The sequence below is a fragment of the Bubalus bubalis genome, chromosome 22 (assembly GCF_019923935.1).
Source record: "Bubalus bubalis isolate 160015118507 breed Murrah chromosome 22, NDDB_SH_1, whole genome shotgun sequence".
Lineage (NCBI taxonomy): Eukaryota > Metazoa > Chordata > Mammalia > Artiodactyla > Bovidae > Bubalus > Bubalus bubalis.
Window position 1 is genome coordinate 16,596,303 of NC_059178.1, and position 288,358 is coordinate 16,884,660.

Consider the following 288,358-nt stretch of genomic DNA (forward strand, 5'->3'; position numbering starts at 1 on the left):
GTCAACACAGACCAACCCCAGCTTTTGGGAGGATCCTATACTTCTTACACTAGAGATAAATATCCTGTTAACTTCAATTATACCTTCAGGGGATTAACAGGTGATTTCCCTGTTTGCTTTAACTTCCCCAATGACCCTAGAAGCTTTATTACCCCCACCAAAGAAGGATGTATTGAGGCCTTTAAAAAAATAATTATAACAGATTCCTGGTCTTAACGTCATCGGTCAGCTTGGGTATTATTGGCTCATATGCCTGGGATTCTCGACCCCTATGTAACCCTGCATTTCAAATCCCCACCAAAATATCCGAATTGTTATAAGGTTGCTCCTTCAGACAAAGTATGGAACACCATAGACAGTCGTACAGGGTATCCAACTTGGACATCTTGTACTTATGATTCAAGGATTGACTATAGGATACCAGGAGGTGGAGATTATACTATTCAGGATTGGAGCAACCCAAATCCAGGTGAGGATCCATTAGCCAATAATACATTTGAGGGCAGATTCGAGAATTGGGGTAGGATTCCTCTTCCTTGGCCAATACATGCCACTAGAAGGCATCGTAATCAATTTGTTCCTCCTATGCTGTCTTATACAACTAAGAAACAGACCTATTGGCAACCTGAAATTTGGAGAGCCCTTGCTGCTACTGCTCCTGTTTCCTTATTCCGCCCAGATAGCAATTCTACTTATTCTGTTTTAGCTTGTCTACCCTCCCCTTATGTTTTTCTTTTTACTAATGACTCCAAGAGACTTAATGTATGCATGAATTATTCAGGTGGACCTAATATAGTAACTTGTGAACAATGTATGCTTTCATCTTGTTTGACCCCTCAATATAATGTCTGCTCTTTTGTGGTGTTACAACGCCCACCCTATCTCATGATACCTGCGACAGTGACTAGCCACTGTATGACAATTACGGCCTCGCCGTGTTACAACAACTACAAAATTTAATGGGACAACGGCGATTTGTGGGCTTACTTATTTTAGGAATATCAGCTTTGATAACAGCAATTACTTCTGTTACTGCGGCAGCAATATCATTGACTCAACAAGTGCATACTGCCCAATATGTTGATGCTATGTCTAAAAATGTCTCTTTAACTCTAGCAACACAGGAAGTTACAGATAGAAAATTGGAGATGAGAGTAGACGCCTTAGAAGAGGCAATAATGCATATTGGGACTGAGTTACAGGCTTTAAAAGTGAAAATGGCTCTGTCTTGCCACACTGATTACCGGTGGATATGCGTGACATCTTTAAAGGTAAATGAGACAGATTATGAATGGGAAAAAATCAAAAATCATATCTCAGGTGTTTGAAACAGCTCTGACATTGGCCTGGACTTAGGGAAACTTCATAATCAAATACAGACCCTGGAACATTCTCAACTGGATTTTACCGCCGCTGGAGCAGCTAATGACTTTTTCCACACTTTCTCTAACTTCATTTCAGGAAAAAACATTCTGTCTAATATCCTTGGATACGTTGCTGCTGGTGCTTTAATTTTGCTTCTCATAATCATTCTTCCTTGTATTGTCAGGATTCTTGAGCAGAACATTCAGAAGCTCGCGACTGAGCTGCATCTGGCTGTTTTAAGAAATAAAAAAGGGGGAGATGCGGGGAGCGAGCTCCGCCCCTGGCAAAGGTCTTGAGGAAGGAGGCTTGGCATACGTAAAGGCGGGATCGAGCCTCAGGAGTCTCCCTGGAAATTCTCAAGCATCTACCCCCAAAACCAGAGTCTGCCTACTTTCTGCTTTGTGCTTTCATCTACACCTCTGATTTTACGGGGGGCTGTCCCCCACTACCTCTCTCTGAAAAAAGCATTAGCTTACAGCTCCAGTTAGTAATTCCTGGGTGTGACAGTGTTTCAACCTACAAACTCCTTTGGAAGTCCTCTAGCCTGCCTGAATAGGTTTTTTCCGGCAACATGTGATTGTTCAGAGCCTCCCAACTGTGAGAGGCAGGAGATGTTCTAAACTATCTAAACACAGATTCCTTTGAGTAGTTAAAAGATTGATTAGAAATTGTATTGGTGAAGGGTTTTTCACTTGTTGGGCCAATGTTTGCTGCGAAGTCTCCATATCCCTTACCTACTGTGTCCTTGGCGGTGTAGTGATTGATATAATGGGTGTATAGAAATGTAAGTAGTAGCCTCAATGTTTGTAACATTGGACCCTTGAGTTAATTCTTTTCTTGATTGAGCCCACCTCACCTTTGCCCTGTAGGAATGCAACTTTATCCAATGCTTTTTGGAGGCTGGCGCCTGACTTTAGAATAATCACCTTTAGAGAAAAATAAGTTTCTTAAAATGTTAACAGGCCTCCTGGCCAGAAGATGATGTAAATCACCTAAACTTTTGCATATGATAAGTTTGAAAGCCTGGCTTCGATAAGGATCAGGAACTGCTGTCTTTGCATGACTCTACCCCCTTCCCCCATTATCCTCTATGCACAACTTAAGGTATAAAACTACTTTGGAAAATAAAGTATGCCTTTTTTTTTGTTCACCGAAATTTGGTCTCCCCATGTCATTCTTTCTTTCACCTTCTAGCTGAACTTTTCCTCTGAGGCAGGGAAGCTCGTCAAGCCTACTAATTTTGCCTGGGCTTCTAAGATCTGACCAGGGAGGCCTTAGTGTCTCCTCTCCTTCGGGAGAACGGGAGGATGCCTGCGGCCTTCGTAGGTGATGTAAATTCCCTGCTTTGGAATTTTATTCAGCCTCTTTTCTTCACTGAATTTCTTTGCTGAGCTCTCCTTATTTCACCACTCCTTATATCCTTAATAAACGTTTAATTAAGCAGTTGTTTCCTGATTTTCGCCGACGCCGTCCCCGCTTCGAATTCCCTGGATCCACCGGGGCTGGACCCCAGCATCCTTCCATCAATCTTTCCCAGCATCAGGGTCTTTTCCAATGAGTCATTTCTTTGCATCAGGTGGCCAAAGTATTGGAGCTTCAGCTTTAGCATCAGTCCTTCCAATGAGTATTCAGGACTGATTTCCTTTAGGATGGACTGGTTGGATCTCCTTGCAGTCTAAGGAACTCTCAAGAGTCTTCTCCAACACTACAGTTCAAAAGCGTCAGTTCTTTGGCACTCATCTTTCTTTATAGTTCAACTCTCACATCCATACATGACTACTGGAAAAACCATAGCTTTGACTAGACAGACCTTTGTTGGCAAAGTAATATCTCTGCTTTTTAATATGCTGTCTAGTTTGGTCATAGCTTTTCTTCTAAAATAATAGGGTGCATACTATTTGAGCCTGGAAAGAAAGTTAGGCAGGGTAGTAGGAGCTTTCTGGCTCTCTTCTATTATGCAGGTCTATTCACCACTTCCACTGGGGGCTGTCTTAAGCACTGGAGAACTTTTAGCAGCATCCCTGGCTTTCTACTAGATGCCACTCCTGCCACTGGTTGAAATTCAAATTGTCCTTGCTGCTGCTGCTGCTTCTAAGTCACTTCAGTCGTGTCCGACTCTGTGCGACCTCACAGACGGCAGCCCACCAGGCTCCCCTGTCCCTGGGATTCTCCAGGCAAGAACACTGGAGTGGGTTGCCATTTCCTTCTCCAATGCATGAAAGTGAAAAGTGAAAGTGAAGTCACTCAGTCATGTCTGACTCTTAGCGACCCCATGGACTGCAGCCTACCAGGCTCCTCCATCCATGGGATTTTCCAGGCAAGAGTACTGGAGTGCGGTGCCATTGCCTTCTCCAAAATTGTTCCTAGACATTGCCAAATATCCATTGATGGACAATGGAACCATGTATCCACTTGGGTTTATTCATCTTTCGTAACCTTACTCAAGTCCCATTTCCTCCATGAACCTTGCTCTGGCTCCTGCTACTTCTGAGTATTTTGACTTTCTTTGGTCTCCTCTGCCAATGAGTGGTGCTGCCATGGAACTTAACGTGTCATCTTCTACTCCTCTCTTTTGATCTCTGTGGAAAGACAGCCTCAAAAATGGCCCTTGAGATGTAGATTTCTTTCAGGCATCACAATAAACTTATTACATTTTTAAGAACAAGCTGCTTCTATTCTGCCAGGGAGCCCTTGGTTTCCTCAATTGTCAAATCAAACTCAGTGAAATAACAAAAAACTTCAACCATGAATCATCAAAGACTTGGAGAGGCCAATCAGACTGACTCCTAAGTACCAATTCTTAAAGCAGATATGAGTTTCTGTTTTGTGTTTTGCTGTGATTTTACCATGGAGAAAAAGATGTCAAAACCCATCAAGTTTAAAAGCCTTTCTAACACTTGATAAATGGGTTTTATTTGTATTAAGTATATTTCCCAATTAAATGTGAGGTCCCTTTGAGAAATGAAGTATTTCCTGCCATATCAGTAAACAAGGATGTCACAATCATCAGAGATTCCACCTCTCCAGGGCACACGGGAAGGAGAATACCTACATGATCTGGGAGTCATTAGGCAGCAGACTAAGCAGACACCATTAAGCAGAGACACCACTTTGCTGACAAAGGTCCATATAGTCAAAGCTATGGTTTTTCCAGTAGTCATGTAGAGATGTGAGAGTTGGACCATAAAGAAGGCTAAGTGCCAAAGAATCGATACTTTTGAACTGTGGTGCTGGAGAAGACTCTTGAGAGTCCCCTGGACAGCAAGGGGGTCGATCCAGTCAATCCTGAAGGGAATCAGTCCTGAATATTAATTGGAAAGACTGAAGCTGAAGCTCCAGTAGTTTGGCCACCTGATGCAAAGAGCCAACTCTTTGGAAAAGACCCTGTTGCTGGGGAAGATTGAGAGCAGGAAGGGAAGGGAGTGATGTATCATTGACACTACAGACATGAGTTTGAGCAAACTCCAGGAGACAATGAAGGACAGGGAAGCCTGGCATGCTGCAGTCAAAAAGCCGAACATGACTTAGAAACTGAACAACAACAAAGCAGTAGCCACTCCTTGTAATGAGCCCTGAGGAATTTAGGATGTATAATCCCAGGATATCTGAGATGCATATGAACAGAATGGTTTCAATGAGTCCAGGCTCTTTCATTTTCCCATATATAGAAAACACTAAATTCCTTAACTTGGGATATCTGGTTTTCTTTAATTCACAAAAACACTTTTGATGTTCAGACTACCTGCTCTTTGTTGCAAACTTCTATATAACTTGTCTCCTCCACCCCTTCCCCCCGTCCCCAACTCCTGGGAGGACTACTTGAAGGCTACTTGAGATGCTGCTTCCTGGGCTTAAGTCCTGAAAATTTCCACCAAATAAAACAACTCTCAATTTTTAGGTCATGACAATTTTCTTTAGTCAACACCTCGTTGTTCACTGCTTGCTACCTTGGCGATTTCCACAATGCCAACTACCTCAGTACTAGATTTACAGGGGGTTCAATTCACATTTGCTGTTTGATTGTGTTTTCATTCTAAAGCCAGAGGTGATTTTGCTCTAATGTTGGGTCCCAGCATTTGAAATTTCCCTACATAAGTTAGAAGTGTTTCATTTGCAAATCACAGAAAACTTAATCACTAAAGTTTGAACAAATAGTGTTTTGTTTTGTACCTCATATAAGAAGAATGCAATGTCAGGCCTTGGGTCTTAGAGATTTTCTGGGCCTTTCCCTTCAGGGTGTCTCTTCACAAGATGGCTGCTCAACTCCAGGCAACACATATGTATTCCATTCTGGAATTGGTATCAGGATTGGTTCAGCCTCTTTTATCAAGAAAGCCAAAGCTTCCCCAGAACCCTCCCACCAAACTTCTGATTACATTTCATGGCCAGTGGAGGACAGGGAAGCCTGGCATGCTGCAGTCCATGTGGTCACATAGAGTTGGACATGACTTAGCAACTGAACAAGGCCAGAACTGTATCACAGAACCACTCGAAGATGAAGGGAGACCAGACATTAGATATTTAGCTATCTTATCCTCCATAGTGGGCACAGAAAAGGAAAGGAGGTGGAAGGTGGGTGCCATGCTGTCTCAGCAGCAGGGCCTGCCACCCTCTCCATTTAGCAAAGCCTCCAGCACCCACAGTCCTGAAAAGCAGGTAGCCTGGGGGTCCACCCAGGGCCCTGAACCTTCTGCTTCAGTTCCCCATGCTCACCCACTGCCCCAGTGTGGCTTGAGGTGGCTCTCAGAGCAGGAACACTGGCTCAGTGAGTGCTCCTGGAGCGGGGTTAATCTATCTGTGATTTAGGCTTCCCTTTCCTCTTGGCAGAGTTTACGGTTGGAGTTGAAGGCTCCCCAACAAGGAAGCAATAAGTTAGACAAGCTGCCTGTTTTTTAAGTCCAATCAGTTTAACTAGGATTAGAAGTACAAATTTGAGCATTAATGCAATACTTTCTTTGATCCTTTATGCTGGCTAGAGCCTTGGAGGAGGAAATGCCAACCCCATCCAGTGTTCTTGCCTGGAAGATCTCATGGACAGAGGAGCCTGATAGGCTACAGTCCATGGGATCATGGAGAGTCAGGGTTGTGGAGAGCTGGGCACAGCTGAGCGACTGAGCATGCATGCATGCATGCTCACTGGCTAGAGCAAAGGAAGGAAACGGATGAAAAGGACCTTTTTTCTTTATTTTTATTTCTCTAATGATTCCCTCCAGTTTTCATTCCAATCCCAAAGAAAGGCAATGCCAAAGAATGCTCAAACTACCGCACAATTGCACTTATCTCACACGCTAGGAAAGTAATGCTCAAAATTCTCCAAGCCAGGCTTCAGCAATACGTGAACTGTGAACTTCCAGATGTTCAAGCTGGTTTTAGAAAAGGCAGAGGAACCAGAGATCAAATTGCCAACATCTGCTGGATCATGGTAAAAGCAAGAGAGTTCCAGAAAAGCATCTATTTCTGCTTTATTGACTGTGCCAAAGCCTTTGACTGTGTGGATCACAATAAACTGTGGAAAATTCTGAAAGAGATGGGAATACTAGATCACCTGATTTGCCTCTTGAGAAACCTATATGCAGGTCAGGAGGCAACAGTTAGAACTGGACATGGAACAACAGACTGGTTCCAAATAGGAAAAGAAGTACATCAAGGCTGTATATCGTCACCCTGCTTATTTAACTTCTATGCAGAGTATGTCATGAGAAACGCTGGGATGGAAGAAGCACAAGCTGGAAACCAGATTGCCAGGAGAAATATAAATAACCTCAGATATGCAAATGATACCACCCTTATGGCAGAAAGTGAAGAGGAACTCAAAAGCCTCTTGATGAAAGTGAAAGAGGAGAGTGAAAAAGTTGGCTTAAAGCTCAACATTCAGAAAACAAAGATCATGGCATCTGGTCCCATTACTTCATGAGAAATAGATGGGGAAACAGTGGAAACAGTGTCAAACTTTATTTTTCTGGGCTCCAAAATCACTACAGATGGTGACTGCAGCCATGAAATTAAAAGACGCTTACTCCTTGGAAGGAAAGTTATGACCAACCTAGATAACATATTCAAAAGCAGAGACATTACTTTGCCAACAAAGGTCTGTCTAGTCAAGGCTATGGTTTTTCCTGTGGTCATGTATGGATGAGAGAGTTGGACTGTGAAGAAGGCTGAGTGCCGAAGAATCGATGCTTTTGAATTGTGGTGCTGGAGAAGACTCTTGAGAGTCCCTCCAGTGCATTCTAAAGGAGATCAGCCCTGGGTGTTTTTTGGAAGGAATGATGCTAAAGCTGAAACTCCAATACTTTGGCCACCTCATGCAAAGAGTTGACTCATTGGAAAAGACTCTGATGCTGGAAGGGATTGGGGGCAGGAGGAAAAGGGGACAACAGAGGATGAGATGGCTGGATGGCATCACCGACTCGATGGATGTGAGTTTGAGTGAACTCTGGGAGTTGGTGATGGATAGGGAGGCCTGGCGTGCTGCAATTCATGGGGTCACGAAGAGTCGGACAACGACTGAGCAACTGAACTGAACTGAACTGAATGACTCCCTCAACAACTTTCTCAAATAATCCTATACACCACGTTCTTTTTACTTTTTAAAAACTTAAAAAAAATTGAGACATAGTTGCTATACAAGCTATACAACACTTTCTGATGAATTTCTCTGCTTGTGTCCCTCCATTCCTCAAAAATTCTCTGTCCAGAGCCTATATATAAGACTTCTGCTTCTAGAAGAAGACTAGGTAACTTGGTAATCTTCCTTCTGAAAACAACTAAAAAAATCTGAAGAAAATATTGACAAAAATATTTCCCTGCAGAACACCAAAAAGGAGGAATTAACAAACCAAAATCTAGAAGATGTAAATCTAGAAAGGTGAGTTTGGCATTTAGAGCTACTTTTACCTGGGAGGGCAGCATTTGCTGCTCCAGAGGAAGTTGAGAAATGTACTATATTTTGACGTAGTAGCTAGGAGTCCAAAAGTTGGACTCTATTGTTTATGCTTTCTTTTCCAGAGTAGGTGCCCAGGCAAGTTACTTGGCACTTAGTGTTGAAGCCCCAGAGGGCTGCATTGTAGCACTAAGGCAAACCAGAAGTGAACTTGGCTGAGTCACACAGGTGGCCCAAAGAGTCTGAAGCCTTGAATTGGGATTAACCTGACCTTGAATTGCTGAAGTCCTTAGCTTCCTGGCAGAGCAAGTAAAAATTCTATCTGGAAGAAGCTAGCATCTTAGGTCTCAAATGGTTTCTACTGATTATTTTTCAAACATAATGTCCAATACACAGTAAAAACTAACCAAGCAAATGAGCAATGCCATCAAGCCCACTTTCAGCAGCACGTGTGGTGGCCCCATATCTCCCTTTATAAGATTTCTGCAACAACTGTCAGTCACTGTTCTGACTATGCTGCATCTCCTATCCCTGTTCAATTATTAATCTAGTTCCTTCTCTCCAGAGACCTTCTTCTTCATATGTATTCACATCCTCTTCTGACCAGTTTTCGTGCAATTTCTGCCTCTGCCACAAGCCACTCTACCACCCATGACCCCTGTGTCTACCAAACTTTCTAGAGTCTTAATGGACTGACTCAAGATTGGATTTATTACACATTGTTTGGTATTGTGGTTTATTTTTCCTAGAATACAGGTTTCTGGAAGACAAGGATCGTGTCCTTAATAACTTTTGTATCTCCCATTGTTTATTGCAATTCTCTATGCTCAGGAGACACTAAATAAATAATATTTGCAGAAATAGGTAACCAAAGAAAGACATTTACTATCCGAGTCATTTTCTCAGCTGTAAAATGGTTAAAAGAGTAACTGCATAGCCTAATTCATTAAATTGTTAAGAGCCTCAAATGGGCTAACAGATGTGAAAGTACTTGGATTATAAATTTTCTATAAAGCATTGATTAAGCATTTACTGGGTATTTATATCATGAGCATTAAACACTCAATGATGAGAGATTAATAAGAATCAAAAGTCATTCTCTGAGCCCTCAGGTAGCTGGCATCAGGATTTAAGTCATCCATTCACTCATGCACGCAATGTTTACTGAGATGTACTATGTGCCTGGCATTGGGTCAGGCACTGAGTGTGCAGAAGTAACCAGTCTCTGCCCATGCCCAGCTTAGTCTCTGAAGGATGAGAAATGAAATAGTGCCTGCTACATCAGTAAACAAAGGATGTCACAGTCACTGGCAATTGTGGCCACAGTCTATGGTGAGCTTGTGAGCCCTGAGGGAACTCAGGAAGGAAAAGAATACCTGCCATCTAGCAGCCATCAGACTGCAGCCACTCCCTGTGGTGAACCCTAAGGAAACTCAGGATATGAAAACAAAATACTGGCCCCAGATAGTGGAGGTGCATATAAAAGGAATGATTTCAGTGAGCCCAGGCTCTTACTTCTTCCATATATAGAAAAATGCTAAATTCCTTGACCTGAGATGTCTGGTTTTAATTAAAAATAATCTTTGATGTTCAGAAGACCTGCCCTTTGTTGAAAAACTCCTATACATCCTGGCTTCCCCCTTCAACTCCTTGCAGCAGTTCTCAGGGTTACTTGAGATGCTGCCTCCTGGGTTTGAGGTTCTAAAGATTCCCACTGAATAGAACATAACTCTCAGCTTTCAGGTTGTGAATAATTAGTTGACAGGGACCAGAAAAAGGCAAGTGATGTAGCAGAGATATTTCTAAAGTGCTGAAAGAGCACAGAGGGGAGACACCTGACCTGGAAACAGAGGTATTAGGAGGGCATCTTAGGAGAGGCGATCACTGAAACAGTCCTGAAGGACAGACAGGAGATAGACAATAGCAGAAGAAGGAAGAACAAGGTATAAAGCACAGTTTCAAAGAATAAGTCTCCTTAAGGAAAGTTTTGGCAGTTTTATGTATCTGAGTAGGTCTGTTGACTTAAGGGACTGGACAGTTTCATGAGCACCAGATTAGTAAGGGCCTGAAGGGGCCTTAAGATCCTAAGACTTAAGAGCTGTCTTCTCTCCTCTGCAGGTCATCTAGTCCATCAGTTCGCAGACTTGAGCATCAATCAGATCTCTTGGAGGACCTGTTGAAAGACAGTTTGCTTGATTCACCACTGAGTTTCTGATTTCTTAGGTCAAGGGGGCCAGTTTGATTTAGTCCTATCTCTCTCTCTCTTTCTTCCAGATGAACACGTTAGATCTAGAGGGGGAAATGTACAACCAAATCCACACAGCTAAGCAAGGCCAACTAGCCAAGCAACCAAAGCACCTCCGCCCTGCCCTGGCCTCCCCACCGCAACCCCCTCGCCGCCCCAAGAATGCTTTCTTCTCAGAGTTCCTCTATCAGCCACTTAGGAAGGAAAGAAACTGGTGGTCCCAATTTATACTAAAATTCAGTTTTAAAGAAGGTCCCTAAGGAAGGTAACGTTTGAACCTAAGAAAATGCATCTAAACGGGCAGGTTTTCAGCCACCATCACGGCGGGGGACTCCCGACAAATCGCCGGGAAAACCGGCCTTGCAGACGGTGACCACCGGGCTGGGAGGACCGGGCCCTGGGGTCCGGCTCCCGCCTCTGTCGCTCCCCGCGCAGACCTGTGCGCCAGGCGTTGGCACGGCTCAGTGCCGGCCGCAGGCTCCGCGGGGCCTGAGTCCTTTGGCCTTAAGAGCGACTTTGCAGACGGGGCAGGGCGTGGCAGGGACGGGCCTCGCCAGCCCGAGGCCCCTCCTGCCCGCCCCGAGGTTACACCCTCCGCGGGTCCCCACCCCTCGGCCTCCGGGCGCCCAGCGAGGGCAGCATCCTTCACCAGGGCGGTTTCTCAAACTCGAGGAGTTCTCAGACTGTTACAGCTTGGAGGGCGTCTCCCAGGTCTGTCCTGATCACTGCAGTCCACCACAGGCTTAATAACAGCCACTAATATTACTGGTTATATTGTGAACAAACGACTGGACGGTACCATCCCCTTTCTCTTTAGTCGGAAGCATTTATCATGTGTCTACCATTTACATTGCCCTTTGCTGGGCCCCTGGCAGCACCACTCTTGTCTTCCAGGAACTTAATGTCGGGAAACAGTTGCTGGGCAGAGTTCAGCCTCCATTCTATTTCACGGTCTCTGGAGGTGCCTCCAGGAACCACCCAAACCAGACACATGTTGCCATCTGCAGTTAAGTGTTGGAAGGAAGGGTCACAGAAGTGGGCAACAGAGGTTTCAGAGAGGAGGTGGGGCTTGAAATGGACTTCGAAGGAATAAATAGGCATTGGCAGGGTGGACAGGAGGGGTGCCTTTTCAGGTGAGGAGTGGGTGAGCTGAGGAATGATGAGGTAGGACCAGGGTGGGAGTAGAGGGAGCCTCAGGTCAGTGGGAGGTGTGTGCTGGCCTGTGAAACCTCCTCTTTTCTAGCAGATACAGTCCTTTGTATTTCAAGTGATCCTGGTAAGGCCACTGGATGCGACACCTGACACCTAGGACAAAGAGTGATTAGTGCAGTTTTGTGGGCTCTGGCTTTTCTGCCTCCATCAGAGCCACTGGGGGAAATGGTACCTGCCCTGGGGTGGATGCAGGAGATCCAAACTGGAAAGCAGGAAGCTCTCTGGGGTTTTACAGGCAGACTCACAATAGGAGCTATTAGTGACATTTATCTTCCAGAGTGATCGTTTTTTACTAAGGCCTGTTTAGACACTGCTAACTTTGCCAACAAAGGTCCGTCTAGTCAAGGCTATGGTTTTTCCAGTGGTCATGTATGGTTGTGAGAATTGGACTGTGAAGAAAACTGAGCGCCGAAGAATTAATGCTTTTGAACTGTGGTGTTGGAGAAGACTCTTGAAGAGTCGCTTGGACTGCAAGGAGATCCAACCAGTCCATTCTAAAGGAGATCAGTCCTGGGTGTTCTTTGGAAGGAATGATGGTAAAGCTGAAACTCCAGTACTTTGGCCACCTCATGCGAAGAGTTGACTCATTGGAAAAGACTCTGATGCTGGGAGGAATTAGGGGCAGGAGGAGAAGGGGACGACAAAGGATGAGATGGCGGATGGCATCACCGACTTAATGGACGTGAGTCTGAGTGAACTCTGGGAGTTGGTGATGGACAGGGAGGCCTGGCGTGCTGCAATTCATGGGGTCACAAAGAGTTGGACACGACTGAGCAACTGAACTGAACTGAACTGAACTGAATGCTTATTCATATGCCAGTTAGGCAGGACTGAAGTTAATCTCAGTTTTAGTGGGTTCTTAGTTAATAATCAGAGCAGGGCTGGAAGAGAGAGTTTTCCCAGGGAAAGACTGATGTTTCCTAGAGGCTCTGAAAAATATTAATATTTTATTTATGCTAATGGACTCTCTCCCTGACTTCAAAGGAAAGGAAGTGTCAAGTCCTTTTTAGATTTCAGCTGGTAAAGAATCTGCCTGCAATGTGGAAAACCTGGGTTTGATTCCTGGGTTGGGAAGATCCCCTGGAGAAAGGAAAGGCTACCCATGCCAGTATTCTGGTCTGGAGAATTCCATGAACTGTATAGTGCAGGGGGTTGCAAAGAGTCAGACAGGACTGAGTGACTTTCACTTTCACTTTTTTTCAAGTGTTAATGAGAACCTACTGCTAACGGAGGGGGCTGGGAGTAGGCATCTTCTCACTTCTGGTGTAAAATTGATGGTTTTCTTCTGGTTGGTGTAGGAGGCTATGGGCAGAACATGGAGAAGACACACTAGGGAGACTGCTGAATGCTCAAGCTCTCTCCTCCTAAACCTCCCCAAGAGATGCTCTTTGAATTTATATCTTTTTAGTCTCCACCTTGGAGTGTCTTTGGGGTTGCCAAAGTCATCCTTTAAAGTACAAATACCTGGAAGACTCCTTAATGGAGAGAGGGAAAGGATAACAGGAGAGTGGGAAAGGGAGGTAAGAAGGATGGTGATAAGAAGGATTCTGAGGTGTAGGATATCTTGGGGAGGGACATCTGGGAGGGTGTCTGCAGGGAGATACTGGAGTGTGGCAGTGGAAGAGTACTGAGTGTTGGGCAAAGGCATTGACAAGGAGCTGGGAGGGCACTAGACACAAACTTTGCCTAATGTACAGTCTGATTATAAAACAAAAAAGCGTTATGTGCTAACTATGAGGAGGGCAGCTTCCCAGTGGTAAAGAATCTGTCTGCCAATGCAAGAGACACAAGAGATGCAGGTTCGATCCTAAGTTGGAAAGATTCCCTGGAATAGGAAATGGCATCCCACTCCAGTAGTCTTGCCTGGAAAATTCGATGGACAGAGGAGCCTAGCAGGCTACACAGTCCATGAGGTCACAAAGAGTTGGACATAGCTAAGCAACTGAGCACACATGAGGAGGTAGCTTTTTCAGATCTCATAAGGGTTTCCCAGATTTCTGTTGCTGTTGAACAAGTTACAACAAAACTCAGTGGCTTAAATCAATAACCACTTTCACCTGATGATTTTGTGGGTCAGAAATGGGGTTGGGGCTCTGCTGGGTGATTCTTCTGTTCCGTGTGGAGTCCATGAAGGTCACTTGGTGGTACTTGCTACCTTTTTAAGAGGAAGAAATAAAAAAGGAAAAGTCCGCCAATAAACATTTATTGAGCATCTCCCTGGCACAGAGGCTGAGAGCACAGACTGAAATGAAAATGGCGCCATCTCTTCCCAATCACATTGTCTTGCTCAAGTAATAGCCTCTCTAAGTGTCATTTGTCATATCTGTAGGTGGGTTTGTTATGAGATTCAAATGAGATCACAGATGAGTGCTCAATAAAATCTAAGTCATTTAAATTATCCCAAGTGTCTCCCATCTTTAAAGTAATTGCTCTCTCCTCTCTCATCCAGCTTTAATTACTGCACTCTGTCTCTCTTTTAAGAAACTACAGATTTGCAAACATTTTCCAACTCACTGTCTCCACTTGTATCCCCCATTCCCCATAAATCCAGGGCTCGCCAGATTTTGCTCCCACCATGCCAAGCTCTTCCTCCCAAGGTCACCAGGGACCTCCTTGTTGCAGAATCTCATGGACAGTCTCTTCTGGAAACAGAAGCCACGATCAGTACTCTCTTCTTTAAATCTGTTCTGCTTTGGCTTCTATGGCGCTGGTACTCCTGGGTCTTCTCTCACCTCCCTGGTTACTCCTCAGCCTCTCTAGTGCTGTTTTCCTTCTGTTGTAGCTTAAAGGCTGATTTTCTCTGGGGTCCCCTGTTCATCTTCTCATTCCCCATGCTTCCTTGAGGTCATTTTATTGACTTGTGGTTTGAATTATCACCTGCAGTCCAAATTGCTTTCCCAAGGCTCAGAGCACTGTGGCCACTGCCTCAGGAAAGCCTCTACATACTTGGATTTTGCTGCCCCAACTCTAGCAACTTGATTCTTTTCTGTGTTTCACTTTTCAGTGAATGTCACCACGACCTCAGTTGTCCAGGACAGTCATCCTTGACTATCCCTACTGTTTTATTTCCCATGTGAAATTGATCACTAAATCCTAATTCTATATCCCAAATTGCTTTATTTTTTTTAAAGTGTTTAAGTTATAATTTACTCAAATTTATTTACCTCTGTCTTTGCTGATTCTTCTACCTCCCTGTGTTCCCTAAATAGAAGCAGCCTCAGGGACTCCATGGCTCCCTTTTTCCTCTCCTTTCTACTCTCTGTCTGAGTCACTTTCACTTTTTCAGCTTTTCTTCCTTTTCCATCATGGTTTGTTATAGGATTTTCAATATAGTTCCCTGTGCTATACAGTAGGATCTTGTTGTTTATCCATTCTTTATATAACAGTTTGCAAGTGCTAATCCCAACCCCCAGTCCATCCCTCCTCATTCCCCTATTTTGGCAACCACAAGTCTGTTCTCTTTATCTCTATTTCATAAATAACTTCATTTGTGTCATACTTTAGATTCCACATGTAAGTAGATATCACATATGCTATGTTTGGTATTTCTCTTTCTCTTTCTTACTTCACTTAGTGTGATATTCTCTAGGTCCATTCATGTTGCTAAAAAAGATAACTTTATTTCATTCTTTTTTATGCTGAGTAGTATTCCATTATATATATGCCACATTTTCTTTTATTCATCTGTTGATGGACATTTAGTTTGCTTCTATGTCTTTGTTATTGTAAATAGTCTGCTATGAACATTGGGGTGTATGTTATCTTTTTGAATTATGGTTTTGTCTGGATATATGACCAGAAGTGGGATTGCTGGATCATATAGCAACTCCAGTTTTAGTTTTTTTGAGGGACCTTCATACTGTTTTCCATAGAGGCTGCACCAACTTACATCACCACCAACAGTGTAGGAGGGTTCCCTTCTACACACTCGCAGCATTTGTTATTTGTAGCCTTTTTTAAAAAATATTTCTGTCCTTTTTATGTATAAAGTATGATAACAACATGCAAGGCCACCAGTAACTTTGTGTTTCTTTCATTCGGGTTTTCTTGAAACTGTATCATCTGTGGAGAAAGAGGATTTCTATATGTCACAAAATTTTCCAGCCACTTAAACTTGGAGCTCATCACCCAGCCAAAGAAGTAGAAGGACTTGTAGTACTACCCAGTCACAAGCTCCCAGGGCATACTGTCAAGAGGATCCTCCTATCTGTTGGAAAGGTAGCATCAGCTTCCAGGAGGGAAGGGGAAGGGAATGTGGATGGTATGATATTGACAAATAACACATGACCCATACAGGATTCAGAATCCAGATCTGGAGTAGATAAATATACCAAGTTTAGAAGACTATGCCAAAATGTGAAGCTCTCTGGCAGTTTATTTGACTTGTTTTTTTTTTTAAGTCTATTTTGTCTGATAGGAGTATTGCTACTCCAGCTTTCTTATGAGCTCCATTTGTGTGGAATATCTTCTCCCATCCACTTACTTGCAATGTAAGTGACCCTAGGTCTCAGGTGGGCCTCTTGTAAACAACATATATATAGGTCTTGTTTTTGTACCCACCCAGCTAGTGTCTGGGCTTCCCAGGTGGCTCAGATGGTAAAGAATATTTCCATAATGCGGGAGACCTGGGTTTGATCCTTGGGTTGGAAAGATCCCCTGGAGAAGGGAATGGCTACCCACTCCAGTATTCTTGGCTGGAGAATTCCATGGATGGAGGAACCTGGCAGGCTACAGTCCATGGGGTCTCAAAGCAGAGACATCATTTACACATAACTGATCAACTATCACTTTCACCTTTTCAGCCAGTCTGTGTCTTTTGGTTGGTGCATTTAATCCATTTACATTTAACATAATTATCAATATGTATGATCCTATCACCATTTTCTTAATTGTTTTGGATTTACGGTTTATTTTTTGTAGGTCTTTTCCTTCTCTTGTGTTTTCTTCCTGGAGAAATTCCTTTGTTTCGTTGTTTCATCGCTCAGTCATGTCCAACTCTTCATGACCCTGTGGACTGCACCAGGCCAGGCTTCCCTGTCCTTCACTGTTTCCTGGAGTTTGCTCCAACTCATGTCTACTGAATTTGTGATGCCATCTAACAGTCTTATCCTCTGTCATCCCCTTCTCCTCTTGCCCTCAATTTTTCCCAGCATCAGGGTCTTTTCTAATGAGTCAGCTCTTTACAGCAGGAGGCCAAAGTATTGGAGCTTCAGCTTCAGCATCAGTCCTTCCAATGAATATTCAGGGTTGATCTCTTTTAGGATTGACTGGTTTCATCTCCTTGCAGTCCAAGGGACTCTCAAGAGTCTTCTCCAACACCGCAATTAAAAAGCATCAATTCTTTGGTGCCCAGCCTTCTGTATGATCCAACTCTCACATCTGTACATGACTACTGGAAAAAACATAGCTTTGACTATATGGACCTTTGTCAGCAAAATGATGTCTCTGCTTTTTTAATACTTTGCCTAGGTTTATCATAGCTTTTCTTCCAAGGAGCAAACATCTTTTAATTTCATGGCTGCAGTTACTGTCTGCAGTGATTTTGGAGCCCAAGAAAATAAAGTCTGACACTATTTCCATTTCTTCCTCACTTGTTTGCTATGAAGTGATGGGACCGGAGGCCATGATCTTAGTTTTTTGAATGTTGAGTTTTAAGCCAGGTTTTTCACTCTCCTCTTTCACCTTCATCAAAAGACTCTTTAGTTCCTCTTCACTTTCTGCCATTAGCATGGTGTCATCTCCATATCTGAGGTGGTTGATATTCCTCCCGGCAATCTTGATTCTAGCTTAAGCTTCATCCAGTCCGGCATTTTGCATGATGGACTCTGCATATAAGTTGAATAATCAGGGGGACAATGTACATTCTTGGCGTACTACTTTCCCAATTTGGAACCAGTCTATTGCTTCATGTTTGGTTCTAACTATTGCCTCTTGACCTGCACAAAGGTTTTCAGGAGGTGGGAAAGTGGTCTCATATTCCCATCTCTTGAAGAATTTTCCAGTTTGTTGTGATCCACACAAAAGCTTTAGCATAGTTAATGAAACAGAAGTAGGTGTTTTTCTGAAATTCCCTTGCTTTTTCTATGATCCAACAGATGTTGGCAATTTGATCTCTGGCTCCTCTGCCTTTTCTAAATCTAGCTTGTACTCTGGAAATTCTTGGTTCACATACTGTTGAAGCCTAGCTTGAAGGATTTTGAGCATTACCTTGCTAGCATGTGAAATGAGTGCAATTGTTTGATAGCTTGAACATTCTTTGGCATTGCCTTTCTTTGGGGTTGGAATGAAAACTGACCCTTTCCAATCCTGTACCAGTGCTTAGTTTTCCAAATTTGCTGCCATATTGAGTACAGCATCATCTTTTAGCATTTTAAATTCCTCAACTGGAGTTGCATCACTCCCACTAGCTTTGTTCTTAGTAATGCTTCCCAAGGCTCACTTGACTTCACACTCCAGGACGTCTGGCTCTAGATGAGTGATCACACCATCATGGTTATCTGGGTCATTAATACCTTTTTTGTACAGTTCTTCTATGTATGCTTGCCACCTCTTAATATCTTCTGCTTCTGTTAGGTCCATACCATTTCTGTCCTTTAAGAAGCCCATCTTTGCATGAAATGTTCCCTTGGTATCTCTAATTTTCTTGAAGAGCTCTCTAGTCTTTCCCATTCTATTACTTTCCTCTATTTCTTTGCACTGATTGCTGAAGAAGGCTTTCTTATCTCTCCTTGCTGTTCTTCGGAACTCTGCATTCAGATGGGTATATCTTTCCTTTTCTCCTTTGCCTTTCACTTCTCTTCTTTTCTCAGCTATTGTAAGGCTTCCTCAGACAACCATTTTGCCCTTTGGCATTTCTTTTTCTTGGGGATGGTTTTGATCACTGCTTCCTGTACAGCATTACAAACCTCCGTCCATAATTCTTCAGGCACTCTGTCTATCAGATATAATCCCTTGAATCCCTTGAGTTATTTCCACTGTATAATCATAAGGGATCTGATTTAGGTCATACCCGAGTGGCCTAGTGATTTTCCCTGCTTTCTTCCATTTAAGTCTGAATTTTGCAATAGGAAGTTCATGATCCGAGCACAGTCAGCTGAGACATAGTACTGTTAGCATTTGTTGTAAAACTGGTTTAGTGGTGCTGAGTAGTCTTAACTCTTGCTTGTCTGTAAGGCTTTTGATTTCTGCATCAAACCTCTATCAAATCATCAAATCTCCATCAAATCAAAAGTGTAGACTTTTTAATGATAGCCATTCTGACTGGTGTGAGGTGGTACCTCACTATAGTTTTGATTTGCATTTCTTTAATAGTTAGCAGTGTTGAGTATCTTTTCTTGTGCCTGTTAACCATCTATATGTCTTCTTTGGAGAAATATCTATGTAGGCCTTCTGCACATTTTTTGATTGGGTTGTTTGTTTTTATTTGTTATGGGTTATTTGGGCTTTTTGTATATTTTGGAAGTCAAACTCCTGTTGGTCACATTGTTTGCAAATATTTTCTCCCATCCCATAGGTTGTCTTTTCTCTTTGTTTATGGTTTCATTTGCTGGGCAAAAGCTTGTAAATTTGATTTGGTCCCATTTGTTTAGTTTTGCTTTTGTTCCTACTGCCTTGGGAGACTGACTTAAGAAAACTTTTGTACAATTTATGTCAGAGAATGTTTTGCCTATGTTCTCTTCTAGGGATTTTATGGTATTATGTCTTATATTTAAGTCTCTAGGTCATTTTGAGTTTATTTTTGTGTATGGTATGTGAGTGTGTTCTGATTTCATTGATTTGCATATAACTGTTCAGCTTTCTCAGCACCACTTGCCAGAGAGACTGTATTTTCTCTGATGTATATTCTTGCCCCCTTTGCCGAAGGTTAATCAGTTATAGGTGTGTGGGTCCAGTGTTTTATCTATTCCAATGCCATACCCTGGGATCGGACCTCCATCATCTCTTACCAGCTCACTGCACTGGTTTTCTGACTGCTCTCCCTAGTTGGAGCATTGCTTTGCCCCAGGCCATTCTCTACACATATTTGGAGTTACTCCTCACAGCTTCCTACCTGATCAGATGAACTGAATTGCCTCCAGGTCACACACTGGATAATTTATTTCCAGGCCTTAGTGTGTGTTGGTTCTCCTGACCAGTGTCCTCCAACTCCTCCAACTCTTTTGCGATTAACACATTTTCTGGAAGGCAAATGTGATTTGAAAAATATCATGACCAATGTAATTACTGAATCACAGGCTGATCGTTGGCCCCCGATTTTTCATTCCCAGCAGCTCGTGTATGTTTTCAGCACAAACGGCTGAAAATAAGGGCTGCATTTTCTCTCAGCTCTCTTGCAGCTATCTGTGGCTATGACTAAGTTCTGGTGAATGGGATCTAAATTGGATTGTATGGCAGCTTCTAGAAACATCCCATAAAAGAAAACTGGCATATGCCTTTTGTCCTGTTCTTCTGTCTGCTTCCCTGCTTCTTGGATCTCTGGTGCTATATAGCTAGACTTGGAACACTTTCTCAACCCTGACACCGTTCACATTCTGGGCGTGGGTGATTCTCTGGGATGTGCTGCTCTACCTCTAGATGCCAGTGGCACCAACCCCCTCTCCCCCACTCTGCACTGTTACAATCAAAAATGTCTCTACACTTTGCCTATTGTCCTCCAGAGAGGGGTGAATGCCCTTGATTGAGAACTGCTGATCTAGAACAGTCAACCTGAGACCAGGAATGGTGAAACCATTGGTTCCCTTGGGAATAACAGAAGGGGCCTGGATTCTTGAGCAGCTGGGGGCGACAGTCATGGACAGCTTACCTCTAGACTTCTCCACCGAGGAGAGAGAAACATCCCTCCAGTTTAAGTCATTGTTATTTTCAGTTTCCATCACTTGTACTCTTACTTAATTTTAATTAATACAATTATCTCTTTTCTTTTGAAATACAAACTAGTGAAATTAAAGCTCAGCAAAATTTATTTGGTTGTCAAAGACATACATACAGAATGAATAACTTTGTAAAAGTCCATGGCTTAAGAAAGTTCAACTCAAATGTTCAGCATTGATTGATTAGTTGGGAGTCTTAGGTGAAAGAGACAAGTTATTCTTTCTACATGAGCTTAAGCAGAGAAGGTGAGGAAGCTCAAAAAATCAAAAGGTGAGGAAGATGTGTAGGAATCAGGGGACTAATAGGGGCCTCAGGGGGCTGGAATCAGAGGGTTGAGCCTTCTAGAACACACTTTCTGTCTCTCTCTACCTGTTCCTCTATCTCTCTTATTCCCGGGGGGACTTTCTGACTCTGGGGGACATGGCGGCCGACAGCAGTTGCATCAGCCAGAAAGGAGCTCTTTCCCCACCAGCTCCAGCAGCTGCTGTCCTGTGACCTTCTGAATCTATGACTGTGATTAAGTGCAGTGACTGTTCTAACCTGGTCCCCAGGGCCCTCTGTGGCCAGGGGTTTAAGGCTGTGACCAGAGGGTCAGAAGTGAGAGATGGGCACACACTGGACAAAGACCATGGTCACTTTGCTGCTCAGCATACACACCCTCTTCTTCCCATATACACAACTTCAGAAGTGTCCCTGATTGAGAGAAAACCACGCTGCTCAGACCTCTTTCCCACAGGAGAAATCAGAAGTCTATTGAATACCCTTCTCCTTAGGTCTGGGTAAACATATTCCTTATAATCTCGAGAAAGGATAAATGTGCCTCCACAGCCAATATGTAGCCAATATGTAGCCATGATGGGGGAGGAGCAGGAGAACAATGAAAGCTTCCACTTAAAACAGGGGAAAGGGAAGAGGAGATGACAGCCCCTGGCTGGTCAGAAACGGTGAGTTAAGTACGCAGATTGTTGACTCACTGCCCTGGCCAAGGGTGAGTCCTCCGTCAGCCAGTGTGGCCTTCCTGTGCTCTACAGGCTGACTCTACTCCCAGGGCTCGCCCCTGCCACACCTGAGGGGCAACCGGGCAGGTTTTGCTATTGGGACCAGCCTGCCTTGAGGCCTACTCCCTCCTGGCATTGGCTCTGGGGCCCGAGTTTGCCTTAAGGTTGAAAACCATAAGCTCCTGTGTGTCCAGCCTGCAGTGTCTGGCAGTAAAGCTTAATAAACTCTCACTCGTTACGTCTGAGGGAGCTTCATTGACTGGCGAGTCATGGTGTTTGAGTCTGAACCCAAGCCTTCCATTTCTGTCTCCTAGTTCTTTCCCCCCATCCTCAGTTTAATTTTAATGGCTTTGTCTGCCTTTGCCTTGAATCCAGGACCATCAGCTTCCTGTCAGGCCCTCCCCTAACATTTGTGGGGCTGCAGCAAGAGCTCAAAAAGAGGTCCATGGTCTCCCAGTTTTTCTTTCCACTCAACTCTGCTAAACAGGGCCTCATGCCCGCATGTAGTCAACTCAGTGGGTATATCCAAGCTCTGTTTGCCACGCCCTCTGTCAGCCATCTCTCAGCAACAGCAGGTCAAGGAGTGTGTAACCTGGAAGCACATGGTCCATTCAGAAGAATGCTGTAGGGCAGTGGCCTTCACAGGCCCAGGAAGCAGCCGCAAGACACTTGGAAGGACATTCTGTGACCTGAGGTGCTTGAAGCATGTCTCAAAGGAGGTACCAGGCTCCAGGTGGACATGTCCCGTGGGCCTGGGCTATTATTCCCATGGGGAAGGGCATGGCCAGAGGAAGGTCAGAGTAGGACGCTTTAAAGCATGAGGGTGTGATCAAGACAGGGCCTTTCTTGCTCAGGTCTAAAGCCAGTACTGTTTCTGTCCTCAGGCTGCTTCCTAGCAGTTGACACAATCATGACTAGAAACTGGGGTGAATTTATAATAGAAGGTGTTTAGCCTGGGAATCAGACTTCCCTATTTCTCTTCATCCTCCCAGATAGTTTCCTAGTCAGGACATTAATTTCAGCACAGAGACAGAACTCAGCTGAGGAAGGGACCTCTTAGGGAGCCTGCTAGGTCAGGTTTTGGGGAGTGACCAAAAAAACTATAGACTACTGCTGAAAATGGCAAATCCCTCTCCCTTCATCTTGCCTCCTAGCCTCCCTCTGACCCACCTCATCAGCAGAAATCAACAGGCAAAGGAGAAATAGGGGTTTCAGAGTCCCAGCCCGGCATCACAGAGCAGAGTGCAGAAGGATGTATCTGGAGCTGGGAGACAATAGCTTGAAAACATGTACAGGAGAGTGCACAGTTATTCAACCCCAGGGCTCTGTTGCATTCGCTGAAGGCAGAAAGAGAATCTCAACAAGCCCGTGCACCCTTCTTTAATGTAAGCACACAAAAGTAACCAGAGTATTCCAGTGTGCCAACATTTTTCTGCCAAGCATTTTCTAAAGCTTTAACCATGAGAACACATGGTTTGGGTCATGATATACATCATACATGGTTAATAGTTTAACCATGTAGCAGGGATTATCATATTCCTTGCCTGGGATGGGGATCTATGGGGGTGAGGGTCCTCCCTCAGCTCCCCACCCCATCTTGACTTAGCTTATTTCATCTTCTAGATATGTCATTTGCAATATTCTGTATCAGTTTTGATTGTTGGTTGCAACAACAGAAACAGATTCTGACTCACCTAAGTACCACGTAAGTTTAATGGAAAGGTATGAGATAGTTCAAGTGGACATCGCCAGATGGTCAACACCGAAATCAGATTGATTATATTCTTTGCAGCCAAAGATGGAGAAGCTCTATACAGTCAGCAAAAACAAGACTGGGAGCTGACTGTGGCTCAGATCATGAACTCCTTATTGCCAAATTCAGACTTAAATTGAAGAAAGTAGGGAAAACCACTAGACCATTCAGCTATGACCTAAAACAAATCCCTAATGATTATACAGTGGAAGTGAGAAATAGATTTAGGGACTTGATCTGATAGACAGAGCACCTGATGAACTATGAATGGAGGTTCATGACATTGTATAGAAGACAGGGAGCAAGACCATCCCCATGGAAAAGAAATGCAAAAAAGGAAAATGGCTGTCTGAGGAGGCCTTACAAATAGCTGTGAAAACAAGAGAAGCAAAAAGCAAAGGAGAAAAGGAAAGATATACCTATTTGAATGCAGAGTTCCAAAGAATAGCAAGGAGAGATAAGAAAGCCTTCCTCAGTGATCAATGCAAAGAAATAGAGGAAAACAACAGAATGGGAAAGACTAGAGATCTCTTTAAGAAAATTAGAGATACCAAGGGAACATTTCATGCAAAGATGGGCTTCTTAAAGGACAGAAATGGTATGGACCTAACAGAAGCAGAAGATATTAAGAAGAGGTGGCAAGAATACACAGAAGAACTGTTCAAAAAAGATCTTCATGACCCATATAATCACGATGGTGTGATCACTCACCTGGAGCCAGACATCCTGGAATGCAAAGTCAAGAGGGCTTTAGGAAGCATCACTAGTGGAGGTGATGGAATTCCAGTTGAGCTATTTCATATCCTAAAAGATGATGCTGTGAAAGGGTGCACTCAATATGCCAGCAAATTTGGAAAACTCAGCAGTGGCCACAGGACTGGAAAAGGTCAGTTTTCATTCCAATCCCAAAGAAAGGCAATGCCAAAGAATGCTCAAACTACTGCACATTTGCGCTCATCTCACACACTAGCAAAGTAATGCTCAAAATTCTCCAAGCCAGTCTTCAATAGTACATGAACTGTGAACTTCCATATATTCAGGCTGGTTTTAGAAAAGGCAGAGGAACCAGAGATCAAATTGCCAACATCTGGATTACCAAAAAAGCAAGAGAGTCCAGAAAAACATCTATTTCTGCTTTATTGACTATGCCAAAGCCTTTGACTGTGTAGATCACAATAAACTCTGGAAAATTCTGAAAGAGATGGGAATACCAGACCACCTGACCTGCCTCTTGAGACATCTGTATGCAGGTCAGGAAGCAACAGTTAGAACTGGACATGGAACAACAGACTGGTTCCAAATAGGAAAAGGAGTACATCAAGGCTGTGTATTGTCACCCTGTTTATTTAACTTATATGCAGAGTACATCATGAGAAATGCTGGGCTGGAAGAAGCACAAGCTGGGAGAAGAATCAAGATTGCCGGGAGAAATATCAATAACCTCAGATATGCAGATGACACCACCCTTATGGCAGAAAGTGAAGAGGAACTAAAAAGCCTCTTGATGAAAGTGAAAGAGTAGAGTGAAAAAGTTGGCTTAAAGCTCAACATTCAAAAAACAAAGATCATGGCATCTGGTTCCATCACTTCATGGGAAATAGATGGAGAAACAGTGGAAACAGTGTCAAGCTTTTTTTGGGCTCCAAAATCACTGCAGATGGTGATTGCAGCCATGAAATTAAAAGACGCTTACTCCTTGGAAGGAAAGTTATGACCAACCTAGATAGCATATTGAAAAGCAGAGACATTACTTTGCCAACAAAGGTCTGTCTAGTCAAGGCTATGGTTTTTCCAGTGGTCATGTATGGATGTGAGAGTTGGACTGTAAAGAACGCTGAGTGCTGAAGAATTGATGCTTTTAAACTGTGGTGTTGGAGAAGACTCTTGAGAGTCCCTTGGACTGCAAGGAGATCCAACCAGTCCATCCTAAAGGAAATCAGTCCTGAATATTCATAGGAAGGACTGATATTGAAGTTGAAGCTCCAATACTTTGGCCACCTGTTGCGAAGAGCTGACTCATTGGAGACCCTGATGCTGAGAAAGATTGAAGGCAGGAGGAGAAGGGGATGACAGAGGATGAGATGGTTGGATGGCATCACTAACTCGATGAACATGAGTTTGAGTAAACTCTGGGAGCTGGTGATGGTCAGAGAAGCCTGGCTTGCTGCAGTCTATGGGGTCACAAAGAGTCGGACCTGACTGAACGACTGAACTGAACTGAACTGATGAGATAGTTCACTATGTGAAAGTAATAGTAATCTGGCCTCAGGGGATGGGCTGAGGGAAGAAGCCATGCTGACTTGAGTATTTCAGAGGCTTCCTCCAGATCACTGGTGTCAGACCTTGCTCCAATTTCTTTCTATCCTGGGATGTCTGCTTGGATTGCAAATTCCTGCAGGGCAGAATCTGAATCAAGAATTCCTGCTTGGGTCAGGTGGCTCTCCCCTGGGCCAATCCCCGTGGCTAGGGGATTAAAGTATTTGATAAACCAGGTCTGAGTCCTTTGACTCCTCTGTGCCTAAGAGTAGTGTGTTGAGGCTGGTAGAGAGAATCCCATGGATGGGGAAGAAACATTTCCTGAGGAAAGGGAGGTGCTGTTACTAGAAGAAGGTGGGAAGTTACATCTGGGAGATAAAAACAACAAATGGCCTTTATGTCAGGCAAGCTGGGGTTTCAAGATTACGAGAAGTAATCATGTTCTAAATGGCATGAGGAGGAAAACTGCTTCTTAGCCCACGTGGACTCCATACACTGCCCTGCTGGCACAGGCACATGCCTGACTGCACTCTCTGGTCCTTGCCTACTGCCTTTTCTCTTCATGGTGCTGTGCTCAGTGGGGAATGTGTTTTAATAATGCATTGTTCTTGTTTCTTTTTATTTGTCTCCCCTCCTCTTTCCTTTGTATGATCACTTTCTCAGTTCTAGCCATCTTCCTTGGATTTGCCCATCAAAACTAATCCTTCTAGAGTCTCTTGCTTATAGGATTTGCTCTTACCAGCTATTAGGTGAGAAGCGACCAGACAAGCTAATTCCACTAGGGCTTGAATATCTCAGATCCTAATAAATGGCTGTTGTCACAATGTAATATTCTTTCACTGAGATTTCAGTGGAGAAATTTCAGGCTCTAAGGGAAGGTGAAAGCCTGCTGGTAGAAGCATCCTGGGGTCTTGGCTCCTCTTACTTAGATCATGGTTGCTGCTGCTACTGCTGCTAAGTCGCTTCAGTTGTGTCCGACTCTGTGCGACCCCATAGACGGCAGCCCACCAGGCTTCCCCGTCCTTGGGATTCTCCAGGCAAGAACACTGGAGTGGGTTGCCATTTCCTTCTCCAGTGCATGAAAGTGAAAAGTGAAAGTGAAGTCGCTCAGTCGTGTCCGACTCTTAGCGACCCCATGGACTGCAGCCAACAAGGCTCCTCTGTCCATGGGATTTTCTAGGCAAAAGTACTGGAGTGGGGTGCCATTGCCTTCTCCATAGATCATGGTAGTGTTGGCCTGATCAGATCCAGGTGTGACCACATGTCCCTCTAGCACCTAATACTGAATCCTGGGTCCTTAGACCCCACCTCACAGCCGGGAAAGAAATAATGCTTTGCATTAAATTATAACCAGCATTAGACACACAAAGTCTGTCTGCACTGACTCACTTGACCAAATGTATTCCAGGTTGATATTCGAAAACATTATCAACTGGTCTGGTCAGGGTACCAGCCAATCATATCAAGGATGCTGAGACAGGGGATCCTCACGCTGTAATAAGCCTGTGTCTTGAAGCCTTTGAAGGTCCTGTGATGATCAGTGACGCACAGGGCTGCAAGTGATTGGTTGGGGAATGAAAGGTGGGACAGGTGTGGATATTGAGGGAGGTCCCAAGTAGAAGGAAAGAGAAGCTCCAGTATTCCTTACATGATGAATAGAGGGGTAAAGAGGAAGGGGCAGGGCCTGGGGAATCACAATATCAGTCTTCTTCTCTTTGACTTTCCTGCATCTATGTAAAATCTGCTTGGCTTTCTAGGTCATTCTTACAGATGAAAAGGTGTAGTCCACGAGGGTGGGCAAGATGAACTCTGTGCCATTGCCTTGGTTAAGGGTGAGAGTGTGATAGGAATGATGGTCAATACCGGTTGACACAATGTATGTAAGCTTTGTGCACTTAAAGGAAACAGATTCTCCTCCACAGGGGCTTCCTTTTTTCCCTGACCACTTTCTGTATACATGTCTACACTGTCAATATCAGGGCCCAACAAAACATGGCCCCTTGGTAAGAGCATCATGTCTTTGGACCCTAGCAGTTTTTCTGGAAAGGGTGGTAGTCAGGGAATCCAGGAGGAATCCAAATGAGTTTCCAAGGTCAAGTCCAGGTGAGCCAGGGAGGGAACGTGTCAGAAAAAGGGCAGAGTCACATCTCCAGGAAGCCGTTCTTAGTTACTCCAGTTTCCAAGGATCTCTGAGTTTTCTGAACTTGCAGTCACTTTTATGTAGGAGGGCACATTAGAATCATCCGTGGAGTCACCAAAGATTCAAGGGGTCCAGGATGGGATGGGAGCAATTGCATTTTTTCAAAGGCTCTTAATGCATAATTCTGAAAAATGCCCTTGGTCAAGACGTTTTGCAGAGCATTTATAAGAGGTGCTGGGGAATAGAATTTGCAAAAGGGAGCCTATGGAGAAAACTTAGCATTTAGTGGTATAGTCTTCAGTCTGCCACAGTCCCCCACCATTCCCTGATGCCTTATATCCTGGTGGTCCATTCTTCCTTGTCTGTGACTGATGGGCCCTGGCACATCTGGGTGATGGCATCCCTCACATGGACACACTGGGAGGCACCCTTTATTCCAGTGGTGCTGCCCTAGCTCTGAGTGCTTCTGAGGATGCTTTTCAGGTTCTAACTTCAGAACAGCTTCATACCACACACAAGAAAATCAGTCTCCTCATTCTGTAGCTGTATAATAATTATTATTTTTTTAAATGACACCTTTGATGTACACAGAGTAGTCTGGAAAGGTGTAAAATTTTGCCTGAAATGAACATTTACAGTCTTTGAACTCATAGGTTTGAGATAAAGACTCAAGAATTAGCTAGCAGCATAATAGAGAAAAGGTTTTCTACCCATTCATTCTTTCAAAGGGAGGAACGGATTCTCTGAAAGTGAGTTCCAACCAACTCAGTGCTGTCTGAGTTGCCATGGAGGCTTTGGGTATTGTCTAGCCCAGCACTGCCCAACAGAAATACAATGTGAGTCACAAATGCAAGTCTTATATATAATTTAAATTTTTCTAGTGGCCACACTAAACATTTTTTAAAGGTAAAATTAACTTAATGATATACTAATATTTCATTTAACTCAGTGTGTTCAAAGTGTTCTCATCTCGACTTTCAGTCAAAAAGTTATCAAGAAATTTCACATGTTTTTTTTGGTCCTTCATGCTTGAATCCAGTGTGTATCCTTAAAGCCCACATCTATTTAGGTTGGCTTTCCTGATGGCTCAGGCAAAGAATCTGCCTGCAATGCAGAAGACCTGGGTTCAATCCCTGGGTTGGGAAGATCCCCTGGAGAAGGGAATGGCAACCCATTCCTGTATTCTTGCCTGGAGAATTCCATAGACAAAGGCTGTACAGTCCATGGGGTTGCAAAGAGCAGGACACAGCTGAGCGACTAACACTTTCACTATTTCAAGTGCTGTGTGTGGCTAGTTGCTTTCACAGATCTAGCCTCTTGAGAAGCCAACCTGGGGTCTCATAGTGTAGAAAGGCCTCATTAGATTGGCTTTTCCTGGGACTGGCCCACGTGTGCTCTTGTTGCCCTAGGATGCATTTGCTCTTGGGCCAGTAACTCGTGTGTTGGCTTTTATTGTTTCCTTGGTCTGATGGACTTAACTTCAGCCAGATTTCCTGGTATTGTGCCCGTGCTTTCCTCTGAGCTTCATTTCTTCCCCTTCAAGTCCTTGCATGCCTCTGTGCTATAATTCAAAGCTACCATGGACTAGGATCCCATGGACCCAACCCAAACAGGAAACTGGCTTTTTCATTGTTTGTTTGGAACCACAAAGTAGAAAATGTCAAGACACTAGTTTTCAATACTTCAGAACTGAACTTAAACTCTACAATTTCCAAACAGGACTTCCAACATGGAATGATTTAGAGGAGTCAACTGTTAGATTAAGAGGGCTGATTAGAACATGAATGGACCCTAAACTTTCCTTGCTTTGATAATTATCACTGGCTGCCTCACCGTTTGTTTAGAATCCAATTAGTCAGAGGCTATAAAACCTTGTATGAGGCTGGGGTATCTAAGGTATTCTGGAATATTTCAGTAAGTATTCAATCAAGAATCACTGTGTTGAAAGGTTTTAGTTGAGGTCTTTGTCCCAAATCTTTGTGAATCCCACAGTAGATAGTCTTGTCTATCATCATGGATTCTGTCCAGTGTGCCCTGGGCACATAGGCGCTGTGTGTATGGTGGTGCCATATACCAACCAGGGCAGGAATGTTGGCACCTGTCCAATAGCCATTCCTCTTGCTTTTGCTGCAGTATGGAGGAGCGCACCACCTCTGCAGTAAGAGAGGCTGACAAGTGTCCTGCATATAAAAGAGGCATGCCAGATGGTCACTTTCCCAGACTCTTTTGTAACCAGGACTGGCCATATGACCCAGTTCTGCCAGAAGGACTCAAGTGAAAGTATTTTTGGAGAGCTCCCGGGAAAGATTTTTCTCCCTGATAAGAGAGAAACATGAAAGACTGACTCTCTTGCAGCTCTGGTTGCCTTCTTCTTCCTGAAAAGGTTGTGATGTTTGCAAATAAGGCAGCTATTTTGGAACCATGAGGTAAAAAACCTGGGGATGCAAGTGAAGCTGTCTGAGGATGCTGAGACTGATGATGGAAAGAGATCACATCTTTGATGACATCATTGAGCAACTGCGTGGAACTTGGAACGGAACTTCCTACTTTTAGAATTGTTTTATCATATGGAACTCTCTGAAGCTACAAGCCTTCTAATGGTCTGGCGGGTTGTCAATGCAGGTTTAAGAAGGATATTTAACTCTAAAGATTAAAGCCTTTTGGAAGAAAGGTGTTAGATAAAGGGGAGGCTGACAACATTCACATGTGTAAAACCTCATTCTGTATTAATACTTGTGCTTAGTGCTCAGTCGTGTCTGACTCTTTGTGACCCCAGGGACTGTAACCCACCAGGCTCCTCTGTCCAAGGGGATTCTCCAGGCAAGAATACAGGAGTGGACTGCCATTTCCTTCTCCAGAGAATATTAATACTTAGCAACCTCAAAAATATTCTTGCAAGCTTCGCCCCCCCCTTGGAAATTCCTGATCTCCTGGAACTTAACCTTCCATCTCAGTGTATTCCACAGTTATCAGGGGTCTGGGTAACAAGAAGATTGGGACCTGTAACTCCTAAAGGAATATGGTGTCTGGAGTCTTTAGCAAAAGAGCGTCTAAACCTTCTGTCTGTTTTCTGTGCCATGTGCTCAGTTGCTCAGTGATGTCTGACTCTTTGCAACCCCATGGTCTGTAGCCCACCAGGCTCCTCTGTCCGTGGGATTTTCCAGGTAATAGTACTGGAGTGGGTTGCCATTTCCTCCTTCAGGGGATCTTCCCACCCAGGGACTGAACCCTTGTCTCCTGCATCTCCTGCATTGGCAGGGAGATTCTTCACCACTGAACCACCTGGGAGGTGATCTCTTTGTTTTCTACCTCATACCAAAGGGGGCAGGTCACTCTTGTAGATTTACTATCTTGAAACCAAATGTGGGAGTAGTTTTGTTTTGACAGAGGGCACTTCAAGGGACCAGGCCACTGTAGCCTCCTTTTGTTTCCTGTTTGGGCAACGTTTGAAACTGGTTGGACTAAATTTCCATTTTTACCTTGTTTTCTTTCATACATGCTAAGCTTGGGTGAAAGGAGGCAGAGACAAGCACTGGCATTTATCCTCAGAGGATAATACATTCTGAACAGTAGTTTATCCTGGAACACTGACCCCTGAGGCAGGTCATGGCCCATTGTCAGTCCTGATGGGTGCCCAGGGCCTGTCTGGCTCCCAGGATCTTCTTCTCAAAGTGTTAAGAGCATGCCCTGAACATCTGTGACTTCTCTCAGGAATGCATTCTAATTCTTGAGTGAGGAGACCAGTGGGTAGTTGAGGGGATATTGAGGGAGAAGAGCTCATAAATCAGAAATTGAACATGGTTTTCTCAACTATGCATCTGGTGCTATTATGAAGTATAAAGAAAGGGAGAAGGATTCTAGTTTTAATACATACACACCTATGCATGTGATTTTTAATATGTACAGTAGCTATAAAAGACATATGACTGAAACAAAAGTTACACAAAACTGAGCTGTGAGTATAATTTATTCATATTCTTCATAGAAATTTATTATACAGGCAATAGAAAAGAATACAAATGCCCCCTAAGAAAATCAATAAAATATTTGCTAAAATTGTTAGGATAATACTTAGTAACAAAAATAGCTTGAGAAAATGAATACTATTTAGACAACTTACAAGGTTTGAAACTGTTCCTGTTTGCAAGTCTGTGTGTGGGCATGGGAAGAAAGTCAGCCTGTGAGGGCTTCAGTGTGAAGATGGGCTTGGAGACACAAAGAGGCTCTGGTTCGCTTAGCCATGCCCAGGGTCTCCAGGGCTGGTGATCTTTGGTCTGCTTGCTTTTTTTGTCCGTCCCCTTCGAACTCCTATTTCTCAAATTCCCTAACAAAAGAGATTTTTCAAACACTGAAAATTTAGTTTTTTTTCACAGAAATGTACATGACTCTATGACAGTTGCAAAGTCATGGTTTCAAAAGGTCACAGGGTTTTTAAATTGAAACAGTGTTTTCCTGAGAAAATGAAAAAGTGAACTTTTCCCTAAAATAATTGTGGGTTTACTTCCCTTCTGTTCCTATAGTTTGCACTGACTACTTCAAACTCAAAGAAGAAAAAACCTTTAAGATTCCAGTTTCACTTTCCAATCCTCTAAAATTCTGAAGCTTCCCACTGCTGTATTCAGCATGTTAGGTTATAGAATCTTTACAGGACTGAGAGCTTACACAAGCAAAGCACAACTGGAGGCTTCTTTATCCATATTTCTTTTTGGTGGTTCAAATACCATTGGTTTTTGAGTGAGAATATTGTAAGTGTTTAGAAAATAGTGAATTTTTTTAAAAGTAAGAATTAAGCAACTTCTAAGCACTCAGAGGCAATCTGACACTAACTTTCAGTCATGACATCCCTAGATGAATTGAAAATGTGGCTTTAAAGGGCCCTTGGATGTTGATGATTTGATATTTGATCCCCTGTTTTTGTGGCCTTTACAGAATTAATTTAGGGAATAAAATGAAAATAGCTATGCTGAATATTTTAGAAAAATTTAACTTTTCTTTAATATCTAGGAACTGATAAAGCCAGGAACTTCTCTTAGGTTACCTCACTGAAAACAAATCCATTCTCACAATAAAAAGATAATAAGCTACCTAAAAAAATCCTTTGCAATAACCAAGAAAAGTGACAATACAGGATAATTTTGATGGATGGGATCCCATTCTCCCTCCTGCAGCTCTGGCCAGCCTGAAACAAACCCACCGTCTCCTGTAAGAGAATGCCACACACGGGGGACAGCGTGAAGTCTGTTCTGTTGAGGAGCTGGGGAGGGAGCTCAGTGATGGGCCCTGTGATGTTGGCCACAGCTGTAATGAGTAACTTGCATTGATTTTAAATATGCCCAATGGCTTGTCTGCGAATTGTAGGCTGACTTTGATTTTGTGACTGTGAATTCCATTCACTTAAGGCTTATAGAGATTATAAGAGATTGGTTTTATAGAGATTCATTTTTAATTAATACTGTTAGCCTCATGTACAATCAAACACCAAGAATATCAATAAATATCAATAATTAGCTTTGGTCTTCCTTCCTCTTTCTGTTGGAACATTCTGACTCTATAAGTATAGTACAGTCTTAGTGCCAATGCCCCACTAGGGTTTAAAATTCCACAGCCAGAGGATCACCTTGGTGTGTCTTGTCACTTGTTCAGGGATGTTCCGGAGTCTGAAGGAGATACAAAGTGAGCATAAGAACATATCACTAATGGTTTAGTATGAAATTTGTTACTAGTAAAAACAGCAGTTTTGAAGCTCTGGAAGTCAATGGGGCAGCTCGTCAGAAATGACTTGTGACCATGGCTGTGGATGGGGTTTGCATTCACAAAGGCCCTTGAACCGTCCTTTTCCTGGATTGTAGGTAGAAGATGCGGTTTTCCTCAGGATAAGTGACTTTACTGATGGGCATCTTGTAGATGTTGGGGTTTTTTGTGGTCAGCAGGAGGAACAGTAGTGTGGCTAAACAGAAGGGCCAGGTACCAGATGGCAATCCAACCTGCAGAAAGAGACAAGCCACACGCTTCTTTAAGATCCTGTTGGAAAGCTAACTTGCACAAAGCACAGGCTTCACACCACTGTCATTCAGCTCAGGAGATAACTCTCTGGAAGCACGACTCTGGACTCCGCTTGTCCCAGTTGAGACTGAGTCTAAGATCTCAGGACATTCGGCTCCTGAAACGTCAGCATGCACTCCTTAGGGATGACGCATGCCCTGCCCTCCCTCTTACACAGTCAGACTTCCTACAGCGAATGTGCAAAGATGACACTTAGCCCCTAGAGATGATACTTAGCAACCTCCAACAGCTCCTGACCACTCATCACGTCCATGAGGCTGTCTTTGATGACTTCAGCTCTCTCTCCCCTTGGCCTCTGCCCAGACCAGGTCTTGGACTCTATTTGCTTTACTTCTTTTTGTTTCATCTCTCAAACAGACTCTAAACTCCTTGAGGGTAGCTCCTCCTTCTGTGCGTCCATGACAACTCAAGCAATTCTGAGCATACACCATGTACTTGATTAGGTTTGGCCCTATAGACTCCCCCCCTACCAACCCGGGTGTGATGGTGCCCAAAGTTGACCGCATGTCAGAATCATCTGGAAGAGTTTTAATAAAACACAGAAAACCAAGCATCATATAAGATCTACTCTACCAGAAATGTCGAGGATCGGGATTTTTCACAATCTCCCTAGCTGACTCCGTTCTGTAGCCTGCCCAGTTCTGGCTCACAGGTCAAGGTCTGTGAACTTTTGTTGGGGTGTGAAGGGCCCCCCAAGCTCTAAGGCATCCCATCATGCCTGTAACAGGGCTTTGACATTCCACCATAAAGATAACTGTGTCTTCAGAAGGACCCTCCCAGGTCAGCTCTCTGTGTTGCTGTGAAGAGGACTAGATGCGGTCCTGCCCCACTGGAAGCCATGACCACGTCTGTATGGATGGGAAGTTACCAGGAACTGGCCTGGCATCACCTGCACTGGTGGGTGAGGAAGAGAACTGAGAGGTGGGGGGCCCCAGAGCAGCCGGAGGTACTGGGCTCCTCAGGGGAGGGGAAGGAGAAAGTCAAAGGGCTGAACAGTACTGAAAAGGAAGAAGTGGCCAGAGGCACTTACTAGGTGATGATTTTGCTTATTAAATAATTTAGGACAGGGGTCTGAAAAAGTCTTACTGATGACCAACTGGGGATTTTTTTTTAAAGACTAAGGGTATGAAAAAGTCTTGGCTTAATTAAAAAGAAATCTGGATCTTTAGCCAATTATCCTTTTCTTTCCTTTTCTGATTTCTCAACCTCTACATAGTCCCAGCTTTCTGTTTAAGTAAAAGATATTCTAAAGTCAACTTTTTGACACTCAGAGTTAAAGTATGGACTTGATAATATACATGCTAAGTTTCACTTCTTTAAGACAAACTATCTGATATTTTTAGCAAGCCTGGCGATTATAGTTTGGGCTAAGGTTTACTGTGATGCTGGAGGGTAAATGAGGACAGGTGGGTCCAGAAGATGGACTACAGTGATTATCTGTCAAGCATCCTGCCCTGGGATGCCATTGAGGTGGACTTCAGGAGGGTTTCTGTATCATTGAAAACTGACCAATCATGCTGATGAGAAAGTGAGATTAGAGCAAACTTACCACAGCCATCACGTGTGACGTGCTGGCTCCCAGGTAGGCAGTGAACAGGGCTAGGAGAAAAAAAAGGGAAAGAAAGAGCGCTTGGACTCCTTTCAATATAAATCCCTGGAATGTAAACTTGTGCATTTCACCAGTGAGCCCAGCACCCTGGTGACAAGTCTGAGCTTAGTCAGCAGCGCTGGGTTTGCATCCAGGCTCCACCCCTTAGGAACTTGGAGCCTCCACTCAAAGCCCCCATTTCCTCACCTGTATGAGGGGGTAATGGAAACCTTGCTCTCAAGAGTTGATGTGAGTGTGAAAGAGGGTAATGCTTAGGCTTAGCACACAGTAAGTACTCAAGAAAGGTAGCTTTTCTGTGGTACTATTTACTTTTTTTGCTGTTATTGCTAATATAATACTTAAGGAAAAGGCCTTCCATAGTAAATACATTTCCCCATTATTTTACCCAAGCATAATTAAAATGAAACTTATGAATGTTCCTTGAAGTAACAAACAATCTCATGGCATCTGAGATTCTCAGATCAATGGTTAGAAATCACAGCTTAAAAAAAAACATGGTGTATGTATATAGAAGGAGACTAACTCAGAAATCAGCAGAAACTGACCACAGACCTGGATTCCTCTTTGTATGGACATTTTCCCTAAAACCGTTAAGGTCGGCATACATGTCAATGAGTTAACATCCTGTGTTTTTATTTACTTTGAGCATGAATTTTTGAGAGTAGGTAATTTGAATACAGAGGATGAGATGGCTGGATGGCATCACCGACTCGATGGATGTGAGTCTGAGTGAACTCTGGGAGTTCGTGATGGATAGGGAGGCCTGGCATGCTGCAATTCATGGGGTCGCAAAGAGTCGGACACGACTGAGCAACTGAACTGACTGAATTTGAGTATATGTATGGCCTTCAATGTAAAATAACAGAAACAAAGAGCTCAGCTAACTAACTCTCAATTCTTGGGCCCAAGGAGACTCAGGGAAGCCCTTAGGGTTCACAGAGACCACCTGAAGAATGACCTTCTTATAATGGCCACATGGCCAACTGGGCCACCAACACTCACCATATGGTCTTCATGTCCATCAAGAAACACATCTGCTACTTTGGGGAGTTGGGTGGGGTGGTGGTAGAGACTCTATGATCTTTTACTTTACTATAGATTTCCATCCTTTTATTGATATTTTATCTTTTTATCCTGATGTTTTTTTGTTCAATATTATACCTAGTTCTTTCACATATGAAGTGTCTCATGCTAACAGGAAAGGCTCATCTTTGGAAATGGTCTGGGCTTCAAATTGCAGCTCTGCCATTTTGTTTGTTGGACAACAAGTCACTGAACTAGGAATCTAGTTTCATTGTCTGTAAAAAGGCAGCTGGAAGAGGTTCTTTACAGGGAGTAATGACTCTCAAATTATGTATTTTCACAAGCAGCAGCTATAAACTCATCTCTGTCATCATAGAAAAGGAGGTACTGCTCTGAGCAGAAGGGTTGGAAGATTTTTCTCTGCTTGGCTTGGATAATTTCATCCCACCCTCCCCATTTAGTTCATTCATTCATTCAAGAAATATTCACTAGCAATTGGCTAAGTGTGGAGACACCCTGTTCCTGCTTTCCTGAGCACCGGCTCTTTTATGACACACCCCTGAGCACATGAGTCCTTCCTGCATTTCTCTCCTAGGAGTAGAGTAGCTTCATACCTATTAGCACCCTGTTGGTGCTTAAGCTCTTTCAAGTCCATGTTGCTTTTCTTTCTATAGTAAGAGTATCAGAAAAGCTAATAGTTTTTGCCCATCATTAAGATGAGCTGAGTTGGGCTGGAAAAGCCTTACAGTAGATGTGAAGTTCTGGACATCATGGTTTGGAGGTGATGCCCCTAACAGTGTGCTGAGTAGCTGAGGGAGAGAAAAGGCCCTCCGCTTCCCTCAGTGGAAGGGAAGACTGAATCCCAGTTCTTCACAGACAACATCCCTCCCCACAGACCTCCATATGAAAGTCCTACTATGATAACACAACCCGTAAGAAGAGATCCAAAATGTGTTTACAGTTTGCAGTGATAAAATAACAAAATTGAGGAGTTCTCTGTGACCTAAATCAAATCCCTTATGATTATACAGTGGAAGTGAGAAATAGATTTAAGGGCCTAGATCTGATAGATAGAGTGCCTGACGAACTATGGAATGAGGTTCGTGACACTGTACAGGAGACAGGGATCAAGACCATTCCCATAGAAAAGAAATGCAAAAAAGCAAAATGGCTGTCTGGGGAGGCCTTACAAATAGCTGTGAAAAGAAGAGAAGCGAAAAGCAAAGGAGAAAAGGAAAGATATAAACATCTGAATGCAGAGTTCCAAAGAATAGCAAGAAGAGATAAGAAAGCCTTCTTCAGCGATCAATGCAAAGAAATAGAGGAATACAACAGAATGGGAAAGACTAGGGATCTCTTCAAGAAAATCAGAGATACCAAAGGAACATTTCATGCAAAGATGAGCTCGATAAAGGACAGAAATGGTATGGACCTAACAGAAGCAGAAAATATTAAGAAGAGATAGCAAGAATACATAGAAGAACTGTACAAAAAAGATCTTCATGACCCAGATAATCACTATGGTGCGATCACTCACCTAGAGCCAGACATCCTGGAATGTGAAGTCCAGTGGGCCTTAGAAAGCATCACTATGAACAAAGCTAGTGGAGGTGATGGAATTCCAGTTGAGCTATTTCAAATCCTGAAAGGTGATGCTGTGAAAGTGCTGCACTCAATATGCCAGCACATTTGGAAAACTCAGCAGTGGCCACAGGACTGGAAAAGGTCAGTTTTCATTCCAATTCCAAAGAAAGGCAATGCCAAAGAATGTTCAAACTACCACACAATTGCACTCATCTCATACGCTAGGAAAGTAATGCTCAAAATTCTCCAAGCCAGGCTTCAGCAATATGTGAACCGTGAACTTCCAGATGTTCAAGCTGGTTTTAGAAAAGGCAGAGGAACCAGAGATCAAATTGCCAAAATCCGTTGGATCATAGAAAAAGCAAGAGAATTCCAGAAAAACATCTATTTCTGCTTTCTTGACTATGCGAAAGCCTTTGACTGAGTGGATCACAATGAACTGTGGAAAATTCTGAAAGAGATGGGAATACCAGACCACCTGATCTGCCTCTTGAGAAATTTGATGCAGGTCAGGAAGCAACAGTTAGAACTGGACATGGAACAACAGACTGGTTCCAAATAGGAAAATGAGTTCGTCAAGGCTGTATATTGTCACCCTGTTTATTTAACTTATATGCAGAGTACATCATGAGAAACACTGGACTGGAAGAAACACAAACTGGAATCAAGATTGCCGGGAGAAATATCAATAACCTCAGGTATGCAGATGACACCACCTTTATGGCAGAAAGTGAAGAGGAACTCAAAAGCCTCTTGATGAAAGTGAAAGTGGAGAGTGAAAAAGTTGGCTTAAAGCTCAACATTCAGAAAACAAAGATCATGGCATCCAGTCCCACCACTTCATGGGAAATAGATGGGGAAACAGTGTCAGACTTTATTTTTCTGGGCTCCAAAATCACTGCAGATGGTGACTGCAGCCATGAAATTAAAAGACGCTTACTCCTTGGAAGGAAAGCTATGACCAACCTAGAAATAGCATATTCAAAAGCAGAGACATCACTTTGCCAACAAAGGTTCGTCTAGTCAAGGCTATGGTTTTTCCTGTGGTCATGTATGGATGTGAGAGTTGGACTGTGAAGAAGGCTGAGCGCTGAAGAATTGATGCTTTTGAACTGTGGTATTGGAGAAGACTCTTGAGAGTCCCTTGGACTGCAAGGAGATCCAACCAGTCTATTCTGAAGGAGATCAGCCCTGGGATTTCTTTGGAAGGAATGATGCTAAAGCTGCAACTCCAATACTTTGGCCACTTCATGCGAAGAGTTGACTCATTGGAAAAGACTCTGATGCTGGGAGGGATTGGGGGCAGGAGGAGAAGGGGATGACAGAGGATGAGATGGCTGGATGGCATCACTGACTCGATGGACGTGAGTCTGAGCGAACTCCGGGAGTTGGTGAGGGACAGGGAGGCCTGGCGTGCTGCGATTCATGGGGTCGCAAAGAGTTGGACACGACTGAGCGACTGATCTGATCTGATCTGATCTGGCTGTGCAATTTATGGCTTAGGGGCACAGGGAAGGCAGATATACCAGGCTTGTATCAGAGACTCCCATGTCTGCTTCCTGATAAAGCCACAGGAGTTAATAAAAGAGGAGCTCTATAATAAATGTCTTTATTTATTTACCTTGGCTGACAAGCTTGGTCTTTTGTTTGGTGATATGGGCAGGCAGAAACTTGCTGTGTATTTTACTGTGAGATCTGCTTTACAAGAGGGACTGGAGGTCTGTCTCAAAAGTTTACGTCCAAAGATAAAGAAGACTGATGACTGAACCTAGTGTGGATGGAACAGCACTCCCACACACTGTCAGTGGCAGGGCAAATTCATATGGCCTCTGTGGGGTGCCTTTGGCATCTACTGAAAATAAGGGTAGCTAGGATTTTGGCACCAGTGTCTGGGCTCTTAACTAATTCTATACTGACTTAACCACTGTACTAAAAAAGAAAATCTGGATCTATCCAAAGGAAGGTATGTATAATAGATAAAATAAAGGCCCTCAAAGATGTCTATGTCCTGATCCCCAGAACTTGTGATATGTTACCTTACATGGCAAAAGGGACTTTGCGGCTATGATTAAGTTAAAGATTTTGAGATAGGGGACTATCCTTAGCCAAGTAGATCCAATGTAATCATGAGGTCCTTATAAGAAGGAGGCAGGAAATTTCTATCTAAGGAGTAGGATGAAGTGTTTTCACCTGCTTTATACTCTTCTGTATTGATTGAATTTTTGTTTGTTTTGTACAACAGTCCTGTACTACTATAAAATTACAGAGAGAAAATAATGAAAATATCTCAGCTTTGGGGAAACACATTTGTAAACATCTTTGTCTTCTCCTTTTCAATGATCTGTGAAAAGACCTTCATAGACCTTACCAGCAACTTCTGTGACCAAGACAGTTTTGCTTGATCTTTAAGGATGTGCTCAGGCTGTCCATACACTGGCCCAGACCATGCTTTGCAACAACTGGAATTCCTCCTCTTACTTTTTAGGACTTACAGAAAAGCCACCCTTTCGAGGAGGTGCTTTTGGATGATTCTGAATTGTATTGTTCCCCCAGGGACTCCTGGCCTGTGAGTCTCTTGGTTCTGCATCATGTGGTCCCCACGGGCTTCTCTCTCTTACTTGCCTGGCTTCTGCTCTCTGTACACAGGAGCTACCTAGGATCTAAAGCTTCTGAACCCCTAGCTCTTCTTAGTACTGTCTGGATTGTACTACGAATGTTTAGTACATATTTTCTACTGCTACCAATAGAGAAATAATACCGGTTTGCACCTGAGATAAAGGTTTGAAACCTCAGACCCATCTCAGAATAAAAGGGTTTATTCCACGTAAGCTCAGGAGGCCACATAATCTGTCTCTACTTTTCTCCTTTGCCCTAAGCTTGTAAATAAGTAAGTGAGCAAAAGGTTTTGACAGGCTAGTAGGTGAAACAGTTATGTAACTATAAAGAAATTGACATAATAACATGTGAATGGTAACTCCAGAGCATCTGAGTTCTGTTAATCTTGCTACAGCATCAGATAATCAAACTTGAATAAAGCCTTAGAAATCCTTGGTCCTATCCCACATCCTGCCCAATGCAAGAACTCACTCTAAATCCTGCCTGACATGTGGCCCACCACATTAATAATGGCTGGATTGATTAATGGTGATAAATCCAGCCATTATTGGATTAATGGTGATAAATCATCCAACTACTGATTGATTAGTTTGGTGATAAACTGAATCTTGGCAAATATTTCCATAAGATTACAGAAACTCTTGCTTGTTCCAATATACTTCCACCCCTTTGTCCCCCAGGAAGGATCATTCCTTTCATTCTAGCATATTATCTTACATACTTTTAACTTGTGTTGAGTTAGGGATGCTGGAAGCTATGGGTGAATAAGCCACCCCTTGCAATGGCCTGGGAAATGCATTAGCTTTTCAAATCTGAAGCACTTGAGGTCTGTTTTTACCTAAGGGCTTGAATGGTACTGAAGGAAGGGAGAGTAGCGTAGTGGGAGTAACTCTGGAAGTTGTTAGCAAGTATGGACTCTGGGTTTACATCTACCCCCAATGGATGCCTTTCAGTGCATCACTTTCTCTGCTCTTAGAACTCCAACAGTAAAACGAGAAGGATGTCATGGAACTCTCCAGAACCCCTTCTAGCTCTGACAGCCTGAGTCTGGCCTGGAGCTCAGAAAGGATTAATATTACAGGTCTCAAAATGTGGTCCCCAGAGGAATAGCATCAGCACCGCCTGGCACCTTGTTAAAAATGCAAGCTCCTCCCCTGCCTCCCCAGCCGGCTCTAACAGACAATGAGTTCGGGACTGGGGCTGGGCCCCAGAAATCTGGGTTTTAACAAGGCTTCCAAGAGATTCTGATGTTTGCTCCTGTTTGAGAGCAGCCGTATTAATGTGATTCTCTAAGGACCCATTAATACCACCAGACTTGCCAGGAGAACTGGCTGTATTTAGCTTGTTTCCTTTCCGTTTCTTGGGTCAAACAATTAGTATGAAGAACATAGACAAGTTGTTTGTATCCCCCACCAAATACATACTGTAAAATGGTTAATATGACCCAGCAAGCTCTCCAGTCTTCAACATGAGCAATGAGGTAGGCAGAGCAGACCTGGGTCCTCCCTGAGAGGAGAGGCCCATTGCCCTGGTGACACACTTAGCAGGTATCAGGGGCTCAAACTAGAACTCCAGCTGTAGTTTCTCACACGGTCCTTTCTTATTGTTTGTCCTGGATTTTGATACCGCAGTCACGAGCAACTTTCCCCACGTTCAGGGAATACTCACCACAGGCAAGAGCCAGGAGGTGGGTTTGCCAGGTGAGTGCCATGAACGTTCCTCCAATTGCAATGCAAGCTAGAGAGCTGTTGAAGCCCCAGAGTCCAGCGTAGATGTCCTCAAATGGAGCTGAAAGACTGAGTCCTATTAGGGAAGACAGGAGGGGTCAGAGCTTTGGACTAAAGGCAGGATGTTCTGGAAGGAGCCTGGGGGTGGGGAAGGCATCTGAGAACTCCCATTGGTCCCTTGGAAGCAGACCTTCAAGAAAGGTCTGGAATGTAGAAGATACCTGAGACAGCAACGGGGCGGAGGCAGTGCTCAGTATCTGGGAGCAAGTCTGACACTCACCTGCTATTATCCCCAGCAAGGACCCGATCGCAGCATGCAGGCACATGAGTGGGGAGGAGAGGAGGATGGCGCCTAGGAAGATGCCCCCTGTCCATGGATTATCGCAGCCATATATCTGACCCACACCCACAGGCAGGGACTTCAGCAACTGAGGAAACGATTTAGAAAACACGGGCATTAAAACGACTAGACAGAAACCCATAGGACACCCACAAACACAGTGCAATGTCATTTTAGATTTAGCATATCTTCTCTTTCAAGATCAGAGTTACTAACATTTACAATTCTCTCTTGCTCTACAGAAAAATCTCAGTCGCTTTATCCCCAGAGATCCACCAGCCCTCCCTGCTGCACGCTGGGCCCTCCTTCTCCAGATCCCTTTGCTCGCTGGCTCTGTGGCCTGCACTGACACCTAGTTTTGGTCGCTGATAAGCTCCCGATGTGGGGTCCCTGGCTCCCCACTGTGAGGATCAGCCACACCTCCCAGTGAGGATGGTAGGGACCACCTCTTACACTTCTATTCTCAACTCTCCATCAGTTCTCAGGCCAATACATCAATGCATCTCTATGGTCGATAGAAGTATTATTATTCCCTTGCAATTCAGCTGTTAGTGCTATGGTCAGAGACCCAAAGTCAGATTATCTTATGAACAGCTCAGAAGCAATTGCTGGCAGGTTCATGAATCAGGACCATATTTACATTTCTGTTGCTAGTGAGAACATTCATTAATTAAATTAAATTTTTTATTTTTTAAAATTTATTTATTTATAATTTTATCTTACAAATTAATTAAAATTCTTTTAATTTATTTTTTTATCTTTTTTTTCAAAGAGCATGTATTAATTTAAACCAAGATAGCTTGTTCCAGTTATCAACAGCTGTTAGTCCTTAGAACACAAAAATATATTTAAATATCCTAATTATAGCTTTCTGGCTGAGTTCTGAACTCAGATAATGTGTTCACAGAATGGGAGTTCTTAGGTAGAAGGCACAAGGTTTGATTCAAGCTAACAAATGGTTTAAATTAAAATAGCTATGTAGGGTTAATAGCTTCTGTATTGGGCAGTTTTGGATAGCTCAACTAATGCTATTTTTTTCACGGGTAATCCTGATAAATTTTTAAATTTTCCTTCTGAGTTATTTCCAAATACTTACATTCATTTTCTGTACAAAAGCTAAAGAAAAGGCTATTTGAACTCCTCACTCTTTGACTGCCCAGCAAAGAGGACAGCAGATGGGTTTAATAACCTGAGAGCAGGAAAGGCAGTCTCTTGACACTAAAAAATGTAAGGTTGGTCTTCTTCTGATTTCAAGTGTTTTCTTTATTTTTTTAATACTTGAGAAAACTTAGACAACTTTATTAAATAAACACCAATACAAAGAGCTGGAATTTGATTTGGGTCAAGCAGGCTTTTAAAAAATAGTGCTATCCTATACATATTTATAGTGAGATGCACAGCATACATCCTAGGAGAATGGTTCTCAAACTCTGGCCCACATCACTGTTTGCGGAACTTGTTAAAACAGATTCCAAGACTCCACCCCAATGATTATGATTTAGGGAGTGTGAGATGGAACTTGTGTTAATATTTAAAAAACAATGACTCTGATGTCCCTAAAGCTCAAGAAATCTGAATTACTGTACATATTTTAGGAGATCCACCATAAGAAAAAGCAAAATAGAGAGGTTCTGTGATGGGATCTAACAGTGAGCAACCAGTTCTTTTGATTGGGGAAGGTAGGTCAGGGAGGACAGAACCCCAGGCTGCCGGCCCCTGCCTCAAGGGCTGGCCCCCGTCAGATATCCCGTCCCTCCAAAATAAGGGCAAAGTTTGGAACAAAGTGTCAGGATTCCAGTGGAGCTATACTTTGGAGTTAGCACTGCAGGTGTTAGGAAAAGAGTAGGAAAAGTTAGTTTTGACCGCATAGTCCTTTAAAAAAAATCCCTTAGAACCCAAAGATTTGGAGTACAACGAATAAGCTCTTAGATGGCAAGATAAAGTGGCAAGGCTACTTCAGAGCTGAGTCTCCGTAAGGTCTGATGTCCACCAACAATTAACCAGGAAGTGTCTTCCAGAGCCCAGGGGAGGTGGGAACGGGATATAAGAAGATAGCGTATCTTACCTGCAGGGCACTGAGGTCAGGCCAGGTGACATTGGGAACTGAGGTGACAGGTGTGATCAAGGTGCTTGGGAAAAATGGATTGTAATGTCCCGTGGCAGAAAGGTACATTGACAATGCCATATTGAAGGGCAGAGTGAAGACAGGCAGGTCCCATTTGCTCAACACAGAGTTCAATGCACTTGAGAAAACCGGACTAAAAACAACAACAGAATAGAATGGAAGAATATGCATGTGACAAGCCACACTGATAAACTGAATATCTATGCTATAGAGGGCCTTTTTTTTTTTTAATCAGGAAATATGTCCTTAAAGTGTTGTGTTGGCAAACTTTTGACAGGAAAAAAAAAAAATACTCAAACCCAAACACACCTGGAATAAATCCTGTTATAAAATAATTCTTATGTAAAGTAAAAAGTTGGAGAAGGCAATGGCACCCCACTCCAGTACTCTTGCTTGGAAAATCCCATGGACGGAGGAGCCTGGTAGGCTGCAGTCCATGGGGTCGCTAAGAGTCGGACACGACTGAGAGACTTCACTTTCACTTTTCACTTTCATGCATTGGAGAAGGAAATGGCAACCCACTGCAGTGTTCTTGCCTGGAGAATCCCAGGCACGGGGGAGCCTGGTGGGCTGCCGTCTCTGGGGTCACACAGAGTCGGACACGACTGAAGCGACTTAGCAGCAAAGTAAAAAGTCAACTCTCAGCTTATTTGGCTTGTGGAAAATTATGCTCTGGGGTTGCTCACAATGAGTGATAAATCTAGGTTTAAAAATATTTTTGATTGGGTTGTTTATTTTTCTGGAATTGAGCTGCAGGAGTTGCTTGTATATTTTTGAGATTAGTTGTTTGTCTGTTGCTTCATTTGCTATTATTTTCTCCCATTCTGAAGGCTGTCTTTTCACCTTGCTTATAGTTTCCTTTGTTGTGCAGAAGCTTTTAATTTTAATTAGGTCCCATTTGTTTATTTTTGCTTTTATTTCCAATATTCTGGGAGGTGGGTCATAGAGGAACCTGCTGTGATTTATGTCAGAGAGTGTTTTGCCTATGTTCTCCTCTAGGAGTTTTATAGTTTCTGGTCTTACGTTTAGATCTTTAATCCATTTTAAAGAACTAAACAGACATTTCTCCAAAGAAGACATACCGATGGCTAACAAACACATGAAAAGATGCTCAACATCACTCATTATCAGAGAAATGTGAATCAAAACCACAATGAGGTACCATTTTACACCAGTCAGAATGGTTGCGATCCAAAAGTCTACAAGCAGTAAATGCTGGAGAGGATGTGGAGAAAAGGGGACCCTCTTACACTGTTGGTGGGAATGCAAACTAGTACAGCCACTATGGAGAACAATGTGGAGATTCCTTAAAAAACTGGAAATAGAACTGCCTTATGACCCAGCAATCCCACTACTGGGCATACACACGAGGAAACCAGAATTGAAAGAGACACATGTATCCCAATGTTCATCGCAGCACTGTTTATAATAGCCAGGACATGGAAGCAATCTAGATGTCCATCAGCAGATGAATGGATAAGAAAGCTGTGGTACATATACACAACGGAGTATTACTCAGCCATTAAAAAAATACATTTGAATCCGTTCTAATGAGGTGGATGAAACTGGAGCCTATTATACAGAGTGAAGTAAGCCAGAGAGAAAAACACCAATACAGTATACTAACATATATATATGGAATTTAGAAAGATGGTAGCGATAACCCTGTATGTGAGACAGCAAAAGAGACACAGATGTATAGAACAATCTTTTGGACTCTGTGGGAGAGGGCGAGGGTGGGATGATTTGGGAGAATGGCATTGAAACATGTATAATATCATATAAGAAACTAATCGCCAGTCCAAATTCGATGCAGGATACAGGATGCTTGGGGCTGGTGCACTGGGACGACCCAGAGGGATGGTATGGGGAGGGAGGTGGGAGGGGGGTTCAGGATGGGGAACACGTGTACAACCGTGGTGGATTCATGTTGATGTATGGCAAAACCAATACAATATTGTAAAGTAATTATCCTCCAATTAAAATAAGTAAATTTATATTAAAAAAATAAAAAAGAAAAAATATTTTTAAGTATTTAAGACAGATGAAAAGAATATTGTTCAAGCAGTTAAAAGCCCCTGTATAAACTACTTGATCACGTGCCCTTCCCTCCCCACCAGAGGCAGCCTCAGTCTTCAACTTAGTACTGGAGGAAAAAGACTGTAAACTCAGGAGGGCAGAGGTTTAAGTCCTTGAGCAGTTGAACTGTGTGACCTTGGGCAAGGAGGTACCCTCAGTTTCCTTGCCTGTAAACTGGGATATCAGATTAGATGGTCTCTGGGCCCTTTTCGTTCCCTCACTTGTGGACCCAATCAAGGAGCCATGGCTTTGAAGTTAGAACCGCCCCCCCCAGTTTTCCTGAACTCGGGGGAGGGTGTGGGTGACCCTGTGCAGTGATACCTCTGGTCCTTGAACCTCATCTTCAGAACAGGTGGGAAGTTTCTCCTGAGGAGGTTGGCTGTGCCGGCAGGTTCTCCTGCACGCACCTGTGGCTGCAGCCAGGGTGGGCACACTGTCCGTGGTTGGCTGTGTCTGTGTAGCCACACATCTCATGTGTGTGGAGCGGGCATTTTATATTTTGAATCTATCATAGTAAGAAGGAAATGTTTGCTTAAAAAATGATTTAAGACAGTGTCAATATAGAAACTAGTTTGAAAGACTTAGGAGGGAATGGAATTTAGTAAAGAATCGCTTTGAGGAGGACAGGGGCAGGTGGGTAAGGGGGGTTACATAGGGACAGTGGTTCTCAGAGTGTGGTCCCTGGATCAGCCACATCAGCACCACCTGGGAACTTGTTGAGATGCAGATTCTCAGGCCCCATCCCAGATGGACTGAATCGGGAAGCCTCAGGGAGGGAGCAGTAGTCCATGTTTTAACTGGCCCTGTAGGTGGTCTTGATAGTGTGCATGTTTGAGGACTCCTGATGGTGGGGAGTGGTTCTCAACTTTGGTTGTACTTTAGAATCCTCCAAGAGCCTTCAAGACCCCAGTGTCCTGGACACTCCCCAAACCAATTACATCAGAACGTTGCTGTAGGAGGGGGGGCGATGAGGTGTGAGGGGAAGTCACGTGCATCAGTATGTTTGAACGCTTCTTGTTTCCAATAGACATATCCTGAATCTAAATAAAAAAGATAATTTTCTAGAAATTGCCATATATATAACATAAAATTTACCACTTAAACCATTTTAAGACGGTCAGTTTAGTGGTACAAAGTATGTTCACACTGTTATACAACCGTCATCCGTTCACGGAATATTTCTCATCTTACAAAACAGACCCTGTGCTCACTAGGTAATAACTCCCCCCACCCCCTCCTGCCCCTTATACAATTTTTTTTTTCAAAAAGACATTTTGAAAACCAGGTACAACTTACCACGTCATGGACATAGCAGATACAGGGAATAACAGCCACCAGAAATAGTTTCCCTTGTCCGAATAGATGGCCATGAGGATTCCCACCAGGGTAGCGTTGTAGCCCTGGAGTCCCGCTGTAATGGCGGACCTGTGGGCGAGAGGAACAGCTTGGACACCTCCCGGGTGGATGTTGGCTGAACATGCCCGTGAATATCACTTCTAACTTCCAGGTAATATTTACATTTGAAAAACAGATTATATTTAGGGTTTTATTGCAAAGTCTCTAGAAACCAAATGCTAATCAAAGCATGAAACAGTAAAATATACATGAATAAAATACAAATGCGCATATAGAACAACCCCCTACAGAGGCAACATGGCTAAGGGGTAGAGAAAAGGAAATCAGCAAGCCAACGTAGTCTGTTTCCTTCTAGCCTTTCCTTCCAAAATTTATTATTTCTTTTGAATCATTAGGGTCTCTGACTTGAATAGAACTTTTATTTGAAACTCTTCCCTAAGCCTGATTTCCTTGCTGAGAGGTGTAAGATTCTTGAAATGTAAATTCAGCTCCACAGTGTCTTTGATTTTATCAACACAAGTCTTCCAACTTAGAATATATTTTCATCTTCTTCCACTTTGTTGTTTCCAGATATACATTTCCAAATTATTACAAAGAAAAACAATCCCTTTTACTTGGCAAATTATTCCATTCAACTATATGCATCTTTAGCACCTAATTTTTTTCTTGGGTCCCTTTCTTCCCAGCATTTAACCTCACTTCCAAATGTTGTCCTATGGATTAAGTTTCTACTCCTGGCTAAAATGGTACCTTTTCATAACTGGGGACTAAAATTTATCTCTCTGGAAGCTGAACTAACCTTTTCACTGTCCAGGAAGAGTGAATTTGATAAACTAAGCATGGAACTAAGATATAATGGGATTAGTGGAATTATTAAGCCACTAAAACTTTTCCTGAATTCATATGCATTTTTTTGTCCAAATAAATAAAATGCTGATGATAAATAATTGATCAATCATTAAAGTAGACTCCCTTTGGACTGTAGGGTCTTATACCTTAGTTATTATTTATAAGAATTACTTATAACTTAATTCTGGTCGCATGTATTGCCAAAAGGATCTGGCTGCTTCTTCGGGTACTATGAATAAGAGGCTATAAATGATTTCCTGATTGCTGACTAAAGGCAAATATAAAGCATTCTGTGGAATAAAGGTTGATTCTCCAGGGAGGGTGGGGCTTTATCACTATTGCCCAGAGTCACTGGTTGGCTCCTGTGTTCTCAAGCAAGAAGCAGAGGCTTGGAGGGACATGCCTACCTGTCCTGGCTGAGTAACAGGGCTGTCAGGGTGGAGACCACTGTTCCCACACAGCCATTGAGCGCACACCAGGGATTCTGGACCAGGAGTCCCACCAGAATCAGGATTCCACTGATGGGGTTGCTGACAAACACAACTTGGGATATCCCCCGAAGAACCCAGTCGACGAACTGGAGAGCCTGAGGTTTGTCTGGAAGAGATGAGATGGGCAGAGCTAAGGAACTGGTGGGGCAAATGGGGCTCCTTCCCAAGTCTCCTTCCCAAGCCTACCCTGAGCAAAATCCCCTCTGAACAAGGTGAGGCTAACTTCGGATATTCCTTGAAACTTTTTCTCTGAACCCTTTCCCCTTTAGTGACCCCCAGATCCTTGGAAGCATCCAGATCTGCTTTAGTGACACCCAGATCCTCTTTCTGCTCAGTCCACAATGTCCATACTAGAACCCCAGTTCCAGAAAGCATTGAATGGACTTATTTAGTATGCTTAGAGGTTTACACCCTTAAGCCAAAGGAATGAATCACCAAGAGTAAAATTTCAGTTTTTAAGCACCAAAATTACAAGGTGGAACTAGGTGTCTTCCTCGGACATGAACAGGACCACTGTCTCCATTAAAAAGAAAAAGAATGGAAGAAGTTCTCAGGTTAGAAGGTAAAAAGTTTAAAAAAAATGGAAAGAAAAGCAATAGAAGATAGGGGAGTATAACTAAAGATTTTAGTAGAAGAACCAGCAAACCATCTCCCCCAACGCCACTTCTCCAAGGTGGCGTAGATACCTTTAAGCCAGTTGGCAAACTCTTTCATGTCACCAGTGATATAGCCAAGTGCCTTGGGGAGGCGTCTTCTGCCTCGACCTTGTGGAGCCTGATTTCCACCCTGGTCCAATTTAACTGCAGTGGGGTTTTCATCCATGGATGTCTCTTCTGGCTTCTTGAGGAAAGAACAGAGCTCATGAACAATCTTAATGTAGAACCCTTTGGACTGGCCAGTGTGGGGTCTGACCACAGTAGCCACACGGGATGAGTTTGAAGGCACTTCATCTGGACCGTGACAATCCCACGGAACTAAGAAAGCACCATTTTCCTCTTGAAATATTGTCAGGAAGATTATTATCAAAACCCAAGCCCCAGACTACTTTTGTCATCACTGTTTTTAATGTCACCATGAGAAGGTTCTGGTCTTTAATTTCATAAGGTTCAGTTTCTAGCTCAATGAATATTTATTGAGCACCTATATCCTACACTCAAAGAGCTCAGTCTAGTGGGAAAAAAATTAAAAATAGTTAATTTCAACATAATGAGTCAGAAAATGATACAGAAATAGCTACAATCAAGTACTTAACCTTTTTGCTCCAATGAAAGGAGCCAGATGTCAGGTTACAAAATGATGCTCGCTAATGCAGACCAACCAGCTGCTTTCTAAGACAAGCAGCCATTTTAGATTCAATTTTTATTTTACAAAAACAGGCTTTGTTTTAAAAGTTTGAAAGAGAAGAAATGTTTACAAGACAGTTTGTGTGTGTTGACATAGCCTAAGAACTGCGCCCTGCCCCGCCACAGAAATATTCACTCTCCAAATCAGAGAGTACATCCTGACTACGTCCTCACATCAGGTAGCTGCTTCATATATTCTTTATTTTTGAAATTGTTATGTAAGTGTTTAAATAACACTTAAGTGTTTATTTAAGTGTTTAAATGAGCAAAATCATTAAATAAATGAAATGTGCAAATCGACATAAATTTGGGACTATACATTTATATACATAGTATATACATTATATATTTAGTATGTTCACTAAAATATTGAGAATTTGGGCTATATCATTTAAAAATATAATTTACTAAATCTAAACTAGAAAAAAAAAAGACTGGCAAAATAATCTTCCACAAAGATATAGAAAATGGAAAAAGTGGAAGTGGGCTAGCTGTTGAAAACCAAAGAATTACAGCTTAAGAGCTGTACACTGTAAGAGTGTACAGGGCATACTTATAGTAAGCATGCCTCAGGGGAATACTAACAGTATGACCATAGCTTGTGCTCACTACAAGACTCTTCACTCCTCATGTTGAGTGTGCAATAACAAAGCATCAGCATCATCAGAATATTGTACCCTGTAGACAAAAGTGAAGGTTTCATGGTGCTGATTGTAGATATAAAAGAGTACCAATGATGTCATCCCAGAGGTAGGCAAAGGGAGAAAGACCATGGCAAAACCACTTTGAGTTTGCAAGAAAAGCAAAGAGCACAGCCAGGCCAGTGTGCAGTAGGGGAACACCAAAACCATCAGACCCCAGGAGGCACAAGTGTGGAATGCTGAAGCCACAGGCACATAAGACGTGACCAAGGAAATACCCAAAACCCATGCGGTTAAACCAACTCGTCTTCTCCCTGCAACCAGGCTGTGAATAAGGGTTTCTTATGCCTATTTTTGGCCTCACTGTTCTTCCATTTACCATATCCAACAAAAAGCTATTAAAGCCCAATTAACAGGTAATAAAAGTTATGACTTTTAAAGTTTTTATTTTTTGCAATTCTGATTTCAGTTTTGGTTTCTATTAATCCCAGTACAAAAATCCGTGTAACTCATTTTTTATTGAGTCAAGATGGTACTTCAGTTGTATTAATTCACTGCCAAATAACCATTCTGCTTTTAAATGATGGCCAGCAATTCCACAAAGTAGAGGCTGTTTATGCAATGCATTCTAGACCAAGGTCATTTTGGTTTGGCAAAATTGTGATAGAAACCAGCATTTGTGAGACTTTCAATGAAGCTTTGCATTAAGAGATTCTTAAACTAAAAACTGCTGGAGGACAGGAACCAAATCTAAATCTATGTGGAGCTCAGCTGGCCCGAAGTTAAACAATGAAAACCTTTTGAATTATTAAGAAATTATGAAAAATTTGGGTTTTATTTCATAATCTAACTGATAGCTATCATTTATTTTCATTTATCTCTCTTTAAATATCGTAACTGAAGATATTGCTTGGTAAGCCCTTTCCTTAGCTATTATGACCCCGTTCTCAAAGTCACACATCCTAGGAGAGGCATCAGGCTCCAGTCCAGACATTGACAAGAAACTGCCTTGAGTTTCTGCAACTGGGTAGATAGATCCAGCTTTACAGAGGCAGCACTGAATGAAAAGATTAAAGTGGGCGTTTTCCATTAAGTACAGAAGCAACCAGGTACAGGGGTTATCCCAGGGTGGACAAATTCGTGTTCTCAAAATTCCCAGCATTTATTTATTTATTTTAGAGGGTTTTCAATACATCATCACCTCAGAGATTTTGGAGATACAGATATGAAACCTGATATTCTAACTGGCCAGACATGATTGAAAACATGACAGGCCAGAGTTCCCTGCCCAGCCACCCAAAGTTGGATAAAGATTGAACCATTGATCTGAATCTTCAGCCCAGCATACAGAAGACTTGCTATGCTTTGTCTTTCTAGTATCCATATATGGGGGTGGGTGGTAGGGCTACCGTGTAATAGAGGGATAGATCTTCTCATGAGTTGATTCCCCCAGGGAATCATTTATTCTGAACTGAACACTATAGAGCTCTGGGAACCCTGATTACTCGTTCCAGAACGCAGGCATGAGAACTGGTCGTGAGAAACCAGTAACTTAACAGTTGTGGTTCACCCGAGGTTTTAATCATGCTACACTCTTTGTATTTCTTTAGGGAACTTTAAAAGTCTACATATCCTAATTGGGTAGGCAATACAAGGTGATGAAGCAGGAACTAAGTTCAAACTTCTCAAATCTAAGTAGGTCATTAAATTTCACCTGAAAAGACAGCACAAGAAAATATAAGGAATGAACTCTATAAAATAGAAGCAAGATAAATAAAAATCCCCAGAATGCTTTTTTCCTAGCTTTTCCATGGTTGTCAAAACTCTGCAGCACAAAGGTCCAACATCTAAACCAAGACGAGTGTCGTGTGAGTTTCTGGACCAAGACCCCTGTGCATCAGGCTCAGCCCAAGCTGCACCGCTCAGCAGAGCATGAGGACCCCACTTCCCAGGCTCGGTTCAGAAAAGACACAGCAGAGTCACAGAGACAGAAGCTGTACAAAGGTAGCATACCTGTTCTTCTGGCCCCTGGACCAGGGCCAAGTTTATCCAGGGGAAGACTCTGTGCGCTGCCTCACCAGATTTTTTTCCAAAAGGGCCCCTCCAAAGAGGACCAGGATAGGCGTCACCAGCAGCGCCAATCAAAGACCGTCCACTCATCCTTCCTTTCTTTCCATACACAACAAAGGGCAAAAATACGTGAATCAGCAGAAATCGTGCCCTGCCTGTGATGTGAAATGCAGGGTAGAGCTCTCCTAGGGGGTTCCTGGGGAGAGGAGACCTCAACAAAGAAGGCAGACTTCTTCATCAGCTAGAGCTCCATCAGCAGAGATGATGAGCTGACTGCAGACACCAAATGTTCATTTTACTTCGCTTAAAACAGAAGAAAAAACTGGCAAGCCATCCTGCACAGCGACCCACGTACGGATCTTGTGCTCCTGTGTTTCTCCACTGGCAGGAAGCTGACAGGTCTGAAGCCTGTTCCAGAGGGAGTGGTGGGCTTTGGGCTCTGAAACACTTCAGGTGAACTCTTAGGGCTCCATCTCGGGGATGGAGCCACAATTTCCTTCAGCCTTGATCTTTACAAACGTGAGAAGAAGCCCTGGTATGGGTTCTATTTTCTGTAATAAGATGCTAGCTAGCCACACTTGCACAGCAAAAGCCCAGTCTAAGAGACTGCTAAATGGCATTATTTTCCTTCTATCTGAATAAGAATTGGTAAAAATCGGACATCACCTTTTAATAATAAACAATTCATAGTTATATTCAACAGGTGTGGCAACTTTTTGTTTCCCTTAAAAAAAAATAGAAAAAAAACTTCCATTATATCCAAGGATAGCATTCTTCCTTTAGAAGTTCCAGAAAAGTCGTATGTTTGGTATTTATTTTTTTCTTCCTCTTTAATTACTTTCTTCCACTGGCTTGGTTTGAAATCTGAAAACTTAACACTCTGCTAGAGTGTTTCAGAAAAATCCATAATTGTGGAAAACTTTACTGACAGGTCTGCGGAAAAAGTTGTGTATGTGTGTATGTACATTTATCCATGGTTAAACGATCTGGCTAACACCAAACAGGTGGCTTGCATTATGCATATTTTTGTTTGACAAAGAGCAACGTTAAGAAACCCAATAATAGGGCTCTCATATTTAGTTTAAAAAACAAAAAGAAAGAAAGAAGGAAAGAAAAAGAAAAGAGACAGGCAGGACTGTCACATTCCCCTGTCATGTTTCCCCACCACCAAAATCACTCATGTCTGGGAAAATGACATCCTTGAGCTCAACATCAATATTTTCTAAGAGCCAAGAGACAGAAGAAGTTGGGAGAGCATATAGTTCAAGCCTTCATTTTATAGAGGAAAAAACTGGACTCCAAAATTTGGACCATCCATGTTCACTCAGCAGAACAGCCTTACGGAACAGGTAAGCCCTGGTGGCTCTTTGTCTTCCAGGCTGGAACCATACACACTGATGTCCCCAAGGGGGTGTTAGGGCTCAGTAACATAGTGGACACAGTCTGTCTTCATGGCCTCCCTGACGTAACCCTGGGGAGGGGGGTGTTGAACAACAGCAAAGGTTGTTTCACCCCATGTCCTTGCCAGAAGCAGTGACTCTTCTGACAAACAAACATCTCACCATGCCCCCAAGTAAGTCTCACTCCCTTGTATCACAGACGTATCCACAACAAGGCCTGTGTGTGTTGAGGTTAATATTCCGAGAATATTCTAGAAGCTACACCCAGTGAGCTTACAATAGAAGTCAGAAAGCACTTTTGATAGCCCAGATCACTTAGCACCACAAAGCAGGACTCATCATTCTGAAATATCAAGATTTCAGTTTAACAACACTTCTTATAGGAAATACAACTCATTCTATTGTCAGCATATATTAGAAATATGTATAATTAGAGAGCTCGGAAAGTCTTTAACTTCTATGCCTCAAGTATCAGTTTTAAAAATAATGCAAAGTTTTGGACATAGATATGGAAGAAAGCATATAAACATTCATGCTCTATCATAATTAGGAGACTTCAGCATTGACATTTATGTGATACTTACAGAACTCGTTATGTTAGGCAGTTTTTGAATCTAAGCTGTGGGAAGTGCTCAGCCTTCTCTAGACCTGTGATGAGAAACAGAAAATGCTGTCAGGTATCCTGTCTCCTGCTTAAAACACTCTCTCCTTGGAACACACTCCCTTTGAAGCCTTGAGGTCTGAATTCCACAACAGAAAGTGTAGTTGAAAAGAAATTGCCAAATTTGTGCTTGCAGTGGGACTCGTTCTCCCAAAGCGTGTTCCAGTGTCCTCCCTCCAGCATGATGGTACATGCAGGGTGATCTGGAAAACTGTACTTGGAAAGGGCCATTCCCAATACCCACTTTTTTTTTTTTTTCAGTTGTATTGATAGATCTCCAATTTTACTTATTTCAAGAACACAGCCTCAAACTCCTATGCAGCGTCGGTGAGCTCAGAGTCCTTTGGCACCTCAAGTGGACTCCTCGCTGAAACCCTCTTGCACGCGGAGCTCTGGTGCTGATCCACCCTGCTGTAGAAACTATGAACCAAGACAGCTGTTTCAAGCATCCAGGAAGAAGCCTGTGATTTGGGTAAATGGTTTGCTAGTCTACCAGAATTCTAATTTTGTGCTTTTACTCAGTTCCAATCATCTGAAACATATATCTCCATTAAAAAGAGAAAAATTAGAGAGGTCTAAGGAGACAGCCCTCCCACTATGAACAGTTGAAAATGAACAGACACAGGGGTACTCACACAGCAGCTGGCTTCCGGGGCAGAAGGCACTGGCTGATAAAGCCCTGCTGGGCTCTATTAAAAGGGAGGTGCTTAGGAGGAGGGTGCTGGGGGAGGGACCCAGAGCTTTTATACTCAGGACCCACTCTGCATATCTGTGCATCTGGCTGTCTCCTCCCACTCCAGGCACAGGGCCAAAGCACTGCCGAGGAGCGGGCCCCCTGTCCTGTACCTTCTGTCTGTCTGTCTCTGTTCTTGACTTGGTGCCAGCAACTTTGCCATCGTTTCTGGGGCTTCCCAGGTCTTTGTCCAGCAGCAGTCCTGCTTGAGCTCATGGTTATCTTCCCCTTGCAGTTTCCTCTGGAGCCTACCCTCACCCTGGGTTGTTCTGGGGAAGACGTGTAACTGAAAAGGATCAATAGAGTGTCACTTCAACTGAAAACATAGAGACAGGTTGCTGTGCTGCAGACTTTGGAGTTTAAGTGGTAGCTCCCAGGTGGAAAGTTCTCTTAGACTTGACGTGGTTTCTGCTCAGGTGTAGGAATCCAGGAAAGTTCCTTGGGGTGTGGGGTGAGTGTGGGGAGAACCTGGGTCCACAAAGTGTTTTCTGGAAACCAACCTGCCCTTTTCCCCAGTGAGGAGGGAAACAAAAATATAAATGTTGGCCTGGAATGCCCCTCTTTCCAGGTGAGAATCCCAGGACAAACTCTGCTGCCTTTAAAAGTCAGGAGGCAAATATTCTATAGCAGATATATCTAAAATTCAAGCGAAAAATCCCTTTCTTCTTCATTTTTTCCCTTAAATTTCAATTTTGTGGCCTGTTTTGAGATCACGAACAGAAGTGAGGTGAACTGTAGAATGCTTCTGCTGCTGCTGCTAAGTCGCTTCAATCGTGTCTGACTCTGTGTGACCCCATAGATGGAAGCCCACCAGGCTCCCCCGTCCCTGGGATTCTCCAGGCAAGAACACTGGAGTGGGTTGCCATTTCCTTCTCCAGTGCATGAAAGTGAAAAGAGAAAGTGAAGTCGCTCAGTCATGCACACAATTTTGAAAAATGAAAACCCCACAGAAAGCTGTGCAGGTGTCCGTGGGGCCTCCTGCCTGCCTGGACGAGCTGATAGCCCTTGTCAGGGAGGCCGCCAGTAACTCTCTGGCTCCACCCGCTGGACACCAGCCAAACCACAGCGCTCCTTGCTTTCCCGGGGATTCCCTCCCTCCCAGTGTCCCCGGAGGCTCAATGTATGTATCTGGGGCCTGGGAGAAAAACTACAAACCCAAGTTCATGGCCAGAATTTTGAGGTTCAGGCAAATCTCCTGCCAACATTTTCTTCCTGGTAAAGATTCCTCGGGTTACGCTGAAGGGGAAAAATGAATCATAAGAGGACAGACTGAGAGCCTGGCAGAGGAGCGAAAGGAATCACACTAGTGTATCTGTGAGCTCTTTATGCAAATGGACTACCATCCCTGACGGTGATAATAACAGTAAGAGTGATAGTTACAATACGTATTGGAATTGGACAAATGGCTGGGCATTCACTCTGTGTGCTGGGCACTGCGCTGAGCACTGGATCCGCGTTAGTCATTTAACCATCACAAAAGTCCTATGAGGTTAATGCCATTATTCCCAGTTTGCAGAGGAGCAAACAGAATCTGCCTGCAATGCAAGAGACCTGGGTTCCAACCCTGGGCTGGGAAGGTCCCCTGGAGAAGGGAATGGCTTACCCACTCCAGTATTCTTGCCTGGAGAATTCCACGGACAGAGGAGCCTGGTGGGCCACAGTCTGTGGCATCACAAAGGGTCGGACGTGACTGAATAGCTAACACAAACAGGCTCACAGAATTTAAATCACTTGTCCGGTTTAACATCAAGGTTCGTGCTTTGAACCCTAGCATCATCCAGTATTTCCAGCTTCTGCCCATTAGTTGCTTTTCTTCAATTCACTAATTACCTTAATGAACTCAAGCATCAACATGTATCTCTAGACCTCAGCCTGAAGCCAGCTCCATTTGGCACCTAGGCCGCCTGCTGCCTCAGTGGCCTGAGTGGGCTGGTCAGGGGTGGAGGGTGTTCACTGAGTCTGAAGTCTTCTTGTGGAACCAACTCCTCCCCACCTTTCCTCCCTGCCCTCTCCCCTGGTCCTTGCAAAGGCACACCTTAAATGCTGGTTACAAAACACAGCCGTGTTGTATGGTCTGACTAGGTAGAACAAAGCACATGGGATTCCCAGTCAGGCAGACCTGAGTTTGAATCCTGGCTTTGTCCCCGTGTGCCCTGAGGTACGTCACCATCTCTGGCCGTCAGATTTCTCACTGTAAAATTGAATAAGTTGACTCCTTTGTGACATTGTGATGAAGTTTTGCAACAGCATTTGTAAATCTCTGTACCTGACGCATGGAAGTGGCACCATTCCAATATCTGCCCTTCTCAGTCTGGGTTGGTTTATCCTTGAGGATTCCTGAAAGGGTCCCTGATCCCAGCCTGAACCAGGAGAAAAGGCTTCTTGGCTCTGACATCCGAAGTGGTGTAGTTATGAGCGCGGAGACAACTGTTCAGCAAGAACCATGAGGTGGGCAGGCGGCAGCCACATTCTCTCACTGCAAGACCCCCAAGATGCCAGGGTCTTGCCGGGTGGCTGTGGCTTTGGAGAGAATCCTGCACTGGATGTTAGAAGGATAACCGGGCGCCCAATAACAAGTGCATACAGAGGTTCCTCGGTGCTTCTGCACGTGCGCTCAGTTGCTCAGTCCTGTCTGACTCCTTATGACCCCATGGACTGTTGCCTATCAGGCTCCTTTGTCCATGGAATTTTCTAGACAATACTGGAGCGGGTTGCCATTTTCTTCTCCAGAAGCTCCAGAACCCAGGGGTCGAACCTGCGTCTCCTGCATTGGCAGGTGGATTCTTTACCACTGAGCCACCTGGGAGGCCCCAGGTACTTTCAAACAGCCCTGATTTCACAATTTCATGACTTCTTCTCAGTCCCTCCTGGTATCATTTATTGAGTGTTCGGGCACCAATGTTGTTTCCCTTCCCAAGTCCCACCTAGGCCTCTCCTCGCCGAGCCCCTCCTCTCCTGGTCCTGTAACCCTCTGTCCGCCTCAATCCTCTTTGACTTTCTCCACCGAGTTTCTGCCCCTGGAGGCTCCCTCTCTCCCCACCCACCTTGTGCAAGTGTCCACGCCCAGCTCTCTTCCCTCTGCCCGTCCGCACCGCGCTCCTGGGAGCTGAACACAGGTATGTCCATGTTCCTCTCACAGTGGTCACCGCTCCCCGCCCAGCCCTGTGACAGATCTGCTATTGTCTTTTATTTTAAAAATATATTCTCTGGTGTGCAGTCCCACCTGGGCTGGAGAATACTAGTAATTCTTTTTTTTTTTTTTTTTTTATTGATATCAGATCTCTTTCTTTCCAGAAAGCTTTTGAGGAAGTTTATAAAAATAGACGTGAGAGGAAATAAGAGCTAGATGAGGAAATGGGGAAGAAGGAAGAACAAAAACTATGGATAATGACACAATTTAAATATTTTCCTAGCATGTCTTGCATTTTTAGGTATTTTAAAAAATGTATTTTTTTGACCCAGAAATTATCCCAGCACTACTTCATTTTGGTTGCTGCTGGATGTTGATTTATCGACAAGAAATTTGACATTACAGATAATTTGCACCACAGGTATCTCAGGGCAGGGTCTACACAGGAATTCTGCAGGAGAGGAACTGGCAGAGGGCTCTTCTGAATCCAGAGCAGGGCCTTTCTAGATGGGAGAGAAAGTGCTAAAGAAAAAGCAGACAGACTTCTCTTCCTATCCTGCCGACCAGCACCACCCCCCTCCTCACCCCCCGCTCCCCCACCGCCCTCCACGGCCGCACAGAGAAGCAAAGACCACAAACTGAGCACAGAAAGTCCCTCTGCACTGCGTTCTGGGCCCACAGTGTTTGGTTTGGTAAAGAGTCGGACAAATAGGCTCCAGACAAGAGCCAGACCCCCCACTGACCCAGAACGCCATTCAAGGGGACCCTTTGTGGTAAGAATTCCTGAAACATGGAGCCAAGTGGCATAAAATGCACAATTTCTACCCGCTGCACTGCCTGTCCTGGACAGGGAAGCTTGGGGATGGGTGATGGCAGGAGGCACCGAGGAGCCTACCTTTTTGCTCTTAAACAATGCTGTTGTGCAATTATTCAGCTCCACTGAATATCTGGTTGTTTGTCCTGCATGCAGCAGAAGCACGAGAAAACCTCATGGGGATCTACCTATGACTTTTATCAGATCCCTTCTGTCCACGCGTCACTTTCTTTCCAGCTCTTAAACTCAGGCTAGTGTCAGGAGCATCATGTAGCTCCTCTGGTATCCTCAGCCAGCACCTAAGGTTGTGCACTGTGCAGATGCACCGAGTCAAAAGGGGCATCATTAGCATTCAAGACCTTTATGTATTTTCTGCAACAAAACCCCTATAGACGGCAGTAAAATGTTCTGATGAAAGGAATGCTGGGCTGCCGTTGCATGTAGCGGCCTTACTGGTGAGCAGTGACCCTGCTGGTGCTTTTTTTTCTTCATAATTAAAAAAAATAATACTTTCCCAAAGAGGGACAGTAGGGAAAAGGGTAGGAGGACAGTATTTTCAATCTCTTTAGACCAGGTAGAAAGAAGGGACTGGAGTGTTGGGGAAAATGAGGGTTGGGGACTGGCATGGCCCTGTCTCCCTGACCGTCTCTTGAGAGTGATTTATAATCATCAGATTGCCTCCTGACTATTAAAGATATTGGCCAAGAAGAGAAGGGGGATGGCCTGGCCCCCAGCATTGCCAATGAGGCTCTCTGAGCCAGTGGGCTCTTGGCAAAGACATCAGCCACTGGGGGTGGGTAGGATGGACTGAGGTCCACTTCCAGCCAGGCACGGGGATGGGCGCTGCTCCCTAGGGAGCCTTGAGGAGAGAGCTGGCATTTGTGTAGTCCAGAAGTTGCAACGACTGGGTAGATATGCCAAAGTAAGGCTGCTCTCCGGAGCCGAGGAGGTGGCAGCTGGCTCAGGCTCCTCACAGTTGCCCTAACTGGAGGCTTAGTGTCTGCTGGCTATATGGTGTTGCCGCTCAGCCTGATTTAAAGATCAGAAACGCTTCCTATTATTATCCACTACCTCTCACCCACTGGCTGCCAAGATTTAGAGAAGGATTCTGAGTCTCTTAGCCCTCATCCCTCCTCCCATTCTTCTTGTCTCTTCTATTCCTGCTGTTGGCACCTGTCAAGGCTGGGGTGGGGGCCAAAGGCAGAGGGACCTTGAGGGCACACGATTCAACCACCTGTCTGATTAGTTGGCTTAAAGTTGGACCACACTGCATTCTCAATCTCTTGAACTGGTAAATTGAGCTTTCATAGCATAAGTCATATTCCACTGGCCACAGATTTGTATCAGAGCCTGAGTAATCCTATAATAATGTTGGCATAGGAAATGCAGTTGTGCTGGGATAGTATGACAGACATGGGGAGAATTTTCATGCACCTCTGAGATTGTCCTGTTGTTAAAGAAAAAACTTGAGTTCATGTTTTATTCAAAACCAAAATTAAACCCGGTGGAGAAATACTTAGGTATTTTTTAATCCACATCTCATATTAGAACTTAAAAAAATCAATTAAGCCTTCAGTCAGTTCAGTTCAGTCACTCAGTCATGTCCGACTCTTTGTGCCAGGCTTCCCTGTCCATCACCAAATCCCGGAGCTTGCTCAAACTCATGTCCATTGAGTCTGTGATGCCATCCAACCATTTCACCCTCTGTAGTTCCCTTCTCCTGCCTTCAATCTTTCCCAGCATCAGGGTCTTTTCAAATGAGCCAATTCTTTGCATCAGGTGGCCAAAGTATTGGAGTTTCAGCTTCAGCATCAGTCCTTCCAATGAATATTCAGGACTGATTTCCTTTAGGATGGACTAGTTGGATCTCCTTGCAGTCCAAGGGACTCTCAAGAGTCTTCTCCAACACCACAGTTCAAAAGCATCAATTCTTCTGCGCTCAGCTTTCTTTATAGTCCAACTCTCACATCCATGCATGATAACTGGAAAAACCATAGCTCTGACTATATGAATCTTTGTCGGCAGAGTAATGTCTCTGCTTTTTAATATGCTGTCTAGGTTTATAGCACCATTATCCTCTGCAGAAAGCTATTTGAATTAAAAAATTATTTGAGTATTTAACATTACGATGCAAAAGTAGTGATAGAACTAGAAGGATTCACAATTAATCACACATCCTAGTTTTTAAAATAAAATATGGCAATTTTCAACACTGTTGTTTTCCTTTTCTTGGTTCCCTGACCAGGATTGCAACTGTGCCCTCAGCAGTGAAAGCATGGAGTCCTAACCACTGGCATACGTGAGTGCTAAGTCACTTCAGTTGTGGCTGACTCTTTGCGACCCTATGGACCACAGTCCGCCAGGCTCCTCCGTCCAAGGGATTCTCCAGACAAGAACAGTGGAGTGGGCTACCGTGCCCTCCTCCCGGTGATCTTCCCAACCCAAGGTTCAAACCCACATCTGTTCTACCTGCATTGGCGAGCAGTTTCTTTACCACTAGCACCACCTGGGAAGCCCCCCTAACAACTGGACTGCCAGGGAATTCCTTGTTATTATACTTAGTTGGAGAAATTACTTTGTTTGTTTCACTTTGATTCTAAATGGAAGAAACCAGGGTAGAGCTCAGCTTCTGGGAGATGGTGGTAGCTTCTCCCAAGTAAGGGGCAGCTCTGAGTTTGGGAGGAATATTGATGAGGGAAGAAGTATGGTACAGACAGAGAAGAACAGATTTTCCACTGTTTTATCCACTTCCCTTGTCAACAGTCCTTTTCCCTTTCAGCTCAAGTTGTTGCTTATTTTCTCCCAACACCTGGATCAAGGGACATATGTGACTAGAGTGCTATTAATATTTAATTATGTCATATGGCCTAGGTGGTTGGGATGTGCTGATGTGAGTGAAGTCACAGAATTTATAAGTAGGTTTAAGAGAGGCCTGAGTAGGTGGATTAAGCTCCCTGGTCCCCAAATGTACTGGCCAGCTATACCCAGCTGTCAGCTGAGGTCACAAGGTGGGCCAGTGGAGAGTGCATGGATTAGAAATAGTCCTTCTTTACAGAAGAGTGCCTAGGACACAGCTCAAGGGATGCCATTTTTGAAGACTAGGGTCCGTGGGCTCATGATTGAATTCACATATGAGGTTGATGATGAGGGGGAAAAATCCAGTAAGAAATTTAATCAAACATACTGGTAAGTGATGAGCAAAACAATATCCCCCCAACTCTTAATACCCAACATCCTTCTGAGTTTTGGCTCCTCATGGCTCATGGTTTTGCAGAATCTGGGGTTTACAGAATCTCAGAGTCTACTGCTGAGTCTACTAAACCTGACAACCAATTTCTCAATAGTTTCTCATGCCCCATAACTTACAAGGAGAAACTAGTTTTAAATTGATATCCATTAGATGGGACATCCTTGGTGATCCAGTAGCTAAGACTCCACTCTCCCAATGTAGGGGCCCCGGGTTCAGTCCCTGGTCAGGGAACTAGATCCCACATGCCAAGATTAAGACCTGGCACAGCCAAATAAATAAATTAAAAATCAATATCTGTTACTATCTTGAAGGGAGAAAAAGTTACCCAAAGGCAGCCCTGGGGTCTGGTGGAGGACCCAGAGCTTTGCTCAGTGTAGAATCTGAGATTTCTTATTTGTGGAGCTCGTGGGCAGCCTCAGCCTTTTGTCTTGATTATGGCAAGAGATGAAGCACTGAAGTTCCTAAAAAATCCTCAAGCCCCTTTTGCTTCAAACACATGACTCCATTTATTTTTCCACTTGATGTATTTCATCCTATCATTAAAAAATAATCCCAGTTATAAAAATAAAATCCCCAAACAAGGTTTCCTGATGGTGACCATTTACCCTGAGGTTGGTAGTTCATCCCAGCTGAAGTCCTTTCTCCCATCATTATGTGCTTAGTCACTCAGTCGTGTCCAACTCTTTGCGACCCCATGGACTGTAGCTGCCAGGCTTCTCTGTCCAAGGGATTCTCCAGGCAAGAATACTGGAGTGGGTTGCCATGCCCTCCTCCAAGGGATCTTCCCGACCAAGGGATCGAACCCAGGTCTTCCGCACTGCAGGCAGTTTCTTTACTGACTGAGCCACCAGAGAAGCTCTCCCTTTCCTCAATTCCAGTGAGACTCCCATTTCTCTACTCCACTGGACTTCTAGACTTTCTTGTCCATTGGACCCCCCTTGTCTTTCTTGTTGCATCCATTCACTCATCCATCCAATTGCCCAATGTATGCTAAGTACGGGAGGACTCATAGATGAATTAGATGTTCTAATTTCAAGGATTGTGTGTGTGTGTGTGTGTGTGTGTGTGTGTGTGAGCTTTTCTAGCTTTCTGAATCTTTTCCTCAGCTCTCAAATGTGAAATGTCCCCTGTTCACTGAAACTTTCGCTCTTCTATGTCTTTTTTCTTGCCAAGAACCTCCATCCTGCTTCTACTCCTGCCCTACTCCATCCCACTATGGAATTTTTGTTTAGCTGGCTTATTAGAAAGAGTCCTAGAGCAGGAACTGAGAGGTGCTACTTCTGACAAGATTGGCACTTCATCCATCCCTTTTCAGCTGCCTCACTTACTCAAAGAGGAATTGGACTAGCTCAGTGATTCTCAGTCTTGTCTGCACATTGGAGTTACCCGAGGGGCTTCTAAAAAGTGGTGATAGTGGCTAGAGAGTCTGATCTCATTGGTGTGGGGTGGGGGAGTTTTAAAAGTCCTCCTGATGATTCTAACATGAAGGCAAGGTTGGGAACCACTGAATTGAATCCAATCCTAATTCCTTACCCACCAAAACAAGGAAACATGTCATTGTAGCATTATATGGGTTTTGGAGTTTGACAGACCAGGTCCAAATTGCAGCCAGCTATAACACCCGGGGGAAAATTACTTCACCTTTCCAAGCCTTAATTCCATTATGAAATTAATGGAGATTACTAATACCTACATTGCCAAACAAATAGATTAAACAAGATCATGACACACAATAGGCATTCAACCAAAGGTAACCTTTATTATTTCCCTCTAAAATAGGTCCTATCTCTGATTTTCTTATTTCTGCCAATGGTGCCATCAGTATTCAAGTTCTCAGAGTGAGTAATAGATGGTTGATCTGACTATACTCTCTCATGAAGGAGAGGGGAAGGCTCACTTTTATTCACTCTGGTTAAGGTTCTCAAGTCTTCAAAGTGTGATTCCTTGGGAACTTGTTAAGAATCAAGGAATCTCAGCCTCACTCCGAACTTCAGAATCGGAGTCTGCATTTTAACCAGATTCCCAAGGATCTGCATGCACTATAAAGTTTGGGAAGCTCCACTCTCAAGCCTCCCTGTCCTTGGAACTGAGTGAAAATGGGGGGACTCAAGCTTCCGGAGTAGAGACAGTTTACAGAGTCCAAGGTCTCGTTGGAGATGCCATGGTGAGCCCAGATGAGTCATGGTTGCATTCCAGCTGGTGGCGGGGAGCACGCTGTCACACGCTGGGCCACGCCGGTAGAAGGCAGGGCTCTAGGCGAAGCCTATTCATCCCATTAGACTCCATCAAGCCACTCCATCAGGTCCCACCCTCTGCTGGGGCTGGTTGCTTCACATGGGCTCGGTGAGTGCCTCACCCCCCCAGTCACCATGACAGATTATTACAGGTCATGCAAGGGTGACGCCTACATGCATAGGGACTGGCCTACACTGGCTCCTATGTCCAGCCAGGGACCTCTGCCCCCTGCCCACTCACAGGACTGATACACCTGTGGGTATCAGCTATGACACTCTGGGGAAAGGACTATAATGCCCCCGGGTCTCAGGGATCTGCCCTAGCATTTTCCTTGGTGGCCACCATTTCTCCACCCTCCATCTTGGATTTCTTGGCCTTTTACACTAGGGCCCCTGCAGTGATTTCCCTCATCCCACTCGGGTTTACAGCTCCTTTGGCCCAAAGGCAAAAGCCCTCTGTGGAATCATATTTTCTTACGTTCCAACAGTAGGCATGTTAAATACCCCTTTCACACCACACTTGTCACCCTGTGAAGACTCACGGTCTGAGGGAAGGTGCCTTTCAGGCCAAGGCTAGAACCACTGGATGCATCTCCCAGAAGGTTTCTCTCTTCTCTTACAGTGTTGACTGAAATTACATGGTTTTGTGAGTATTTGCTTCATTGAGTTTGCCCACTGGACTGCAATCTTCCTGGGCAGAGTTGAGCTGGTCTTGTTCACTCTGTGGTTCCAGTTCTGGGCTTGGAGTCTGGCTCACAGAGATCCTCACAAGCTATTTGTTGAGTGTGTAGACGAATGAGTCGGTGAACGATCTGGGACTCTGGGGCCTTCCAGGGCCAAGGCGAGCTCTTGCACAGTGCTGTACTGAGATGGGTGTGTGTGTCTTTGGCGTGGCAAAGGAGTCGGGGTAGACCTGCCCCAGTTACGTCCTCAGAGCTGGGTGCAGCACTGTGGCTGGGACACGTAGCTCACGTGGCAGAGCCCCTGACATCTGGACACATGCAGGCGGCCCTTGCTCATGGGCTCCTGTCACAAACCCATCAATCTAAGGCACCCGCGCCCAGCACTCCAGCTTGAAGGTCAACCTCTGTGACTAGGGGCTTTGCTTTTCCTCTAAGACTTTCCTGAAATGGGAGAGGACGAGCTCCTACTCCAGCTGTGTAGGCTGGCCAGCTCTTGGAGCACCTGAGTCATCCTGACTGTGGGTAAACAGGCAGGAAGCTGTGTCTTCAGGGCCTCCTTGGTGGAGATCAGTATGGACTAGATAAGACAGTCCCAACTCCAGCTGCCAAAACCTGGTTCAATCCAAACCCAGGAAGGCTGGGCTCTCCAAAGGCTGGATGTGGGGTACGGCTGGCTCCTCCTCCCTCTGCACCCCAGGTCATAGGCTGTAAATTCATGATGTCTTGGCCAATTCACTTCCTTCCAGCTGTCCTGGACTCAGCATCTTCTCTCAGGCTATAGGCCATGCTCTGAGCCTCCCCCCTCCAACCAAGCTGGAGTGCTGGGTGCGGGTGCCTTAGATTGATGGGTTAGTGGCAGGAGCCCATGAGCAAGGGCTGCCTGCATGTGCCCAGATGTCAGGGGCTCTGCCATGCGAGCTACATTCCCATCATACTACTGATCAAAGAGTCCCTAGGACTCTCGGGCATGGTGTGAAGTGTGGTTCTCACATCCTGGTGCAGCAATAAGACACAAGGGAACATTAGTGCCAGGGTCAAGGCTGTGTCTGATCACTGGTCATGCCATGGGTAGAATGGCATTTTCCTTAGCAAGAAAAGATTTGTAATATCATTGGCCTACGGGGGAGCCTATCATGCGATCTTCCAGGGAGGGTCAGAATACCTGTCAAGTTTAACCAAGAACTGGCAGGTTTTAAGGCCCTCTAACATGATGTGTGTTTTCTGGGTAGCTCAAATGGTAAAGAATTTGCCTGCAATGCAGGAGACCTGGGTTTGATCCCTGGGTCGGGAGGATCCCCTGGAGAAGGGCATGGCAACCCACTCCAGTATTCTTGCCTGGAGAATTCCATGGACAGAAGTGCCTGGAGGGCCTAACAGTCTATGGAGTTGCAAAGAGTTGGACACGACTGAGTGAGTAACACTAACATGATGTGAGATGCTGTGCAATTAAGTGCTAAACTGAGTGGACACAATTTAGGGCTAAAAGAATTTGGGTAATACCAGTGGTGTCTGGAGTAGGCAGAGGGAGTTTTACTGAAGATATGGGCCTCGTGAGGCCCTTCACAAGTTTGAGTGGCATTAGTGAAGGCTGGAAAAGAGGAAATGGCCTTTTAGGAAGACACCTGAGTGTCAGTCAACACAGGCTCAGTCTGCTTGTGGGCTGTGAATAGCCTCATGATTACACTGGAGGGTGTGTGCTGTGAATCACAGGCCATGAGTCCACCCCACTCGGGTCCACAGAGAAAGACAGGCACTCTGACATTTGCTTCTTTGTGATACAATACTTGGCAATGGGTCCCTACCGAAGGACCCAGCATCAAAGAAAGCATAGGTAAGAAAATACTACATTATGAAAGAAAAGATAGAAGTATGAAACTATTAACCATATAAAACAGCAAAATTGTGCTCAAAGCTTTAAATATGGGCAGTATTAGAGTGTATTGAGGTCCCTTGTGTAAAGTAAACACTCAAGTAATAAATGTAGCAAACTGTAAGCAAACGTTAAACACTCAGTTTTATTTGCTTTCTTAAAATTTGGGAGGAGATGCGACTTAGCAGCAGCAAGCCAAATTTGCCTGCTTTCTATTTCCCATGCATGCATTTCTATGCTTCTCTGTAATGAAACTTTCTACCGGTCAAAACCTCTTTAAACATGGCAGATGTTTGAGAACAGTAGCTGATGAGAACATTTCTTTCACTGAGAAGCAGTTTTAAAATCAAAGCCAACTTGCAATTTCTATTTGTTATTCCCTCTCCTCCCCACCCAGTTAATTTCCAAAGCTCTGCTGGCTTTCAGATCAAATAAAAGTTACCAGCAAATAAGAAGTGATACTTGTCACTTTAAGAAAGTTGTGACAAGTCGCTAGGACTTTTGCCTTAAGTTTTTTTTCTTAAGTTTCTTGGGGATTCTTTGGAAACAGGGCGTTGGGACAGTCTCTCTAAGTCTCTGCCAGCAGTAACTCTCCAGCTTGGGGGTTTGTTGTAGAAATGCTAACAGAGAAGACAGATTTCCTGCCAAACAAGCTAAGGATGGAGGCATTGGAGGATGACGCGAGGGAGGAAGCACTGTGGCCTAAGGGAAAGATGAGGTTTGCTTGGTCATTGGCGAGGTCTGCAGGGTGTCAATAACCAGATAAATAAACAGGTAAGCTCCAAAGTAATTGGAGATCAGGAGCGACTGTACTTTTGTGGACCACAAGGTGCGATGATGAGACGGACTTGTAGGGAGACTGTGCAGGTACGGGTCCTGGGAAGGCTCTGCACAAGTTCATGGTGCCTGCCGCAGAACAGCATCAAAGGAGAAAGGCCACAAATGTGAGATAATTGGGGAAGAAGAAGAGATAGGCTTGGGGTGAAGGATGGATGAATCAAAAGTGGCATTAAGCATTAGAGAGTGGAGGAGCCAGAACTCATGATGCGGGTGGGTGGCGCACACGGATACTTCCTGGCAGCATCTACAGGAGTGGATAACTGCCTACTGAAAGTGTGTGTCCAAAAATCCCTTCTTAGGAATGTGCACAAAAGAAACGCGCACACACGGCCGCACTGAGGGACCAGTGCCACAGAGTTCAACGCAACTCTACTCCTAACAGCCGAAAAATGGGCAACAAGTCAATTGCCCATCGCCGGTAGAGTGGATAATGATTCCTTTGCAGAGAAAGTGAGGGAATGACCTACAACTTCACGCAGAGCTATGAATACATCTCGTAATGTTGAGCAAAAAGCAGCCAGGCACAGGACAGTACAGACTGTGTGATCCCATTTATGCGAAGTTCAAAATAGGCTAAAACTGAGAGAAGTCAGGGTACCAGTCACCACAGGAGGGGGGATCAGGGGGACTTCTGAAATGCTCAATCTGCTGGCTACCTGGGTGTGTTAGTTTGTGAAAAGTACATATCGTATATTTACAATATGTACCCTTTAATGTCTATCATCGCACTTTAATAAAAGTTTAATGACAGTGTAAAGTAAAAGCAATTGAAAGCCTATGACATTGAGTTTGAGATGTCTGGACAGGCAGCTGGAAATCCTCAGGATGCATTTGGAGATGGGGGACTCTGGTCTGCACAAGAATCCAGATCTGGAGACATTTAATTTTGGGGTGGGGGGGCTGTTTAATCTGAAGAGACAGGAATATGGGGGGGTGGGCGTGTCTTTGGGACACTAGGGGAGCAGTTAGAGCAGCAGTAGGTGCTGTTAGAAGGCTGAAGGCAGATGAGAAAGGAGCAGAGCCATTTATCAGAAGCCTATTCAGCACTTTCCTCCACTGGGACCCCCTGCTTCATTCTGTGAGCCTTTATTTCTGTCCTTTGGGCCTTATATTTTTGTGGGGTGGAGGAAAGGTGTTCCTTTATCCCTTTCGGTGGCATCATATTCCCCGAAAAGCTGAAGAAACAGGGGGCTGGCGAGGTGAACGGTCCAGGCTGGCGAGAGTGGCCTGAGGCACCAGTCCAGCCGTCCGCTTGAAGGCATGTGATGCCATTGACCATGCAGCTGCCAACCAGGCAGGCGGGCCCCTGGGCAGGAGGGCAGGCCCCACGGAAGGGCCTTGAAGGTCCACCAGAGGGGGTGGGGTGATGCATCACCTGGCTCTCCTGCTTGGGATACAGGGGCCTCTTGAGATACGGGAGGAATGTGCTGGAATCTGTGCACACACACAGCGGTGACACAGGCTTGTTGTCACACCGCCTTGTGTGGGCTGCTAGGCTGGTGCTTTCTCTGTAAGCACGGCAGGTCAGGAGGTCAGGGTGCTGTCGCAAACACCTGTGTGATGCTGGCGGCCAAGGTGATATGTCCATAACAGAGCCAGTACATTTCCTCTGATGGAAAATACCAGGGCAGCAGGGACTACCAAACATAGCCACATAAAACATGGAGGCGTCTGCAGCAATGCAGAAGGAAAATACTTATCAAGATACCTCTGTCTCTCACACATGTCCCAGTGTCCCCACCATGAACTCTTAACCATTACACACGGAATGGGCAGGAGTGGCAGAGTAGGCTGCTTGGGCTGAGCGGGAGAAGTCCTGCATGGAAGCCCCTCTGCTCGTTTTCAGGACCCTCCCTCTGTCGTGGGCTGCTACGCCTCCTCCATCACCGACTGACATTCCTCCTCAGCGGGATGTTGGACAGGTGTGTCAGCCCCCAGGGTAGAAGTGTCCCAGGACCAGTGGTTCTCATTTCCACTCCAGAGCCTTTGTTATGTTATTTCCCCCTAGAAAGATGCCCTTGAGAGTCCGAGGGATGGGGTTTCTGATTCTGGGCTTCTGAGCATGATAATATGAAGATGTGGGGCAAGTTCTGGGCGCTCTCCTCAGTCTTCTCATCTGTAAGATGGGAACGGCGCTCCCAGCGGCATTGCCCCAGTAGCATGGAGAGCCTGGCAGACAGACAGCACTCCGTAGTTGTTCTCCATCTCACTTCCATTAACCTCTGCCTGGAAAGTCCTGATCGTCAATAGGACCTTGCTTTTCAAATGGTTTCACTAATTAGATAGTGTACCTGCCTCGCCTGATTCTGGCTCAGCTCCCAGGCTTGGGAGTACCCACTGTGTGGCCCGGGTTAGCTGAGGGCTGGGGTGTTGTTCTAGAAAGGAACATGGTGTCTCCACATCCTCTGAGTGAAGTCACTTCTGTAATTTCTAAAATGTCTTTGAAAAGCTAGTGACTACTTGCACATTTGAATTTGACAGCTCACTTAAAAAAATCGCACGTTTCAGTAGTTAATAACATTTTGAAAATACAACTGTCGGAGGGCTTCTGGATGCTAGAGTGGTATTGTTTCTTGACCAGGTATCAGTTACATGAAGTGTGTTCATTTACTAGAAACTTACTTATGAAGTGTTCACTCTTTGGCTACAGGTTTTCTGATCCCGGTCATTTGAATTCATAGTAGGCACTGAGGACTGTTATGGAGTGACTGCTGGCTCAGCCTGAGGGTCAGAGGTCTTGGACCAGAGTCTAAAGAGGACCTTGAAGAGGTCACTTTAAGGCTACCTCTGGTAGGCAAGGAGACCCCATCAGCTTGTTACCAGCGAGATCAAAAATGTTAGAGCCTAGGTGTGCACAAACTACCATGAGAGTGTCAAGAATGGAAACTAACTTTGCCTCGAGGGTCAGGAAACTCCTCGTAAAAAAAATGCCAGTGACATTTGAACTGGATATTGAAGACTGAAGAGGGGTGTATCTGGTGGGAAGAAAGAGATGGCAAGAATAGTATGCACAAAGACAGTAAAATTAAGGCGCAAAACTGGGTCTGAGGCTCAGAAAATATTCTAATGTGGAAGAGCTTAGTGTGTTAGTGTGTGTGTGATTAGCGGGAAGCGAGGCTAAAGAAGTAAGCAGCAGTTCGATCATGAAGCACTTTGTTGAGCTCAGGAGTTGGGATTTATCCTTCAGGTCGTAGGATCTCTGAAGGCTGCTAAGTAGGAGAGCCCACCGCAGCTTCTCCACCATTACTCTCTCTATCACCAGCCTCAGCAGCTCTACAACCACCAACCTCACCATCACCTCTACCTCCTCCACCACCACCACCTTTACCATAACCTCCATTTCCACTACTTCCTTCCCCACTAAGCATCTGCCTGCAATGCAGGAGACCTGGGTTCGATCCCTGGGTCAGGAAGATCCCCTGGAGATGGAAATGGCAACCCACTCCAGTACTCTTGCCTGGAAAATTCCATGGATGGAGGTTCATGGGGTCGCAAAGAGGCGGACATGACTGAGTGACTTCACTTTCTTCTTTCCTTCCATCACCACCTCCCTCACTAAAGTACCTACTGCAATAACTGCCTTCGCAGAGTGAATTATCACAATGATAATTATAGCACAATTAATTAGGGAACAACACTTAGATGCCACTTATATTTTACTACCTAACAAGGCCTGGGGAAGGACACAGAGAGAGTGTGGAGCCTGGAGCCGAGCCCGTTGGTGGGAATGGAGGCTCCCCTTTGCTAACCTGCATTCTTCTGCTCACCGTTGGTGTCATGAACTGTGCTTTATGCAAAATGATAAGGTCCAGACCAAAATTATCAAGGAGACAGAGAGGCTTCTGAATATAGGCATGCAAGACAGCCAGGAAGAAACTTAGATTTGCTTATAACTTGTTGATAATACAATTTTTAGAACTGTTTTTTTTTTTTTTTTTTTTTGCAATTCAAGGTTTCAGGATTTCAAGCAATGCAAATCACTGCCTATGATATAAAAACAATAGCCAGGAGCATTACCTTTACTATCTCATTTAACTGTTAAAAGAACTACATTAACAGGTTCATATTTTTCCTTGTTAAGATGAGAAATTTGTGCTCAGAGGATTAGACAAGTTCCCCAGGGCTTCACAACTCATAAGAGGTTTTTAAAAAACAGCTGTGCGCTCTCATGTGATCTGACGTCCTTTTGGGAATCGGTGAGTTGGGGCACAGGCCTGAGATTGGGAGATTATACCCTGTGTGTGGAGAGTCTGTAGTGGAAAAGAAGACTGAGGGGAGAGGACTCGCGTGGCTTTCGGAGGTACTCTGGCGCCCTCTGGTGGCAACACAAAGGTATCACGGACCAAGGAGTGCTTAGTGTGCCTGAGTTCAATGATCACGTACGTACACAGGATGCACTCACATACACATGAAAAAGGGCACGAAGTGGACAGTGGAAATTGGGACGGGAAAGAAAGAAGTACAGGAAGGGCGGAGTCATTCTGGTCCCACTTACCTATCAGGGTCTGTCCTCCCTTGCCCCTCCCCACACTATTTTGCTTTCTCCCTTAATCCAAGGATGAGCCGCAGTTCTTAAGCTTTGTTGTGAACAGGAATCAACAGAGAGCCTGTCAGCGCAGCATCTGAGTTCAGCTTGAGGGTTTCTGATTATTAGGTCTGAAAGGGCCCCAGCAATCTGCCCTTAAAAACCAGGTTATTCTGATGCAGGTGGTTCTTGGATCACACTTTCAAAAAAAAAAAAAAAGAAGTGCTATTTAATATTTACCTTAAAAAATGATGCTTCATTAGAAACCAAAACTGTGCATCCTAAACCAGTTAGCAAAGTGATCCAGGGGAACTCACAGATTACTGACTTATTTCTGCTCTCATCTGGTTAAAGATGAAAACATGAAGTGAAAGTTGCTCAGTCGTGTCTGACTCTTTGCAACCCCATGGACTATATAGTCCATGGAATTCTCCAGACCAGAATACTGGAATGGGTAGCCATTCCCTTCTCCAGGGGATCTTCCTGACCCAGGAATTGAATCGGGATCTCCTGCATTGCAGGTGGATTCTTTACCAATGGAGCCACTAGGGAAGCCCAAGAATACTGGAGTGGATAGCCTATCCTTTCTCCAGGGGATCTTCCTGACCCAGGAATTGAGCTGGGGTCTCCTGCATTGCAGGTGGATTCTTTACCAGCTGAGCTACCAGGGAAGCCCTAAAGATGAAAAACAAACAACAAAACAAACAACCTCCAGCCATACTGGTGGCTTAATTCTCAAAGAGGAAAGTTAGAACATTTTAAGAGCATTCAAATGAGTAAGTCTGTTAAAAGAGTGGATCCCAAACTTGAGTTTCTTGGAAGCATGGTTCTAGAGAAGTTGATATGTGCCCACATAAAAAGCCTTCACTGATAAAGTAAGAGATCCATCAGATATGCTGGTACTAAAGTCTTTGAGACTACAGTAGGGAAGATGCTTAATTTTATTCAGCTTACTATACCTAGAACTTGTTGGGTCATGTGACTTTTTTCCTGTTTTTTTTTTTTTTTTGTAACATGTTTATTAAAGTTCTCAATAGACCAGCTTTGGAAATACTACCCTAGAATAATAAGAATGTAAATTAAAGATTTTTCTGGGTTCTAAAAAAAACTCCAATAAGTGGGAAAGAGTAGTCTTATATAAATGATGCTAACTAAATATTCATATGTAAAAGACTGAGAATTTTACCTCACACCACATATAAAAATTAACTCAAAATAGATAAGAGACCTAAATATAAGAGTTAAAACTGTTAAACTCTTAAAAGAAGTGTTTTCATGACCTTGGCTTAGGCAATGATTTCTTAGATATGACACCAAAAGCATAAGCAACAAAAGAAAAGATAAATTGGACCTCATGACAATTAAAAGCTTTTGGATTTCAAAGGACACCATCAAGAAAGTGAAAGACCAGCTCATAGAATGGTAAAACATATTTGCAAGTTATATGTCTCATAAGGCACTTGTATTCAGAATCTGTAAGGAACTCTTACAACTCAGTAATAAAAAGACAACCTAATTTTAAAAATGGGCAAAAGATTTAAATAGATGTATCTCCAAAGGAGATAACACAAGTGTCCACTAAGGACATGAAAAAATGCTCAACGTCATTAATCATCAAGAAAATGCAAATCAAGACCACAATGGGATATCACTTCACACCCACTAGGAGAGCTATAATTAAAGACAGATAATATAACTGTGGAGAAGTGGGGGAAATTGGAACTCTAATACATCCCTGCTGGTAAAAATGTAAAATGGTGCAGCCATTTCAGAAAACAGTCTGACAGCCCCTCAAAAGGTTAAACAAATAGTTACCATACACCTAAGTAATTCCCCTCCCATGTATGCACTGAAATGAAATTAAATCACACAAAAATTTGTACATGAACATTTATAGTGGCCTAATTCATAACAGCCAAAAGTAGAAACAACACAAATACTCATTAACTGATGAATGGATAAACAAAAAGTGGTATAAGAACACAATGGAATCTATTCAGCCATAAAAGAGAGGAAATACTAATTCCTGCTGGAGTGTGATGATCTGGAAAGCCTTATTTTTGCCAAGTAAAAGTCACGTTTTCATACATGTGAAATGTCCAGAATATGCAAATCTATAGGGACAGAGAGCTGATTAATGTTGACCTAGGGCTTTGGAAAATCTCATGGGCAGAGGAGCCTGGTGGGCTGCAGTCCATGGAGTCGCTAAGAGTCAGACACAACTGAGCGACTTCACTTTCACTTTTCACTTTCATGCATTGGAGAAGGAAATGGCAACCCACTCCAGTGTTCTTGCCTGGAGACTCCCAGGGACGGGGGAGCCTGATGGGCTGCCGTCTATGGGGTCACACAGAGTCGGACATGACTGAAGCGACTTAGCAGCAGCAGCAGCAGCAGCAGGGCTTTGGAGAGGCTGGCGGAAAGTGGGGAATGACTGCCAATGAGTACAGAGTTTCTTTCGCAGGTGATGAAAACGTTCCAAAATTGATGATGGTGATGCCTTTTATACAATTCTGTGAATATTATATGCTTCAGTGGGTGAATTGGATGGTATGTAAATTGTATCTTAATAAAAGTGTTATAATAAATTTACAAGATTTTTCTTCCATAGAGGCAGTGGAAAGTTCTTGAGAATTATGTATGAAAACAAATATTTATTTAACAATTAAGTGTTTAGTCTATCTTGACCACCTTTAACAAGACCTATTGCCTGCTCGAGCTAAAATGATAACAAGGACATAAAGTTTAAAAAACACACATTCCTAAGGGTAGTGGAGACAAGATGGTAGAGTAGAAGGAAGTGAGCTCACCTCTCATGAAAACACCAAAATCACAACTGCTTAAGAACCACTGACAAACAAAACAAAAAAACCCACTGGAATCTACCAAAAACCATATGCTATGTCCAAAGACAAAGAGGAGGCCACAATGAGATGGTAGGTGGGGTGCATTTGTAATAAAATCAAATCCTGGGTGGGTGACGCACAAACAGGAAAAATAATTATATCACAGAGGTTCTCCCACAGGAGTGAAAGTTCTGAGCCCCACATCAGGTTCCCCAACTTGGGGGTCTGGCATTGAGAAGAGAAGGCCTTGCAGCATTTGGCTTTGAAGGCCAGTGGGGTTTGATCCTAGGAATTTCATAGGATTGGGGGAACAGAAATCCCACTCTTAGAGAGTATGCATAAGGTCTTGTGCATACCAGGAATCAAGGGAAAAATCAGTGACCTTGTAGAAGCCTGGGCCAGACCTACCTGCTGGTACTGGAGGGTCTTCTGTGGAGGCGGGGGTGGCTGCGGCTCACTCTGGGGGCAAAGACACTGTTGGCAGTAGTTCTAGGAAGTACTCACTGGCATGGGCCCTCCTGGAGGCTGCCACTTTCTCGCCAAGACCTGGCCCCATCCAACAGCCTATATGCTCCAGTGTGGGATGCCATAGGCCAAACAGCCAACAAGGCAGTCCCATCAGTCAGTATCCCTGACCCCACAGCTGTCCACTAAACACATCTCTTGACATGACCCTGCCCACCGGAGGGATAGGACCCAGCTCCATCCACCAGTGTGAAGGACCAGTCCCTCCAACCAGGAAGCCTGGAAAACTCTCAGACCAGACTCATCCACCAAGGATCAGACAGCAGAAGAAAAAGAATTACAATTGTAGCCCCTAGAACAGAAACTGCAATTACAGAAAGCTAGATAAAGGGAGATGGCAGAGGAATCTGTTCTAGAAGGAACAAGATAAAACCCCAGAAAAACAATTAAGTGAAGTGGAGATATGCAATTGACCTGAAAAAGAATTCAGAGAAATGATAGTAAGGATGATCCAAGATTTCAGAAAAAGAATGGAGGCACAGATCAAAATGTTTAACTAGAGCTAGAAGCTAGAGCTAGAGCTAGAAGATCCATAGAACAAACAATCAGAGACAAGCAATGCAATAAGTGAAATGCAAAAATGCACTGCTGCTGCTGCTGCTGAGTCGCTTCACTCGTGTCCGACTCTGTGCAACCCCAGAGACGGCAGCCCACCAGGCTCCCCGGTCCCTGGGATTCTCCAGGCAGGAACACTGGAGTGGGTTGCCATTTCCTTTTCCAATGCATAAAAATGCACTAGAAGGAATCAATGGCAGAATAAACGAGGCAGAAGAATGAATAAGTGAGCTGAAAGATAGAATGGTGGAAGTCACTGCCGTGGAACAGAATAAAGAATGAAAAGAAATGATAGTCTAAGAGACCTCTGTTGGTTATTAAATGATCAACATTTGCATTACAGAGGTCTCAGAAGGAGAAAAGAGAGAGAGAGGACCTCAGGGAATATTTGAAAAGGCAATAGCTGAAAACTTCCCTAACATGGGAAAGAAAACAGTTACCCAGGTCCAGGAAGCAAAGAGAAACCCAGGCAGGATAAACTCAAGGAGGAACGTTCTGGGATACATAATAATCAAACTGACAAAAATTAAAGACACAGAGAAAATATTTTTAACAAGGGAATATTAATAAATAACATACAAGGGAACTCCCATAAAGTTATCAGTTGATTTTTTAGCAGAAACTCGGCAGGCAGAAGTGAGGGGCACAATACATTTAAAGCGGTGAAAGAGAAGAACCTACAACCAAGAATATGCTACCTACCAAGTCTCTCATTCAGATTTGATGTAGAAATCAAAAGCTTTATAGACAAGCAAAAGCGGAGAGAATTCAGCACCAGCAGACCAGCTTTGCAACAAGTGCTAAAGGAACTTCTCTAGGCAGAAAGGAAAAGGCCACAACCAGAAACATGAAAATTATGAATGAAAAAGTCCACCAATAAAGGCAAACATACAATAAAGGTAGGGCTTCATCTACACAAATATGAAATCAGCAATCATGAGAAGAGGAGAGTACAATGCAGGATACTGCAAATGTATTTGAAATGAAAAGAACAGCAACTCCAAACAATCTTGTTTACATACAGACTGCTGTATCAAAACCTCATGGTAACCAAAAATGAAAAATATACAATAAATACCCATATACACACAAAGAAAAAGGAATCCAAACACAACACTAAAGTTAGTCATCAAATCACAAGAGAAGAAAACAAAAGAAGACTAGGAGCAAAAAGAAATCCAAAACAAAACAAAACAGCAAAAACAAATCCAAAACAATGAGCAAAATGGCAATAAGAACATACGTGTCAATAATTACTTTAAACATAAACAAAGTAAATGCTTCAACCAAAAGACATAGACTGATTGAATGGATAAAAAAATAAGACATGTATATATGTTGTCTGTAAGAGATCTACTTCAGATCTAGTGACACATACAGACTGGAAGTGAGGGGATAGAAAAAACTTATTCCATGCAAATAGAAATCAAAAAAACTGGAGTAAAAATACTCATATCATACGAAATTAACTTTAAAATAAAGATTGTTACAAGAGACAAAGAAGGACACTACATAATGATCAAGGGATCAATCTAAGAGTAAGATATAGAATAGTAAATATATATGCACCCAACATAGGCAAATAGTAACAGTCATAAAAGGAGAAATTGACTGTAATATAATAATAGTGGGGGAATTTAACACCCCACTTTCCTCAATGGACAGGTCAAACAGGGACAGAAAATCAGTTAGGAAACACAGGCCTTACATGACACATTGAGATCAATGGACCTAACTGATATTTATACAGAATCCCATCCCAAAGCAGCAGAATAAACATTTTTTTCAAATGCAGATGAAATCCTCTCCAGGATTGATCACATACTGGGCCACAAAGTGAGCCTCGGCAACTTTAGGAACACTGAAATCATATCAAGCATCCTTTCCAACTACAATGCTATAAGATTAGAAATCAACTATAAGAAAAAACTGTAAAAAACACAGACACACGGAAGCTAAACAATACGCTACTGAAAAACCAATGGGTCACTGAAGAAATCAAAGAGAAAAAAAAAAACCAAACGAAACTAGAGACAAAAGAAAACAAAAGCATGATGATCCAAAACCTATGAGACGCAGCAAAAGCAGTTCTAAGAAGGAAGTTTATAGCAATGCAATCTTACATCAAGAAACAAGAAAAATCTCAAATAAACAATCTAAACTTACAGCTAAAGCAGCTAGAGAAAGAACAAAACCCAAAGTTAGTAGAAGGAAAGTAATAAAGGTGAGACAGAAATAAACGAAATAGAGATGAAAAAAATTGAAAAGATAAATGAAAATAAAAACCGGTTCTTTGAACAGATGGGGCTTCCCAGGTGGCTCTGGACTAAAGAATCCGCCTGCCAATGCAGGAGATGCAAGAGACACAGGTTTTATCCCTGGGTCAAGAAGATTCCCCGGAGGAGGAAATGGCAGCCCACTTTAGTATTCTTGCCTGGAGAATCCCATGGACAGAGGAGTCTGGTGGGCTAAAAGTCCACAAAGAGTCAGACACGACTGAGTGAGCATGCACACACACTCTTTGTAAAGATAAACAAAGTGGGTAAAACTTTAGCCAAACTCATCAAGAAAAAAAGGGAGAGGGCTCACATTAATAGAATTAAAAATGAAAAAGGAGACGTTATAATCGACACCACAGAAATACGAAGGATTACCACAAGCAATTATATGCCAGTAAAATGGACAACCTGGAAGAAATGGACAAATTCTTAGAAGGTACAAGACTGAACCAGAAAGATATAGAAAATATAAACAGACCTATCGCAAATACTGAAACTGAAATGATGATAAAGAAACTTCTGACAAACAAAAGTCCAGGACCAGATGGCTTCACAGGTGAATCCTATCAAACATTTAGAGGAGAGTTAATACTTATTCTTCTGAAATGCTTTCAAAAAATTGCAGAGAAAGGAACACTCCCAAACTCACGCTATGAGGCCACCATCACCCACACATCAAAACTAGAAAAAAGATATCACAAAAAAAGAAATTTACAGGCCAATATTACTGATGAACATAGATGCAAAAATTCTCAACAAGATACTAGCAAACTGAGTCAAACAATACATTAAGAGGGTTGTACACCATTATCAAGTGGGATTTATCCCAAGGTTGCAAGGATACTTCAATATCCGCAAATCAATCAATGTGATATACCACATTAACAAAATGAAGAATAAAAACCATGTAACGATTTCAATAGATGGAGAAAAAACTTCTGACAAAATTCAATACCCATTTATGACACAAATTCTCCAGAAAGAGGGTATAGAGGGAGACTATTTCAACATAATAAAGGCCATGTATACAAAGCTACAGCTAACATCATACTCAACTGTGAAACACTAAACACATTTCCTTTTAGATGAGGAATAAGAGAAGGATGTCCACTCTCACCACTTTTATTCAACATGGTTTTGGAAGTCCTAGCCATGGCAATCAGAGAAATGAAAGGAATCCAAGTTGAAAAAGAAGTAAAACTGTCATTGTTTGCAGATGACATACTACACACAGAAAATCCTAAAGATGCTACTAGAAAACTACTAGAGCTTGTCAATGAATTTGGTAAGGTTGCAGGATACAAAATTAGTACACAGAAATCTCTTGCATTTCTACACATTAACAATGAAAGATCAGAAAGGGAAATTGAAGAAACTAATTCCATTTACTACTGCATCAAAATGAATAAAACACCTAGGAATAAACCTACCTAAGGAAGCAAAAGACCCACACTCTGAAAACTATAAGATGCTGATGAAAAAAACTGAAGACGACACAGACAGATGGAAAGATATACCATGTCCTTGGACTGGAAGAATCAATACTGTTAAAATGACTATATCACCCAAAGCAGTCTACAGATTCATTGCAATCCCTATCAAATTACTACTGGCATTTTTTACGGGATTAGAATAAAAAATTTTACAATTTGTATGGAAACAGAAAAAACCCCAAATAGCCAAAGTAATCTTGAGAAAGAAAAACAGAGCTGGAGGAATCAGGCTCCCTGGCTTCAGAGTGTACTACAAAGCTATAGTCATCAAAACATTATGGTACTGGCACAAAAAGAGAAATATAGGTCAATGGAATAGGAAAGAAAACCCAGAAATATACCCACACACCTATGATCAATTAATCTATGATAAAGAAGACAAGAATACACAGTAGAGAAAAGACAGTCTCTTCAATCAATGGTGCTGGGAAAACTGGACAGCTACATGTAAAAGAATGAAATCATAACATTCTTTAATACCACAGACAAAAATAAACTCAAAGTGGATTAAAAACCTATATGTAAGACTGAATACTATAAAACTCTTAAAGAAACATAGGTGGAACAGTCTTTCATATAAATTGCATCAGTATCTTTTTCAATGCATCTCCTAGAGTAATGGAAATAAAAATAAAAAAATGGTATCTAATTAAACCCAAAAACTTTTGCACAGCAGAGGAAACCATAAATGAGACGGAAAGACAACCCACAGAATGGGAGAAAATATTTGCAAACTATGTGACTGACAGGGGATTAATCTCCAAAATTTGGCTAACAACTGATGGCTCAATATAGAAACAAACAACCCAATCCAAAAATGGGCAGAAGGCCTAACTAGACATTTATTCAATGAAGATGTACATATGGCCAAGAGTCACATGAAAAAGTGCTCAACATCACTAATTATTGAAAAGTAAAAAAGTGTTAGTTGCTCAATCATGTCTGATTCTTTGCGACCCCATGCACTGTAGCCCGCCAGGCTCGTCTGTCCATGGAATTCTCCAGGCAAGAATACTAGAGTGGGGTAGTCATTCCCTTCTCCAGGGGATCATTGCTGCTGCTGCGGTTGCTAAGTCGCTTCAGTCGTGTCTGACTCTGTGCCACCCCATAGATGGCAGCTCATCAGGCTCCCTGTCCCTGGGATTCTCCAGGCAAGAACACTGGAGTGGGTTGCCATTTCCTCCTCCAATGCATGAAAGTGAAAAGTGAAAGTGAAGTCGCTCAGTCGTATCTGACTCTTAGCGACCCCATGGACTGCAGCCTATCAGGCTCCTCTGTCCATGGGATTTTCCAGGCAAGAGTACTGGAGTGGGGTGCCATCGCCTTCTCCGCAGGGCATCATTAGAGAAATGCAAATCAAAACTACAATGAGGTATCACCTCACACCAGTCAGAATGGCCTTCATCAAACAGTCTACAAACAATATATGCTGGAGAGGATGTGAAGAAAAAGGAACCCTCCTACACTATTGGTGGGAATGTAAATTGGTATAGCCACTATGGAGAACGGTATGGAGGTTCCTTAAAAAACTAAACATAGAACTACCATATGATTCAGCAATCCCACTCCTGGGTGTGTATCTGGGGAAAATCATGGTTCGAAGGGATACATTCACCCCAATGTTCACTGCAGCTCTGTTTACAATAGCCAAGATATGAAATCAACCTACATGTCCATCAACAGATCAATGGATAAAGAAAATGTGATAGATACATGCACAAGAATATTACTCAGCTATAAGAAGAATGAAATAAGTTATTTGCAGCAACACTGATGGGCTTGGAGATTATCATATTAAGTGAAGTAAGTCAGAGAAGGACAAATATCATATGATATCACTTATATGCAGAATCTAAAAGATACAAATGAACTTATTTACAAAACTAGAATAGACTCACAGACTTAGCAAAGAAATTTATGCTTACCAAAGGGGAAGCATGGGGGAGACAGATAAATCAGGAGTCTGGGATTGACATATATACACTACTATACCATTCCCTTCTCTAGGATCTCCCAACCTAGGGATCAAACCTGCATCTCTTGTATTGGCAGGCAGATTCTTTACCACTCAGTTACCTGGAGAGCCCTATATATATACAATGGGCTTCCCATATATACAGGAGATAATGAACGAGGACCTACTATATAGCACAGGGAAGTCTACTCAATATTGTATAATAACATAAATGGGAAAAGAATTTGAAAATGAATAGATGTATGTATAACTGAATCATTTTGCTGTACCCCTGAAACTAACCCAATATTGTAAGCCAACTATATTCCAATATAAAATAAAAACTTAAAAAAAAACGTTCCTGGAGAAAAGACAGGGAAAACATTCTGTTTGAACTGTCTAATAATGTGCCCAATGACATTCACGGTAGCTTAGTTGAGAGTATTAACAGTATTACTTTACTCTTTCTGGAACTTTTAATATGTGTGATCGTCCAAGGAAGGCAGGGTGGGGATTATCATCTCTATTTTATCGGTGAGAAAACAGGTTCAAGGACAGGAAATGCCTTGTTCCAGGTCACAGAAAGAAATGGGACCTGGGCTGAGGTCTTTGGACTCTACGTCCAATGATTTGGTTACACCAGTGCGGTTTCCTTCAGTTGTCATGACTGTCCCCCCGCAGATCTCCATGTCACTTACTGGTGTTCAATAGCTCAAAGCCTTCTTTGTTTAATTTCCTTGGCCAGAGTCCCTAGTCCAGGCTGGTTACTTTTATCGGTCTCCAGTCGATCATGCCTGACTTAACAAACATTCTCACGCTGTCCTCAAGTTCCATCCTTGCTCAAGAGACTCCAAGGGCAACCATGAACCTTTGGGTATGAATTCTGGCTAGGAGATTTATGAACTGGGTATTTGTATATACAACTTTTAACTTACTAGATTCTTGGGTATTTGATCTTTAAAATGGGAATAAGATGATCAACCCTACAAGAACTATGAGATTTAACTGAGATTTTACTTAAAGTGCTTTATGGCCACGTCTGTCTCACCTGATCCTACTCCCTGACCTTGCATCGAATCTGACGTATTTTGCTTGGCTTGCAAGGCCTTTGGAAACCTCGTCCCTTTCAAGCCACACAGAGCACACAAGGGCCAACATCACACTCTTTGGTGCTGGGCTACTTTCCAGTGAATTTTCTGGTCTTAGTTGTCTCTCGCCTTGAAAATCCCTGTCAAAGTGTGGTGCTGAATCATGGAATAAGGGTCAGAAAAAGCTGAAGATCCTAATAGTCCAGCTCTTCTGAATCACACCCCTTGGGTGGTACTGGTAGAAAAGCATGAAACAACATTTTTCACAAGCTCTGCTATTATTACACCCCCTTCTGCACCGCCGGTACACAGTAGCTATAAATTCTAAGCTTCTTGAAGCCAAGAGAGGTTACAGGGTCTTTGTTGCTATCACATTTTTTAGCACAGATTTAGGCACCTAATAGGACTTAACATCAGTACTTCTGTGATTGAAGAGACAATTCCGTGCTCAGCTTTCTCGTTCTCAAACTCCACCTGCACCAACATCACCTGGATCGCTGGTTCCCACCCCCAGAGTCTCTGACTCAATAGGTCTGGGGCAGTGCCTGGGAATTTATATTCCTAACATGTTCCTAGGTGATTCTGGTGTTGCTGGTCTGGGGACTACAACCTGTCTCCGTTCAAGTCTGGCCTAAAGACCAGCAGCATCAGCAGCACACGGGAACCTGTAAATTGCAGTGGCTCAGGCCACCACGTGTTCGCTCTGCTGTAGCTTTGTCCTGGGCCTCCATGTGAACCCGGCTCTCACCCCACCCAGAGCCCCCCTCCTGTGCCCCTCCCTCAGTCCTTCCTATACTCTGGAGGATCGGCCTTCTCAAGTCACTGGGTGATGCTTGTAGAAATGCAGTTTCCTGGTCCTCTTCACCTGTTGAGTCCCAGTCTCTGAAGGTGGGGCCCCAGGATCTGCTTTTGAGCCAACACTGCCTTGTTTAAGGATGCACCTTCTGGAATTATTTGCTAAAGTAGGAATTGGTTTGTTGGTAAGTTATTTACCAAACACTTAGCGCTGCCAGGACCTGGAGTTGGGGGGGAGCTGAGAGATGCATGATCTGGCCCTCAGAGAGCTTTTAGCATGTGGAGAAGACACTTTAGTGAACAAGTCACGGTGTGATAGACGCACAGGAAGCCAAGTCATGAAGGTGCTCTCTGCTCATACACACCCGTGTTCGGGTGAAGTCCTGCTAAACGTCTCTATACCAAGGGGATGAGACTGGGAGGCGGAAGGTTGGCTGCTCTTTTCTCCTTTCTACTGTGAAGGATTTTGCTTGTTGACCATGAGTGGGATCTCCTGAGTCTTGCCTTGACGCTAGTTGGGAGAGCCATGGACATTTCCCAGGTTTCCTGGCCTTCAGAGTGGCAGGTGCCACCTTTCTCTGCATATCCCTCTTCCCTGGGTACTTGCCTTTTTCTCTGTGTGGTCCCTTGGTGGATGTTGGAAAATCATGTTGCTGTCTCAGGCTGTCACCAATGAGGAAGGAGTTTGGAAAGCAGAGGGGAGCTTTGAAGGTGTTGCCATGGGAGAGAGCTCAGCCTCTGGCAAGAGCCTGGTGCAGAACCGGCTACGTAATTCAAAGGTCCAGGGCAAAATGTAAATGTGGGTCTGCTTAGCCAAAAATTAAGACTTTTGAGATGATGACAGAATAGCATTAAACCAAGGTGGTAGCCCACGTGACTGCATAGGGCCCATGCCCAGGAGTCGTCTCAGCCCGGGAAATGACACAGACTATACTTGCAAATAACTTGCCTGTCAGGGGATAAGATGGTCTGTGTAGGAGAGAACTGGGAGAAGAAGAAAATAAAGGAGGCAATGCCCTATTTTTCTCAACATGGCTTAGAGGATTTACTTGAGTAGAACTGTGTCTGAGTTTACTTGAGTTTAACCCTCTCTCACTGCTCCTAGAGAAGAGGGTGGGGTGCTCTGGGGCATATGAATCCTGGTCCCTATCCAAAGGGGCCTTGGAGCCTGTTTCTGTTGAGAACCTGGGACCAAGGCCAAGGAGCCAAGCTGGGATTCCAGGGGAACGGGATGCTTAGGCTCAGGAATGGTGGTGGATACTCTGACCCCCGCCCCAGGCTCTCTGTCCTGCCTTCCTGGTCCTCACATCAATCTTTCCCCCTGCTTTCTCTGCTCTCTGCCTGCCCTGTGCCAGGGTAGCCACAGACTGGTTGAGCACCCATGTCTCTTGGGGAGTTTAAAAACAAAAGAACCATCAGATGAGCTGAACAGGTCTTTGGTGGAGCCAGGAGCACAGCTAAAATATGTCTAGGTTCAGAGGTTAAGAATTGGACCCCAGAGCCAGGACAACTGTCCCTTGACAAAATAATGCTGCCTTGGTTCCTCCCACATGATGCTAGGTCACTTCAGTCATGTCCAACTCTGTGAAACACTATGAAAATTGCTCCTTCCTTGGCCCAACTTAGAGGTTCTGATGGAGCTGCTCTGGACTGTGGCCTGTGGCCACTGGGGTTTTTAAGTGCTCTGCTGCCCTGGTAACTAGACTTGCAATCATTTTGAAATATATGGAAACATCAAATCACTGTGCTGTGTACCAGGAACTAATAGTGTTATAGGGCACTTATATTTCAAGAACAAACAAACACTCGTAGAAAGAGACCAGATTTGTGGTTGCCAGAGATGGGGAGCAGGTGGGTGGCTGGATGAAGGTGGTTAAAAGATACAAACTCCCAATTATAAGATAAATAAGTACTAGGGATGTGATGTACAACACAATAAATATAATTAACACTGCTCTACATTATATATGAAAGTTAAGGGAGCCAATTCTCCAAGTTCTCATCATGAGGAAAACATTTTATTTTTTCTATTTCTTTAATGTTGTATTTATATGAGATGATGGATGTTCACTAAACTTATGATCATCATTTCATGAAGTGTGCATGCCAGGCATTACGCTGCACCCCTTAAACTTACACAGAGTGGCGGGTCACTTGTATCTCGTTAAACTGGAAGAAAAAACTGCTCTGCTGTCTGATTTGCTCTCTTCCTGCCCCCATGACTCTCCTTATCACGTCTGCCGAGGCCACACCACAAGGGACAGTCTCTCTCTAGCATTCTGGTGGGCCAGCAAGTAGTGGGGACAGGAGTGAGAACCACCCCGTCCCCATCCCATTCCTGGCTCTGCCATGAAGGGTGGAACCTCACCTCAGCACCAAAACCCACCTGCTGTTTGCTCTCACCAACTCAATGGACATGAGTTTGGGTAAACTCCAGGAGTTGGTGATGGACAGGGAGGCCTGACCTGCTGCAGTCCATGGGGTCGCAGAGTCAGACCCGACTGAGCGACTGAACTTAACTGAGTTAGAGGACCATCTGGCTTCTCTGCACGTGCTCCCTGCATTTCTCTGTGTTGGGCTTTCTCCGTCTTCTTTATTGCTTATTGCAGGCGTCTACCCGGTCAGGACTTCCTGCACGCGGGTCTTGATGGAGCTTCCCTTCCTGCCCATTTGTCTGTCCGCCTGCGGCAGTGGCTACAACCACCATTGCCCTCCCAGCCCTCCACACCCTGGCCACCCCGCACCCGACAGCCTTCGAGCTCATCCTGTACCTGCTGGTGCGGCACCCCTGCAGCTCCTCACCTCTCGTCACTCTTCTCGGCTGGACCAGCGCTGCCTGTGCCCACGGAGCCGGGGAGACGGGCTCTGGGCCCAGGGCAGCGGGGGCGGAGGTGCTGGCCACCATCCGCTGCCTCACGCCTCCTCCCCAGGGCCAAGGCCGCCCACTCGGCAGGCTTCCGGGGCCGGTGCAAAACCTTACTTGTTTGCCAGCTATTTCCTGTTAAGTGGTTTCATTTTTCTTTATCTAGTCTCCTTGGGGGCACAGGCTGGGGCGCAACAACCCTGAGAATGAGGCAAACCTTTTCAAGGATCCTCTGTGCCTCCTGTACATGCCCCTCCTGCCTCCAGGCGCCACGGGATTTTCATTGTAGCCGAATCAGGCCCACTGCCCCTCATCAGAATCCACTGGGGGACTGAGGGTGGCAGGGCCTCGTAGTGTGGTAGAGTGACTCTACTGGGAGTCAGAAGAATAGAGCCCAGGAAATGGATACCCAGCTGTCTTCAACTTGCGCTGCCCATTGGAACCACACCAGGAGCTTTGAGAAATACGTGTTCCCAGACCCACTGCTGACTTAATTGGTGTGGGGGAGGGGCTGGGCATCCCGGATTAAACACTGCTAGCAGTGATTTCAAAGTCTGGATCTTGATCCAGCAGCATCCATATAATCCAAGAGTTTGTTAGAAGCTCAGATTCTTGGCTCTACCCTGATCTACTAAATCAAAATCCTGGAGTTGAGGCCCAGGGATCTGGGTTTTGATAAGCACCGTAGATGACTCTTTAAGGCACAAGGGTTTGCAAATGGGGATGTATTGCAGTATGCAAACAAAGGGGAAGGGATGGTTGCAGAGAGCATCCTAAGTCTACACCAGTGGTTCTCAAAGTGTGGTCCCTGGACCAACAGCATCAACATCATCTGGGCACTTGTTAGACATGCAAACTCACAGGCCCTTCACCAGATCTATTGAATCAGAAACTCTGGGCATGTTGGACATGCTTTCTCAGTGGTTCTGATGCGTGCTTGAGTTTGAGAGTCACTGGTCTCCCATCTACTTGCCTTACTTGAGACCGTTACATGATTTGTGTCTACATTGCAGAGGCTCTGTAGGGAAAGAATGGCAGCCAAGGACAATTGTAGAGGCTTGACACTATTACCCATAAAATGATTGCATGCTTAGGGTGAGGTGGTGCGTCTGTTCTGACGAGTTCTTTCCTTAATCACTCTTCAGGGAATGTCTGTTGGGGGAGGCTACAGGCAGGAAGTTTTGGAGGCAGGATTCTGTGAGCTGCCCACCCCTCCCTGAGCACCTGTGTGTGTATTATATGTATATGCCTGTGGATGTGTAACAGGTTTTAAGTTCCCCCAGAATGAGTGCATGGGCTCTGTAGAGAGAGAGAGTGGACACAGAGGGCTCAGTTATTTTCCAGGGCTGCTGTGTGCCCACCTGTGGGGTAGTTCTGTGAATAATAGAGACAGAAACAATAACAACCGTGTGTGTACCTGCAGATTACTCTCATGTGTATGTAGGAATGTACAAGTGCATGTGTGTGCATGTATTGCGTATCTGTATGTACATGTGAATATGTACATACTTCTGTGTTTAGCATATGTGTATACATCTATGTGTGTTTATATGTGTGTATGTGAGTGTGTGTTACAACCACGATCCTCACGGGACTTATAATCTAATTGGAGAGGAAAAATACCTTTAATTGAAGCAGAGTACAGTTGTGCCCTGGGCTTCACGGTATTGACTTTAAAGAAGCCATCGTTTAAACTTTTGAAGAAATTATCCTAAAACAGGTGACGCTCTTCTCTGGTGAGGCAGGAAGAGGAAGGATGGGGTAGTTCAAATGGGGAAGGGAGGGGGCACCTTTAGTGCACCCCCGTGGGTGCCCAGCCCATCCTTTCCTCAGCATCTTAAAGCCACGGAAGGGTTCTGAGCTGGCCCCACTGGCCCAAGTCGCCACATTTTAAAGAAGACCCCTGAGACGATGCTCAGGCTCTGCTGGATGTTCCCAGTCACTGTGACTCTGCCTGGGACTGTGGCTTCTCCATCTCTCCAGTGCCTACGGCCCCTGCATGGACTGATCTGTTTCCAGGGCTTCTTAAGCAGCCTTCACATGAACACTGCTCTTAGGTGGGTACAGTCCTCATTTTGTAGACGATGGACCGCAGGCTCCAAGACAACCCCCCAGCCGGTAGGTAATAGAGAGGGGCTCAAACCCAGGCTCATCTGAATTCAAAGCTGAGACCTTTTCATACCAACCTCCTGGCTCACCAACAAGGTTTGATGACTGTAGGAGGCTACGTGGATTTATTATGTTTCTTGTAGGCTCATGGTCTTTCTGGACTCAGTTCATATCCTCAATTCCTACATCTTTCATTTTTGGAAATGTTCTTTCCCAACTTTCTGCAATCTCAACAGTAACAAAAATTTCCTTGCATTTCTGCATTTCACCAGAGATTCTAAAAACATCTTAAAGGCAGAAATAAAACCTATGTTCATTATTGTTTTTCTTCTGGGAGTTAAAATAGGTTCAACTAACTTGCAAGCCAGATTCAAAATTCTCAACTCTGTCTCTATCTCTCTGTCCATCTTCTATCTCTCTGTGTATTATCGTCTATCTCACTTTTGAGTGTGACCAGAATGCTTCCAAATGCTAGTGGAGGCAGACGGAATGCTCTCAGGCTTTATGGGTTGATCCTGCCCCAATTCTGGGGTCACTCTGAGCTCTGACAGGGCTGAGCAGAGCACACACTATGCCCTGCCCATTTTATAATTTTTCTGACTGAGAATTGAGCTAATCATGTGGCTTAGTCCCTGCATATTATCTTCTTGGTCTGTGCAGGGCCCTTCTCTTGAATGTATGAGGGTCTGTATGTATGTCTTTTCATTATTATACTCCACTCTCTTTTCCCTCTCGTACTCCAAGTGCCATTTTTTGTTTGTTTGCTTGCATCCTTGAAAAATATGTGCTGCTGGTTTGTGTGCGTGCATTTTTAATGTATGAAATGGGTATTGATTTTACATGTCCTTTTCCTATTTGTGCTATCACTAGGTTTTTAGGATCTATCCATGGCTATACGTGCGGTCCTGGCCTTCAGCCTGCTGTGCTGGCTCCCAGGTGTGTAGCAGCCTCCTTGGCCTCTGCTTTCTCTCCAGCTCTCTCCAGTGCATCCCAGGCTGTGGTGAACAGCCCTGCTGGGAACCGTTTATACTCTGGAGTCGAACTTCTTGGTCACGAGGGGTCTTAATACTCAACGTGAGTGAGTTCTGAGGACCTTTGCGCCCCACGTGGCAGCAGTGAGCAATTTCCCACCAACAATGAGGACCCAGAGTTTGCTCCATGAGTGCTTGAGAAGAACCCGGTCTCTATTTGAGAACACACTTTGGGGGAGGTGTTGAGTGGGAGGGTTTGGAATCCTACGTGTATTTAAGAGCTCATACTTATTAATTCAATTGTTCATAGCCTTGATATCTCTGCTCATTTTTTTTTTTTGTTCTCTTGATATATCAGTTTCTGAGGCTTTGATACAATTATTAATTTAGTGACAATCATTAATTTGTTTGTTTCCCCCTTCAGTTCAGTCAGTTGTTGCTTGGTGTATTTTGAGGCTGATGGCTTAGCACACAACAGTTGATGATGACTGTGTACTTTTGCCCTATTCTTCTTTTTACATCATTCTTTATACTTTTTTTTTTTGCCTTAAATTTCACTTTTCAAGGTGTTATGATTGATATCCTAGCTTTTTCTTTTTTAGATCTGGATTTGTTTATCTTATTCCATCCTCTCACATTCAAACATTTATGCCTTTCTGTTTTAAATGTGTTTACTGTAAATAGCAAATTGTTAAGTCTCAAAAAAAGTGCAGCCTAACAGTCTCTGTATTCCGTGGTGAATCTAATAGTTAACTTTTTTTTGGTCAATTAGGTACTGTCATATTATATCTAATTTCTACCTTCTGTCCTTCCGTTTATTTTTTTGTGCTTACTATTTTTTTTTTTTTGGAAAAGGAGACTTTCTATAATATTTTCCTCCTTTTCTGCTTTCCATTGTAAAGATAATTTTCTTCTGGTTCAAAATTTGCAATTCTGATTTTGTTCTCATGGTGGTTGCCCTTATCACCCATGTTTATTCCTCCTTGTGGACTTTGTAAACTTACCAATTTTTGCACAAGCTAAGTACTATAATAGGTGCTCATGCCTCTCTCTCTATCCCACCCCCTGCCATCATTTAATATTCCACTTCTAGGTCTATGTCTTCCACTTTTCCCCTTTGGTCCTGATGATGGATAAACACATTTGGTCATGTCACATTTTTTGTCTTTTGCAGCATTTCCTGGTTTCATTTTTCTCCCTTGTTTGGATGCTTCCACTCAGATTGTTTTCAGTGCAGGCGTCTGTGGGTGAATCTTATGCCTGAGGACACTTTTGTTATTCTCTTTAATGCCTCCTGTGTGAAGAGTAGTATCCAGGCAGCTTCGCTGGGTTGAATATTTTGGACCTAGTCTTGGTTAGGAGTCTCTGGTTAGGAAGTCTACAGTATTTCTCTTTTCTCACCAAACTGACTTGTCAGTGGAGTACTGGTCAGCTGGCCATCTGGGAAAACTCAGATTTGTGGCCTATTGATTTCTGGAGTGTAAATACTCCCATCCTGGCCGATTTCCAGCTATCTAGGCAATGCCACTAAGTGAGACCCTGGAAGGATGTGTTCACAGAGGGATATGTATAACCAGAGCTCAGCAGCTGCTTGGAGCTGGTTCCTCTCTCCATTGTTGACACAGAAGTGAAGGGCTGTGTTGCATGGGCTTCCCTAGTAGCTCAGCAGTAAAGAATCCCCCTGCCAGTGCAAGAGATGTGGATTTGATCCCTGGGACAGGCAGATCCCCTGGAGAAGGAAATGGTGACCCATACCAGTATTCTTGCCTGGGAAATCCCATGGACAGAGGACCCTGGCAGGTTGCAGTCCATAGGGTCTCAAAGAATTGGATACGCCTTAGTGACTAAACAAAAACAAGTAGAAGAACTACTTGGGTAGCCTCTAGATGTTGTACATTTCATAACTCAATTCTTTTTTTAAATCCCATCTACTTCTACCTTGCTTGGTACCTTGGGCCAACTCAACTTGCTTTACAGTGGAGGATATTGAAATATTTAGAACAGCTGAACGGATTTGTTAGTGGTCAGTAATCAGAATGGCATGCATGTAGAGGGTTTTCTGCTCTTAATAAAACCAGATTATAACACTTTAGTGGAAAATGCACGAAAAGTGCTATTTTAATAGTGCTATGTCATCACTTGGAGGTTCTGGGCAGCTGAGAGAGCTGCGAACATAAACAGCCTTCTGGTGAAATTCCCGGATGCTGGACCCTCAGAGAGTCATAACTCCCTGGTCATGAAAATAGAGCCTGAGACCTTCTTGGCCTCCAGGTGTGATCACAAACTCAGAGGTAGCCTCTGGAGTGTGACTTGCTCCCATTTCCTATGTGGGCATTTGTTTCCAGAGGTGCACAATTTTCCTGGAGAAGCTATAATTGGTTGGGTATAATCGGGAAGAGAGGTAGGCAGCCCAGGATTCTTGGGCTGGTGGAAAAGGACTGGGATCCTAGGGCTGACACAGGAAAGATAAATGTAGAAAAATAAACGCAGACACCAGCTTTTGCTAAATATTAGATTTATAAAGAGTTTGTCCCCTGCACCTTGCTTCCTTTCTTCATCTTCTGCCTTAGATCACCCCATCATGCTATCCAGGAAGGATGGAGGGCATGGGCACTGTAAGTCCATCCCTGTTCTTGGAGGGGACGGGTGGGAAGGCTGAGCCACATGCCTTTCCACAGAGGGGTCCTGTGTTTTAGGAGCTCAATGTTACAACCAGAGCAACTGAATAACAAAGCGTTGTTCAAGCTGTTCTGGATTAGTCATTTTAGGGTGCATGACTATACCCTAAAAAATGGGATGAGTTGTAATAACCAGCATTTCAACTCAAATAGAAAACAATGACTATGGTCATTTCTGTATACTTCCCTTTATAAGCAAATCAAATCTTCTGATAACTTTCAACCTATCTGACTCTTTGCGACCCCATGGACACCAGGCTCCTCCGTCCATGGGATTTTCTAGGCAAGAGTACTGGAGTGGGTCGCCATTTCCTTCTCCAGGGAATCTTCCCAACCCAGGGATGGAACCCAGGTCTCCTGCATTGTAGACAGACGCTTTACCGACTGAGCCACCAGGGAAGTCCTTTCTAGAGAGGAGGACTTTTATTGTTTTGCACTTTATATCATACAGTCATTACAATGAATACATAGCTGTTTCTTTCTCATTGTTAAGACAGAATGTGTGGCAAGTGATCCTGTGGAAAAAGGTAAGAGTGTATCTTATTTGTTCATCCTCAAGATATATGCTTTTCAAATATACGTTTGATCATAAAAAACCTCTCAAATGAGCACTGTGTGGACAATGTAGGTGAGCCCCATTTTTAAGAAAACCCACACCAAATTGCAAGCTTAATTATTTAATGAGTATGCTTATGAACATTATAAAAGGAAACACATTTGTTTAAAAATATGATTTAAACGTTGAGAAAGATCACGTTTCATTTGATGACATTACTAGTAACATTTGTGATGTAAAGGATGGCATGTTGTCATTTCCAGTGAACTTAGGTTATAACCCCAAGTCAGAGAACATCACATGTGTTCATCTGTGCTCAGTCGCTCAGTTGTGTCCGACTCTTTGTGACCCCATGGACTGTAGCCCGCCAGGCTTCTCTGTCCATGACATTTTACAGGCAAGAATACTGGAGTGGGTTGCCATTTCCTCCTCCAGAATATCGCATGACTTGAGAGTAAATCTCCACACAACATTAAAATTGTCCTGCTTCTCCTGGTAGCCCTTTCATCTTTTACTTAACTTAAAATCATTATGAAGAAAGCTGAGCGCCAAAGAATTGATGCTTTTGAACTGTGGTGTTGGAGAAGACTCTTGAGAGTCCCTTGGACTACAAGGAGATCCAACCAGTCCATTCTGAAGGAGATCAGACCTGGGATTTCTTTGGAAGGAATGATGCTAAAGCTGAAACTCCAGTACTTTGGCCACCTCATGTGAAGAGTTGACTCATTGGAAAAGACTCTGATGCTGGGAGGGATTGGGGGCAGGAGGAGAAGGGGATGCCAGAGGATGAGATAGCTGGATGGCATCACTGACTCGATGAACGTGAGCCTGGGTGAACTCCGGGAGTTGGTGATGAACAGGGAGGCCTGGTGATGGACAGGGAGGCCTGGCGTGCTGCGATTCATGGGGTCGCAAAGAGTCGGACACGACTGAGCGACTGAACTGAACTGAACTGAAAGTCATTATTTATTGGTTATGTTGATTTGTCAGTTTAAAGGAAAGAGAAGAATCAATACTTCTGAGGTGGAAGGGACTGCAGGGCCCCTCTCTGTCATGAAACCAGTAAGAAATTGGAGCTGAGAAGGGGGATGGACCCACCTGAGTGGTTGGAGTTCACTCATGGCAGAGCTGGAGGCAGATCCGCCCGTGGCCTTGTTGGCTGATTTCCTGATACTGTACATCACTGCACTAAATGACGATGACAATGTCACCCATCTCTGTCCCCTTCCTGGTGAGTTGTCCTTAAGGATGTGGTTTATTTTGCAGAAGAGGGAAGCTTCTCCTCAAAGGGAGCTCTTACAGAGTGAACTATAGGTACAGAGTTGAAAGTAACCATATTATTGACAAATATTGTGCATCTTGGAACCGAGAGCTTCCTGAATAGTGACTGCACGCATATTTCCCTGTTCTTGGGAATAACTAGGGTGTAGGCTTGCTTGGGGGCAGAATCACAGAACAGACAGGAGAGCTTAAGTGGCTTTCAGCTTGGGAACCTGGACACCCTGCCAAAGGCTGAATTTACAGGGACATGTATTGGAAAGGGCAACTTAGGAGACATCATAGGCCTGGTACTTTGTGATGGTCGATGCTCTTCTGTTTTTCTCCTGGGACAGGTGGTAGATGCGGTTGGCCTCTGGGTAAGTGACTCTACTGAGTGGGAGCTTGTAGATGGCGGGGTTGTTGGTCGTCAGGAGCAGGAAGGTGAGGGCAGAGAAGCAGAAGGGCCAGGTGCAGGGTGGTAGTCCACACTGGGGGGAGGGGAACACAAGAGGAGTCTTGGTTACGTCAGATGCCCGTGCTCGTTTCATCAGCCTTTCTCAACCAGCTACCGTCCTGGGTGGAGAAGGGGAGGCTTTGTGGGCACTGATTGCAATAGTAATTAATTCATGATCAATATAAATCAAATTGTGCTGGGGGGGGGGGGAGGTGTGTGTCAGTCTGCATTGACAAGCACATATTCTTCAAAATGCAGAACCCTACCAGAACCCTCTTATAACATGCCTCTATGTAGAAGACACATTTCTTCTTGGGTGTCTGGCCAGGCTCTGCCTCCTCACTATAGGACTTGTGGCCATTCCTCACCTTCTCCTCACCTCTCCAAGCCCCTGTTGAAGGAACAGCTTTGGCAGCCATTTTTATTTTGTTGTTGTTCAAAACCTTTTTCTCTTTGTTCCTATCTGCTTGGGCTAGAGATAAACACGTAGCTCAAATACAGCTTCCCTTAGGCAGACAAACTGGGAATAGAATCTCCCTCTTGAGAGTCTGAACTAAGAGACACAGAGACTGTGTTCAAAGGCTCTCGATCAGGAAAAACTCGAGAGCCAGCCAGTGCTGGGTGGATATTTGGGGGCCTGTGTGCAGCAGAAGAAACCCATTCCAGAGAGACAGAGGAACAGAGCAGACGTATGGAGAGAGGCAGAGATGTCACATCTGGGTCCCAGGGAGCTAAGACCAAGAGGAACTGAGCCTCTCCTCAAGGGTGCTCCCATCCCCAACAGCCTCTCTCCTGATGTTCCTCTGGTTTTTATTCCTTAAATTGCCCTGAGCCTTTTAAATACCCCTCCTCATTCTTCATTTGGGATAACCTCAATAGCTTTTTAGCAAAGAGCCTGAAAATCCAACTATGAAGCAAATCAAACCAATGCCCCTTCTCCTCCACACACCCTTTTATCATAAGCAGTACAAACCTCAGGAAATGCCATTGGAGGAATGAGGCCAGGTATGTGCGCATGCTCAAAGATGGCCCTGCTGGGTGGGACTTAAGGAGCAATGAAGCCTTAAGGAACACCCACGACTCATGATTTCCACTCTGTGAATCTTTCCAAAGCCCTGCTAAGGCTGTGTGGGGTGTTTCAAGTCCTACAGTGGGAAGGATGTGGCTGGGAGTTCCACAGACCCAGATCCAAATCTCAGTTCCAGTCACCTTTGTGGGAGCCATTTCCTCTTTCTGAAAACTATTTCCTCAAGAAGAAAATAGGCATAAAGCTATCTACTCAAAGAGTTGGTGCCTCGTGCATACTAAGTGCTCAATAAATGGTCTTCATTTGTGGTCACTGTCGTCCAGCAGAGGGCAGCCCTGTGAAGTTATGGGGCTGCACATGCTGAGGCTGATTAGAAAGCAAAATTGTGCAGCTCTTCAGTGCTCTCTTCTGTGGAGGTGTGAACAGTCTCATAAATGCCATTCAACACTTTTATACCCTGCTCCTCAAGGAGACTGGGAATTCCTTCAGAGTGAATTAATAGCCTGCATTTATTTGTATCCCTGAGAGTGGACAGCCACAGTATCTTAAACATAGTATGCACACAGAAAGTAAACATGATTTTGTTTTGAAAAATGTCTAGATTGAGTGGTGTAACCTGTAACTTCTCTGCACATAGAGGAAGGGGCCATTGACCCCAAGCAATCAGGAGCCAAAGCCTCCTGTTTGCATCATTTCCTGGTCTGAGGAAGGACACATAGCTGTTGGATGGACAATTAGGTGAAAGGATGGGGGCAAGAAGAGATGAAAAAGCCTGGAGCAGACAGGAGCCTCAGACATCAGGCTTCATCCTGTTTCTGGTGATTGGCTAGTTAGCCCCAGCTCTAATGTACCCCAAGGTGGGGGCTCACTACCTGAGAGTTTCATTCATTCCACATTTCTTGAGCACCTACTATGAGCTGAGCACTGTAACAGGCACTAGAGATAAAGATAGGAATACAATCAGGCCCCTGTTCTGAAGGGGCACAAGGGCTGAAGGTGGAAGAGGACTGGTGTGTACCAGACTTGTCACAGTGTCGTTTGTATGCACTTTGTCATATGTCAAATGTCATATGTCATATGTCAAGTGTCATAGCAGATATGCACACAAAATGTGATGGGGCCCAGAGAAGGGACTTAATCCAGCAGGGCACACAGGATGGTATCAGGGAGGTTCAGTTCTATTGCTTAAAAATTTCCTTCCTATGCTATGTCCAAACCACCCAATGTCACTGAGGGTGGAGGAGAGATTTAAACAGGTGTTAGTGAAATTTCCATCTGGTTGCCTGTGATGAGCCTTCAATGCTTATGGAGGGGGAGGCATCAACTGTAGGCTGAGCCCCATGTGCTCTGCAATGGGGCCTGGGCCCCAATGTGTATATAGGGCTGGGGCTGGCCATATGGCTCCCCTGGACTTCACAGGTCTACATTGGTGCTGAGACAAACAAAGGTTCTCAGACTGCCACGCAAGTGCTCAGCCACCAGCTCTGGCTTCTCTTGGACTTGGCTCCCTGTCATCCCAGAAACCTTGCCTCATGACACCAGACCCAGCAGTTGCTGTGGAATGAACAAAGATGTACACTGGCCCACAAGTTAACTGGGTGTTGATCCAGAAACATAAGGGAAAAATTAAATAATCATGTTTTAAAATTAGTTGTGGAGGAGCTTGACTTACAAGAAACTTACAAAATATGAGTCTGATTTATAAGATCATGCTCTTCACACTGTCCTTCCACCTGCCCCCTGACCACAGGATCTGATGGACTAACGTGGACATTTCTACTTTTGAGGCCTGGCTCCTTCTGTCTAGTAGATGCTGAGGAAACTGTGTTTTGAGACAGTTCAGTTGAGTTCAGTTGCTCAGTTGTGTCTGACTCTTTGCGACCCCATGGACTGCAGCATACCAGGCTTCCCTGTTATTCCAACTCCTGGAGCTTACTCAAACTCATGTCGACAGAGTCGATGATGCTATCCAACCATCTCATCATCTGTCGTACCCTTCTCCTCCCACCTTCAATTTTTCCCAGCATCAGGGTCTTTCCCAATGAGCCAGTTCTTCACATCAGGTGACCAAAGTATTGGAGTTTCAGCTTCAGCCTCAGTCCTTCCAATGAATATTCAGGACTGATTTCCTTTAGAATGGACTGACTGGTTGGATCTCCTTGAAGTCCAAGGGACTCTCAAGAGTCTTCTCCAACACCACAGTTCAAAAGCATCAATTCTTTGGTGATCAGCTTTCTTTATAGTCCAACTCTCACACCCATACTTGACTACTGGAAAAACCATAGCTTTGACTAGATGGACCTTTGTCAGCAAAGTAATGTCTCTACTTTTTAATAAGCTGTCTAGGTTGGTCATAGCTTTCATTCCAAGGAGCAAGGATCTTTAATTTCTTGGCTGCAGTCACCATCTGCAGTGATTTTGGAGCCCCAAACAATAAAGTCTGTCACTGTTTCCACTGTTTCCCTATCTATTTGCCATGAAGTGATGGGACCAGATGCCATGATCTTTGTTTTTTGAATGTTGATTTTTAAGCCAACTTTTTCACTCTCCTCATTCACTTTCATCAAGAGGCTCTTTAATTCTTCACTTTCTGCCATAAGGGTGGTGTCGTCTGCATATCTGAGGTTATTGATATTCTCCTGGAAATCTTGATTCCAGCTTGTGCTTCATCCAGCCCAGCATTTCTCATGATGTACTCTGCATGTAAGTTAAATAAGCAGGGTGACAATATACAGCTTTGACGTACTCCTTTCCTGATTTGGAACCAGTCTGTTGTTCCATGTCCAGTTCTAACTGTTACTTCTTGACCTGCATACAGATTTCTCAAGAGGCAGGTCAGGTGGCCTGGTATTCTCATTTCTTTAAGAATTTTGCACAGTTTGTTGTGATCCACACAGTCAAAGGCTTTGGCATAGTCAATAAAGCAGAAATAGATGTTTTTCTGGAACTCTTTTGCTTTATTGATGATCCAAAGGATGTTGGCAAGTTGATATCTTGTTCCTCTGCCTTTTCTAAATTCAGCTTGAACATCTAGAAGTTCATGGTTCACGTATTGTTGAATTCTGGCTTGGAGAATTTTGAGCATTACTCTGCTACTGTGTGAGATGAGTGCAATTGTGTGGTAGTTTGAACATTCTTTGGCATTGCCTTTCTTTGGGATTGGAATGAAAACTGACCTTTTCCAGTCCAGTGGCCACTGCTGAGTTTTCCAAATTTGCTAGAATACTGAGTGCAGCACTTTCACAGCATTATCTTTTAGGATTTGAAATAGCTCAACTGGAATTCCATCATCTCCACTAGCTTTGTTCATAGTGATGCTTCCTAAGACCCACTTGACTTCTCATTCCAGCATGTCTGGCTCTAGGTGAGTGGTCACACCATCACGGTTATCTGGGTCCTGAAGATCTTTTTTGAACAGTTCTTCTGTGTATTCTTGCCACCTCTTCTTGATATCTTCTGCTTCTGTTAGGTCCATACCATTTCTGTCCTTTATTGTGCCCATCTTTGCATGACATGTTCCCTTGGTATCTAATTTTCTTGAAGACATCTCTAGTCTTTCCCATTCTATTGTTTTCCTCTATTTCTTTGCATTGATCACTGAGGAAGGCTTTCTCATCTCTTCTTGCTATTCTTTGGAACTCTACATTCAAATGGGTATATCTTTCTTTTTCTCCTTTGCCTTTTGCATCTTTCTTTTTCAGCTATTTGTAAGGCCTCATCAGACAACCATTTTGCCTTTTTGCATTTCTTTTTCTTGGTGATGGTCTTGATCACTGCCTCCTGTATAATGTCATGAACTTCCATCCATAGTTCTTCAGGCACTCTATCAGATCTACTCCCTAGAATATATTTGTCACTTCCACTGTATAATTGTAAGGGATTTGATTTAGGTCATACCTGAATGGTCTAGTGGTTTTCCCTATTTTCTTCAATTTCAGTCTGAATTTGGCAATAAAGAGTTCATGATCTGAGCCACAGTCAGCTCCTGGTCTTGTTTTTGCTGACTGTATAGCGTTTCTCGAACTTTGGCTGCCAAGAATATAATCAATCTGATTTCAGTATTGACCATCTGGTGATGTCCATGTGTAGAGTCTTCTCTTGTGTTGTTGAAGAGGGTGCTTGCTATGGCCAATGCGTTCTCTTGGCAAAACTCTGTTAGCCTTTGATCTGCTTCATTCTGTACTCCAAGGCCAAATTTGCCTGTTACTCCAGGTATCTCTTGACTTCCTACTTTTACATTCCAGTCCACTATAAAGAAAAGGACATTTTTTGGGTATTAGTTCTCGAAGGTCTTGTAGGTCTTTATAGAACCATCCAACTTCAGCTTCTTCAGCATTACTGGTTATGGTATAGGCTTGGATTACTGTGAAATTGAATGGTTTGCCTTCAAACTATTCAGTTGAATGGAAATGAACAGAGATCATTCTGTTGTTGAGATTTCACCCAAGAACTGCATTTCGGACTCTCTTGTTGACTATGATGGCTACTCCATTTTTTCTAAGGGATTTTTGCCCACAGTAGTAGATATAATGGTTATCTGAGTTAAATTCGCCCATTCCAGTCCATTTTAGTTCACTGATTCCTAAAACGTCTATGTTCACTCTTGCCATCTCCTGTTTGACCACTTCCAATTTGCCTTGATTCATGGACCTAACATTCCAGGTTCTTATGAAATATTGCTCTTTACAGCATTGGACTTTACTTCCATCACCAGTCACATCCACAACTGGGTGTTGTTTTTGCTTTGTCTCCATCTCTTCATTCTTTCTGGACTTATTTCTCCACTGATCTCCAGTAGCATATTGGGCACCTACCAACCTGGGGAGTTCATCTTTCAGTATTCCTATCTTTTTGCCTTTTTATACTGTTCATGGGGTTCTCAAGGCCAGAATACTGAAGTGGTTTGCGTTTCCCTTTTCCAGTGGACCACATTTTGTCAGATCTTTCCACCATGACCCGTCTTTCTTGGGTGGCCTTACATGGCTCATAGTTTCATTGAGTTAGACAAGGCTGTGGTCCACTGTGATTAGATTGGTTAGTTTTCTGTGATTTTGTTTACTATTGTCTGCCCTCTGATGGAGAATGATAAGAGGCTTATGAAGTGAAGTGAAGTCACTCAGTCATGTCCGACTCTTTGCGACCCCATGGACTGTAGCCTACCAGGCTTCTCAGACCATGGGATTTTCCAAGCAAGATTACTGGAGTGGGGTTGCCATTTCCTTCTCCAGGGGATCTTCCTGACCCAGGGATTGAACCCAAGTCTTCTGCATTGTAGGCAGACGCTTTACCCTCTGAGCCACTAAGGAAGCCCAGAAGAGGCTTATAGAAGCCTCTTATGGGACAGACTGACTGTGGGGAAACTGGGTCTTGTTCTAATGGGAGGGGCCATGTTCAGTAAATCTTTAATCCACTTTTCTGTTGATGGGCAGGGCTGTGTTCCCTTCCAGTTGTTTGACCTGAGACCAAACTATGGTGGAGGTAATGAAGACAATGGTGGCCTCCTTCAAAAGGTCCCATGCACGCACTGCTGCACTCAGTGCCCCCAACCCTGCAGCGGGCCACCACCGACCCACACGTCCGCCAGAGACTCCTGGACACTCACGGGCAAGTCTGGGTCAGTTCCTTGTGGTGTCACTGCTCCTTAAGATCATGTATTTAAAGAAATGAAGAGCTTCCCTGATGGCTCAGTGGATAAAGAATCTACCTTTTCAATATTTCACATGTAGTCTTGCAGGGATTGCAGTATCTGGGTGAGGTGCTTAATCATCCTAGCAACCCACAGTGGAGGATGCAAATGATTTGAGACAAGAGAGATGGATTGGGGAGGGGTTCTTGGAAGAGGGGCTTAGGGAGCCGAGAGAACATGGGGGAGGGTGTGAGGCATGTCCGTAGCCCTGTTGACTCACCACAGACAACATGTTAGCCAGGGCGGTACCCAGGTAGGCTGTAAACAGTGCTGCAAGAGAACAAAGAAATCGTCAGGAAACCAGCAGTGCCTCAAGTTTATACATTCTCTCCCCATACATTTTATGCCACAAATGCTATCTCTTGGGTTAAAAAAAAAATTGAGTTACATTTCCATTGCTTGGCAGCTTTGAAAAGTGTTAAATTCCACGCAAATGCCGGCATAACGAAGACAGCAGATGAACTTTGTTAAAAAGGACCAGAATTTAGCTGTTACAGTTCTCCTGGGTCCTACCACCTTGCATTCTAGCAAAGGAACATTTAGCAGCATAAACCATAAATGAGCGTTTTACTATACAGCCAAGGCGTGTGGATCCCAGAACTCCCTGCTGGGATATTTCATCACAAGTTATTAACATAATATGGGTTTCCAGGGAGGAACAGCATTCTGTAGGCTTGAGGAAGACCAAATATGCTTGCTGGGCTTTGCATGTTGAGGGCATCGCCAGGCTAGCCACTGGGGAGACCCAAGAGCTGGTGGGAGGTCAGGGTCTGTGAAAATGGGCCACCGTAATTGGGATTTGCTTCTGTACCCTCAATTTCTCCACTAAAAACATCCCAATGGTTCCTAGGATATTAACAACAGCAAACCTTTATTAGAGAGTCACTGAACAGCCCGGCCACACACCTACAAGGACTATTTGAAGGTCTTATGGTCAATGTTCAGGTGTTTAAGGTTAACTGCTGTATCTGATGTAAATCACCCAAATCTCCATATAAAGATTAATTTACACAAGAGTTGCTTCAATCACCAGCCTGGAAAGCAGGAATCACAGACAACAAATGAACAACCTCCATCAAAAACTCTGTCTTTGTGTGGCTGAACATTTGCATTCAGTGAAAATAGTTTTTAAAGTACTAATCACTAAAGGACTATTCAAAATAGTTTAAAATAAAAATCCCTTTATAAAGAAAACAAATCCTCCCATTTATCTTTGGAGGCTCAGCAAAAGTTTTGCAGGGTGGTTTCCCTGTGGGCATAGACGCTGGTGTCATTTGAGGTGGATAGGGAACTCTGCTGGCGGTACCCACCACAGGCAATGGCGAGGAGGTGCGTCTGCCAGGTGATGACATAGAACATGCCTCCTATGGCGATGCAGGCCAGTGAGCTGTTGAAGCCACACAGTCCGAAGTAGATGGAGTCAAAGGGCGTCGCGAGAGTGAGAGCTGGGGGAGAAGACAGGCTGAGTGCTGTGTGGGGTCGAGCGGGCCCACTAGCCCTGAAGTCCCCCACCGTCCTCAACTCAGACAGTTATCAGTACCCACAAAGTATTTATGAAAAGGACTCCTGGCTATTCAGTGGGAAAACATCTAAAGGAGACAAATGGTTTTAGAGTCACATGCATATCAGTGGTCCAGCTGGTATGGGTATTAGACTCTTGAGTAATGATCTGAAGTATGATTGAGCAGTGCCAGAAGAAGGAGGGTTAAGGTATCAACCTGAATGTTCTCTCGTGGAGAACAAGCTTCTTATCATGATTAGAGGTAAGGCTTACAATATAAACATGCCTGGAACAAGATCCTCCCAAGCTTTTAGTTTATCCAGAGGTGTAAGTGACCAGAGCTTTTCTCAGGGATGGGGTTTGCTCAGTGGAGCAGGAGGGCACAGCACCCAAAATGCTAAGACCAGGTGATGTGGAAGGAGGAAGAGTTTACAGGAATAAGCAGGTGGAGCAAGAAGACACGTCAGCATTTTCTTTGGAGCTGGCCCCGGGCACAACATTCTTGCAGCCCATTAATAAGGGACCCATTCATAAGGCCCATTAACTAAGTTAATTAATAATGACACTAACCTGCTAACATCCCAATGGTGGATCCAATCGCAGCATGCAAGCAAATAAGAGGCGATGATATGAACAAAGCTATGAGGAAAATGCCTCCAGTCCAGGGGTTATCGCAGCCGTACACTTGGCCGATTCCAACAGGGATGGCTCTCAAAAGCTTCAGGTCCAACAGGATCACATGCAGTTACGGAGGCAAAAGAGACAACTTGAACAGGAAAATATTTTGTGCCAAACCCTCCATACTAACACTTTGCAACAGTTTTCCAAGATATTTTCAAATAATTTCACTCTACAAGGAATACAAGATTTATTATTTTAATCTTGAGTTCTGAGAACAGTAAAGGGTTAAAAAATGTTGTTTCCTTTATTTAGAAACATGAGTGTAAGGCACTAAACTCCCAGGCTCCTCTGTCCATGGAATTTTCCAGGCAAGCATACTGGAGTGAGCTGCCATTTCTTACACCAGGGGATCTTCCCAAACCTAAGGATCAAACCCGTGTCTCTTGGGTCTCCTTCACTGGCAGGTAGATTCTTTACTGCTGCACTACCTGGGAAGCCCTTCAACCCTAAAACTCTCCTTTAAAGGGCCTGCGAAATAAAGCAAATTTTCCTTTCCTACCAATGCTTGTCTCTTGAGAATTGTCTTTTGAGTGATGAGCAACTGGACTTGGGTTTGGAAAAAAATCAGGGTGTTGATCATTAGAAAATTACTAGATGGCTAATCAGAGTTGGGATTGAAAAACTCTTGTAACTCTTGTGTTTTTTTTTTGTTTGTTTGTTTTAAGCTAAAAACATGCCTAGAAGGCCAAATATTAGATGGGAAGATGGTTCTTGGTGTTTTCAAGAGCAGCATGTCTGGGCCATGGTCATATTGGTGCAGTCGTCTCGATGAGCAGCTAGATTGTATCCACAGAGGAGCCCCTGGGCAGGTGGTGCCCTGGCTTGTGCAGGTTTTAGTGGTAAAGCCATCACGTGGTGGCTGATGGGGGAGTGCCCTGACGTGTCAAGCCTCTGTGTGTCTCAGGTAGTGAGCGTCTATAAATGAGAAAGGAAGTCCAGAGTCCAGTGCCTTGTGGGCACTTGCACACGTGCCCTGAAGTTTGGGAAAAGATTCTGGGCACATAGCCTTCCCCAGTGGCTGAGATTGGGTCTGTGTTTCGAAGGTTGGGACTTGAGCTAGGAAAACGCAGGAGGGGCTCTGGGCCTGCTGGGGGGTACTGGGTTCATCCTGCCTTTGTTTATAGTTCATAGTGAAGCAGGTCTTCCCACGTCCTCTGAAGCCTCCTCCTGGGGTGCTGAGGAGGGAGGTCTTGTGGCTGTAGGGCCCTCACCCCACATCCAGACAGGATTGCTGTGGTCTAGCGGGCAACACTCTGGGTTCAGTCCCCCCTTAACCTAGGACATAGAACAGGACAGGACTCAGACATTGCTATGTGGGGGACAGTGGGACAGGCAGAGTTCTGGACAGAGGCAGTAGCTGGGCGATCTGGTCCCCAGCCAGCTGCAGCCTCCAGCAGGCTCTCCCATCACCAAAGAGCAGGGGAGCTTGCAGAGCCTCAAAATCCTTGGGAGGCCTAGACCCTCTCTCTAACATCTACCGCTGTTTCACCAAACTCAAGGCTCTAATTATGATGGTCAAAATGACAAGACATTCTCATCATCATCATCCTAATACATTCAAAATTAGCCAGAAGAGTATTTCTCAAAGAATAATTACCAAACATTGAATTTGTCTTTCTTGGAACTTTGGGGGTTCCAAAGTATTTGTACAGTATTTTCCATTTAATATTTTTTTTTCTTACAAAATTCCTAGTTATTATTTCTATGGAAACTGTGGTTTGAAGAATGCAAAGTATCTCAAACTTGCCCTTTCTACCATCATCCCCCCTTAGCCATGCCAGTTAGAGCTGTTTTGACTTGAAAAGATACTGATTGGGTGAATATTGTGAAAGGGAAGCGTGAGGGTCTGAACTGCCAACATGGCCTGTTTCTCACCTTTGGCTCACGAAGGTATACACACACACACACACACACACACACACACACATACATGAACATCAACAAGCATGGGGCTAAAGTCAACTTGTCTCTTCCTAGATAATACATCTTGGGCAAATGCAGGGCTCTCTCTTCCATGCCATCCTGCTGTCTCCATGAACTGTCAGAGAAACTTGGCACCATTATTTCTGACACAAAGTCCCTTCAACAAGCCCAGGTGGCTTTGTGGTTAGATGATAGACTGCTAATAACAAATTTCAGAGCGAGCGCTAGTCCGCAGAGTCATTTAGTGTAACAGAGTAGAGGACCTCAGAGAAAACATGCCCAGTTTAAGAAAGAAGGCTGATGGGCACGTTTCTCCAGGCTGACTTAAAGCTTTTAGCGTAGGTTTTTTTTTTTTTTTTTTTAATCTATCTTGGCAGACTTCCAGAGGCCAGCATTATATACAGAATGTGTACCAAAAGCTTAAAAAACTCTGTTAGATGTTTCTTAGTGGAGGAACATCCATGCTTTAAAATACCCCAGAGAGCGAGGGGAACCCGCTCCCCAGCCTGGAGCAGAGACTTCTCCAGCCAACATGACGTAGCTTGGATTGAACTGGAGTAAGGGATCAAGAAGGCTCAAAAACAAAACAACAAAAAAAGATAAAAGAACCCAAATCTAGAAATCAGGAGGCTTCTTTTGACTTTACCCCTCACTCACGAGCTGCATGACCTCAGGCAGTCTCTTAACCTGGCCTTGGTCTTTCTCTGTGGCTACGACAGGACAGGGTGGGGCCAGAAATGGCCCTTTTAGCTCTTAAAAAGAGAAAAGAAAAAGCTGCTGGCTAATGTGATGTTGTAGGTAGAGTGTCTTGCACTGAATAATTGGTAATAGGCATTACTATAACTGGATGTTTCTGACATGCAAAATAACAAAATGCCACTTTAACACTGAGTGTTGGCAGGCGTGCTGCCCTTCCACCTTCCACCTACCAAGGGCACTTGGATCTCTGACCAGGTGATGTTGGGCACGGAGGAGACCGGCTGCAGCAGCGTCGTGGGGAAGAAGAGGTTGTAGTGGCCCGTGGCCGCCAGGTACAGGGTCACGGCGATGTTGAAGGGCAGTGTGAAGACCGGGAGGTCCCACTTGCTGAAGATGGTGCCCAGGGCACTGGAGAGGATGGGGCTGATGGCAGAAGCACAGGAGATGCTGTTCATGATGCCCTCTGGCCCTGGCGCTAGACTGAGTGGGACAAGGGGGCTCCCTGAGCCTTCTTGGGGGAAAAACATCTGGTTGGCTCCCTCTCCCAGCCTGACTGGCTCTGGGCAGCCCCCTTCCTGGGCCTCCTTCCTCCGCCCCACACCGCAACAGGGCGGGTGCCCAGACTCAGCTTCAGAAGCAGGTCTTTTGGGGAAAGTCCTAAGGCAAGGGAGTCACAGAACTTCCTTGAAGGGCCTTAGGGCTCCCTCTGCAAGCATGAGCAGAGAGGACAGACCAGCGAAGGGGAAACCCATTCATTCATTCAACAAATGTTTGCGGAGGAGCTGAGGGCGATATTGGCAGGAGTGCCCTTTGGTTTCTGCAGGGGAGGGAGGAGCTGGACTCTGGCCCTCTGAGGGCTCTGGGCAGTGCCTGGGCCTGCAGCCCACCCTGGGAGGTTGTCCTGGTCGGGGCATGGGGTCTGAGGACAGGGCAGCGCTGGGGAGGAGGGATGGGAAGTTTTCCGGAGAGTGACAGGACCCCCTGGCTCTAAACCCTCTGTGGACCTCAGTTCCCTTCCCTGTCTGGTGGGGTAGGGCCAGGGGCTCTTTTAGATCTCAAAAAAGAAGAATAAAGGAATGTAGGTAATGAAATACTGTGTGTAGAACACCTAGCACTGTGGCGCTATCACTGTACAATGTCAATAATTACTTTCAGACGGTATTTCTGATGTGACGATATTTCTAAGGAAATGCTGCTTTGAACTCCTGTTGAGACGCTCACAGAGTTAGGTAAAAAGGTGGGAAGCCCTTTATCTGCACCCACAGCCTCAGAAGCAAACTTACCAAGACATGGACATCACGATGACTGGGAGTAGAAGCCACCAGAAATAGTCGCCTTTGTCTGAGAACACGGCCATCAGCAGCCCCACCAGCACCCCGTTATAGCCGTGAAGTCCAGCTGCGATGGCGGACCTGGCGGGGGAGGGCTACTGAAGGGGGGGTCCCCTGCGGCCTAAAGCAGGGCACAGCCCCCCTGATTGTCCTTCTGAGCCAGGCTTTTCTCAGCTGGAGCCTCACCACACACACTTTCTGAGCATCAACCCTTCACCGTCCCCTGGGGAACGTGCAGTTTTGTAACCAGGGGATGCTTGTTTTAGTTATGAGTGACCTTGTTTGAGGCGTTTCTGAGCCGTGAGCCAAGCAGTGAGGATGGGAAGCTGGGGAAGGGTCCCCTCAGGGAGCTGCCTCTTGTCTCAGGCCAGGACCCTGGGTTTCCCGAGACTCACTTGTCCTGACTCAGGATGAGGGCTGTCAGGGTGGACACTACGGTGCCCAGGCAGCCTGAGATGGCCCACCAGGGATTCTGGATGAAGAGGCCAAGGACGATGAGGATGCCGCTGAGAGGGTTGTTCACAAACATCACCTGGGACATGCCCCGGAGCACCCAGTCGAGGAACTGGAACACCGGGGATTTGTCTGAAAATGCAATGGGTCAGGGAGTCAGTCAAGGTTCAGTTGTGCCAGGCGAGGCCCCAGCAGGTGAGAGGGTGAGGGAAGCTGGCATCCAAGGTGGGTTCCGCCCCCTGCTGTCACTTGCCACAGAGCGGGGAAAGGAAAGAACCCAAGAGGGTGTCTGACTGCTCAGAAAACCCTTCACCCCATTGCGAGCTGGCTCTGGTCTGTAGGTTGTTGTTCAAGCAGTGGGTACCCTGCACAACCTGTGCCCTCAAGAGAATGGCCTGAATTTTCAGGAGGACGGATCCAGGCGCCAACCCCCTGGCCTGAGCTCTGGGACACTGCTAATGGGAACCTGTCAGAACAGTAGACACAGCTCTCCCATAAGCCATTTCTAGGTGGGCATTTTCCTAGAAAGCTGGCTCTAGAATCCCAGTACTAAAAAGTGACATTCTGAGGGGGTATTGACAAGAGTGTGACTGTTATGTTCAGAGGTGAGAGTGTGCACATCTACGGGTATTGGCATTGACATTCTGAGAGTCCATATGCCTGTTGTAACAGGGAAACTCCTATCCATGGAAACAGGACTCCATCTCATCTACAGAGACCCAAGCAGCATGTTTCCTAGAGGACAGCCAGAGGTGACCTTTTCAGGGGTGGGAGCAGGGGCTGCTCTCGTGGAGCGTTTACCTTTAAGACCCTCTCCACACTCCTTCATCTCTCCGGTGATGTATCCCAGGGCTTTGTGGACCCTCTTCCCGATGGTGGCCAGGGAGCTCCGAATCCAGGAAGTCTTGGAGATGCCCGTTTCCACCTTTATCTCAGAGCTGTCCTCCATGGTTTCCAGAGCCTGTCCAGGGACAAGAGACAGGCAAGAAGCCCCACATTTGGAGCTTCTCACACTGAGGAGTGACGTGCTTGCCAGGCGGCAAGCTAAGATTTTCATTTGATATTTAGTGAAATTGCTATTTAAGCATCTTTGATACTGTAGACTAGAATATCTTTTGTTTCGTTTCACATGTTACTTGTCTCTGTATCATTTACAGATTCAATTAACTGTGGATTAAAAATATTTGAAAAAATTCTAGAAAGTTCCAAAAAGGAAAACTTGAATTTGCTGCACGCTGGCAACTTTTTATTAATACATATCATTTACATTGTATTTACAGCTATTTACACAGCATTTTCATTGTATTAATATTAAGCATTATAAGTAATCTAGAGATGAATTAAAATGTATCAGAGGATGTGCATAGGTTATATGCAAATATTAATACTACGCCATTTTATGTAAAGGACTTGAACATCCACAGATTTTGGTACCCTTCAGGGATCTTGGAACCAATCCCCCATGACTGTAGTGTAACAAGACACTAGCTTTAGCCTCATTCTGTGGATGAGGTCTCAGGCGTGGATGGAGAGGTTAGGTTCTCACTTATAAAGGTCAAGGTCAAATGATATAATTTAGATTTACCTACAAATTTTTAGATTCTTTTTTTTTTAAAAATATTACTTCTAGTATACCACACTCTTTGCTGAAGACAGCACCTCCCCAAACTCCAATATGTCTAGTCTTTAAAATTTTACTATCCATAAAATTAAACGAGTAGAGATTCTGTTTTGAAAATTAGCACCAACTTATTTCCTAAATACTTGAATGCTGGATCCAGAAGGACAAACACAACATAATCAAATAAAAGAAGCAGCAGATTTTATAAAGTAAACTGAAAAATAGACATCTTTATCCCACATAATTATGTTTCTAGAAATATGAATTCAAGAAAAGTTTGCCTAATTCAGAGGATGTCTTTTCCGAACCTGGTTTTTCTACTCTGTGGCAGGCTCTGGCAGGCTCTGGGATGCGGCCGCCACCCCGATTCAGGCCACTCTTTACTCACCAGCAGCTCTACCGTGGGCTTCCGGTATAGGCTGGGAGAAGGGTCTTTGGGGTGCCTCTCCTGCTGCTCACCTTTACCAAACACTGGAGTCGGAAGGAGAGAGCACCATCAGTTAGGACCTCTACCCTGGCATCTTTGCAGCAAGTTTCCTGCCAGGCTTGAGTTGGAATGCTCGGCACTTCCTGGCCCACTGAGGATGCCCTGGGCTTGTCTCCTTGCACAGGAAGGCCCCTTCTTCTGCTACTGCAAACACCCATGGGCAAGCTCTTTGGGGAAAAAAATGCACATCTTGATGTAAACAGGACATTTTACAGGAATTTAGGGGATTCAGAGGCTAGGCTGACTTTTAGTAAAGAGGCTCTGATTTTACTCAACTCCTGTGTTTTGTAGATGAGCAAATAGAGCTACTCATGAGCCCTGAACCCAGGGTTCTTTCCCTACATGACACAAAGACTGGTATTTATAAGGTGCTGTTGCTCATAAAGCATTAAGCTGCCCGAACCATCCAAGGTCTGTGTTCAAATTTTACTACAACTCTTCCCACCTGGATGACCTAAGCTGTTTTGGTCTTTTTAGGATTATGTCTTGGAATTTTAGATATTTAAGCAGCAGTGGCTGGTTGGATTAACACAAGGGATACCCATGTTGTTAACTCAAAACAGATTTTGGCATGTCCTTGTTATTCTAGAAAATTCATTGTGTTTTCATTATTATGAGAGAATCTATTTGTAAAGATGAGGAATTTCAGAAGTGTTTAGGTATCATGAAAGGCTTTGGAAGTTTTGCTGTTGATGCTCTGATGTCCTCTTGTGGTCAAGTGTGAGAATGGCAGTCTGAGCTCTAGATGCCGAGAATCTTTAGACAATTGGCCATTCAGTCCGCATTTATGAGATTTCAGGGCACTTAGACACTAGAAGAGATGCACCAATGGCCCTGTGACCCCTCGTTTGAAGGAGCAGGAACTGCAAATACCAGTGTGATGGTTGGGAAGTTACACTACGTGGGGGAAACAAATTAAGGAAGTTTGAAAGGAAGAGAAGGAAGCAAAGAGGATACTCTAGCCTCTGTGGCCAGTGTGTGTGATATCCTGAGAGATTCTCTGCTTCTGTCTGAAACGCCAGCTCTCCAGCAGCTCCTACTAACTTCTCCCAGTCTCCTTAGTGCAAGGCTCTCTGCCAGGCCCTCCTTTATCCCAGCCCTCCAACACCATCCTAAGAAGATGTTTGTAGGGAGAGTATTAACTTTGGGAAGCAAACTATGCTCTCTTCCTTGGGAATGCCCTGGGGGCTCTGTCAAACTTCTGGCCCAAAGGGGTCCTCTCTGGGGGGCACAATTAGGCCTTCATGAGACTGCTCCCACCTTGCATCTGATTGGAGACCCTCCAACCCTCCCTTGCCTCCTCCCTGTTTGCCCCAACCTGCCCACCACCCCCCCCCACCCCCGCCCAGCATCCAGGTTTCTGGCTTTCCTGACTATTTGGCTGCACTCTGGACCTTCTCTTGGCCTTTGGGAGACCCTCCCCTCACAGCTGTAGGAGAGAACATTTTATCTCTAGCAGCGTGACCATCATGACCACATCATAGTTGTGATTTGCAGTTTTTTGGGGATCATTTTAAATGTGATGTTTTATTTTTAATTTTTTTTTTTTTTTTTGTATTTTGGTTACACCTGCTGGTGGCCTGCAGACCAGTTCTCCAACCATGGGCTGAACCCAGGCCACTGCAGTGGAAGCACCAAATCCTAACCACCAGGCCACCAGGCAGCTGCCTTACAGAGAGCTGTTCAAGCCTCTTCTGCCACCTAGGCTGCCTCCCAGATGAACTAGAGTAGCGTTTCTGGGCATGGGATGTGGGTGGTTCCAAGTTTGCAACCCTCCTGGCCAAGACTGACAAAGCCTGTCTCAGTTCCAGTCTCCCCATCCCTGGCTGAGACTCTGAGACCCATGGCTGAAGTCAGAGGTTGGGGGATGACGAGAATGAACCTCACCCTCACAGATTTCCCCACTGCCTGTGATAGAGGTGCTGCCAGGGTCCCCATTTTAGAGGTGAAAAGGCCTAAGACCCCCTGGGAGCCATGGGGGGAGGCACACACCTTTGCTCCTCCTGTGGATGGATGACCACTCGATATGGAACACGTTCCTGGGCTTGGGGAGCACGGCCTCCGAGCCCTCATCTGCCTTGGGGCTCGTCGAGGGTGGCTCTGCCTCAGTGTTGCCTGGCCAGGGGCAAAACGAGACAGGTCAGTGTCCCACCCTGGTCCACCCCCAGAGGCAGAGAGCGCTGGGAAATTCATGCAGAGCTGGAGGAGCAGTGCAGTCCGAGCTGCCGTAGTGACTGCGTTAGTGTCTACGGAAAAAGCCCTCTTTCCCATTCTTCCTGCTAAAACTTCCACTTCCTTTCCTCACAGAAACCACATCAGAGATACCTATCGGTGTCAAGATACGGACGGGCCAGCCTGCCTTGTTCCCCCAGCAAGGCACTGCTCTAAGCCTCCTTCACTGGGCTTCGGACTAGTGTGAATGATGGACCTTAGCCCACTGCCCATTCCCGTCCTTCGGCCAGTGCCCTGGTCTCCATCTGCTGCAGAGAGAGAGAGTGTGTGTGTGGAGAAGGGTCCTCAATGCTCCCTGCACATAAGAGCCACCTGAGTGCTTAAAAAATGTCTGACTCCCATCCCAGACCAATTTTAAAAGTCAGAATTTTAATGTCAATCATGTTTAAGAGATGACCCTAATGTGGAGTTGGAGCTGAGAACTTCTCATCTAGAGCCCTGCTACTCAAAGTGTGGTCCCCAGACCAGCGCCATCAGCCTTCTCTGGGAGCTTGTTAGAAATGCAGAACCTGAGCTTCCACCCAGACTGATGGAATCAGAATCCACAGTCCAACAAGATTCCCTGGGTGCTTTCTGGGCACATTGGTTTGCTCTGTGGGAGGTAAGGGTCCTGAGGCTATGATCAGCTACTAGAAACCCACGGTGAAAACAGAGTAGCTTATCACCTAGGCAGTGTTTCTCAAAGTGGGGCCTGAGAATCGACAGCATCAGATCACCTGATGGCTTCTTATGAAGCGTGCCCCATGCTGATTAATTTGGGTACTTGGTGGTCCCCAAGGTATGCAGTTTTGACACTTTCTGCTTCTGGTTCCAGTGAACTCTGGAGTTAGATGATCAAATGGCTACCCGGAATAGTGGAGAGCTCTTGCACTGTCTTTACATTTGGATACTTTTGGGGCATTGTTATCTCTGAAAGATGGAAAACTTAGGCTCTGTGATTTCTGAAGCACTCCACAGTGAGTCACATGGCCCTCAGCCCTCAGTTCCTTTCTCTGCATCTTTGCTGCTCAGTGTCAGGTTTGTGGACTGGCTTCACAGACATCCAAGGGTGCTTGTTAGAAATGCAGACTCTCAGGTCCCATCTCAGACCCAATGAACTGAAATAAGTTTGTTTTTTTAAACAAGATCTCCAACTGACTTGTGTGCAAATTAAAGTTTGAGAAAACTGGTCTAGATCACATTGCTCATGTAGAAACAGCTTTAGCAAAGCTGAGAATATAGCATCAGCAACCAGAGTATGGGGCACATGTATGAGCAAGGAAACGGGTTTGTTTATAGTTTCAGACTGAAAGTTCAAACATGAAACTTCAAACATTGAAACATGAAACTTCAAACATGACCCTCTCCTCTAGGCTCGGGATGGGAAAAATCTATTTCACTCAGCATCCTGCCCGTGGGTCACCATGGAGCCTTAACTCCAAAGGCTGGAGAAGCTCTGGTACGTCAGACACAAGTGAATAAGGCACCTCTGCAGGTGCTGTGCAGGGGGATGGGGACCCAGAGGGTATCACTGCATCATCTGACAAAGCAGGGCATTCTTCCATAGCCAGTCCGCAGGGCACATCTGCCAGGCTGGAAGGGCACCTCTGCCCACCCAGTGCTTTTCATCCCTCATATGCCGTGTCAGCCACCCCAGTCACCCTCTGCATAGAGAAATATATTGACCTTATTTAGCATCAGAGACTCAGAATTGAATGGATCTTCAAAATCACAGTCTACTTCCCAAGTCCAGAGAAATTGCATTACTGCCCCCCACCCCTCCCAGATCATGTAGTTATTAATTATGGCACAGCCGGGAGTTGCTCTCAGGTCTCCTGGCTCCCAGTTTGCTGATCTGTAGAAAAACTGTCTCCCCTTTCCTGCCCTGGCCCTTTGCTTTCAGTTCTTACCAATAGACTGTGCTGCCTGCTCAGAATCCAGGGAAGTAGGTCAGGGTCCATATTACCATGCATTCCTAGAACTGATGTCCCAGCCACAAAAACAAAAACAGAGAGTATCTTTCTTTTCCTTGAACCCACGTTTTTTTCTTATTTGGGCGATCGGGGAGGTGGCCCCAAATGTGGTCTGATACTGTGTTGCTTCTGGTCTCCTGTGGGCAGGACGAGAGTTCAGGCCACAGACTGACCACCCAGGGAGGGTGACCACTCTTCCAGATGTGCTGGCCAAGAGATGAGGATGGCAGGTGGGAACAAGTGCCACAAGGAAGACTGGAGATAAAATAACAAATTTCCCAAGGCTGTGAAAATACTTAAAGCTGAGGTGATAGAAATTTACCACTACCTTTGGGACAGATTCTCAGGACGTTCATAACAGATAAAGGCAATTTCAAGGATATCATGAACACATCTATCAAATGCTCTAGAAAGAAATGTTCCATTGGTGTGGTGGGGAAAAAAGAAAACAATGATAATGCTGGCCAGGAACCAGCATCACTCATTTCTGCACTGCATTTTGCAAGTCATCAAATTTCATTGACAGTTTCCCCCATTGCAAGCATGGTGGTACTCAGAAGGAGATCTACAGACCCTATAGGACTGGCCTTGCAAACCCAGGTATTTTGGAGGGTACCTGCTATTTCATTCTCACGTTGTTACAATGATGAGACTGCTGCTGCTGCTGCTGCTGCAGCTAAGTCGCTTCAGTCGTGTCGGACCCTGTGCAACCCCATAGACGGCAGCCCACCAGGCTCCCCCGTCCCTGGGATTCTCCAGGCAAGAACACTGGAGTGGGTTGCCATTTCCTTTTCCAATGCATGAAAGTGAAAAGTGAAAGTGAAGTCGCTCAGTCATGTCCGACCCTCAGCAACCCCACCGACTGCAGCCTTCCAGGCTCCTCCATCCATGGGATTTTCCAGGCAAGAGTACTGGAGTGGGGTGCCATTGCCTCCTCCGAATGATGAGACTAATGCTCGCAAAATGCTGGGGAGAATAACTTTGCAATGCTGACGTCAGGGAGCTGGCTCCTCGGGGAGGCCATGTCCCTGGAACAGCTTGTGCTCTGGGCAGAGTGGGTCCTCATGTCAGGCCAGGCCTGGCAGCTTACACATTCCAGCACCCACTCCTACCTCGTGTTCCTGTCTGTCACCCTCATAGGATCCTTGACAGCCCATTTTTTCCCCTTACAGTGTTTTTTCTTGGCATCTCCAGCACCCAGTATGATCCTGGCATATTGTAGGCACTCAGAAGTATTGTTGACTATGTTAATTAGGGATAATTACCCTAGACATTTTAATTTCTGACTGGTATAATGAACCACCATTGGCTGGGTATGAACCACCATTTCAGGGTATGAACTATGAAAGAAATAATATATCTCACTGTAGATGTTAAGTGCTTGGTAAATATTGAAATTGAGAGCCTTCCACAGCTTCACGATGGTGATGGCTGAGGTGTGTAGAGATTCGGAAACTGATGGGCAAGAGCTGACTGTTTCCAGCACTGCCTGGAGAGAAGTTTATAGATGTGATAAAGTGATGGGCCTCTTGTGATCAACCAATCAGAGGACCAGAAATCCTTCATGAGTGGATGGAAGAACACAGCTAATGAGAGAGCATGAAACAGGCCACTGGAGACAGAAATCTTGCTCCATATGATTAGTTTTGGTTAGCAAGAGGTTATACCCTGTGGCTGAAAACCGCCAAGCTGCTTGGAAGGTGGGGGACTGGGTGTTCTAAAGCCCAAGAACAAAATTTTTTAACAGTGACTCACTTTGGGGGTTTATTTCAGCTTTCCCCCTAACATCATGGCACACAAAAAATAGTACTGTGTGGCACAGTGCAGCAGACAGATGGTGATGCTTACGGCCTGGTCCTGGGGACTCGGGTCATGCCAGGCCCCCTCTGTTTTCTTCGAGGACCAAGGACTTTGCTCTCTTGGCCCAACTACACGTGTTCTGGGAAGCTCTGTCCTCAAGAATCTGCAGGCAAACCTTAGCAGCTGAGTAACTCTTCGGCGTGCCCACCTGGCATAGGGACTGCCGTTAGCTCCTTCTCTAACCAGACTTTTAAGTGCCCCAGCGCAGGTAGCATCATACTGGGGTTGTCCAATTCATTCAGGGGCACAGTCCCTGCCCTCAAGGATTGCCAGCATCTTGTGTCTTAAGAGGCAAGAGTCTAGCGATGCTATCCTCTCATTGATTCAGAGAAGGAAAGAACAGTCATGAGCCACAATGATTTGCTTAAAAGCACTTTTTTTTTTCCTGGAGAGTAGTATCCATAGTATCTATGCGTCTACTGATTGCTAACACACAGAAAATGCCATCTGTTCAAATATCAGGGGTAAAAGTCATTTTACAGAAGACCCCACCTGTCAGATACAATTTTGAAGCTTGAAGCTTACTAAAGTTCCTTTGAGGGGGAAAAAAACCAAACCCAAATTGTATATGACATCTTTCAGAAGGGGAAGAATGATCTAGTCTATTTTACTAATAATCAACCTTTACTCAAACAAGTCTCTACCTGCACACTTTCTCCAAGCTGTCTTTCTCAGGTTTTGAGCAGGTTTTCCTGCCTCCTGGAGGTGAGCCAATGCTGTCCATCTATCACTGCTGCTGCTGCTGCTAAGTTGCTCCAGTCGTGTCCGATTCTGTGCGACCCCATAGACGGCAGCCCACCAGGCTCCGCCGTCCCTGGGATTCTCCAGGCAAGAACTCTGGAGTGGATTGCCATTTCCTTCTCCAATGCATGAAAGTGAAAAGTGAAAAGGAAGTCGCTCAGTCGTGTCCGACTCTTCATGACCCCATGGACTGCAGCCTTCCAGGCTCCTCCATCCATGGGATTTTCCAGGCAAGAGTACTGGAGTGGGCTGCCATTGCCTTCTCCGACCATCTATCACTAGCAATGCCCAACATATAGAGGATCTGGAACCTACTGTCGAGACCCTTTTGTCATCTCTCCACAGATCCCTAGGTCTCTTATTTCTCCAGCTTACTGTGGCAGAGACTCCCACAACATCATGAGGCAATTTCCTAGCTACTACACCAGAAGGATATTTTTTGAAGTGACAATTGTATATAATTTGATTTTTTCCTACATCCAGTCCTACAGGATAACACTTCGGCCATGATTTGGGCACACGTTTCCCCATGCAGAAGTTGAGCTTTGTGCTGTGATGTGTAATTTTCGAGGCTGCCGTGTATATATGTGTGATGCAGACATCTGTGGGTGGTAAATGAGGTGTTATCTTTTTCTGTGAAGTTGTGTTTAGTTGACATTTTCAAAGATCATTCTCTTAACTATCAAAGTCATTGAACGTTAACTGGAAAAGGCTTTTCAGCGTATCCAGTCCAGCCCTCTGATCCAGTCCTTCCTCTAGTAGCCACCTCCTCATAGAGGTGGAGAGGAAGGCTTAGAGGAACCGGGGAACTCTGGAGTCTCTGTCTCACTCCATGAAGACATTAACTAGCATAAATGAGTTGGTGTCTCTTTCAACCTCATTTAACCTTATAACAACCTCATGAATGAGGTTGAGGAGAGTGTGAAGGTCAGAGCACCCCTTCTGTAACTGGGGTAACATCTGACTGACCTTCCTCTGAGTGAGATTTCATTCTCCTTCCCCTATTCACACCCAGGCCACACCTCAGAATTGTGTGTCTGTGTTGTTAATTTCCCTCCTTTCAATCCATTCTGTGCTTCAGTTATTAGGCATATCATTACGTGACACTCTCTCGCTCAACAATCCCAATGGCTCCCTATTGCCAAGGGTATATTAATGCCTAAACTGCTCAGCCAAGCTTTCCAGTTGTTCTATAATATTGCTTATTTCATCGTCCCACTCATCCTTTGCTGCCCAACATACACCCTGCCTTGGCATTCTGGCCTTGCCTCTGGCCCTCTCTGCCTCTTCTTGCCTAGTTTCTATTCAGCCTTCATCATCTGGTTTATGTTCCACTTCCTCCGTGAAGCCATCCTTGATTTATATGGCTACATGGATCATTCTGTTTCTTTGCACAAGGTACTCTAGATCCATCTTTTGAAGTTAGGGCCACGGGGGAGTTTTATACTGGTAGTTACAATGTACATGAAAATTTTACAATCCAATGAAACTACTTGGAACTATCAGTCTTTAATAACCAAGTGAATTTGGGTCTGTGTGTGTGTTAGTCACTTAGTCCTGTCTGACTCTGCAACCCCATGGACTGTGGCCCATCAGGCTCCTCTGTCCATGGGATTCTCCAGGCAAGAACACTGGAGCGGGTTGCCATTTCCTTCTCCAGAATTTGGATCTAGATATTAGCAAACAAAACAAAACAAAACTGAGGCCCAGAGAAAAGCAGCTTTCCTGAGGCCAAATAGCTGATTAGTTACAGAGGTATGTTTTAACCTCCTGGTTTTGATTCTTTACTCCTGCAATATAGATGTTTTACAGACTGTTGGAGCCTTTGCAAATGTTATCAATGGACTTGTGATCTTTTTATTTTAAAAAATTATGAAGTATTTCATATCCTAAAAGGAGTAACAAAAGTTACCAAAAACAAACAGAAAGAATCCACCTGTGCCATTACATTTGTGTTATCCAGTGACAGGCCAAGGAAATTCTGGGCTGTTGTGTACCTGCTTTTTCTCTTATGGCAATGTTTCCCTTCTCTGCCGCTTCTTCCCTGCGTTGTCTGTGGCAAACACAGCTAACTGATCATAGACCTCTTTCCCAGTAAGTTTCAACACAGCCTCAGAATCCTTCTAATACAAATCTCCAGACAACCAATACCAGTTAGATACAGTTGGCACTTGAGAGTAAACTTATTTTCCCCTCCCCTTTTAAAGGAGAGTGTGGATGCTGTACAAGCCTGAGAGAAAGGGTACATGAAAGCAGGCAGAGGACTGGCCACGGGCTCTCCAAGTCCCAGGATTGCCTAATCTCAGCAAGTTCACTGAGGCTCCTATCCTTCATCGCTAGTTTTGAGGAGATCACATGCCATACCAGATTGTTCATTCTCTGGTCAGATAATTTCAGTGTCCTGAGACATTGTCCCTTATGGAATGGCTACCTATCTTCCAGAAACATCACTCTGTAGCTACACAGAACATGTCTAAAGTAATCTCAGATGGCCATGAAAGAGAGGGCCACTGAGGAGATGGGCTGTATGAAGATGTCTGTGGATACTGAGATGCTCTAGTTCTATTGGCATGTCTGTGGAAGGAGTATAGGACCTGAGGTGAGAGGCTAAGGTGCCTCTGGACCAGGTACCTCCACCCTGGAAGCAGCAGGTGAGGACTCTTGGGAACAAGGTTTTCAAATCTACCTCATTAGCATCTCACAGTCAGCTCAACGCGGGGCTGCCCTGGGAATCACACTGATGTCAGAGCTGTGTGTTGCAGAGTTGCGGAAAGGATGATAAATATGAAGGCTCATCCAGCGAACAGGTAGGTGGTAAGGGGATTTGAGGCTGATGGGTTAACTTAGATCCATCACCAGATGTGCAAGAAGAGCTCAGTGTCGTGAGTTAGGACACCTGGGCTTTTGACCAGGCTCATTTATCACCTGGACAGTTTCCTGGATAAGCCATGGGGTTCCTCATGGGGTTTGAACTATTAATAGAATTATTTAAGAGCTCTTCCAGCTTGAAGCTTCCAGGATCTGAACTCTCTCTGGAGTTCTTAATAAGGGCCCCCATTCCCAGGACTGTCTTTCTGCAGCTCAGCAGGAAAAGGAACAGAAAGAGACTGACCTTTCTTTTTTCTGTTTCTTTGAAAAGTCAGAGAGATGGCCCTATTGGCTAGGGGGTCTGTTGTTGTTCCGTTGCTCAGTCGTGCCTGACTCTTTGTGACTCCGTGGACTGTAGCCCACCAGAATCCTCTGTCCATGGGATTTCCCAGGCAAGAATACTAGAGTGGGTTGCCATTTCCTTCTGTAGGGGATCTTCCCAACCCAGGGATAGAACCAGAGTCTCCTGCATTGGCAGGTGGATTCTATACCACTGAGCCACCTGGGAAGCCCAGCTAGAGGGTCTACCTGATTCATTTCTCTCCCCCAGACCTCTTACCTGAGTTCCTTTGGATTTCTTGCACAGGTCTGGAGGAATCCAGACCACTGGGATTTGGGAAGAAACTTCTTTCCAATTGGGTGGTGTCTCTGGTCCTCAACTCAGGCGCTGGACTTCTCCCTAAAACTGAACCTCTTCAGTTCCCACAGCCCGCCAGCTCATCCTCTGGCTGACTTTCTGTAAATTCCCCTCGTGTTTCCTCACCTTATGCCTGGTGCTTGGCTTCCACTCGAGGAAGGGCACCATATGGCAGAAGAGGGAGAGAAAAGGAGCGCTCTTCCTGCAGCGCGCTCACTCTTTGACTTTCCTAAACTCCCTGGGGAAGACTGGCCTTGGCCACCATGGTGCCCCCATCAGGCAGGTTTCCTTTAAAGGGGCAGAGCCTGGACTGCCTGGAGGTAGTTTCTCTGTCCTTCCTCAGGCATCGCCTTCAATCACCCCTTTCCTTAGAATTCTTGCTCCAGTATATGCCTTTAAGGCAATTACCTAAGTGTTGTCTCCTCAGGGGCCAATTTGCCTTCCCACCTCGATGAACTCCCTTAATCCCCCACACAGGCAGGGCACAGGCCGAGGAATGTTATTGCCATCTGTTTCTAGATGGATATTTCTGCACAGCCTAATTAACACTAGATGCCTTCTTTCTGGTTTTGTGGAAATTTCTAGACCTTTCCTCCTTCTGACTCTGCTGACCGGGTCCTGGTGGGCCCTCAGAGTAAGGAGGGCACGACCTAACCCCCGTCTCCAGAAAGGACTCTGAGCTCTATATATGAGGGAAGCCGCCCTCTCGGGTCCCAGACAGCCGTGGTGGTGGTTGGGGGGGTCTGGTGGGCTGGAGTCTGGGGAGGAGGCCCAATCCAAACATGTTCTGTTTGGCTTTGTGAGTCTGAAGGGTCAAGCAGCAACTGCGTATCACCCCCACCCCCCTCAAGTGACAGGGTGTGAGGTGGCTGCCCAAGTTCAGAAACAGAACTCACACCGAGGATATTAGCTACACCTGAGTAGACAAACTCCCCGCTGACGTCAAAGGCCCCCTTTCCAGCAGGCCAGGTGTTTTGGAACTGCCGGAGAGGGGTCCTGATCACAGGGTGAGGGGGCCCTTCTGAGGAAGGAAAGCAAAGAGATGAGTGGGAGGGGGGAGAGCCCCGCGTTCCAGGGAGGGGTGGGGAGCTGACTGGAGCTCAGCTCCCACACGGGGGCCTTCCTCTGGTGCTGAAGCTCAGGGCCTGTGGCCATCTGCTGATGACACGCTCCTTGTCCCCCAGCCTGCTGGTCTCTCAGCTCAGGAGGCCCAGCTCGTGCCCTCTCTTGCTCTGGCCTCTCCTGAAGACTCCTGAACTTCCATTGGTGCATTCTTCACTTCAGCCCCATATGCATCTGAAAGTAACAGGGAGATGCTACCCAGGAACAACATGTGACCAATTAGAAAAGACAAGAAATGAGTACTCAGGAGGGAGGAGCCATCCAGGAAATTCACCCACATCTCAGGAGCCAAATGGAGCTGTGTCCTCAGGTGAGTGGTGTCTGTCACACACACCAGGTTAGGGAGGGGCAATCGAGTGCTCCTGCAAAGCAGAAGACTGGGGTGGATGCTTGCTGCCAAAGGGTCTCACCAAAGGCCACAGCTTGATACTGGGGGATCCCCAAGATAATTTATGGGTACCGGTTATTATCTCCTGGTGGGCTTGGTCAATCAGAATTTACTTCAGAACTATCTGCTTCATAATGCTCATGGCTTCAACTCTGCATTTCCAACTTTGTAGGGGCAGGAGCCTGCACTGACCTCTAGCAGCCAGACTTGGGGAGGTCAGATTCCTCCAGGGAAAAGGCTAGAGTTCCTGTGGAATGAATGAAAGCTGAGCTAGAAGCTCCCTGGAGAGTTACTTCCTTGATTCATTCAGTTTCAGCAGCCTGTGGAGGAGGGGCTGGTGGCTCCTAGTTACCAGTTCACAGATAATAAGAGGACTTTTCTAGCAATGTCCCCCACCTCCCTCCTTGGGGCCTTGGAATTCTAATTCCACTAGGAATAGAAGTGTTTCCTATGGATTCTTCTATTTTCTTTGAATCACAAGAGGCAAGAAAAGCCAAGTAAGTTGAAAAATCTCATATTAAAAAGTGAATGCCTTTTAAAGTTGCCAGATGAGACTGTGGTTTATTGAGTGGAAATCAATAAACCACACTGAAACTGCCAACTCTTAGCTGGTTTTAGATTATATTAATAGTTGTCCCCAGGCCCTTACAACATTTATGACCCAAGGAGACAAAGCTCAAGACTCGTACAGGAAGTACGAACAAACCGGAACACACAGATTTGATGTAGTCACAGATGTAAGAAGATTGAGTTTCTTGATGGGCAGATCTTATAGGGTTGACTGGAAGAGGAATCCCTGGAGAGAGGAAAGTGATGAAGGTGAGAAAGTCAAGGAAAAGGCACAGTTAAATGATGCTGCTCCCTCAGGTTGCATCCACACAAGTAGCCATGTTGAGCATTTTGATAGACTGAGCAAATGGCTAACCCGTTAAGCTCTAGGAAAACCTATAAATGCAGCAACGGTATATTTTTGATATATTTGTCTTCATGTTCATACTTTTTACCACCTTAATGATACCTCCTCCTTATTTCTCTGTAGGAACCCAGGGCCATAGTATCACTGAAACTTGAAATTGGAAGAGAGGCTGCCACGGTCATCTGATCTACCCCTACTAAAAGCAAGCATCTCTACTAGGTCTCCTGCCCCTCTCCTGAACCCAGAGTTTCACCCAGAAATGGACAACCATTTCTCAGGCAACTTCCATTGTGAAAAAGCATCCCTTTCCATTGGTTCAATGTCTGTTTGCTTATCACTCCCATCTAGTGGTTCTTATTCTATGCTCTGAAGTTCTGTTGAGTAAAATGACAACTTCTTCCACAGTCATGGCCCCAGGCATTTCTTCTCTTCTCTAAGCTGAATACAACAGTTCGTCATCACTGATGATGGAACAGAGGCCCTCCATATCTCATTCCTCCAGCCTGGCCCCATCTCAGCATGCCCTCCCCTGCCAAAGACACTCTCAAAATGTGCTACCATTTTTTTTCTTTGTACTCTCCTCTCCTTTTTCATCCAACCAATTCTCAGAAATGACTCCTTCAACCTAAGATGCAAGTGATTGATCATGCTTACTATGTTACCTTCCCAAGACTGTTTACATTTTAACAGGTTCAAAGACTTGAACTGAAGGGACAGCTGGGAGTGTTTGGGCAGGCAGGTAATAACAAGATAAAGAACAAGAGGAGAAGAGGCATAGACATTTTCCTGAAACCCTTAACATCATGCTTAATACTTTTCCTAAACAGAAGATTAACCCAACAAGATATTTCATTCACCACTCAAAATCATGAAACTGGTGCTGTGACCTTATGTGGCTCAGGCAGTCTGTGGTGACATCCTCTTAAGTAAGATTACTCACATGGCCAGGCAAATCCCCATAATGTGAATTCCTTGAAGGCAGGAAATGGTCTGATTCTTCCTGGTTTGTTATCAAGGGGGCCTGAGTGACATATTAAAATAGTTCCTTATACAGTGTCTTCTGGATGAATGAGTGAATGAGGTCAGAAATACAGTTAAAACAAAGTGATACAGTTAAAAGGAAATGATAAAGTTTAAAATAAAAGGATAAGGAAATACCAGAAAGAAAGTGGATTCAGCAATGTCAATGTCAGCTGAATCAGAATTTGGTTAAAGGCATTAATGAGCATAAAAATGGGCAGTCTGTAGTAGTAAAAGATAAAATTTAAGAAGAATCGATGTTAATCATAGTCCATAGGTACCAAACAATGTAGCTGCTAAATATATGAGACAAATATTTCAGAAATACAAAAAAAGTTTAATAAAACTATATAATTATAGTTGAATTTTAATAAACCCTTTTCAGAATTAAGATTTATAAACTAAAAGTAAATAAGTGCATAGACGAGTTGAATGATGCAGTTAATAAACCAACTTAATATACATTTCCTTCAGATAAAAAAATCTGCATTTTGTATGTTCAAAATCAATCATATACTTGGCTACAAAGAAAAATGCGTAACATTTAAAAATAAAGATTGTACCAGCCATATTCTTTGCTCATAATCCTATAAAAGTAGATATGGAAAGCTGAAAATGAAAAACATCAAAAAGTTTAAAGTGCTGGAAATCAAGAAATACATTCTTCAAAAATTCTTGCCTCAAAGAGAAATAAAAAGTAAAATAACAAACTTTTAAGACCAATGAAAACAGAACATTTTATTCCAAAACCTATAGTTCACAGCTAAAGCTGTGACTGAGGGAAATTAATAGACTTAAATGTCTTTGTTGTTAAATGGCAAAGATCTAAAATAAGGGAATTTTATATTAATTTTAAAAACACTAGGAGAAGAGAACATTTAAATAAACCACAAGAAAACAGGAAAAAGAAACAAATCGAAATGAGTAGAAAAGGACAAATAAATTCTAAACTGCTTCTTTGAAAAAAAATCAATAAAATGAATGAACCCCTCACAAGCCTAAGGGAAAGAGAAAATTACATAAGATTAGAAATGAAAAAGGAGACAAAGCCGCAGATAACCGGAGAGATACAAATTACCACAAGAACATTATGAATAATATTCTGGCAATAAAATTTTAAAACTAAAGAAAATGGATTATTTCCTAGCAAGCTCCCTGTTTGAAGTAGAGATTTTGATTATGTCAGTTATCATAGAAGATACTGGAGAGATAATTAAAACTGACCATTTAAAAATGCAGCAGAACAACACTGTTTTACAATGATAGTAGAATTTGTCAGTATTGTAGGACAGAAGATGAAAATGGGTGGGAGAGAGGGCCAGGTCAGAGGGAGGAGACAGTGGAGAGAGGGAGAAAGGGGTTTGTTAGGGAAAAAAGAGTTTAAGACAGCACTTCTGCTAAAGACTGCCCTCCCCAACTCCACACATCAGATCAGATCAGATCAGATCAGTCGCTCAGTCGTGTCCGACTCTTTGTGGCCCCATGAATCGCAGCACACCAGGCCTCCCTGTCCATCAGCAACTCCCAGAGTTCACTCAGACTCACGTCCATTGAGTCGGTGATGCCATCCAGCCATCTCATCCTCTGTTGTCCCTTTCTCCTCTTGCCCCCAATCCCTCCCAGCATCAGAGACCTTTCCAATGAGTCAACTCTTCCCATGAGGTGGCCAAAGTACTGGAGTTCCAGCTTCAGCATCATTCCTTCCAAAGAAATCTCAGGGCTGATCTCCTTCAGAACGGACTGGTTGGATCTCCTTGCAGTCCAAGGGACTCTCAAGAGTCTTCTCCAACACCACAGTTCAAAATCATCAATTCTTCGGCGCTCAGCCTTCTTCACAGTCCAACTCTCACATCCATACACGACCACAGGAAAAACCATAGCCTTGACTAGACGAACCTTTGTTGGCAAAATAATGACTCTGCTTTTGAATATGCTATCTAGGTTGGTCATAACTTTCCTTCCAAGGAGTAAGCGTCTTTTAATTTCATGGCTGTAGTCACCATCTGCAGTGATTTTGGAGCCCAGAAAAATAAAGTCTGACACTGTTTCCACTGTTTCCCCATCTATTTCCCATGAAGTTGTGGGACCGGATGCCACGATCTTTGTTTTCTGAATGTTGAGCTATAAGCCAACTTTGCCACTCTCCACTTTCACCTTCATCAAGAGGCTTTTGAGTTCCTCTTCACTTTCTGCCATAAGGGTGGTGTCATCTGCATATCTGAGGTTATTGATATTTCTCCCGGCAATCTTGATTCCAGCTTGTGTTTCTTCCAGCCCAGCGTTTCTCATGATGTACTCTGCATATAAGTTAAATAAACAGGGTGACAATATACAGCCTTGACGTCCTCCTTTTCCTATTTGGAACCAGTCTGTTGTTCCATGTCCAGTTCTAACTGTTGCTTCCTGACCTGCATACACATTTCTCAAGAGGCAGGTCAGGTGGTCTGGTATTCCCATCTCTTTCAGAATGTTCCACAGTTTATTGTGATCCACACAGTCAAAGGCTTTGGCATAGTCAAGAAAGCAGAAACAGATGTTTTTCTGGAGCTCTCTTGCTTTTTCCATGATCCACTCCACACATACATTCTTACTTTCTTGAATTTCAGAGAGTAGTAGTTTGTTTCTGTTCAACCATAAACATTTATATTCAACTATCATTTTTACTTCCCTGGTGGCTCAGACGGTAAAGCGTCTGTCTACAATGTGGGACACCCGGGTTTGATCCCTGGGTTGGGAAGATCCCCCGGAGAAGGAAATGGCAATCCATTCCAGGACTATTGCCTGGAAAATCCCATGGACAGAGGAGCCTGGTAGGCTATAGTCCATGGGGTTGCAAAGAGTCGGACACGACTGAGCGACTTCACCATTCACTATCTCATTTGTACATCCAAGAGCTGCTGCTGGTAGTTTGAGATGATAGTAGGAAAACAGCTATGACATGTTCCCAGAAGCCCTTCTTCCCTCCTGGAGGCCTGCTTTTGAGTGCCCCACACTGGTGGGGAGAGTCTGCAAGGTTAGGGCTCTCGACATGTTCATTCAGGGCCAGGAGAGGGGGAAGCTCTAGTTAAGGGGGGACAAGATAACACCAGGGAGTTAGCTCTCAGGTGCTGGGGGCTGTTTGGACTACTTAAGAGGACATCTGGACATCTGTCCATGGCCTGTGCACAGTGGCCTGCGCTGGGCAGAGTTTTCTTAGAGGGTTTTCACTTCTGCCTACCCTCAGCCATGCCCGAGAGAGATGCCGCTTCTGTCCACCAGCCTGGCTTAAGACTGATACTTGTTTTGCTTTCAAGAGGAGATTGTTTGACCACATTTGGAAAATATCATCAACTTTCAGCATCTTAGCCTCAAAGGGTTTAAAAAATATATATTTTATAGTTCCTGTACAACTGGCAGAGGCAAGGTAATTCACTGATTAATAATACACTTTGTCCATTTTTTTCTTACATCATACTAGCAGATAATGTGTAAAAACACGTGTAAAAACATTTACTTGTGCATAAATACCTGGCCATCTTGATCACACTGCATTATAGAGTTTCTGGGGCCGTGTGGCTTTTCCAGATTTGTTGGACAGACTTTTTCCATTTTCAGAATAACTTAGCTTTTATCCATTTTTCTCCAAACAAGTTTGGCAGCTTGCAACACAGTTAACTTTTCATTCTTGTGGGGGAATTAAAGCAGGAACTTGGGAGGGAAAAACAACCCGGATAACTGTGACCCACGTGTTACCTTGTAAATGACAAACCAAGAAGTGGTGTAGGAAGAGAAGGAAGGGGAGAGAGAATCTTGTCCAACTGAGCTGAAAGCATTTTTCATATCCAGACAGTCTTCCTCTCCTGAGAATCCAATAAAAAGCGTGGCTAAAGGACTGTTCCCATCAGATCCAGTGCTTTGGATGGAGATTCTTGGGGCTTAATGGAGAGAACAGGGGATTTCTGACGACAATTTGCCCATAATGAACGAATAGGGTTTCCGGTTCTATCTCCTGATAGGATACTTGGGGGGAGGGATCTCCTTGCCTGTCAGGAAACAAAAAGTCCTCTTCCTCCAGATGGAGGTCATGGGTCCCAGTATGGTGGCACAACCTGGCCTGCGCGCTCCCTCCAGCCCTGAGGTTCCAGCGCCTCCCTGCTCCTTTTGCCTAGAAACCCTGCACCGAAGGGCTCCAGTTTTCTTCCTCCCGTGGTGGTGAACTGGCAGAGGCAAAGCAGCGAGGAGCCGAGAGGGTGAGCCTGAGGGGTGGTTCCTAGACACGTGTGTGGACGGAGGGGCTGGTGTAAGACTGCGCCCCCTGGTGCTCATCACTGGGCAGATCTTCCTGCTTCCTGCCACCCTGATCTCCCTTTCTCGGGTGCCCTCGATTTCCTAAGACTCTTCACCCTATCGCCCAGCATGTAAATGCCTTGCGGCTTTGTCTGATGTAAAAAACCTGGTGGTGTCCTTTGAGTCTGCCCACTTCCCACCAGCTCCTAAGTCACATATGGATCTCCAGACCCTGAGCGTTATTGTATTGATCGTCTATAGCAGGACCTAGCCAACTACAGCTTGTGGACCAAATCTAGCTTCTCGCTTAATAAAGTCTTATTGGAACACAGCCACCCTCTTTCATTCACATGTTGTCTAAGGCTACTTTGCTCTATGATGACAGGCTTGAGTATTTGTAAGAGATTGTGTAGCCTCCAGAGCTGAAATTTGACACTTTCCAGGACAAGGTTGACAACCCCTGGTCTGTATCTAAATAAAGATTGAAAGTAAGTTAATGCCTATAATTGGGAAGACAAATTATAAAATTCACTGATAATTGTTTGTTCTTCTACTCAAGGTTCACCATTTAAGTATCATAAATCTCATAATGCTTCCAACACCCACAGGCAAACTGGGAAATGAAATAGATCTCCCCAACCTCTCACATACTGAGCTCAGGTGATTTCCTCAACTGAATTCCCTGCTCAAAGTCGCTAGCTTGACCTGCAGTGAGACATGCCAATCTTTCATCATGAGTCATGTAGGAGCCTAACTTAACTGATTACTTCCTGCTACAGAATATCCTCTTGCCCTTTACTCTGACCCCTGAATGTCTGAGTCCCTATTTAGACACTTTCAATGCCCTAACTGTCCCCATTTTGACTTTCAAACTGTGTTTCTCTATCTGAAATTTCTCTTTTATGTAAAGCTGTATGTGCCCACCAGTCATTAGCTCTGCACACTCTGGCATCTGCATTCCCTGAATTTTCACCCACTCAGGAACCTCTCAGCACGTTTAATTTCGTAGCTTTTATTATTTAGTTAAACCTGCTAAGAAGATCATCTCTGAATCACCTTTACAAAAGACTAAATACAAAGAATGGTTTTGTTTTAAGTCACTGACATTGAAAATACATGCTTTCCTACTAATACCAGGAACTCATCACCAACTTCTTCTAACGGTGTACAGCGGAGAGTTAAGGCGATTTGGGCAGAGAGAGAAAATCTATGTCAGGGAGAGGGAGGTATAGGTGTGTTTTGTTCCACACAGGCCTGAGGAGAGGCAAAGAAAGTGAGTGTTGCAGCTGATTGACCCAGAGCTGAGATTACAGGGAGCAGACCCCGGTCCAGGCAAAGAGCATTTCTGCCTATAACTTGGCTAGTCACCACTGGAGGACTTCTCTTCTTCCCCGCTTTTCACTGTCAGGTAGAAGATGCGGTTGGCCTCTGGGTAGGTGACTCTGCTGAGTGGGAGCTTGTAGATGGTGGGGCTGTTGGTCGTCAGGAGCAGGAAGGTGAGTGTGGAGAGGCAGAAGGGCCAGGTGCCTGGTGGCACACCAACCTGAAAGCAAAAACACTGGGATCTGAAATGTTCCTGGGCTCCTGGGACCTTGCAGGAGAAGGATGCGGTAGGGGCTGAGAGTGGCGACCCTCCCCTAGCGACTTCCTTCCTAGTGACCCTCCCCTTGGCTTCTGGATTGATGGTGTCAGAATGGTTGGTTTGAATCTGAAGTGTTGGTCCCTTTGGGGACAATCAGACTCTTCTAATGATGGAGCTGAAAATCCCCTAGAGACAATCTCTCATTTCCGGCTAAACATGAGTACCTCCATCTGTCCACCCATATTCTCCATTGCTAGTTACAACACTTTCTCTTTCACACACACATCCACACAAACACACCCCTCAGAGGCACATAAAATACGCCATGGCCAGTCCTTCTCTGGGAAAACCTTGAATAAACCTTGACCAGGCTGTTGTGTGGAGTGCTAGTGACCAGAACCCACTCACAAGACTCCAAATGTCCTGAAGCCCTGGTTGGGTTGGGGCACTTTAGGGTGGTGTCAGGAGACCCCAGACTTACCACTGACATTATGTTGGTGAGGGCTGCTCCCATGTATGCACAGAACAGGGCTGTGGAGACACAAGGACCATCAGGAGTCAGCTTCCCAGGGCCCATCCCCAGCCTTCCCTAAGAGCAGGCTCCATCCCTGCCCCAGTGCCACCGTGTTGGCCCCACACCCTGAAATCTGGCGTGTTTGCTTGTGACCCATCTCTCACTGGGCTGTGTGCTCTCTGAGGTTAGAGATGAAAGCTTGCATATACCTTTATCCCCTCCCCACTTCCATGGTAGCCCTGCATAGAGCCAGGGGTCAATAAGCATCATTTACTACTCCACACTGCCCTTGGTGATGCTCTAGCACAGAATGGATGGCTGGGTGGTTGTCTGTCTGGACAGATGAGTTGTCAGACTATATGAACTCTGAATAAAGTCCTTCTTGTCCAAGATTCTGAGCCGCTGTGATGCTATGGAACCCTCACCAAGTTCCCTCACAGCTGGACCATGTTGGATCCCTGAGCCAGGCACCTGGCTTCACCCACAGATGAGGACCCCCAGGACAGTGAGGGGAACTCATTCACAGCCCTGGTGTGTCTGGACAAGCTCCTTCTGCCTCTGTTTGCTCTGTTTCCCTGTCCAGAACCCCGGTCCCCTCCCTGTCTTTGCTTATCCAAATCCCACCCTGAAAGGGTTGAGATAAGCTCCAGCCTCCTCCCAAAGGCTTCCCAGGTGGTTCCAGCCACAGGAATCGGCCATCTCTCTGAGGATCATAGACAGTTACAGTCTCATCCTCAAAATACCTGGCAGTTTTGACTTGGTGAATATTTGCTGAGCCCACTGGCTCCAAGTCCAGACCCCAGCTGGATGCTGAGGTGGGTACAAGAGACACAGAAGGCATTTACAATTCCCACACTTAACTGGGGGAAAACAAACAAAAAAGCCCTTCTGGATGATTTTATGCCCTTCACTTGTCTCTGGTTTTGCGTATTAGTGTCCTGTTGGTTCCAGAGGATATAAGCAACTCCAGGACGGGGAGGCTGATGGGACTGGAGTTTGAATCTCGCTTCTGCCATCAATAGTTGTGTTTGGACAAGTTTGTCAACCCCTCTGGGTCTCATTTCCTCACCTGTAAAATGGGGCTAAAATCCATGCCTGGCAGTGGCCTTGGCAGGATGAAATGAGTGCTGTTTGCCCAGCACAGAGCGCGGCACGCTGGGGTGCAGTATCATGCCTGTGGTCCATTTCTCTTCACACAGCGTGTTCTTTGTTTACTCAATGGAAATCAGGCTCCTTTAGCACTATGTGACTATTTTCTGGGACCTCAGCCCTCCCAGGCACGTCATCTCACTGGCTCTTTCCAATGGTCTTTTTAGATATCACAGACAGTTGCCCTGAATATTGGGCAATTACATCTCCTCTGCTAGACCATGGCTTCATGAGGATGTGGTCTGTGTCTTACAGGTCTAGCCGAGGGCCTAGCACTTAGTGGTGCCCAGTCGATAGCGGTTGAGTGAGAACAGTTGTTGAGGCCAGGAAGGTTGCCACTAGCACATGAGGAAATGCGTGTGTGATTTCCTCATGAACTTTAGTGGTTCATGAGGAATAGTGGTGGTGATGCCATCTGACAGAGGAAGAACCTCAGATCCCCCAGCTCTTAGGGTACCACCATTAAATCCCTTAGTGGTAAGACCCCAGCCGCAGTCCTTCCATCATTATTTCTCAGTACTGATGAGGGTCCACCATGGGTATCACACAACCGGGGGAGTGGGGAAGGGCAAGGAACAGCAGAGTGGCTTGGCTGCCAGCTTCCCCGATACCTACCGCAGACGAGGGCCAGCAGGTGTGTCTGCCAGGTGAGGGCGTAAAACATGCCCCCGATGGCGATGCAGGAGAGGACAGAGTTGTAGCTCCAGAGGCCCAGGTAGATGGTCTTGAAGGGCGTGGCCACAGTCAGGGCTGTTGGACAAGGTATTGCATTTCTGGCTGATTCGAGGTCACAGCACAAAGGCCACCCCAGCTGGTGCCAGTCCCCAGGTGCCCTTCCTCCCATCGCTGACCACCTCCCCACCTCCCTCCTGCAATACCTGCTCATCAGAGGAGCCTCTACAAAGGGCATCTGGTCTTAGGAAAGCAACAGTGGGGGAAGAGCAGTGGTTTCCACGGTTTTTCAAATATTTCACTCAGAGGTATGACTACTTCTGGTCATACCTCTGAGGGTGAGGGTGAGGGTGAGGGTGAGGGTGGGCCAAGGATGTGGGGCTGCAGGCCCTCCCCACTCCTTTGGCCAGAGCAGCTGCATTTTTAGCAAGAAAAATTTCAACTGGTTGAGAAAAATTATGTCTAGACACATAGAGATTCATGCAGATGGAGAAATGAGATGGCAGAAGGGGTTGGATGTGAACAGCAGGTGAATCTGGGTGAAGAATTTGTGGGTGTCTCTCAGACTATTTTTAATTTTGTAAGTTTTCATAAGTTTGAAATTATTTCCAAATAACATTTTTTTAAAGTTGTGCTTCCAAGAAATTTTTGAAAAATATTGGGATAAGTCAACAGGCTCCTATTCCCAAAGCACCCAAGGTCCATTTCTGACTCTACTCTCTTTGTTTCCATATATGAATGTGTGTATAGACACATACGTAGAAATTAAATCACATTTGTCAAATGACAATCCAATTATTGGGAAAATTTTTCCTGTTAGCTTAGTCAAAATTTCAAAGTGCTAGGTCGTTTATACCCCACTGGGTCTGCTAGTGCTCCCCACCCACACCAGATTCCCCTCTGCCTCCCACCCCTCAGCTCCCAGGGGCTACAGGCCAATAGGTCTCAGCCCTTTCGCATCTCCCCATACAACCTGCTCAGATGGTAAAGTGTCTGCCTGCAATGGGGAAGACCCAGGTTCAATCCCTGGGTTGGGAAGACCCCCTGGAGAAGGAAATGGCAACCCACTCCAGTACTCTTGCCTGGAAAATTCTATGGACGGAGGAGCCTGGTAGGCTACCATCCATGGGGTCACAAAGAGTCGGACACGATTGAGCGACTTCACTTTATACAACCTGCTATCTTTTGGAGACTCAAGAAAGGAAAAAATAAGTCTCAAGACCTGACAGTGTTTAAAAACTTCAGGGAAGATAGTAAGCCTAGACTCTTTACTGTGTGCTGGGAGAAATGACCTCAGGAAAATGACCCCTGCTGAGCCGGGGGGGTCCTGGCCTACCTGCCAGCAGCCCCACGATTGAGCCAATGGCTGCATGCAAGCAAATGAGTGGCGAGCAGATGAACAGGGCCACCAGGAACACGCCACCTGTCCAGGGGTTGTCACAGCCGTACACCTGCCCGACCCCGACAGGGATGGCTTGTAGCAGCTGCAAAGTCAACAAAATCCAGGTCAGTGGAGTGTGGGCTGATAATACAAGGACCAAGCCTCAGGGTGAGGACTGAGCCTTTCCCTGGGGGGGTCATGGTGTGGAATGGGAGGACTGCTGTGCCCGCGAGCGTGTGGGAGAATGTGGAAGGGAAGGCATGAGCTGGAACAAATCGCTCCTCACTCCACCACTTGGCAGGCATCTGAGCATCCCTCATGCAAAACTGGGCAGGTCCCCAGCACAGAGGCTGGAGCCAGGTGGTTCTGAGGGACATGTGGCTTTTGCTTTGGGGGTCTAGAGGGTGCCTCCCTGGACTGCCACTGGGAGGTTTCAGGGCAAAAGGGGGCTTCCTCTAGACCTTCTGAAATCCTAGAAATATTCCAGGAATTCTGGAAATATTCTAGGCCATTAAAAAAATTTTATACATTTTTTTAATGGAAGGGTAATGACTTTACAGAAAATTGTGTTGGTTTCTGTCTAGGCCATTTTGAGGAATGATTTGACCAAAGATCACCCAGCTCATGGTGGCCGATCCCAGGCTATAGCCTCTGAACCTGACCCCTAGTTTCTTGGTTGCTCACATTCGGTGCTACCCCGGGGATGGGGGAGCCCGGGAAGGAAGAGGAGCACTTCCCCTGCTCTCCAGGAGCACTCAGCAGACAGGTAGCATGAGAAATATCTGGAGAACAGCACGAAGCACCGGATCCCTGGGCTTGAGAGTCACTGGGAGATGTTGGAACTGGAGATGATTGATTTGTCAGTGATGTCAAGATAGCTTTTTTTTTTTTAAATATCCAAATCATCCACATTTTGGCAAAAAGTTCTTTGAGGGGACAAAGGAAAAGAGGGAGACTGACAGGGCAGGGAGAACACTGGCCCAGAGTCATGAGCCCCAGCTTTTAGGGGTTTCTGCAGAAGTTTGTGTGTGACCATCTCTGTAACACGAGGAGGCTGCCCAGCAATCTTCCAGCTTCAAAATTCTGCCAACTCCTTCCTCCATTACCAGCTCATGTGACCTCTTTGAGGACAGGACTCCTTTAGCTGAGGCTATAAAAGGTGCTTAATAAATAGTGTGGATTAGTTCAGTGGTTTCCAAATTTTGTGAACATTGAAATCACTTAAAGATCTTTTTTAAAAAATATTAATGCCTAGCACCTCCCCAGACATCGTAAGTGGTGTGAGGAGGCATGGCCAGAGCACCAGGTACTGCTAATCTACAACAGAATTTGGGGACCAACGGATTAGTCATCGTCTACTGTAGATGTAGGGAGTTCATTGCATTTCTCCCCTTGATGAAATTTTGTTCTTTTTAACAACTTGATTTAATTCTAGAGTCAGTCTGATTTTTTTAGAGAATTTGAGGTGTCCCAGACAGTTTTTAAACTATGTCTATTCTTGCCTCTGAATGTGTGGCCTTTTAAACACCAGCCATTGTTTGGTCCAGAGCCTATAGACTTGTGCAAGGAATCACAGGGTGTGGGCCCTGTCTGATTTAAAGGAACCCTGAAAATCCTTTGTTCCAATCCAGGGACCTCTGCTCCATCTGGGAAGCCAGGTTTAAAGTCCAAGGAGGCAAGAATGAGAAAAATGAGGGGGCAAGCTGCCTTGGAGTAAAGTCTGAGTTTAGAATGAAGCTCTGCTGGGATCCAAACTTCAGCCTGGTGAACCGGGGCCCCGACCCCTCCATGCTGCTCTCTAAGCTACAGCCAACACCCTGGTGCAAAGGGCAGTCAGGTGTGCGGTGGAAATTTCCTAAGGACCGGCCTTCTCTGTACTCTGGATAATCCTTGTGTAACAATAACAAGCCGGCTAAACAAAACAGAAATCACTCCCATCATTGTTTTAAAGAGAAAGAGAGAAATGGCACTGATTGGTCAAAACTCAGATCTGGATGGTGTAGAGGGAAAGGAGTCAGTGGTCAGAGAGGCGGTGCGGGGGAGCTCAGAGGGTGAGCTTGGGCCTCAGGGAACCTGGGTTTGGCTCCTAGTACTTTTTACTGTTTGAAGATGAACAAGAAGCATCTCTTCTACGTGGCTGTCTCTACTCTGGTCTCTCAGCACTGGATGGTACAGCCTCACCATGCAGGGCGGGTCGCGGGCTCAGTGGGCCTTTTTCTCCTGCAGTGCCGCATACCCTGTGGCTGTCACTCAGACCAGCTTCACCCGCAGGGCTCAGGGACAGCAGATTGTGCCCTGAGGCAGTGTGTCCAGTCAGCAGATGGCTGATCCTTCAGTTCGTTTCGTTCCTGCTCCAACCCCAGTAGTTTTCCATTTGAGAAAGCGGGCTTTCACTTAAACACAGGGCTCTGTCTTTTCCATTGCCTTGGATTTAGGCCCCAACCCTGCCTCTGATCCCATTCCAGCCCCAGCCCCAGCCCCAGATAAAACTTCTAACAAGACAAAAACTTTAAAAAAAAGTTTGGCATTGTTGGCAGCAGCGTCTGCCATGGGGGTCGGGGGAGGCCTTCCTTTCCCGACAGTTTCAGGCTCAGGGTGTGGCCGAGCCTGCAGGGCCTGTGTTGTGCATGCCACCTGGTGTCCGCCTGGCACCAGGGCGACACCGAGCCCCACACTAAGCACATCGAGACGCAGGGCCAGGCTGGGTGGGGAGGGCTCAGATATCAGATTTTGTGAACAATATTTGAAGCACCAGCTACAGCTTGATCTTGGGCAACTAACCCTCCCTGTGCCTTAGTTTTCCCATCTGCAGAAGAGGATGATGGTAGTTAGCATTGGGTTATGGTGAGGTTTAAATGAGTTAGTAAGCTAAGGGCTTCGAACAGTGTCTGGTACATAATAAATTTGCTTCAGGGTAAGCTGTTAGCTATCCCTATATTCATTAACAGGGCTTCCCTGGTGGCTCAGATGGTAAAGAATTTGCCTGCCATGTGGGAGACCTGGGTTTGATTCCTGGGTTGGGAAGATCCCCCAGGAGGAGGGCATGGCAACCCACTCCAGTATTCTTACCTAGAGAATCCCCATAAACAGTGGAGCCTGGTGGGCTACAGTCCATGGGGCTGTCCATTAATATGCATTAACAAGGTCAAAATTTTACAATTCTATATATTTAATCTTGTGTGAGATTTTTATTATATCCCTTTATCTCTGATTTCTAGAGATCAGTAGAATAAATGCATTTGTCTATTTGTGGATATCAGGACATAAGGCAAGGTTTCTCATCTTTGACATTATTGACATTTTGGGCTGGTTAGTTCTTTGCTGTGGGGAGAAGGCCATGCATTGTAGGAGGTCCAGTAGCATCCTGGCCTCTACTCACTAGAGGCCAGTGGTATATTCCGCCTAGTTTTGACTTTTAAAACATTTCTGTAGACATTCACCGTCCCTAAGAGGGAAAAAAAAGTCACTCCTGATTGAGAGCCAGTGATATGGAAAATACACAAAAATTTACCCCCATCTTCTATTGATAATATCTTTTTTTTGGCGGGGGTGGGGGGGCATGCCTCATGGCTTGTGGGATCTTAGTTCACTAACCAGGGATCGAACCTGGGCTCTTGGCAGTGAAAGCTTGGAGTCTTAATCCCTGAACATCCAGGAAATTCTCCTATTGCTAATATCTTTAAAGTCCTAATTTTAAATATTATTTCAGTGCCTTGACCCTTCACCCACCTATTCATCTTATTTAATATTTTCCCCTCAAAGCCACCATTCTGTATTGCCAGCCTAACCCTTATCTGTACCCTTGTTTATCATCTGTTGCCCTGGGCAGATTGTAGGTGACCTGAAGCCAGGGATGTCGTCCTATTTTCCATGTATGCTCAGGGTCTGATGACAAGCCTGGCACATGTAAGGTCTCCAGTAGGGGGTTATGGAAAGAAGATATGGAGGTGGCAGTGACCCTTTCTTGTGCTCCTCTCTGCTAAGATGCATCATTCACTGGAGGTGCAGAGAATCTGAGAGCCTGAGTAATCCACAAAGTGGTGACTGAGATGGCTGCAGTGGAAACAGGCCCCCACACACCTGCCGCTGGCGACTCACCAAGGGCATCTCAATCTCCGACCAGGTGATGTTGGGCACCGAAGACACAGGCTCCACCAGCGTCGTGGGGAAGAAGAGGTTGTAGTGGCCGGTGGCTGCCAGGTACAGAGTCACGGCGAAGTTGAAGGGCAACGTGAAGACAGGGAGGTCCCACTTGCTGAAGATGGAACTCAAAGCACTAGAAAAGACGGGGCTGGAGATGAAAGAGAGAAAAGATTTAACTGCTGTGATCAGTCTTCAGTCTACACTGTCTAGTCCGCTCTGGTCACTGGGCCACTCACTGTTCCCCTTTCCTTGACAGTCATTCCTGTCTCCCTTGAGAATCTAGTGGTCCACTGACCTGGGACTGGATATAAGCCAGTGTTCAATATAAGTCTACATCTTTGGGAAACAAAATTTAAAAGTCTTATAACTTGTTTTCAGTAGGAAACTTTATAAACTAATTTACATATTTCTTCGTTTCTTAAACCAAGAAAACAAAATCTAATCCTTACAAAATGGCATGTGTTGCCTTTGGATCATTACAAGGTACATCATGATGTATCCTGGGCTGTGATGACATTTAAAATATATGCTTTAAATAACCTTCTAGGGGGAGACTGCTATGGACATAGGAAACTCGCAGGCTTGAATTCAGCTGAAGTGCTTGGAACTATTCTGGGAACCAGCATGTGAAAATGAAACCTTCAGTTGATTGTGTCCTCTGTTTTCTTTTCATCTTCCTTGTAGAGAGCATGGATATTGGAGAAAGAGGGAGTGAGATGCAAATCCTAACTCCTACACTTAAAGGCTGAGTGAGTAGCACTAGGAAATTTACCTTGCCTCATCTCAGTTTCTTCTGAAAGGACCATCACCTGGCATCCAATGCCCTATGCCTCCCACAGCTGCACAGGTGCACAGCTGCAGGCCAAACTTGAACTCATGTGATACGGTTGATTGGTTAACTTTTAATTAAGGATGCTCAGTCTCAAACAGGCATTTAAGCCTGCCCTAATCCCTACTATAGATCTCTAGAAAATTAACTTTCCAATTTGCTGAGACAACTATTTCACATTTTCTCCTTTCTCCTCAAATCTTTGCTTTCTATCTCCCTTTAGTTTCACTAACCACCTTGCTTTACTTCATTAAGAAAAACAGAAACGACATGATGAGAAATGCCTCATCTTCCTGACCATAAGATTCATATTCTAACTGCCCCTCTGTCTTTTCATACAATGGAGTGTTCCTGCTCTCTTATCAGGCTAATTCTTTTCCTTGCACTTGGGATCCAGCCTGTCTCAAAGTCTTGGTTCCTGCAATTCTGTCCTTTCTCTTTTGCAGCTTCAACCTCTCCTTTTTCTCCAGGTCACTCTCATAAATACATAACGTGCTCTAGTGCGTGTGTGCTCAGTCGCTCAGCCGTGTCCAACTCTTTGCGACCCCATGGACTGTAGCCCGCCCCAGGGTCCTCTGTCCATGGGATTTTCCAGGCAAGAATACTGGCGTGGGTTGCCACTTCCTACTCCAGGGGATCTTCCTTCCCCAGGGATCCAACCCGGGTTTCCTGTGCTCCTGCATTGAAGCTGAATTTTTTTTTACCACTGAGCCACCTGGGAAGGTCAAAGTGCTCTAGCACCTTCTAACATAAAGATCTTCCCCCTTTAACCTGATTTCTGCTCCAGCTATTGCCCCATTTCTCTGCCTCCTGCACAGCAATACTCAAGACTAGTCTGTCTTTGCTGTCCCCAAACTTTCTCTTTCCCTTCTTTACTGAACCCACTCCTATCAGGTATATGTTCTGCCCACACCATGGAAATGGCTCTTGTCCAGCTCACAGATGTCATCTCTCTTGCTGAATCCATGGTCAATCTCTGCCCCTTTCATTTGACAGTTGGATCCTAAACCCTTCCATCAGGGATTGAAAGCCTTCTGTCAGGGCTACCACGACACTGCACTTAGTTGCTTCTGCAGGCGCTCCTCAAGTCCCCTTTGGCAGTTCTTCCCCTCTTCTGCCAGACATCTAAATGCTGGAGGATCCTACAGCTCTGACTTGGGTCTTCTCTGTTTGAACCCTCTCTTTCTGCGTGACTGTCCTTAGTCTCCAGGATGAAGTATCTTCTATATGCTACTATTTTCTAATCTTGACCAGATCACTAAGTTCCAGATTTGCACATCCAATGTCTTTCTCAGCATCTCTACTCAGAAGACTGAAGTTTAATGTGTCCAAACAGAACTCTTGATTTGTGTCCTGTCTCCCACAACCTACTTGCTTTTTTCCCCTGCCTTTTCCATCAGCCCAGGTTCTCAGGCAGATTATAAGAGCACACTGAGTCTTCTTTCCTCCCTGCCTCATCACACTCCACAGCCTCCCAGAATGTCCTGTTGCCTTCACCGTCCTTAAAATATACCCTAAGCCTAGCCACTTCTCGTCGCCTTCATGGACATGGCATTTCTGTCCTCTGTGGGTTATTGAGGCAGACTCCTAATTACGCTTCCAGCATCCGTGCCCGTTCCAGCTAAAATCCACTCTACACTGCAAGGAGAGAGATTTGTTTAAATTTATCCATATCCTTTCACTCGTCTGCTTAAAGCCCTTTAACTGCTTCTCACCACAGCTGTAGTAAAAATCGAAGGGCTTACTGGAGAGGTAGAAACTATTAGGTACAAAGTAAGCTACAAGGATATATTTGCAACACAGGGAATATAACCAATATCTTATAATATTTATAAATGGAATATAATCTTTAAAAATTGTGAATCACTATATTGCACACCTGTAACTTATATAACATTGTACAGCAACAATATTTCAATTAATAAAAAGGCTCCCTGGAGTCACGTGGCGCCTGGGACATGGCCCTCATTACTTCTACCCTCGCCTCCTGCCACCCCTGCTTCATTCACTGGGCTTCAGCCCCACTGGTCTTGTTTCTTGAACACATCATGCTTTTTTAGTTGGAATTTTTTCACATGCTGCTGGCTCTGCCTGCGACTTCAAATGGCAGGTACACTCTCGTTTAGGTGACTGTTTAAATATCCCCTCTGCAGAGTGGCCTTCCCTGACCATACAAGTTTGGACCACTCCTTCGCATTTGCCTGATTTTGCTTTCCTTAAAGCACTTACCACATCTTGAAAGGATCTTTTTAATGAACAATTTATGAATTTCTTTCTTTCTTTGCCAAGAAGAATGTAAGCTCCCAGAGGATGGAGACCTTCTCTTGCTCACAGCTGTCCCCACCATCTAGAACAGTCCCCAGACAATGAAGGCCCTCAGCAAATTGTAGTTTTCTGGGGAACTCTGGCACTGCTAGTCTCTGCCCTGTGGACTGGCTTCTAGGACTGCATGAATGGATTAGTGAAGTGCCAGGGTAGAGGTGCTCATTTTTTTTTTTTTTCATTTTAAATTGGGAAGTGAGGGTAGGGCGAGGACATTGTAGACACACTGGCACCCAGTGCACCGTGGCTTGGGGCTTAATCTCTGCAGCTATAAACCAAATGGATGCAAATGAAGACAGGCCCTCCTCCTTCTGCAGCAGTGGGGGACATTAAGGAAATCACCACAGAAATGACTGTCTTAGCATTTTGTCTTGATACATTAAGGAGGAAATCCTAAGAAGAAATGCAAATTGCCCAGAATGCTTAATGTCTTAATTTATTTGTAAACACTACTAAAAAGCCCTGGAACAGCACTTAAACTAAATTAAACTAACGGGTTTTAGTAACTCCTGACTTTGAAACCAGAGAAAGATGTTAAAAATCAGACGGCATGTCGGAGAGTTGCAGAGCTCAGAGACTAGGGGACACAGGCTCCCCTGAGGCTCTCAGTCACTGCGTGGCAGTGGGTGTGACCAGCGGCAGTGGGTGTGACCACCAGCAGTGGGCGTGACCACCGGCAGTGGGTGTGACCAGCAGCAGTGGGTGTGATGCTACAGACTCACCGCAGGTTCAAGTGAACTGGGCATCATGTGTGTAAAAGGCCTATTTGTTCCTAACACTCTTCATCTTGACTTTTTTATTTTGAAAAATGAGGCGATCGCACAGCAAGACCTCAACCGGTGCTTCTTGTTCAAAGATTCTATGCTTTAAACAGAGACACTTTGTCCCAAGCAAGCTCTCTGATTCTGTTAGAAGTGAAATTTCAGCTTTTGGGTCTTGGTTAGGCCGCTGGATAGATGATTCCCATGGAGCCTGGAATTGAATAGTGCGGACTCTGGGTTTATCATCTGGGGTAGGTTACGCAGCCTCTGCATGCCTCCCCTTCCCTTCTGTAAACTGGGGGCAGTAATAGCCCTCCCTTGCGTAGCACTGTGCCAGGCACTTAGAAAATACTTGGTAAGTGTTAGCCCTCGTTAGTAAGCCTATCATAAAGAGGAGTTAATCAGGACAGTAAAACCTATGTGGTGGACTTCCCTGGTGGTCCAGTGGTTAAGAATTCACCTGCCCAGGCGGGGGACACGGGTTCAGTCCCGGGTCTGGGAAGATTCCACGTGCTGTGGGACAACTGAGCCTGTGCTACAAGTGCTGAGGCCCACGCACTCTGGAGTCTACTTTACGACAGGAAAAGCCACCACAATGGAAGCCCACATATGGCAATGAAGAGTGGCCCCCACTTGCCATCCCTGTAGAACCCATGTGCAACAAAGACCCAGCACAGCCATAAATAATAAAGAAATAGCCAATATTAAAAAAAGTGGCATTTGGCCTTTGAAAGGTCCCTATTATTCCCAACTCAAAATGACCCCCTCGTGTTACAACTGAACTCACGGACTCCTGGGAGACAAGCCAGCGTTTGAAGACACTGGGCCCCCTGCCAGTGTCAGACACAACGCCTTGGGTCCCTGTAGGTGTGTAAGCAGAAGGAAGGAGGTGCCTCACCAGGACATGGCTGTGAGGGTCACAGGAAGCAGAAGCCACCAGTAATAGTCTAACTTCTCAGAGAACACGGCTATCAGCATTCCCACCAGCATCCCGTTGTACCCGTGCAGACCCGAGGCGATGGCGGCCCTGGGGATGAAAACACAGTTACTGTGTAAATTTGGGGGCACTCACTGGGCCCATTCCTGGTGCTCACAGAAAAAAAATCAGCTCACTTGATGAATATTGGGTAGTCACCCTGCTGCTGGTATCTTTCTAGATCACACACACACACACATTGTGATTACTCAAATTGATCTGGAATTAAATGATGTACTTTGTGTATAAGATCTCCTTTGCAAGTCAGGGCAATCTAGGCTCCTTGATATAGAGGGAAATCTAATAGAAACCTGACACCAGGAAGGTGTATGTGTGTGTGTGTGTACACGCATGTGTGAAAGAGACAGGGCAGGAGGAAGAAGAAGGCAGGCAGGGAGGAGAGCATGTGTTCTGACTGTGCTGTGTGACACTGTGACTTTCTGATGTTGAGTGCTTTCTCCTGTCGGAGGTTGTCCCCAGAGTTGACGAGGGGTGTCTGCTGTGAGGCCCATGCTCCTCCCGACACCTGGCATGGCAGGAGGACCAGAGGTGCCGTAGAATCCAAGCTTTGCCTCCTTCTGCTTCATCAGAGATGCCTGTGTGCACCCAAACTCTCCTGGATCCGAGTGAACTCTGCCCTTGACCCTTCCCATTGCTCTGCTGGGCAAGGGATGAGACTGGGCAAATAGCATTGCAAAGCCCCCACAGAGAATGAGATTTGTGTGCTGTGGTCTCCACTGCCCTCCACTGAAAGCTTCATGGGGTCAACGCTCATCTGACGTGAGTGTCCACAGCAGTCAACAGTGTCTGTACAAGGAGTTGCTGAATGGCTGTGAATGCATGTTAAATCCTACCAGGTACTGACTGTTTCACAGGCAGAGGCATCTGGAAGCATCATGTCCTGTGGTGGAGGAAGGGTGCTCTGACCAGAGGAGGCTCCTGCCTGGCGGAGGCCACGGCTTAGGTCTAGAACAGGGGGCCTCCGGTTATGGAGTGAGCAGGAGATCAGCTCAGCTAGATTAGGAGAGTGGGAGGCAGGGGAGAGGGTGGGCAAGCCTATCTAGTTTCCAGCAAGAGAAGCTGAACATGGGGCCCTTGTGTGGGGACACTTGTATGGGATTAAGCACAGCTGGGTCTTTAGCTGCTCCTGGGAGCAGACAGGGGGCTGAGAAATAACAGGGCAAGAGGAAAGACCATTGGAGTTCAGAATCTCCTCAGGACTAGAATAACTACCTGAGAAACCTATGTTTTGGGGAAAAAAATAAGCATTATCTTTAAGGGTGTTTGCATTTTCTCCATATTTTCTCATTTCTGTTCCATGTTAGAATTTAGTCCTCTTTTAGTTTTAATAACAGCTGATTTGAGAAAACTGAGCAGAGACCATTGACCCATATTGGCAGGAGGGTGTATAGGAACAGCAGGAATCAAATAAAGGAACTCAGGGGAGATAAAATTAGGGGGGCATTTAAGGGCCGCCTCCACAGTTGCCCTTCCCCATGGCAAGTCCTCTCCCTGAACCCTTCTGTACCAAAACTTTGGTGGCTTCTGGTTTGATTGTCAAAAGGAAACCCATCACCTTATATCCCTACCCTGACCATCATAAATATAAAATTAGGTTCAATCTCAATGCCCCCAAAGACCTTCATCAGAACCACGTTCCTCCAGGACACTGTGGCATCAGTGCTGCTGAACTTGAGGCTGCAGTCGTAAAGTGCCTTCTGGGACTAGTGGGGGTGGGATAGGAGAAGTAAGGATTGGGGAGTAAGCACAGAGGGAAGAGTGGTGGACAGGGAGAAGGGGTGTAGCGGGGAGTGGGGATAGGCCAGTAGGCATTGTGGAGGGGAGTGGTGGAGGTCATAACTAGGATATGCAGCTACATCAGTGGTTTTCTGGGGACCGTGGTGAAGCTGGGGCTTCTTAGAATGATGTGTGTATGGATGTCATGTAGGGTGCTTAGAGCTTTGAGCCTATGATATAGAACATGTCACTGACCTTCCAGCAATGAAGTTGGAGTCTTTGCTAGACACTGTGGTAGAATATGGAACATCTGAGATGGAATTCTTGTTCTCAACATAGCCAGTGAGAGCAGACTCAGAAAGCAGAGTACCATCCCATATGGTATGGGGGTATATTCTGTGATTGTTCAAAGAGAAAGGAGGGTTCAAAGAGCACTGGGAGAGTCAGGGGTGGCTCCCTGGAGGAGGAGGGATTTGCAGGAGGTAGAATTAGATTTTACAGTGGAGGTGATGAAATAGATTCTAGGCATTAGATTTGGTAGACGGAATGCCTGAAGAACTATGAACAGAGGTTTGTAACATCATTCAGGAGGCAGTGACCAAAACATTCCTAAAGAAAAAGAAATGCAAGAAGGCAAAGTGGTTGTCTGAGGAGGCTTTACAAATAGCTGAAAAAAGAAGAGAAGCAAAAGACAAGGGAAAAAGGGAAAGATATACCAAACTGAATGCAGAGTTCCAGAGAACAGTAAGGAGAGATAAGAAGGGCTTCTTAAATGAACAATGCAAAGAAATAGAGGAAAACAATAGAATGGGAAAGACTGGAGCTTTCTTCAAGAGAACCAGAGATATCAAGGAAATATTTCGTATAAGGAAGGGCACCACAAAGGAGGACCTAACAGAAGTAGAAGAGATTAACAACAGGTGGCAAGAATATGCAGCAGAACTACAGAAGGAAGGTGTTAATGATCTGGATAACCATGACGGTGTGGTCACTCACCTAGAGCCAAACATTCTGGAGTGTGAAGTCAAGTGGGCCTTAGGAAGAACTAAGAACAAAGCTACTGGAAGTGATGGAATTCTAGCTGAGCTGTTTGAAATACTAAAAGATGATGCTATTAAAGTGCTGCACTAAATATGCCAGCAAATTTGGAAAACTCAGCCGAGGCCACAGGACTGGAAGAGGTCAGTTTTCATTCCAAACCCAAAGGGCAACACCAAAGAATGTTCACACTGCTGTGCTATTGTGCTCACTTCACATGCTATGTGATTATGCTCAAAATCCTCTAAGCTAGGCTTCAGCAGTATGTTGACTGAGAACTTCCAGATGTACAAGTTGGATTTAGAAAAGGCAGAGGAATCAGGGATCAAATTGCCAACATTCGGTGGGTCATGAAGAAAGCAAGGGAGTGCCAGAAAAACATCTACTTCTGCTTCATTGATTATGCTAAAGACTTTGACTATGGATCACAAAAAAATATGAAGGATTCATAAAGAGATGGGAGTACTAGACCACCTTACTTGTCTCCTGAGAAACCTGTATGAGGGTCAAGAAGAAACAGAACTGGATATGGAAAACTGACTGGTTCAAAATTGGGAAAGGAGAATGACAAGCATGTATATTGCCACCTTGCTTATTTAACTTATATGCAGAGTACATCATATGAAATGCTGGGCTGGATGAATCACAAGCTGGAATTAAGACTGCTGGTAGAAATATCAACAACCTCAGATATGCAGATGATACCACTCGAATGGCAGAAAGTGAAGAGGAACTAAAGAGCCTCTTGATGAGGGTGAAAGAGGAGAGTGAAAAGGCTGGCTTAAAACTCAGCATTCAAAAAACTAAGATCATGGCATCTGGTTCCATCACTTTGTAGCAAATAAAAGGGGAAAAAGTAGAAGCAGTGTAAGATTTTATTTTCTTGGGCTCAAAAATCACTGTGGACTGCCCTTTCCAATCACTTTCATGACTGCAGCCATGAAATGAAAAGAAGCTTGCTTGCTACAAGGAAAGATATGACAAACCTAGGCAGCATATTAAAGAACAGAGAAATCAGCTTGCAACAAAGATCCATACAGTCAAAACTGTGGTTTTTCCAGTAGTCATGTACAGATGTGAGATGTACATGTACATCATGTATAGATGTAAAGAAGACAAAGCACCAAAGACCCTTGGGCTACGAAGAGATCAAACCATTCAGTCCTAAAGGAAATCAACCCTGAATATTCATTGGAAGGACTGGTGTTGAATCTGAAGATCCAATACTTTGGCCATCTGATTTGAAGTGCTGACTCACTGGAAAAGACCTTGATGCTGGGAAAGACTGAGGGCAAAAGGAGAAGGGGGCGATGGAGGATGAGATGGTTAGACAGCATCACCAACTCAGTGGACATGAATTTGAGCAAACTCTGGGAGACAGTGAAGGACAGAGGCTCCTGGTGTGCTGCAGTCCGTGGGGTCACAGAGAGTCAGAAATGACTTTAGTGACTGACCGACAACAACAGGATTAGATAGGCAGAAGCAAAAGCTCTCAGCTGGGAAGAGTGTGATGTTGTGCGGTAGGTTGGGTGAGGCCTGTCAGAGAAGGCTTTGGAATCCGGCTGAGGGATTGGGTTTTTACCTAATGCACTCTTGTCTTAGATTCTTAGTCAGGACATTTGGGAAGATTAGGCAGGCAAGGTGTGTGTTTCCCTTGTAAAATTGGGAGCAAAAAAATCATTCAAAGAGTTGCTCTTTGAATGACTTGGCAAGTTTTCCAGTGGATTATGGTCAGCAGGGAAGAGGGAGAATCAAACTGTCAGATCAGGAAGGAACCTGGGCTTCTTGAAGATGACCTGTAGATTGGCTAGATGGAATTCACCTCAGGGGATTTTTGGCGAACAACGATGGAGCAGAAAGGACAAGAGCTGATCCTGTTTGAGGCCGGTTATGTGTCAGCTGCTGTGAGGCTTTAGGTAAGTGGCAGCAAGGAATAGGGAGCCCAGTGCTAGAAGCCAAGACACAGATTCTGGCTGGAGTGCATTTCTCCTGTCACTGGCCAGAACTACACCCCAAAGAATTCAGCCTCTCATCCATCTGACCTGGAATGGCCTCCCAGCTAGAGCTGGCGTGTGTCTTGGTGGAGCTGGAATGTCGGGTGGCTGGAGGAGTGTGGCACCGGTTACAACACAAGCAGCTTGGATCATTCCCCAGGCTCTGGGGTCACCAGGGGCCTCTGGCTCTGCTGTCCCTTCTGTCCATGTGCCAGCAGGAGCAGCCACGTGTCTAAATCTGAGCCCTGCCACCCATTCGCCATGGCACCATCCGTGAGCAACTCCCAGCCTCCTTTCTCTCACTTGCAAAATGTGAACGCTTTTACCTTCACTGTCTGCTTTGTGAAGTGGCAGGAAGAACCACAGGAAACAAGGCAAGAAGGTGTTTTTCAATCTTTTTGACAGTACTCCACAGTAAGGAAGGAATGTATTTCATAGTATGACCCAGTCTCTCTCTCTCTCACACACACACACACACACAACATGATTGAAACAAAAATTTCACAAAATAATACTTTACCTTTCCTACATATGGATCACTCTAATCTGTTTTATTTTATCCTGATATTTTAATTAAAAATTTTTTTAAATGCTGCTGACCATTTATGATATGTGAATGGATTTGTGACCCAAAATTAAAAAAAAAAATTGAGGACATGGGCATTCCTAAACCTCTCTGGTCATCAGAAGCACCCAGAAGAATCTTATTTAAAACACCACCCCCATATCCAGATCTGCTGAAAGGGAACATCTCTGGGAAGGATGGAGAATGGGGGGAGGAAGTGAGAAACTACATTTCTTAACAATCACCCAGGTGATTCTGGCCATCAGGAAAGTTTGGGAACCGTAACTTATGGCAAAGGTCAGTTCAGTAAAATGCTACTTATTGTTACTGGGATTTGTGGCCCCTGGTGCAGAGCTGGCTGCTCCCCCGGCCTGCCACTGTGCTTCCCGGCTTCTGTTGGTTCCCTTCTCCAAACCACCCTGGCACTACCCTCTTGCCCGCTGGCCTTCCACTCTCCCACATCAGCACTACTAGTTCAAGGCTGCCCTCTCTAACCTTCCCAACACGTAGAGATGTGTGCCTGCTCTGAACTCTCCAGCATGTAGACTGCCTAGTATCATTCAGAGACATTTCTTGTCTGTTAGTTGTATCTTCCTAACTGCATTGGAGGCTCCATGAAGGAAGAACAGCTGTGCCTGCCTTTGAGGCAATGTTTCCAGAAGGCTCTACAGTCAGATGGAGCCTGGAGCTGTCACTTGCTGTGAGCACACTGTGTGAAGAACTCCAGTGACATGTTCGAAGGTGATTCTCAGGAAACTGGTTGGCTGGTACTGGATACAGTTGGCTGGTCACTCAAGTAATTGCTTCTCCACCTTTCTACTCCGAGAAACCAAGACCCCCATAGAGAGGAACTCACCTGTCCTGGCCCAAGATGAGGGCAGTTAAAGTTGACACCACGGTCCCCAGACCTCCCGTAATTGTCCACCAGGGATTCTGGATCAGGAGCCCTATGAAGATGACGAACCCGCTGAGAGGGTTGTTGGCAAACATCACCTGAGCGGCCCCCCTCAGAACCCAGTCTGTGAACTGGAAGGCCAGGGGTTTATCTGAAAGAGACAGGCAGAGTCATCAGCAGGGTTGAGCCTGTGCTTCCCTGCCGGACCGCTGGTTGGCGCGGCAACCAAAGTAGACAGGGAGCGCTAGTGGGGACATTGCCTCTCATTCCTCCGGTGCCCAGCCTGAGCCTCTGAGTGGCCTGGCAGTCAGTCCACAGTGGGTGTCAGTTTTGTTGTACAGACTGAGCGCCATGCTGAGACCAATTTAATGCTGTTCCAGCCATCAGCTTGGTTGGCAAGGAAGCCCAAGGAACATTCCAAGGGAGATTTATTAGTCCAAAGGAAGAGGTGGGGAGGGCAGGAAACTCTTTTTGTGTAGAACTCTATGGCTCAGTTGAGGGCTGGTATCTGAGCAGGAAAGAAACTGGTCTGGGGGGAAAAAAAGCTGGGAAAGAAACGACTGTAGCCCAGCTGTGAAATTAGCATTGAGTTATGCATTGACACTGAAGATTGACATACGTTCTGTCTCATTCTCTGGTTTGGTTTCCAGGACAACCTATACAAGTGGGTGGCAGGTGAGGGAGAGGGGGGTGGGGGATATTTGTTGCAACATTAGTTAAGGGAAACTGGGAGATGAATGATGTTAAAAGGAAAGAACCTGGAACACTGGGGAGGGTGAGGCCAGTATTTTCTTGGCACGTAAAAAATGACTGTGGAATAAGTGAAGGAATGACTAGTTTGTTAGAAAATGGCTTACATGTTGCTACTATGGTTGCCCTATATCTATTCCAGGTAGGAGTGAAGCACTGGCAAAGAGCTAAAATCAGGGAAATGCACTGAATTCTGGAATCATGGAAATTCAGATGGGAGGATACATTATGCTCACCGGAGCCAGCTTGGGGCCGGAACACCTGCCATGGGTAAGTGAGGGAGCAGCTTCCCCAGGCCAAGCCTGGGGGGGCGCCAGCTCCTTAGCCTGGCCTGGCTGCTTCGTCCCTGGACATCTACCTACCTTTCAGCCAGCTCCTGTACTCCTTCATCTCGCCTGTGAGGTAGCCCACTGCTTGGAAGAGACCAATGCCCCCATGGCCTGCAGCGTCCTGAGGGGCTGCCCCACTTTCTCTTCTTGTATCCTTTTCATTGGGTTTTTCAATCTTCACAATGTGGCTTTCTTCATTGGATGACCGGAGATCCTTTCAGGAAGAACCATGATAAAACATTAAATAACAGAGCTTTTTGAGAGCAGGAGCATTTGGGGCTAGGGAAGATTGTTAGATTTTTGTTGTTGTTGTTGGAGATAGGGGACTATGAGATAAATGTCTATTGTGCAATACTGTCTAGAGTGCTTCATGCAGGCCTGCTCCTCCCAGGACCACTACACATTCCTCATAGCAGGGTTCTTAGCCTTGTGTGTCCATGGATCCCTTTTGGTAGTTTGGCAAGCCTGTGGACTTCTTTCTAGAATGTTTGTAAATGCATAAAATGAGATTGCAATGAAAACCAATTATATTGAAAGGCGGTTATCACAATATTTTAAAAACCCGATGTGCATATGGGGCAGTAGATCCAATACCAATACTGATTATAATTCCAAGGTAGAGATGAGTGACTATGTGGGATGTCAACTCAGGACAACTGTATAGGGCCATTCTAGCTCCAGAGCTCACGGTAGGCTCACCCTCGACTTTACTGTGACTACATCACAGCCCAACTTCCGCCCAGTCCCGCTGCTCTCACTTCTCTGCAGGTATTGACCCAGGGACAGACCCCAGTAAACATCTTAGATCCACATCTCCATCTCGGGGTCAGCTTCCTGGGAGAACCCAGTCTGTGGCAATGACAAAAATCCCAGGTACTACTAAAGTGGCTGTTGTTTATTGCTTATATTTATCATTGAAGTAAATGCTAAAGTTCTTTGGAGGTTAGTGAAAATAAAGATAAATTCTTTTCTCCATCTAAGTTCCATCCGTTTATGAACCCTTGGGTCAGGAGTCCTTCCTCTAAAACTATGTCTTCCAATACAGTAGCCAGTAGAACATGTGGCTCTTGGCACTTAAAATGTGGCTAATCTGAATTGAGATGTGCTTAAGTAGGTTTTGAAGCCTTAGTATGGAAAAAGAATGTATGAAAGACCTCAATGACGCTTTCTATTGATTATATATTAAAATAATAATGTATTCATACATATTAAGTTAAATAAAACATATTACTCAAATAATTTCACCTGTATGAGCTGTTTGCATATTTTAGAGACTAATATATTCTAGAGCACATCTCAATTTAGATTAGCCACAGTTCAACATCACAAAAACAAACAATCCAATGAAAAAATGGGCAGAAGATCTAAACAGACATTTTTCCACAGAAGGCATTCAGATGGCTAAAAGGCACATACAAGATGCTCAGCATCACTAATTATCAGAGAAATGCAAATCAAGACTACAGTGAGGTATCACCTCACACCAGTCAGAATGTCCATCATCAAAAAGTCTATGAACAATAAATGCTGGAGAAGGTGTAAAGAAAAAGGAACCCTCCCACACTCTTGGTGGGAATGTAAATTGGTACAGTCACTATGTAGAAAAACGAAAGACAGGGCTACCATATGATCCAGCATTCTGACTCCTAGGCACACATATGGGGAAAAGCACAATTTGAAAAGATACGTGTCTCCCAATGTTCGCTGCAGCACTATTTACAATAGCCAGACTGTGGGGACAACATAAGAGTCCATCAGTTGGACAAATGGATTGATAAAGAAAATGTGGTATATTTATACAATGGACTCTTCCTCAGCCATAAAAAGAATGAAATCATGCCATTTTCAGCAACATCTGGACCCAGAGATTATCATCCTAAATGAAGTAAGCCAGTCAGAGAAAGACAAATATCATATGATATCCCTTATATGTGGAATCTAAAAAGACGGTACAAAGAAACTTACATGCAAAATAGAAACAGGCACACAGACCTAGAAAACAAGCATGGTTACCAAGGGGAAAGAGGAGGAGGGATTATTAGTTTGGGATTAACATATACACACTGCTAAGTCACTTCAGTCGTGTCTGACTCTGTGCGACCCCATAGACGGCAGCCCACCAGGCTCCGCCGTCCCTGGGATTCTCTAGGCAAGAACGCTGGAGTGGGTTGCCATTTCCTTCTCCGATGCACGAAAGTGAAAAGTGAAAGTGAAGTCGTTCAGTCGCGACCCTATGGACTGCAGCCCACTAGGCTCCTCTGTCCATGGGATTTTCCAGGCAAGAGTACTGGAGTGGGGTGCCATTGCCTTCTCCGTATATACACACTACCATATATAAAATAGATAAGCAACAAGGACCCATTATATAGCACAGGGAACCATACTCAATATTTTACAAAATATTGCAATAACTTATCAGGGAAAAGAATCGGAAAAAGAACACACACACACACATATGTAACTGAATCACTTTGCAGTACACCTAAAACTAACACATTGTAAATCAGCTATACGTTTATAAAAAATAAAATAATTTTATCTATTTCTCTTCTTTTTACTTTTAAAATATAGTAATATAAATTTAAACTTATATGTGTGGCTCACATTATGTTTCTATTGTACTTTAATGTTCTACAGATTACTCTAACCTCGTCCCTGCATCAAAACTTAAATATCTTGAGGATGCCAGTAGAAATGGTGAACTGAGGCCCCCTCAAATTCTCTCCTCCATTAAGGCAATGAGAACACTGGGAAAAAAATGTGCCTGAGGTGGTGGATAACAATTGAGGAAAGCAAGAAGCTAATCAAAAACTCAAAAGGAAAAACTAGGATGTCCAAAGGGGGCTTTAAAAGGCTTGGGCATATGCCTTGCTATTCTCTGGAATTCTGCATTCAGTTGGGTCTATCTTTCCCTATCTCCCTTGACTAGCACTTCTCTTCATTGGAGAAGGAAATGGCAACCCACTCCAGTGTTCTTGCCTGGAGAATCCCAGGGGCAGGGGAGCCTGGTGGGCTGCCGTCTATGGGGTCGCACAGAGTGGGACACGACTAAAGTGACTTCGCAGCAGCAGCAGCACTTCTATTCTTTCCTATTTGTAAAGCCTCCTCGGTTAACCACTTTGCCTTCTTGCATTCCTTTTTCTTTGGATGGCTTTGGTCACTGCCTCCCGTACAATGTTACGAACCTCTGTCCATAGTTCTTCAGGCACTCTGTCTACCAAATCTAATTCCTCTAATCTATTTGTCACCTCCACTGATGTAAGTCATATATGAATAGCCTAGTGGTTTTTCCTACTTTCTTCGATATGTCTGACTTTTTCAACAAAAGCTCCTGTTCTGAGCCACAGTCAGCTCCATTGTTGATGGGCATACAATATATAAAGATGTCATTTGTAGGACAATAACAGCACAAGGGTGGTAGGGATAGAGTTACATAGTAACATAGCTTTGTATAATATTGTAATTAAGTTGAATTTAATCCAAACTATATTTTTATGTATAAAGACATTTAATTGTAATATCCAGGACAACTACTCAGAGAAAAAACTAAAACATATACATAACAAGGACAGAAGAAGTAAAAGGATACACTAGAAAATACCTGTTTAAGAGAAAAGATGGCAGTAGTGAAATAATACATAAGCAGAAAAGGTATATCATGTATAGAAAGTAAATAGCAAAATGGCAGGCATAAATCCTAACTTACCAGTAACTACATTAAATGTAAATGGTTACACACTTCAAAGACAGAAATTTGCAGAACAGAATTTAAAGTTATACAACTATATCTTCTCTAAAATAAACATACTTTATATTCAAAAATATAAATTGATTGTAAGGATGGAAAAAGATATATTGTGCAAACAGTTACTAAAAAAAACCAAAACAAAACAAAAGCTGGAGTGACTATACTAACATCAGCAAAATAGACCTTTTGCTAAGACAAAAATTGTTACTAGAGAGTAAGAAAGAAAAGTTTAATAATAAAATGATCACTCTACCAAGAAAATATAATAATTATAAACACTACATGCTTAACAACAAAGCCCCCGAATTTATGAAGCAGTAGTTTTTAGAATTGACGTGAGGAAAAATTGATTCAATAATAATAATTGAAGCCTTCCATACTGCGTTTGAAAAAAATGATAGACTATCTGGATAGAAGATCAAGGAAATAGAAGACTTGAACAACTCTAATAAACTAGACCAAATAGACATCGGTAGAACACTTCACCCAACAGCAGCAGAATATACCATTTCTAGTGCACATGGAACCTTCTCCAACATAGATGATGCTGTGTGCATGTGTGGTTGGTTGTAACTGACTCTTTGTGACCCCAGAGACTGTAGCCCCCCAGGCCCCTCGGTTCATGGGATTTCCCAGGCAAGAATGGTTGCCATTTCATTCTCCAGGGAATGCAGGGATCGAACCCGCGTCTTTTTCATTGGCAGGCAGGTTCTTTACCATGGTGCCACTAGGAGGGTCTGATGCTGAAGCTCCAATACTTTGGCCACCTGATGTGAAGAGCTGACTTACTGAAAAAGACACTGATGCTGGGAAAGATTAAAGGCAGGAGGAGAAGGGGATGACAGAGGATGAGATGGTTGGATGGCATCACTGACTCAATGGACATGACTTTGAACAAGCTCTGGGTATTGGTGAAGGACAGGGAAGCCTGGTGTGCTGCAGTCCATGGGTTCACAAAGAGTCGGACACGACTGAGCGGCTGAACAACAACACTTGGGAAGCCCATAGACCATGCTGGGCCATCAAATAAGTAAAACATTTTTATGGTTAAAAACATTAGTAAAGGGATTGAAATCATACACAATATGTTTGCTGGCCACAGATCAGATCAGATCAGTTGCTCAGTCGTGTCCAACTCTTTGTGACTCCATGAATCGCAGCACGCCAAGCCTCCCTGTCCATTACCAACTCCCGGAGTTCACTCAGACTCACGTCCGTCGAGTCAGCAATGCCATCCAGCCATCTCATCCTCTGTTGTCCCCTTCTCCTCCTGCCCCCAATCCCTCCCAGCATCAGAGTCTTTTCCAATGAGTCAACTCTTCCCACGAGGTGGCCAAAGTACTGGAGTTTCAGCCTCAGCATCATTCCTTCCAAAGAAATCCCAGGGCTGATCTCCTTCACAATGGACTGGTTGGATCTCCTTGCTGTCCAAGGGACTCTCAAGAGTCTTCTCCAACACCACAGTTCAAAAGCATCAATTCTTCGGCCCTCAGCCTTCTCCACAGTCCAACTCTCACATCCATACATGACCACAGGAAAAACCATAGCCTTGACTAGACGAACCTTTGTTGGCAAAGTAATGTCTCTGCTTTTGAATATACTATCTAGGTTGGTCATAACTTTCCTTCCAAGGAGTAAGCATCTTTTAATTTTATGGCTGCAATCACCATCTGCAGTGATTTTGGAGCCCAGAAAAATAAAGTCTGACACTGTTTCCACTGTTTCCCCATCTATTTCCCATGAAGTTGTGGGGCCGGATGCCATGATCTTCGTTTTCTGAATGTTGAGCTATAAGCCAACTTTTTCACTCTCCTCTTTCACTTTCATCAAGAGGCTTTTTAGTTCCTCTTCACTTTCTGCCATAAGGGTGGTGTCATCTGCCTATCTGAGGTTATTGATATTTCTCCCGGCAATCTTGATTCCAGTTTGTCTTTCCTCCAGTCCAGCATTTCTCATGATGTACTCTGCATAGAAGTTAAATAAACAGGGTGACAATATACAGCCTTGACGAACTCCTTTTCCTATTTGGAACCAGTCTGTTGTTCCATGTCCAGTTCTAACTGTTGCTTCCTGACCTGCATACACATTTCTCAAGAGGTAGGTCAGGTGGTCTGGTATTCCCACCTCTTTCAGAATTTTCCACAGTTTATTGTGATCCACACAGTCAAAGGCTTTGGCATAGTCAAGAAAGCAGAAATAGATGTTTTTCTGGAACTCTCTTGCTTTTTCCATGATCCAGCGGATGTTGGCAATTTGATCTCTGGTTCCTCTGCCTTTTCTAAAACCAGCTTGAACATCAGGAAGTTCATGGTTCACATATTGCTGAAGCCTGGCTTGGAGAATTTTGAGCATTACTTTCCTAGCGTGTGAGATGAGTGCAATTGTGCGGTAGTTTGAGCATTCTTTGGTATTGCCTTTCTTTGGGATTGGAATGAAAACTGACCTTTTCCAGTCCTGTGGCCACTGCTGAGTTTTCCAAATGTGCTGGCATATTGAGTGCAGCACTTTCACAGCATCATCTTTCAGGATTTGGAATAGCTCCACTGGAATTCCATCACCTGCACTAGCTTTGTTCATAGTGATGCTTTCTAAGGCCCACTTGACTTCACATTCCAGGATGTCTGGCTCTAGGTCAGTGATCACACCATTGTGATTATCTGGGTCGTGAAGATCTTTTTTGTACAGTTCTTCTGTGTATTCTTGCCAATCTCTTCTTAATATCTTCTGCTTCTGTTAGGTCCATACCATTTCTGTCCTTTATTGAGCTCATCTTTGCATGAAATGTTCCTTTGGTATTTCTGATTTTCTTGAAGAGATCTCTAGTCTTTCCCATTCTGTTGTTTTCCTCTATTTCTTTGCATTGATCGCTGAAGAAGGCTTTCTTATCTCTTCTTGCTATTCTTTGGAACTCTGCATTCAGATGTTTATATCTTTCCTTTTCTCCTTTGCTTTCGCTTCTCTTCTTTTCACAGCTATTTGTAAGGCCTCCCCAGACAGCCATTTTGCTTTTTTGCATTTCTTTTCCATGGGAATGGTCTTGATCCCTGTCTCCTGTACAATGTCACGAACCTCATTCCATAGTTCATCAGGCACTCTATCAGATCTAGGCCCTTAAATCTATTTCTCACTTCCACTGTATAATCATAAGGGATTTGATTTAGGTCATACTTGAATGGTCTAGTGGCTTTCCCTACTTTCTTCAATTAAAGTCTGAATTTAGCAATAAGGAGTTCATGGTCTGAGCCACAGTCAGCTCCTGGTCTTGTTTTTGCTGACTGTATAGAGCTTCTCCATCTGTGGCTGCAAAGAATATAATCAATCTGATTTCAATGTTGACCATCTGGTGATGTCCATAGTGGAGTGAAATTAGATAGTACTGATGAAGCCATCTGCAGAGCAGCAAGGGGATGCAGAGAACAGACTTGCAGACACAGCGAGAGGAGAGGGTGGGACAAACAGAGAGTAATATTGAAACATATCTGCTACCATATGTAAAATCATATAGGCAGTGGGAATTTGCTGTATGATGCAGAAAGCTCAAATCTGGTGCTCTGTGACAACCTGGAGAGGTAGGATGGGGCAGGAGGTGGGAGGGAAGCGCAAGAGGGAGGGGCCGCACACATACCTATGGCTGATTCATATTGATATGTTGCATAAACCAATGCAACATTGTAAAGCAATTATCCTCCAATTAAAAATAAACAAATTTAAATTAAAAATAGTTAAAAAACAAAAAGATCCACTGGGAAAGGATTAAAACTAAAAATGAAAAGAAAAAAGAAAATCAAACATGGATATTTGAAAATATGTGAAAATTAAAGAACACACTCCTAAATAATCCATGGATCAAAGAGGAAATCAGAGGAGAAATTAGAAAATATTTTGAGATGAATGAAAACAAAACCACAACACACCAAAACTTATGGGATGAAGCTAAATCAGTGCATAGAGTGAAATTTATAAACGTAAATACCTATGTTAAAAGAAGAAATATCTCAACAAACTAGCCTTTCACTTTAAGAAATTAGAAAATAACAGTGAATTAAGCCCAAAGTGAGTGGAAGGAAGTAACAGATTATAATGAAAATAAATGAAATAGAGAATAGAAAAACAATATAAAAATCAATAAAACTAAAAGTCAGTTCCTTGGAAAGGTCAAAGTTGACCTTTTAACTTTTAACTAGTTTGACAAAGAAAAAAAAGAGAAGATTGAAGTTACTAGAATCAGAAATGGAAGAGGAGACATCACTACCAACCTTAAAGAAATAAAAAGGATTACAAAGAAGTGGGTTATAAAGAAATGAATAATGGTATTCTAACAAATTAGATAACCTAGATGAGCTGTATAAATTCTTAGAAAAACAAAAACTACCAAACTGAGATAGGAAGAAATAGAAAACTTGTATTGATCCCTAAAAATGTAAAGCAACTGAATCAGCTAAAAACTAAGTCAAACCTAACTAAAATTTCCCACAAAGAAAAACCCATGTCCAGGTAGCTTCATCTGTGAATTGCACCAAATGTTTAAGGAATTAATTCTAATACCTTCCAAAAAGCAGAAGAGAGGGAAACGCCTCTTAAAATAATCTATGAGGCTAGTACTATCCTGATATGAAAGCCAGACAAAGACATGACAAGAAAGAAGATATAGATCAATATGCTTTATTAATATAGATGCAAAAATCCTTAACAAATACTAGCAAAACAAATCCAGTAGGATATAAAAAAGATTATGACCAAAGAGAATTCTAAGAATCTGAGACTGTTTCAACCTGTAAAAACTATCAATAGATTGTTTAATAAAGAAAAATATTCACATGGTTATTTCAACAGACACAGAAAAACTATTTGAAAAATTCAACAACCTTTCTGATAAAAGCAATCAACTAACTAGGAATACAAAAGAAGTTCCTTGACCTAATAATAAAAAAAATTCAGAGCTAATATCACACTTACTAGTGAAACTGGATGCTTTCCCTCTAAGATCAGTAATAAGACAAAGATGTGTGTTCTTGTCACTGCTATTCCACATTGTACTAGAAATTTTAGCCAGAGTAGTTAGGTAAGAAAAAAAAAAAAGACAAAAGGGAACCAAATTGGAAAGAACAAATTTAAACTATCTCTATTTGAAGACATCCTTTTATACAGAAAACCTTAAGAAATCTATAAACAACAACAACAACAACAAACTGTTAGAGATAATGAATTAGTTCAGCAAGTTTGCAGGATAGATAATCAATATACATACAAAAACAGATTTTATCTCTATACATTGGCAATGAACAATCCAAAAATAAAATTAAGAAGACAATTCTATCTATGTAGCATGAAAAAGAATAAAATATTTTGGATTGAATGTAACAAAAGAGGTGTAAAACTGTGCACTCAAAATTACAAAACATCTCTGAAAGAAATTAAAGACTTAAATAAGAAGAAAGATAGCTTATGCTCACTGACTGGATGACTTAATTTTGTTAAGATACAATATTATCCAAATTGGTCTATAGATTTGATACAATTCCTATCAAAATGTCAGTTGCCTTTTTATTTATTTATTTATTTTTTTGTGGAGATTGAAGTTTGGATCCTAAAATTTATATTTTAGGATCCTAAAATATAAATATAAATATTTATAAATATAAATATTTTGGATCCTAAAATATAAATTTTAGGATCCTGAAATTCAAGGATCTCAGATTAGATAAAACAATCTTGAAAAGATGGTGGAAAACTCATATTTCCTGATTTCAAAACTTACTATAAAGCTCCAGCGCTCAAGGTGGTGTGGTATTGCCTTAAGAATAAACATATAAATTGGACCCATAGAAATTAGAGCCCAGAAACAAACCCATATATTTATGGTCAATTGATTGTTGATAGAACTATCAAGACAATTCAGTGGAGGAAGGATAATCTTTTTAACAATAGTGCTGGGACAAGTGGATACTCACTAGTTAAAAGACTGAAATTGTATCCCTACTTAAAATCATATACAGAAAGTAACTTAAAATGAATAAAAGACTTATATATAAGTGCCAAAATTATAAAACCGTTCGATTAAAACATTGGTGTACATCTTTTGACCTTGGATAAGAAAATGGTTTCTTGGATATGACATCAAAGTATAAGCAATCAAAGAAAAAAATAGATAAATTGGACTTAATCAGAATAAAAACCCTGTGCTTCTAAGGACATTATCAAGACAGTGAAAGGAGAACCTACAGAGTGGGAGAAATAATTTGTAAATTATATATCTGGAAAGGGTCTAATATCCAGAATATAAAAAGAATGACTACAACTCCACCATAAAAGGACAAATAACATATTAAAAATGAGCAAGGCACTTGAAAAAACATTTTTCCAAAGAAGATATACAAGTGCCCAGTAAGCACATGAAAAGATGACTCCAGATCATTTGCCATTGGTGGTGGTTTAGTCGCTAAGTCCTATTCTTGGTGATCCCATGGACAGTAACCCACCAGGCTTCTCCATGGGATTTCCCAGGCAAGAATACTGGAGTGGGTTGCCATTTTCTTCTCCAGGGGATCTTCTCGACCCAGTGATTGAACTCATGTCTCCTCCATTGCAAGCAGTCTCCTGCATTGCAGGCAGATTCTTTACCGACTGAGCCACCAGGGAAGCCCCATTTGCTATTCAGGAAATGCTAATCAAAATCACAGTGAACTGTCCTTTCACATTTACTTGCTGCTGCTGCTAAGTCACTTCAGTTGTATCCAACTCTGTGCAACCCCATAGATGGCAGCCCACCAGGCTCCCCTGTCCCTGGGATTCTCCAGGCAAGAACACAGGAGTGGGTTGCCATTTTCTTCTCCAATGCATGAAAGTGAAAAGTGAAAGTGAAGTCACTCAGTTGTGTCCAACTCTTTGCAACCCCATGGACTGCAGCCTACCAGGCTCCTCCGTCCATGGGATTTTCCAGGCAAGAGTACTGGAGTGGGGTGCCATTGCCTTTTCCATTACCTAGACTCATTTACCTAGACTATAATAAAAAAGACAACACAGTTTGTTGAGGAGGTGGAATGGCACAATGTGTACATTGCTGGTGAGAATAAATACTAATGCAGCCACTTTGGAAAACAATTTATCAGTTTCTTAAAATGTTGAATGTAGACTTACCATGTGACTCAGAAATACCACTTCTAGGTACTCTTGCCTTGAGAACCCCATAAACAGTATGAAAAGGCAAAAAGATATGACACCAGAAGATGAGCCCCTCAAGTTGGAAGGTGTCCAATATGCTACTGGGGAGGAGTGGAGGGCAACTACTAATAACTCCAGAAGAACAAAGTGGTTGGGCCAAAGTAGAAACAGCACTTAGTTGTGGATGTGTCTGGTGGTGACAGTGAAGGCTGGTGCTGTAAAAACCTAGAACGTTAGGTCTATGAATCAGGATACACTGGACATGGTCAAGCAAAAGATGGCAAGAGTGAACATTGACATCTTAGGAATCAGTGAATTAAAGAATGGGAATGGGTGAATTTAGTTCAGATGCCCACTATATCTACTACTATGGGCAAGAATCCCTTAGAAGAAATGGAGTAGCCTTCATCATAAACAAAAGAGCCCCACATAGGTGCAACCTCAAAATGAAAGAATGACCTCAGACCATTTCCAAGGCAAACCACTCAACATCCCAGGAATCCAAGTCTATGCCCCAAACACTGATGCCAAAGAAGCTGAATTTGACTGGTTCTATGAAGACTTACAATATCTTCTAGAACTAAACCAAAAAAAGGTGTCCTTTTCATCACTAGGGGTTGGAATGCAAAAGTAGGAAGTCAAGAGATACCCAGAAAAACAGGCAAGTTTGGCCTTAGCGTACAAAATGAAGCAGGGCAAAGGCTAACAGAGCTTTGTCAAGAGAACATGCTGGCCATAGCAAATACACTTTTCCAACTATCCAAGAGATGACTTTACACATGGAAATCATCAGATGGTCAATACAAAAATCAGGTTGATTATGTCCTTTGCAGCCAAAGACAGAGAAGCTCTATAGAGTCAGCAAAAACAAGACCTGTGGTTGACTGTGGCTCAGATGATGAGCTCATTTTTGCAAAATTCAGGCTTAAATTGAAGGAAGTAGGGAAAACCACTAGGCCATTCAGATATGACTTAAATCGGTGGAGATGACAAATGGATTCAAGGGATTAGATTTAGTAGCCAGAATGCCTGAAGAACTATGGACCGAGATTCATAATATTGTACAAGAGGCAGTGACCAAAACCGTCCAAAGAAAAAGAAATGCAAGAAGGCAAAGTGATAAAGTGATTATCCGAGGAGGCTTTACAAATAGCTGAGGAAAGAAGAGAAGTGAAAGGCAAGGGAGATAGGGAAAGATATACCCAACTGAATGCAGAATTCCAGAGAGGAGCAAGGAGAGAAAAGGAAGCCTTCTTAAAGGAACAATGCAAAAAAAAATAGAGGAAAACAATAGAATGGGAAAGACTAGATATTTCTTCAAGAAAATTGGAGATATCAAGGAAATATTTCATGGAAGGATGGGCACCATAAAGGACAAAAATGGTAAGGACCTATTTGGTAAGGACAGAAGCAGAAGAGACTGAGAACAGGTAGCGAAATACACAGAAGAGCTATACCAAAAAAAGGTCTTAATGACCTGGATAACCATGACGGTGTGGTCACTCACCTAGAGCCAGTCAACCTGGAGTATGAAGTCAAGTGGGCCTTAAGAAGCATTACTAAGAACAAGGCTAGTGGAGGTGACAGAATTCCATCTGAGCTTTTTAAATGCTAAAAGATGATGCTGTGAAAGTGCTGCACTCGGTATGTCAGCAAATTTGGAAAACTCAGTGGTGGCTACAGGACTGGAAAAGGTCAGTTTTCATTCCAGTCCCAAAGAAGGGCGATGCCAAAGACTGTTCAAACTGCTGCACAATTGTGCTCATTTCACATGCTAGCATGCTTATGCTCAAAATCCTTCAAACTAGGCTTCAGCAGTATGTGAACTGAGAATTTCCAGATGTATAAGCTGGATTTAGAAAAGGCAGAGGAACCAGATATCAAATTGCCAACATTCGGTAGATCATGGAGAAAGCAAGGGAGTTCCAGAAAAACATCTGCTTGTGCTTTGTTGACTACACAAAAGCCTTTGACTGTGTGGATCACAACAAACTGTGGAAGACTCTTTAAGTGATGAGAGTATGAGACCACCTTACCTCTCTCCTGGGAAACCTGTATGTGTGTCAAGAAGCAACAGTTAGAATCAGACATGGAAAACTGACTGGTTCAAAATTGGGGAAGGAGTATGACATGGCTGTATGCTGTCACCCTGATTATTTAACTTATATGCAGATTATATCATGTAAAATGCTAGGCTGGATGAATCACAAACTGGAATTGAGATTGCCAGGAGAATTATCAACAACCTCAGATATGCAGATGATACTACTCTAATGGCAGAAAATGAAGAAGAAGTAAAGAACCTCTTGATGAGAGTGAAAAAAGAGAGTGAAAAAGCTGGACTTAAATGACATTAAAAAAATAAGATCACGGCATCTAGTCCTATCACTTCATGGCAAACAAAAGGTGAAAAAGTGGAAACGGTGACCGATTTCATTTTCTTGGGCTCCAAAATCACTGCAGGTGGTGACTGCAGCCATTAAATTAAGAGAAGCTTATTCCTTGGAAGGAAAGATATGACAAACCTAGATAGCATATTAAAAAGCAGAGACATCACTTTGCTGACCAAGATGTGTACAGTCAAAGCTATGGTTTTTCCTGTTGTCAGGTAAGGATGTGAGAGCTGGACCACAAAGAAGACTGAGTGCTGAAGAATTGATGCTTTTGAAATGTGGTGGTTGAGCAGACTCTTGAGAGTCCTTTGGATGGCAAGGAGATCAAACCAGTCAATCCCAAAGGAAACCAACCATGAATATTCCTGGGAAAGACTGATGCTGAATCTGAAGCTCCAGTTCTTTGAGATGAGTCAGTTCATCTGATGTGAAGAACTGACTCTTTGGAAAAGACCCAGATTCTGGGAAAGATTGAAGGCAAAAGGAGAAAGGAGTGGTAGCAGATGAGATGGTTAGATAGCATCATTGAGTCAGTGCTCATGAATTTGAGCAAACTCCTGGAGTTAGTGAAGGACAGAGGAAACTGGCACGCTACAGTCCATGGGGTTGCAAAGAGCTGGACAGGACTTAACGACTAAATAACAACAGCAAATACAATGAAATGTTATTGGCCATAAAAGGAATGATTACTGAAGGAACCCAAAATATTATGCCAAATGAAAGGAACCAATCACAAAAGGCATATATTATATGATTCCATTTATATGAAATATATAGAATGGGCAAATCTATAAACCCAGAAAGTAGATTGGTGGTTTTGCCAGGGCTGGGAGGTGGGGAAGATGAAAGGAGGGCTGACTATTAAGGAGTATGGACTTTCTTTGTGAGGTGATAAAAATATTCTGGAATTAGATCATAGTGATGTGTGCACAACCTTGTAAATATGTGAAAACCAGTGTATTGTATACTTTAAAGAGTTGAATTTTATGGTATCTGAATTACGTCTCATTAATAACCTTAACAGTCTTGGGTCCTTGGCCACTGAGTTGGTAGCTATGCTGCCTTGATGATGCTGGGTCCAAGGAATACTAAAGGCCTACTTTGAAAGAGGCCTTCCTTTTGGAGACAATAGGGTAATTCATGGAGCAGATACAAGGAGAAAGATTTGGGGGACTGGTTGGAAGACTTGTAAGTGTGTATAGAGTATGCATTCTCTACTTGTCCTTAAAATCATGTCACACACAGAGTCACATTTTCCATCTAAGGTCAGGAAGGATTGATTGTGGATGTGAGCTGTATTGGGGGTGGGCAGAATCTCCCCCAGTGTGACAGTTATAGGCATTAGATCACACATGCTCCACCATTCCTCCCACCCCCACCTGGGAAACATCCTGGGAAGGACATTCCTCACCTTTTCTTCAGGCATTTCTAAAAGAGGCAGGGCTGGGTGTGCATCCTGGGAGTTGGGGGAACAGCTTGGGCTGGGAAACTCCAACTCATAGAGTTTGTATCTGCTGGAAAGAGGCTCTGCCAGGAGAGGGCTGCTATGAGTGTGAGCATCAGACATCTCTTTCAGGCTTTGGCTGCTCATCGGTCATGCAACTGGTAAAAGGAAAGGGAAAGAACAAGTGAGTCAGGATGGAGACCCAGGGACTTGGCTGATGCTAGATGGGGGCCGCAGGAAGCCTGAGGTTTATTCTGAAACAAGGGACCTACTGTTCCAGTCACTTGTGCTACCAGAGGGGCCTGGAGCCATTCCTCCACCAACATGACCTGTATTGTTCAAAATCCACCCATTCTTTCAAGTCCAGAAGAAAGTCCATTTCTGCTGTGCAGAGTTTCCTGATCACTCAGTAAGAATATATCTCTTTTTTTCTGGTCACTAAAATATTTTTCTCTGTCTTTCATATTGCCAATGGTACTGTTTTATTGCAGTAATTAGACACACATGCATTTTCCCCTTGATACCTACATGTAGATCTGGGTTTCCAGCTGAGGAGGGCTCTAGGAGAAGTTCATTTTCTTAGTTGCTATGCAGCCTATATTGCTGCCTGTTGGCCTGCAGTGCCCTTCTCTCCCCTCTGCCCTCAATGCCCTTTCCAGCTTCTATTTCCTTCCTCTCCCCAGGAGCAGTAAGCGGCTCTTGTGTGACCCATTGGAGGCTGTGCGCACTGATTCCTCCATGTGAGACCCTTTTCCTTTCATCACCGGGCCAGGGCTTATGTCAGGGCTTGGTTTTAGAACAACCTCTTCACAATGTCTTAGTTTCCACTTTAGTCTGGCTGTGTCATAGTAGTTATACTTCTTTCCTTCTTGTTTCTGCCGTTCTTTTTTGGTCTCCTCCAGCTCAGTTATGTCTTATTTGAATTTACTGTTTCTTTGGGAGGTGGTTTTGGGTCTGCATGGAGTTCTATCTCAGTATGATCTAAAGTTTTCCTCATTGGTCCCTGCTGCCATGGCTTTATCTCCCATCTACATACCTATGGCCCCTAAGTCTAACATTTGCAGCCTAGCTTTGAGAACTGGATTCATAGATTTAATTCTGTACTTCACAGAAGCTTAGACTTAATACACTGAGACAACTCATAATGTTCCTTCCTGAGTCCTGTCTTCCTCTCTCCAAGGGGCCAATCCCAGGAAAATTCCCGTCCCCCTTCCAAGTTTCTTCTTTAGACAACTCAGGAGTCAAACTCCACACTCCCTTCTCCTCCACTCTCCAATCCAAAACTATCTCTAAAATACACCTTGATGTCCAGTATCACCACTTGGTTACCATCACCTCTTTCCACTTGTCCAAATAACTGCCAATTGCTTACTCCCACTTCTCAGATTACTCCTTCAAGCTGTGCCCCACAGCAGTCGAATTCATCATATTAACATTTAAGTCCACTCATGTTTCCTGCTTAAATCCCTCCAATGGCTACACCACATCTTCAGCATGGCGCTCAAGCTCTGCATCACTGACTCCACTGTGCTTTAGCCTGTCCTGTGCTTCTCCTGCTCCTCATTTCTGGGCCCCACACTGGCCTCCATTTAGCACTTTTTACCTCAGATCAGATCAGATCAGTTGCTCAGTCGTGTCCGACTCTTTGCGACCCCATGAATTGCAGCACTCCAGGCCTCCCTGTCCATCACCAACTCCCGGAGTTCACTCAGACTCACGTCCATCGAGTCAGTGATACCATCCAGCCATCTCATTCTCTGTCATCCCCTTCTCCTCCTGCCCCCAATCCCTCCCAGCAGTCTTTTCCAATGAGTCAACTCTTCCCATGAGGTGGCCAAAGTACTGGAGTTTCAGCCTCAGCATCATTCCTTCCAAAGAAATCCCAGGGCTGATGTCCTTCAGAATGGACTGGTTGGATCTCCTAGCAGTCCAAGGGACTCTCAAGAGTCTTCTCCAACACCACAGTTCAAAAGCATCAATTCTTCAGCGCTCAGCCTTCTTCACAGTCCAACTCTCACATCCATACATGACCACAGGAAAAACCATAGCCTTGACTAGATGAACCTTTGTTGGCAAAGTAATGTCTCTGCTTTTGAATATGCTATCTAGGTTGGTCATAACTTTCCTTCCAAGGAGTAAGCGTCTTTTAATTTCATGGCTGCAGTCACCATCTGTAGTGATTTTGGAGCCCAGAAAAATAAAGTCTGACACTGTTTCCATTGTTTTCCCATCTATTTCCCATGAAATGATGGGACCGGATGCCATGATCTTCGTTTTCTGAATGTTGAGCTATAAGCCAATTTTGCCACTCTCCACTTTCACTTTCATCAAGAAGCTTTTTAGTTCCTCTTCACTTTCTGCCATAAGGGTGGTGTCATCTGCATATCTGAGGTTATTGATATTTCTCCCGGCAATCTTGATTCCAGCTTGTGTTTCTTCCAGTCTAGTGTTTCTCATGATGTACTCTGCATAGAAGTTAAATAAACAGGGTGACAATATACAGCCTTGATGAACTCCTTTTCCTATTTGGAACCAGTCTGTTGTTCCATGTCCAGTTCTAACTGTTGCTTCCTGACCTGCATACAGATTTCTCAAGAGGCAGGTCAGGTGGTCTGGTATTCCCATCTCTTTCAGAATTTTCCATAGTTTATTGTGATCCACACAGTCAAAGGCTTTGGCATAGTCAAGAAAGCAGAAATAGATGTTTTTCTGGAACTCTCTTGCTTTTTCCATGATCCAGCGGATGTTGGCAATTTGATCTCTGGTTCCTCTGCCTTTTCTAAAACCAGCTTGAACATCAGGAAGTTCATGGTTCACATATTGCTGAAGCCTGGCTTGGAGAATTTTGAGCATTACTTGACTAGCGTGTGAGATGAGTGCAATTGTGCGGTAGTTTGAGCATTCTTTGGCATTGCCTTTCTTTGGGATTGGAATGAAAACTGACCTTTTCCAGTCCTGTGGCCACTGCTGAGTTTTCCAAATTTGCTGGCATATTGAGTGCAGCACTTTCACAGCATCATCTTTCAGGATTTGAAATAGCTCAACTGGAATTCCATCACCTGCACTAGCTTTGTTCATAGTGATGCTTTCTAAGGCCCACTGGACTTCACATTCCAGGATGTCTGGCTCTAGGTCAGTGATCACACCATCGTGATTATCTGGGTCATGAAGATCTTTTTTGTACAGTTCTTCTGTGTATTCTTGCCATCTCTTCTTAATATCTTCTGCTTCTGTCAGGTCCATACCATTTCTGTCCTTTATCGAGCTCATCTTTGCATGAAATGTCCCCTTGGTATCTCTGATTTTCTTGAAGAGATCCCTAGTCTTTCCCATTCTGTTGTTTTCCTCTATTTCTTTGCATTGATTGCTGAAGAAGGCTTTCTTATCTCTTCTTGCTATTCTTTGGAACTCTGCATTCAGATGTTTATATCTTTCCTTTTCTCCTTTGCTTTTCGCTTCTCTTCTTTTCACAGCTATTTGTAAGGTCTCCCCAGACAGCCATTTTGCTTTTTTGCATTTCTTTTCCATGGGAATGGTCTTGATCCCTGTCTCCTGTACAATGTCACGAACCTCATTCCATAGTTCATCAGGCACTCTATCTATCAGATCTAGGCCCTTAAATCTATTTCTCACATCCACTGTATAATCATAAGGGATTTGATTTAGGTCATACCTGAATGGTCTAGTGGCTTTCCCTACTTTCTTCAAATAAAGTCTGAATTTAGCAATAAGGAGTTCATGGTCTGAGCCACAGTCAGCTCCTGGTCTTGTTTTTGCTGACTGTATAGAGCTTCTCCATCTTTGGCTGCAAAGAATATAATCAATCTGATTTTGGTGTTGACCATCTGGTGATGTCCAGTCTCTGCAATTGCTGGTCCATTTGTCTTAAAGGCTTCTCCCTAGCCCTTTACCTAGATAACTCCTGCTCTTCCCTCAGTCTTTGTTTTAATTATCACCTGTTGGACAAGTCTTCTCTGATGGTCTGCTGTCACATGTTCTCATGAGACCAGTATTTTTCCTTATACTGCTGTATCTCCTAGCTCCTAGAACAGAACCTGGCACGTAGTTCAGTTCAGTTCAGTCGCTCAGTCATGTCCGACTCTTTGCGACACCATGAACCGCAGCACGCCAGGCCTCCCTGTCCATCACCAACTCCCGGAGTCCACCCAAACCCATGTCAATCTAGTCGGTGATGCCATCCAACCATCTCATCCTCTGTCGTCCCCTTCTCCTCCTGCCCTCAATCTTTCCCAGCATCAGGGTCTTTTCAAATGAGTCAGCTCTTCGCATCAGGTGGCCAAAGTATTGGAGTTTCATCTTCAACATCAGTCCTTACAATGAACACCCAGGACTGATCTCCTTTAGGATGGACTGGTTGGATCTCCTTGCAGTGCAAGGGACTCCAAGAGTCTTCTCCAATACCACAGCTCAAAATCATCAATTCTTCAGCACTCAGATTTCCTTATAGTCCAACTCTCACATCCATACATGACAACTGGAAAAACCATAGCCTTGACTACACAGACCTTTGTTGGCAAAGTATTGTCTCTGCTTTTTAATATGCTGTCTAGGTTGGTCATAATTTTCCTTCCAAAGAGTAAGTGTCTTTTAATTTCATGGCTGCAATCACCATCTGCAGTGCTTTTGGAGCCCAGAAAAATAAAGTAGTAGGTGTCCAATAAATAGTTCAGTGGAGAAAGAGGGAAGGAAGAAAAGGAGGAAGAAAGGATGGAAGGCTACAGGTAACTGCTAGAGTGGGATAACTTTATAAATCACTGTGGGTCTCAGGTCTTGAGAACTTGAGGGGCCACCTGTACTTCAAGGCAGAACTGCCAAACTCTGCCCTGTCTAGGGCCTGTTCCCATTCCCAGGAATAGCTCATTTAAACCATGGCTGGCGTTTAGCATAGGTCTGCAAATATCATTCATATATGATCAACTCTTCTTTCTGGTGCTTCCATGGCTCTGGAAGAGGCCTTTCCTTCCTGACTGCAGGTGGAATTTCAGTGTTTCAGACGGCCCTGGAGGGGGCACGCTGGAAAGGTTTAGCAGAGTGGAAGCCAGCAAGCCTGAGAATCTGTCCCTTCCCAATGCACTCTCTCCCTCTGGTGGCCAAGAGGTGACACAGCATGGTATGAATCCTTCCAAGGCATCAGATAAGTGAGGGGCGATATCTAGCCACAGGATCTTCATGACACTACATATCTGGATTAACTAGAAATGTTCTGGAAAGAACTTGTGTTAAATTCAGTGTCTGTGAATTACATTAAAAATCTAGTTGAAAATCACTTTTTTCCCCAAACATATTTCACTGAATCTAAGATGTTATCAACTGAATATTGTGTTATTGTTTTGTGCCTTACCATGAAAGAAGAAAATGCTGCCAATTAGAATTGCAAGATGCACTCTGATTTAATAAATGCTAAAATATGAGAAAGATGTATATTTTATAATCAAGGACATATGACAAAAGTCATAGTGATGCAACTCAAGTAGACCGGAGTAGGAATTATTTTCCAACTATGGGATGTCAAACATGTATATATTTTTGATGAAGAATGTGTGTATACATCATGAGACCTTTAAGACCAGGGTCTGTTACCATGTTGATTTCTGTATTTGCATTGCCCAACAGAAACCCTGACACATAATAAACCCTCAATATATGTCTAATAATTATGGAAAGAATGGATGATTGCGCAATGGAAGTACTCTCCAGAGTCTTTCCAAAAAGGCTCTATCTTCTCTTCTTTTGAGTATCTCAAGTGCAGTTAATATTCCCATTGACAGATGGAGAAGTCAAGGCCCAGAATAGCAGACCAAGAGTTGTTTCTCACATGGATGTAGCTCTCTGCACTTTCTGAAGCAAGCTTGCTGCCTTGGGATGGCTGCAGGGAGCAGAGACCCAGGGAAACCAGCAGCTTGCTATAGAGTCAAGATTAGACCCAGTTTCCCACCCGGGGCTCGTCTGTTACTCCAACTGCCTTGCAGGGTACAGCTGGGGGAGGCAGAGAAGGGGGGCCACCCTCCAGCCTGGGGCCAGGCCCTCAGCCCAGTGTCCTATTTCATAAGCCCACATAACCTCAGCAGGAACAACGTGATTGCATCTCCTCTGGGGAACACAGCGTTCCTTTGCCATGGGAATGTTTATCCTACAAATGGGGGAATTTTGGCTTTGGGGTAGGGGCGAGACATGCAGCAGAAAAAAGGTCTTGTAAAGAGAAGGTCAGTGTTTGGAAAGAGCACAGGCTGCGGAAGCTGAGATGCCCAGTTTCATTCTCTTCTCTGCCATGAGGTGCTCTGTGGGCCTCTGCTTCTCCCCCTTTACAGGGTTCTTAGGACAGTGAAACTGCTGACTTGGTTCTTGGCACATAGTAGGCGCTCAGTGATTTTTCAGTTTCCTCTCTTCCTGTGCTCCCAAGCTGAAGGGAAAGATGGCTAAAGCAACCCGATGAAGTGCAAGCTGGCTGCTCTGAAACAGAGCGCCTTTCAAAAGTTTCCATAAGGCGTCGGCCACTTGTTAAAACTGGACGGGGAAATGGCTGCCCGAGCCACGTCCCGTCTGAAGGCGGCAGGCCTCAGAGCCCATTCCCAGCTCTGCTCTGAGCCAGTCCATTAAACCTGCTTCCAAGAACACATAATTATCTGCTTGGCGTGAGAACGCTCTCCTTGGCTGCCTGTACCTCCTCCTCTCCCTCAGAAATGTGGACACAAAGGGTTGTTTGCTTTGGCCTCCTATTTCTCCCCAGAGCCAGACTCTCCAAATGTTCCCGCAAGGGGGCTCCCCCGATAGACTGGGCCGTCACTCCTCTTTGTGAAGATGCTCCCTGTTGAATACCTACTGTGTGCCCTTGGGCTTCCCAGAGAGAGCATGGAGCTGCAGAGACAGGGAGAGAGGGAGCAGACTGTCCTTGTGGGGGCCAAGTGGCAGGGTCGGGGGTGGTGTGGGCAGAGGGGCTGCTTTCGGAATGCAGGGCAGTCCCCCAACCTCCCACAGCTGGCGGAGACCAGCTCAGGCCTTCATGTCAGGACTTGGTTGAACCGGCAAGAGGGAGGTGAACACTCCAGCCAAGGAAATGCCTGAAAAAAATACACACCTGGTTTGTGCCAGGGAATCCCAATTGTGGGTCCTGCTGGAGCAGGGGGCAGCCCGCAAGGAAAGGCGAAGCTGGGTGTTAGAAGCTAGACTCTGAAGAGTCCTCAGTCCATATATTTGGACCCAAGTTCCCTTCCCAACATAGAAAACATGGCGCCCACTCTCTTGTACTGAGTTTGAAATTCTTCTGGCTCTTTTCTCTAAAAGACAGTTTCTGGTAGCAATGCAAGAACACGCCCCTGCCCAGTGGGAAGAGGCTGCACCCTCCCTGGCACATTTCCTGCAGTTAGAAGAGCCTGTGGCTGTGGGGGCTTCTTGAGTTTTTGGTGTGAATCAGTGCACAGTTGAAGAGCCTGAGACATGTTGGGTTTAAATCTGCTGGTGACCTTGTCGTGGGGGATGAACATCAAATGATCTTACATCATCTTTCACCCAACTGAGTTACTGAGGTTGCAGAGTTCTGGAGAAGGAAAAGTGATTAGTAGGCTTTATTTATTGACTTGATTAATTTTTCCTAAAACTTTGCAATTGATATAATTATGGAAAAGGAGAGTTTCCATAATTTCTAGAACCTTAGGAACAAAAGGCATATCCTATGCTTATTTAACTTTCATGCATTGGAGAAGGAAATGGCAACCCACTCCAGTGTTCTTGCCTGGAGAATCCCAGGGTCGGGGGAGCCTTGTGGGCTGCCGTCTATGGGGTCGCACAGAGTCGGACACGACTGAAGCGACTAAGCAGCAGCAGCAGAGTACATCATGAGAAACGCTGGGCTGGAAGAAGCACAAGCTGGAGTCAAAATTGCCGGGAGAAATATCAATAACCTCAGATATGCAGATGATACCACCCTTATGGCAGAAAGTGAAGAAGAACTAAAGAGCCTCTTGATGAAAGTGAAAAAGGAGAGTGAAAAAGTTGGCTTAAAGCTCAACATTCAGAAAACTAAGATCATGGCATCTGGTCCCATCACTTCATGGCAAATAGATGGCGAAACAGTGGAAACAGTGGCTGATTTTATTTTTCTGGGCTCCAAAATCACTGCAGATGGTGATTGCAGCCATGAAATTAAAAGACACTTACTCCTTGGAAGGAAAGTTATGACCAAACTAGATAGCATATTCAAAAGCAGAGACATTACTTTGCCAACAAAGGTCCATCTAATCAAGGCTATGGTTTTTCCAGTGGTCATGTATGGATGTGAGATTTGGACTATAAGGAAAGCTGAGTACTGAAGAATTGATGCTTTTGAGCTGTGGTGTTGGAGAAGACTCTTGAGAGTCCCTTGCACTGCAAGGAGATCCAACCAGTCCATTCTAAAGGAAGATCAGTCCTGGGTGTTCACTGGAAGGACTGATGTTGAAGATGAAACTCCAATACTTTGGCCACCCGATGCAAAGAACTGACTCATTGGAAAAGACCCTGATGCTGGGAAAGATTGATGGCAGGAGGAGAAGGGGACGACAGAGGATGAGATGGTTGGATGGCATCACCGACTCGATGGACAAGGGTTTGGGTGGGCTCCGGGAGTTGGTGATGGACAGGGAAGCCTGGTGTGCTGCGGTTCATGGTGTCGCAAAGAGTCAGACATGACTGAGCGACTGAACTGAACTGGACTGATGCTTCTCTCAAACAATGAAGGAGCTGAGTGCCTCTGACTTTTGGCAGGGGTCCCATGGCCCTATGAGGTGGGCTGTTCTGACTGTGAACATCTCTGATTACCAGAAACCCTTGGACCCATGGAGCTGACATCAAGCCCCCGGGTTTTACCCACTGTGGGTTCCAGTTTTGTCCATCCTGTGGGCATGGACACATGCCCTTCCTGTCTCACATGAGCGCACTTCAGATGTTGATTTCAAGCCTTCCTTTCTCTGGAATGGAACTCTGGAGCTTCCTTCGGTTTGGTTCACCAGTCAAGGCCCCAGACTCTCTGCTGTCCTGATGCAGTGACAGAGGGAACAAAGGCAGGGATGTCACTCATCCTTGCTGAGTCAGGCTGGTTCCTGGGCCAGGGGCTCCGGGGTGATCCCTGAGCTGGTGGATAGCTGCTGAAAGGAAGAAATCAGCTGTGCAGGGCTCATTGGACATGGGAATGGGGACAGAATAGGCCCATGGGCTGGTGGATCATCCCCAGGGAGACCAGGGAGGGGATAAGGCCAAAAGAGGCCTGGTCTCTAGACAGATAAGCTGTGGAATGGGGGAAGGGGCCTGGCCAGCTGCGGGGCCAAGGTGAGAGGTGCCGCTCTCAGGGCTGATTGTGTAAGAGGTTGGCTGAGCCCTCCCTCTTGTTAGGGACGGCCCAGAGCTTTTCTTGGCAGCTCCAGCCCAGTGAGTCTGATGTGGGCTCAGAGGAGCCTGACTCACTGGGGCCAGAGGGTCAGGCCGGGTGGACGGGAGTCAGGAGACACAGCTTCTCTGGGCCCTCTGCAGACTGTCTGGGGTTAGATGGCTGTTGGCCAGCATGCTGGGGGGCTGCATCTTTCTAGGCTCTTCTGCAGGGCCAAGCCTGGAGCCTGCAGCTGGGAATTTAACCAGGGCCCTCCGCTGGAAGTCTCAAGACTCTACGTGGGGCAGAGGTAAGAGACCAGACTTTTGATCTCTTCCTTAGATAGTAGCTTGTGTTTGGAAGGACATTCAAAGGGGCTTACCACACCTTTTTCAGCTGACACTTTTCAAGTGGGATGGCCCTTCCATGTGCCAGGTACGGGACTCATGCCTCACCGTGCCAGCAGCAGTGGTTACCAGGCCGGCACTGTTTCCTTCAAGGCCTCTGTCTACGTCAGTCTATTCTCTCCCTCTGGACCAGGCCAGCTCCCCACTGCTGATGGACAAAGGATCTTAAAACACCAGATCACGCCACAGCTCAAAAAAGCTTCCAAGTTGCTCCAGGTCTGGGTGTCTCATACCTCTGGACGTGACACTTTGGGCCTGGGAGTAACGGGGGCCCAGAGTACAGGACAGCACTCTGCTCTGGATGTCTGGGTAGGAAATAGCTGTATATTTAAGCAAGCATGGCTTATAAAAGAGTACAGTGCCAAATTTTTACTTAAAAAAAAAAAAACATTTCTAAGTCCATAGCAACCTAAAGGCTGCTTTAGGTTTGTTCACCTGGGAGGAGGTCTCGTGTACCCCCATCACTGGGGCTTCTTGGGGGAAAGGTTAAGTGGCGCTGAAGGTGCTGTCCTTACTCCCCATGGCTCGGCCTCAGGGCTGGACCCGAGCACATGCTCCTGTCCTGGGGCGGCCTCCACCAGCCCCACGGCCCCCTCAGGCTCCATTCTATGGCATGCGTGTTATTCTCCATTATCCGCCCTGATCCTGTCCGAGGCACTCTGACCTGTGTGGTGGTTGGGATCTGTTTCACAGCACAAGAATTACACACGTCTCTTTCACACACACACACACAAAGCATCCACACTATGAACCCTACCAATTCTGCACTGCTGTAAACCTCATGCACACATTTCATACTTGACAGAGCACTTCCTGATGATCACTGTATTTGTTTCCTCAAACGGTCCCACAGTGTGGGGAGAGTGGTAGAGTGGTGTACTCCTCTCACTACAGGTCCAGAGCAGTGATGGTCGCTGCTTGAAGTCACATGGGGTGGACATGGGAGCTGGGGTTGACCCTGCCTCCTAATGCCCGGACCTGGGTTCTTCCTGCATCACTGTCAACCCTGCTGACAATCCTGGACTGACAACCCCTGGACTCTTCTCTAAGGATGGCCCTCTGCCCCCAGGCAGAGACCAAGGGCCTGACTGTACATGGTTTAGGTTTTTGAATGCAGTGTGTACAAACACACGCTTCCTTTCAGGTTGGACCACCGTGTGAGCTGGCACTCTGTGTAACCAGGGTGGCATGTAGCCTGGTCCAGCCCTGTGGCAGGGAGAGAGTTCTGTACTTGAGCTCTCCAAAGGGCTTCGTTTGGCATGTGCATAAGGCCTCTGAGCTACCCCCTTTCTTTTCCACAAAACCTTGATAATTTTCTTTCCTGCACAGATGCTTGTTTTCTAAAAGCAACACCGATTAGAGTGGGGAGTCAGGCTGTCCCTGGGAGGTTGCAGAAACTAGGACAGATCCCATCAGGCGCTGTCTTTGGAGCCTCGTAACTCAGGTAAAACAGAGTCAGGTGAATATTGAAGGAGGTGTTTAGAATGGGGTGAGGGTGCTGAGAAGAGGGGGTGGGGAGTTAGTTAATGGTTCATTCTTAAGCATCAGCTGAAGGACCAGCTGGGCTGGATCCTCCCAGGGCAGCTTCCTGCCTGTCCATCCTCTGTGACTTCAGACAGTGCTTTTCAGTAATGTGCTTAGGAGTTGGCTCTCCTTCAGTCTCCCAGTGTTCACAATTAGCTTCACATAAGCCATTTTCTGCACATGATGAACCCAAGCCACTGTTTTCAGCTGGTTTGGTGGGAACTAAGTAAGGAAGAGTTGTTTCCAAAGCACCTCCCCTTTCCCTTCAGCCAGATGTGAATTCTCCTTCCTTTAAACCCTGAGAGCCGAGATCCTCAACCTTGACACACAAGTCATCATCTTCCTCTAGGGAGCTTTAAAAATGCTGCAGCCTGGGCTCCTTTTCCAGAGATTCTGACTTGAGTGGTCTGGAGGTGCAGCATGAGATGCTTCAAAACTCCCCAGGGTTACTGACTTGTAGTGCAGATAGAGATGTACTGACCTAGGTCTCTGTGTCTGTCCTTGCTGTCTGGTCAAAGTGAGTGATGAGCATCAGCTCCAGTTCTAAATACAGGAGCTCAGCCCCACATGCAGAAGCAGAATCTGCATTTGAGCAAGAGCCCCAGGTCTGCTCTTTCAGTTCTGAAGGGCAGGGGTCTAACCTGGGCATGGTGGCAGAGGGCCTGGAAAAGACCTTCATTCATTTCAGAACCTCTGTTTAGTGGTCCAAGCATTCAGCAAACAAGCAAAACCAGTTAGATATAGGAACAGCAAAACCAAATCAAAACAGAGGTTATTTAGAGTTAAACGTAACCTACGTCCTCTGTCTCCAGGTGAAAGGACATGTCAAACACCCCAGTCTTTTCCAGTGTGTGTGTCTTGACCTGAGAAGCTAAGTCCCTGCTTCCCAAATGCAACAGCCTACTCCCAAGGAAGCAAGTTATGGGGTGGCACGATTTCAGAAATAAACGTGTACTGCCTATGGAAACAGAGGCTCATTCAGTTGTTGGAATATTGAAATCCAGTGCTCACCTTGCCTTGTAAATCTATATGAGAGCCATAAAGAGGGGAGACACAGAAGGCCTGTTGATTTGACCAGCCCTAAAGAGAACAGAAGCGTGGCCCCACACCAGGGTGAGTGGAAGTTAGGGGGCTTTGGTGGTGGTGTCCTCATGCAGCCTTGCCAGAAGCTTCAGTGGGGGCTGAAGGCAGCAGGAGGCACCAGGGAAGACCCCTGGGGGATCAAGTGATTAGTGGGACTCTCAGAGAGGGGAGGACACCTGATGTGGAAAGGGACCTTTCGTGGAGAGAGTGAGAAGAGAAATACTGTTGGGATGGGCAGAGGGGAAGGCAAGAGTGGAGGACTGGAGAATTCCAGACACAAGGAAGAAGATGAAAAGGGGAAAAGTGTGACTGAAGTGAGGACAGATGAGAAAGTGAAGTCACAGCTCAAGAAACGCTGACACGCTGGTCGTAAAGGAAAGGCTGAGGAGGCAGGCAGACCGACTGGGCGAGGCCGATAGACGCCCCGGAGCCAGTTGTCTCTGCTCTGAAGGGGCAATGACCTTCACACTGTCACACCCCTGGCCTGGCTTCCTTCCTCCTCCCACTTCCACGAATCAAGTGAAGGATGGAGGAGAGGAATTGAGCACTTCTCTTCACTGGCCTATGCGTGGCTCCTGGCATATCATCTGAACTCAGAAATGGACCCTGGGCCAGCTATCTAAGAAGGAAAACCAGAGCTTAACAATTCCAGCTTCATTCTGCCCTTGCTCCCCGCTTATGACTAATAAGACTGACCAAACGAGCTTTCTTCAGATGCCCAAAGAAGTCACTTGGGGTTGCCTCAGTTGAGTGACAAGGAATGTGTGCATTTGGAAGTGGCTGAACACATTTGCCAAGATGCTTGTCCTCTGACCCCATGAGGCTTGACTGAGGTAATGGGAGAGCTAAGTTGGCTATATTTAAACAGCCAAAAAATCTGAAGAGATGGAATTTGTCTGGACATCACTGGAAAGTAAACTGAGCTTGTTGTGAAATCTCCGAAGATGTGTTTTCTCTTTATCTGAGAGGAGGGGTGAGGGTTATGAGCAAGTTCCACTGGGACGGAACAAAAAGTGCACGGAGTCTGGAGCTCAGCCAGACTCCAGCTCTGCCACTCATGGTGGTGCCACGTCGGACCCTGTCCGCCCTCACTGTGAAGCAGGATGTTGGTGACTGCCTTGCAAGGCACGTGCAGAGGGCCTAGTGTGCTGCCCAGCACTTGGTAGGTGTCAGCCATTGTCCGTTCTACCTCCCTTCACCCGCATGTTCTGGGGTTGTCCACAAAGTCTAAAGACTCCAACCACCAGGGATTTTAAGAGAGTGGATTGGCTAATGTAAATATTTAGAAGTGTTAATCTTTCAAAGTTTCTCTGTAGCAAGCCTGATATTGAATACTGCTCTTTCATTTGAAAGTGTTTTTTGAGCACCTACTGTGGTCCAGTCACTGGAGATTCAACAATGAGTGAGAAAGCCCCTCTTGTCTAACTGGAAACCAGAAGATAACCTGTAAAGGCCCAGGGACAGGACTGTCTGGTTGCCACGAGGGCAGGGTAGGTTATGCAGGTGGTCTCAGTGATGAGGGGCATCCCTAGTGTTGGGCATCCCCAATACTCTTCACCTCCTTGTATCTTGGAAGTTATCTGCCTAACCAGTGGGACATGGTAGAAATGATGGTCTGTGACTTCTGAGGCTTTGTTATAAAAGACAGCCTCACATTTCTGTCTCACTTGTTCTAGGGGAGACTGCTGCCACATCTTAAGGACACTCAAGCAGCTTTAGGAATTTCTCATGGAGGGGAACTGAGATCTCTTGCCAAGAACCAGCATCAGCTCACCAGCTAAGTCACCTTGAGAGTGGGTCCTCCAGCCCTGGCCAAGCCTTCAGATGAGTCCTGCTGACATCCTGACTGCTGTCTTATTAGAGACCTTAAGTCAGAGTGACACAGTTGTGCTGCTCCTGGATTCCTGGATAAGACATTCTGAGAATAATAAAAGTTTATTGTTGTTTTAAGCTGCTAAGTTTTGGGGACTCTGTTCCACATCAGTAGATAATGAATACATCAGCCATTTATACCTATTCAAGGATCTGATTAGCCAGTCTATTAGCAGGAATATAGAAAGGCATATTTTTTAATGGAGGAAAAGGTTCTTGGGGAGAAGGAAGGAACCAATATTTATTGAATACCTACAATGTGGTAGGTATTGTTAACCTATGTTATCTTATTTAACCTTTATATCAACCCTGTAGAATTGTGCAGAGGGTACTTGCTTACCAGCTTGGAGGTAGTCTGCTGCAAAAATATAATGACAGGACCTATAAAAAAGATCTGTTTGCCTCACACTTTTGCAGGAAATTTGTTTCCTATCAATTGAGCCTCATGGGGCAGAAATTTCTTCTGGGGAAAAATATTGACTGGGAATCAGCTGTGAAATACAATCAACCCACTAATTGAGAAATGTATATATCCAGCCCTGTGGCTCATTCTGTAGGGACATACCTGAGAAGTACTAACCAATATTACCTTCAGGGAGGCAGAGACAACACTGAGTAGAATCAGAAAGCAAAATGAGAAAGTACTGACACAGTTCAAGTGCTCCATTATATGATTATTTGGCTTTCCTTAACAAGAGCCTCTCATTTGTCAGGTTGTACCCACAAAGAACATGAAATATATGATTTCTGTTCTCTGGGAACTAAGGGATGGTTAGATATGCAAAAATGATGTAGGTTGCATTATTTGGAAAACTCCCATGGTGGGGTGGAACCTGTTGCTTGGCTTGCCCAGTCTTCCTTCTAGGGTACCTTACTTTACCCAATAGCCTTAAAAGTTAAAATAAAAATTTTCAGCTTCCCTTACAGCTAGGCTCTAGAAGAAAACCAGGTTTTTTTCAGTTAGAGGTATTTAGGAAAAATTTTGGAGAAGGCAATGGCACCCCACTCCAGTACTCTTGCCTGGAAAATCCCATGGACGCAGGAGCCTGGTAGGCTGCAGTCCATGGGGTCGCTAAGAGTCGGACACAACTGAGCGACTTAACTTTCACTTTTCACTTTCATGCATCGGAGAAGGAAATGGCAACCCACTCCAGTGTTCTTGCCTGGAGGATCCCAGGGACGGGAGAGCCTGGTAGGCTTCCGTCTATGGGGTCACACAGAGTCGGACACAACTGAAGCGACTTAGCAATTTAGCAGCAGGAAAAATTTAGAATGTAGGAGTGTAGCAGTCTTTAACTGTTTTCTGATGAAAGTTAGGTCATGAACATATGATGTTTTCTGCCACTCAGGGGGTTCAGCCGCCAGCTTTGTGGGGTTTGAGAAGCAGTAGGTGTAGGTGTAGTGACTCTGTGATTCTGGCATCCTGATTTTTGGAATACAGTGGTGGGTTCTTGAATTCAAGTTTCAGTGGTGGTCTCAGAGGTAAATCAGTTTTGTAGTGTCCAGGAATAATTTCTGGCCCAACCTAGAGAGCTTCCTCCTACAACTCTGCCTCAAACTTTGTAAGCCCTAAATAAATACATATGTTAAATCCCTTTTTGCTTGCAATGACTATAGGGTTTTCTGTTTCATGTAGTGAACCCTGACTGATAAATGCTGTAAGAAAAAACTCAGTGTTCAGAGTTAGAGCAGGGGATAGAAGGGAAGGGGAAATAAGAAAGGAATTTTTGGAAGAGGTAATTTTTTTAGCATAAAGAAATAAGGATTTCAGACAGGCCAGAGGAGAGATGAGGGCACCCGGGTGGAAGTGAGTAAAAGAGCCCATTTCTCCTTCTCTCAAGCTTGTACCTATCACTTTCCACCCTTCAGCAGGGTGGGTTATGTTTTTCAGTAAGGCCTAGGTTTGAATGGGAGAAGGAAATGGCAACCCACTCCAGTGTTCTTGCCTGGAGAAGCCTGTGGACGGAGGCTGGAAGGCTGTTGTCCATGGGGTCGCACAGAATTGGACATGACTGAAGCGACTTAGCGGCGGCAGCAGCAGGTTTGAATGAACAGTTTCTTGGAGTTTCTGTTTGCTATCACTGGAAAGTGTGTTGTTTCAATATAGGATTTAATTCCCGAAACACAGACTCTTATGGAGCCCCCTCATGGATCCTGTAAAGACAAATACATCTGGAGAAGGTAATGCTTTTCCTTTCCTGCTGCCTTCCTTCATCACCCCCCTGGAAACTGCAGGCTGCTGTCCGGGCTAAGCTCCCGATCACCAGCTTCCCCCAGGGAGGATAAAACGGAGGGACCAGGTGTTCTCTGACATGGCAAATCAGAAGAAAAATCACTGTACTGGGAGCAAGGAGACCTGGGATCTAAATTTAGCTCTGCTGCTTACTGGATGTTTAACCTTGGGCAGGTTTAATTAATAACCAAATCTTTACTATCTTGTGAATCTGCCCACTTCATTCCATTTAAAAGGCTGCAACCTTATCACTTCTCCTGTTACACCTCCTGATATCTGTGCCTGCTCCTCAATCCATTCTCCTAGATTCATCCAGCATGATCTTGTAAGAATGTAAATAGGGTCATATCCTCTTCTGACTCTTCGATGCTTCCCAGTGCCCCCAGGTTGCCAAAACTCCTGGGAAGGACCTTAAGTCTGGTTTGGTCTCAGTGACCCTCTTTACCCTTCTCTCCAGAAAAGGCTGTATTTTAAGATGAACTAGAGCCAGTGGTTCCTAAATGGGGGCATTCATACTGAGGGATACATAAGACCCACTGGGATGTGGCTAGAAAATACTAGAACTTCTATGTGTTTTTTTTTAAGGATTTACACAAAATAGACAGTTAATTAATGACACCTGCACAGAGACTTCAGTTTATAAAGAAAGATTGAATAAGATAAGCCCACATAAATTCCAAGAAAGGGATGGGACTATTGTTTCCTCAGTTCAGATTATAAACTCATTATCAGCCACATTAGGAAGTAAAGGCAATAGCAACCTAATTAGCCAAGATGAGAATTAGGCCAAAAAAGGGTCAAAATTATGAAGTTGACTTTATAAAGGATTTACATTCACTGTCATTAAAAATTACCCTCACCTAAGTGTGTTTGGTGCCTTGACATATTGGCTGCTATAAGTGAATGAATATAAATTATAATTAAACAACCATATTGGGGTGCCTGCTCAAAAATATTTTCTGGTATAATTGCATAGTAAAGAAATTCAGAGACCACTGAGTTACACATAAACTTAAGTCTAGATGCTCTAAGAATCTGCCCTAGATCCAATAAATGAACTCTGGCTTAATGAAATAATGTGAACTTCTTGATTATTGGTGATTTTATTGCATTTATAAAGTGGAGTTGTTACTGTGCAGTATATTCTCAGTGTATGCTAAAAAAGTAGACTTGAAAATTTGGAATATTTTATCTGCGAAATCATTTGATCTGGATATTGTCTGATACTCAAATTTAAAAAAAGGTAGACAGTATGTACTATTCAAAATTATGTCCCTGATAGGATGGGTTACAGTACCCTGCCCCCTGTGATGGTGGATTGCTTCCTGACATTAGGACCAATTGGATCTCACACACCTGTCCATCATTTAGAACCCAGCAAGCAATGCCCTTTTTGAACCACAGCCATTGTTGAAGTAATTTGTTTACCCCAGCCATCAGAAAACAGTCAATAAACTGCAGGGACTGACAAAGTGGCACTGTATAGGCAGCACAGGAAAATTGGAAAAGTGAATTGTAGGTGGTATGTGACCAGCAATAAATAATCAGCTTATTCCCATTGCAGCAATGTCTACAACCAGGAGAAAAATCTGACTAGTGGAAAATTTGAATCAGACCAAAGTGGGTCATTTAATTCTGTATGAATATCTTTGAGAGTGAATATGCTCTAATTCTCTAAGCAAGATGTCTCTCTACAATACCTGGTTTTGTTAAAACCATGTCTGCTGACACCTGGACTCTGAAATTACAGTTGGCTCTCCATACCGTGGCATCTGCATCCACAGATACAGAGAGCAGACTGCACTATGCCATTCTACATAAAGGACTTGAGCATCTGCAGATTTTGGTATCTATCCACTGGGGTCCAAAAACCAATCCCCTGCTTGTATGGAGGGACCACTGTATGTCATTAGTAATTTACTCTTCTGAGCTAAACATAGACCTCTTCAGGACCTTCTGTTGAAAAACAGGCAGCTCTGGAAAGAGCACAGTGAGCCAAACATACCTCAGCGTGACTTAGTCTAGTAAATGGTCCCCCCTCTGGGGATAGCCCTCAGACAGTATTAGAGCCCCGAGGATCCTGGGACGGGACCTAGGAGGAGGTGGGGAGCTGCTAGGGAGGTTAGAGCCCCCAGGACCCTGGGACGGGATCTAGGAGGAGGTGGGGAGCTGCTAGGGAGGGGAGGGGAGTAAAGGCAGAGAAGCAGAGTGCCAAAGGCCAGCTTTAAAGGTTTTGTTTGTAACCAAGAAAGAACCTGATTTTAACCCTTTAGTATTCTTGCCTGGAGAATTCCATGGATAGGCGAGGCAGGTGGGCTACAGTCCATGGGATCACCAAGAGTTGGACGTGACTGAGCGACTAATGCTTTTACTTTTCACTTTTTCAGGTCAAAAATTGACTATTTCCAACACTGAGTTTATCATAATCCTCTGGACTTGGGTAGGAATCACTTCTTTCAGAATTAATTCAGTGTGATAGAACATGCAAGGAGGCCCAGTAAATTCTAACTTCTAGTTTTCAGTGCACTTGCCATTGGCTTGTTTGTTGATGGGCAATCCAGGCACATTCAGACTCTAGGCAATCACCCCATTTTCTTATCAATTATGGACAAATGAGAGACAGGAAGGGGAATTTCTAGGGAGAATGGAAAAATGGTCTTCAACACAAAATTGTTGTGTGATTAGGGGTTATCTGTCGAACTTCTTGCAGGATCCCATTTCTCATCGTTATTGTGGATGATTGAGCATGATATTGTGGCCATTCTGATGGCATCTTTCAGAAGATTTCATTTCTGATGTTCACTTGCCTGCTTGTTCAGCAAGCTGACATATCTGTTCAATACTGCACCCCCTCCCTGCAACACACACAACTGATGGATTTTAGTAGATGTAGTAGATTAGTAGTGAAAAAAATCAAAGTAGTTTGACAAAAATGTCCTCTTTTGATAGAATTTATTAGTCATTTGCTAACTAAATCGATCAGCTATTTTTATCTTGATTTTTCTTGTTTTTGTTTTTAGACATAACAAGTTCAGCTAACTAAAAAGACCAGGTGTCTAATCGACTTGGCTGGTTGTGCTGACAGTTATTTGATATGACATCAATTGACTCAACTGACGGGAATTTGAATGAGTTCAGTCAAAATGTTTGAATCCATCAGCGGGGAGTGTCAACCGATTTTTGCTCTGGAGAAAGCATTCAGAGTCTGCCTTTTTCAAGGAGGAAGTACAGGCTGTTTGGCCTCAAGAAACAAAAAATCAAGAGGAGAACTCTTTGAAAGACCCTGAGTGATTTTTTTTTTTTTTTTTTTTTTTTATGTCTTCTGATCTGTGTAAGGACCTGAGTTTCTCCAGGGAACAGAAATCTATGTGCCCCATTAGAGTTCCATGTTTTAAGTCTCTGGGGAGGCTGGTGGCAGCAGAAATGAATCTCCAGGGTAGATGCTTTCTATGTTACAGCAGAGACCTCACACTAACTCTGTCCTTAGGGTGTCCAGAGCCAGACCGTGGAGAAGCCACGTCTACTGTTAAAATGAGTGTTCAGTTTCCATGATCTGTTCTCCTCAGCCTGCCTCAAACTTCTTTTTCCACCCTCCTACTTCCTTTATCAGAGTGTCTAATGCCCTCATGCTGTCCCTCTCTAGGGCAAATAATAGCCTCTAATACCCCTCAGGAAAGAAAGGGAAGTCACTCAGTCATGTCCAACTCTTTGTGACCCCATGGACAGTAGCCTGCACCAGGCTCCTCCGTCTGTGGGATTTTCTAGGCAAGAGTACTGGAGTGGCTTGCCATTTCCTACTCCAGGGAATCTTCCCGACCCAAGGATCGAACCCAGGTATCCTGCATTGTATACAGATGCTTTACCGTCTAAGCCACCAGGGAAGTCCATACCCCTCAGGAAGGAGTGGCAAATCATTTCGGTCACTAACCCTCCCCGAGACAGATTACATTCCCTTCAGAGACTGGCACTTCAGTAGGACTGTGAGCCAGGCCTGTGCCAAGCACTTCACACGTGCTGCCTTGTTTCACGGTCCCAACAACCCCTGACTGTCACAGGCCTCATCCGTAGCTTTGCAGAGTTTATGAATTAAACGTCCTTGGCTGAAGTTTGGAGCTGAAGTTCTGGCAATTTTCTGGATGTGTTTGGCTTGCTCTAGGCAGTGAACTGACACTCCTGGAACAGGCCCCCGGATCCCAGAATGACGGAGACCCTTGGGCATCTTGTACGGCCACGCACACCCTCACCTAGAAAGAGTTGCTGCAGTGGCCAGTGACAGAGCTCTGACGATTCAGATCCTTCAGACAGCCTTACCAAAGTAGCAGCTTCTTTGATAAGACCAAAGGAAATGCCCCCGACTGTGTCTGAGGAAGCACATGTCACGCACTTTAGTTCAGCAGGAAAGACTCAAGAGCTTGAGGGTCACCAACGCTGTGTCTCATCGAATTGAGACAGCCTGGGCCCTTTGCTGCAGTGCTGCAATTCTTGCACCTGGACAAATGTCTCCTTGAGCAACAAAATGCAAAGAAACTATATGGGACTAAAAATAACTGCATGCTTGTGCATTTGGGGCAAATTCTGGGCCAAAAGATACAAAAAAGACCAAAACAACAAACCTTCCACTTCCGAAGAGCTGGGAGCAAAAACTGGGTGTCAGGAACAAAACCAGGTACTAAGCACACCCCCAGCACCATATACCACAAAGGGGTGGGCAAACCACTGAAGCCACCCCTGTAGCCCGACACGTGGACACACCCTTACCTTCACCCCATATAGAGAAGTTTGCCCACTCCCTCGGGAAGCCCACAAACAAGGGAACCTGTTACTTCCTCTTGCTCCCTGTTGCTGCAGCAGGGGCCCAAATGAAGCCTTGCCTGGATTTCTTGTGTGACCGCTAGTCAATTTCTATTGATTGAGGAAGGCCAAAAACCCTGGCTGATATCAATATTACAGATTTGGTGTTTGTTCCCCAAGCAGTGCTTACTAATGGGTCAGTCTGATCAATGCATTTGAGGGAAAACATCATGCAGACTTTTCCTCCAATGGCATTCATTCAGCAAACATCTGCTCAGTGGCACAGATGTCAGCCGGACTGGGGGCATCCTCTGGATCACTAGCCCATCGCACTAAGTACAGAAGAAAACTCTGCTGGAATTAACCGATGAGATCAAAGCATTTGTACCCAGACTCAGAAAACATTACTAAAGTGATCTGAGTGGTGAATTGGTCCAGGCTTGTCCCTTTCTGTGTGGCCACTGAGCAGTTCAAAGCATTACAAAATTTGCACACTGTCCTCTCTGGAGATTCAAGGTTGGGGTCAGTTGCCTGGCAAGGGGTTGGGGAAAGTCTCGTAAAGGAGGTGATGGTTCTGGTCAGTTTCTCTCGCCTGTCTTCTCTATTTTAGGTGACCCCGATGCTTCTATACAATGGACTTTGATGACTCCATGTTTTTTCCCACAACACCCACGTGTGGCATGTTAGGCCGACAGAGACTAAGGGTCTGTCCATTGTCACACAGCCAGCGAATGCCTGGTTCTGTACGATGGTGTGTGTTGGGGTGTACTCTCTCTTTTGCCTGTTCTATAAGATGACGTAGCAAGGTGCTGATACCCCTGGGCAGGACCAGCCAAATTTGTTGGAATAAAGGACAGCATAGTGATGAGGTGAAGAATGAGGCTTTGGAGCCAGATGACTGAGTTTGAATCTCAGCGTTCACCCCCTCTTCCCAGCATCATGACTTTGGCCATGAGTTCTCTCATGTGCAAAATGAAGGTTGTGGTTAATATTGGCCCGGAGTCAGCTTCATAGGCACACGACCAATGCGAGGGTATGTGCTTTTGAGCTTAAGAGGGCCTGGGCTTGAGGTTTGATGCTCTATAATTGCCATCTTGAAACTCTTCATAACTCACATACCTTAAGTTATTAAAAATCTTAAATTTGTGCTTTGTGAGTGAAGTCTGATAGGAGAGTGGGTCACGAGGTGGGGAGGCTTGGATCCTCAGCTCACACTCGGTGCTACCTCCCGCTGCCTCCTCTGGTCTCTCCTCACTGCTCCCCTGTCTCTGGGTGCCCATGGCCCTGCCCAGCTTCTCCCTCTTTGCCCCTCATCTGGGGACGGCTGCTGCCTTCTCTGCACAGGTGTGTCTAGGTGCCCAGATCCAGGGGTGGGAGGTCAGAGCTGGGTGGTGCCCCCAAGGCATCTTGGCCAAGTGAATCCTGGCCCAGAGGTGGCCATTGCCTTGAAGGGTCACTGTTCACAAAAGGCTGGGGTCGAGAGCTTGGCTCAACTCTGGGGCAGGTGTGTGCATCTGAGGGTTGGGGGATGGGAATCTGGTAGCCAGTGGGCCTTTATTTGTGTGCTGAGTGGCAGGGTGCGATCCCTGGTGTCTGGGAGAGTCTGCATTCACCTGGCTGGTGCAACATTATAGTATCAGATAAAAACACCATGACAGGCCAAGAAGGTGAGACAGCGAGAAAACCACTCCAAGGAAGAGCGGAAAAACTTTTATATTTGAGTAACTTTCATTTTAGATTTCTCCCGCTTTTTGGACAAGGGCCCCATAGTTTCATTTTGCATGAAGCCCCACAGGCTCTGTATCTGACCCTGCATCGCCCTGGGGCTGTGGGCAGGGTTTTGGATGAGCAAGCACCTGAAAGCTGGGCCAGTGGGGGCCAGTGGGGGCCAGTGGGGGCGTGCTCAGTGAGATCTTGTCCATTTCCAGCTGGAGGTGCTGACCAACACTCAGGTTCTGCTCCTTTGGAGCAGCAGGGCTGCAGTCAAGTTCCCCAGGGGCGACCTTCCACCCATCAAGCTCACAACAAAATAGAGAATGGTCTGCTCTCTTCCGAACTCCAGACATGCTTCTTTAAATCGGGCCAGGTATTGACAGGTAACTAGCTATGTTTGTAATAGACAGGGCAGGGCAGGGCAGGGCCAGGGCTGTGGCAGGCATCTCACTGAATCCAACTGGAAGGAGAGCAAGGGGATCGTCCTATGGTCACATCCACTGTGATTCAGCTCATTTCCATCATGATAATGAATTCAAGAACGAGCTTTTGAAATGAACTGTCGATCAGAAGGGAGGCAGTAATTGCATTGGTTATTAGCGATTACTCCTGGATGGGGGTTAGGGGTGTGAGCAATAGAATTAAATGAATTTCCTTTGAAAGTTCTGCTGTGCAAAGTAAGAGATATAAATGCTACATTATGTGTTTAAAATACCTCCAGGGTTTGGTTTATAGACTTGTTTATATTTATATATTTATTTGAATGTTTATGGCTTTCTCTGTGTCATTTTCACATTGGTATCTCCATACTCATTATGGTTTTATGACCGCTTTTTGGAAATCAGTGGCTGAACACACCAGCACATGATTTGATGAGAGAAGGAGATCCAGAAAACAAAAACAAGTTTAATATTGTAGTTGAGGGGAAGAGCCCTCCCTTGGGGTCAGAAAGTTAAAAATGAAGCTCGAGGTCTGTGCACGTTAGTTAGAATCTTGGAAAGTTACTGCTTAGTAGGCAGCTGTCCATGCTCAGTCACTTCAGTTGTGTCCAACTCTTTGCAGCCCTATGGACCATTGCAACCCTATGGAGCCCACCAGGCTCCTCTGTTCATGAGATTTATCAGGCAAGAATACTGGATTGGGTTGCCATGCCCTCCTTCAAGGGGCCTTCCCGACTCAGGGATCAAACCCAAGTCTTCTGCCTTACAGGTGGATTCTTTACTGCTGAGCCACTGAGGAAGCCCAGTAGACAGCCTAGAGATAGTCAAATTCCAGCCCTCCAAAAGTTGGGGAGACAGAGGCCTTGAGAGGTTGAGGAACTGATCAGGGCTCTTGAAGCTCATTGTCCAGAAATCAGGATGAGGGCCTGGCTCTTCTGATGTCCAGAGCTCCTCCAGACCCACCCTCCTTCCCTTCCTGTACACAGAGTGACTTTCCCATTGGGCATAGCAGGCACAGCCCACAATACTTTTAAGGGTCCACAAAAATGCTTTAATTTCTTTAAAAATCATAAGTAAAAGTGCATATAATTCAGCCAGGATTATATTTATCTCAGTACCAGTTCAGTTCAGTTCAGTCGCTCATCTCAGTACCAACGAAGTCACAAAATACAATTTTTAATTTTTTTTATGGAAGAAGGGACTTATGAAAGTCAAGTGCCTAGGGCCCCCCACAAGTCATCATTTTGCCCTGCTGATACAAACCAACCAAGACAGCCATAGGAGAAATTCAGGGTGGGGGACCCAGTCTTCCACTTTGGCCCCTCCTCATGGTGATGAGGCTCTGCTCCCTCCCCATCATGCTCCTTTTAAGTAAGCCCTTTTGTCTCAAATGTCTTTTTGCCTCTCTGCAGAAAGGTCATTTCAAACAGGGAAGAGAGGCTCTGAATTACACATTAGGATGGGCAACGAGTGATAGAAATAAGCTACATGGGCAAATCTACATGCGTGTGCCGTCAGTTGCTCGGCCATGTCTGACTCTTTGTGACTCCCATGGATTTTAACCTGCTAGGCTCCTCTGTCCGTGGAATTCTCCAAGTGAGAATACCGGAGCGGGTTGCCATTTCCTGGGCTTCCCAGGTGGCGCTAGTGTTAAGGAACCCACCTGCCAATGGAAGAGACATAAGGGGTGCAGGTTCTATCCCTGGGAAGGGAAGATCCCTTGGAGGAGGGCATGGCAACCCACTCCAGTATTCTTGTCTGGAGAATCCCATGGACAGAGGAGCCTGGTGTGTTACAGTCCATAGGGTCACAAAGAGTTGGATGTGACTGAAGTGACTCAGCCCATACGTATGCCATTTGCTACCCCATCTTCCTGATCCAGGGATGGAACCCACATCTCTTGTGTCTCCTGCACTGGCAGGTGGATTCTTTACCACTCTGCCAGCTGGAAAGCCTGGGCAAATCCACACTGAGCAGCAAACCTCTGCTGACTCAGTTCTGACCAGAAGACCTTAAAGGTCTCTATGGTATGTTTGAGTCACAGCTGCTGTGTGAATGCATGGGTGCCCATATATAGAAGGTTCCACGTCGTAAAATGCAAGGTGTGTTGCATATCTTTGGGTGGGTGTGCATTGGTTGGCCTGCACCTCCTCAAACCTGACCAACCTTCAAGGTTCTCCCATCTCAGTAAGATAGACAGTCACTCACAGCAGTAGACTGAGTCTTTATGTCACCCCTAAATTAATGTTTTGAAACCTCACCCACAATGTGATGGAATTGAGAAGTGGGGCTTTGGGAGGTGATTCGGCCTCAAGGGTGGAGCCCTCATGTATGGGGTTAGTGCCCTTATCACTAACCTCAGAGGGTTCCCTAATCCCTTCTTCCATATGAGGACACACTGCAATGACTCTCTAGGAACCAGGAAGCCAGGTCTCACCACATCTCAAATCTACTGGCTCCTTCATCTTTGACTTTTAATGTCCAAAACTGTGAGGAATAGGGGCTTCCCTGGTAGCTCAGATGATGAAGTGTCTGCATGCAATGTGGGAGACCTGGGTTCGATCCCTGAGTCAGGAAGATCCCCTGGAGAAGGAAATGGCAATCCACTCCAGTACTCTTGCCTGGAAAATTCCATGAGGAGCCTGGTAGGCTACAGTCCATGGGATCTCAAAGAGTTGGACATGACTGAGCAACATATAGACCACCCAGTCTATGGCATTTTGTTATGGTGGCCCAAACAGACTGGGCCCAGAGGGACTCAGGTTCCACATTCTCTCATACTCCACACCCAGATGGACCATTATTCCTATTAGCGTCTCCTAAAAATCACATGTGCAATCAGCTTTTCTCATCACCTCATTGCTAGGTGGCCAAGCCTAGGGCATCATCATGTCCCTCCCGTGTTATGTGAACAGCCATCTGACCAGGACCTGTCTCTCTGCCTTCTACTTCAGTCCAGCCTGAGTCAGTCCAGTTGGTGGTCCTTCGGATATGTAGCTGGAAACCTACTCTTGCTCAAAATCCCCTGCGGACTGATCAGCTCACTCAGATACAAGTCAGAGGTATTTGCCTTCTAGGACTTGGACTCTGGCTACTTCTCTGACATCATCTTCTTCCTGTTGCCTCCTTCTTTGCCTTGAACACGTCAAACTTACGCCTACTCCAGGACACTTGAATGTGCCATTCCATCTGCTTAGAATACCCTTCCCTGGTTAGCCATGGCTCCTCAGAGATGCATCCTCCAGCCCCCTCTTTACTATAGCAGCCCCAGCAAAACTTTCCTCCACACGCTCACCACCTCCCACCACTCTAGTAACCCTCATTTTTTTTTTTTTTTTTGCTGTTTGTCCCTCCCACTGGGATGAAGTACTCCCCTCCCCAGGAAGGAACCATGTCTTTCTCATTATTGTATCTCTAGACTTATAAGAAATCACATTTCAAATAATACTTGTTGAATGAATGGAGCAAAGATTGGGACTGCAAAGTAATTTACTCTGTGAAAATGCCTGAACACCTGCTTGTATGGGCAGGTTTTCTATTTTTCATCCCAGATTTTGAACCAGGAATTTTGCTGCTTTTCCTGGTCTCAAGGGTGCCCCTGCCTAGTTTCATCCCTCACCCTTTTCAAATGCTGGGTAGCTGGCTTCCCTGTCCATCCTCTGTGGAGAGCATTTCTAAAATATAACTAGAGCCCGTACCTCCCCTGTGAGAAACCTTCCAAGGCTCCTGGCAGCCTCCAAGGGAATGGCGTGTCAGACCAGCATCCAGCCTCCTTGCCCACCACACCCATCTCACCCTCTTGGCTGAAGCCCTCCTGTGCTTTTTCAGTTCTTGAAACTGGCCCCAGTTTCAGGCCATAACTTTTTTACGCCATAAATTATCATGACACTATTATTGCTCAAAACAGTTCTTAAATTGACAGGGAAGGGAGAGGGAAAAGAAAAATATCATTTCCCCACCCCAATAAATTTCAGCTGGAACTATGGGGAGAGGAAGAAAGTGAGGAGCGCTGCTAGACGAGCTGATGGTGAAACAGAGGGGCAACGGGTAATTTTACCGACAAACATCTTGTTCACTAATTCAGCGGATAATGATGAAACACACTTTGTGAGCCAGACAGATGCTGGGGCCTGTGCTGGGTTGGGGCTGGGGGCAGAGGTGAGATGCTCATTTGATTGTGGAGGGGCAGATGGCAGGTAGGGAGTCATGCTACAGACAGATGAGTGCCTGGTGCAGGGAAGCAGGGATGCTGAGGGAGTCTAGAAAAGGGGCTTCCCACACCCGAGAACGGTGTGCTCTGAGCTAGTCTTCAATGGGGAGGAAGAGGTGGTAAGGCAAAGACATGGGCGATGGTCAGAGGGCAGCATAGGTTTCATCAGGATTGAGCGCTGAGTGGGTTCGGTCCAGAAACCATGAAAGCACAGGGTGGTCGCAGCACAGGGTGGTCGCAACACAGATGGTTAGGTGGGCAGGGGAGAATTACAGGATCACCGGGAGCTGTGGGAGCTCTAAAGGGGTTTAGCACAGAAAGGGCTGGCCTTATACATAGCTTAGAAGTTCATGGAAACATGGACTTGGAGGCAAGGAGATGAGCCACGAGATAGTTCAGCAACTCACTTGAGAAACGAGGCACAGAAAGAAATCATGCAGGCAGCCACCTTGGAGATCTGTTTGAGGTTCAGGTGGGGTTGGTTGGCAGACAGCTTAAAGGCCATTCCTGGGGGACAGGGACACCAGGAGCTACTTGAGGAGGGCAGACTTCAGGAGGGGGTCGAGGGTCTGACCATAGAGGAGCTGGGCTGCCTGGCGAGGAGGGCAGGCGGCTGTGGTGGTTAGTTTAGTGCATCGGCTTGTCTGGGCTCCAGTCCCCAGTTACTCAATCAAACACTTATTGGGTGTTGGTGTGAAGGTGCTTTGTAGGTGCATTTAAGGTCCATAATCAGCTGATTATGTTGTTGTCATAATCTAATAACGACATAATATAAGTCATAATCAACTGACTTTAAGTATGATCTGGGTGGGCCTGATTCAAAAAGCCTTACAAGCTGAAGTTTTTCTGGGGAAAAAGAACCATTACCTGTGGATAGCAGCTTCACTGCAGGCTTGAGAGTCCCGTGCAGATTTTGGACTTGCCAAGTAGCCCTCACAATCCCATAGCAATAAGCCAGTTCCTTGCAATAAGTCTGTCCCTATCTATCTATCTAAGCTCCCCCGGGTTCTATTTTTCTGGCTGACCCAACTGATAACAGCTATGAGAGAACCAAACCCAGCATCTTGCCTGTAGAAGACCTCTTGTTCCCCTGCAGTCTTGTCACTCCCTAGGGAAGGTGCCTCTTCCTCTTCCTCCTTCATCAGGAGCCCCATGGAGAAGCCAGTAGCAAAGATGAGTCTGTCTGGGGAAGGGGAGTGCATCTCTATCCACCAATGTATGTGCCAAAGTACATGTCCCTACAATGTGAGGACTGATTCTTGCCTCTCAAGAGACCCAAATCAACCTAGCCCAGAGCATCTCACTTTATAAGTACTCCCTCTCTCTAGTTATGGAGAAGAAAATGGCAACCCACTCCAGTATTCTTGCCTGGAGAATCCCAGGGACGGGGGAGTCTTATGGGCTGCCGTCTATGGGGTCTCACAGAGTCCGACATGACTGAATCAACTTAGCAGCAGCCCCAGCTCTCTCGTTAACTTTTGGGCAATTCTCTGTGGGTTTATCACATCATGGGAGAATCCCCATCCTTGCTATCTTTTCCATAGCTTTTAATTCTCACAACTCTCTGTTTCCCTATAAGGGCTTGAAATATATCCACCAAATTTCTAATGAAGATCCTGCTCTATCTGCATATGTATCAATTAACCAAACTCAATCTCAGGAATCCTGGGGGTGAGATCAATTTTGTTCCAGATAGCTGTGCCAATTTCGACTGCTTCCAGTAGTATTTCAAACTCACCGAGAGCGCTTGGCAAGCCAAACATTTCCACATGGTTTACCCACATTAATTAATTTAGCCTCATGCTGCCATGAAGGGATAGGAGAGGGCAACTGGGTGCACAGGTGGAGTTTAAGGGAGGGCTGATAGGGGGAGGGTCCTTGTGAGCTGAGGAGGCCTCCTCCCCGCAACACCCCTTCCCTTCTACCCAACCCCGCACCTCCACCCATGATGATGTGTGGCTTTCTTTTTCTTGGATGTAATCTACACGGCTCAGCAAGAGGGCTTCCATGAAGCACGAGCAACGTGGGCCCCATGATCCCATTTCTGCACTGTCTTAAGGGTTGTCAGGGTGGCAAAGATCTTCTTAATGCATCTGCTAGGGGCAGTGGGCTCAGTATGATGCTGGCTCCCAAGGACTGAGTCAGGCAACTTGAAAAATGATGATGCCTGCAATGCCACCTGAGTGTGTGGGAGGGAGAGGGAAGGGCTGGGAGGGAGAGAAGACGCTGGAGGCTGCCATTGAGCACTTAGGTCCATCCAGGAAACGCCTGAGAATCTTCTTAGTTCTCATCCTCATAGTGACCCTGCTGGGTACTTACTACTATTTTCTTCTTGAAGAAGGGGAAACTGAGGCTTTGTTGTTAAAGCCTTTGCTGTTTTCTATATCTATGATGTCTCTCACATGGAGGGACGAATCCAATTGCAAAGCTTGAAAGAGCCTGTGAACTTGGTGGAAATTACCTGGTTTCTGGCATCAACATATGACTTCAGGTAATCACTCAATGCCTAGGTCCCTCAGTTTAGTTACTGGTTAAGGGAAAGATAGCGTAGAATGGAGGAAAAACTGTGGGGTGTGAAGTCAGCCTACTTTACATTCTAGGACCTTCTATGCCACAGCTTTTTAAAACTCTATAAAATGGGAATATAAATAACCTACCTTATAGGATTCCTGATTAACTGACATATTGCATATAAAGTGCTTAGTGCAGGGTCAGCCACATTGTTAAATGCTAAATAAGTGAAGTATCACTAATTTTTCACACGGACATTGTGGAGATCAGTTTTTAGCTCATTTTAAATTAGCTCCTGCTTTTTGTATAACATATGTTTGGTACTTCCACAGATATGCAAACACATTGAAAGGGTGTAAAGAATACTATTATTTTTATAATGCAAGGAAATAGCTTAAAAAGGTGGTTGAGGAAGTAGGTAAAATTATGGAAGGGATGGTTGAATACACGAGATGATCAGATTTTGGAGTGATTAATGCAGAAAAGTTTCATGGAAGAATAAATGTCTGGACAAGTTCTGGAAAGAGGAAAGGGTTATGTCTGGAAGAAAGGAGCATTTGTTTCTGGAGGGGTTAAAGGCTGACAGAGATGGGAGGACACTGTGTGTGTATGTGTGGATCTCTGTGTAGGTGTGTGTGTATGTGTGTGCATCTTTGTATAAAGAGTGTGTGTGTATGTGTGGATCTCTGTGTAGGTGTGTGTAGGTGTGTGTGTGTGTGTGTGTGTGTATGTGTGGCCTGGGGAAGGATGGCAGGTGGACACCTGGAAGGAGCCTGTTCTGACAGGTGTGACCGCTGCCAAGGGCAGTGGAGTCAGGGTGGTGGTGAGCCATGAAATCCATGTGCAGGAGTCTCACTTTGGTGGCAAGACTTGGGCTATAGAATTCTTGGCTTGTTTCCTGGAGTTCCAGAATTTAGAACTAGAAGACATCTGGTTCAGCCTCCAGCCTATCAGGCTAGTAAATATTAACTCACATTTTTACAAGGAAGAGACTCATAAGGTGCCAAGAGTTATGAGGGGCCTGGTATCACAGACCCCACTCTCCCCGGTTCACCCATCTGTCCTGACTTCTTCTCTTGGCAGAAGTAATAACCCATCCAGGAGACAGAAGAGAGGAGGAGGGGAGGAATGGTATGGCAAGCGGGCCCTTGCAATCCTCACGATAAAATGAGGACCGAAGAAAGCTAGGTGGGCCCACCATGAAGCTGGTGCGGGAGACCCGAAGTACTGCTGTCCGATTGGAGGAGGACATGGGCTGTTTAAACGCTGCTTTCCCTTCACCCCAGGATCCCTTGAGTCTCATAGCTAATGCCCAACATTCTATGATATACCTTATATTTCAATCCCTCATTGCTATAGCAACACCCCTAAAGCTCTGCATCATTGAGTCCTCTAGCCCAGTACCCTGTGCTGGAGTCTGTACCATGGTGCTTCTCAAATCTCTGCTTACTCTGGTAGCAAATAATCTATGCCATCCTTCTGGCCCCACTGCCCTGACTGTTCTAAACCCTGTAGCCCTGCAGTCTATCCTACCAGCTTCCTCTGCTCTGGTATTCAAGGTCCTTCTTTAAATCACATTTTAAAAAAGTAAACAACACTGAGCATTCATCAGTTGAGGAGCTCCTGCGGTGCTTTTTTTTTTGTCTTCTCCATTGGTCAGTCATAGTTCAGAAGATTTTTTATTGAAGGAGCTTAGGGGCGACAGTCTGGCTGGGAAGGGGCGGTGTTAAAATCCTCAAGTAGCATGTGCAGAACAAGCCCAGCATTCTTTAGCTCGAATACTAGAGAACAATAAAAATAGCAAACTTTTCTAAAACTTTTCTAAAACTCCTTTTGCCTAAGATTGAAGAAATGCCTGTGTGCTAAGTTGCTTCAGTCATGTCCGACTCTTTGCCACCCTACCAGGCTCCTCTGTCCGTAGGATTCTCCAGGCAACAATACTGGAGTGGGGATCTTCCTGACCCAGGGATTGAACCCACACCCCTTATGTCTCCTGCATTGCCAGGCAGATTCTTTACCACCAGGGCCACCTGGGAAGCCCTGAGGAAATGCCTAGTCACTGTATTTAAGAACATTATTCTTAGGGCTTTATTGTTAGTAATAGGATTATTATTTGGACTGGCTGAGGGGGTGGTGTAGGAGATGATGGAGAAGCTAAATGCTACGCACCGCCACCACACTGGCAGGGTGCCAACCAGTTCTTCCGTATCCACCCTGTTTGGTAAGTCATCACTGCCCACACATGCTTATTGAGCACTTGAAATATGGCTAGTCCAAATTGAGATATGTTGTAAATGTAAAATGTATACTGAATCTCAAAGACTTTGTACATAAGAATGTGATATTTTTCATTAATAATTTTTAATGTTGATTACATGTTGAAATGATACTACTTTAGATATATTAGGCTAAATTAAAATATGTTATTAAAATTAGAACTATTACTTTAAAAGATGTAATACACTAAAATTTTTAAAACTTTTTTTAGTAAAAAATTTTAAATGATGTATGTGACACACTCATTGGAAAGACTGATGCTGAAGCTGAAGCTCCAATAGTTTGGCCCCCTGATGCAAAGAACTGACATTGGAAAAGACCCTGATGCTGGGAAAGACTGAAGGCAGGAGGTGAAGCAGACAACAGAGGATGAGATGGTTGGATAGCATCACTGACGTGAGGGACATGAGTTTGAGCAAGCTCCGGGAGTTGGTGATGGACGGGGAAGCCTGGCGTGCTGCAGTCCATGGGGTTGCAAAGAGTCAGACACAACTGAGAGACTGAACTGACTGAATGTGACATACATCAGTGGCTCATGATTTGTTTCTATGGAACAATGCTGATTTAGAACCCTGGGTCTTTTATCGTTTGATGATACTGGTTCCAGAGGTACCCTTGGACTCTATCAGTTTGAAGAACGGATCTGGGAAGTATCTGATTTATTACCAACAGTCACTTGAAGGAAGGAATAGCTTCACCTTATTGCCTCCCTACTCTGTGCCTGTGTGTTGCCCCAGGAATGACACTCACAGGGATGCTAACGACCACAGAGGTTGAGATCTGGGGGTGCGAGGATCCAAGCCCAGCTCTGCTGGACCAGCCATCCACTGGGCCCCCTGCCCCTTACCAGGCCACGATGCTCTGTCTCCCTTTGTCAGAGAGAGCCGGATGGAGGAGGCCAGGGGTCAAGTGCTGCCCCCTTTCTGCTCTAAAATGCCTGTTTCTCTTGGCTGAGGGAGGCCTTCAGAGCTCTCAGGCACAATACTGCGCGTTTGGGCTGTAAAGCAGAGCCCTGGGGACTAGGTTCCACCTTCCAGTCTCTGGCCCAGGCTTGGTGGCTGCGGGAATCAACCTCCTGCATCTGCTTCTCAAAATGTGGCGTGGGGTGGGGTGCCCAGGTTCACGGGGAGCTGTGTTTATGGCGTTCTGCCTCCAGATGGAAAGGAAACTGGTTCCATTTGATATCCTGATGTGTGGTGTAGGCGACAGGACATCAGAATATTTAGACATGCAGACAGTTGGCTGAGTTTTTGTTTACTGTACAGGCATTTAGAGACAGATTGAGATGAGAAGGAGAGGAAAGATTGAAAGAGTATCTGGTGTGATCCTCTCATTTTACATGTCAAATAAATGGAAGCAGAAATGCTAAAGGTCTGTCCAACCTCGCCAGCAAGAAGGTGGAAACTGCCACACTGGGCCAGTGTCCCTTGGCCAGCAGCTTCCTTTCAAGATGTGGGAGAGGCATTGGTGCTGACCGTTCCTGACCCCAGTGATTCCACATACTCAATCACTGCCCCTGCCGGGGATGTAGAGACTCTGGAATCTGTTCCTGCAGGTCCCTGGCTGTTGCCAGCTGCTGCAAAGATTTCAGTCAGAGGCTTCTCATGGCCCCAAAGACTCTGCACCTTCCCCAGGTGTCCCAGGGCCTGAGACTGGAAGCTTGGGAATCTGTTGGCTCTCCCGACAGGCGGCAGGAGGACTAGTCTGGGTCACAGCTGTGAAGTCAGTGAAATGGCTTTGGCCCTCCCAGCTGCCTCCTGTGCGCGTGCCTTTTGGGGGATGTCTCCGTTGGTGGAGGGAAGCAGTCAGGTGAATAGCCTGCAGCCTTACTGCTCAAGTGCCTCCATGGCCCAGCAGCAGCACCTGTGAGCCTGTTAGAACTGTGGACCCCCAGCTCCTCTACAAACATGCTGAAGAACCAGCATTTCAGCAAGACTGCTGGGGAATTTGTATGCTCAGGACAGTTTGTGAAGCCCAGGCTTAGACTCTTAGTGACTTAATTCATTGCCGCACTCAGAGGGTACTTACATAACAAAAGGGTAAGGCGAGAGTGAACTGTTTGTTTCAAAAAGTATACCTCCATCGGTAGGTGAGAAGGGGGGAAGTAAAGACCTTAGTGTCATTGGTAATTAGGTCTGCACTTTTGTATAGGGAAGGTGGGGTGGGTTGGGGTGGTGTGGGGAGGGTAGAGGGTCATTTGAGAGCTTAGGCTCTGGAGCCTGATTGCTGAGGTTCAAATACTGACTCAGTGACTGTGTCAGCTAAGTGATCTTAGTCCCTAATGAGACCTTGGGCAATTTGCTCCAGTTTTCTCATCTGCAAAATGGGGATGATAGTATTACTATATTATCTATTCATTAGGAGGAAATGATTTAACTCTTGCAAGCCCTTAGAGCAGTACTTTAGCACACTGTACATGCTTGCTGTGCCGTGCTCAGTCGCTTCAGTTGTATCCGACTCTGCAACTCCATGGACTACAGCCCACCAGGCTCCTCTGTCCATGGAATTTTCCAGGCAAGAATACTGGAGTGGGTTGCCACCTCCTACTCCAGGGGATCTTCCCAACCCAGGGATCGAACCCGTGTCTCCTGCATTGGCAGGCGGATTCTTACCAGTGAGCACCTAGGAAGCCACCAAACGTGCTTAATTAAAGTCAATTTTTATTCTGATCATTTCCATGCCTGAAGCCAACCCTGACAGCTGGGTCAGAGATGTTCTGCCCACCAAGTATGACATTCCTATTTTAGGGACAACTGCTTGGATGACAAGTGAGTCATGATGTTCTGTACCCTTCCATTCTACAGGTCTGGACTTCAGGTCCCTGGGGTGCCAAGGCCTGGGGAAGAAGGGCCCCACTTGGCTTTCTGCAAGACAAACTCCACACACACACACACACACACACGTGAACTGCCATTGCCATGTCCTGGGGCAGTTGCCAGAAAACAAAACCAAGTCACCTCCAGGGAGTCCTCACCCTGTTTTGTTTGAAAATAAACATGTAATAGTTTATGATGTGAATTATAGTTCAATAGGAAATGAACTAAGAGTGTCCAATTCCTTTAGGATGGGTCATTTCATAGCTGAGGGGAGTCTGGGCCTGTGAGTTCTTGCAAAAAACCATGTCAGCAGCTCTGATCGGAGGCAGAGAGAGCTGGGGCTCAAGGCAAACTTCTCTGCCTCTGGTCTGTGCTGGGAGGTGGAGAGAACTCAGGAGCCCTGGGGTTTTAATTTGCCAAACCTCAGGCAAATCCTTCTCTCTCCCTCTATCCTGGGCCCTTCAGCTGTAAAACAAGGGAATGGAACCTAACAGTATCCCCTGGTTTAGCTGAAGTTTCCTGTGCTCTAAAAAAAGTCATCTTACTGGCTCACTGGTGACAGTGGGGTGGTCAGCAACCTGACAGGTAGGGGAGTCAGGGTGACACCCCTCTTGAGAGGAGTCAAACCTTTCCAAAGTTGGGTGCTGCTGGGGTCTGGAGGAGCTCCCACGACCTCTACACCCGCCAAGTGTGCAGCCTCTTTAGAATTCCCAGCACTGCTATGCTTTCCTCAACAGAGCCTCTGGGCCCCCACCCTGCCCCAGTCTTGCCACTTCCCCCTTCTTCAGCAAGTTAACCAAATTCTCTCTTCATGGACAGTTCAATGGAAAGTTAGTCTGAAACGACAGTATATCATATTTCATGAATTTAATAGGGTTTTCATGATTTTACAAAGTGCCTCCACCAGACACTCGCAGCTGGAGGCGGCTCAGCGGGAGGCTGAAGCCCTGCATCTGGGTTTTTCAACTCTTGCCAAAATCCATTGAATTTGATCCGGAATGACTATGAATCTTTGGAATGTACAGTCCCTTTTCTCTTGCCTTATCCAAATAAAAAGGGGGAGGGGGAGGGTGGTGCTGAGAAATATCCTAAGAGAATTCCATATGGAAACACTAAACGTGCATTATAAAGGATTTCCTATAAACAAAATCACGGTCCGAGATGTTGAACCCTCCCCATGTTTAAAACAAAGGGCTCTTGTGTGTGTGTTTGTGTGCACTTTCTAACATACATACGTATTCATGGGGTACCCTGGCCGTCCCCCTTTCTCCCTAGCTAACTCTCTTCTTTTCCATCTCCCCTGCCCCCAGACTAGCCCCAAACTCCTAACCAGAACAAACTTTAATCGTTCTGTGCAGTAAATCCCCTACAAATAAATATCCAGGGCAACTTCAAACGCGCTTAATTGGAAGCACATGGGAAGAACTCCCCAGTCCTGGCCAAGGCTGCAGGGCTGTAATTTAATGTTATGATCTGCCAGAAATATGCGCCATAATGAGCAGAGTTTGGGTTTCCTTTCTCTGTATCAGAAAACTGCAGGTTTGAGTTTTTTCACGTTCTTTTTTTCTCATTTGCTCTGCTTTTGTTCAGTCATCAAACTTCACGTTTAACATCCCCCCATCAACCCCAAACGAAAAAAGACAACCGCAATCTAAACAAGCCTTCCTCTCCCTTTAACCTCTCCCCGCAACTCCCTTGCTTCAAACTGTGCATGACTGTTCTCTCTTTCCCTCTGCTGTAAAAGAATTATGGCTTAGGGTTTATGGGATTTAAAAAAAAATGTGTTCAATCACCAGGATGGGAGAAATGAGGCTAAACCACCTCTGGACCCTCTAATGGTTTTATCATAGAATTATAGCTGGAATGGGCTGGCAGGAACTTTGAGAGGTCGGGCAGTCCATCCCCCGGGCTCCACACTGCTTTATCTCCAACATTGAGGTCCGTGGGTAGCCGCCTCTCCTCAGGGATCACCCAGAGAGGAGTTTGTGTAACACTCCCCGGAAACTGAGCCACATCCCTAAGCTTACAGTATAGGAAGTGTTTCACAGGTCCTATGAAAGTCACATGACCTAAGGCCCTTTCTTCATCGCATCCTTAGGAAGTGGAAGACTTTTCCATGTCATTTTTGGGAAGACTTCATTTGGGAGAATGCCTCCAGCCAAGAGGGTAGGAGCAACTCCTTCGGGTTTCAAAGAGAGGAAACCCAATGCCAAGTTCCCTTTGCACAGAACTGCTGAATATCAGGCTTCAAAGGAAACTCAGGGGCCATCCCGTCCAACTGTGCCTGAAGATCTGGGGTCTTCTTAGTGGTGCCCAGGCCCTTCTAGCAACTGGAAGCCCACTGTCCCCTCAGCCAGTTTCTTCTCCTTTGTGAGAGTTCTCATGATCAGATAGCTGTCTCTCCTATTGAGCCCAGATTCATATTTTCATTCTTTGCCTTTGCTGGGCTTCATTCTGTTCTCTGAAGCTACATGGAAGAATTCAAATTCCTCTGAATGACAGTCATATTCCTATCATATCATTATCATATTCATATCATGTCATTACCATATTCATATTATATTATTATCATATTTACATCATAACATATTCATCCCAACTTTTCCCTTTCCAAGAACTAAGAAAGAACCAACTCAGCTTTTTCAGTTACTCTGCCCCCCTCCCACCTCCCCAATTTAATATATAGTCTATACCACTCAGCAGAATCTCGGTCTTTGTTTATTCTACCTACAAAATCGGGATAATTCTGTCATTTGTTCCTACTGCCTAGAATGGCTGTGACGATTGCCTTGAGATGGAATATTGTTTCTGTTGCACTTTTCTTCAGCGCTAACACAGTTGGCTGGTGAGAGTGAGCCATTTTCTCCTCACCATTTTCAGTTGTCTTTCCTAGCTGTGTGGCTCTGGGCCAGCCACTCTACCTCTCTGGGGGTTAGTTTCTTCCTCTGGAAAATCAAAGAGCTGGATTAAATGACTTCCAAGATTCCTTTTGGTTCAACAGGCTCACAAGGGCAGGTGTTGACACCAATTGGAGCCAATGCCCTAGAAGCTTTTGCATCTTTGATCCTACTGCCTTCTGCTCATCTATCAACTGGTGAGTGAATGAGGAGTACTAAACCAAGTTAAAGAAGATATGGCTCTTGTCTGCTGGGAACCTACCTTCTGGTTCATGAGACAAGAGATACACAGAGGACAGAACCAGAGGACAGGGCAAGACATCTTATAACCAGGTGGGTGCCAGAAAGAGTATCCTGGAAGGGGGTTCCCATTCCCAGGGCTGACACATTGGTAAAAGCAGCTGGTTGTGTGGTGGTATGCTACAGGCCCAGTGTTCTCAGTAACAGTTAAGGGCCTGTGTTTGTGAGTGTATAATTAAAAATAAAGCAGAATAAGAATATTTTTCTATACCATTACTCTCAGTCATGCACAATCTATGACAGGCTCTTAAAGCAGTAGATAAAGGGGCACAATTATAGCTGGCATTTAATCTCTACTGCTTTCCATAACCTGAACCATGCCCCACCAATCCCTGCCTGGGGGCCCCACCCATTACCTGGGAATCTGTGGTCTGTGGGAGCCCCGTTTATTTCACAGGGCATGGTAGCCAATGCTTGCTAACCACTGACACGTGATTGAAGGACAGAGGGAAAAGACCTGTGGGTCTGAAGACAAAGCAAATCCTCAAAGGATGGACTCAAAGCTTGCACCAGGCTGGGGTAGGGGTGGGGAGTGCAGCCAGCCAGGGCCTGGTCCAAGCCCCCATTGTGCCTTTGGACTATTGCCATTTTGCTTCCACTCTTGTTCCCTTACAGAATATGCTCCATGCGGCAGCCAGAAGAAACATTTGAAAACAAATTAGATCATGCTGCTTCTCTGCTCTGGATCTTTCAATCACTTTCCAAAGTACTGGGAACGAGATCCTAACCCACGTTTATGCCTCTCAGGTTTATGAGAACCAGCTTCCCACTATCGTTCCTGCCTAACTTCCCACCTCCTCTCCTTCTGTGCTCTGCTCCTTAACCACACAGCATTCTCCATCCTGCCTACACCAGCCAGGCACACTCCTGCCTCAGGGCCTTTGTATAGGCTGTTCCCAGATACGTGACTCACTCCTTGTTTTCTCAAGGTCTTTACAAGGTGGGCTTCCCTGATCACTGCATCTAGGGCAGCATTCCCTGCCATTCTCTCCCTAACTCACACCACCTTTTCCCATAGTATTATTACTACCTAACAGCCTTCCAGGCTCCTCCGTCCATGGGATTTTCCAGGCAAGAGTACTGGAGAGGGGTGCCATTGCCTTCTCCACCTAATAGTGTACTATCATCATATTTGTCTATTGTCTCTCTCTGTCACAAGAGGGAAGGGAACTTTGTCTTGTTTGTGTCACTAGATGGGCCCTTTCATTCTAGTGCTAAGGGAAATGTCCAGAGGGGTAAAAGGACTCGTCCACAGCGTGTTTCTGAGGGACCCAAGAGAAGAGCTCAAGCCATCCAGTCTCCAACCTGTGCATCTCTTATTAAGGCCTGCTGATTTTGATCTGAATATTTCAGCATTTAACGTTTTCCAGAGCATTTCCCACAAACATCATTTTGTCCTATACGCAGAAACCTGCTGCCAGATTCTCAGTGTCAGCTTACAGAAGCGTAAAGCGAACTTGAGAGATGAAGGGATTTTCTGAAAGTCACACGGAGCTAGGGCTGGAACCCAGCGCCCACAGCGTCCGCCGGCCAGGGCTTCAGAGCTGCAGAACTCGCCTTTCAAAGAAGGAGGCCTGGCATTGTCATTGTCCCCGTGTTCCCCAACCCCGCACCGCGGTAACCCGCCGCCCCCTTGCTAGTCGACAGGTGCATTTCTGAGCACTTCCATTCACATCTGGCTTCTGAGAAATCCAGCCCCCTCCCCCAGGATCCGCACTCTGCAGTAGAAGCAGCCCGGGCCGGGGGGTGGGGAGAGAAGAGGGCAGAGGGGTTGGGGAGGGGGGCTGAGGGGTGGGGAGGGGGAGGGCCATTTCTGATGCTAAATTGGCCCGCGGAGCGGAGGAGGGTGCAGCTGGGTTCATTAGCTGCCTTCAGTCTCGCGCATTGAAAGCTGGAAGGAATGTGTGGTGATTAATAAGCACTCGGGCTCCCAAGGGAGCAGTCCTGTGGGTGAGAGGAGGCAGTGAGGTCCTGTTAAGGTGCAGCAGATCTGGCTCCCTCTGAAATTAATCCAGCCCGCGGGACAAGCACCGTTTCTGCCCGAGTTGTAAAAGGACAACGCCATTTTAAAAATCATCCCCATCGAAAAGTCCTAAAATGGCAGGATGTCCCCTTCACCCTGTCTCTGTGTCGCTTTGACTCCGATTTGAGACGGGCGCTGTCAGCGCCGGTGGTGGACGGTCACGTGCAAGGTCCGAGGGGAGGTGTCCTGCAGTATAAAATAACGCTGGCATTCTGCAGGCTCCGTGTGAAACCCAGAAGGTAAAATATCTTAGTAATGATCTTTTATAAGCATTGGATGTTGAAGTAATATTTTGGATATATTGAGTTAAAAATATTAAGGTTAATTTTGGCTGTTTCTTTTTAACAATTTTCATGGGACTACTAGAAAATTTTAAAACGACATACGTGGCTTGCATTCATTCAGCCGTCCCCGGAACTGGCTCATGCCAGCTCGGGAGAATCAACTGTGAGCCTTTCCTCCCAAGTCTGTGTTTAGTGAGGTCCGGTTAGTGTCTTGAAATTAGTATGGGTGGGATTTTTAACACTGCAATTGGCAAGTGCTAGAAATTAGGATTTTTTAAGAGCTGGTTTATCAACACACCACTCCTCACATTATATTTCCCTGTTAGTTCTATTCTGGGTGTTTGGTTTAAGATTTCCATTCTGGGTTTGCAGGTTGCGTGTGGGAGTTCTGTGTGCTTTCCTCTGTCTCTTTTCCCTAGTGCCTATATTCTTGTTTTTATTTATTTATTCATTCATCCACAATCGTTGAATAAGCACTGTGCATAAGGTACTGTTTTAGACCATAGAGATTTATGATGAATAAGTCACAGCCCTGCTCCAGGGAGCACTCAGGATCTAGTGGGAATGAGAACAGAAGTTGGGGCAAACTGCTGTGGCGGTGCTGCTGCTGTTGAGTTGCTAAGTTCTGTCCAACTCTTTTCTGACCCCGTGGACCGTAGCCCATCAGGCTCCTCTGTCCATAGGATTTCAGCAGTGGTGAAGGTGAGGTCAAATGAACAGGACAACCTGCAGAGCATGGGCAAGGGTGAGACACAGGGGCAGGCAAGGCTTCAGAGAGGAAGGGTTATTTGAGCAGGGTCTTCAAGGATGAATAGGAGTTTGTCAGGAGAGAATCTGGGAAAGATCATTCCACCTTGGGATCACCACAGCATGGGAGACAGGACAGAGGAGTGATGTTAGATAAGACTGGAAGAGAATTTTGGAACACAAAGAAGAAGCCTTTGTGAAACATGCAAAAAAACCTCAGATAGATTTTCTCTTTTCCTTCCTTCTTCCCTTCCCCAATGTCTCTTTCTAATAATGGAAAATTGGAATGTAGAGCATTTATCCTTTCAAGCCCCTTCTCCCAGGGGTCAGGGATTCCATGAAGGAGATAAGGCTTTTCATGCCAAACCCTGGGCGGAGTGATGAGGAGATCAGACTGGACCCCTCATAGGGCAGTGGATTCAGAGACTCTGTGTGCAGAGTTTGGGGTGCTCCATGTCATTATTTGGAGTGTTCCTAAGGAGGTGGATGCCTTTGGAACCAAAGGATGTGTCACTGAGATGAAGAGTGAACATGAAATAAGCTCGCTGCCTATTGGTGCCCGTGGTAGAGTGATGTTACAGCAAAGGGTGCTAAAGAGTGTGGCCAGAGGCTTGATGTTTGTAGTAGGAAAATCATCCCCTCATTTTGACCTCAATTTTCTCATCTCTAAAATGTTTAAGTCATATTCAATTCTGTGTTTCAACACTTATCATAGTTGTTGATTATTTTGTCTCTTCTTCGTGAGTTTTAAGAATATTTTCTATTTCCCATAAATAAACCCTAGTTTATTTTTTATTGATGCATAAGTAGTAGTGCATAAGGAAAAAAAGCTTTCTCCTCTCTGGTCCAATATCGTTTCCTTCCTCGCTTGTCAGGGGTTGTCTCAGTCTATTCTTAGATCAGGGGCTATTTAGATGCTAGAGGCAGAGATTCGGCTACCTAGACCAGGTGCCCAGCATGAGCCCTTCTTTTCATCATCTCTCTGTGACTGAGGGTTCGTGAAACTTCAGAAACCAGTGGGCCAAGAGCAAAGGTTTTCTGAACTGGACGGGGTGGTGCATGTTCTGTCTGACCATTTCTTTTTTGCATCTGTAGCTCACTCATCACCACTCTGCCCACTTCCATCAGAAGGTACCCCTTCATGACGGATTTGTCTCGCTTTTTTCTCCCTGCTCTAGAGCCATCATGGATCCTTGGGGAGTCAGAGGACAGAGTTCCACTGGATGAGGGAGGCTCCGTTCTTCCAGCATGGCTCTCCTCTCGCCACCTGTCAGATGGCTCCCAAGAGCCCTCCTTCTCCTCATCCTGATGGCATGATCACTTGCCCCAGCCCCCAGCTCCAGAGACACCTCCTGTTTCCTCTCTGACTCAATCCCTTCAAGTTCTCTTTGTGAAATCTCCCTAGTCTCGAGCCTGTACCCACCCCTCCCCCTCGCTGATCACCTATAGACATTTGATGTGGGTCCTTGCCTGCTGCTTCAGGTCTGCATCTTGTCCTCCAAAGCACACAGTAGGTCTGGGAGTATGGGGACCCTGTAGAGAGAGGGGCAGGAGGAGATGCCTGCCGGCTGGCAAATAAACCCCAGGACAAGTTTCCAGCTCATTGGCACCTTACCTGCTTTGTCTGTAAGATGGGAATAATATTCCCTGTCCTCCTTCACAAAGAATTTTTTGGAGGATCAAAGTGGACAGTAGAAAACAGGATTTGGAGGGCTTAATAAGTGACCAGGAAGTAGGTGGAACTGAGGTGCCCCTTCCGGGCCTTGATCTCTGAACCCTCAGTGATGGATCGATTACGTGTCATGACAGTAGTTCCGGTGATGTTTCCCTAAAGCTATTTCTCTGATAAACATACAAACAGGAAAACTTGGCCATCGGTCTGTCTGGAACCTAGCATGAGTAGTTAAAATAGAAGGGAAGACTCAGGGTGGTGGCAGTTACAGAAGCTGTTTTCAAACATGTCAGGGGCTGTCTGGTGGTAGATGCTGGCTTAATGGAGTTGGAAGGTGGGAGGAGTCTGTAGACACCCAGAAGCGGGCAGAGATCTCAGGGAGGAAGAAGTTTCTAAGTAGAGCTGTCCCATGGGTCCTGGGCTGTGGGTGCCAGAGGACCCCTCAGAAATGCTTGTGAAGGGGTTGCTTATTCCCCAGACAGATGTGAAAATGAGGGCAGCTTCTCTGGAGTACAGGAGCAGCTCAGACCGTGGTTCTCTTTGTGCTACTCAGACCTTAGACTGGATAACTGTCCCAGAGGCTAAGGCAGGATGCAGAGGCCCACACTGACTGCTTTGGTGCTGAGCCCTTCTCCGCCACTCTGTTAGTGGAACTGAGTCTAAGAGAAGATGTACCATCTGCCCCAGGTGTACGGCAGAGCCAGAGTTCAAACTTGGTCTCTCTGACTCAGAGCAGGTGCTGGTGTGGCTTCTGGCCACCACCAGGAAAGTGAATGTGAAAGTTGCTCCATCGTGTCCAACTCTTTGCAACCCCATAGCCTATTCAGTCCGTGGAATTCTCTAGGCCAGATTACTGGAATGGGTAGCCTTTCCCTTCTCCAGGGGATCTTCCTAACCCAGGTCTCCCACATTGCAGGCGGATTCTTTACCAGCTGAGCCATGAGTGGCGTGCTAATTCTCTCTTCTCCTTCAGTCCTTGGCTCTCCTTCCTCTTGTGAAGCCTACCTCTTACAAGTGCTGCTTCTCAGCTCCCTCTCTTAGCTCCTTGCTGCCCGGGGCTCTGCGCTATGGCCTCTCTACTTAGCTTGGATCCTGAGCTGGCTCATCCCAGGGTGTCTCTCCTGAGAACCCTGGACCCCTTGCTCCCCTGTCAGCCCATGCCTGTCCTTCAGCCCTGCAGCCCTGTCTTGCGGTGCGGAGCTCTTTGGGGATGTTGGCACACTCATGGCCCGTGCCTATCAGGTGGCTGATCCTCTGGGTCCCTAGCCCTCCTGCCCTCTGTTCTCAGCTCCCTTCCTTATTCCCAGAGTGCCCATTCAAACAGTCGCTGTTCTTTTCATTGCCCCCATACCCAGCTCTACCCTCCCTGCCCAGGGCAGAAGGATGACCCTTCATGAACACTTTATCCCCTCCTGGCTCTGCTGCTCTGGCTCATGTCGTCTGGTTTCCTTCATGACTGAACGCCTCCCTGTTGCCAGCAGACATCTTCCAGGTCTGATCTCATGGCTCTGCCTAAAGATTGAGGTATTGTGACCTCTTCATACTCCACCACAATCTATTCCCCAGCATCAATATCCCAACATGCTGTCTTACACATCACACACTCTGGTTTCGGGACACACCTCAGGGCTCCACAAACTCACCATCTCTTTTCACAGTTCCATACTTCTGTACATGCTCCTCCCTCCATCAGCCCTCCACGTAGTCCACATGCTCTCTCTCTGGCACCGTTTCCTTTTGCTACAAAGATTTTCCTGGTTCCCCCCAAGCAAAATTAGCTGCTCCTTTTTACATTTCCTACAGGCTTCAGTTTATACCTCCAGGACTTTGCACTGTGTTTCCCCCACTAATCCATAAGCACCTTGAGGGCAGGGGTGGGTCTTACTTGTCCTTGTAGCTCTGGTGCCTGTGGCAGGCCTGGTGCCGAGTTAGTGCCTGGCCCATGCCTAGTAAATGAATGGGTAAGTCACTTGCTTCCACGCTGCTGACGTGGAAGCGGCAGGCATGGCAATGACATATACTGAGCAGCAGCAAACCCACAACCATGAAAGCTGGTTTTCCCCCTTTCTTTTTGAAGGAGACATAATTTTAAAACATTTGAAAATAACCATAACTGAGAAAACCATTTATGGAGGGGGAAGTAATTTCCCTACTGTGTAAAGATCCCTGTCAATGTGAACACCAGAATGTGGCTTAGATCATCACTACCATGCCAACCCATTGATAAGAAAAAGGAAACTCCCATGAATATGTTTATCCCTTGCATAAAGTTGTATATTTTTTCAAAAATCTCCGTATGTGTGATCTCACTTGATCTTCATAACCTCCATGAGGTTGATTGCAAAAATGGCTCAATTTTCCATCTCTCTCTGGACATGTGCCCTCTATAAAGAGCCTTTGCAGCTCTTCCTACAGCGGCAGAATCCACTTCCTTATCCCAGGGATCTGTGTTGGCCTCGAGACTTGCTTTGGCCAGTAGGACTTTTGGAAGTGACATCATGCTAAATATGAGTTTAGGCCACCAAATGCCTTGCAGCTTCTTCTCGCTCTGTTGGACTCCTGTGACTATCATGGGATAAGTGTAGGCTGGTCTTCTAGAGATTAAGAGGTTGCATGAAGCAGAACTGAGCCACCTGATTCATCCTAGTGAAGACCCCTGCCACAAGAACAAGCCCACCAAAGCCAACTCTCCACATGTTAGCAGGCCCATGAGCAGGGCCTTCCTAGACCCAAGGCAATCTTCAGTTTGTGAGCTAAACTGTTCTTTTATGCCTGTAAGTTTGGGGTAGTTTATTATGTAGCACTAGCTAGTTGATAACACTCCCTGTGAGAGAAGTAGGGCAGGAATGGCAGTTATAGGTGGGAAGGCTTGATGATCCAAAACTCCAGTTCCTAATTCAGTGCTGTTTCCACAATGGTTTTCAATAATTGGTTGATCACAGAGTCCTTCCTTCAAGTAAAATTGTATGGAGTCCCAATATGGAAAACTAGTCAATAGAACACTCTTTCTAGTGAAGCTGGTCCAGGGCCCTAAATATACTGTTTATTTACATTGTGGCTCAGTGTAATATATATAAGGTACTTAGACTTGGCTTTGAGACAGTTGGTGGCATTCAGGGCAAGCAGAATATGCAATTTATGGTTGGCAATAACCTCAATCTAGTGGGAGGAAAACAGATCAAGCCTGAAATGGTGATGAACAGTATTAAAATAGTGACACGTACATGTTGAGCTTAGTGGTAGAAGTTCTGGATCCTCAGAGTGCAGCAGCTGTGATACTGATTGGCTGAGGGCGTTTCATGGAAAAGGTGGATTGAAAAGCAGGATGAGATGTTAATGAGTGAAGGAGAGAAAGAGCCTTTTTAGGGTGGAAAACGATATAGCTCCAGGGAGGGAAGGAGCCTTATTTTCTGTGGGACAGATCAGGAGGTTTGGTTCACAGAGTTAAAGGGGCTGCTGGGCCTTGGAAGGGAGTGAGTTAACCCTGGAAGTGGCACAGTGTCAGAGAAGTCCTTTAAGACCCATGTCTTTCATGAAACCCTCAAAGACTAGTTTATCTTATATCTGAACTTCATGTCCTGCAATAAGTGTTTCATGACTTTTCTCCTACTCTCGAGTGCATGTTCCTGAAGGGCAGAGCCGGCTTCCTCTTTTCTTGCTATCATCCTTACAGTTGACTATCTGCTGGGAGAGTTGACACTTGTACACTGAGCACCTGATGAACTTCACAGCGTCAGGTCCCTATAACTCACAGCATTGGGATCACAATTCCTCTCCTGGACTCCTGCTTAAGGAAGTCCTGAAGATTATTCTAATCACAACAGTCGGCCTAGCTTTGTGGTTGGGGAAATGTGATGCTAACAGAGAAGGAGAATTGGATTTCATAGCTTTTAAGTCTCTGACTTCTGGATTGTATGGAATGGGGGAAAGGACCTATTAGCCATTAATACTATGGAGACTATTGTGGGAGATACGCTAGTTTTAAACATGTTCACCAGTTCTTTGGCAATCCTTCCATCAAAAGTAGCTCTTGTTTGCAAATATTTTCTTCCAGTCTATAGGTTGTCTTTTTGTTTTATTTATGGTTTCCTTTGCTATGCAAAAGGCTTTAAGTTTGATTAAGTCTCATTTGTTTATTTTTGCTTTTATTCTATTGCCTTGGGAAACTGACCTAAGAAAATGGTATGATTTATGTCAGAGAATGTTTTGCCAACATTCTCTTCTAGGAATTTTATGGTGTCATGCCTTACATTTAAGTCTTTGGTCATTAAGCATTATTTACAATAGCCAAGACGTGGAAGCAACCTAAATGTCCGTTGACAGATGGGTGGGTAAAGGAGACATAGTATATGTAAATATGCATATACATATACATGTGTGTGTGTGTATACATACACACATACATGTACCATGTCTATATATGAATATTACTCAGCCATAAAAAGGAATGAATAAGGCCATTTGTAGCAACATGAATGAGTCCAGAGAATATTATACAAAGTGAAAAAAGTCAAAAAGAGAAAGACAAACACCATATAATACCATTCATATGTGGAATCTAAACTGTGATACAGATGAATTTATTTATGAAACGGGAACAGACTCAACAGACTCAACAAACAACCAGACTTGTGGTTGCCAAGGGGAGGGGAGGTGGAGGAGGGCTGGATTGGGAGTGTGAGATTAGCAGAGGCAAACCATTGTATAGAGAGTGAATACACAACAAGGTCTTACTGTTTAGCACAGGGAACTGTATTCAGTAGCCTGTAATACACCACAATAGGAAAGAAAACAAAGTGATTCAGGTATATATACACATGTATGTACACCAGAAATTAACACAACATTGCAAACAAACTATACTTCAATAAAAAATGAATTTTAAAAATGGTGATGCCTCATGGGCTGGCCTTTGTGACTTGCTTCTTATACATAGAAAGTGACAAGTGATACTGACTTTTGAAGCCAGCTCAGAAAAGGCAGTAGAGCTTCTGCCCAGCTCTCTGTAGCTTTGGACTTGCATGTTTGGAGCCCTGAGCCACCATGTGTTATCACCCCTATTTTTTATTTTCTGTATTTTAATGCTTTGCTAACACCAAAGGGACTGTCCCTCCAAAATTAGCTAATTCCTAGAGAGAGCAAGGACCTCACCTGGGAGCACATCCTTCTTATGCAAACTAGTTGATACAAATAGAGTCCACGTCCCCAGTCACCTCCTATATTGGACTTTCACATTCTGGGCCATTATTCATCTGCTCTGATCATCTCAGGGCCAGATACCAGACAACTAGGGATAGCTCACATGCCCATGAGCCTGACGAGATTATTTAAACTAGCCAGTCTTAAGCCTGCTTCCTCTGCTCCACCATTTCCTCCCATAGAAATGCAATAAAGGTTCTCACCTACATTCCACCCTACCCCACCCCCTAACTGACCCTGGTGCTTCCCCGTGTGGCTCTCTGTGGTGTAGTATGCCTCTTTCTCTTGGGATCTGTGAATTTACTAAACTGTCTTTTCAGTGGAAAGTGTCTCCTGATCCCACTATACCTCAATAACTATAAAACCTAGATTTTAAAAGACCATGCAATAAGTCTGGGTATACTGAAGCCACCATACCGGAGGGACCACATGTAGAGATGACACAGAGGAGGAAGGAGCTGCTCAAGGAGCCCCAGGTGATGTTGGAGCCTTTTTTAACCCCAGTGCTGGATATGTGTGGGATCCTGTGAGAAGACCCCTGCTCCAGCCATCTTCTGATTGCAACCTCATAGAAGACATCTAGCAAGAACTGCCACTGAATCCCTAGAACTGTGAGAGATAATTCTAATGAGTGACTTACTACTTTGTATCACTAAGTTTGGATAGTTTGTTACAGAGTCAAAGGTATCTGAAACAGGAGGGATGACCAAAGTCATGGTTCTGTTGATTTCATTTCTGTTCCCTCTGGCTGTCGAATCACTGTTCATACTTTTTAGAATCATTTAATTCCTGAAGTTTGAAATGCCTCTAATTCTAGCAAGATTCTGTAGACTGACCCTACCCGCCACCCCAGGGCAGTTAGTAATAGCCCTCTTGTATCGCTTGGTGCAATGCCTTAAAGAAAACATCTAAAATTATTTAGAAATATTTGTAGGGGCACCAGGATGAAATTCAGAGCTCAGCATGGCCAATCAGAAAAAAAGAAGAGGGGAGAAAATAAAAACGAGACAAACCAGGCTTTCAAAGAAAATTGAGGATCTGGAGAGCCTTCAAGTCTTTTGATTTATATTTAAACATTTCTCAAGATTGAAGTCTTGATTAGCCTAGTCCTCTTAAGTTCTGCCCCAGCCCTGATTTATGGGAAGGCCAAGCCGAAGCAAAATGAAAGCAAAATGAGATATTCTTTAAAATTACCTTGGAGCACTTGAAGGAGGGCACAAGTGCTAACGTGGAGATTAAAAAGGAAGTGATCAGATGGGCTTCTGAAACCCTTGATCTGCAGATGTCTGGAGTGTAGGGAGGGGGGCTTATGAGTGATGGGCTACAATCACTGCAGGTGAGACCCTTGCAGGATGCTTTGTTTGGTCTGGCTCCCCGTAGACTGAGCTCTCTCCATCAAAGAGTGGCTCTGAGAGCCCAGGCTGGCATTATGATTTGGTGACCCTTCCTTCATTAGCTGGAAGGGAGAAACTTCTAGCACAGAGAGAATGACAGATGTGCGAAGGGAGGAGATGGATTGGCTGTGGAATGTTAACAGTAGAAATCAAACCCACAGCAGCTCAGAGGCTGAATCACCTTTAGACCCAGGCAAGAGGAGGCTTTGATCCAGGCTCCCTACTCTACCCCTCTCCCAGCCACCTTCCACCTGGGCAAGAAACCTAGGGACCACAAAGACATGCTCACAGTAGCTGACTGTCTAGACTTCACCCTGGGTATCTAGGATCTGTAATTTCCTGACTAAATGGTTCCAAGCCCACTGCCAGGGGCTGCATGGGCTTCCTCTTTGGTTCATTCTTCTGAAAACAGACCAGGTGCTGTGTGTACCCCAAGACTTGAGGGTTGGACTGGTGGTGGCTATTTATAGGAGGAGGAGCTGGGACACATGGTCTGGCAAGTTCACATGCACGTGCACAAGGACCTTAAAATGTGGACAAAGCCCAGGGTGGAAAGAAGAAAGTGGTGTTGGCTAGACCCTGGACCCTATACCTTCCCAGGCTCTGGTACAGAAAACTGAGTATTCTAAATTCAAACTTGGTTTTCCAGGTTGATATAAAGATATATTTGGATGGAGGAGGAGGGGATACATTTAATTTGCACTTGTTATCTTGATTTATCACTCTTGCCTATGTAGCCATCTGGCATACATGGGCCTTCGTATGCACTCTTGCCCCAGCCTGCAAATGTTAGGAGAGGGCATGAGCAAAGGGCAGAGACAGAGCATGACTTTGGTCTGTTGCGTTGACCCCAGTGAGCTCGGCCTTTGACTAGCCTTCTCCCTTGAGGGTAGGATGGTATTTGTGTGATAGTATTGCTTTCAACTTTAATCTCTCTCACATGTCTTCTCAGCTCAAGAGTCAGCCATGGCTCCTCTCCTTTATGGGAAGAGCCCTGAAGATCTGTGGAACATTCTGGATTTAGTCTGCTGTCTTAAACCTACCTTCTACAACTATCCTTTTTGCCTCCATGGACCTTCTGTGTGCTAGTAAAAACTTAACTACTTCTCCCTACTCTCCTCTACCACACACACACACACACACACACACAGGTGAGCAGGTTCCTTGCTCTCAGTTTACTCACAACACCTTCTTTCTCAAATACCATTCCTCTTGTTCTTCATCCATTCAAATCCTACCCATTTTTAAAGATCTTGTTCAAGTTGAACTTCTTAAACTTTGTTTATCCATTAATTCTTTCATTGAATGACTCATCAGTAAGACCCTGGCATTTCTACATGCTCTTCAAAGTTTCTTAGTTATAGATTTTGTATCTGAAGCTGCATAGCATATTTCTCATGAGTGGGAACTCTCTGTTGGGTCACTTTCACATTCCACTCATTGGTCAACAGAGGATAATGATAAAGAGTTGATATGTGGCAAAGATCTATTGATTAAGTAATAAGCAGATTGATGGAGCAATCAGTTGGTTAGCCACAAACCTCCCTCCCACATAAAGGAATTTGCAAAGAGCTTGGATAGTCTGGCTTCCATTCTCTCCTTGCCATTTTTTTTTTTATCATTCTACTAGCTTATTTCTATTCCATTATGTATCTATCATAGATAGATCTATCCACTATGTATCTATCATGCTGGGATTTATTTCAACCTTTTGAACATATTGATATTTTGACTTGAAGTCTTAATGAGAATGATTCTTTATTACAAATTTGAGTTTTTATTTGCAATTTATAACAAATTACTCTCATAGACAAGCATATGTTGAAATAAATAGGCTCAGTAATTTATTATTTCTTATTATTTCCACATGACTTTGGTTTATATTTCTAACAGAATCCCTATTTCTATCTTTTTTTTTCTTTTAGGAAATATCTTATATAAAAACAGTTGTTCTTGAAAGGGTGACCCCTGGACCAGTACCATCATTATCACCTAGATCTTCTATTTGAGCAAGCCCTTCAGGTGATTTTTATGTATGCTAAAGTTTGAGAACCACTTTATTAGTTGACCCCTTCATGGATTACTTCCTTGTCATGGTGAAGGGACTTGCATAACTCAATGAAGCTCGGGCCATGCCTGGTAGGGCCACCCAAGATGGATGGGTCATAGTGGAGAGTTCTGATAAAATGTGGTCCAGTGGAGGAGGGAATGGCTATCCAATATTCTTCCCATGAGAACCCCATGAGCCGTATAAAAAGGCAAAAAGATATCACACTGAAAAATGAGCCCCCCCCCACTCCCAGGTCAGAAGGTGTTCAGTATGCCACAGAAGAAGAGTGGAGGAAAATTACTAATAGCTCCAGAAAGAATGAAGTGGAAACAACACTCAGTTGTGGATATATCTGGTGATGAAAGTAAAATCCAATGCTGTAAAGAACACTTTTGCATAGGAACCTGGAATGTTAGGTCCATAAATCAAGGTAAATTGGACTTGGTCAAGCAGGAGATGGCAAGAGTAAACATCAACATCTTAGGAATCAATGAACTAAAGGTGAATTTAATTCAGATGATCATTATATATACTACTGTGGACAAGAATCCCTTAGAAGAAATGGATACCACTCTAATGGCAGAAAGCAAAGAGGAACTAAATAGCCTCTTGACAAGGGGGAAAGAAGAAAGTGAAAAAGCTGGCTTAAAACTCAATATTAAAAAACTAAAGTCATGGCATCTGGTCCCATCACATCATGGCAAATAGAGGGGTAAAAGTTGGAAGCAATGACATATTTCCTCTTTGTGGGCTCTAAAATTGCTGCAGATGGTGACTGCAGCCATGAAATTAGAAGACAATTGCTTCTTGGAAGGAAAGCTATGGCAAATCTAGGCCGTGTATTGAAAAGCAAAAACATCACTTTGCTGACCAAGGTCTGTAGAGTCAAAGCTATGGTTTTTCCAGTAGTCATGTACAGATGTGAGAGTTGGACCATAAAGAAGGCAGAATGATAAAGAATTGATGCATTCAAAATGTGGTGCTGGAGAAGACTCTTGAGAATCCCTTGAACAGCAAGGAGATCAAACCAGTTGATCTTAAAGGAAATCAATCCTGAATACTCATTGGAAGGACTGATGCTAAAGCTGAAGCTCCAATATTTTGGCCACTTGATGTGAACAGCCAACTCATTGGAAAAAAACCCTGATGCTGGGAAGGATTGAAGGCAGAAAGAAAAGAGGGTGACAAAGGATGAGATGGCTGAATGGCATCACCAATTCAGTGAGCGTGAAGTTGGCAAACTCTGGGAGATGGTGAGGGATAGGGAGGCCTGACGTGCTGCAGTCCATGGGATCGCAAAGAGTTGGACACAACTTGGCGACTAGTTGAAAAAAAGCACTGAGCTGGCAGTGGAGACTCTGAATTTTGGCTCTGCCTCTTTTATTAAAAGCCTGTGTGACTCACTCTAAGTCTTAATTTCCTCATGCCAGCTTTTCTGTCTGTCTTAGTGTCTTTGGGGATAAAGATGGACTATTCTCATTTTAGTTTTTTGTACTGGCAACATGGTGAAAATAACAATGATATTTACTTCACAGGATTTTTAAAGATCAAATAGTTCATTGCATGCACACTCTTGCAGGATTCTTTCTAAAATCCCTAGAATTATCAAGGGAGCCCAGATTCTCAATATTCTACACTGGATTGCACAATCAAGGAACCTTGGTTTCTACCATATGTAGGTGTTACAGCCCACTGGGGAGTGCACACTCACTTGGCTGTATTGTGTATTTGAGGTGTTGGAATAAATGGTACATGTGATGGATAATAAGCTTAAAAGAGGAAGCAGCTTCTGAAAGTTGGCATGGTCACACAGAATGCTGCATATAAAATATGGGTTTTGAGTTGGGTCTTAAAGATAAGCTGTGGAGAGACAGATAATGGAGAAGGGCACTTTTGATTAGTCTGGTGCATGAATGCCAGGATTAAATATGCAAACTAAAATGGGGGGTGGAGATGGGGTCATCTACCAGTGATTGGGTCGATGTTGAGGGATGTTGTGGAAAGAAGTTTGAAAAAGATGTTGAGGCCAAGTATTGAGGGTCTTGATGATGGGAAAGGAATCTGGAAACTCTGAGTGAGAAAACTGGCAGAATAGGTCACTGGTCATATTTTAGATTTTTCTAGGATCAGTGGGATATTTGGTTGGTGATATATTGGGGACATCTTATCACATACTTTCAGGGAAGAAGACAGAGTCTGAGGACTGAACCCTTGAAGCTTGTCGTGGGAACTGCCTTGGCTAGCTCCATGGAATTGGCCTAAATACACATGTTAATTAATTCCCAATAGTTTTAAAGACTACCCTAACCACAGTTTCAGATACCCCAGAGGAAAGGGAGCAGGTTCTCAATCTTGGCTACATATTGGAATCACATGGGGGCTTTAAAAAAATCCATATCCAGACCGTATACCAGGGGAATTCCCTGATAGCCTATTGGTTTTGTTTCTGGGTTTTCATTGCTTTGGTCTGGTTGGGGAACTGAGATCCCGCAAGCCATGTGGCACAGCCAAAAAAAAGCACATGGATTCTACCTCAGAGATTTTGAGTTAACTTGTCCAGCTTGGGCCCATGCACTGTTATGTTTTAAAAGCTCCCCAAGTGGTTCTATTACAGATAGTATTCAACCACCCCAACAATTTGTGATATATTCTGCTCAACAAGGAAGTGTTTCTGTTGTTTCAGACATCAGTTGTCTCTGAGTTTTGGTGGCTCTTCAAATAATGGAGCAGATTGCCATGGTCTTGGCAGGCTGAGGAGTGTGGCAGACATGAGTGATCTTGGCTGGCATATTAAAAAATATGGACCCAGGAAAGAAAACAGAAGGTGCAGTGGAGCAGTGGAGAGGACTCTGAGTATAGGCATCTGACGACCTCCACATAATGCCCAACAAGGAGTCAGAAGCTACAGATCAGAACTGTAATTGTAAAAGTGTTGTCTAATTTCTCAGACTTTATATCTCTCACATGTTTACTTGTTTGTCCTCCTCTCTGTAGTCCCATAGAAACTGCCAGTAAATCTTTGGAATTGAAAATGGATGGCATGCCTGTTTTTAGGACTTGTAAGGAAAAATGGGAGACTTTGTGACATAACATCTTGAAGGAAGGAACCCCCAGCCCAGGCCTGGATATTGACAACTGTTAAAAAAGAACAGGGCTGCCAGGAAGAAAGCCAGTTGGGAGCAGAAGTCCTTTGTGGCTTCCTTGTGTTTAAAAGTGCAGCATACCCAATTCTCAGCACACAGAATTTATGAAGTAAATGACTGTCAAGTTGATATGTGTTCTAGTCCTGGCTTCTGTTCCTTCTGGATTGTGTATCCTTGAGTATGTTTTTCGTTCATAGGGCTCTGCTTCCTCCTCTGTAAAGAGGGGGTAGATCATATCCTAACACCCAGTCTTCAGGGCAAATGAACTAATGAACTTCAAGGAGTCTACGGTTGGAGCTTAAGGTGCTGTGTCTTTAATGACACCATTTCCCCAAGTCTCAAGTTTTAGCTTAAAATGTCATATACAATGTGCCTTCATTCATTCATCAAAATTTTATTGAGCACCTACTGTATGCATGGCCCTACTGTAGCACTTAGGACTCAGCAAAGAACAACAACAATAAAAAGACCCTGGTCTCCTGTTGTTTCTACTCTAGTGGAGAGACGCACGACAAACTCCTTAATTTATCTGTGTTTATTTAATATAGAAACAAGGAAACATTATTATCTGAGGTCACACAGTGCTCTAGGAGACCCAGGCCCCTGGTCTTCCATGGAATACACCAAAGGTTTCAGGAGAGTCTCCTGAGGATCGAGTGAAATGACGCAGTCACACTGTTTGCAGACTTCAACACCATGTAAATATGGCTACTTTTTTAAAAGTGTTTACTTACTTATTTGGATGTGCCGGGTCTTAGCTGCAGCAGGCAAACTCTTTGGTCTGGCATGTGGGATCTAGTTAACTAACCAGGGAATGAACTCAGAAGGGTGATTACTTTTTACAATAATTTTATTATTCCAAGTTACTAATGTACTGTGTGCTAGAAAACAGCAGATTCAGTGTTTGAAAGGTATGAATTCTCTAAACTGCTCTCTTAATCTCCTGTGACTCTCAGACCCCAGTATTTGGGGACATGCAGGCATGAATGGGGCTTCCTTGATGGCTCAATTAAAAAATCTGCCTGCCAGTACAGGAGATGCAGGTTTGATTCCTGGGTCAGGAAGATCTGGAAAAGGACATGGCAACCACTCCAGTATTCTTGGGCAGAAGAGCCTGGCATGCAGACTATAGTCCGTGGGGTCACAAAAGAATCAGATATGACTTGGCAAGTAAGCACCTACAACAGGGCATGGGTGGTCTGAGAGTAGGAAGTGGTCCAGGCGATCTGGTTTGAGAGATGAGAGGAAGAACCTCTGCCATGGTGCTTTAAGGTCCACTATTTAGGTTAGGGGTTAACTACATATTCCAAGAAAAACTTCATTTCAAGGTGAGGGTGAAGTGAGAGTCTGGGGAGATTGCAGATGGGTTTTCAAGAACATGTAAGATGTTATGGAATTTTCGAGCCAAAAGGCAGCCCAGAGTGGTTAAGTGACAAGTTCAAGATCATACAGCCAACAGAGGTGTTGCTGGGACAAGAACAGAGTGCCGAGCTCTATGTAGACTTCCTCGCTATTAAGAGGTGCTAACCACATACCAGCCTAGATCAGTCGCTCACCAGCTGGTTCCCCTCAATGGCACACACTTGCTATACGTTGAAAAGTATTTTGTTCCTGCATATCTGGAACAAATTGATAGAGTTCCAATTCTTTCTTCATTCTTGACATCACTATAATTTAGCACAGAAAAAAAGATGAGAAAGAATCCAATAGTGTTGCAGTTTTAAAGGCCAATGCATGGCTTTTAGTCCAACTCTTTTGATTAAGAGGAGAGGTGGGTGGGCTTCAAACTGAAGCCTGAGGAAGGCACATGAAACTCAAGGTCACACAGCTGGCCAGCTGGTGGCTGGGATGGGAACCCAGGGTTCCTGACTGCCTCTCCAGGGCTCTTTCTCCCACTGTCACTGAGAGCGGATAAGTGCGTTGGAGCAGTACTCTTGGCAGACATTATTTAATGAGCCAAATTATTTTACCATAATGGCATGAGCATTTCACAGTAAATCAGGTCTATTGTCATTACCGCATACCTAATTACCCACATTTAGCCAGCCAAGGTAAACTTTCCTCTTGAAATCCCTATTTCATAAAATATTGATTTCCCAGATATATTGTGATGTGGCTAACACTGGCCAGGGATGAGATATGAAGTCTAGAATAAATATACTTTGAATTGCTTTTTAGAGCATTTGATTCCTAAATCTTGAATTTGAGTTTGTAAGGAAGAAGCTCAAGGTGGATTCTGAAGGGATAGGGAAGTATAGAATTAGTATATTAATCATTGAGACTAGAGCAGAGGTTGGTTCAAGGCTTAGAGGTGATGTTTATTTCAAACTGAGAGGCATTTGAGAGCATTTGCTGGCTACTGGCAAGGAACAAGTGGAGAGGGAGGTATACACACAGGAGAAGAGAAGGGTGGATCATTGGGAGTAGGGCCCTTGAGCACTGGGGGGTGAACTGGAGAGGGACAGGAGAAGGGTACCACATTTTCTCAGACTGGAGGTAAGAGTGTGTGAAGATAGAAGACTGAAAATGTGTGTTGAGAGACAGTCGGGATGGGGACAGGGGGTCATGAGGGATGCATTTGAAGCCTGATGCCCTCCTGACTAATGAAATGTTGGAAGTGCATTTAGGTTAGAATAAGTGCCTAAGTTTTATGGGAACTGGGGGAGGTGAACATTTCTTCCCACTCCCATCAACCTAATTAAAATCCTACTCAAACTCCTGGAAGTGCCCCAGACCACGCCAACTTATGATAATTCTTCACTGCATCTGGCATTTACCACCATTTCTATAACATTTAGAATATGACCATGCCCAGCCCTTTATTACTCTCCTCTCATCCAAGACCTCCGCTTCACGTGTCTCTGTACCAGTCAGGGTGGGTTAGGCCATGATGCAGTGACAGCCCCCAAGTCTCTGGGGATTAAAACAACCAGGCTTATTTCTTCCTCATGTTAAATGTCTGATGTGGTCTATGTGGGGTGAGGGGGTGGGCTCTGCTTAACATTGTTCTTCAGAGACTCAGGGTGCTAAAGGAGCTGACTTCTTGAAGTAGCTGGTCCTCATGCCAAAGATGAGAGAGTTTTTGAGATCTTGCCTCAGCAGCTAGATGTTCTGGCTTGGAAGTGACATGACACTTTTGCTCACAACTCAGTGGCTGGAGCTCTACCCTCCACAGTGAGCAGGAAGTATAATCCTACACCTTGATGGGACAGGACCATGAATATTAACCAGCAGTTCTAACAGCCACCCTATTCCTCCAGCCACATAGCATGCTCTCTGAAGGCAAAGCCATGCTGGGCTCCTGCCGTGTTGGGCAGCCACAGCACCAGGCACGAGACAGTGGTATGCCAGCTGCACCCACAGAACTCACCACCCACACAGTCCCACAGCCACAGGCCACAAAAAGCAGGAGACAGACAAATTAGGAATGGGTGGGGCATGGCCCTGTTGGGAGTGCGGATGCAAGGGAAGGAACTTGGGGATGTGAGGAACAAGCAGTAAGAGAAAAGAGGCTGCCCTTCGGTACCAATTCTGCCTTTGTGAGAGGTCTCGTCACCACTGCCTTTCAGGAGCAGGAGCCGGGCATTGCCTGAGGGTCTGACTGAGGGGATGAGGACAGCTGCTTAACTGCAGTAATTGAGCGTCAAGATACTGGAAGGACCAGTCTGGGGCAAGCCCTGTGATTTTGAGGGGCAGGTTTTGAGAAAGCATAGCTGCCCTTCTGCACGTCCTCACTGTTCTCTCCTAAAGACCCTGATGTGTGTTTGTTATTCATGAATTATTTGTGCTTGCCTAGTTTATTTATTTATTTTTTTATTATTAACATTTTTTTTTTTTTAAACAGATCTCCTCTTGAAGTAACTGGCCACTTTGACTTTGAACCCAGCAACTCTCCAATGAAATGGCTGGCAAAGGCGGAGGCCCAGAAGGTGGGCAGCTTGCTCAGGGTAGGGCAGCGAAAGCCCAGGGGTCCCACCTCCCCGCATGCCCTGCGTCTGCACAATTGCCCAGCAAAACCCCAGACAGCTCAGGTTTTTTAAAAGTAGAGTGGAAATAAGCTCAAGTTTCTGGATGTAAGGGACACTCTGACCCCTGCCCAAGTTTTCAGGCATCCTAGGTTTTGAATAAAACAGAGAAGCTGCCCTCTACTCAAGGACAACCCTTCAAAACCAGCAGAGAGATCTGGGCGCTCCAGCCAGCTTGCTCTCTGTCAGTCAGGGTCCCTTTAAGATGCAAGAACTTGGAGGTAGGGAGGTCAAATGCAGGCCAGTGGAAGTTTCCACACTCCGTGTGTCCCAGCCAGCTTCTCTGTCTATCTCTGCTGGGAAGGGTGGGCCCTGTTCCCACAGGCCTGAGATTTATGACTTCAGTCTGGGAGGGGGCGTTGGTCTTTATTTCTTGGCGTGAACAATGGTAAACAGAGTTATGAAGAAAGTTTGGAACTGGTATCCTTCAGCCTGTGTCAGGCTAATTCTCTGGTTCTTTCTCTCCTTGTGAGTTGTGTGCACACACACATGGTGTGCACATATGCCAGCTGTAAAGTGAGATAGAGCAATAGTGTAGTTGGCCTCTAGATCTTGTCAAATATGCACCCCAAGCTAATCACCAGACTTCCATCGACCACTAAAGGCTGCAACTTTAGTGTCACTTGAAAATGCCTTGGAAGTACACACACACACACACATTCTGAAAACCTTTCACCTTGCTCCTTTGCCCTCTCCAGCACCTCTCATAAGCCTGACCTGTGCAAAGCTGGAGGTATTCTCAGCCTGCCTAGTCCTGCAGTTATCTGATGATGGAGATACAATTTCCTGTCCCTGAGATTTTTCCTTTAATACACTGAAATATTATGATGCAAAAGCTACAAGTATTGAAGGTTCATGTGGGGATTAAACAAGAGTAAGAAGTCAGTACCTGACTGGCTAGAGCCTTAATTGTTGGGGCAGGGACAGTCACGGGAAGGACCTCTGGCCAAGTCAGGGAGGCAGTGATGTGGACCTGTGTTGTGTGTGCGAGAAAGATGACAGCAGAGAGAAGGCTGCCATCAGATTTCTATTTAGACAGGTTTTATATAGTCTCAGGTTTTACAAGATTTGGTCAAGGTTCTGAGCTTACAAGAGCACTATCCCACTCTTATCCATTATAGGTAGTAGATCATAGTGGTGAAGACACAGGCTCTGAAAGCAGACTCTCTGAATTGCAGTCCTGGCCCTGCCACTTCTACCTGTGTGGCTTAGGCAAATGTCTTCATTCTCTAAGCCTCAGTTTCCTTGCCTATGAAACGGGCATGATGAGAAAATTGTCATTATAGAACTGAGACAGCTGAATGCCTAGCACAGGGCTGGCAATCTGAAGTTACTATTAGTTCCTGATTTTCAACCTGAACTGATATTGGAGTTATTCCACATTCTCATTTCCTCACCTGAAAGCATACATAAACCACCTAGAGTTCTTCCTTCTGAGACAGAAATGACCCCTGTCTCCTTTGTTTCCTTAAGGAAGCAGTGTGCAAGCACCACTACTCTGCCCCTGAAGCAAGAGGCACATCCCCCTGCACTGACCTCCCCACCTGCACCCAGCGTCTGTAGAGTAAGAGGGCAGAGCGGCCGTGACCCGCACGAGAAGGCAGGAGGTCAGCAGACTCGCCTGCATCTTTCTGTGGGGGGATGGCTGCTCTCCGTGGAGAAGCAGGTCAGGGTACACTGGTCCAGCCCTGGAGAGGAGCCAGGCTGGTGTGTGGTGTGGAGGAAAGCATCTTGGACGTGGTTTTTAAAGGCCTGAAGTGGCTCTGTGTCCTACCTCTGACCAACTGCGGAGGCAGGGCCTGGCTGTCTCAGGGCCTCAGGGCCCCCTCATGTGACAGACGGAGGTCCACCATCACGCCAGGCCGATCTCCCTGCAGACTTCATGCTTGTCCCTTACCACCCTCCTTGCACATGCTCTAAATGGGCACATGATGTGAGCCCAAGCATACAAGATCACAGAGGCACATGGTACACACACACACACACACACACACACACCCCCCTACACTCCTCTTCAGCGTCTGACTCATACTCAGGTTAAGTTTCACCTCCTGCCTTCCTGGGCTCCCGCCACACCCACACCCTGACCACTTGCTGGTCTGCATCTCAGTGACAGCTCTGCATAAAGTCCCTTAAGTTTCCTTGTCCTGTCTGGGTTGTGTGAAGTCCTGTGCTGTTTTTACATCTCCAGATGCATAGTTAATTCAAGGTCCTCTCCCCAGATCTGCCATAGTGGGCAGAAGTAAATTTCTGTGGGGCTAATAACACTTAAACCTCTGGCCCTCCATCAGCACAGTGTGTTCACACGGTCATACATTTTCATAAAGTTGACTGTAATCTGTTAATACCACTGTTTCTTTCCCCTCTGATTTGCCCGTCATACGGTACTATCCTCATTTTGGAGGCATCAGAGTGGCCCCTTTGGACACTAGCTAAGGGACAGCTGAATTGGGGGTGTGTTGGTTTGGGTTTACTGGGACATATTTACATGGTGTTTAGTCGATTTTCTTGTAAATCACATGTTGCTAGCTGTCACCGTCGGGAGAAGGCTTCTAGGAACACCCTGCTGGTCTGTGCAGCAGACTCTGTGTGGGGCCACAAAGGGGCACCTGAGTGAGTGTGCCCTCGGGTGCCGGGTCCTAGAAATGCACGCGGAATGGGTCAGTGTGATTCGTGCAAAGCCCGAAGCTGGTGGATGGGGGTCCTCCAGTCGTCAGGTCTTGGAGCAGAGGATTCTCTTCCCATCACCGCCTCCTCAGAATGAAAGCTCTCTTTTGTCAGGATTATATTCAATCATGCAAAGTAATACAATCATAAATGCACTACTCATTTTGTTTCTTTTTGATGGGAATTACTGACATGGAATTTATCAGACTCCTCGTGTTTAAATGCCTTGCTGATTTGACAGGAAATACTGACATTGACGGAGATAACATAAAACTCATTATGCGCCACTACAATGAGGACATCGATGACAATCTGGTTACTAAGTTTCATAAATTCACAGAATATTTTAGATTTGTTGCTAAAAAAGAGAAGTTGAAATGCCCTGAAATCTCGTAGCTCATGTATGAAAGACACTTGACAGCGGTTTTCCCAAAGTTGATAACCATTCTGGAGATTCACACGGCATTACCAGTGACAAATTGTGAGACGGAAAGAAACCTTTTTAAACTGTGAATAATAAAATGCAAAATCGGATCAACTCGTTAGAGGAGAGATTGAATTACCTTTGTATTCCTCTATAAAAATGAGATGGAAAAATGATGCTCATTTAAAGAGACGATCAAAGAGTTTGTCGCTAAAAAAAATGTAGCAAGAAACGTATTACAGATGAGGGTCGGCTCTTTTAGATTCTGTGATGCCTGTAGAATTTGTCAGCTTTTACAAGTTTTTAATTTGTTGTGATGGCCCTTCTCCTTATAAATATAATTTCACTTTCAAGCAGAATTTGTATTTGGAATTTTGAATTCTTTTTCCTCAAGCTGTTCCCCAAATTGTAAACGCTGCTGGCCCCACCTCGCTGGGTCTGTCCTGCGTACCCCTAGGCCCTGGCTAGGAGCTGCCTCTGGCAGCTGTTCCCAGGCCGGTGGCTGCCAGCAGGGGGTCTGGACGTGAGACAGAGTCTGGGTGGCTCTGACCAGGGCACCCACTGTGAGCCAGCGGGGAACCCGAGCCTGGCTGACATCACACATCCTTGGAGACCACCTAACTCTAGTTCTAAAAGGGGCAAAAGTGGTGTCATGCCGTCTGTGAGGGCCCAAACCTTTCCACCGACAGTCTCGTCAGGGCCTGCCTGGGCCCTGCCAGCCCCCCCTGCGTTTCCTTTTAATAAAATTTAATGTTTTCATTTTCAAAGACCTAGAAAATCCAAACACTTTTTAAAAGCCCCAAGGAACTATAAAAATTAATAGCACAGGGATAATTTCTTTTTCAGTGGCGACTCAATTAAACCTGCCAAAGTCAGACAGTGTGATTTAAACGCACCACTTGCAGAGGGACCCGCGCGGAGCAGGCAAACATGGAATGAAACAATAATATTTACCAATTACTCTTCTGGATGTTTCCCACCCGGCCCCTTCCCTCCGGGGAGAATTTTTTCCTTCCCTCCCTCCTCTCGAGGGCCCAGAGGTCAGCATCCCTAATTGTTTTCTCCTTGAATGGTCACATTGCTATCAACAAGTGACTGAACTTCTTCCCTGCTCAGAGTAATGGAAAAATACCACCCGGGCTGGCTGCCCAGGGCAACAGGCCACGTGGACTCCATCTCGCAAGTGGGACTGAGTTCAGCGCTGAAAATGAAAGAACGGCTCCCCGCTCATCTCCATCAGGCGCTCCAGCCAGACCAGACATCTCACATTCCACACTTAGTCCTGCCCCAGGGCACTTGCTCCGACAGTTCCCTTGCCAGGAATGCCCTCTCCTGTTCATGAACACTTTACCCCTGAGAACTTCCATCTTATGTTTTCTTTGAGGCCCTGATCAAGTTCTTTTAAGAAAGTTTTCCTGAGAAAATCCATATCTGTAGATTTTCCCCTTAATCTCACTGCCTTCAGTTCCTCTGTATTGAGTCAACTGCACATTCTCTCTTAATTGCATATGGGCTGCCTGGGCCCATCCTAGAGTTTTTAACACACAGGCTCTAACAGGCTTATCCCTGCTTGCAGACTGTAAGCCCCTCCAAGGCAGGAACTCGTCTGCATGCACCCTTTGTGTTACGCATTGTATTTAGTTTGGTGTTCTTTGTGGGACAGAGGCTTTATAATCACATTTGGACTGGAATAGTCTCAGGGTTTTCTCTACAACAGGATAATGAACTGTGTGCCTCTGGAAATAGGATTTCAATGCAGCTTTGTTTGAATAGAAAAAATAAAAAATGTAATAATAAATAACAAAAAAATCTAAGCAAAATATTCATTAATGGAGTATGGGTAAGAATATGGAATATGATGACATGCTTCAGAGCAGTTAATGAAAATGGAGTTGAATGATCAATATGTATAGATTCGCAGAACAGAAATGTTGAGTGAAACAGGCAAACTGTAAGACAATATGTTGGTTAAGATATAACTTATATAGATTCAATGCCCCATAAGCCAATATTACATAGCATTTTATGGATCCATGTGAATATATCCATGTGTGAACATAGCAATGAGAAAGAAATACATACAAATCTTGCCATTGCTTGCCTCTGAAGAGGGAGAGGAGAGAACGGGGAATGAGATCCCAGACTTTTTAATTCCTTCTAGGTAATTTTTCTTCTCATGATGATAATCTGAAGCAAATAAGAAAATGTTGCTGCTGCTGCTGCTGCTAAGTCGCTTCAGTGGTGTCCGACTCTGTGCGACCCCAGAGACGGCAGCCCACCAGCCTCCTCTGTCCCTGGGATTCTCCAGGCAAGAACACTGGAGTGGGTTGCCATTTCCTTCTCCAAAGCATGAAAGCGAAAAGTGAAAGTGAAGTTGCTCAGTCGTGTCTGACTTTTAGCGACCCCATGGACTGCAGCCCACCAGGCTCCTCCGTCCATGGGATTCTCTAGGCAAGAGTACTGGAGTGGGGTGCCATTGCCTTCTCCGAAGAAAATGTTAACACTTGCTAATTTGGCTTGGTGAATACATGACTGTGAGGTAGAGACTGGAAAGATGTTCCCTCTGTGGGCCGCTCTTCATCCCCACCCAGACCTGGACACTGTTTCCCAGCCTCCTTGGCAGTGAGTGGTAGCCACATGACCTCTGTCTGGCCCGAGCACGTGGGCTGCGGCGACAGACACCACTTCTTGTCCTGGCCCCTGGAGCACCTGGGCTGGGTCAGCAGCAAACTGGTCATTGACTTTGCTGTGATCTCCCTAAGGGTCTTCTCCAAACCCTGCTGGGCTGCAGGGAACAAGAGGGTAGGGGGGGAAGACGATCACTGAGCCAAGTCTGGGGTCTTCTGTGGCTTGCAAGAGGAGTGTGATCTCTGATTGCTGGCTGGGCTTCCAAACAGGCGGTCTACCCTTTGTTTCATCTTGCCTGGCCTCTTCACTGTCCCCAAAATGCACCTCAGTCATTCCTGACCTGCTCTGCATCCAGATTTCCCCTACGGCGCTCTGAACCTTAAATGCCTTCTGCCTCGCCCGGGCCTTGTTTGTGATTCATGTGTCCCCTTCCCTTGCCCCTCCAGTCCGAGAACTCCTAGCCGTACTGCCTGTTTGGCTGGACTGCAAACTGCCCTGTGCTGTTGCTTCTGTCTTAGTGACCAGAAGGATGTCTTATCTTTGTATAGCTCTGTCAGGGAAGGACCTCGGTGGACTGGATCTGAGCTGAGCAAGGAGACGAGAATCCCGGGGCCTCATCTGGTGTCTTCTGCAAGTCTCATGGGCCTATGTCACATTGTTCAGAATTTCCAGGGTTGGTGTAAAAGAGTTCCTTCCCCGAGAGGGGTAGGGACAAGCAGGACTTGAGGAAGAGAGAGCAAAGCATGCAGCTGGGCCAGGACTCTGAACCTGGAGGCTGAGGTTCACTCGCATTTCAGAGAAGATCAAGGCTAACTCCAGCCTGGGTTTCCTAACACTGGCTCCTCTGCAGGGACCTTGGATCAGATCCCATAGAATGCAAGGGTATTGTTTCAGAGGCAGCCAGGAAGGTGAGGAGACACCCACATCCTAGTCCTCAGCCAGTCCTAGGAGAGGAAAAGGTCCAGGAAGGAGCAAGGGAGCCGGTGTCTGGGAAGGAGAGGCAACTGGGGTAAGCCCTGAGGTTTACCGGGAAAGGCAGGAGGGGTGGGGGAGCCCAGGCTAGAGAGGAGGTCTGGGTAGAGGGCATGGGGTCATCGTCTGTGGGGTGGCAATGGCAAGTCAGTTGTTTTTTTTTTTTTACCTTTTATTTTTTGGACAAAACATTTAACTTTCCTGAGTCTCGGAATCCTTACTTTTAGAAAAAGGATGACATGACTCTGCTGGCTGCTGAGATGTAAACAAGTGAAATATGTGAAAGTGTTTATCAACCCCAAGTGCCATACAAATAAGTGCCATCAGTGTGGCAACGTGACGGATACCAGACCAACACGGGCCAGTCTGAATGGACAGGCAAATGACAAGTGAGCAAGTGAACCGAGAGGGGCATGGCTCACAGGTGGCCCAGAGACCCAGGGTGTGGACACGTGGGCAGAGGCAGTATCTAGGCACCGATGGTTCAAGCACCCCCACCAGAGTCCAGGATTGAGTCACTCCGCAGAGGACATGGGAAACAGAGCAGCCCCTCCGATGTTAGTAATCTGATCAAATGGCACAGAGCACCAAAACCACATGTTTGGAAGACAGTGAGCAAACATAAAGCTAACTTGGGAAGACCCTGAATCAAATCTGGGATGGAAATGCTTGGAGGAGAACGTAAGGTCCAGACACGTTTGTACCATAGAGCTTTGTCTTTCTGGGATGCCCAACTTCCTACTTGCCTGGGAAATAAAATCTGAACATCCGGATCGGACCCTGGGGCCTTCCACAAACTAGCCAGAAGATCTTTCTGGTGTTCCTCCCACTTTGGCTGCCTTGCACAGACCTCCTCTCTGCTGAGTGGAGCTAAGCACACCAACCCACTTTAATATGCTAATTTCTCTTTCTAGTCTGCTCTGTCTCATCATCAGCGCCCCCCTCCCCCCTCACCGACCCCCTGCATCCTATCTTCTTCTCCTGCACCTTTTGCTCTGCATCACTTTCCCATTCCTAACCTTTGGAATGCTCACTGCCTTCACCTCCACCTGACTCAACAGTCCTTGTCTAGCATCGTGGCTGAGTATCTCATCTCATCTTTTATGTTGTCTGTTCTCTGAAGGCGTTGATTACTTTAGGTTATAATTTCATGCCTTTTCATCTACCTAGTACAGTGCTGGGCACATAGTGAAACCAAAAAGATTTGATGACTGGTTGGGAAGATAGAATCCTTAGTGACCAAATAATCCCATGTCCCTTGGTGTCTGTGACCAAATGGACACTTGTCAGGAATTAGGATTTTAATTCTCTCCAAGGTGCAAGCATAAACAGGTGACCATTACCTGGCTTCAGCTCCCACCTCCATGTCCCTGCTCCCCCCACCCCAGTGAGGCTAGACCCATTACTGGTCCCCACATAACATGTGTGACCCTGCCGTGGGGATACTGCCATTGTGGTTTGTTCTCTACTCCTCACCTCTCAATTCCTAAGCACCTTCTGCTCCTAAGAAGCAAGCTCACGGCCCAGGGTGGTTGCCCTGCGGCTGTCTTCCTTAGCATCGTTCCTTTTTCATTTCCACCTTCTCTGCATTGTACCTGATATTGGAGTTCCTGCAGTTCCACTGACGTGGGGTGGGGTAAGCCAGATTCACAGATTAATACCATCCTAGGAAGTGGCTGGAAAGGACAGTAAGAGATGGGGCAGAAAGGTAGTATGTGGGCCAGGAGTGAGAATTGTCCATATTGACAAAGTATTCATACCCAAAGTGTTTCTGGCCCACCACCTTGTGCTGGGCCAGGGACAGTCAGATTGGCTTATGCCTGCGTCACTCTCGGAAATAGCCAAATCCTCAGATGCAAGGTGAATATACTCTTTTACAGATGACTAAGGGTTGTGGGGAGGGCATCCTCATGGGTATAGCCATGTGAGTCTAGGGATGGTCTCATCTATATGTCTTATCTGCTTCAGAAGTGTAAATAGTCATTCAGTTGTGTCCAACTCTCTGCAACTCCATGGACTGTAGCCTACCAGGCTTCTCTGTCCATGGGATTTTCCAGGCAAGAGTACTGGAGTGGGTTTCCATTTCCTTCTCCAGGGGATCTTCCCAACCCAGGGATCAAACCCAGGTCTCCTGCATTGCAGGCAGACACTTTATCCTCTGAACCACCGGGGAAGCCCTGAATAGTCTCTGCAGCTGCCTGAATAGTCTCTAGGCAAGAGTAATTCAGTGGGCAAGAAACGATGCCTAGGCTCCTGGTGCTTCAAAGAGAGGAAGCTCACCAGAAAAAACAGGCAAAAGTAGGAGAGGAAGCCACACTGAGGGGATGCTTACCCACAGACCTCAGGGCCAATACATGGAGCCTTTGACATGTCTTATGGAGGCAAGAACTTCTCATCGCTATAATTCAAGCCCATAGAAGCTGGGAATTGAGGCCTTGCAAGAAACTGTGTTGGGAACATTTTGGTGGGAAGATAGGAGAGTGTGAGTCAAACCCAGCTGCTCCACGCTATTTCCAAATACCTGTTCCTTAGGAAGTTCAGGTGTGCATAGCTTTAGTACTGGAACTGACGGCATGAGAGGGCTGGCAGGAAAGTAGATGCAAACTCAGACGTGTAAACAAGGCTCAGCAGCTTGCCTGACTGTGCACCCCCTTTTTAAGAGACACTGGCACAGGGAGCATCCAGGTCGGGGTGGCAGGAACTATTAGGGAAGGGAAATGGGAAGCATGGGGATATGATGACAGAGGGTGAGAGGGGTGGAGGGCACAGCATGTCTGACATGTCACGGATGTGATGTGACATGTGATATGTCACAGATGTGATGAACTGTCGTCTGGGTGAGGGGTTCACCTTTTGTGGGTAGTACTTCTGCTAGGGCAGAACTGGGAATTTAGAGGATGTGGGTTTTTCAACAGGAGCTGAACTCGAGGGAAAGTCCTGCCTGCACCAGGAGTGCCTGCTCTTTTCGGAACACTTATTATGCACAGGGCCTGATGCTATATTTCTTATAGCAGAAAACTGGCTGCCCTCAGGTCTGCAGCCAGACATTATTTGGGGGTTTATTTGGAACATATGGGGAATGATTTCTTTGATAAAAGTATTTTAAAGAATTCTCATATGCTTAAAATTTTATACTTAATATTGGCAAAAAGCATGTAGGAATGCATGCTTTGAGGACTGCGAAAGTGATGCAAACATCACCCTCTACGGGTGCTAAATGTGAGTGGTTGACTCAAGCAAAAATAACTGCCTATGTCATTTTTGACCTGTGCATTCATCTCATTCTGATTGTGACCACACACAGTTTGCCTATAAGCTCACAAGTAAATAAATATAAGTTGTATTGCATAAATTAGAGAAGGAAATGGCAACCTACTCCAATATTCTTCCTGGGAGAATCCCATGGACAGAGGAGCCTGGTGGTCTACAGTCCACAGAGTCACAAAGAATGGGACACGACTGAAGCACCTTAGCATGCATGCGTTGCATAAATAGAAATATAACATTCCAAATAGCAAGAAAACAACACATATTATCTCATTTATTCCCCACATTAATCCCATGAAGGAGGTACTGTTATCTTCATTTTACAGGAAAGGAAACCAAGACATAGAAAGATTAAGTAAAGTGGTCAAGGTCACTTTGCTGGTAGATGGCTGAGGCAGCACTTGGGCTGTGGTTGCTGGAGGCATCTGATCAGGAGGTGTAGGGTGACTTAGGGACAATAAGGGGAGTTTCTGACTTAGGGGTAGAGACGAATAGGTTTTCTTTCACCTCTCCAGGTCTATAGTCTGGCCTCTGGGGTTTTTAGGCAAACGCTGAAACAGATGCTAAGTTGGGCCATGCCCTTCCACATGCCTGCACAAGGCCAAAGATGCAACATTGAGCAGGCAGGGAAACAGGCACCAAGATCAGGAAGGTTAAGTTTGTTTCTATCTCCCTGACTCCTGTTTTATCTGCAATATGTCCTACTTTAGTTCCTGGGAACCTGAGCGGCTGATCTGTCTTAACGAAGGAACATGCAACAGCCCAATGGAGAAGATGGGAGTTGGGGGCCTCAAATCCCCCTACTCAGAGTTTCTCAACCTTTTTTGATCCTCAATAAAATAAACCCCCCTCTTTCTCTGGAAGATCTAGAGATGCTCTGATTTCTGGTGGGATGGTAAGTGCCCATTTGAATTCTAAGGTCAGTTTATGAATCCTCACCAGCCAGGAAGATTCAGTTGAGCTTTTATTTCTGTGAATTATATTAAAGAAGTCTCTTGTATTAGGAGCAGACTCTTTAGTTTTCCAAAAATAAAACTATATTTTACAATTGAATGTTTTTTTCTCAACCACAAATGTTACCTTCTTCCCTCTCCATAGGATTTGTTGTACCCCTTGGAAGGACCTTTTGTCCTCTCCTCCTGCCCTCACGTGGAAAATCACTGGTCTAGGGTAACCCTTAGAGCTGAAGGTCATAGTCACAAAATTTTGTGGTCATAGTCACAAATGTCTTATTCAACCCATTCGTTCGGTTATAGTCAACAAATATTTATTGAGCAACTACTATGTGCCTGAGATCTGAAAGGCACAAGGTACACCTGCATTTTCAAACACGTCTCAGGAAAGGGAACCCCTTGACCAAAGGACTGAATGTTTAGTGGTAGAATTTGGTACTGGTGGAATTTTCCAGATGCCAGTAAGATCTCACACCATAGGCAAATGTCTGCTCAGTCAATGCAGAGGGGGCCAGTCCTGTGTGGATACCCAGCTTAGAAGTTGAAAAAAATGAGGAGGACTAGAGACTGCACCCTAAACTCACAGTGCCTCCCTGCCTCCCCTTCTTGTCAACACCCTCTTCTCCTTGGATTCGGTCTTATACCCTGCCTGCTGTTTTCTTTGTTGTCTTTTCATCCTCACCAAGTTGGGGAGAAGGGCACCCCCTCCCCCTTATTTCCTCCCATCACCCCCACCCCATCCTTCCCAGCACAAGGTTCCATTCTTCATTAATGCTCTTTTAAAGCTAGCACGGAGCTGTTTTCCAGATGTGGCCATGCGCAGACAGTAATTGTGCTCTGTGATCCCTTCCAGCTGCTCCCATTGCTTGCCAATACACCGCCCCACCCCCGCCTTGCAGCCCCAGGAGTCCAAGTTTGGGGGCTGCAAATTAGGGCAAACATTGTAAAATGATCATGTGCTATACACGGCCTTCCTCGCAAGAGTTATGGACTTTATAACGGAGCTAATTGGCATTAGGTCTTGCCTGAAAGGTCAACAGAGTGGCAGAGAAACAGGATCTTTGTAAATTGATCCGCTGGTCCCCGCCTCCACCCCCCCCCCCCCAACTCCTTTCCCGTTTTGAAATATGGCCTACCTGCCCTGTGGAATTGCTGACTCTTGTAAATTACTGCTTTGACTGTACAGGACTGTGACACATTGTTTCACATCACGTGGAAGGCAGTGGGGATGTTGAAGGGGTGCATAATTATACCCTGCAAATTCTTCTGCCAAACCGCAAGCTTCAGCTTTCATGCACCTTGGTGAAGCAGGCTATTGTAACGCTCTTGACCTTCAAATCAAGCATAATTTATCCAAAGGTAGAGTACAGGCTTTGGATGGATTATTTATTTATTTATTGCTCCAAATACTTGAGTTCCTTCTGAATGATCACGCCTTTCTGTTCTCAGATTGGAACACTCGTATGGCCTTTTTTCATCTCACACATTCTTATTAAGCATGTTACAGGCATAGTTCAAGGCTGACTTTAGGAGGGAAAGAAAACTTATCTTTCTGGAATCAGAGATATTACATCTTTATCTACAGATTGTGTGGATCTTTCTGGATATGGCTTCAGAATGTCTGCCCACCCCTATCGGGTACTCACGTTTTGTGAATAAGCATTGAAAGTCTCTGTTAAAACATACATAGTATCTGGGAAGAATGACCAGTTTACCGTGTGGTTCTTACCCCGCCCCCTTCTTTTTCTTAGTAAAGGACTATTCAGAAGTGAATGGAAGCTGACCACAAATTGTACACACTCACATATATATTGCCTACAATTTTGGCCTCTTTTTCGTTCTTTCGAATTCCAACGGTGGATCAATTCCAAGTCATGAATTCCTGCTCAGTTATCATCATTGACGTTGCCACCCCGGCCCCCATGAGCCTGTTGGAGCCTTTCGGCAGTGAGGCCTGAGGAAGCAGACCTTAGGCAGGCCAACACAATGGGAGAGGTGAGGGTGTGGAGTTTCAGTGCCCTATTTTGGGGCCACAATGGTGGTGGAGGAGGAGGTCTGAAATCACCTACTCATTGAACAGTCTGCAGACCTAATAATGCAACTTGCAGGCACCCAGGTAGGACTCTTTCAAATGTATGTAAATGCTGCTGCAATAGGAACATTCATTTGGAAACGTGGACACCATTTGCCCAATCAGCAGACACCTCCCCCTCCAGGTTGCTGCTCAGGAGTCAACCCTCATGCAGCCGCCTCCCCTTGCACTGCAGCTAACAGAGCTCCCGCTGCCACCAGCACTCCTGAGCCCTCTTCCCAGCCCACTTTCCCTACAGCATTCAACGCCTCCTGACTTCACATTTATTTGTGTTTGATCCTATCCCCCCATCAGAATGGACTTCCTGAGCGGTGGTAGTGGGAAAGAACCCACCTGCCAATGCAAGAGGCATAGAGATGTGGGTAGGATCCCTGGGTCAGGAAGATCTCCTGGGGGAGGGCATGGCAACCCACTCCAGTATCCTTGCCTGGAGAATTCCATGGACAGAGGATCCTGGAGGGCTATCATGCATAGGATCGCAAAGAATCGGACATGAATGAAGCGACTTAGCATGCACGTACTGCATCAGAATACCAGCTCCTAGAGAACAAGACTTTTGTCTGGGGTGTCTGCTGATGAATCTGTAGTGTGTGAGGGACAAACCATGTGTACTCAGGTGATACATCCACTCTGAGTGAGGTCCCAGCCCCAGGACGCTGGGGGACTAAGAAAGGAAGAGAAAGGAACCATGCATATGCAGGGAGGAGGGAGCCTGGGAAAGCCCACCCTGCTTGGTCCCCCTTCTGTGGTAAAGGCACTGGGAGTCACTCATGGTCTGTAGCACAGAGAGGCTGCCTGTGTCTCCCATCTGACAAACTTTGCTAAGTGTGCTAGGGTCCATTTCACTCTCCTCTGTCTGCTGTATCTTACAAGCCCAAGCAAGGGCTGAGCTAATGATGAAGGCCATATATGGACCAAAGCCTGCTACTGGGATCCCAATATGGGTCATGGATCTGCCACTAATGAATTATTTCACTTTTCTGGGCCTTGTTTTTTTTTTTTAAATATACAAGATGAAAGAATTTGTCTAGAAGAATTTCAACATCTGTTTGATTTTATTATGAAAAGGGCTGTGAGATGCAAATTAGCTCCAAGCCCTTCTAAGAATGCTGCTGCTGCTAAGTCGCTTCAGTTGTGTCCGACTCTGTGCGACCCCATAAACGGCAGCCCACCAGGCTCCCCCATCCCTGGGATTCTCCAGGCAAGAACCCTGGAGTGGGTTGCCATTTCCTTCTCCAATGCATGGAAGTGAAAAGTGAAAGTGAAGTCATTCAGTTGTGTCCAACTCTTCGCAACCCCATGGACTGCAGCTGACCAGGCTCCTCTGTCCATGGGATTTTTCAGGCAAGAGTATTGGAGTGGGGTGCTAGGCGGTGATATTGCACTGTCAGGGGCCCTTGAGAAAAATCCCAGATCTGTGACTGTGCCCCCCTTTCCCTACCTGTTGAAGACCCTCCTTTGTGCACAGGCCACATGAGGGGCTGCTTCCCCTGCAGAACCTGACTGGGAGCCCCAGCCTCTACCCCCTCAAGGGTCCTTGACTCTCAGGTGGGGCAGCTTCAGCGCTGCCCATCCTGACTCAGCCTCAGGGGTGGCCAACTGACAAGGCATGTTACCTTCACTTACCCGATGGCCTCCGCTGTCCCCAGTATCCTGTCTAGCTGCCATTTAGGGGCAGAAGGCACAGCCACCTGTTGGTGGTTGACCCTGACCGTGGGAGAATCAGGGAAAGAGGCATTGTCTAGTTTTGTCTTGGGGAGAGAAGGAATAAATGAGATTGACACGGGGCAGAGGGTGTCACATGAACTCTCTTGAGGGCATTCAGCCCACTTGGACATGACACAAGGCGGCTGGGAGCAAGAGAAGGGAAGATTTGGATCTCATGGTTGATGAGAGCGAGCTGGACACAGAGCCTGGCTGTTCAGGAGTTGGCGTGGTGGACATAACCTTTATGCCAGAAACCCAGCCTCCTTCCTCCCATCACACATCAACACAAGGAGGCTTTCGAGTCTCTTTCTGAACAGAAAGCAGCAGTGTCCTTTGTTAAAATTTGTTTATCTTGACCTCTAAGGTGTGGCATGTGAAGAAAAGCACATTCTTATTTTCCTTGGGCTAGAATTGGGCCCTGAGGCCCAGTCCAGTCTAAGCTAGATCCCATCACTTGCTTCTCCTTGGAGCTGGTCCTGACCCTGGAGTCCCTTGAATCCACCTGGAGAGACCTTCCTGTTGTATTGGTCACTGAGAGTCTTTGCTGCCTATGAACGCATGGCCTTGCCTTCCTCATCCTCCCACTGTTAAAAGTAGGGAGGCCAACACAGATGGAGCACAAGTAAATAATTCCTTTCTAGAACTCAGTGTCCCCTGATGTCACAGTATGTCCCCAGCCTTTCTGTTATGCTGTGACTTGTGTCCTTCTCTGGCTAATGTGCCCCTAGCATACTGCCCAGCCAAATCCATATTGTCCAGGAAACCATGGCACACATCATGAATGAATGTGGCCCCTAATCATCAGGACTCATTATATAGGGCAGAAGGGACTGTCCCCATTTAAGGTCAGAGGTCTCCTTGCTGTCTCCTGCCTGTACCTTTGACCTTCTGGACCTTGGAGCAGAGACCAGCTAGTCAGGAACTTCTGTTAACCACTCCTGTTCTACATGATTCCTCTGGAGTTTAATCTCCTGGGGGCTGTAGACCCATGCCCATCCTGGTTTTTACCCACTTGTTCCTTGCACTGGATCCCTAGAATGCCCGCTTCATCATGCCCTGGTGGCCTGGCTGACTCCTGTGGTCAGCTCTTTCCTGTAGCCTATACAGCAGATGTGACAAAAAAATCTGTGTTCCTGCAGGTAGAAGTCACATGGACAAAGTGAGCTTCCACCTAGGGCTCCTGTTCTATCTCTAGGGTGAAATGCAGATGACAGTAAATGTGGGGAAATCCAGCCTGCCCCAGGAAAGCCAGTCTGGCAAACTCCACAGCCATCAGACACCCAGAGATATCAACTTTCTAAGTCACCACCCTGCCCTCCTCTGGGGCCACCTTCCCTACAATGGGCACACTCACCACTAAACCCTTCAGATAGTTTCTGCTTCCTGATGTCTTCATCACACCTAACTCTCAAGTTGACTCATCCCCCTTCCCACTTTCCCAAGATAGGGAAGAAATGCCAGAGTACTTTCATCAGGCTGGGCTAATGTTGAGGGTCAGCCCTGGCCGTCTGTGAGCAAGAAGCCTCCCCAAATGGTCTGGGGGTTACTGCTCCAGCACAGGTAGGTCTCTTCTTGTTGGGAAACTCTAAGCCTCAGACTCCGTCTGCTGTGACTCTGAACTTTTCCTGAAGAGGTTTTCACAAGTTCAGGAAAGTCCTGGGTATTGGGAAGTTGAATTATTTTTACTCATGTGCAGCTGAAATAGCCATCTGCCATCTCGCCACCCAATTCCCCACTGTGTTTAAAATCCATCTGGAGTTTTAGTTTTTTTCTTTAATTCTTCATGTGAAAAAAAGAAATTAATGTTTGGATGTGAATAGAGGTTTCAAATCTTTGTCTTTTCTGCCTGCAGTGAAATCTGTCCCATGGTAGAGGATAGATTTAGAACTATGCATTGCTTATTTTGAGCCATACTGATAAATTATCAGGTCAAGGCTCACAGTCGTCCCGTATTCTAGGACTGACTATCTATCTTCCTTATCTAAATAGAATCCAAAACCCAGCTCATGTCACCTCTTCCATGGAGCCTTCCCGATTACTCTAGCTTGCCCTCCTCTGATCACTCCTTGGCAGGACTGGGCAGCTCCTTAGCAACAGTCCTTCATTTTCTTCTTTTGCTACAGCTGTGTTGTCTTTGTATGTCTCAGCTTGGTGACAACTGGGCTTTGCCTCATGTTGATCTTACAGCAGTCATAGAACCCACCCTGGAAGCCCCCTCAATGAAGTCTTAAGATGTCACATAATTCCTTTTCTTCCTTGAGGGCTCCTTAGATCCTACCTTGAACAGATCAGATTTTCACCACACTCAGACTCCTATGTCAGTTAGCTTACTTGAGTTCAGTATGGTGCAAATGTTCTTTCTGTTTTGTCAAAAGTCTTCATGAGCACTAGAGTGTGGAGGTAACATCTCACAGCCCATCACCTACATAATGACCAGCTCAGGGGAGCTGCTCAGTAAATGATTTTAGTTTAAATTAAGATGGTGATGATGATGGAAACATTCAATTAATAAACATCTGCCAGGATTCTAACAAGTGCCAGGTCCCTTGGCAAGTGCTGGGGGTTGAATAATGATTGAATCACTGTTCCTACCTTCAAAGAGCTCACTGTTAGTGGAGGAGATAGATGGGGGACATACCAGCATTTTAATGTGATTTCAGAGGAGGGAGCAATGAACTCATTATGGGGTTTAAGATGTTGAGGGGTTAGAACTTGAAATTTCAGGAAAAGGATTCAAGAAGTCACAGAAATGGGAAGAGTCCTGTGGATTTAAGGAGCAGCTGTGGTTCAGTGTGGCTGCAGCAGTGCTGAGAGGTTGGCCTGGAAAGGTAGGAAGGCCAGGACAAGGAGCCCTAACCTGTTCAGATAGAGACTCCCACTCCAGCTTTCCTTGGTCATTTCTTCCAGTTGCAATGTGTGCAGGTATCTATCTAAATTTCTCTTTGGTAACAAGATCTATTGACTTGTCCTCTATGAATTGGGACTTCTCTGGATTCACCTTAAGTTTTTCATTTCCATCTTGCTATGGCATTTGTTCTAACTGATCAAACTCCCCTTATTGCCACCAGCCTGGTGATGTGTTCTTAAAAAAAAAGACATATGGAAAAACATTTGCAAACTAGGTCTTCTGAGATATATCCATCTACCTCCTTCATGACTTTGAATAATTTCTTTAACTCCTCTGAGCCTGTCTTTTCACCTGAAATATAGGAAAAGTAACACTAAGACCCACCTACTTTATTGGATGGTTATGAAACTCAGTTATAACAATAGATGCAAAAAACTCTTGAAATACATAAAACTCAGTGCAAACACAAAGGCTTATTACCCTGATGGAAGGAGACAGCCAAGTTTTTGTCTCGTGAAGATTTCTTTGCTAGGCTGTACAAATTACAGGGAGGTCCCATGGTCTCCCATAGCAACCCACCCCATCATCTCATTGGCATTTTTGCCTCCACATAAGGTGGCATTAACTCATTAGGCATAACAAATGACCCACACTCCACTGGGGTATAGATGGAGAGCTGTGAGGCAGAATAGATCTCTTCCCCTTTGCTTCCCTCCCTCTCCCTCTTCATGTTCATAAGTGTCTGCAGAACACAATTGTCTCCTGTCTGAGGAAGGCATAGCTAGGACTGCCCAGAGCTGGTGTGCGAGAGTCGGGAAGGCAGCTGACCCAGCCTTCTCAAATGCTTGCCACAGCTCAGCTGACTCTGTCTCCGCCCTGCTCTTGGCACATCTCAGTTCAATTCAGTCATCCAGTCATGCCCAGCTCTCTGTGACCCCATGGACTTCAGCATGCCAGGCTTCCCTGTTCATCACCAACTCCTGGAGCCTGCTCAAACTCATGTCCATCGAGTCAGTGATGCCATCCAACCACCTCATCCTCTGTCATCCCTGTCTCCTCCTGCCTTCAACCTTTCCCAGCATCAGGGTCTTTTCCAATGAGTCAGTTCTTTGCATCAGGTGACCAAAGTACTACAGTTTTTGAATCTGCACAGACTCAGTGGCACATCTGAATATCAGCTATTTGTGTAAATTACAAGCCCAACACATCATAGCCCTTCGTTTGAGGCTCTGGAGTTTATTGGCTCTAGGTATCCCTTGGGGGAAGAGCATAAATGGATCAGAAGCCAAGTTCCTATTTCTCTACTTGCTCCAATCTAGAGGACATTACACGAGCCCTTTGTGGTCATATTTACAGCCTTTGGCCCATTTTACTTCCACTCAAGCTGAAACACATATCCCGAATACTGGCTGTGAAACATGGGGAATTGGCTGCGTAGGAAGAAAGATGAGGCAGAGCTCTGGCCCTGTTACAGCACTGATCAAGAGTGCTGTTCTCTCCCCTCTCCCTAGGGTCCCTTTTCACCGTATTCTGGTGCCTAGGAATTTACAATTCCCACTGCAGATGCCCCAGTGTGCCATCTAGGCCTGTCCCTATAGCCCAAGGTCTAAGGCCCTAGCTCCATCTAGGTCATTGTCAAGGAGTCAAAAGGTCACCAGATGATGAGGCTGGAGACCTGCTTTTCCCTCCTAGGTTAAGTAACATCATCCATTTATGCTCCAGCTACTGCACAATGAAAGCCCTGGGTTGGGGTTAATTGATTCCATTTGGTGCTAACATTTGTGATCTCTTTATCTGTTCCCTCTGCTATTCTTCTTTCCGCATCGAAAATCATCTTTCCTATGGTCACATTCCTCAGCACCTTGTCTTGTCGCTGAAGGAACTCTTGTTCATTCACTATTGGGAAAAGCTAACAGGGGTCACAAAGTGTCCTAGTGGCGTCCACAGCCCCACCCTCCCAGCCCGTCTCCAGCCCTGAACCCACAATGAGGGCAACCTCAGGCCCACTTCTTCCTTTCCGAGACCCTCCACGGGACTCCTGGCTCTGCATCCACTGCCTCTTCTGGATCATCTCTGGTTGTTTTGACTTTGACAATTCTGCCTCCCACAAGCAGATTATAGAAATCCCTGATAGCTGTAATCAAGCTGGCACCAGGCTGAGCCCTTGGAAGTTTCTCAGTCATAATATTTTGAATGATTGATTAATCAGAAAAGACTCCAATTTCTGGGTTACAAAGTCTTATTCGAATCTGTTTTCCTACCCTACCCTGTCCATCTTTCTGTCTTACTTTCCTCTGTCCACCCCAGGTCAATCTTTTTGTTCTTCCATCCCAACCAGGGCCTTCTGGCCCTTATAGATTTTCTTATTAGCCATCTGCTATGCACCCATTCTGGTATCTAAAGTCCTCTTCTACAAGAAGTCTTCCCAGGCCTGATCAATAAATATATAGTGGGCTTCAACTTCTTTTTTCCTTAATCAAAATCCTTCTTAGTTACACACATATTTTAACAGAGCACTTTCATAGAGGTCATCTTCGTTTTATCATCTCTCAGACATTATCACCCCTATTTTAGAAATGAATAGAATGAGGATCGAAGCTGTCACCAGGGGGCCCACAAGAGGCAGGGCAGGGACTCATGCAACTCCCAGTTTCCAAGCTAAGAGCTCTGTCAGGTGCAACAAAGGATGAGAAATTTAAATACTCATAGAGACTTGTGGCCATTCCCATTGGTGGGTTTAGTTTATCCTAGAGCTTCTTGCTTCTTTTTTCATAGCTCTCTGAAGTTGCCCAAGGATTCCGGGGAGAAACTACTGCAGGATGAGACAAACTATGAGGGGACTAGAGACGTGGGCATCTCAGGGACGCAAAGTCAGTCTCTAAATGTTCCTGAGAAAATTCTCCCCAAGAGTATGTTACAGGTGGGGATCTAGCCTCTAATGCTCAAAGCAATGGGTCACTAAACATGATGACAACAAGAAAGAAATCATTCTGCTTCTTAAGCCAAAATCAATAGTGATTTTTCTTTTTGCTTTCCTTTTGCTTAGCTCAGATGACTATAGTCTTGGTGTTGTTACTCAAAGAACTGCTTGCTCTGGTAGCTGCCTCTACCCAGGACCTCCTGGGACAAGAGACCCAGGACCTCCTGGCCAGTATTCTGATCAGAAAGGGGTTGGAAAGTTCCTCCTGCCTAGGGTTGGTGCAAAAGGATCCAGGGACCATGATAAGGAAATAGATTAGTTCCTGGGTTAAGAAGGCTGGGAATGGATTGGTATGTCTTCCCCACATTTTCAACCAATAGCAAGCCTGTAGGAAGAATGGAAATCCAGGTGCATCTTGCTTTGAGAACATCCAGAAGCATCCAGAAGAACAAATAAAGTTGATGGCTATCATTGGGAGCTTAAAATGCCAGGCACTGTACAAAGTATTCATATAGACTATGTCATTTTTGTCTTCATCGCAGCCTCATGAGATAGGTTCTATTATTGTTCCCATTATACAGATGAGGAAACTGAGTCACAGAAGTTTAAGTAACATTCCCAAAGTCAACCACTAGTCACAGGGGGATTTAAAATCTGTCTGGCTTCAAGGCCAGACTTAACTGTTAAGCTCTTTGGCTTTTCAGGGCTCAGAGAAGTTCTTTTGTAAAAAATATCTGTCCACAAGCTTCTTTTCTGAAGCAAGAGTTCTCCTGTTCCAAGGCTGTTGACTGCTGAGGCCAGAGCCTGTATCAGAGGTGGAGGCAACTTTAGGCAAAGGGCAGTAAAACATAGCCTTGTGCTTTTAGAGATTCAATTTGATTTGGATTTGCTTCATTGTGATTCAATTCAACTCAGTTCCCTTGTACTCCTAGTACAACTTCAGTGCTACTTGTGTGTCACGCAGTTTTCTCTGTCTTGGGGATTCTCAAATGAAGCTGAGTCAGTCCAGAAATAATTTTCAAAAGCTTAAAACTGGGGCTAATCTTACTCAGAAATTCTTTTTTTCTAGGAGCTTATTCTAAGAACGTAATCCTGAATGTATGGAATATTAGCTATGAAGAAGCTCCTCTTTGTTTATTAACAGTGAAAGGCAATATAAATGTCTCAGGGATAGCTGACAGACACTTGACGCAGCTAATACAGGCATTACAGGCTCTAGTGACTTAGTGACCATGTGGCTTGAGATCAGTCAGGCAGGAGTGAAACCAGACAACGCGTTATCTTTCATTCTGCAAGGATTATGCCAAAGATTCCCAAGCTTTGTCTCAGTGATATTTTTTTTTACAGCACCCCTAGACCAAAATAAATGCCTTACAGTTAGGTTTAAGTATGCAGGCACAAACAAACAAGTTAGTGTTTAAGTCCCATTACACAGAAATTGAAAGAAAAAATAATGTTTATATTTTATTGTTAAATAATCATAATTATTTACTCATAAGATGTATGCAGCTGTTGGGCATTGTTCAGTTACTCAAACCTTGGAATCAAGTTGGATACTGCCACCCATCACTCATCTAGAGCCAGACATCTTCAGTGTGAAGTCAAGTGGGCCATAGGGAACATTACTATGAACAAAGCTACTGGAGGTGACAGAATTCCAGCTGAACTATTTCAAGTCCTAAAGATGATGCTGTGAAAGTGCTGCACTCAATATGTCAGCAAATTTGGAAAACTCAGCAGAGGCCACAGGACTGGAATGAAATCAGTTTTCCTTCTAATCCCAAAGAGGAGTAATGCCAAAGAATGTTCAAGTTCAGTTCAGCTCAGGCACTCTGACTCTTTTTGATCCCATGGACTGCAGCATGCCAGGCCTCCCTGTCCATCACTAGCTCCCAGAGTTTGCCCAAACTCATGTCCATTGAATCAGTGATGCCATCCAACCATCTCATCCTCTGTCATACCCTTCTCCTGCCTTCAATCTTTCCCAGCATCAGGGTCTTTTCAAATGAGTCAGTTCTTTGCATCAGGTGGCCAAACTATTGGAATTTCAGCTTCAACATCAGTCCTTCCAATGAACACCCAGGACTGATGTCCTTTAGGATGGACTGGTTGGATCTCCTCACGGTCCAAGGGACTCTCAAGAGTCTTATCCAACACCACAGTTCAAAAGCATCAATTCTTCGGCGCTCAGCTTTCTTCATAGTCCAACTCTCACATCCATACATGACTACTGGAAAAACCATAGCCTTGACTAGATGGACCTTTGTTGACAAAGTAATGTCTCTGCTGTTTAATATGCTGTTCAAACTACCATACAATTGCACTCATTTCACATGCTAGCAAGATTATGCTCAAAATCCTTCAATCTAGGCTTCAACAGTACATGAGCTAAGAACTTCCAGATGTACAAGCTGGATTTAGAAAAAGCAGAGGAACCAGAGATCAAATTACCAACATTAAGTAGATCACGGAGAAAGCAAGGGAATTCCAGGAAAACACCCACTTCTGTTTCATTGACTATGTTTAAGGCTTTTATTGTGTGGATCACAGCAAACTGTGGAAAATTCTTAAAGAGATGAGAGTAAGAGACCACCTTACCTGTCTCCTGAGAAACCTGTATGCAGGTCAAGAAGCAACAGTTAGAACTGACTGGTTCAAAGTTGGAAAAGAAGTATGACAAGGCTGTATATTGTAATCTTGTTTATTTAACTTCTATGTTAAGGGCACCACACAAAATGCTGGGCTGGATGAATCACAAGCTGGAATCAAGATTGGTGGGAGAAATATCAACAACCTCAGGTATGCAGATGACACCATTCTAATGACAGAAAGTGAAAAGGAACTAAAAAGCCTCTTGATGAAGGTGAAAGAGGAGAGGGAAAAAGCTCACTTGAAACACAACATTAAAAAAACAAAGATCATGGCATCCAATCCCATCATGGCAATCATGGCAAATAGAAGGGGAAAATGTGAAATCAGTGACAGATTTTATTTTCTTGGGCTCCAAACTCACTGCAGATGGTGATTATAGACATGAAATTAAAAGATGCTTGCTCCTTGGAAGGAAAGCTATGACAAACGTAGCATGTTAAAAAAGCAGAGACATCATTTTTTCGACCAAGGTGTGTATAGCCAAAGCTATGGTTTTTCCAGTAGTCATGTATGGATATGAGAGTTGGACCATAAAGAAGACTGAGTGCCTTTCAAACCGTGGTGTTGGAGAAGATTCTTGACAGTCCCTTGGACTACAAGGAGATCAACCTGTCAATGCTAAAGGAAATCAACCCTGGATTTTCATTGGTAGGACTGAAGGTGAAGCTGAAATTTGAATACTTTGGCCACCTGATGTGAAGAGCTGACCTATTGGAAAAGACCCAGATGCTGGGAAAGATTGAAGGTAAAAGGAGAAGGGGGTGGCAGAGAATGAAATAGTTTAGATAGCATTATTGATTCAATGGATATGAATATGAGAAAATTCTAGGAGATAGTGGAGGACAGAAGGGCCTGGTGAACTGCAGCCCACAGGGTCGCAAAGAGTCGGATAGGACTTAGTGACTGAACAACGACCACAGAGGTCAAGACTATGCTGCCCAAAACAAAGACATGTCTGTAGATGGTGATTTGCTTGAGAGTCACCAGTTTGGGACACATATATATTGGGACACAATGAGTTAATATGTAATTGTTAAAAATGGTATTATTAACAAACAAGTAATTGTAAGAACACATATTCATGATGTATTTACTAAGAAAAGACTAACAAAAATAATGATACCTTTCTTAGAAAAGCTCTTTATGGATATGTAACCAAGAGATTAAAATGGTTATTTATGGATAGGGAATCATGGATGATTTTAAATTTTTTCCCTTTTTTTTTTGAAATTATTTTTACAATAACAAATGCATCTAAATTTTTTATTTGATTTTGTTTTGTATTCTTTTTAAAAAAGAAACCTAGAACAATTACTATGAATAAGACCCTGTTAATCACAAATGCAAATACAAATCAAAGTTATAAAAGAAACAGTCCCTTGTTTCATAGGAGCTTATTAATGACTAGGACAGAGACATCAGGTATTACTAGTGATGTACTGTATTAATGGACAAAACAAGGGGGAGAGTTGTGTGATTCTATCTAAGTTGCTCAATGGGCTTAGAATAGGAAGAGAATTGGAGGGTGGAATGATCATGGAAAGAAGCTGTATGTGGGGTCCCCAAGACTACCTTCAAGTTCAGTGATTCAGGTTTCAGCGTTGCAATCAGGGCTAAGATTTATTATAGAAAAAGAATATAAACAAAAGCAGCAAAGGGAAAAGGCCTGTAGGCAAGGTCTGGAGGAAGTCAAGAGCGAGCTTCCAGAGTGCTCTCCCAGTGTGGTCACACAGGGCATGCTCAGTCCTCCAGCACGGAACTGTGACAACACACACAAAGTGTCACCTACCAGGAAAGCTCATCAGTGACGCAGAGATCAGGGTTTTCACTGGGGATGAGCACCGAGACATCCTCTGCCTAGCAAATACCAAAATTCTAGACCTCCAGAGGGAAGCAGGTGTTCATCATAAACTGCATTGTTTGCACACACATTTTAGTGCTTGCAGTTAGTCATGGTGGGAACATTCCGAAAATTCAAGTTCCCAGTTACCAGCCCAAAGGCTAAGCTTGCAAGTAGATCTTTCTAAAGATGGTAATCTCAGGCCTGCTAAGTTATCTCTTTTCTGTAGAGAAACCTTCACTGAGGAAGTGAAATTGAGCAGGACCATGATTTAGGAAAGGGGAGAGAAAAAGGGAAAGTGTTCCAGATATTCAAAAGATACGCATAAAACTAAACTTCTCAGAAATCATAGAAACTTAAACTTAAAAAAGATCATAAAAGTTAGCCATTTAGTCTAGTATTTTCCAAATGGCAAGCATATGTCACTAGTGGCATGCACAATGATTTTAGACTGTCTATAATAATATTTCATATTTTAACATTTATATATTTATTTTATATGCAATTATATAATATAAAGTTAATGATAATATTTTATAATATATTATAGATATCATGTATCTAGCTAGCTATCATCTTCTTAAAGCCCTACCAATATAGGTATTATTAGTACAAATCTAATTTTGAAAAGTAGGTCAATTTAAAGATAAATATTAAATAGTATTAAGTGAATAACAATGCAGAAGTCAGAGGCCACGTCTACTCCCTGTGGGCAGTACAGTGAGTAAGTATCTTTTACTCTTGAGACATGAGCTTTGCTGAGTCAGCCTGATGCTGTTTCCCCCTTGCCTGCAGGACAAGCAGTTGTTAGTGACAATATCTTGGCCCTGATCATCTATTCTGGGCTGTACTGGGACTTCCAAAGCCACTAACTGCAGTTCTCAGTCATGCCCTCTGGGAATTCTGAGCCCACAGAGATTAGAAAGTTATTATTAAGAAATACACCTTTGCAATAGTCCTAGAGGCTATTTCAGGCAAGAAAGCTGAAAACTTAAGCTAGGCTTTCTGACTGTTGATGCCCAGGGGACCCAAAACCGAAAGATCTTTTTCTCTTTCATCTAACAAGCCCTTAGGATAGATGCACCTCGTAACGTCTGTCAAAGAGGTGAGACTACTGTCAAGACGATGCCTCTGCGTTTCAATGCTACTGACTCACTCCACGAATAAGTGCCTGTTTTGTGTAGGCCCTGGGAACCCAGGTGGCACAGTGGTAAAGAATCTGCCTGCCAATGCAGGGCCACGGACTGGATCACTGGGTTGGGAAGATCCCCTGGAGCAGGAAATGGCAACCTGCTCCAGTATTCTTGCCTGGAAAATTCCATGGACAGATGGGCCTGGCGGGCTAGATTCCATGGGGTCTCAAAGAGTTGAACACAACTGACCATGCATGCATGCATGGACACATACACGCATGCACACACACACACACAAACACCCCTAGCGTTGAACATGGCACCCATGACTCCCATTCACATGGAGATTATGTGTCATCAAGAAGCCTCAACCATAGGTAAAGTAGACAGCTCAGTGGCCTCCCATACACTCACCTGCTTCTGCGGCCTCTACCAAGTCTCTCCTTTCTTTCAGTTGTGAAGATCCAGATCTTCTTTTATCCAAAGGCTTGGATGTCATGGACATCAGACAGGGTTGGATCTGGTTCTTAGACTCCCTCAGGTCTAGAATTACCTCTATGTACTTACACTTGCCTTTTTATACTGTTCATGGGGTTCTCAAGGCAAGAATACTGGAGTGGTTTGCCATTCATTCCCTTCTCCAGTGGACGATGTTTTGTTAGCTCTGGGGGGTTAGTGATGGACAGAAAAGCCTGGCATGCTGCAGTCCATGGGGTCGCAAAGAGTCGGACACGAGTGAGTGACTGAACTGAACTGAACTGCACTGAATTTACACTTGGACCAGCTTTTAAGGCCCCCAAAAGTTCAGTCTCTTTTGCAAACCATTCTGTAGTTGAGGCCCCAAGAAATCCTGTCCTTCCTCAGCTCCCTGATGGACACAGGACTGTTCATTCCTTTCCCTGAGCAGCTAAGCTGGTGCCCTTACAGACGGCTGATTGAATTAGGGTGGGCACATGATCCAAGGCCAGCCTCTCTCCAGGCTGGCCAGGTCCTATGAGGGGCTCTGAGTTTGAGAGATTTGTCTCCAGGGGCGAGATGACTTCAGTGGGCCATGGTCCCAGAACTGCGCTCATCAGGCTGTGAGTGATGGGAGCAGAGGAGGACACAGGCACACAGCTGGATCATGGGAGAGGCAGCATGCTGGCAAGAAGACCAAGGAAGGGATGCAAAATACCCCGCCTCCCCAAAGACTTTGGAGCCCAGTATCCTTCGAGTCTCCTTTGTACTATCTCAGTGAGGAGGTCCCACCAAGCTCAAAGCATCTGAATGCCTCTTCATCCCCATCCATGAGGCTGAGATAAGGTTTTTCTCCTTCTCCTCCTGTCCTGTCCCTTCTCTCCCCACATTCTCTCTCACATGCTATTTCTGGCTTCTCTGGACTGGAATCCAACTGGATTCCTGATCCTTGGCTTCTTAATCTTAAAAGCTTTGTGGAGTCGCTGCTGTGTGCTCGGCCCTGTTCCGGGTGTCAAGAGGGAACAGAAGGGAAGCAAGGGCCCTGGTCTGGCCCTCGGGAAGTCTCTACTCTGAGCACAGGTAAGGCCTATGGGTAGCACTGGGCTTGGGGACTCCTCGCGCCAGCCTCTGGCTCACCTAGGATGTGGTGTGTTTGTGGAGGGTGCCTGATGCAGTCAGAGGATGCCTCTGGGCATTGGGTAGGGGGTGTCAGAAATGCGGCTGGAAGAAAAGGAGGGGACGTCATGCCAGCTACAGAGACCAGCATGAGCCAGAGGAAGGGAACGTGGCTGGTCAGGGGGCCAGGGGGCAAGTCCTGGGGGAACTGGGGGCTGCTTTACCCTCTAGTCCTCACCTTGCCATTAAATCTGGGGAAGTAAATGGGTGTGCCAGGCAACCTGCCCTCTCAGTCACCTCATCAGCCTTGAATTACCCAGGATTAAAAAAAAAAAAAAAAAAAAAAAGGAACATCCTCATTATGTGGTTGGAAATCCTCATACTAGAGATAAAATTTTATGAGTTTCGTATTGCTCAGCACCCCGTATTTTTGACATTCCCTGTTTCACATACAGTATTTTAAACATGAAACACAGACATTACTGTTTTTTTATTTTTTTATCCTTTCATTTTTTTTTCCTTCTTTCTGTCATGGCTTAGTGGGTAGCTCTGAAGTTTTTAATACTGAAGGGCCCATTTCATGTTATTTATTACCCTGCTTGTGTGAAAGCTGAGGCCTATAAATCGTCAACACAGGCCGTCTAATTCCAGCAATGGCGAGGCTTCGTCACATGTAATTAAAAGATCCCAAAGCCATTGGAATGTAATGGATTTGGAAATGACACCACAGGGGCGCGGGGAGCAGGCCCAGGAAGAGGCAGCTGTATTTCAAAGGCTCTGGGTCTGGTCTGGGATCTATGGGGCTGCCTGGCCCTGCTCCAGCAGGCCTGGCTGTCGTGGGGTTAGGGGCAGGGTCTGGATGTGATCTGATCCTCAGCTCTGAGACCACTGCTGTTTCCACCTGTGTGGAGGCTCACCGAGCTCTCTGACTCACTACTCCTTCAGCCTGGCCTGCCCAGGCGCCCTCTGACGGCTGTGAGCATCCATGTCCTGGTAGGAGGGTTTGTGAGGAGTAACCCGGCCTTAGAGATAGAGCCTGACCCTTGGAATTGGGTGCGGGGGGAGGGTCTTGGTTTCACCTTCCACATGAGTACAATGGTCCTCTTATTTTTGGTCCCCAACTCTCTCCCCACAGGTGTTTCTGTCTACTTAGATCCCCATGGTCACCCTTCAGCAGCTCTAGGTTCTTCTCTGAAGTTTCCTTGAATTCCCACATCCATTGCTCCTCCCTCTGGGCCCCCATGTCTGCCCAGCGTGGGGTCAGTGTGGTGCGGGTTTGTATTCGTTCCTCAGGAACAAGGACTGTGTGTAAGTTGTCTCTGACACCAGTGGCCTTACATAGGCCTGACACGTAGGAGGTGGGCAGTGACTGTGTGGCAGGAAGAAAGAGAAAAAAGATAAAGAAGGAGAAAAGAATGAAAAAAAAAAGGATGGAAGGAAAAAAGAAGAAAAGAAGGAAAGGGGAGAGGGACTTTCATTGATCTCTCCCGTCTTGAGATTTACACATAAGGTAACTAGATTCCAAGACGGCCACCGACTGCCGCCTCCTCCTGGAATCCGGGTCCCACATCGTAACAGGGCTGGTGCTTGTGGCCAAAGCCACACAGCAGAGTGTGACTACGTCACTTCTGAGATTCGGTTATGAAAAAGGCTGCAGCTTCTGCCTTGTTTCCTCTCTCTTCCTCTCTCGAATTACTCGCTCTGGGGAAGCCAGCCACCATGTTGCGTGAGCAGCCCTGTGGGGAGGAGGCCCACATATCGGGGAACTGGAGCCTCCGGCCCACAGCCAGCCAGGAACCGAGGCCTGACAGCATGGAGGCCATAAGCCTGGCAGTGGGTTCTCTGGCCCCATGGAGCTTTGCAATGACTGCCCCTTGGCTGACAGCCTGACTGCAGTCTCACGAGGCTGCTCCCAGATTCCTGACTGCAGAAGCTGTACATGTAAATGATTGTTATTTTAGATTTCTAACTCTGGAATAATGTATTACACAGTGATAGATAAGTACCACAAACACCATCTACATGTTGATGACACCTAGTATTTATTTCCAAGTCAGACCTCTCTGCTGAACTCCAGAATCCTATATCCAAATGCCTCCGTTCCATCTCTGCCCTTTGTTCCAACCTGCACCGCTGATCATCCTGTTTGCCTGCTTCCTCCACTGCCCTCCCCATCCCGCTTGGTGGCAGCTCTTACCTGGATGCTAACTACAGCCTCCTACCTGCTCCCTGCCTCTCCCACAGCCACTGCAGCCTATGCTCTATGCAGTAGCCAGCGAGGCCAGGCAAATGTAAGTCAGATCATGACACTTCAGACTTAACTTGCCAAAGCCTTACCACTTCCCCAGGACAAGAACCAAAGCCCTTAAATAACCCACAAGGTGTCACCTATTCCTCTCCGACCTCAACTCTCATCACTCTCCCCCACTCCCTTGTTCAGGGGCCCACATGGGCCTTTTACTGCCAGGCACACTTCCACTTGGCACTGACTCCTCTCTGAGTCTGGAATATTTCTCCCAGTTATCTGCACAATTCATTCCCTCACCTCCTACAAGTCTTCACTCAAATGTCCCCTTCTCTGTGAGGTCTATCTGCCTTGACAACCCTGTTAAAACATGCAGCATAACCCCCTGAACCCCCACGTTTCATTACACTACTCTCCATGCCCCCTGTTTGCCCTCCATTTATAAAACACTTAAGACCTTCAAATGTATTATATGATTTATTTTTTATGCTCACAGCTTGTTGTCATTCTCTGCTAGTATATAAGCTCCATGATTGCAAGGATTTGGGGTGGTGGTTGTCTGTTTTGTTCGTTGTGGTATCTCCAGCACCTGGAACAGAGAACCTAGAACTACGCACCTGGCACATAATGGTAGTCCATACATGTTTGTTGAAGAAGGGAAGGAAGGGTGATAGGAAGGGAGGGAAGCAGGGAAGGATAGATCGTGCAGGGAGGGAGGAAGGAAAGAGCGTGAGAGTGCTTGTGTTGTGATCTGAATTGTTTAGCAGATGTAGCCCCTCTCCTCATAAGTTCTGGACTGGAAGGTGTGAGAGAATGACCTACCTACAGCGTCCAGTGACAGCCCGGCTGAAACTGAGGCTTAAGGAACACACTTGATTATCTGCCTTTGGCCATCTAGAAATCCCTGTTTCATTGCCTTCACGGTCCTGCAAACTGAATATGTCTACCCCTCTGTTTTTTGCTGCTATTAACATCCAATTTTTCTGCTTTTTTCACCTTTTAATGAGTTGAGCTGTGTCCTCCAAAAATATATGCTGAAGTTTCAACTGCTCAGTATCTTAAAATGCAACATTATTTGAAAATAGGATTGTGGAGAGTTGGACCATAAAGAAGGCTGAGTGCCGAAGAATTGATGCTTTCAAACTGTGGTGTTGGACAACTCTTGAGAGTCCCTTGGACTAAAAGGAGATCAAACCAGTCAATCCTGAAGGAAACCAACCGTAAATATTCATTGGAAGGACTGATGAAGCTGAAGCTCCAATACTTTGCCCACCTGATTCCAAAAGCCGATTCACTGGAAAAGACCCTGATGCTGGGAAGGCAGGAGGAGAAGGGGACAACAGAAGATGAGGTGGTTGGATGGTATCACTGACTCAATGGACATGAGTTTGAGCAAACTCTGGGAGATGTTGAAGGACAGGGAAGCCTGGCATGCTGCGGTCCATGGGGTCGCAAAGAGTCGGACACAACTGAGTGACTGAACAACAAAAGAAGGAATTATGTTAAAATGAGGTCATATTAGAGAGGAATGGGTCCTGAATCAATATGACTTATTGTCTTTGTAGAAAAACTGCAGACATTTAGGGAAAAATGTCATAAGAAGACACAGGTGATGCATATAACCTCTTCAGAGACTGAACTGATGCCTATAAAAGTCAAGGATGGGTGACAACCACCAAAACCAGGAGCGAGGCCTGGAATGGACTCATTCTCAGTGCCCTCAGAAGGAAACAACCCTTGGGCTTCCCTGGTAGCTCAGTTGGTAAAGAATCTGCCTGCAATGCAGGAGACCCTGGTTCGATTCCTTGGTCAGGAAAATCCCCTGGAGAGGGGACAGGCTACCCATTCCAGTATTCTTGGGCTTCCCTGGTGGCTCAGATGGTAAAAAATTTGCCTGCAATGCAGGAAATCTGGGTTCGATCCCTGGGTTGGGAAGATCCCCTGGAGAAGGGAACAGCTACCCACTCCAGGATTCTGGCCTGGAAAATCTCCATGGACAGAGGAGCCTGGTGGGCTACAGTCCATGGGGTTGCAAAGAGTCAGCTCATGACTGAGCGACTTAAAAAAAAAAAGGAGGAAGCAATCCTGCCAACACCTTGACTGCAGACTTTTAGCTTCCAAAACTGTGAAAGAATGAATTTCTCTTTTTCTAAAGCTATTTGGTTGTGGCAGCTTGTTATGGTAGCTCCCCCAAAACTAGCATTCTATGCCTTTTTCTTCAAGACCATCTGATGCTTGCCTCCAAGCCTTCTTTCAGCATTAATAAACACTAGAACACATCATCTTTGATCCTACTCAGAGAATTTTCTCTCTCACACAATACAAAGAATCTTACCTCCTTCAAGAAGCCCTTTGGACAGCTTAAGAAGAAGGAAGTCAATACTCCTAGCATCCTTGCATTTGAAGGTTAAACTTTGGAATGTATGGTCTTTTTTTTTTTTTTTGGTTCACAATTAATGTGTATTTTCTTGGCTTGAGAAAATGTAGACAGTCCATCTTATCCATTTGTTCTTGAATTGCTTACTCATTGCCATGTTGTCTCTCTGATTAAATGACTCTAACAACAAGAAACAGATGTGTCTCCTTCTCTGTCTATAGTTCCAAGTCTAGATACGGAAATGAGAAAACACTCACGCTGGTGGATAAGGACTGTTTAGTAAGAAGGGGCCTGCTGCAGTTCTCTCCTTTCCCATTTTATAAATGAGGAAATCAAAGCCCAGGAAGAAAAAAATGACCCCCAGAAGATACAGAATGTTTCCATCTTGCCTCCACATAGGATAGTTAGGTCTGGGACTTTTGCTTAAAGTCAGACACTTAGAAATATACCCCTAGTCCCTTGCACAGTTGTTGCTGACCATCTACCCCGAGCTAGGTTTAAACCCCAACCCCATCCTGCTTTATTTGTACAATTTTGGGCAAGTTATTTAACCTCTTTAACCCTCAGATTCTTTATCTGAAGAATGAGCATGGAGATCCTAATCTCCCAGGGTGGGAAAGAGAATTCAGTGAGAATGTCACTTAGGAACCATGCCTGTGTGCTGTGGGAACTCAATGAACTATAATTTCTTAACTCTCATTCCCATCACTCCAGACTAGAAAGAGGTAGAAACAAATTACATTTTCAACAAAATCTTTGTCTATTTGTCATATCCAGCTCAAGTCGGAAAGGTTGTCAGAAATAATGGAAGTGCGTAAAATAATCTATCCTAGCCTTGTCATTAATAGCAAGTGTTACATAGCACTGGCAAGATCCTTCATCAGCAAACAAAGACCCAGTGATATTCACTAGATTCGACTGAGTATAAAAAGAAAATGAGAATCTGACGTTTTGGAGAGATTTCCATAAACTAGAGCAGAAACAGGAAGAGCTTTCTGGTTGCCTCTTTGTGAAGGATCAGATATCACAGCAGATGGAAAAGTAGGCAAGAACTGCAGACATGGAACAGACCTCGGGTCTCATTAACCAGCTAATTCATTTAACCAGAATGCCTCATTTCCTGAGAATTCCAGTGAACTGTGATTTTACAATATGCTAATATTTGAAAGATGTATTTTTTCTCCCCATCAATGGCTGCAAAGATGCCCTGTGGTGCAGTGAACAGCACTGAGAATGGTGGTGCCAAGATTGAGGAGCTAGCTCTACCATTAACTGACCATGAACTAGCTAGTTCCCCTGTCTAATCTCAGGGTCACCCTCAGGGTGGGGCTAATGATCTCTGAGTTTCCTATATCTGTAATTTTATATATTCCTGCTCCAGTTTCAATCCTTTGAAATCCTTTGAATCCAGGCCCCATATTCTCCATGAAGGCCCTTCCTTGACCTTGAATAATCTGTAATATATGAGGGCTGGATCAGAAGAACTCTGAAGTTCCTTTGAGGTGTGACATGCTATTGTTCTGAGTGTGAGCTTCTTTAATAATAATGAATAATAATAATAATACATTTATAAGGGCTTCATCTTAGCTATGTGTGGTAAAATAAGATGAAGTGAAGTCGCTCAGTCGTGTCCAACTCTTTGAGACCCGTGGACTGTAACCCACCAAGCTCCTCCGTCCATGGGATTCTCCAGGCAAGAATACTGGAGTGGGTTGCCATTTCCTTCTCCAGGGGATCTTCCCAACCCAGGGATCAAACCCAGGTCTCCCACATTGCAGGCAGATGCTTTAACCTCTGCGCCATCAGGGAAGCCCAAATAAGATGAAGAAGCTCATAAAGTTGTTTTATGTAAAGTTATAGACTGGATGTTATAGACTCCACCAATTTATATGCCAAAATCCTAACCCCCAGTGTGATGGTACTAAGAGGTGGGGCCTTTGAGAGGTGATTAGGTCATGAGGATGGAGCCCCCATGAAAGAAATCAGTGTCATTATAAAAAGAGATACTAGAGAGATGATCTTTATTTCTGCCACATGAGGACACAATGAAAAGATGGTCATTTGTAAACAGGAAGAGGGCCTTTACCAAGAACCTGACCATGTTGGCATCCTGATGTTGAACTTTTAGCCTCCAGAACTTTGAGAAATAAATCATTGTTGTTTAAGCCATCCAGTCTACGGTATTCTGTTATACCAGCCTGAACTAAGACACAGGGTCTGGTGGAAAAACCACTGGGCTTGAATCTGAGTTCTGAACCAACTTTGCCATCCTGAGTAAGTCAGCATATCTCTCTGGACTTTTTTTTCTCCATCTATATATCTAGCTATTTGAACTAGTTAGTGTTTGGCCCCTTCTAGCTCCTTATTTCTGACATTTGCCACTCTTCTGTAAATTTGCTTCTAGCTCCAGTGAGGTCTCATAAAGAAGTAATCTGCAGTGATGAGGAGGAGCAGGGAGTGGAATTCATGGAGACAATACACACAAAATAACCCTTAATGTCTCTCCCATGGTTGCAGCTTTGCATCGTCAGCCTCAAACAGCCCACCTGTGCAAAGTCACAATTTCACACTCTCTCTTACCCTAATGTGAAGTCCAAAGCCCAGGACAGCTCAAGACCGTAAACAAGGGTGTTTCTTTCTTTTCTATCCTCTTCCTGATTTAGGCTCCTGAGTCTGGTATGTTTGGCTTTATGAAACTGCTGAGCCAGTTTTAGTCATTAGGAAAGATGGGGTTCAAATGCAAACCCCTGAGTGAGATTAACTCAGTGCTCCAGCTTGCCACTTGGCATCATTTGGCCTCTTCTAGTCTCTGACTTTGGTCTCTCGGCTCCAAATGAAAGGAAGGTGATTTCTAAGGAGCAGTCCCCGACCAGGGGTGATATGATAGTCAGACACTTGAATTCACATAGACTATGAAATTGATCACATAATGTGATTGGTGTTACCAGTTCTCAAAGGACATATTTAAACTTGAAATGGTCCCAGTGTTGGAGAAACTTCTATGTAGCAGAATACATGGGGCTCTTCTGGCTTCAGTTAACCTGAAGGCTTTGTCTCACCAAGAATAAAGTCTAAGTAATATTTCAGCACCCTATTTATTCAAAGGCCAGACTAGTAGCAACTCAGATCTTGGACCCCATGTGCAAGTACCAAAACCTTCCAAACAACTGAAATAGTTTCCCACAGATTTTTTGCAATAAGTAAAGCCCATGTACCATTCTTTCCCCAGCACTTTATTGACTCTTCTTTGACACATGGTTCCAATATGTTTAGTTATAGATAGATTGCCAAAGCCTACAGAAGGTTAGATATGGAGAATGAGGACTGAAATTGGGTTATGAGAGGCATTGGCATTAGGAAGAAATAGAGCAGAGAGTGTGGAGTGAAAAAGAAAGACTGTCTAGACCCAACACAGCAATAAAGAACGTTTTTATATTAGGGCAGGCAGCTTCATGTAAGTCAGTAACCCGTGAGATTTTTGCATTCTTTAGCGATGGGTGGGTCAGACGGTAAAGAATCTGCCAGAAATGCAGGAGAGCTGGATTTGTTCCCTGGGTTGGGAAGAGCCCTTGGAGGAGGAAATGGTAACCCACTCCAGTATTCTTGCCTGGGAAATCCCATGGACAGAGGAGCCTGGTGGGCTACAGTCCATGGGGTCGCAAAGAGTCAGACAGGACTGGGCAACTATCATTTTAACTTTCATTGTGTAGAAGAGGCTACATTTAATTTCAGCATTTGTTTTATAAGCAAGTAGGGACTAAACAATCTTTGTCAGGAAGATTGCCAACCAAAATTGTTCAAAAAGGTCATTGTTAACGAGATCCACTTGAGCCCAGGAACTCTGGTCTGTGTCTGTGTCCCAGTGCCTCAGCACGCTGTGCAGCACGCAGCAGATTCTCAATAAACACTTGATGAATGAATGAAAAGAAGGAATGTTTTCAAGAGTTGTGTTTTTTAATTCCTGGACAATTTACTTATGTACAATATAATCTTTTCCAATGATTTATCCAACAGTGATCTTATGGAAGAGCTACCATCTAGGCAGGCAGAGTCTTCCTTCTCAGAGAATGGTGCTGGACCAGTGATAACCACTCAACAATTAGTACATATGAACCATCTGAATGCCTTGCTCTGATGGTTGGGTCTGCTTTGGGACCCTGGCCAGGTTTTATGCCTGTTTGGAGAAGTTGAAGCCGATAGGGGTTTTGGTCCATTCCAGACACTCTTTTGTTTTAAATCCTTAGACACAGGCAACTCTCCACCAAAGAGCTTCCGAGAGGGAGTCCCATACAGGATCCATGTGCTGAGAACACCCTGTCCTCCTATGGCTTGGGTTCGTTTGTTAAGTCAAAACTACTTTTCTCTTGATGGCTAAGTGACTCCAATTCAACCTTAAGTCTTGGGCTACAATGTGACAGGGCTAAAGATTTCATGGGGGGAGGGTGGAATAAGCTGGGGATTGACATTTGGGTTAAACATTAGAAAAATAATTCTTTGATCTTTATTGATGATCTTTTATGTGCCCAGCACAACATGTAGAGGTCTTTAATAGGCCAAAGAAATAGAAGACCCAGACTTTTTCTTATAGAAAACACGCTAAGGGTTAAGGAAGCACCGGGTGAGGTTGTAAGAACCACAACTTCCAATTCTGGGGTTCCTGCCAGCTTGCTTGCATCTTCATGTGGGGTCAAATAAACAAGGAGAAGTAGATCACAGCAAAGTATTTTCTTTTTTAAAGATCTTTTACTGCACAAGGCTAATAACTGTTTTGACTGTGCTCATCTTACCACCAATGATTTCTTTTTTCAAACGTCGGTTGCTGCCAAACAATGTCAAAGATACGATAGTTCTCTTGCCTCTGGGGGTCAGGAATTTGAGCACGGCTTTTGTTCCCTGAGTCACTCCGTTACATTCAGCTGATGGCTGGGTTGGAAGGTGTGAGAAAGCTTCACCTGCATGTTTGATGCCTTGGTTCACCTCCAAATGGCTTCTTTCTCTCCATAAGAGGAAGAGTGATTAGCGGTAATCATTTAGAAGTCTAGTCTAAGCTTCTCAGAGTGTGGTGGCTGCTTCCTCAGAAAACAGAAAAGTGAAAGCTTCTGTTCTAGGCCTGGAATTGATACAGGGATACGTTCAGCTCAGTTTATTCATCAAAGAAAGTCACCAGGGTGGCCCCAGAGGAGGGAGAAGAATGAATAGGAAGGAGGAATGGATGGTGGCCATCTTCGGATGCTATCGAGCACACAATGGACTCTGTTTTCCAATTAATCGAACAGATTTAAGGCTCGAAGTAACTTGACTTCCAGGCTCAGGGCTTGCTTATTTTTGTATCTCCAATACCTTCCATGGTTTGGATTCAGAATGAACCATCAGGTTTTGATAGAAACAAATGTGTGTGTGTGTGAGAGAGAGAGTTTTAATTGGGAGTGGGGGTTCCTATTGGCTGGATGGTTAATCCATTAATGAAGTGATATGAAATGGAATACAACTGTATGTGATTTATGACCCTGTTTATAAGTGCTCCTGGAAGGTGACTAATATGATCCAAAGATGTCAGGGTATCAGTGGACTTCTTCAGCAACATGGGATTTTGAAGCCGAATTTGAAACTACATGGGTGATATTGAAAGCTTAATGGCAGCTTCCAATGGCTACCTTTCTGCTTAAAGTTAGAATAATTTTGTGCCTTTCAGATAATAGAATATACCTTTTAGGAGGAATTCTTGAAATGCTTTTGCAATTAGAATCTCTTTGCTCATAGACTTAGAGAGACTGAGGAAATGTGTCTTGTACATACACCCATACACAGATGCGCGCACACACACACACACACACACACACACGGCTAACATCACCTGGCCGGGGGAATAAGTGTGGGCTGAAGTCCAATCTGTGCCACCAGTCAGTGTGGGGCTTCCTCTGCCTAGAGGAAGGGGAAACAGCTTCAATAAGAATGTCTTGAGAGTCTTTGAGGATAGTGGAGTTCTGTGGAGAACACACTTGCACACACACACACACACACAGTTTTCTGCCTTAATTATAGCACAGCATTCCTTGGAAGTAGTGTTAAGATTTACCTTAATAAGTTAAGCTTGTTTTCTTGGAAAAAGCTGTTGATTTTGCCATGAGATTAACTTTCTAGGAGAAAAGTTGTAGGTGGTGGAGAAGAATAATGAGCTGCAGTCATTCACAGTTATATATCAATTTTCAGTAGTTTCAAATATAATTGTACTTAGTCCTCACAATCCTAAGATCCAGAAAATGCTACCTCCATTTTACAGTTGAAGAAACAGAATATGTGACTTTCCCAAGTGGATACGCTGCTAGGGGTGTCCAGGTTAGAACTGAACTGAGGGTTTTGAATGCCAAACACCACGTCCCTTGAATATCATTGGCCTGTAGAAAAGACTGAAATTTATATTTTTCTTTCAATGTTGTCTTTCTTAAAGTGAAAAAGTTGAGTAGGTTAAGATATGAATTGGGTAATTTATGTAATTCTATTGCTGTTGTTAGTTTTAGGGGGCTGTTGTTGTTCAGTCACTCAGTGGTGTCTGACTCTTTGCATGGACCCCATGGACTGCAGCACACCAGGCTTCCCTCTCCTTCACTATCTTCTGGAGCTGCTCAAACTCATGTCCATTGAGTCAGTGATACCATCCAATCATCTTGTCCTCTGCTGTCCCCTTTTCCTCCTGTCCTCAATCTTTTCCAGGATCAAGATCTTTCCCAGTGAGTCAGCTGTTTGCATCAGGTGACCATAGTATTGGAGTTTCAGCATCAGTTTTTCTCATGAATATTCAGGGTTGCTTTCCATTAGGATTTGGAAATCTGGTTTGATCTCCTTGCAGTCCAAGGGACTCCAAGAGTCTTCTCTAGTCTTATTTTTCTCTTAAGCTATCTTTTACAACATCATTAACATCAAGTACCTCAAATAAGGGGCTTCCCAGGTGGCGCTGATGGTAAAGAACCCATCAGCCAATGCAGGAGACATAAGAGATGTGGGTTTGATCCTTGGGTCAGAAAGATCCCGTGGAGGAGGGCATGGCAACCTACTCCAGGATTCTTGCCTGGAGAATCCCATGGACAGAAGAGCTTGGTGGGCTTCTGTCCATAGGGTCTCAAAGAATCGGACATGACTGAAGCAAGTTAGCACGCATGCACAACAAATAAGAATTCTAAGGTGGTGTGTTGTTAAGAATTTTGAAATGACAAATGGGAACATAAAGGTGACTTGGCTGCTAAGCATCTCAAGTCTTGAGCTTGCCAGCTTGTCTCACTAGCTGAGGGTGCCATCTCAGGACTCAGGAGCCTATTGCCCAAGGAAACTTCCAAAAATCTGCCACCACAGGACACAGAGCCAAGCTTTCTTTTCCTGGAGGATTCTTGGGGAAAGATCTCAGCTCTGTCATCTACCAGCTGTATGATGCTGGGCAAGATATGCCCTTTTGGGGCCTTAGTTTCCTGACGAATAAAACACTTCGGTAGTTCATCCTTGAGATCTTTGTAATGCTGATATTTTATGGTTATAGCTTTCCATTGGTATCCATCCAGCATCTATTATTCTGATTTTGAAGAATCTTCTTTCTATTTCTTCTCCCTGTAATTACATTTTCTTTATTTTCATTCTGTATGGGGTCATGGTGAATTTTGTAGCACCTCCCACTTTGCCAATAGAATCTCTGCTTCAGATGATCAAAAAAGATGGAGGAAGTTAAAATCTACCTCCCTCAGCCTAGCTGATAAGGCCTTTACCGTCTTGCTCCATTTCTACCTACTCACAAGGTATTTCCCCTTCCTCTTCTGCATGAACTTTCTTTACAGCTAAGTCATTTTCTACCCACCTCCCCTTCCTATGGCCCAGTTCCCTAGAATTATACACCTGGCACCTCTTCACTGACCTCTCAAGTTCACTCCAATATTGCTTCTAATGTGAAGCACTAGTTTGGCCCTACTGCTTTTCATTTAGTGGATTTTCTGGTTACTTTCTTTATCTTTCCAAGTAAATTACAAGCTACTTGACTCAGATACAGTGATTCTTTTTTCTGTGTCCCCACAGTGCCAAGAGCACAGTTAGTCTGGGTCTATTGATTGGTAGCCTAGAAGAGCCCACCTTCCAATTAGGAATCGGAATTAGGAATTCACATTTTGCTGTAGTGTCAAGGTGTCCTGACAATTACTCCTGGCCACGGCACACATAGGTCTCTCAGACTGCACCAGCAAAGAGGATTTTTTATTTCCTTCAGCTGGACAGGAAATCCCAGGGACTATAAACCATGAGGGGTCACTGTTGGGAAGAGAATGCTTGTGCAGGCTGAGCTATGCTGCATTAAAAGACCCTTCCGTATAACCCAAATATTATAGCTGCAACATTTATTCATTTTCTCTGAGGCTACCTCTCAGAAAGAAGAACATCTTGATACCTTATGCTTCCTTTCCTCATTTAACTAAGCAAATGATGCATTTATTGACCATTTTAGTTTTGCTTTTGGCTTAAAAATATCCTTTGAACTATTAGATTGATGTTGATGAGACCTCTTGTGACACTAAAGGGCTCCCAGATGCACCTTAAATTCCACTGTGTCTCAGGAGACACCTAGAAACAAAATGGCCAGCACCAACTGAATTAAAAAATGGCACACCTTTCATCAGTTTAACTTTGGACAATGGGAGGTTTGGAGTTGCTGTTGCATTGGGTATTTTCATGGATTATGGTTCATCTAGGAGGCTATTAGGAAATATATTCCTGGTCTTAAGAGTCTCATCTGAAATGTGAAAGTAATTGTTGAGCAGATTTACAAAATGCTAATTGGAATGCACAGCAAATAGGTCAGTTAAGCATTGTGAACATTTTGAAATTATCATGGGTGATATAAGCATATTTTTATCAGTAAGTTTTAATAAAAACCATTTTTGTGTCTGGGACAAGGGTTTGGCATATGTTCAGTACAAGTCAAGGAGTTAATAACCAGTACTAGAGGGAAACGGAGCCAAGGAACATCTAAGTTGTGTAATGTATCCCTAGGGAGCTTGGAAGTGACGGGAGAAGAGGCATTCTTCAAGACATGTGGGGGGACAGTACCTTGTGTCACTCTCATCTTGATTCATCTTGATCCACCAGACCTTTCCCAGGAAAGGGAGATGGAGAGCCAAAAGGCCAGGGCCGATCCCAGGAAGTCCTTGCTTCATTTGCTTATTTCTTTGAGTAATTGTGAGCTATTCTGTTTGCTTTGTTGCCAACAGAAGCCACATTAAAGAATCCCTGGCACATGGGAGCGGGCGAGTTTAAAGGATGGACAGGGACTGAAAGGGAGAATACTTTATGGTATTTCACCTGGTGTCAATGAAGCTCTTCCCTCTCCCTCTTTCCTTCTCCCTCCCCCCACACTCCCACACACATGCACGACAAAGTCATCTGTCTTAGGATTTCCAGATTACTCCATCTTTGGTGACCATGTGTGGTTGGAAGAGGATGGGTGGAATCTGTAAGCTTTCTGAATTACTCTCCCACTAGAAACCTCACTGAATTCTCAAGAAAGCTTTCCTTTAACCCCAAGTTCCAGGGTTAGAAAAAAAGGCAGAGGTCTCACCTTTCAAGGTTGGGCTGGGGGAGGGGCAAGGCCAAGCGTGGGACAAACACTTTCAGCTTCAGGAGGAGGAGAAATGACATTAACTGTGCTGCACAGGCTCCTGGTATTTTATATGTTTCAAAACATTTTTACATATATCTTCTGATTAGATCATTGAAAACATCCTGTATGCTAGGTCTGGGTTCCTTGCTGTCAGTTTAAAAACAGAAGATTCTGAAATTTTGATGAATAAATCAGGTGGTTTGCTCAAATGCACCTCATGGGTGGTAGCTCTTGTATCAGAAACTGCTTCTTTGATAGCTCACACCGCTTCGAGCCAGACAGCCAGTGATGCGGCTCTGGGAGTTTCTGGGAAACCAGACGTAGTAAGCAGATAGAATCTGAGATCAGGTTCTTCTCCTGTGATACTAGCCACATGTTTGGGCAAGGTGTTCACTGGCTCTGTATCTGTTAATTGGTAGTGGTGATGGGGCTGGGAGAATTGTACTCCTGGCAAGGAGTAGGGATCCATTTCTGGGATAGGCGCTTCAGTGATTTCTTCTGTTAGATCTTGACAATAGCATTCGAGAAGTAAATATTATCTCTGTTTTACAGATAAGGAACTGAACTTAAAGGGGTGAAGTCACTTGTTCAACGTATAAGGTTTAGTAAGTGGCAAGAGCTAGAATTGAACCCAAGTCTTGTGCTGTTTTCTCTGTGCACTGCGAATGGTTGTGGTAGCTCTTTGGATGGATGGAAAAATTATTCTGTGCAAGAGGAACTTCTTGGTGTTTGACACAAGTATCTGAAGTCTGGAGCAAGCTGGGAGGGGACTGGAATGACACAGAGAGGACCCAAGGCTCTCTGGAATTATGGTCAAGCTGGACACGGCCCCTGAATGCCTCAGTTGTCTGTTCCATCTATTCTGAATGTTCTAGATTCATTTATTTGTTTACTTATTAAACAAACATGTATCAAATCCCACCAGTGACCAGGCACTAGGCTAAAGCTGGGGTTGTGAAGGGGAAACAGGGGGATCTGGCCACCTGGTAGATGTGACAGGGGCTCTCAGAGAGGAAAGCTGAAGAACTGGAAGGATTCGGTATCACAGAAGAGACAGGAAGTGTCAGAGGAGGGAGCTGGGAGCAAGCAAAGTGGAGCTGGAGCCAGGTATCTCCCACCAAATCTCAATTACTAGCCCAAGCATCGCCAGGAACATTTCAGTAAGTGAAACAGAAGACAGACATGAATGTGGAAGCCAAGGCTGTCTGTTCTTGAAGCACCAGCTAAGAAAAGAAGCTTTCTTGATGACTCTGGGAAGGCAATGGCTTTGCCATCCCAGAGAATCAGCAAGGAAGTCAGCTGGGTGGGCACCTTCCAAGAAAGGAGTTACTGGGAGTGGGGCACATGCCTTCGGAGAGAACCAGTAGTTCTTGGAGTGGTTTGCCCCCCTCGGCCTATAAGCCGTGCTGCCTTCACCTGTCATAACCCGGGTCAGGCCCTGGCAGCACCTCTGTGAGACCCCGGCTGCCATCCATCCCATGCCACTCCCCAGCCCCTCCAGGGCTAGGAGGGAGTCCAGCTGCAATCAGGGATGGCTGAGCCTGGAGTCTGCATTAATGCCACTGCCAGGCTCCTCTCGGGGGTTTCAGGAGCTGTCTTCTGGTTTTCATATGAGGCTTAGACTCTCTGAGCACAAGGGATGCATTCTCTCCCTCTGATATTTTCCACAGTGACTGACACTGATGCGGGCATGGAGGTGATTATTGCTGGTGGATGGAGTGCTCACTGGTGCTGCTGCAGAGCACTGAAAGGAAAGGTGCTTTGGGTTTTACACTTCACTTAGCGTCACAGAACCATGGAGTGTAGGAACAGGCGGGGCCTTGATGCCTACCTCTCATTTTACAGATGGGAAGACTGAGGCCAGAGAAGGCAGGGGAGTCACTTAAGGACTGGGCAGAGTTAGGTCCACACCTGTGTATTTTCTTCCCTGGGCCTTTGTTTTTGCCACCAAAACACCGGCCACTCTCTAAGTGAGCTCTGAACTCAAGAAAAAGAGTAGAAGGACGAAGTTTCATGACCATCTGATACCTGCTGGCCTTCCACGTGAGCTGGATGAGGAACTGAGGTCAGTGTGCCATGTCTGCCGTGGGCGACAGGCTGCTCTGAGCTTCCTCAGGGTCTTATCCAACCTTTTATCTCACTTTGGTTCCAGCTGGGCTGGTCCACATTGGGTCAAGTGCACATCCCTCTTGCTGCCTTCATCTTTTCTTCCCACCTTATTTAAACCCTGCCGGGTCTTTACGATTTTTACGAGTTCAGTGCAGTGTGATTCAACAGGTATTTATCAAGGACCTCATGACTACAAGGCATCGTGTATCCTTATGTTCTCAACAGCCCCAGCCAGACACTGGAGGCGTTGAGGACACTAATAAAACACACTCTATCTTCCAGTTACAACAACCCACTCTCTGTTCAAGTTTCAAAGGGAAGTAATATCTATAAGCAATTTAGACCCACAGACCAAGGCTGAGAACAACAGTAACACAGATCATTTATGGAGCAACTGCAAATTACCTGACTCCGTTCTAGGCACTTTAATACTGCCAGTCCTTCCAAGGCCAGGAAAGGCAGGTATTAGATGCCAAACAGTATATTCAAAAGAGCTGTAGTTTTGGAATCAGTCTAAGGCTAACTTCCAGTGCCATCTCTTTCAAATGATGTGTCCTGGGCAAGTTGCTTAACTTCTCTGCACCTCTCATCTGTAAAGTGAGGGTAGCAAAAGTTTCTTCAGGGGATGGGTATATGAGGATTAAATGATAAAATGCACAGGAAGGGCTTAGTGTTGAGTAAGAGCTTGACAACTGATGGTCCAGGAAAAGTGGAACAACATCATGAAGAAAGCCTGCAATGGCAGAGCAAGGCGACCATGCACTTGGGAGGGTCACAGGCAAGATGCATCATTTAAGCCGTGTTTCTAAAGGCAGGAAGGATTTGTGGGAGGAGGATGGTAGCCGCCAAGGGCTCTGGTGCTGCCCTGAGTGACCTGTCTTTGTGATGTTTCCCAGGCCAGCAGGGAGTCTGGGCTGGGTTATCCAGACCCAGCATAGTACTAGAGACTAGAGCAACTTTCTTGGCATTCTCCCCCTTTATTTTTTTAGTTTCTTCTTCAAACTGAGAATCAGATGCAATCCTCCCAAGTTTGGAAAGTGGAGACTCCTAAGCTCCTATTACTTTACTGGCTGGTGTAGACCACAGCCTGCTACAAATAACCCATGGGGTCCCGATAAGACACTTGAACTGCTCCAGACTTGAACTCTAAATTGATCAGTTTTAGGGGCTGCACATGTGCAAAGCCATGGTATGTTCTGCATTGGAAGCTAGCAGAGATAGGAATCCCAAGCAATCTAGATTGTTTAAAGGAGGTGTCCTTAAAAATATCCCCTGACTTCCATTCCCCAAGGCAGTGGGATGTTACCCGTTGGGCAATATGATTTTCCAAGCATGTCAGTGTGAATTGGGAAATTAGATGAGTGGCCAAGGAAGGCAAGCAAGCAAGGCAAACAAAAATCCTCATGCAGCAAACAACATCAACTTTTTAAAAAGCCTACCAAAAAAATCAATAAATATTTGTGATCTAGAATGAATGAATGAATACATGAATGGAATTTCCTGAAGAAAGTCCTATTACCAAAACCATCAGCTTCTTTCAGAGGACAATGGAGAGCTAGGCCTGTTTCCCAGGAACTGTCAGGGCAGAATTAAGTGTGCTCCGTGGCCCTTCCATTCCCGGTAGTGAATTATGTAGGGCTGTTCCCGCCCAGAGCTGGAGCTGGGGGCTGAGTAGAGCAGAATGAGGGGCAGGGACTGAAGGATGCTGCCGGGAAACTGCTGCCCTGAGAATGGCAGGGTTAAAGCTCACCCTGGTCTGAAATGTTAAGGGCGAGCCTGCCAGAGCTACCTTCTTCAGTCTGTCACTGCAAGCTAGACAGTTTCTTGGGGGCTTACGGCATTTATGCTTCTAGGGCTTAGCTGCTCTGGATATCAAGGTGAATGGTAAGAAATGCTTTCTTTTCACAAACATCACACCCGCAGCACAATACCCCTAGTTATGGCACTTTATATTTCGGAAGGTACTTTAGCATTCATGCTCCCATTTGAAATCCACAATAACTCAGTTGCGGGCGTGTGGGGGGTGGTTAACTCCTGTAATAAGATGCAAACTTCAGGTAAGAAGTGGTACATGACTGCTTTAACAGTACTCAGGGAAAAATAGTCAAGGCAGGATTAGAACCCATGTCTCCTGACTCCCAGCCCAGCATGCTTTCTTCCCCACAAGGTCTGGTGTTGCTCTCTTCCCTTCGTTACCTGCTTCTGCATCCTTAAATCACCTGGCAATTTGGTACAAGTTGGGGGCCAACCACAGAGACTCTGATTTGGTGGCCAACACCAGAGACTGATTCCATAGAAGTCTGCATTTTTGACATGTTCACCAAATGATTACGATGTATGTTGATCTCTGCAATTTGCTAGTATAGGGAAATCAGTGAATCTTGAACCAGACATCGTCTCTAATTAAACTGGTTTGCTTGAAAGGTAAGTTTAAAAAATTAAAAGAAATAGGAAAGGAAAAAAAGAAACAGGCTTCCTCCTTGGTGGTTGTTTCCAAATTTACAATTCCTGCATCAGCTGTCTTTCTTCTTTCCTGCTTCTCCCAACCTTCCAAGCTTCTCTGAGCCTCTCCCTTCCTGTTCTATATTCTATATTCTTGAGCTATATCACACTTTCCTTCCTCACTGTGCAGTCACTACGAGTCTGCCTTTGTGTTTTTTTTTTTTTTTTTTTGACCCTAACCCTGGGGTACTTTCTGAGGGTGAGTTTTCTGATTCCCAAGAGTCCTTGACCCCTTCATAGATCACAGCCTTGTTATGGCCGAGGGCCTTGTACAACCCAGTGAAGCCATGAGCCATGCCATGCAGGGCCACTCAAGATGGACAGGTCATAGTGAAGACTTCTGATAAAATGTGATCCACTGCAGGAGGGAATGGGAAACAACTCCAATATTCTTGCTGCTAGAACCTCATGAACAGTGTGAAAAGGCAAAAAGACATGACAATGGAAGGTGAGCCCCCCAAGTTGGAAGGTGTCTAATATGCTACTGGGGAAGAGCAGAGGGCAATTCCTAATAGCTAGAGAAAGAATGAAATGGCCGAAGTGGAAACAATGTGCAGTTGTGGATGTGTCTGGTGGTGAAAGTAAAGTCCACTGCTTTAAAGAAAAATATTGCATAGGATCCTGGAATGTTAGGTCCATGAATCAAGTTAAATTGGACATGATATGAGATGGCTAGGTAGCATCACTTACTCAATGGACATGAATCTGAGCAAACTCTGGGAGACAGTGAAGGACAGGGGAGCCTGGCGTGCTGTAGTCCATGGAGTTCTAAAGAGTCAGAATCAACTGATCGACTGAACAACAATAAAAGAGTCCTTGGCACAGTGCTGGAGGCTAAAAGGATGGTTTAGCCATACTGTTGGAATGAACCACTCAAGTCTGTTGGGCTTTGCCTGGCACCACTCCCCAGATCCACCGTGTGGCTAATTGAGACATGGTTACTGCAGATGCAAAGCCCATCACCAAGTAGCCATTGAGACCCTCCTCATGTAAAGTACAAACTAAAATGCCAAAAACTCCCTTCAAAAATATGGGGTCTTAGAAATAACAAATGTTGATGAGGATGTGGAGAAAAGGGAACTCTTGTGAGCTGTTGGTAGGAATGCAAATGGGTACTGCCACTAAGGAAAATGGTACGAAGGTCCCTCAAACAACTGAAAATATAACTACCTTGTGATTCTGCAATTCCACTTCTGGGTATTTTTCTGAAGAAAATAAAAATACAAATTCAAAAACATATCTTCAACCTGTGTTTATGTCAACATTATTTACAATAGTCAGAATACGAAAACAACCTGTCAAGAAGATGTCACACACACACACACACACACACACACACACACACACACACTGGAATACTACCCAGCCATAAAAATAGAAATCTTGCCACTTGCAACAATATTGATGGATCTTGAGGTCAATATGCTAAGTGAAATGTCAGACAAAGACAAATACTGTATAATTTCATTATGCAACATGTGTGCTAAGTTGCTTCAGTTGTGTCCGACTTTTTACTACCCCATGGACTGTAGCCCACTAGGCTCCTCTGTCCATGGGATTCTCCAGGCCAGAATACTGGAATGGGTTCCCATTTCCTTCTCCAAGGGATATTCCTGACCCAGGGATTGAACCCTGATCTCCTGCACTGCAAGCAAATACTTTACTGTCTCAGTCACTGGGGAAGCTCATTATATGTGGAATCAGAAACAAAAATAAGAATCTCATAGACACAGGGAGCACATTTGTGGCAGCCAGAGGTGGGAATCAAGGATGGGCAAAAGGGATGAAGAGGGTCAAAAGGTACAAACTTCCAGTTATAAGTCATGAGGTGACTATAGTTACTAATACACTGTATACAGTATTTGGAAGTTGGTAAGAGACTAGATCTTAAAAACTGTCATCACAAGAAAAGAAATTATAACTATATGTGGTGACAGATGTTAGCTAGGCTTACTGTGGTGATTATTTCACAATATATAAAAATATCAAATATCATTATGTAATATCATTATATTGTACACCTGAAACTAATATAATGTTAAATGTCAATTTAAAAAAGGGACTGAAAAATACAGGCGCACTAAACATAACTGCTGATGGGCACCTGGCAGAGCTGGGGCGGTGGGAGGTGCAGGGTGTGGGGTCCAGCCCCCAGGTGGTCCTGTTACTGGCAGACATAAGTACTCTTGCCTGGACGAGCTGTTCAGATGCCAGCAGAGCTCAGAGGAGATGGGCTGGGGGAGGTGTGCACACCACTCACCACTGCCAGAAGGAGCACTCAGATACAGCAGCTCTGCTATTGCAGGGCAGGGGAAAATAGTCTTTGTCATTCAAAAGAAAGCCGCAGGCCTCCAGCAACAGTAATGGTAACAAGAGTTTGTATCAACTCAGGGCTTTGCCATTTACTAAGCCTTTCCCCTGTCTTTTCACAATCACCTATATTTTAGGCAATTTGTTACTTCTAGGTTTACAGCGGAGGAAGTGGATGTTCCCAGAGGTTAAATGAATTGCCCCAGGTCTTGAACCCTGCTTCCTGATGCTGAAATCTCATGCTCTCCTCCAGACACCATGTAGCATCTTGCCTCCAGCCCTATGTCTTTAGGATGTAAACTCCCAGAAAAGCATTTTTCTATAAATATCTAACTCATTTCAGATGCAGATATTCTTTTTTGGTGGGGGGGAGTGTAATTGACAGTAATGTTATATTAGTTTTGGGTATATGACATCATGATCTGATATTTGTATATATTGCAAAATTATCTCAAATATGGTTAACATTTGTCATCATGTATAGTTACAGAATTTTTTCTTGCGATGAGACCTTTTAAGACTCCCTCCCTTGTGTGTATTAGTCACTCAGTCGTGTCTGACTCTGTGACTCCATGGACTGTAGCCTGCCAGGCTCCTCTGTCCATCGAATTCTCCAGGCAAGAATCCTGGAATGGGTTGCCATTTCCTCCTCCAAGGGATCTTCCCAACTCAGGAATTGAACCCAGGTCTCCTGTGAGGCAGGAGGATTCTTTAATGGTACTATTAACTATGCTGCATGTTCCATCCCCCAGAGACGGCAATGGCAACCCACTCCAGTACTCTTGCCTGACAAATCCCATGGATGGAGGAGCCTAGTAGGCTGCAGTCCATGGGGTCGCTAAGAGTCAGGCACGATTGATCGGCTTCACTTTCATTTTTCACTTTCGTGCATTGGAGAAGGAAATGGCAACCCACTCCAGTGTTCTTGCCTGGAGAATCCCAGGGACGGGGGAGCCTGGTGGGCTGCTGTCTCTGGGGTCGCACAGAGTTGGACACGACTGAAGCGACTTAGAAGCAGCAGCAGCATGTTCCATCCTCATGACTTATTTATTTTACAACTTGGAAGTTTGCACCTTTTGACCACCTTCACCCATTTCACTCATGAAGAGTTTATTCCATAAATTATAATCAAAAAGAATAGAAAGAAGTGCAATTTTAAGTACATTTAGTCAATCATTCCAAAGGTATTAACATAGTCCTTGCTTCTCTGTTGTTTAGTGGCTAAGTCGTGTCCGACTTTTGTGACCCCAGGGACTGTACCTCCCTAATACTATGAAAAAGCACTATGGCAGGCACTGGGTGGCACGCAAGGGTACGGTCGAATGACGCCCCCTGACCCATGACCTGAACCACACGTCCCCCTAGTTCCCTACTGAGCGATCTGGCAACGAGCACTGTAGCATGTTCATTTTTTGGATGGAGTTTTTGAGATTTCAGTTGCAGCTTTTCACCTCTTAGGGACCCAATGCCTACTTGATGATGGGCTTTTCTTCTGGATACCCACGTTTCTATTATCCACACTGATGGCAGGAGAATCGCCTGGTGGAGCCTAGCAGGGTTGAATGGCTCAATCCAAGATTACGGTTAAAGCATTGTATAGTCTCCATCAACCTCACGACTATGGTTTCTAACCCCTAGGCGCTTAATCCAAGCAGTATGTATACACGTTGGCATACATATGCATAACATATGCATACATATATATCTTGCACACACACATGTATGCACACATATATGTGTGTATACACATGTGCATACATATATGTATACACACATACGTACAGATGCACAAGCAGCATGCACATTGGCCCAAAGAGCTCTAATGCCACAGGTGTGGTTTCCAGTGTGTGAAGGGGGCAGTGGCTGCCAGCTTCTACCCACATATGCAAAGATCTGGGGGAATAACTTGGAGCTGGGGGAGTAACTTGATGCCACTGCCAGGCGCCTGGTGGCACCAGAGTGTTAGTTCCCAGCTCAGGACTCTACCTGCCTCTGGCCCTGCTCGCCTTAGGGCAGCACTCAATGTGTTCTCACAGCTGTGAGGCTTTCAGACCATAGGCCCCTGATCCCAGGTGGTCCCTGAGCAACAGCATGGTGGGCTTTCTCTGAACCTTTAGATGAAATTCCTAGAGTCGTTAGCCAGGAGATGTTTGATTCGGCATCTTTCTGACTCCAAAGCATCAGGTTGTGGCTTATAAACTCTCTCCTTTGTCTTCACCTCCATCCCTTACCCCAGTGAGTTCTCTGCCAGGGACTCTTCCCCAGTGTAAAGGAGGAAAAAGAATTTTTACTCTACTCTTCTAGGGTTCTTGACTGAGACACCTCTGTAGTAAAAGACATTAACAGGAGAAAACCAATGTTTAATAACGTGTATAACTCCTGTGTATATGGGAGATACCCAGAAAAAGTGAGTAACTCTCTGAAATGGCCACCACCTTACACACCATCCTCAGCTAAAGACAAAAGATGTTGGGGGTGGGGTGAAGGGAGGGAAAGGCCAGTTATGGGAGGTTTCCAAGGAAAGGCACGGTGACCAAGGGTAAGACTGTGATGTAGATATAAGTCTCTGTCTTCTCCATTGATAAGGAGTTTCTGGAGATTTAGAATCGCTTTCCCTGCCTGGTAGGAGCAGGAGACACCCCTAGAAATGGAGATTTCTTGTCTAAATATAAATGTTTCTTACAAAAGGGCAACTTCTACTCAGTATTCAGAGCTTCTTCTATGTCTGTATTTTTTTTTTTTAAATAATCAGCTAAAGATAATCCTTATGCCAAAGAGACATATTTTGGGGTGTCATATTTTGTTTCCTTTCACCAGCAACAGCTAACAGTGAATTATGTGTCTGGGATTCCCCCTGAGGGGTGGTGAGCAAGTGAAGAGTGTGTGTGTGTGAGTGGGTGCACACGTGTGTGCTGACATGTGGTCGTGGGGGTGTGGACGTGGGCGAGGATGATCCAGGCTCAGGACTAACACGGAGGGCTCGGTGGATGGGCAGATAATTTCCCCTGAGGCTGGTGCCCAGCCTCAGAGCATTCCGTCTCCTGTAAGAAGCGATCAAATGGAGCTGTGCCTGGTTCAGGGGTAGCTAATCTGCAAGGGAGATTTTTTCAGTCCGCAACCCACCTCGCCTTTCCTCGCCTTCGTGGATTTCAGTTCATTTATACATGGATTCAGTTGCTTGTTAGTGTGTTCTGCAGTGCTTCCCTAAGGATATAACTCTGCAGATGGACGACATTTTTTATTTTCTTAATATTATTCTTAGCTTTTTGGAGAAGAGTTTTTAATGATTATTCCTCCTGGTATTATTTTAGTTTCCAATTACAAATGCGGTATACTCTAGCACGCTGCTATTTTGTAAATGGGTGTATATGCTTATCGTTAATTGATTCCCTGAACAGGCCCCAAACGTTTGCATTTAGATTGTGTGTTATATTACTTGCATGCCACCGGGCTGGCCCCCTGCCAGCTGGGGCTCTCAGTTTGCCGGAAGAAGGGTGGACCATCTCATTTTCCCTGACACCTGTGCAAACCAGCTTGCCTGCCTTCGGCTGTTCTCTCCAGGGAGAGAGCTAAGGTGGTACTTTATCGAAGAGGTGTCTAGAAATCCAAGATCTGCTTGTTCTTTTGTTTTTTTTTGTAAGGAAAAGACGAGAAAAATATCAACTCTAGTCTCCTAGACTATACTCTTTTTGCAAAAACACAAAAGAAGTTGACCTCTAGGTCACTAGGTCTTAATCCCTGACCAGCAGTGGTGTGTCCAGAGAGCATCAGCTGAACCGCTTCTCTGTGAAGCTTTTCCTGAGCCCTTCTGCTGGATTCTCTTGGTCATTACTCCATCCCAGCGGTTAAGGGGTTGTGTTACTTACTAACATGCCCATTTCACCTTCAGACTGTAAAAGTGGGCTGGGGTCTTTCCAACAGTAATCTTGGTGTCTAGAACTGTACTTGACAGCTAAATAGACATGACTGAATATTAATGCTCTCCCAGAGGAATTATGCTGGAGTTTAACACTGGGTACAGGCCAATGATGGGTGTAAATTTTTTGAAGGATTATAATCAATTAAAATATCACAGTATTGAATAAAGTAGGAAAGCTTAAGTGTGTAGCACATGGTGAACAGGGATCCAGTTTGTATCAGCGGAGGGATGAAATGGAGTATCTCGGAGATGTGTCAGGAATGGGGTGATAACCCTGAGCTGTGATCTATACTTTGGTAGGTAACAGGTTTTCTTAAAGCATGGGACCACAACTGGGAAAATATTACGCATCTTATTCCTTGCTCTTGTGATATATGATGGAGCAGAAAGCAGATGGACTCTAGCTATTGTATTCATTATTATTATTATTTTGGAGTTAAGACATCTACTTTAAGATGTCAAAGTTAAGACACAGGGTTAATCTGGATCTTCCCATTCAATGATCTTCTACAACAGTTGCAGTAAAGCATATTACTCGTCCAGCAGTGGTCCCCAGCCTTTTTGGCACCAGGATCAGTTCCGCGGAATACAATTTTTCCATGGAAGGGGGCTGGTTTGGGGATGATTCAAACACATGATATTTACTGTGCACTTTATTTCTAATCCAATGCTGTCACTAATCTGACAGGAGGTACCAATCCATGGCCCGGAGCTTTGGGAATCCCTGTCATAGCATTTGCCCTGCTGAAAAAGCTGCTTGTTTTCTGTTCTCTGTAACCAGTGAACCTCTATTTTTTTGCACCTCTGTGAACCTAAATAACAGTCTCTTCGAAGGAAAAGAGGGATCAAAGTCCTCAGTAGAATGTCCCAAATCCCAGAGGAAGAATTTCAGGCACTAGTCCAAAGGCTAGAAAGCTCTGAGAAAGGCAGGTCAGGGTAGAAAGTTCCTTGGGTTTCAGAATTTACAACTCCTAGCCAAGAACTGGCGCTGCTTTCCCGTTGGGGTGAAACTGGCCTGGCCATGATAAAGCCTGTCAAAAGCAGCTAATTGGCAAGTTGGGTCACAGCTCGGTAATGCTAGCCTGAGGTTTAATGCCACGATTAAAAGAATAACAAGCCCTCCTGCTGAGAAGCCTTTTGGTTACTTCAGAGCCCTTAATTCCCATCAGAAAATGACATGTCACTTCCAAGGGTTACCCACGCTGCTTGCTTTGGAGACCTCAAGGCGTAATTATCTGTGGGGAGAGGCAAGGCTGAGGTCAGTCTGGCTGGGGGTGGGCCTGCCCTTCGTGCAGATATTGGAATGTCTCGGAATCCCAGCCAGCGCCGTGTCTCAGGAGAAGTTTCTTGGGGAGGTCATTTTGTCTGCCCTGCTGCTGACTCAGGCGGCCTTCCCCAAGCTAACCCGAGTCAGATGAATTCGTGGGAAAATCTCAGTTGTCATCACTAAGCCCATCAAGTGGAACTGGGCCCTGAGCCCACTGTGTCCTTTGGTGACTTGTCCACATCGCCTCAAACCATAATCCCCATGAGAGCAGGGACCCGCCTGTCTGGGCGCCAGCTCTTAGACGCCCGCGTGAGGATGGCTGAGGGACCAGTGGCCCCCTCTCTGCAATGCACTCTCTCTTCTCTTCTCGATGGACTGCCCATCCTCAACGACTGACCCAGTTGCCACTTCTCTGTGAAGATTTCTCTGCCCACACCAGTCCTCCTGGCCTCTTCCTTCTCAGGGAGAGAGGTATGCTTGGGTGCCCCCAACACTTCCTTGGTTAATTTCAGAGCAGTGTGAGTGCCCTGGAACCACAAACTGTCTTACGTTCCCTTCTTTGTATTACACTTTGGGGCGTGCAGCACAGGTCTTCTGCAGGACAGAAATTCAATAAGGAGTAGAACCTGTTGCCCTATAGGGGAACAGGACCTTCAAGATCAGTGGGTTTCTAATATTTCATCTTTAAAAAGCAAAAAGAACATTTTGGGGTTTTTTTCAACTGAACTATTATGGTGCCTCCCCCGCCTCTGTGTAAAACAGATGAGAAACTCGCTTCCTCCGTTGAGGAGAGAACAGAGGATTGAATACCCCATCTGTGATCTTTCTGCTTCCACTTTGCTCCCTGAGGTAGCATCTGAAAAATCATCGAATCTGTTCAGATCCTTCATTTAACTAATGAGGATGCTGAGGGCAAGCGAAACAAGAAACAAGGTTCACATTTATTTTGGTGGCAAATTTGGGAGGAGAACCAAAGTCTCCAAAATATTATCTGAATGACATTTCCTTTTTATGTTATCATTGGGCCTTTGGCTGAAAGAAAGAGAAAGAAGAAAAGAGGGCAGGAAGGAAGGGAGGGAGGGAAGTACTGAACAGAGGAAAAGGAAATAAAGAAAAAAGTGGAAATTCAGTAATTCTGGATGAGTTTAATTTAATGTTTGCTTACAAGCCCCAGCTCTGTACTTGGGATAGCAAACCCTCTATAAACTCCTGAAAGTCGAAATGTTAAGGTTTGTAAAGACATTCTCCAGAAAGGGGATTTAGGGAAAAATATTAATGATTAACTCAGTTACTTATTACAGTAAAGATTTCACATAACTTACAGACTGAATTTTTACGGTGAGACTTTTCTATAGTTACCAGGTAGTCAGGGCGTTAGAGCTGCTCATCCTTAGGTAACTTAAAGGAGAGGAGTCTAGAGCGTGCCCTGTGTCACTTCCAAGAACATTCTGTCAAATCCTTCTCCTGGGTCCTGTTTTCTGTGGCGTGCCGTTTTTTTGACCCTAATCATGCCACCCACTTGTGCCTTTTCTGAGGCTTCCCTCCCAGTCCCTGCATGTCTGCAGTCAACGTGCGGTGAGCTTTAGAGGATGCTGGATGCTGAGGGTGAGCTGGTTGGGATGTTCCAACTTAGTCTCTTCCTTCTGTTTCACCCCCTCTTGGCTCCGCTTGTCCTCCACCCCCCAGTCGACTTCATAAGAAACCAAGGCTTGGAAAGATTAAAGGACCCTCCCAAGGCCAACCTGCTTAGTAAGTATTAATCAAACTTACTACCCAGGTCTCTGGATACCAACTTTACACTCTGTCCACATTCTCCATAATCACTCCTTAAAACTGATTTAAACTTATGATGACTGAGATATGACAGGACAGTTATTTTAAAATCATAATACCTAGAATCTGTAGCTGTATGAAGAATGCATAAAAACACTTCTATTTTCAATCATTCATTCATTAAACCAAATAAATATTGACAAATTACTTAGTGCTGGACACTGTGTTGGTGCACACCACAGGCTAACATGCCTGTGAGTTGAATGTTAACCCTTTTCAACATGTTCCTTCAACCTACCCCAGAGAAAGCTGTCAAGATGCTTCTCTTGGTTTCCTTATGGGGTTTCAAGAGAATCACTGAATCTGGCGCTTTCACTTCTATTTTTGATAAGTTGGGGAACAGAAGAAAGCTGGTAGCCATGCTGAGTAAGAATAAATCCATTTTTAATATATTAATGACCATGTTAATGGATATTAATGGATATATCAGTAGCTACCTCAGTGCCCTATGAGCAATGAGAAGTTGTGATAGTTAGGTCATCAGTGAGTTTCCACATAAATCTTGAGGGCATGAGTTAGGCCCTCTTTGTATATTTCATAAAATCTTGCACTGTGCATCATAGATGTACAATAAATTGTGCAAATTGATAGATCTGCTTCTCAGTCTCACCATTTGCTCAGCAAGTAGTATCAGTCAGGTCTACCCTAGAACTCTCTCTTAAGGCATATACAGCACTTTTCTAACAAGGCCAGTTCATCTACAAGGCCAAATTTACATTTATCAGAGTAGATGTCTACCTGCGTGATATCTTCCTCGGGAAATTCTTTCTTCCATCTGTGGCTGATGCTATTTGTCTGATTAGAACCAGATGAAACTACTAGCCACGGAGTAGAAGGAGGAGGATGCCCACCCAGGGAGAGACCTGAAAGATTATAGCTTCTTACCACTTCAGGCAAAGGAATGGAGATGTTCTTTTTAGTCTGTGGGATCCCCAAGGAAATTGGGTCCATCCTCAAACTGGTCAAGGGAGAAACGTCTTCCATCATGGTCTGAGTAGGTATGGTGAGAATGGGACAGGTCAGATGAATATCTCATTCTTTCAGACCACCCCAGAGATATGCTGTTGTGTCCCTACTATTTTAGGGGCCATAGTTCTGACTGTGTATACGCAGCTCTTACTGAAAATGCTCAGAAAATTGGGGATAGCTAATAGAGACCCAAGTCACCCATCCATTCTTTACAAATATGTAGGTAAGATCTAAACACTCCTACCCTTCAACCTTTGCATTTGGGGCTAAATTCAATCTTCTGTTATTGTAATTAAAAATATCACAATCAACTTTGCATTTAGTGATAGGGCTTAAATAAAGATTCATCAGGGAAAGAGAACATAATGATCCATGTTTGCATTGGGGGGTAAATAATGGCACTGAAAGGCTTTGATCCAGAGTCATAGGAGAGAGTTAGAAGTAAGGATTTGTACGTGAGATCAGGGTGTGCTTTAGATGGAGTTTGTAATAGTGACCAAGTGTTTATTAAAAGCTGGCTCTGCTGACCTCTACATCAGGGGGCCCATGACACACATGCAGGATATAACTGCGCTGAGGCCATCACTGGCTGCCTCTGAGATTGGGGACCACACAGGCTAATGGTAAATTTCTAGGCCCCATCTACCCTGAAGCTTGGTCAGCAGAGACCCTCAAAGGACCACTTGCTCTGATCACATCTCAGAGTAGACAGACTCTTGGTAATGGATTTACCTAAAATTGCTGACAGAAAATTACTTGAACCTGCTCTGAACTAGACATGGTCCTCATTGTTGAGAAATGATGTCTGGGAATTTCCCTGTGCTCCCTACCCTGGCAGCCCACCACCCACTCCAGTAATGGCCTTGTGATCTCATCCTCTGAGACAAACTCTGAAGGCAGAGTGAACCTGATGTATGTAAATCTTATGCCCGAGCCAGACTCTCCCGGAGAGGCTGCCCTGCAGAAAATCTATTGCCCTAATCAATTACCAAACTTCCAAATGAAATAGATGGTTCTCTCTTGCTGGAAGACTATCAAGTCATCATTTTTCTTGGTAATGAGCAGTAGTGCAGAGGGGGAATTGCATTTTCTCTGTGGCATTGGATGAAGGGTTCCAGTAAGCAGGGCCTGGCCAGGAAAGCTGGAAGGTACCTGCCAAAATGATGGAAAGGTGTCTGGAAACCTCTTTCACTTCTAAACTGCTCTTCAAAAATTTCTCTTGTCTGTTTGATGTGAATCAGGCATTTTGCTGGATGTGGGAGGTATAAAGTAAGAAGGGACTCGTCCCTCTGGCCAGGAAATCACCTCATCTGATTTTGCTCCCCTGTACTCCACTCCTTTCATGCTGGTCCAGTTCACCCCAATTCCTGAACTGCATCTCATGAGGATAGAAACTCATTTGGGACCCTCACCTCTATCATTTGGAAAGGGACTGAAATTAATCTGTTGCCCAGGGATGCTCCATAGGAATTGATCTACAGTCTCCAAGCATTTCTCTGTTCCCAGAAAGGGTTCCCATACAGGCACCCTGACTCCTGACTCAGCTTACCCACCTCTGAATTCTCCTCTGGACTTAGAACAGCATCTCAGACTTTGGTCTGCTCGGCTGGGCCCTTGCTAAGCATCCTAACTGAGAGCCAAGGGCTCAGTTTTTCTCCCTTCTTTTCCCACTAGATGAGTACTCTGATGAGTCAGTGTCTAGATGCCACAGCCCATTTGTCTTCAAACACTACCCATTTTTCTGGGCATTTCCCACAGTGGTGCTTTGCCCACCAAAATGGACCCTATGAATACAGACAGAGGTGCAACCCCTGTGTTATATCGTCATCCCTGTTAGGATCTATTTCTTCTTCCAAGGCAGTGCTTTTATAAATGATCTCTCTCTGGGAGCAGTATTTGACACAAATGGGAGAATTTTTACTGGGACCCTTGAGTTAGGTCCCCCTTCCTTTCCCATCTAATTCCAAATTCCTTCTGCCTCAGGCACAAAGACTGAGATTCCAGTTTGTCATGCAAGCTTTCCCCGATAATGGCTCCTAGTTCCCCCATGTACTCAACCTCTGGATGGAGGACTCTAGGTATTTAGCAGCTAAATATGAACCGCTGTGATGAGACAATGATAATGATAAAGGTGTAAATAAAGGGCCATGGGCTTAAGCACAGGAAGTAGAGGATCGGATCAGAGATGTATAAAGAAAATACTTGAAGTGGGCTATAAAGGAGGGGTAAGGCTTGATTTGGGGGACAAGGGTTCTTCTAGGGGAAAGGTACCCTGAAAGGATCTACCACTATGAGTGATGTATAGGAATCTAAAAAAAGAAGTTTTAAAGTGATGCATAAATCTTAGTATCTCAAGAGCTCCATGGCCACCAATATAGTCCCAGCCTCTATGTAGGAGCTATAACCTAGGTAAGGAAAAGAGTTCCTCACACAATAAAGAGTCAGATAAGAATGCAAGGCTACCCTTAGATATAGAAAAATATCAGGTACATCAAATGCCAAACTCTCTGGCCCAGGTAATGCACCCTGTGATGGTTGGGGAAAAGAGTGTGTCTGCTGGCTGAGAGTGACTCAGTAATCAATTAAGGGGAGTTAATACATGAGCTAGGAAGAGGGACCTCTCTGATGTAGGTAGAATCATTTCATGTGAGTGGCTGTCTTTTAGACCTTTGCCTCACAGAGGACTCTATTAGATTTCTAGGAGAGAAGGCAAAAATAAAATAGTCGTGAAAAATAGTAGCACTTGGTGCAAGTGTGTGAGTGAGTCTAACCAACCAGATAGCCAGATCTGCGCAACGGCTTGTGGAGAAGTGTCCTGATTCTACAGGGGGAGAGCGGCCTTTGCAGATGACAGCTATGAATGCCGCTGAGCTGCTCAAGGAGGATGAGGAGGAGCTAGGGAGCTGTCGTCTTTCAAAGTAAGTTTCTTTTTTGGCTTCAGGGAATGGTCTGGCTATTCTGAGGGGGTGGGGGGTGGCTTTGCACATCTTGATGTCTGTCCTCATGGAGCAAATATCTGAGTGTGGGGAGCACGGCCAAATGCCTCTTTATTCTGTAGCTGGTTGGAGCACTGGCCACTTTCTGGAGGCAGGACTTGGACCAGCAGGCAAAGAGGAATGTGCCATTGTGATATTCTATGAAAAGAGTGGGCCAGGCTGGAGTCCTGTTCTCATGGAACCTGGTGCTGCCTGTCAATGGTGATGGTCAGGGCAGGGGGCTTGAAGGGGCCTGAGAGTGTGGGAGAGGTTGGCCACAGATTCCACACTCTTCTCATTTTCCCCCAAGCCTATGCTAAGTACGGGGTGTGTGTGTGTGTGTGTGTGTGTGTGTGTGTGTGTGTAGTGGGGGAATGGGTGCAGAACACTAGATAAACCACTGGGATCAGGATTCAAATTCCAACTCTATGAGCTGCAGGACCTTAAGGAGTTTACTTAATCTCCCAGAGACTTGTTTTTCTCCCCTATAACATGGGAATTTTAATGACTCCTATAAAACACAGAACTGTGTCAGGTTTAAATGTGAGAGTAATTGTGAACAGCACTATTCCTATAAGAAGCCCTCAGAAATGCTCTCCCACGAGTTGCCTAAATGTAGAGATAAGGCTCTGAGGCTCAGAGGGTTCAGGTGTCTTGTCTTTCCCATCAAAGCTGAGAGTGAGGCTTGAACCTGAGAGAGGACGTGGACTGGCTCTGCTCCCCGCCCCCAGCCCTGGGGTTCTGGGTACCTCCTCTCAGGCCTCAGTCTCCCTCTCTGTTAAGGGTAGATTAGATCCTCTGTAAGCCCCTCCTCCCATTCCTGTCCTGAGTTGAAGGAGCATCATTGATTTCTCCAACCTGTGACCCATGATGCTCTGTGTTCCAGGAGAAGCAACCACGTGGGCTCCTGAGTCAGACTCTGCCGCTAACAGAATTTACCTCAATAGAACTTCTTGAGGCTTTGGGCCCTGACTCCTCCAGTGAGAACAGTTCAAGCGAGGCCGGGGCGAGGGCCCACAGGATGCAGAGTTGCGGCCATGGTAGTGGCAGACGGCTGACACGCCATTAACTCAGTCTTCCCGCTCTTCACTTTTCCATCCTGTCCAATTTATTTTTCCTTCCCTGTTCCCTCAGTGACCTCAAATCAGTCACAGCTTTATCTTGGTTTTCCTATAAATGTCTTTTTAAAAACCTTGATCTCTCCATGCTAATAAAGTAGAATTGAGGCTTATCGTGACAAGGGTTGTGGGTTTCTCTGAAAACTGTAGTTGTGAGTTTGTAACAGGAAGAGACAGATAGTGAGAGAAGGAAATACAGAAAGGAAGCTTGTGGAGAATGAGAGCAAGCGTGCGAGAGAGGCGTGTCTCGATAGAAAGACAGATTGAGACAGATAGGGAGAGAAGGGAGGGAGGGAGAGTAGGGAGGAGATGACAGAGATGAATTTAGACAGAGACAGGGAGGGTGGTCCATAACCTTTTGTGTACCTGTCTAGAAAGATATGTTTGATAGAAATCACCAACTCTGCAGATGAGTTGAAAGACCGGGGAAGGTATTCCATGAAGGTGCTGCATTTTTCTTCTCACTTATTCTGAAGAGATTTCAAGGCGATTGGCTACACTGGAGGCTCCAGGATAGAAGGAGCATCATCAGCAGTCCCATAGCCAGGGCCAAGAGTCTTCCATCCCAGCATTTTGCCCTAAATGAACCTGAAGGCAATGATTTGGAAGATGCTGGCTTTGCTATCCATGAAACCAACTCAAAGGTCATCTGTGATTCACCAAATACTCTACATTATGTGAATCTGTTTACATTTATATATATTTATGTCTTGTTTTCACAATCAAATTGTAAGCGTCTTATGGACAGGTATTTTTTTTATGAGCATAATGCTTTGAGCTTAAGAGCCCTTAATAAAGTCTTGTTGAATTACTGAGTCTGTATCTCCTGACAGCTTTCTCTGGACCATATGAATGGATGGATGTGGGAAGGATGGAGGGGACTCACCAAATAAACATTGGCTTTTTCTAGAGGAAACTTTGCAGATGAATAGATACCTATAATTAGGCTGGCAAGCAAAGGAAAGATGAAGGCCCTGCCTTTGAGGAATAGGACCTTCTACCAAAACCTGAGAGACAGAGAAAGATGGGACAGTTAGACCATGAATATAGATGAGGACCAGTTTGTCAAGTCAATACGGGAAGACTCAAGAGGTCAGTCTCTTGAGCTGGGAACAGAGACCTATGCAAATCAGTTTTCTATGGAGTTGATGATGCTGGGTAATGGTCTTTCTTAAAAATATTCCAGTCTTTCTTACCTTTGAGAAAACCAGAGTATGCCGAATCAATTTTAAGGCTGTATTATAGGTTCAGCATGGTGCCTGGAAGGCTGTTGTTTGTGCAAAGATATTTGCCCCTGTGCCAGATGGCCACAGATTGCTGTGTTTTTCTAACTGATTATTCTTCTTGACTCTTCTTACTGTTTTTATTTTTTTCTGGTGTTGTATGTTTCTGCTTCCTTATCTTACATATACTCAAATGAGGGAGCACCAAGAAGAAGCTCTCACCACTCCTGTCAACTAGCCAACTTTTATTCCCAGGGCTTCCCAGGTGGCACAGAGGTAAAGAATCCACCTGCCAATGCAGGAGATGCAAGAGATACAAGAGATACGGGTTCGATCCCTGGGTTAAGAAGATACCCTGGAGAAGGAAATGACAACCCACCCCAGTATTCTTGCCAGGGAAATCCCATGGACAGTGGAGCCCAGTTGGCTACAATCCAGGGAGCTGCAAAGACTCGGACACAACTGAGCACAGCACAGAGCAGGTAGCTTAAAATTCACTTCCTCTGGGAAGATTGCCAAACTCCTCAAACTAAGGCAAGACTCTGTTACATTCTTGAGTAAAACTCCTCCCACTCTGAACATTGGTACACACTCAGTGGTCTGTTCTCACCATTGCACCTCACTGCTGTCCAAGGCCAAGGCCACCACTGACTCTTCAGTGTGCTAGATGCTGGTGGGTGTCCAATGAGTTTCATTAATGCATGGATGCATGTGAGTAGAAGGGCAGCCCAACCTCTCCTATAGAGCAGAGCACATCTTGGTGCTGGCCCTGGGTATGGGGCAGAGTCACTGCAGCCTGATTTCCAGGTGAGTGGGGTGCCAGTGCTCCCATGGTCCTCTCTGCTCCATCCCAGCCACTTCTCCAGCATCACTGTTCATTCAAGCTCTGTGCATTCATCACTCCCACCCTTGTCTTTTATGCTGTCTCTGCTCCTCTGTTTTACCCATCTGTGCCTGAGCTCAGAGACTGCCTCCTCTGTGGGGTCTTCCCTAGTGAGCTTTACTGCACTTGAACCTGCTCCTCTCCTGATCTGTGATGCCCATTTTAGTCTGCTTTTCAAAGTGAGCTCTCAGGCTTATAATGTCATCAGGCTCTGTAGATATAACCTCTTTTTTTTTTATACAAAATAATACTAGAGCCATGAGAGATTATAAATACCAGAGCCATGGGAGATCATAGACTCTAGAGTCATAGGAGATCATAGATACCAGAGCCATGGGGGATCGTAGATATTAGAGC

General features: G+C 45.0%; 2 protein-coding genes, 2 long non-coding RNA genes and 1 pseudogene across 16 annotated transcripts; 3 read left to right on the forward strand and 2 right to left on the reverse strand.

The window, feature by feature from the left end:
• Window positions 1-1,746, forward strand: part of LOC123465291 — a 2,227-nt pseudogene extending 481 nt beyond the window's left edge.
• Window positions 1,747-31,672: 29,926 nt separating this feature from the next.
• Window positions 31,673-88,543, reverse strand: SLC14A1 (solute carrier family 14 member 1 (Kidd blood group)). Of its 8 annotated transcripts, none has more exons than XM_044934550.2 (10): window positions 88,117-88,543; window positions 55,624-55,687; window positions 50,272-50,422; window positions 49,502-49,691; window positions 48,186-48,314; window positions 44,751-44,943; window positions 42,626-42,773; window positions 42,287-42,421; window positions 35,336-35,385; window positions 31,673-33,707 (listed from the first exon to the last, which is right to left on the reverse strand). In XM_044934550.2, exons 3-10 carry the CDS (start codon window positions 50,405-50,407, stop codon window positions 33,534-33,536), a joined length of 1,155 nt encoding a protein of 384 aa, XP_044790485.2. In that variant the 5' UTR covers window positions 50,408-50,422; window positions 55,624-55,687; window positions 88,117-88,543; the 3' UTR covers window positions 31,673-33,533. The 8 variants fall into 8 exon arrangements, with proteins under 8 accessions (XP_044790485.2, XP_006075355.2, XP_006075353.2 ...); XM_006075293.4 differs by having other exon boundaries at window positions 88,086-88,543; XM_006075291.4 differs by having other exon boundaries at window positions 50,272-50,425; window positions 88,117-88,542.
• Window positions 88,544-95,385: 6,842 nt separating this feature from the next.
• On the reverse strand, window positions 95,386-166,154 carry SLC14A2 (solute carrier family 14 member 2). Its single transcript, XM_025273500.3, has 19 exons — window positions 165,967-166,154; window positions 151,287-151,467; window positions 150,136-150,325; window positions 143,868-143,996; window positions 139,013-139,205; window positions 134,870-135,017; window positions 133,477-133,611; window positions 131,680-131,729; window positions 130,985-131,159; window positions 113,607-113,729; window positions 111,516-111,598; window positions 110,308-110,467; window positions 109,449-109,638; window positions 109,006-109,134; window positions 107,953-108,145; window positions 104,990-105,137; window positions 104,229-104,363; window positions 103,139-103,188; window positions 95,386-96,239 (listed from the first exon to the last, which is right to left on the reverse strand). Exons 1-19 carry the CDS (start codon window positions 166,144-166,146, stop codon window positions 96,039-96,041), a joined length of 2,793 nt encoding a protein of 930 aa, XP_025129285.3. The 5' UTR covers window positions 166,147-166,154; the 3' UTR covers window positions 95,386-96,038.
• A 9,214-nt stretch (window positions 166,155-175,368) lies between these two features.
• LOC102389309 lies at window positions 175,369-180,321 on the forward strand. The gene is made up of 2 exons (XR_329010.3): window positions 175,369-175,667; window positions 180,048-180,321. It is a non-coding gene; the product is annotated as an uncharacterized LOC102389309 (long non-coding RNA).
• Window positions 180,322-206,283: 25,962 nt separating this feature from the next.
• Window positions 206,284-236,797, forward strand: LOC102389080. 6 transcript variants are annotated; one of them, XR_006547622.2, is made up of 6 exons: window positions 206,284-206,693; window positions 208,664-210,681; window positions 217,676-217,772; window positions 221,492-221,641; window positions 224,788-224,872; window positions 235,637-236,797. It is a non-coding gene; the product is annotated as an uncharacterized LOC102389080 (long non-coding RNA). The 6 variants fall into 6 exon arrangements; XR_006547621.2 differs by lacking the exon at window positions 235,637-236,797 and adding an exon at window positions 226,442-230,193 and having other exon boundaries at window positions 206,285-206,693; XR_006547624.2 differs by lacking the exons at window positions 221,492-221,641; window positions 235,637-236,797 and adding an exon at window positions 226,442-230,193 and having other exon boundaries at window positions 206,285-206,693.
• The last annotated feature ends 51,561 nt before the right edge of the window (window positions 236,798-288,358 follow it).

Bases quoted from the DNA above. Each gene is read 5' to 3' on its own strand.
- SLC14A1 (XM_044934551.2), bottom strand. From the start codon at position 53,729: ATGAGTGGACGGTCTTTGATTGGCGCTGCTGGTGACGCCTATCCTGGT. The intron at 42,422-42,625 runs GTGAGTGTCAGA...CTTCCCTAATAG, and splicing joins CTTGCTGGGGATAATAGCAG to GACTCAGTCTTTCAGCTCCA. The intron at 33,708-35,335 runs GTAAGTTTGCTC...CTCTTTCTGCAG, and splicing joins CGTCACACGTGATGGCTGTG to GTTGGATTGCCATCTGGTAC.
- SLC14A2 (XM_025273500.3), bottom strand. From the start codon at position 166,146: ATGAGCAGCCAAAGCCTGAAAGAGATGTCTGATGCTCACACTCATAGC. The intron at 133,612-134,869 runs GTAGGCCAGGAC...CTTGTCCAACAG, and splicing joins AATCGTGGGGCTGCTGGCAG to CCCTGACTGTGGCCACGCCC. The intron at 104,364-104,989 runs GTTAGTGTCATT...CTTCTCCCCCAG, and splicing joins CACCATTGGGATGTTAGCAG to CTCTCACTCTCGCGACGCCC.